This window comes from Sander lucioperca, chromosome 12 (genome assembly GCF_008315115.2).
Source record: "Sander lucioperca isolate FBNREF2018 chromosome 12, SLUC_FBN_1.2, whole genome shotgun sequence".
Taxonomy (NCBI): Eukaryota; Metazoa; Chordata; class Actinopteri; order Perciformes; family Percidae; genus Sander; species Sander lucioperca.
The window spans coordinates 5,620,588-5,851,318 of record NC_050184.1 but is presented as its reverse complement, the minus strand read 5'-3'; the positions used below and the strand labels follow the sequence as shown (position 1 = coordinate 5,851,318).

General features: G+C 39.8%; 19 protein-coding genes and 1 long non-coding RNA gene across 60 annotated transcripts; 10 read left to right on the top strand and 10 right to left on the bottom strand.

Moving 5' to 3' along the window:
• Window positions 1-1,558: 1,558 nt before the first annotated feature.
• Window positions 1,559-10,998, top strand: spsb1 (splA/ryanodine receptor domain and SOCS box containing 1). 3 transcript variants are annotated; one of them, XM_031286207.2, is made up of 3 exons: window positions 1,559-1,667; window positions 6,171-7,057; window positions 9,385-10,998. In XM_031286207.2, exons 2-3 carry the CDS (start codon window positions 6,364-6,366, stop codon window positions 9,510-9,512), a joined length of 822 nt encoding a protein of 273 aa, XP_031142067.1. In that variant the 5' UTR covers window positions 1,559-1,667; window positions 6,171-6,363; the 3' UTR covers window positions 9,513-10,998. The 3 variants fall into 3 exon arrangements, with proteins under 3 accessions (XP_031142067.1, XP_031142068.1, XP_031142069.1); XM_031286208.2 differs by having other exon boundaries at window positions 1,559-1,768; XM_031286209.2 differs by lacking the exon at window positions 1,559-1,667 and adding an exon at window positions 2,884-3,188.
• A 3,427-nt stretch (window positions 10,999-14,425) lies between these two features.
• On the top strand, window positions 14,426-22,941 carry slc25a33 (solute carrier family 25 member 33). Its single transcript, XM_031286206.2, has 7 exons — window positions 14,426-14,679; window positions 16,640-16,813; window positions 18,124-18,201; window positions 19,354-19,454; window positions 19,838-19,904; window positions 21,665-21,945; window positions 22,042-22,941. Exons 1-7 carry the CDS (start codon window positions 14,639-14,641, stop codon window positions 22,239-22,241), a joined length of 942 nt encoding a protein of 313 aa, XP_031142066.1. The 5' UTR covers window positions 14,426-14,638; the 3' UTR covers window positions 22,242-22,941.
• A 3,870-nt stretch (window positions 22,942-26,811) lies between these two features.
• Window positions 26,812-32,230, top strand: si:ch211-150o23.3. Of its 5 annotated transcripts, none has more exons than XR_004899118.1 (8): window positions 26,812-27,005; window positions 27,865-27,903; window positions 27,979-28,287; window positions 28,652-28,957; window positions 30,889-31,099; window positions 31,261-31,410; window positions 31,723-31,795; window positions 31,963-32,230. XR_004899118.1 is itself a non-coding variant. In XM_036008591.1 (8 exons), exons 1-7 carry the CDS (start codon window positions 26,861-26,863, stop codon window positions 31,764-31,766), a joined length of 1,308 nt encoding a protein of 435 aa, XP_035864484.1. In that variant the 5' UTR covers window positions 26,812-26,860; the 3' UTR covers window positions 31,767-31,795; window positions 31,963-32,230. The 5 variants fall into 5 exon arrangements, 3 of the variants coding, with proteins under 3 accessions (XP_035864484.1, XP_035864483.1, XP_035864485.1); XR_004899119.1 differs by having other exon boundaries at window positions 31,960-32,230; XM_036008591.1 differs by having other exon boundaries at window positions 30,785-31,099.
• Window positions 32,231-40,785: 8,555 nt separating this feature from the next.
• LOC116040676 (uncharacterized protein DDB_G0290685-like) lies at window positions 40,786-43,994 on the bottom strand. 10 transcript variants are annotated; one of them, XM_031286214.2, is made up of 7 exons: window positions 43,913-43,994; window positions 43,540-43,582; window positions 41,702-43,447; window positions 41,549-41,615; window positions 41,376-41,445; window positions 41,180-41,299; window positions 40,786-41,079 (listed from the first exon to the last, which is right to left on the bottom strand). In XM_031286214.2, exons 1-7 carry the CDS (start codon window positions 43,916-43,918, stop codon window positions 40,963-40,965), a joined length of 2,169 nt encoding a protein of 722 aa, XP_031142074.1. In that variant the 5' UTR covers window positions 43,919-43,994; the 3' UTR covers window positions 40,786-40,962. The 10 variants fall into 10 exon arrangements, with proteins under 10 accessions (XP_031142074.1, XP_035864482.1, XP_031142070.1 ...); XM_036008589.1 differs by having other exon boundaries at window positions 41,376-41,442; XM_031286210.2 differs by having other exon boundaries at window positions 40,786-41,299.
• Window positions 43,995-44,111: 117 nt separating this feature from the next.
• Window positions 44,112-46,614, bottom strand: dnase1l1l (deoxyribonuclease I-like 1-like). Of its 3 annotated transcripts, none has more exons than XM_031286222.2 (9): window positions 46,402-46,614; window positions 46,137-46,190; window positions 45,958-46,046; window positions 45,765-45,854; window positions 45,552-45,673; window positions 44,967-45,079; window positions 44,616-44,773; window positions 44,368-44,464; window positions 44,112-44,286 (listed from the first exon to the last, which is right to left on the bottom strand). In XM_031286222.2, the coding sequence occupies exons 1-9, from the start codon at window positions 46,450-46,452 to the stop codon at window positions 44,206-44,208; spliced, it is 855 nt and encodes a 284-aa protein (XP_031142082.1). In that variant the 5' UTR covers window positions 46,453-46,614; the 3' UTR covers window positions 44,112-44,205. The 3 variants fall into 3 exon arrangements, with proteins under 3 accessions (XP_031142082.1, XP_031142080.1, XP_031142081.1); XM_031286220.2 differs by having other exon boundaries at window positions 46,137-46,296; window positions 46,402-46,590; XM_031286221.2 differs by having other exon boundaries at window positions 45,765-45,851; window positions 46,137-46,296; window positions 46,402-46,576.
• Window positions 46,615-47,439: 825 nt separating this feature from the next.
• Window positions 47,440-54,251, bottom strand: LOC116040867 (TRAF3-interacting JNK-activating modulator). Its single transcript, XM_031286560.2, has 14 exons — window positions 54,093-54,251; window positions 52,931-53,386; window positions 52,689-52,833; window positions 52,460-52,577; window positions 52,344-52,371; window positions 52,198-52,227; window positions 51,396-51,491; window positions 50,596-50,667; window positions 50,229-50,369; window positions 49,947-50,084; window positions 49,729-49,864; window positions 49,487-49,632; window positions 48,303-48,419; window positions 47,440-48,071 (listed from the first exon to the last, which is right to left on the bottom strand). Exons 2-14 carry the CDS (start codon window positions 53,351-53,353, stop codon window positions 47,871-47,873), a joined length of 1,791 nt encoding a protein of 596 aa, XP_031142420.1. The 5' UTR covers window positions 53,354-53,386; window positions 54,093-54,251; the 3' UTR covers window positions 47,440-47,870.
• Window positions 54,252-54,692: 441 nt separating this feature from the next.
• On the top strand, window positions 54,693-59,956 carry atp5pb (ATP synthase peripheral stalk-membrane subunit b). Its single transcript, XM_031286561.2, has 7 exons — window positions 54,693-54,948; window positions 55,769-55,805; window positions 55,930-56,075; window positions 56,450-56,613; window positions 56,800-56,925; window positions 57,708-57,887; window positions 59,693-59,956. The coding sequence occupies exons 1-7, from the start codon at window positions 54,921-54,923 to the stop codon at window positions 59,768-59,770; spliced, it is 759 nt and encodes a 252-aa protein (XP_031142421.2). The 5' UTR covers window positions 54,693-54,920; the 3' UTR covers window positions 59,771-59,956.
• A 326-nt stretch (window positions 59,957-60,282) lies between these two features.
• On the top strand, window positions 60,283-70,501 carry eps8l3b (EPS8-like 3b). 2 transcript variants are annotated; one of them, XM_031286748.2, is made up of 19 exons: window positions 60,283-60,395; window positions 60,516-60,568; window positions 61,273-61,399; window positions 61,593-61,708; window positions 61,812-61,876; window positions 61,966-62,124; window positions 62,606-62,755; window positions 62,943-63,028; window positions 63,134-63,267; window positions 63,474-63,592; window positions 63,681-63,819; window positions 65,115-65,197; window positions 65,330-65,404; window positions 65,969-66,114; window positions 67,522-67,756; window positions 68,937-69,053; window positions 69,131-69,219; window positions 69,323-69,455; window positions 69,964-70,501. In XM_031286748.2, the coding sequence occupies exons 3-19, from the start codon at window positions 61,362-61,364 to the stop codon at window positions 70,003-70,005; spliced, it is 1,926 nt and encodes a 641-aa protein (XP_031142608.2). In that variant the 5' UTR covers window positions 60,283-60,395; window positions 60,516-60,568; window positions 61,273-61,361; the 3' UTR covers window positions 70,006-70,501. The 2 variants fall into 2 exon arrangements, with proteins under 2 accessions (XP_031142608.2, XP_035864242.1); XM_036008349.1 differs by lacking the exon at window positions 60,516-60,568.
• Window positions 70,502-70,614: 113 nt separating this feature from the next.
• LOC116040987 (glutathione S-transferase Mu 3-like) lies at window positions 70,615-74,817 on the bottom strand. Of its 2 annotated transcripts, XM_031286749.2 has the most exons (8): window positions 74,627-74,816; window positions 73,475-73,550; window positions 73,293-73,357; window positions 73,120-73,201; window positions 72,802-72,899; window positions 72,622-72,717; window positions 71,132-71,242; window positions 70,615-70,919 (listed from the first exon to the last, which is right to left on the bottom strand). In XM_031286749.2, exons 1-8 carry the CDS (start codon window positions 74,660-74,662, stop codon window positions 70,821-70,823), a joined length of 663 nt encoding a protein of 220 aa, XP_031142609.1. In that variant the 5' UTR covers window positions 74,663-74,816; the 3' UTR covers window positions 70,615-70,820. The 2 variants fall into 2 exon arrangements, with proteins under 2 accessions (XP_031142609.1, XP_031142610.1); XM_031286750.2 differs by lacking the exon at window positions 72,802-72,899 and having other exon boundaries at window positions 72,622-72,743; window positions 74,627-74,817.
• Window positions 74,818-79,932: 5,115 nt separating this feature from the next.
• ampd2b (adenosine monophosphate deaminase 2b) lies at window positions 79,933-106,449 on the bottom strand. 8 transcript variants are annotated; one of them, XM_031286688.2, is made up of 20 exons: window positions 106,218-106,449; window positions 105,880-106,059; window positions 88,599-88,723; window positions 88,354-88,484; window positions 88,169-88,237; window positions 87,966-88,062; window positions 87,598-87,787; window positions 87,277-87,288; window positions 86,750-86,891; window positions 86,527-86,616; window positions 86,253-86,382; window positions 85,957-86,151; window positions 85,714-85,845; window positions 85,466-85,629; window positions 84,856-84,982; window positions 84,596-84,759; window positions 83,451-83,571; window positions 83,046-83,219; window positions 82,372-82,482; window positions 79,933-81,007 (listed from the first exon to the last, which is right to left on the bottom strand). In XM_031286688.2, exons 2-20 carry the CDS (start codon window positions 105,977-105,979, stop codon window positions 80,804-80,806), a joined length of 2,478 nt encoding a protein of 825 aa, XP_031142548.1. In that variant the 5' UTR covers window positions 105,980-106,059; window positions 106,218-106,449; the 3' UTR covers window positions 79,933-80,803. The 8 variants fall into 8 exon arrangements, with proteins under 8 accessions (XP_031142548.1, XP_035864145.1, XP_035864144.1 ...); XM_036008252.1 differs by lacking the exons at window positions 105,880-106,059; window positions 106,218-106,449 and adding exons at window positions 92,757-92,899; window positions 93,082-93,220; XM_036008251.1 differs by lacking the exons at window positions 105,880-106,059; window positions 106,218-106,449 and adding exons at window positions 92,757-92,894; window positions 93,082-93,220.
• Window positions 106,450-113,438: 6,989 nt separating this feature from the next.
• Window positions 113,439-120,975, top strand: gnat2 (guanine nucleotide binding protein (G protein), alpha transducing activity polypeptide 2). The gene is made up of 9 exons (XM_031286731.2): window positions 113,439-113,777; window positions 117,180-117,222; window positions 117,739-117,880; window positions 118,047-118,204; window positions 118,339-118,467; window positions 118,581-118,710; window positions 118,798-118,951; window positions 119,467-119,678; window positions 120,150-120,975. The coding sequence occupies exons 1-8, from the start codon at window positions 113,672-113,674 to the stop codon at window positions 119,655-119,657; spliced, it is 1,053 nt and encodes a 350-aa protein (XP_031142591.1). The 5' UTR covers window positions 113,439-113,671; the 3' UTR covers window positions 119,658-119,678; window positions 120,150-120,975.
• A 2,140-nt stretch (window positions 120,976-123,115) lies between these two features.
• Window positions 123,116-143,189, bottom strand: gnai3 (guanine nucleotide binding protein (G protein), alpha inhibiting activity polypeptide 3). 2 transcript variants are annotated; one of them, XM_031286599.2, is made up of 9 exons: window positions 142,576-143,189; window positions 133,312-133,354; window positions 132,650-132,791; window positions 132,410-132,567; window positions 129,002-129,130; window positions 127,713-127,842; window positions 127,177-127,330; window positions 126,051-126,254; window positions 123,116-124,289 (listed from the first exon to the last, which is right to left on the bottom strand). In XM_031286599.2, the coding sequence occupies exons 1-8, from the start codon at window positions 142,691-142,693 to the stop codon at window positions 126,064-126,066; spliced, it is 1,065 nt and encodes a 354-aa protein (XP_031142459.1). In that variant the 5' UTR covers window positions 142,694-143,189; the 3' UTR covers window positions 123,116-124,289; window positions 126,051-126,063. The 2 variants fall into 2 exon arrangements, with proteins under 2 accessions (XP_031142459.1, XP_031142458.1); XM_031286598.2 differs by having other exon boundaries at window positions 126,047-126,254; window positions 142,576-143,188.
• A 4,252-nt stretch (window positions 143,190-147,441) lies between these two features.
• gpr61 (G protein-coupled receptor 61) lies at window positions 147,442-155,877 on the bottom strand. The gene is made up of 2 exons (XM_031286877.2): window positions 155,078-155,877; window positions 147,442-151,149 (listed from the first exon to the last, which is right to left on the bottom strand). Exon 2 carries the CDS (start codon window positions 150,895-150,897, stop codon window positions 149,491-149,493), a length of 1,407 nt encoding a protein of 468 aa, XP_031142737.2. The 5' UTR covers window positions 150,898-151,149; window positions 155,078-155,877; the 3' UTR covers window positions 147,442-149,490.
• Window positions 155,878-173,791: 17,914 nt separating this feature from the next.
• amigo1 (adhesion molecule with Ig-like domain 1) lies at window positions 173,792-181,109 on the top strand. Of its 2 annotated transcripts, XM_031286607.2 has the most exons (3): window positions 173,792-174,407; window positions 174,656-174,749; window positions 175,363-181,109. In XM_031286607.2, the coding sequence occupies exon 3, from the start codon at window positions 175,466-175,468 to the stop codon at window positions 177,002-177,004; it is 1,539 nt and encodes a 512-aa protein (XP_031142467.1). In that variant the 5' UTR covers window positions 173,792-174,407; window positions 174,656-174,749; window positions 175,363-175,465; the 3' UTR covers window positions 177,005-181,109. The 2 variants fall into 2 exon arrangements, with proteins under 2 accessions (XP_031142467.1, XP_031142466.1); XM_031286606.2 differs by lacking the exon at window positions 174,656-174,749 and having other exon boundaries at window positions 173,795-174,407.
• Window positions 181,110-183,767: 2,658 nt separating this feature from the next.
• atxn7l2b (ataxin 7-like 2b) lies at window positions 183,768-189,842 on the bottom strand. 2 transcript variants are annotated; one of them, XM_031286880.2, is made up of 11 exons: window positions 189,662-189,842; window positions 188,919-188,993; window positions 188,513-188,822; window positions 187,473-187,714; window positions 187,093-187,175; window positions 186,687-186,880; window positions 186,023-186,200; window positions 185,657-185,778; window positions 184,657-185,307; window positions 184,410-184,457; window positions 183,768-184,298 (listed from the first exon to the last, which is right to left on the bottom strand). In XM_031286880.2, exons 1-10 carry the CDS (start codon window positions 189,756-189,758, stop codon window positions 184,451-184,453), a joined length of 1,959 nt encoding a protein of 652 aa, XP_031142740.1. In that variant the 5' UTR covers window positions 189,759-189,842; the 3' UTR covers window positions 183,768-184,298; window positions 184,410-184,450. The 2 variants fall into 2 exon arrangements, with proteins under 2 accessions (XP_031142740.1, XP_031142739.1); XM_031286879.2 differs by having other exon boundaries at window positions 186,023-186,203; window positions 189,662-189,841.
• A 990-nt stretch (window positions 189,843-190,832) lies between these two features.
• sypl2b (synaptophysin-like 2b) lies at window positions 190,833-196,305 on the bottom strand. 2 transcript variants are annotated; one of them, XM_036008200.1, is made up of 7 exons: window positions 196,043-196,305; window positions 195,810-195,887; window positions 193,563-193,681; window positions 193,243-193,447; window positions 192,548-192,739; window positions 192,312-192,459; window positions 190,833-192,035 (listed from the first exon to the last, which is right to left on the bottom strand). In XM_036008200.1, exons 1-6 carry the CDS (start codon window positions 196,058-196,060, stop codon window positions 192,337-192,339), a joined length of 735 nt encoding a protein of 244 aa, XP_035864093.1. In that variant the 5' UTR covers window positions 196,061-196,305; the 3' UTR covers window positions 190,833-192,035; window positions 192,312-192,336. The 2 variants fall into 2 exon arrangements, with proteins under 2 accessions (XP_035864093.1, XP_035864092.1); XM_036008199.1 differs by having other exon boundaries at window positions 190,833-192,459.
• Window positions 196,306-200,105: 3,800 nt separating this feature from the next.
• Window positions 200,106-216,815, top strand: sort1b (sortilin 1b). The gene is made up of 20 exons (XM_031286328.2): window positions 200,106-200,735; window positions 204,581-204,640; window positions 204,875-204,948; window positions 205,044-205,140; window positions 205,231-205,392; window positions 205,779-205,852; window positions 206,711-206,760; window positions 206,982-207,109; window positions 207,895-208,039; window positions 208,282-208,437; window positions 208,921-209,027; window positions 209,458-209,560; window positions 209,666-209,837; window positions 210,033-210,223; window positions 210,357-210,546; window positions 211,307-211,423; window positions 212,096-212,204; window positions 212,323-212,435; window positions 212,566-212,695; window positions 214,584-216,815. Exons 1-20 carry the CDS (start codon window positions 200,463-200,465, stop codon window positions 214,596-214,598), a joined length of 2,466 nt encoding a protein of 821 aa, XP_031142188.2. The 5' UTR covers window positions 200,106-200,462; the 3' UTR covers window positions 214,599-216,815.
• ngrn (neugrin, neurite outgrowth associated) lies at window positions 216,152-218,189 on the bottom strand. Its single transcript, XM_031286329.2, has 3 exons — window positions 217,942-218,189; window positions 217,729-217,839; window positions 216,152-217,627 (listed from the first exon to the last, which is right to left on the bottom strand). Exons 1-3 carry the CDS (start codon window positions 218,187-218,189, stop codon window positions 217,039-217,041), a joined length of 948 nt encoding a protein of 315 aa, XP_031142189.2. The 3' UTR covers window positions 216,152-217,038.
• A 916-nt stretch (window positions 218,190-219,105) lies between these two features.
• On the top strand, window positions 219,106-230,476 carry nfyal (nuclear transcription factor Y, alpha, like). 11 transcript variants are annotated; one of them, XR_004899011.1, is made up of 11 exons: window positions 219,106-219,309; window positions 220,100-220,201; window positions 220,412-220,498; window positions 221,456-221,602; window positions 222,789-222,920; window positions 223,018-223,120; window positions 223,236-223,405; window positions 228,260-228,433; window positions 229,114-229,224; window positions 229,455-229,572; window positions 229,612-230,476. XR_004899011.1 is itself a non-coding variant. In XM_031286564.2 (10 exons), exons 2-10 carry the CDS (start codon window positions 220,121-220,123, stop codon window positions 229,518-229,520), a joined length of 1,071 nt encoding a protein of 356 aa, XP_031142424.1. In that variant the 5' UTR covers window positions 219,106-219,309; window positions 220,100-220,120; the 3' UTR covers window positions 229,521-230,476. The 11 variants fall into 11 exon arrangements, 9 of the variants coding, with proteins under 9 accessions (XP_031142424.1, XP_031142427.1, XP_031142425.1 ...); XR_004899010.1 differs by having other exon boundaries at window positions 229,111-229,224; XM_031286564.2 differs by having other exon boundaries at window positions 220,412-220,495; window positions 229,111-229,224; window positions 229,455-230,476.
• Window positions 220,505-221,143, top strand: LOC118496443. The gene is made up of 2 exons (XR_004899012.1): window positions 220,505-220,797; window positions 220,829-221,143. It is a non-coding gene; the product is annotated as an uncharacterized LOC118496443 (long non-coding RNA).
• Window positions 230,477-230,731: the final 255 nt, after the last annotated feature.

The window sequence follows — 230,731 nt, the reverse complement described above, 5'->3', positions numbered from 1 at the left end:
CAATGTATATTTCAATGTGATGAAGACGAGGATTTTCTGTTTTTATTCTATAAATGTCAAGACTGTAAGAAGTGTTATGGTAAGTGAATATAAATATATTTAAAATAATATGTGATATTTCAGAAATATTTAATTAGATATTTCTATGTAGCTACAACCACATATTCTAAATGTATTAAGTACTCTCCCCATGGGTTACATCTGTGAAGCCAAATTTGTCATGTGTATTTATATCTTTTTTTAACATAAATATAAACATACAATGACATTTATAAAAGACTACTTTTTTATACTTTCTGTGTCAACACAGCACTTTTTACAGCCTGACTTGATTTTATAAAAATACCATACTTTATTATTAATTATAGGATCATTCATGATTTATTTTAAATATTATTGTTATTATAACCACTTAGCTGCCAGGGTTTTAGGATAATGAAACCACTTAAGAAAAAAAAAACATGTTGAAGAATTTTGAGAAAAAACATTTTAAAATCTTATTTTCCAATTTAGAAGTACTAAATTATAAAATATATGAATTATAGTGTGCAGCCTTTTGCATAGAAATGTTAGTGAATGTCACTTAAAGGTCACATATTGTAAAAAGTGAGATTTCCATGTCTTTTTTTTAATTATGAAACAGGTGTAGGTGCTACAGTATATGAATACTGTGAACGTATCAAATCGCTCAATCCATGAAGAAATGCACACAGCCCATATTCAGAAACTGTGTCTTTAAACGAGCCGTCAGGACTTCTGTACAGTTGTGATGTCACAACTATATTAGCCTATATATATAGGTAGAAAGTGCCGCCACAGTGCTGTTATGCTGTGTTGACACTAAAAGTGACAAAGCAACAGGCTACAAGTAATTTTCAATGGAAGCCAGTGACATAAAGCTACAAACTGATGCCAGCCACTTGTTACTCTGTGACTGTGCTGTGTTTCAGCACTCTAATGATGCTTAACCAATCAGGTTTTGTAAAGGCACACTCTGGTACTGTGTTATTTAGTAAAGTTAGCTGACGCTATGCTAGCTTTTTGTGTATTGGGCGGCAAAATGTGAAACGAAACAAGCACTTGAGCAATGGGGACTCTACAACAATGTAGCTGGCCAAGCTTGGCCATTTTGTAGCTTTTGACACTGGCAGTGTGAACATAGAATTACAGTCATGCCCCAGCTGCAATGATGGTGCGAGAGTGCAGATGCAGAAGACCTGGAAACACTGAACAATCAGAGCAGACTGGGCGTTTTCAGGAGGGGGGGCTTAAAGAGACAGGCACTTAAACGGAGCGTTTCAGAAAGATATTGTGTGTTTAAAGCATGTAAACATGTTCTAGTAGAAACCTAGAATACAAGTATGAACCATAGACTGTATGTCCCTGTAAATCTTTAATTTTTCAGAATTATGGAATACAAATTAAACCTGTCAACTGTGAAATGTAAATGTGTGTATAGTTTCATAATTAAATTTACAACCAACAAAAAAAAAACATAAAATCCGTATAAACTGCAATACCAACATGAAGCTGACTTTGCAGACTGTCAATAGGGAGGTCCTAATCTAGCATAGCAGCTGGGAGCATTTTATCACGTGATGCGAGAGATGTTAGAGAGCAGCCATCATCATTCTATCTAATTCATGTCCAGCCTGAAATGGTAAAAGGTAAGACGACAAGGAAACGGAAAACTAGATGGAGTAGGGGAAGACTCTGAATCCTCTCGAATTTGCGTCTCATCCTCTCTGTTGTTTCCCAACTTAACAAGGTCTGTTTGCTGTGTGCTTTTCACCCGCTTCTCCCCCTGTTTTCTTCTCATATGGTGGCTGCCGAAGCGCTTGTTTCGATTTCTGTGTTTCTCTTTACATCACATTTACATAGTTGATATCGAAAACAACAACAACAACCGCAAAGGGTTGTCACTTCCCAAACGTCCAGTATAGAAGGAGTAACGAGTTGTATTATTTTCGCTTATTAGCATTAGCCTTGTTTGGTTGCTGCTTATGCTAACTCGGTTGGTGCTGCTTGTTGTGTAACTAACGTTTCGAACGCGGTCGAGCTTCAAGTAAATAGAAACAACGTTCCAAATCTGGTTCGCTTGATTTACGCGCTGCTCCTGTCTTATGGTCGCGCGTGGACGTTCCTTGGGCCAGGAGCACACGGCTACCTGGCCCAAGAGAGCTTACTTGAAGAATAGGCTGCTTTTATATTAGCTAGCATGGCAAGCTATTGGTTAACTTCTCCAGAAGGCCTACATAACTCAGTTGGCAGTTTATGAGGTATACTTACCATAAACGAAGACAATACATTTAACTTTCATTAAGGTTACTATACGTTTTTGTTAACTGCTTTAGAGAGGTGTTAATTCAACTTTATGGTCATTCTGGAGGCTGTAGTTAGTGGTACTTGCATACTTATATTGCTTGCATTATAATGAGAGGTGTTTTCTGATTTATTGATCCTAAAAACGGGAAATTACAGTGTTACAGCAGCGAAATATCAGACACACAGCACACATATAGAATATACATGAAATAATAGGATATAATATACATGAAATAATAAATGGGATAGAATACAAGAACAAATATTTAAAATAAGTTAGGAATAAAAATGTACAACTACTTAAATAGTATTAAAGATGTAAGTAAACCTATTGTGCAAGTTGCACTTGTGCAGTTGTGGTTTTATCATAAACCATAAACCCAATTTATCAGAGGCTATACCAAATAATAGAAACACCTATTAGTGTAATGTAATACAGTTCAACAGCACTATGAACCACACCCTTCAAAATTACCTGTTCATAATTGAACATGGCAACAAAAAAATTAACTATGCCCCTTTTAAAGCCTCAAACATAGTTTTCATTTAATCATAAGACAGAAAATACTATTCAACAGTTTTCAGTACAATGGATGACTTTGTCTTTAGTAAACATTGAGCTTTATGCACTCAGCAGGTCAACAAACAAGCTAGGGCTTAAGTTCAGGTGGGACCGGTTTAAATTAGGCCTTACAATAGAGACAACTGTTTCCTTGGCTCAGCAAATCCAGCAACCCCTTCCTCCTGCATGTTAATAAGCTCCAAACCAACCCAGGGGCCCAGGAACCCCAACCAGGCCGGGCCAGTCCAGGATCCCAGCCCAAATGTATCCCTCCACAAGCCATCTTTTATACTACTAATGGGTATGTTTGTTTTGAAGTCCATGGTAAATGTGGGAAGACCTTTTATTGTTCGGTTACTTTTAATTTACTTACTGCATGTTGTGTGCGTTGTAAGGTGGCCCTTTGCCACATGGAGAGGAATGGTGAACTCCTGGCTCAAAGAGTGTGCAAATTAACATGTTTCACTCTGCCTGAATGCTGGACAGGCATTGAAAAAGAGATTGTTTACATTCAGATGCTGGCCACCTGCTGCTTGCTTTTTCTTCTCTCCTGTTTTCCAATCACTGAACAGACATGACCCATTTAAATGGTTGTTTACTTGCATTAGAAAAAGAGCCAAAAGCCCTTCTCAATGAACTCTTGTCTACAATTCAATTAGAGTGGCCTTCCCAGCAGCACAGTTTTCCACATTACACAATGCTCTATATAGCCTAGCTGCAACACAGGCTGAAATACGAAGACCAAAGAGCAGCAGCAGTCACACCTGCGGCCTCAAAAAGTCACATTATATGTCTTTGGGATATTGATACTTAATTCGGAGTGTGGGGTATCAGACCACAGATTTCACTATAAAATAAGGGCCTGACTATTGACCTGTAGTTGTCCTATTGGCTTTCAGATGTCTTTAAAGTTTCAAATGAAATGTAAAAATAAGCGAAGATGTTGTTGGATTAAGGGTCCACAGAAAATGCCCCATCACAGCTGTGGTTTATTGTAATTGAGCCAGTGAAGTAAAGCACAGCAGGTATTCATCAGGCTTTTGTTGTCAAGTTTCTGAGTTCCTGAAACTGTTCCTGCCTCAAGTGGTCCCGCAGCACCTCAAACTCGACAAGCGTTTATATTTTTTTATTTTATTTTTTTAGGCAAGACGTTTTATTACTGCTTTTCCTGTTGCCCTCTGACTAGACAACCATATAATAAGAAATGGCTGGAGCTTTTTTTTCCCCCCTTTTTTTTTTTTTTTTCCTCCTATTTTTGGAGATGTGGGAATAGTAGCTGAGTAACATGTCAGCTCATGGAGGGCCTGGGATCTACTATTGTGCTGCTTAGTGTGTTTCTTCATGATCATTAGCTTTTGAGAAACCAACACTGTTAATTATATCATAAAACCCAATCACCTGTTCATTTTATTATATCCTCCTTCACGATGTGTGTGTAACCGATCCAAATTGGCGACGTCATGTTATCACAAATTCTAGGATTGACTGCTTTATCAAGAAAGGCTGGCGAAGAAGTAATGCGTAGAGTTGTGGACAACTAATCAAATCAGGTTTTAATTATTTATTTATTTTCATGTTTGTGCGCCATGATCCTAAATGAGTTACTTAACACAAGGAGCACATAATAGCATGGGTGTTTACCAGTTAGAGCTCTAAACACTAAATCAAAATGATTGTTTTATAAACTGTAGAAGCTGATGATGTGAATATTAGGATCATGCGTCATGTTACTCTTCTGTCAGACATTGATCAGATGGTGTACTAATTGATCTAGATTTTGTACAGTGGCTGGATCTATAGATCGGGCACATTTAAATTCACGTGACATGTTTTATGGTCTTTCGTAGGTCTGCAGTTATTGTCCTTAAATGAGGCCAAAATTGGTCATAACTGTTAAGTTGATTATTCACTTGACTATTAGTCTTGTCACAAGTGCACATCAGTGAAATTCCAATTACATTGAATATATCCCAACTAATTAAAGCTAAGCAGTCAAATCAGGTGGGGTAATCTTTGTTGGATTTTTCAAAAACAGAATAAATCCAAAAATAATGCGTTCAAGCAGGTATTGATTTATTTCAAAATGTGTCCACTGTTGGATACTGTTTGTTGTCTTTACTGTGGGTTAAAAAAAAAAAAATCATAAAGGCAAAGTTAAAAAAAATAGTTAGTTTCTCTTCAGTTGTTTAAATTTAAATATTTTAAGCAGGCACCTCCTTAATTGTGCTTGCTGACATTGTTAGGCATATAAATCGATCAAATACCTCTACAAAGGTATATGTAATTTGATGTTGCATTATTTTCAGGAAAATCAATTTGAGAAACTGATCAAATAACCAGAAAGGAACGTCTGCTTTTGGCTTATCCAGCAAATTCAAAACCTGACAAAGTACCTAACCATGTTGATGCAAAAATGTTTCCACAATGCATGGTATAAACAGTTAGCAAAATCTCTAAAGGTGATGATTAATGATATATAGCCTACTCTTATACAACCCTAGTTAGTCATGTGTTTAGAAAGACTGTGTTCTTATGTGCTGAACTGTAGCCCTTCAATCGGACATTGTGGCAAGTGTATTCTCTGTAAAAAGTCCAATCATTATACATAATCTTTTCAACCAATAGAAAAATACGTTTATGACTGTTGAGTGGCAGAAACTTGTTGGTCGTTCTTGGTTGGCTCGACATTATAGTGAACTGGTAGGGAGGGAAAACGAAGCCATACAGTCAGACTGCTTCAGGCTTTAGGTTAACTTCAGATGGTTGAGAATGGGTGAGAACATTTGTCACACTGATATAGTACATCTTTGCCATGGTCAGCAGATACATGTTTCTGTTGCCTTATGATAATGCTGTTTGTGTAAATCATTTTTTTTCTCAGAAATCTTAGGTCATGGGACACTGCCTTCTTTGTTTATACACTAAACCTCACATGAGAATAAAGCCACTTTTGAGGCTGCTCAACAGCCCTGCGTTTAATATCAGTTGTCCACTGATGACCAAATGAATCTAGTTAAACCAATGAGTACATGTACCATTACATGTGAACACACACTGTAACATTTCCAATAAATGAAGTATGATGTAATTACAGCAGATGTACCATTTAGTCGCCATCAAAGGGCATAAGGATGGACTTACAATGTACCTTATGTTTAGCTAACTGTTGTTTTGTACAATCTGATGCTAATGTTTCCTGGCTCAAACTGAAATAATGCTAATTAGATTAGGTAATAATGAACTTGTTTGTCTTTTCTGCTTGCTTCTCTTCTAATATCTCCAGAAAGGCTTCAAAACACACCTGGTGTGAGCTTCGCTGTCTGCAGCTAGTGACAAGGGGGAGCAACAAACCACCTTCTTGGGTTGCAGGAGCACGGTGGAGGAGAGGGTCTGAGGCTGATTACTCCCCCCATTGGTCTTTGAGGAGGGGGGAGGAAGAGGAGGAGCAAGAGGGAGCTGCTATAACCACCCAGAGCATGGGGCAAAAAGTCCCAGGTGGTATTAAAACCATTGATATGCGGGATCCGGCATTCAGCCCCCTGAAGCTGGAGCTACAGGCCCTGAGTCACACCAAGCCGTCTCGACTGGATCTGCTGCTGGACATGCCACCTGCCAGCGTGGATGTCCAGGTCCAGAACTCATGGAACAACGATGACCGCTCCCTTAACATCTTTGTCAAGGACGACAACAAGCTGGTGTTTCACAGGCACCCTGTGGCGCAGAGCACGGACGCCATCCGGGGCCATGTTGGCTATACAAGGGGACTGCATGTGTGGGAGATCAGCTGGGCTATGCGTCAGAGGGGCACACACGCTGTGGTCGGAGTGGCGACAAGTGACGCCCCGCTGCACTCGGTGGGCTACACAGCTTTGGTAGGAAGCAACGCCGAGTCCTGGGGCTGGGACCTGTGCAGGAGTAAACTCTACCACGATGGCAAGAATCACCCAGGAAAAACCTACCCGGCCTTCCTCGAGCCAGACGACACCTTCATAATACCAGACTCCCTTTTAGTAGTCTTGGACATGGATGAGGGGACTCTGGGTTACATAGTAGATGGACATTATCTAGGGGTGGCATTCAGAGGACTTAAGGGCAGGAAGCTGTACCCAGTGGTGAGCGCCGTGTGGGGACACTGTGAAATAAGAATCCGGTACATAAATGGACTTGATCGTAAGTACAAACTTTAAATGTTTTTGAAATACTGTTATTCCTTTCTCTCATGAGCGATGGTGTTTTGCCATCTGTGATGATGTGTCCAGCTCTTACACAACCAGTGGCTGCATTTATTAATGCAATAAACAAAGGTGTGACAGTTAAGTGTTAAGTCATACTGTCTAAGCAAGACATATTGCAGAGGGTTACTGTAGAGCTGACTTTTCAGAAGCGTTGCCTCCCTAACAATTATGTAAAGCAGTGATAGCATGACATTATTTGTGTTCTTTCCTGGTAGTCCAGATAACATATGAATTAATATTTAACTACATCCCTGGATCACCTTCTCTCATATGAGAATGATGTCACTGTGTCCTAATCTTGGTAAGGAGTTAACAGAGAACATATCTCACTGTAACCTGCCCTAGCTTTTGTCAATAACTGTACTTTGCTTTTGTTTTTAAACTGCACTGTAGCCCCTCCATTATAGATGTTGGTGTGTATTGTTTTCAAAACATCCAGTGGCCCTTAAGTACAAAAAAAACAAGCTGCTTGTTCTCTCCTCTCCTCCACCCGCCCCCCCGACAAATGGTAAATGATTTTTTTTTTTTTTGATTTGATGAATTATTCCATGGTTAAAGGGGTCATGAGCTTTAGAGGCACTGAACACCCACACAGGTGTTTTCTAGTTATTGTGGCTGATTGGACCTTTTCCAGGACTGTGTGGGTGTGATTGGACTGAGTGATTGACATCTTCCTGAGTCCACTGTTGGTGGTGTTAGCGTGGGACAAATGACATCTTTTGTTATCCTTATTGGTATAAAAGAATTTGTGACCTTATAAGTTCCCATCAAAGCTCCGGCCTACCTTCAACCTGAAAAGAGTCTAATCAGCCAGAATAACTGAAAACACCTGTGTGGGTGTTCAGAGGCTTTAAATGAGGAAACATAGGTCTTCATCAAAACATGTTGTACTACCCACATGTCCCAAGTGCTGTGTGCTCATTAGATGTTTATGTTCAAGCGCAGATCCCTCGACCTAGTTTAGGCCTGTGGAAAAGTTGCACTACAGATGCAGCAGTGATATGCATTAAAGCTAGCTTCAATTTTATGACATTCCTCTTACTGTTAGATGTAGAGAGGGGAAATCCTTAATCTTATAAATTGATGTTAAAGGCAGTTTGTCTCTCAAAACGTTAATCCTGTGGCTGTTTGGAGCCAGTATGCAGTGTTGGCACTGCAGCTAAAGAATATAGCTGCGAGTAAATTAGTTTTGAGTATTAAGAGTTTACACTGCCTTGTTTGTTTATTTTTTGATAAGATATTGCCTTATTTAAATCACACATTTAATTTTAGACAGTATTTTAAGTTATATCGCTGCTTAAAATGAAATACCTGTATTTAAGATTTTTTGGCTTATTTTGTTAAATAAAAGGGTTTGTAGATTTTATTTATATTCCTCTAGGTAAGGTTTCCAAAAAGTGTGTATATATGTGTGTGTGTGTGTGTGTATGTGTATATATATATATATATATATATATATATACATACATACATACATACATACATACATACATACATACATACATACATACATACATACATACACACACACACACACACACACACACACACACACACACACACACACTAAAACTTGGATATCAAATTGGCACGGCAATTTACATTTTTCAAGATACCCAACCCTAAATGTCAATCGCATTACATTTTTTCAGACAAGCAGTAAAAAAAGATTTTCTTTGACAAATTATCAGTAGATTACCAAAATCCATTAATGTAATTTATTTTTGGACAAATTGTAGGCCCTACTAGAGAGCAAACTACCTGAAGGGTTACCCTACTGTGTAATCTATGAACACACGGACATGTGCTGAATTTCATTTGTTAGTTTGATGTTCTCCCTAGTACACACACTCTACAGCAGCACCCAGATGCGTTAATGTCACCGCTGGGAATGTTGGTCCATTTCTTTTCTTCAGAGTGGATTCCACATAAGTGTGAACTTCATCCTTATATATTCTTCCTCTAATGGGAGCTGCATGCCATGACTCATGTTTATCTTGCACAACAGTGACTTTATACCCTCAAACACTCTTATTGTGTTCTCTATGGCAATAAAGGTTATATACTGTTCCACTCCCATTTTTATAGTCGCTCACTCCCCCTCTGTGTTCACTTTAATTTATGCTGGTGTCTTATACTTTATACGCAGCCCCTTGCAGATTTGACTTAACGCTTGACATTTACACACTCCTGAAATGAGATTCAGCCAATGCTAACACAACACCTCACCCCTCTTCCTCTCTTGTGTCCCTCCCCCACCAGCTGAACCCCTCTCTCTGATGGACCTGTGTCGGCGTTCGGTGAGGGTGGCATTAGGAAGAGACCGCCTGGGTGAAATCCATAGACTGCCACTGCCGGCCTCTCTCAAGAACTACCTGCTCTACCAATGACGGCGCTGATGGTGACAGCACACTCAGCACACCTTCGTCTCTTTCTCATGTTTCTCTGGGATCCTTGAGTTGAACCCGTTTGACAACATTGCTCAAGCCTCCAGTACTGACTCAGCCATCAAGTATGCTTCTGTGTCAGTAGCTGGACACCTTTTTTGAGTTTCTTATCCTGTTTTTATGACTCTTTGCAATTGTATTCTCTAACTTTATAAAATCAGGAATCACTGAGCACTATGCACATGCTGATCCAGGTGATGCCCTGACAGTCACCATGTTGGTGTACCTCCTCCAGTTTGTAGGTTAATGTGGCATATGTGGTCGGTTTCTCTGCTGTGACCTGCAGACTTTATGATAATGAATTTATATCTTGTAGCCTTTTAAATTGATGTGTTATTGGTTGTGCTAAAACTAAATTGTGTGATGGAATTTAAACTTTGAGTTGGTGCAGAAATACACTGCTAGCCTCTGACCACAAGGTGGCAGCACACACACATCAACCTGTACATCCTCTCAAATTGAGAATTATAACATGAAATCCTAGTTGCTTTTAGAATTTTTTTTTTTTTTTTTTTTTTTTTAAATGGATACTAAATAAAATTGTGGTTCACACAACACAGAAGAGGTGCTGACCACTCCATAGAGAGTCTGTAGTGCAGTGTGAAGGAATGCACTGTTGGGCAGCTGAAGAGCAGCTCCGACCATTCACTGCATTATCAGGTTTCTCTGCGATATGGAAGTTTACCCCATTGCTTACCATCAAGGCATCCGTCAGGAACAACATCAGCAGGAATTTTAACGGAAGGATAATGTCACTGTGATTATTTGTAGCATGCATCTGCAGGAAATCTTTATCAATACAATCACGTCTTTTTTTAAAAAAAAAAAAAAAAATTCTGTCACTCCTGCTTTTTGTAGTGCAGTAGATTTCAACCACATGCTGTCAGGGGCCAAGAGTGCTGTGTTTTTTTGTTTTGTTTTTTTTTTTAATTATTCAACCAGTCTCCATCAGCTGATTTCACTGGTTTGCACATTCAGCCAGAAAATGGAAACTAACCAATGACATATCCACTTAAGTGGTTCTTTGCAATGAAAACCGCTGCTACTCTTGGGTCTCACTGGCACATAGCTGAGAACCATTGATGTAGTGTTTGTTGACATGTAAAGGGGGAAGCAAAGGGGTTGGGGAAACAGACTTATGTTGGTGAACGGCGTTGTGCCTGAATCAGCAAACTTTAGATTTAATGCACCATAACGACAAGACAATCCACAAAGTGCTGCACAAATGTAATAGAAAATCGGATTGCCAACATATTAAATGTCTGTTGACTAGTACTTTTTAATGTGCAGATGTGCTCCTTATTCAGTGCTCAGCTGGATGTGGACATACTGTGTCACACCTTATTTTCCTTGCTTGCAGCTTCCATTTTATTTGTATTCCATGTTGTAGATTTGTTTGTAAGTATCTATTAAAGTTTATTTCAAAGTGCATTGTACCTGAATCTGCTATTAAATGTCAACAAGCTACAGGTGATGGACAAATTAGTTAGTATTTAGGCAATATCATTAAATGCTGCAAATGATGGTTTAAATAATTACTATAGAGTAGAATAAACATTGTTAACATTTAAGGCAACTTGTAGTGAAATTACATTAGATTGAGTTGATACAATATTGTAAGCTGGTTGGTGCTGGCTGAGTTCCATTTAGCTGCTGCTTCAGTTTCAGAGTCCTGGTATTGTGCTCACTGGGCCACTTCAATAGAATGAAGCCATCATTAAGGTTTATTAGTAACACATGCTTTTTCTACTGTGACAAGTCAACATGTCTGCTCTGAAAAAGGCCATTATTGCTGGAGTTTGGTGACCTCACTCAGAGGTCTCATCAGCCAGAATATTAAAACCTCTGTGGATGTGCAGGGTATTTAACCTCTCAAGGTAAGGTTTTGCTTATATAGTGCCTTTCAAACTGTGTGTGGAAAAAACACAGTATTTACCATGCAAAAAGTCTTCAGCTTCTCTTAAAAATGTGTAGTAAAAGCCAGTTTTGAGCAGAACACTATTATGTAAACAAAACATAAGATGCACCTTTATTAACCCCCAGCAGAGAAATTATGTTGTTGCAGCAGAACAACAAAAACAGAAACTAGGCAATCCTATTTTAGTCACACCAATTTAAGGATGCTGGGAAATTATTTGTAATCCTTATAGTGATTTATTGTGTATATTCAATCTATTTGTTTTTTCTTGTGCAAGAAGGCAAAAAATACTGTTTTGTGAAAATGTTGCCAAACAACCAGCTACAGGTGGTGAATATAATACTACATACATGCCACCAACTTCCCTCAAAAACTAATTAAACAAAACCTGAATGTTTTAGGCCAATTAAAAGGCAGTATCTAATTTGCAGAGATATTACGGTGCATTGGGTTACACTAAATTGCAAGGAAAGAAAACAAAAACACTGACTCAAACTTTAAACTAAAAAATGCTACCTTAAGAGTCAGTGTTACGGTAGATATGCGAGAGCATTCAAGCTTGATTACCTCATTTTTGTATAGAGAATGCATGAATTTCACTTCAGTGAATGTTGCTAATTCAAAAATACATCAAGATTTAAGGTGAGTATTAAACGAGCAGGTTTACACTGGAATAATATTGAAGATAAGACAAACAAGTTATATACTTTTGAAATAAAATGTATTTAAATGTATATGAGCCAAGGACTGAGGGAAACCAATATTGAAGGGGCAGGAAGTGGTTTAAGGGGCATGGGGGGCAGATTTAAATCTTTTTGTAAAAAAGCAAAAAGTTTTGCTGATACTGAAACTGACACACTTTAATCCCTGCAATGGTTTATTTTTTTATATGAGGCACAGGATTAGGTTCAGCTAAATTTATACACACACACACACACGCACACACACACACACACACACACGTCGTGTTCAGCAGCTGATTTAAATAAACTCAGAGATTTCTAAAGGCACCCAACAACCCCAGTGGGATCTAAATAGCAGCTGCAACCTAACAAGGCCAGTAGTTCAAAAACACCTCTATAATGATTAAAAATAAGACAGAGGTGGAACGACAAGGAAGCTAAACCTGTTCTCTAGCTGTAGGTTTCATATTTGGCCCCTTGGTGGCAGCATTTCCAATGTATACATAACCATGAAGACCAGTTAAGATCATCCAGTCTCATTATGAGCACAACATAGGTGTGACTGACAATCAGTGGTAGAACAAGTATTCAGATCCTTTACGTAAGAAAAAGTACCAATACAACAATGTAGAAGTACTCCATTACAGTTCCTGCCTTCAAAATCGTTTCTTATCTTAGACTTATCAACAAAATGTACTTAAAGTATTAAAGTAAAAGTACTTGTTGCCCTTGTAACTGATGCTATTATTAAAAATGACATTAGATTGTTTATTCTTATGTGTAAGCAGCATTTTACAGTTGTAGCTGGTGGAGGTAGTTAGTAGGCCATGAGATGATTAATGGAGCAAAAAAGAAGAAAAAAAACAGTCCTGCTATACACTTTTGTATTCACTTTTTAGACTTTGGACTGGATCTTTGATTATTTTGTGAAATACTGGATAATTTTACCTCTTTGGGCCTCAAACGGATATTTAAATGAAACCATCTGAGAGGAGGGGAAATGTCTTTTTGAGTGAATTGCTAATATCTGAATTGTGACAAGGAACTCCAACCAGACACAGCTTTTTTTTTTATAATGTCTCACGATCCAAAACGTTGGGAACCCCGGGTTTAAGTCTTTAACAATATATTATATTTTATAAACCCATTTGTTTTAATGTGTCAATCTTAATCTGAAAAGGAACCAGTAACCAGAGCTGTGAAATAAATGTAGTGGAGTACAAGTATGAAAAAACATAAAAAACAAATACTCAATTAAAGTAAAAAATATCTCAAAATTGTACTTAAGTATGGTACTTGAGTAAATGTACTTAGTTACTTTTAACCACTGCTGACAACAGCGAAATACATTGGCCAGTGGGCAGTTCATTACAGGAGTTCATGTAAGGCTCATATGCAATGCAAATAGGCCTAATAAGCTTTATTGCTCACTCTAACTTTATTTATATGTTAATCACAGAATTTGAGTGTAGACTGTCAACACAGGATGACAAACAGGTTGCTATTTCAAACGTAGGACAAAAAACATGTGTGGCTGGTTTTGACACAATGGTATTGTACAGCCAAACAAGGTGCTAGTAATTTATCTTTCTGTAGTTCAAAAGCATATCATCAGGGAAGTAGGAGTTACATACCAGCTTTTATTACACACAGCTCATTGGTTGACAGTGGACACACCACATACTATCATGTGTCCATTATGTCACAGTTAACAGGCATGGAGTCATATTATGTCTCCAGTTAAAATCATGGTCTTTGTTGTAGTTGTTCTTCTGTTATCTTACTGCTGAAAAGATGAGGTTGTTTATCGGGATATCGAGATCTCCCTCTGTCCCTTTCTTATTTGAACCGCCTAATCAAAGATAGACAAATAGGCCAGGTTCCATTTTTGCAGGATATTTCATCAGAATGTTCAGACATCAAAAACATGTTTGCGCCTATACCCATGTCCAACCAGATCTTGATTGAGAAACCTGAAAAGGTAATTTACCAAATGTAACCATCATGGCACATTCTTTTTTGAGGTTAGTCATACTCATATCTATTTTACAAGTGAAGTGTGAATACATAATATAGTGTTTGGTTTAGATTATTGTTGCAAATCATGCAGAAGGCAAAAACTTTATTTTATACTGAAACCAGTGAAGGTCATGAGGGACTCGGAAGTTCAAAGTGTTGTCTGCTGTTTTTGAAGCCTTGTTGCTGGTTATAATCATGCAACAACTTGAAAAAGACCAATCGCACACCGCAGAGTGACAGAGAAAGACATCTCTGGCACACCGTATGCGCGGTGGTGAGCACATGTCCCTACGTCACAGACAACACCCCCGTCCCGCCCACTGACGTAAATCGTGAGCAATCACGTCGCTCCCTGCATACTGGGATCACTCTATTCCTACTCTTTGATACAAACGCGAATTCAACAATTGACTTAACACAACTATGGTGGCTGTTTGAAAAAGAGAAGGATGGCACAGAAAGACACTCTGCTAAATCTCTTCGCTGGGGGGTAAGTTAAGTCACATTAATGCCAATGGTTCTACCGGAGTAAAGTTATTAATAACTCAAAGGTTAGCTAGCTAATACACCACGAAGAGGTAACGCGACATTGGGTTACACTTGTTTGCTACATAAGCACTTTTGAAAATCCTGTATAAACCAGGTAGAATATAGTCGTTATTATAACGCATTTTCAGCAGCCGTAAGCCAACATGCTAGCCGGTGGTATAGAAATGCAAGCTAGCTCGTCTTAGCATAGCACAATCCACCGAATGTAACATGTTTCTTTCACTGTGTCACTCACTTACTTATTATGTTAAAATGACTACTTGAAAATAACGACTAACGTTTGTGTTAGCTTTTTACATCTAGATCAAGGTAATTATAACTAACGTTGTGGTCGAGGACAATGAACCAACCGGGAACATTTTTTATTTTTATCAGCCGGCGTTAGCTAGCTACATCCGTGCGGAAGTTTGCTAACGTTAGCTAGCTACCGTAAGATAGCAGGATTTCGCTGATAGTTTGGTACCTAGGTCTGGAAGGTCGAATTCGTACTCCCGAGTAACAACAGTTGTGTTAGACAATGCACACATGTTAAAACGGACGCTATAGTGTGTCACGTTAACCGTTTTTGTAATTCAAGACGAGTTAACGGTTAGCCAAGTCTCCCGTCGCAGTTATGGCTGGTTGTGGCGCAGTCACGAGAGTAGAAGAGCTTTAGCTATGTCCTTTGGTATTACATAACGTTGGTATTACATAACGTGAACCTGTAAAACTGTACCAACAACAGCTCCGTGCTAGCTATCACCACCTCGCCGAAAATGGCTTTTTTATTAACCCCGAATAATGACATTTGGCATGTGATATAATGACGAGCTTGGTGTCTTCTAGTTGTTAAGGTCATATGTAAACAACATTGGCTTGTTAAAAATGACGCCATTTTACCCTTGAAACGTTATGATGAGCCTTTACATTATTATTTAACAAAAACTATGATTTTAAAATGCAAAATTAGTCAGATGTATAAGGATGTTGAGCGCTTTGTTTGGCTAAATCACATCAAAGACGGTCTCAAAACATGCAGTATGTCGAACGCAGACGAAAAATGTCTGTTTACCACTCTATTCAACAATTACTCAGTAAACCAGCCGAGCTAGTATGACAACATTTGGTCGATTTCCAAACAACACCAATACTTACTGCACACAATGTAATTTTACAAGCATGCTTGTCATTTTCAGAGGGTCCGCACTCTTGCACCCGTTCCCCTAGATTTCTTATCTTTGTGGTCAGAGGTCATGGCTAACTCCACAACACATGGTTACATGATGTGTTTGTTTGTCAAATTAGGCTATGCAATGTGGAACATGTCATAGAAATTATAATTTCTTTTCTCTATAATGAAATGTTAAAACACTCGGATAGGGGTGACTAGTGATCAGTAAATGGATAATTAGGTCAAGTGTTACTTTTGGTAAGATGTTTGACTCTGTCCTTTTTAGACACAAACAGTACAGAGGCTTAGCCTAATTTTTCCAGACTAAGCTTGTCACTGACAAGGTGACATAGAACTATATTAACTTTAATAAAGGATGTACCAATGTAAAATGTCAATAGCTAAATTTATTGAAATCTTTACATTATCTAAAACAGTCTTTTGGGGGGCAAATAAAGCTGTCAAAGTGTAGTGTCTGAGACGTAAAACCCTGTGCACCAGACATGTCGGGTTAACGCTTGAGTTGTTGCGGAGCCAGAGTAAGGTCTTTGACCATAATTGTTCATTGCACTTGGCCAGCTCTCCTCAGCTGTGTTATGATGGAAAAACACTGCAAGTGACCTTGCAAATAATATAACCACTTTATTCAGGTTACAAACATCTATTGTATTAATAAATTGCCTATTTTGTTTGTAAGATTTGAAACAAATTCCAAGTCCCATATCCTTAAATTTGTGTGATCTATTTGCAGATGTAGTGGTACGGTGGGAGCCATAGTGACCTGTCCCTTGGAGGTGTTGAAGACACGGTTGCAGTCCTCTGGTCTCGCCCTCCGACCCATCTACCAGGTCCAGCTGGGCACCCTAAACGGCACTGGGGTTATCCGACCAGGGACTGTTACACCGGGGCTGCTGCAGGTCCTACGGTAAGATGTTTGTTTATGGTGTTGTTAGGCAAACCGTGCTGTAGCATGCTGTGGGCTGTCCCTTAAGGCAATTGTATTTTTCTACCTGCAAACAAAGTGTTCCCTACTTACAGATGATGCACTTTGCTGTTTATTAGGACTACCCTGTAGGGCCTGGTATCCCATATTTAGTGTCTTTAATCGGCTGTTTGGGGTGTGTGTGTGTGTGTGTGTGTATATATATATATATATATATATATATATATATATATATATATATATATATATATATATATATATATATATTATATATAATATATGTGTGTGTGTGTATATATATATATATATATATATGTGTGTATATATATATATATATGTATATGTGTATGTATATGTGTATATATATGTGTATATGTGTATATATATGTATATATATATATATATATATATATATATATATATATATATATATATGATGTGTGTATATATGTATGTGTGTGTGTATATATGATGTGTGTGTGTATATATATATATGTGTGTGTGTATATATGTATATATATATATATGTGTGTGTGTGTGTGTGTGTATATATATATATGTATATGTATATATATATATATATATATACATATATGTATATGTATGTGTATGTATATATATATATATATATATATATGTATGTATATATATATATATATATATATATATGTATATGTATGTATGTATGTATGTATATACGTGTATGTATATCTGTGTGTGTATATGTATGTGTAAAACTAACAATAATCCCCTCCTCCGGTCAGTAAAACCTCAATATTGGACACTACTTTGCCCTGAAAAGAAGTCGTTATGTTTTTAAACTCAGCTGTTTGAGAAGAGGTATTGGGTATCAGTGAGAGAGAGGTAGAATGCATGAGCACTGCTTGAGAGAAGAGGTTTCCATTAGACACCAACACAAACTGCAGTTGTACCCTCCCCTTTGTTTGGCCCCAGGCAGACCAGACTGTCATCTGGAGAACCTACAAAGAGTTTAAAAAAAAAAAAGCAACCTGTGGGGATGTGGCTGACGTGACTAGACAAGCACCGCAAAGGGCACTGGGTTTCATGTATGAAGTTACGCAAAACCAGCTTAAGTGACAGGACTTGCATAACACTTCGGATGATTGCAGGAGCGTCATATTCATTCCCCCAAGAGATGGGGGGGCGGGGGGGGGGTCCTACTCTGACCTTAGATAGACCTTTGAAGATATATAGAGACAGTTTAACTTGTATATGAATACAACTCTTGGTTTGTTTTTAGCGTTTGACATTTGTTTTTGTTTCTGTTTCAGATCAATTCTAGAAAAAGAGGGTCCAAGATCACTTTTCCGTGGTCTAGGGCCGAACCTTGTTGGTGTGGCCCCCTCAAGGTACTGTGAAATCAGTGTCTGCACTGCACTACACTCTATCTCCCTACTCTCTCTACCCATTGCAGGTTTGTTTAATCATGTCCTGAAACTATGGGTATACTGATACTTGCCCGTTGGTGTACAGGCTGGTGAAGACACAATGAAGTGTCCTTGTGTATTCAAAAACAAAAACCAAAGCAGAGGTTAAAGCTTTGGTTATGCTCACGTGTATTATACCACGGCCGCTAACCAAAGAAAACAAAAAAAGGAGAAGGCTGTGTTTGTTTTTAACTTTAATGGCTGAAAGCATTAACTGGCCGTATAAACAGGAAGCGGTTGTCATCGCAACAACCTCCATGTTCCCCCTCTAGCAGTTCTTTGAGTCGGCTGTTTTATTTGTGTAGACTACAGCGTCTATCAACATGAGATCCTTTACTTGTAGTTGATTAGACTTCTTAATGCGAGGCACATAAAATGAAGACCAAATAAGAAACTATATTTGTAGTTTTAGTGTCACAGGGTTTAACAGACAATGATTGATTGGTTGATGGCAATGGCTGGATAATAATTGCTCTGGTTTATGTCAAAACAAAAGTTCAGTGTTGTGTAGGTACACCATGTGAAGTTACATTTTCACCTTGTTTTATGGTTAGTGTCAACAAATAGTAATTAGTCAGTAATTTGCCCTGTTTTTATGTCCATGTAACTGCACATTGAACAGTCCTACATTTGCCACAAAATGTTGATTTAGACTTTGAGACTGTTAAACTGAAAAGGGCGATCATGGTCATGGTTGCGTATACTTTCCCCATAGTTAATGAGTAGCCGCAGCTCGATCCTTTGCCCGGTAATTCCACCGTCCCTCCATTTCACTGGCCAACTTGAACATGTTCACATTCAGAGCAGCTCTGTGGGAAGCTGTGGTGCCCAGTGCTTATTCAGCCCATTCTGCTGCTGCTACAGTTGGTTCCAGAAGCCAAACTGAGAGAGCAGGCTGCTGTGGACAGACTCTGTCAAAGGCAAACACAAGTCCAAATGCATTAATTTGCATAATTACCCAGCAGTTATAAAACCACATTAACATATTGAAACTCTAGTCATATTTAATCACTGTGTGTTAATCTTTATAACTGCTTCTGTGTGGAGTTCTTACCAGGTTGTTCTGTGTTTCAGAGCCATTTACTTTGCTGCATACTCAAAATCTAAAGAGATGTTCAATGGGCTGTTTGTCCCTAACAGTGGAGTAGTGCACATGTCCTCTGCTGGTGCTGCAGGTGAGCAGTGTGCGTGTTAGCATATGTTATTGCTTATATGCTGTTTTACATACATGTAAAACAGCTGTAAAATGGAATGCAATCCAGTGACCTGCAAAAATATTTCTAAAGCTTGTATGTTGTGTCTACCCTGTGGATAAAATGACAATGCCAACATGAACCTTTTTTGAAGTCTAAATGAACAGTGTAGGCCTCAAAAAGGTCATATGTATATCTGACTATTTTGCATGTTTATGCTGTTTCTTTGTGATTCTGCTGTAATCCCCTTCAATGAACTAGAATGCAACAACAATGCTTATGAGTTGCACTGAGGGGATGAAATTGATCTTATGTTACACTGCAGTGTAAAACTGAATTTGCTTCTTTTTGTCCCCCGTCCTCAGCTTTTGTTACTAACTCTCTGATGAACCCCATCTGGATGGTCAAGACCCGGATGCAGCTGGAGAAAAAGTGTGTACACTTTAATTTCACTTGTCCTTTGTGTACTCACATTTTTCAGATCTAACGCAATGTCTGAGTTATTTTAAAGAATTTACATAGGGCCCTATGAAATCATTTTTATTTTTTCCCAAATTCTGTGTTTTCCATTTAAATTGCACTTTTATAGGAAATAAACTGTTTTACAGCTGCTGCTTTGACCACTCATGCTCGCCGGTTTACTCCAGCGCTGACACAGCTCTGTGGCGATAGCTCTGGCAATGCAAGACTACTAAATAGCAACAGCAGATGTTGCAATGTAGGGCAGGATAGTCTGTAGTAATGTCCTACATGTTGGTGAATTCCAGGACGTTTTATTCATGACATGAGAAACACTTTGAATAAGTACGTAGTTCCTCTCACAGTTGAGTAGGTGGTCTATAATGTGTCCTAGGACACATACACGTACACAATGCTAAAATAATGCGAACACATGCAGCTCAGACTACCTCCGAACGTGGTCTGAGTGATTAGGGCTCAATGTGTCCTGGGTCCTGTACTTAGAGCAGTCCACTTGTGATGGGATCACCCAGATCAGATTTTAATACCAGGTGAAAATGGTGCCTGAGCATGTGACCCGGCTCCATAAATACACAGTGCTGATGCACTGTCCTGCGTGCAGTCTATATTTACATTACCGAGTACAGGGCAGTAGTATCATGTGAGGATACAAGAACCAGTCTGTTCACTCTGTCTTTCAATAACACCTGTCCTGCAGCACAAAATAGTGACAATATGAATGGGGATGGGTGGGTGATTGAATAACTTACACCAAAATTCTGTTCAGTTATACTAGTTACTCATTCAACCCAATAAGGAAACTCTAAGTAGTCTGGCATTGCCAGACCTATCTCCACAGCGCTGTGGAGTAGTGTCTGGCTACACCACACATACATTCTGGGATAGGACAAAAAAACGCTTTGGGTTGTTTGCATTTCTTTAAAGCTGTAGTGCATAGTTAGCTGTCTCCCCCATGAGGAATTCTAAGTAATGACAACAATTCTGTCGGTGCATCCACATGACACAAGCTTTTTGTGACCGCGCCTCACCCCCACCCCTCCTCCACTCAGTTGTTACGTAACCAAGGAGAACACGGAGGATTAAAAAAACATGATGGACTCTTCAGAAGAGGTAATATCTTCACTCGAGTTTCTGCGAGCGAAAGTCGCCGGATGACACCAATTTCTGAACATAGCCATACTGACAAATACAGAGTGTGTTTTGTGAAGCTGATAGTATTAATTAGATTTGTATCAACTCATTTGGCAATGACTTCAATGTAACGGATGTTCATTATTATAAAAAAGTTTACGCACTAAAGCTTTAAAACAATCACAATCGTCTTGGGCAGCGCTAAGCTCTGGACGCAGCGACGGTAGCTCTGCAAAATGGTCTCGGGAAGGAACTTGTTTTGGTGGAATATTTGCACCCTACAAAAGAAAAGGACACATACAATATTAAATGAAGTTAAATTAACTGGATACATGGTTAAATGTAATTTTCTCTTACCAGTATATCGCCGTGTGTACTTTGTCAACAGCAATCTCCTCCAATTGGCCCCAAACCGCCAAACCCCCAAACTTGTTGGGCTCTAGTAACGTGATGGCCATTCATTATTTTTGGCAATTTGAAAGACAATATAATAAAAAATAAAAAAAGATCAGTTGATCATTAACAGTAAAAAAAACAAATGCGGTTTTGGCACTAATGAGCTTGACCTGTTTGACTTTTAGAGCCAAAGGAGAGAAGAAGATGAATGCACTGCAGTGTGCCCGCTATGTTTACAAAACGGAAGGGATTCGAGGCTTCTACCGAGGCCTAACTGCATCTTATGCCGGCATCTCGGAGACCATGATCTGCTTCGTCATCTATGAGACATTGAAGAAACACCTCGCCAAAAGCCAATTCACCTCCCGGAATGGTGAAAAGGAGAAAGGAGCATCAGACTTCCTGGGTCTGATGATGGCAGCTGCTTTTTCAAAGGGTTGTGCGTCCTGCATTGCTTATCCACACGGTAAATACCAACATCCATAGCTTGTCTGTTGCAACACAACAACCTAATGTCAGAGAGAAGTATTCATTTAAATGACTTATAATTTTGTCTCCACAGAGGTCATTCGGACAAGGCTGCGTGAGGAAGGCAGCAAGTACAAGTATTTCTTCCAGACGGGGAGGTTAATAGCGGTGGAGGAAGGCTATGCAGCTTTTTATAGAGGACTCATTCCACAGCTAATTAGACAAATCCCTAACACAGCCATCGTACTCTCCACGTATGAACTCATTATCCATCTGCTGGGAGAGTCCAAGTGAAGAAAATGCTCAGAAGTTGGGATCTTCCTGACAAAATAATGGATGCCTAACAAAACCCAAAACACACTGAGCCAAGAGACTTTTGAGAATGCAGCGCATACATTGTTTTAATGTGGTGCTACAGAGACTTTTATGGTGGAACTAAAGCAGGTTGTACTGTTATCCAAAGAGCTAAAAGCATTATTTTATTGAAAGCTTATTGGTTGGAGTTTTTTTTTTAAATAACTGAAGTCGTGGTACTTATTAAAACTCCAAACCTGTGATAAAGGTCATCTACTTAGAGTACTAGTGTTAAGTTAACTAACTTATTTTATTTTTTGTTATTTTATGACCGTGTTTGTTTCCTTATTTTAGTGGTAAATGTACCAACACACGTGACTGTGCAGGTTGACTGTTTTTAGTTAATGAAGGGAAGCAATGTAATGACCTAACGGATCGTTTTTGAGATTTCTGCTTCAAAAATACATGTTCTGGTTTTGAAGGTTGAATTACAGAGAACTGTATGTATATATACACACATACATCCACATATAAATGTAATACAGGCTTATCTGTATATTTTCTTTGTGGGGAAAAAGATAGTCACCTTTTACAATACAATGAGAACTTGAATGCTTATTTGACCAATGGCTCAATAAAATGCATCAAGAAACTGCATCAGTTGGTGGTTGACATGAATACTGAAGGAATTATGTTAATACAAACCTCTATCATCACTGTGATGAAAAGCACAAGGGTTAGGGTTATGTGAGGGACTAGTTAGCTGGTTCTGTTATTAAATCAATGTATTCCGAATTCAGCTGAATTTATCAGGAATTTCTTACCTGCTGATAAGATTTGGCAGAAGAAAAAAAACATTTGAAAAGAAAAAAAGTGTCCTCAGTAAGAGCTCTCTTTAAGGAATTTAAGTTTATCCTACCTTTGAGACCATTCTAAATTTCTCCACCCTAAAATAATATAACCCTCTCAATATTCTTGGACAATAATGTACAATAATTACTTGGTGCAATAATTTATCAGTTACATGTGCAATACCTGTTATTTATTCACTGCTGCTACTTATATTCACACTGTACATATTTATGTTCGTACTGTATTTATGTTGACACTGTATTTATATTCACACGGCAGTACAATAGAATTTGTACAAGCCATTGTTTTAGAAACAATATTTTTAACCTAATCTTACTTTTTAACCTCTCACTTTACTTCTACTTAACTTTTTTATTTCTTATTGTAGCTATGTTACTTTATACACTTATTGACTCGCTCTTTTCTTACTGTTATTTTACCTTCAATCTGACTGTGAGCAACTGCAACTAAACAATTTCCCTGAGAGGATCAATAAAGTATTCTGATTCTGATTTATAGCTAGAGTAGGTCGAGACCACAATATGATTTACAACCATCAACAGCAGGACCACGGCAGCAGCTGCGCCACGATCCAGGTGACACCCCAATCCAAGGAAAAATGCGAGGCGAGACTCCGGGGAAAAAGCTAGGAACATCCATTAATGGGACATGAATGCAAACACATGAAGAGAGAGAAGCTCCGTGTATCATAGGAAGTCAGCAGCCTAAACATATAGCAGCATAGTCAGAGCTCGTTCCACAGGAGAGGAGCTTGGTAGCTAAAGGCTCTGGCTCCCATTCCACTTCTGGAGACTCTTGGAGCCACAAGTAACTCTGCATTCTGGGAGTGCAGTGTTCTGGTGGGGTAATAGGATACTATGATGGTGCCGACCATTAAGAGCTTTGTAGTTGAGTTGTAGGATTTTAAATTTAATTCTGGATTCACAGGGAGCCAGTGCAGAGAATACGGGAGAAATATGATCTCTTTTCCTTGTTCTTGAAAGTACATGTGCCCCAGCATTCTGGATCAATTGGAGAGGGGCTTTTTGGAGCAACCTCATAATTAGGAATTATAATAGTCCAACCTCGAAGTAACAAAAGCATACGTAGACTAGTTTTTTCTGCATCTTTGCATCACAGGATGTGTCTAACTTTTAAGGTTACGCAGGTGAAAAAAGGCAGTCCTTGAAGTTTGTTTTATGTGGGCGTTAAAGGATGTGTCCTTTTGAAAGATAACTCCAAGATTCCTTACGGTGGTGGGGAGGCCAGGGCAACGCCATCCAGTGGTTATATCTTTAGATAATGAGCATCAGAGGTGTTTAGGGCCTAGTACAATAACTTTGGTTTTGTCTGAGTTTAACATTGTAGGAGATTGTAGGTAACCCAGTGTTTAATGTCCTTAATGCATGCTTGAAGTTTGACTTCTGGCTTGATCGATAGATATAATTGGGTAGCTGCATAAAAGTGAAAGTTTATGGGTTGTGGTATCTGAAGGTTTACAACTTTGACTTAAGATTTGCCATATAAGGGAATTCTTATGAACCTTACCCTACTGTTGCTGAAACATTTGGAAACTGTTAACATTAGAAGGGGCCCCCTAAGACAGAAGATATTATGTAGGAGCTATACCATGTATAAGGCCTTAAATGGTCAGTTCCCAACTCCAATCATATACTCACACCCCCACTTTAGGTTACATAAATGCACAGATATCATGTCTTAACAGCAGAACTTCAGAGTGACAAATTTTGAGGATTGGGTCGGTCGTCTCTCCAGATGTGCATGGTGTCTGTAAATTGATGCTGAAATCTCTGATGTAATAAACCTTTTTATAATCAATAACAGCGTCAACGAAGTTCCTTCTCCACACATCAGCAACGCAGTGCTGTCACTAAATATACCACAGGGTTTTATGAGTGTTTCCTAATTAAATTGCCTAGAGGAGGCATATACTGTATAAGGTGAACAGAATTGGTCCGAGCACCAAGACCCTTGTGGAACACCATGACTAACTTAAGCGTGCATGCATGGAGGATTCATCGTTAACATGAAAAAACTGAGATCTATCTGATAAATAGGACTTACAGTAAACCAGCTTAATGCGGTTCCCTTAATGCCAATTAAATGTTCCAGTCTCTGTAATCGGATGTGACGGTCAGTAGTGTTGAATGCAGCACTAAGATCCAACAAGACAAGTAAAGAGACAAGTTTTTTGTCTGAAGCAATTAAAAGGTAATTTGTAATTTTCACCAGTGCCTTCAAGAAGACGGACCACAGCAACTTCCGGTTCCAGCGAGATGCGAGGAGATACCAAATCAGAGAATTGGGATCCACACTAAATCCTCACTTAAAATTGTTATGTAGGAAGTCACACAACTCTTTAGCAACTACCTTCTCAATGATCTTAGAGAGAACGAGGAGATTAGATATAGGTCTATAGTTGGCTAAGTTTTATTACAGCTACTTTAGCTGTCCTGCGTTTGAAGATAATTCAGTACCGGTTGAGGGCAAGAGCTTATGAATTTTATCTCTAATAGTTAAAATGTTATCATTAAAGAAGTTCATTAAGTCATCACTACTGAGAGCTATAGGAATACATGGCTTAATAAAGCTGTGACTGTCAGCCTGGCTACAGTGCTGAAAAGAAACCTGGGGTTGTTAGGTGGCTTAGCAGGTTCATAATTAATTAAGGACATTGTATGGAGAATTTGGGACACTAAACTGCATGTATACCGGAAAGCCTAGTCATCTCTGACAGGAAAATATGCGTTAGTCACCAGTGTGAAATCTTTCCTCAACGCGAATCATGCCTTCCTTGGTGTGGTTTTTGGTTGATTGATCCACATTGTCCTCTCCAACTAGAAAGAACAGGCACATGACCAGGACTGTCGTTTCTCTTCCTCATAAGTAAATTGTTACTGAATGACATTACAACAATGGGACTTTTTCCCAGAATACCTTTGACTTGTCACAGTGGGAAGAACACAGGGGTAAATAATTAAAGTAATGACGACTGAATTCCATTTAGATGCTTTGATTTCAGGTTTCTTGTATTGTTCATGCTTGTCACTCTCACTGGAACACATGAATAGAAAAGAGCCATTGCTAGTGTGTGTAGGCTAACACCTGTGCTTTTCCTACTATGAAAAGTGAAAATGTCTGCTGTGAATTTTAGTATGAAATTCCCTATTTGTGCCTCCAGTGTTTCCATGCTGAGCCTTGGTACAGGGATAACAAAGTGGGATTCTGGTACAGGCTGTGACTTTAATCAAGCATTTATGTCCATGATTAACACAAAAAAATGTAATGCCAAATATATTGACCTTAATTAAGTAGCTAGGCTATTAACGGATTTAGTTATTTTGGAGAACCCTTGACTTGGCTAGCTAATTAGATTCAGCTCCGCTTAGCGTTATGTGTTTATGTCTTTTGCACAAAAAATGTCTTTTATTTCTTGAATATTACATGACGCGTTTCAGCTATAGTCTTCTAGCCTTCCGGGTGTTGAAGTCAAATACACTAGAGACACAGTAAAAACGATGACTTTGTCTGTATTTCTGGCTCTGTCCCAAGTAGTGACCCTCCAAAAGGAGAAAGCTGACGGATGTAAATCATAGGTTTTAATGCAGCGCTGCGGCTTGTGGTGACCTCTGTCTGCCGCACGGAAAACGGTTCAGCACCGGGCTGACGTGTAATCTCCCTGATCCTTAACGTGAGGATGGCAGCCTGACGGTATGTCGTTTTCCTAACGTTATCCTGACAGTCTCATGGAGAAAAAATCATATTATGGTGACTGCCACCCGGACTCCTCAACATTCTCACTTTATCTATTCTCGAGACAAGAATTAATTGTTTGTCAAAGAGTTAGCATCGGTCAGCTCTCGATCATGTCTTTCACGTTACATCCGCACCGTAAGTGTCAGTTGGTTAACGTTTAAGTTGCTTAGCCGTTAGCTAATGTCTTGTGCGGTCACTAGCTAGCTTTCAACGGCTGTAAGCATCATCACTACGACAATGTGCCTCCTTCCCACCGCTCGTCTGATGGAAGGGTGAGGGGAACGATGGTGAGATTCCTCCATATCCTTTTAACAGGTGAGCAGCTAATAATGGTTAGCTAAGCTTGTTTGCCAGCTAACACTTAAGCAGGACCAGCTAACTTAGGTAACGTTAGCTTGGTTTGTGTGATTATGCAACGGGATAATAACTGGCAATTAACTTTAGTTAGCTAGCTAGCACATTGCATTGGTTAACGTTACTAACGTTAACGTCGCACGGTTGCTAGTTTGTTGGGTCTAACTAGCTAGCTAGCTAGCTAGCTACCTAGTTCAAAATAAAGCATTCTAACACAATAGCCCGTTATTAAATGTTTACCTCATGAAGGTTAAAATGTTCAGTGTTTGTTTTAGAGAGGTTTAACTATATGGTTATTTTGAAGACTGTAACGTTTGTGGTGCTGTTGAATTGTATTGTATCGCTAGTTCACCAAATGCTAACTGGAGTGAGCAAGGTATTATAAACATCTCAAACTACAGCCTCCAGAATGACCATAAAGTTGAATCAAACACCTCTCAAAACAGTTTTACCCGAAACTGAACAACCTAATAATTAATTGCAGGGATGTTGTATTAGACCATATTAGTTTGGCTAGTGTTAGGTGTGCCTAATAAAAAAGCAACTGAGTGTGAATAGCTGCTATTGTTGGCATTTTCAATGGATTTGAGTCTGTATTCACCTGATGATAATAATTTCATGTTTTGTAATTTCCTCACAGGCCTGTTAGGTGTTCTGTGGGATGGAGTTACAGCTTTTGGTAAGATATAAACCTGCTGCATCCATAGCTGTTTCCACACTTTCTGTCTCTAAGTATTTTTTCTCTGATCCACAGGTGGGGTCAGACTAGTTGATGGGGAGAACAAGTGTTCTGGCAGAGTTGAGGTACTCCTTCACAACCAGTGGGGGACTGTTTGCGACCATGGCTGGGACCCCCGAGAGGCTAATGTGGTGTGCCTGGAGCTGGGCTGTGGCTTAGCTGAATTTACCCCTCATGGTGCAGTATATGGTGCAGGCAGTGGACCGATCTGGCTGCGGCATGTCCAGTGCTCCGGACATGAGTCCAGTTTGACACGCTGTGCTGTTGACCTCCACAGTAACGCCTACTGCACCCATGAGAATGATGCAGTGGTGAAATGCTCAGGTGAGTCTCCACTCTGTTTAGGCATTTCATCTACCAAGGAGCAGTACCAGATGGACATATATGCATACAAATTCAAATACTCACTGCATACAATTTCCAGGATTCAAGTATTTCATATTTGAGTTGGTACATTAAACATACACTAAATCCTGTGTAGAGTAACCTAGACATTTATATCCTAAATATGATAATCTAGACAAATACCTGGAATAGACACACATTAGCTGGCGTGCCAGTTTGTAATTGATCCATTTAGTTTACTAGAAGGCTTATAGCATTTGCGGATTACTGCCACTGCCTTATTCACATTTTATGACTTCATGATATCATTTACATTTTGTGATTAACCTGTCTTTACTCACAGGTACCCTTTTAATGCCAACCCTCACCCTGCTGTCACCTCATACTGTGTTCTCTCCTGGCGAGGCTGTTCGCTTCAGCTGCAGTGTCCTGCAGGGTCACCTCAGTGACTTTCACCTGTACAAGCATGGAGTGTCTACACCACTGGTTACACAGAGGGCAGACCAGACCCAGAAAAAAGCGGAGTTGACACTGTCCGACATAGAGACTTTCCACCAGGGCAGCTACAGTTGTCAGTACAGGATCAAGAGTGGCTTTCCTTCTCAGCTGCTCAGCTCTCCACCCAGCAACTCCATCAACATCATTGTTGGTGCGTCATATAATCACACTGTCTAATCAATATAAGACTGTAAGTCTGTTGTACCAATGGCCATTACCATAGCACATTGTTTTTGTTGCACAACAAAACAATGTGCTATGGTAATGGCCATTGGTAAACATAAAACGTCTTTATATAGACTGCACAGTCTATATAAAGACGTTTTATTTTCTGCCCAAGTAAACCTTATGGGTGTGACCAAATTAGATTTTGATTTCTCTTAAGTCCCTCACCTTGAATTAGGTTTTTTTTCCACATTTGTTTACTCCCAACTTAATAAGATGTGTAATATATAGGGATGCACCGAATATTCGGCCACCGAAAATACCAAAATACTTTTATCACCGAAACAATACGGTCGAAATGTTGTGATGACGCAAACAGAAACCGCGACCTGTGAGATCTATTCGGATCCTCTGCACTTCATCGCGACTGTACTTGATCCGCGTTTATAAAGACCATTACTTGGATGCGGAAATAAAGCAGCGCGCTGAGAAATGATCCAGGCTGCGATAGATGCAGAGAACCCGTGTGGAGACGGAACAGCACACGGAGCAGCGCCCAGCGCAGGAAAAGGAGATCAGAGCGCAGAAAAAAAGACTCGTCTCTCTGCACCAGATGAGGGGCATGCTCCCTCGTTGTCTGATATGTTCAGTGAAATCCTGCAAGAAAGTGCCTATAATAATAATAATAATAATAATAATAATAATAGGTAAGCTATTCTGTTCTTAGGCTATTATATACTGTATGTGACTATCAGATTGTAACCATATTTCTGCTAGATATTTTTTTAATTTGATAAAAATGTTTATTTATGCACTGGCCCTATTTAAATACACTCTCTCAAATCTTTCTCAAATGTCAGGCAGATGACAAGCTCAACCGCTCAACAGCTAGATGGTTATCTGTCAGAAGTCCCCAGAAGTGATAACCCTCTTGCTTACTGGAGAAGTAATCACGGCCGCTTTCCTGACTGATTTTATTTTATACTGTGCATTGTTGCAATGTGCTAAATAAATATTTGCATACTTTGTAATTGATTTATTCTTTGAAACTTTAATATTAATTTATACAATTGCAATGCCTTGATTTTAGTAAAGTTAGTACACAGTCATAGCCATAAATGCAATGGTACTAATAATTGGCATAATTTCTTTCGGTGTTTCGGTTTTCGGTCTTGGTTTCCTCTTTTTCGGTTTTCGGTTTTGGCCAAGAATTTTCATTTCGGTGCATCCCTAGTAATATACAAGACAAACAAAAATAATAATCTAAGCACAAAAGGCAGTTTACCTTAAACCAGTTCCATTTGCTGAGGAACATTTGTGAGATGCAGTTGAAAGCTCCAAAAAGCGAGTTAAGTCTTTGAGAACCTTTTGGGTTTAGGTTATTTTGTCACACATTTTTATTTTCACTGCTATTATCGTTCTTTGTTTCATTTCAGCTGTTTTTCATATAATTGTCATGAATTAATTTTGATTTATTTCAGATTTCCATGTTCACAATTGGTATAGGCGATTACATTAAGCATTTAATGGCATTTTTTAATCAGATTTTTCTAGTTTGTTGTTAATGTGACTCTCACTGGTTATTAATTAGCAAACATCTGGAGTATAACTCCACTGAAAAGGCCATTTTATTTTAGAATATTTTATAAAAACATTTAAGGGTTAGAAGAAAAATGGTAGTTTTACGGTTCAGGCCCAAGTTGGGTTCAAACAAAATCCACATCTTTTCAAGAGAGGTAGGACTGTTTTTAGCCTGATCAAACCTTTGTATTCCCCGTAATAACTTATTGAATTCCTTTTTGACTGATCACAGTGGAACTCCTGACTCCACAACACTGGTACAACACGTCCACTGAGGCCCCGGCTGGTTCCGTCATTAAAGGCCACAGTTTTAACATCACCTGCTCCACCCCGCAGCAGTACCCTGGAGGTTCCTTCCAGCTGCGTCTGATCCGCTCCAACGGCACAGTGCGCCAGTCCCTGCCTGCCCTCACACCGTCCGTCACTTTCACTTTTCCCAACGCCCAGAGCTCCAACGAGGGCTACTACTACTGCCTGTATCGGGTCCAGCTGGGTGGGCGCACCTTTGTCTCCAGAGAAAGCCAACCCCTGCCAATAGCCATCAGAGGTGACACTGATAATAACAATCACTGATATTCTGTCGATATTCCTGACTTGTACAGCTTTTATGTGTTCCTCTTTTGCAACTGTACTTGTATCAGTAGATATAATCCCATCTATGAAAACCCATCATGTATGTAATTTACAGATAACTCCTCTCACCCTCAGACCCAGATCCAGTACTGAGTCCAATGGGGATCAGCTGGCTTGTGTCAGGCCTGACATTTGTCGTAGCTGTCATCGTTTTAATCACTGTGGCCAAGGTGCTGTGTAACAAGGAGAAGAAGCCCACTGAATTGGAGCGAGAGACCAGAACCTGCAAGTTCCTTTTTCCATCAGAGGCCTTTAACCCTTGTGTTGACTACGGGTCAAATTGACCCCGTTTTCAATTTTTGTTTTATATCAGAAAATATGGGACATAGAAATAAGCACTGAAAATGTGTAGAAGAAAAATGTAACAATTTAAAACGTTGGAAAAAGCAAAAAACAAACTGAAAAAAAGGCGTCAAGGTTGACAGGAAGACAACACAAGGGTTAAGCTTTTGACAGATGTGTTTTTTTTTTTTGTTTTTTTTTTTACAAAACATCCTGTTTGTGTACCCAGAGTAATAGATGTTCTTCTGTCTACAGGTGTGGACAACACTTATGTTGCCTTATCAATTAACAAGCTATGATGGAGTATGCAGGCAACAGATCACTAAAGGTATTGAAGGTCACAATCCTACAAAATAGTATTTGTACACCCTTTACCACACATAAGTGATCTTTTTTATAGGCACTGTGATATTTAATTTTTCATCTGTGTCCATGTTTTTAATTGTGCCACACTAGTGAATTACAGTGAAGCATTTTGTTTCATCTTTCAAGCAGAATCGTGAGTGAGTGGACCGTCGGAGGGCTCACACAGCATCCATCGTGGATTCAGGAGACATAACAGAACCAAACAGCTTGGTCCATCATCCACCACACCTTCGGAAAAGTTCAGTACAGTTTGGATGAGGCAGTTTTTACTGGACTCTAACGTAGACCTACATCATACCAAACTTCCGGCTAGTGTTACTGCTGGGAAACAATGGCTTTTAAGTCTTGTATTATGGTGAGATGTGAGCCATTGGCCACAGGAGACTGACAGTAAAAACTAAACTTAGCACATAAAGTAAGGACATTTGTGTTTGGTAGTTTATTTGTCTGTGGTAACAATGCTTTTTGACAATATTTCTATTATATAATCTTATACTGTTGGAAAGCTTGTTTAGGTCCCTTTCAAATGGTGTCCCATTTGTAAGGAACATGCATTTGTGGGATGAGCAGCAGCGCTGAGTATGTGGGTTGCGCCCATGAAAAATTTGCCAAATCTTCTCTGCCAATGCCAAACAGCTTATTCTGCCATTGACTCGTTTGGTGGATTGGATGATTGACGTTTGAAAAAACAAGACATATTGGCAATTTAACAATTTATTCATTTCACAAACAGGAGCCTCAGTAGCGTGTGGAAGAACCATACACAGCCACAACAGCCTGGCACCTCCTCCTCATGCTGGTCACCAGCCTGGTCACACACTGCTGTGGGATGGCATCCCATTCTTCAACCAGCATTTGTCGCAAGTCAGCCAACGTGGTTGTGTTGGTCACTCTGGCACGAACAGCACGCTCAAGCTGATCCCACAAGTGTTCAATGGGGTTGAGGTCAGGACTGCTGGCAGGCCATTCCCTCCTGTCCACTCCCACATTCTGGAGGTAGTCTCTGATAAACCCCGCCCTGTGGGGGCGAGCGTTGTCATCTTGGAGGATAGAGTTCAGTCCCAGACTGTGGAGATATGGGATTGCCACTGTTTGCAGAATCTCATCTCTATATCTCTCTGCATTGAGATTACCTCCAATGACGACAAGCCTCGTTTTTCCAGTGAGGGAGATGCCGCCCCACACCATCACACTGCCTCCACCAAAAGGTGTTACTCTATCGGTGCAGCAATCAGCATAGCGTTCTCCGCGTCTTCTCCACACTTTGACCCCACGATCCAACTGGCGTAGGCAGAATCATCCAATCCACCAAATGAGTCAATGGCAGAATAAGCTGTTTGGCATTGGCAGAGAAGATTTGGCAAATTTTTCATGGCCGCAACCCACATAATCAGCGCTGCTGCTCATTCCACAAATGCATGTTCCTTACAAATGGGGCACCATTTGTAAGGGAACTAAACAGGCTTTCCAACAGTATACGATTTATTGCTAAAAAGCATTGTTACCACAGAGAAATAATCTACCAAACACAAATTTCCTTGCTTTTTGTGCTAAGTTTATATCCAGTTCAAAGTCTGTAGTGGTCCCAGCTAGACTTCAGATTCACTCAGACTTGGCTACTGCCATGGTGCCAGATGTTTGGAGTGGAAAACGGCAACTAAACGCTAAACTGGGGAAACTGATGTGGGTCCCTCAGGTCGGTGTAAATGCAGTTTAAAAACAGTTTTGTATTTATTACCAGGTAACATTAATGATAGGCTCTACTAGCTTATGTACTCGCTTCTACGGATCAATGATCCTTAAGGATTAGAATGTTTTTGTATTTTAAATCTAACCCTACTATGCATCTTATGTAATTTTACAATATGTACATTACTGCACTAAAAGTTGGTAAATAGAAGCTGTAGTTGATTAAAATGCGGCTGTTGGAGATTCTGGGTTCAGTGTGTTTTGTTTGACAATATATACTGTATTTCTGCTTTGTTGCCCTTGAGTTAATTATGTGGCGCTTAAAATGTGTACATATACAAGCTCTTTAATATTTTTGAGTTATTTAACAGCAATACAAAACAAATCACATCAAACTCTACAGGATGTAAAGGTTGGATTATGTAGTACAAATGTGTGATATCTCTACTGAAAAAAGCACAAACGTAGCATTACAGCTCGTATAATCTGTTCAATTTCATATTTTTACATGAACTAAAACATTTGGTAACACTTTACTTGAAGGTATCTACATAAGAGCGACATGACAGTCATGAACCCTAACCATAAATTGTCATGACAAAAACCGAATGACACTAAAAGAAGTGTTATAATATAGTCAAACGTTTGACTTATGTTTGTGACACGTTCATGACAGTGTCATGTCACTCTTATTAAAGTGTAACTGAACTAAACACTGAAAACATCAACCCAATAATTTTATAAAACCACTGAGGCACTTGCATTACAGCTGGTCTGAAAACTGTCCCAACTGTACTATATTAGTTATTTCTGATAACTAACAAAAGGAAGTTATACTATTTTACCCCAAGATAATGTAAACTTTGTAGGTTGTAAGATTCTTTTGGTCAATCTTCATATTAACAATATACACAGAATCATAGACTTCCCCCTTATTAACAGGTACTGTAACACTGAAAAAAACAGATCTGGTGCCAATACCTTGGATACTGAACTGCAGATTGATTAATACACTGACATGAGTCCGGGTGTTTGGTTTTGAAATAAAGACATTCTGTCCCAAAAGTTAAGATCTGGTGAAATTTTACAAATTCTCTTGATGGAATCTCAAATTTATACAATGGTCTATGACGTTTAATGAGAGATTAGTTGTCCAATTCTGATGTGATTTTGATGAGATTGTGTGATCTTCCCATGCAGATTGATTCACTGTGAATTGTTGAGTCTTACAGTAGATAGGATTGGCTCAGGCTCACCACAGTACAACAGAAATGACTGGCATCTTGTTTGCAGTTTGTGATGCTTCATGTGCCAAACAAAACTCAGTCAACATAAAAATGTCTCTTTCTTAATATGAGACATCTTATGATAATATATCAAGATCTGTGTATATTTACTTTGCAACTGTGGCATAATTTTGGAGTGAGTTTTAAATGTAATTTCTTGACATATTTAGTACTGCAAGCCAAACACCGGTGGGTGCACTGTGCTGTGGAGAAGCTGTTGATGATGATCTCCAAAACTTCAACAGATCACACTGAAACGGTCCAGGTAACAGGAAGAAGGATTCTGTGTCATTTTGAGTGATATATCCCTTTAAAATGGTATCTATTCTAGCAGTGGTGCTGTCGTGAAGCTGGGTGAAAATTTAACCTACAAACAAAAGCAAGCCAATAAACTGCAATTATAAAGCAAAGAGATATTGCATAAAGCCCAAATCAGCTATGTCTAAAACAAAGGCATTAACCAAATCACATTCATTCCATGAAAATGCACAATAAAGTATAATATCCTTTTAAACTGAGCATGAATTAAAATCATAGAAAATCATTCTATTCCTTTGAGGGATTCATTTGTCTCCATACTGGAAAAAACTAAGTAGAGGAAGACTGCCACAGCCAGGAAGAACGCAAACTGAACCCACAATGGGATGAGGCGAGATGACTTTGGTGCCTTTGGAGCATCTTGAGATTTCATGGGTGTCGAGTTCAAATAGGAGTTTCTGTAAGCGTACGGCGTGTCGTACATGGCGGGCCTGAAAGGGAATTAAATGAAGTATGCTTCAGTACATAATTGAAATTCGCCATCACAAAGTAGCACTAAATGTGACCTTGTTTTGACCTTTAAGTCTGGTGTTATTGTTGGTTCAAACAACTGTAATGTTGGTTAAGCAACAATCAGGTGACAAGACTTATTGTTACCTTAAATCACAATTGAACATAACTGCGGTGCTGCCCCCCTATGGGATAATCAATGTCATCTTGACAGATCGTCAGCAAGACTATTGATAATCAATTGTTTAAACCATCGTAAATTTCATATCTTTCTGGTTCTGGACTGTTCGTCGGACAAAATAAGAAGTTGTCACCTTGGGCTCGAGGAAACTTGTGCTGGGCTTCCCGCCCCAGCCCCCGACAATTTTCTAGACTAAACAATTAATCGTTGTAATGCAAGTACTGGAAACAGCTATCAATGTGTTATTTAAATGCTCTGAGCAATATGACATTATGACTTCACGCTCATGAACACAGTGAGGCGGAAGAACGACTTCCTGAGTACCATACTAGATAATGATGCATTAATGTGTACCCAGTTTTACTGTTGCTGTAGTTGGTTGATATAACTATTTTATAAATATAAAACACTAAATCATATTTTATAAGCTCAAATTTTGTATGTAAAATCTTAATCTTTGAAGTAACCAGTAACTATAGCTTTCTAACAAATGCAGTGCCTCTGAACTGTAATGGAGTAGAAGCATGAAGTAGCATGAAATGGAAATAGTGAGTAAGGTACAAGTAGGGCTGGGCGATATGGAGAAAATCAAATATCACGACATTTTTGACCAAATACTTCAGTAATGATATTGCGACGACATGTAGGGTTGACAATTGGTGCTTTCACAAAATATTAACACAATGAGATTTGTGATAAATAATAATCAGTGATGTGGATATAATAACTAAGTGGGTAAAGGCAAATAAAAGAACAGCTAAAACAGTCTGGAAAGTTTAGAAAATGACATCCCTTTACTGTAATGCAGCCTGTAAAACCAGGAAAAGACAACACGTCATATTACGATATTACGAAAGCCAACATCTAAGACGATATCTAGTCTCATATCACGATATCAATATATTGCCCAGCCCTAGGTACAAGTACTGAAGTAAAAAAAAAAAAAAGTCACAAACAATTTAGCAAATTTTAACCTAAATAGATTGTAGGCTGATAACATCTAATGACGATATTTGACTTTGTATAAATACACTTACTCATCAACAAAATCCTTTCCTCTGTATTCAGGCTTTGACCTTAAGTAGCTTGAGTAGGATGTCCTGTAGAGAGTGACATAAAACAGTACATACAGTATGTGTATACTCCTCACCAACTGAGACAACAACAACTATAGCATAGGATTTATATAATTGTAACTTACTTATGTTCGAATTCTCTCTCACTCCACTCTGGTCTTGACCTCATGTAAGACCCACTAGACAGACAAGAAAAAAGTAATTACTAAATTATAGACTCATTTGTATTTGCTAATTTGATGTACTTAAATAGAAGAAAGACAATGCATGTTTGGAGCTAATAACAGGATTTGTAAGAGAACTGACCTGTCTCCTGCACCGTCACTCCTGACCTGCAAAATTGGAAGCAGTGATAAGTTTAACAACAGTGTTGGTACAAAAAATGCATACCTATATGCCCAACGGCTTTAACTGTCACTGCATTTAATTAACATTACGTTTAATTTATATTTGTATCTCTGGCCCTTCCATGGGACGCCCCTTCTTAAGAAAACAAATGAGTATTAAGTCCTATTTCATACACATTATGTGATTTTGGGGCAATATAAATGGAATTGACTTAATTATTTTGTTGTTAAAATCAGGCGACAAATATATCTCACACACTGGCCGCTCGACTACAAGGTCATTATTTTCAAAACCTGTCATTATTATTGGCCCTGAAATTAGCTATCATAGTCAAATGTCATTTAGATCTACTGTTGCTGTGGAGGAGCCCACAGCAACAGTAGATCTAAATGACATTTGACTATGATAGCTAATTTCAGGGCCAATAATAATGACAGGTTTTGAGATTGAGTTATTGATTTTCCCACTGTTGACACACAAAAGGCGATTCTTCGTCAAATATTTATCTTTATTTATTTATTTATTTATTAGGGGAGTAATGGGAAAAAAAAAAAAAAAACACACACACACACACACACACACAGATACTTACAGGTGTCCTGTATTCATAGGTGACTTCTTCCTCTAAAATTAAAACACAAACATCATGAAGTGCCAGTGTACATTTTAATTACACTATTACCCGCACATTTGCACTACTTAAGTAGCCTACACAAGTACTGTAATTGCTGTCCAAGTATATTTTGCTGCCCTTTACTCATCCAGTTAGCTAGCCTGGTTGACACCAGAACCTTCTCATTTGTAACTGAGAGTGGGTCTGGGGAACGTTCATTCGCAGCCCATTTCCAAATTGGATAGTCCTTCAACCAATCAGACCAACGATCCGGTTGACGTAGCAGCGACAGCGGCATCAACCATGGATGTATTAACGGGTTGCTGCGCTTCGGTGGTCGTCATGTTGAATGTAAACAAAAAGCTGCTTGCCGTCGCTGCGCTATCGTCATCGTGTAATGGGCTCTTGGCCAGACTGACTTGCAGAGCAAATCTCAAATTTTGCCGGAAGTTCGCCAGGGTTTTCCCAGGCTACCAGTTAGCGGTAAACCACTTGATCCACATGCTCTCTTGTTAGTTTAAACACAATAACAGTACATATGTTTCCAGTTTTTTTGCTTGGCTTTAGGCATTTTATTTTATCATATAACGAATACAACTTTAGAATTTGTTTGTAAGAATACAGTTATAATGGCTAAATATTACAGTTATAAATGTAGACTTACCACATTTTACACGTAAGACACATTTACTCGTCATGAGGAGTATAACGTTAATATCAAAACTAGAGGTGTGATGAGATTAAACGTGACGAGATTTCTTGTTGAGGTAAAAAGTGTCTCGCGATATCAGTACTGCGTGCAGTTCACTGTGGCGCTGTCTTGACAGACCACTCTCTTTCTCTGTTAAAATGAGTCGGGAAGCAGACAGCAAAACCTAACTTTACTTTTAATGATAATAATAAACAAAGACAAACGTTCTCCTACTTCCTTGTTTAGTGCTGCAATTAATAAAATGCAGAGGAGGAGAAAATAGCATCTGTCTTCACAAAAATCATCTGTTGAGTGTTTGATGGTAATTTATTTGTGCTTTACAACAAAATCAATGTTAAACAATAGTAAAATAAGCTTTATTTCTCTCTGTCTACTGTACAATGACAAATTCAAGTACAAAACATTTGGTCTCAACTACTGCCATGTTGTAATCTTGGTTCTCTGAGTGAAGAGACTATCTCTCCACATACATATGGTGTAAGTAACAGTGTAACTGTAGTTACAGGACAGAAGCCAGTCATTTGAGTTTATGGCAAAACCTTTCAGTGCTCGGTTTTCATTTTGTGACTTTCGATTGAATAAAGGACTATTTTTCCAGTCGTATTTCTTCGTTGAAGTTTTCTGTAAAATAGTGTTAAAATCTCGTCTCGATCTCGTGAGCTGGTACCCCTAATCAAAACTAACCTTGATGATCTTGTTTTTGGCTTGAGGCTTGAGCCTGTGGTAGCTGCATTATGGGAAGTGTAGTATCCTATGTTTTATTTAATTATTTAACCAGGTAGGTCCCATTAAGGTTATAAGGAACTAAAAGTCAGAATATCTTGGTTTATGTTGCTTCAGTTTTGACCATGCTTAAGACTGGGGCAACAATGTCCAATTTAATCCTCTGTTGAACATTTACACTTGTACCTGTAAACTCTGAGGCATGTAAAATGACATACTGTAAGTTCTGGCACACCTGTGGACTGTACATGTATTTATCAAAGTAAAGCTTGATGCTGTGCAGAGTGTAGATGTTAAATGAATATACAACAGTTACCTTCTTCTCTGTAGTAGGTTTTGTCAGGTGATGGTTTCCCTTTCTTCCCTTTGGCCATGGCCTCTTTTAGCTTCTTCTCATACAGACTTCTGGTGGAGTCTGGGTACAATGAAAGTCACACACAACTTATAGTTGAGACATAATGATCAGGTGTACACGGAAATTCAACAACTACTACTGGAGTAGTTAGTAACTTTACACAGGTAGGGGGAGGCCTGTGAAGTTAATTAGCTGGCGTGAACGTTGATTCAAAAATGGGCGCAAAGTAAACATTGAATCAGAGCCACTCACCGACAACAGGCCCGTGCTTTATCCCGTATTCATCCAGCAGGTCGCTAATGTCCTGCGCTGATTTACTTCTTAGCGAAGACATGTTTGCGACTTGATTTATATGTTTTTTGTGTGTGTTCTTGTTTCAGTTGAGCTGTTAGTTTCGGTGGCCAAAAACAGAGCAACAACTCCTCCCATCGATAACAAGCGGGAGCTCGTTTCGTCGCGCGGACAGTAGGGACGGTCCTCTGTGTGAAGTCGAACGGGAGTTTGGAAACATAGAGAGAGAGAGAGAGAGAGAGAGAGAGAGAGAGAGAGAGAGAGAGAGAGAGAGAGAGAGAGAGAGAGAGAGAGAGAGTAAACCCCGCCCTCCTTTGTTGACCCTAGTGTTGAAAACATTTGCGCCATCCGTCAATGGTACATCATTTCCGTTTTCCGTTTGACACATTCTTCTTCTTCAATGGTTTCTTATTTCTATTCTGTTTGTTTTTCTTCCAGAAATGAAGCAGCGCCACCAGCTGGCTAATGATATTAATATATGTTTACTAATGCTAATGCTAATGGTAAAGCTAATGCTCAAATTCATGTAACAAGACTGTTCTCTATTTGTCATATTATTCAATTGCGGAAGAAATATTCAGATCCTTTAGCCTACTTAAGTAAAAGTAGTGACACCAAAATGTAAATGTAACCCTTCATAACATATCAAAAATAATAAGAATAACTCATTAAGCCGAATGGCCCTTTTCAGAGTGTCTGTGTCGTATATTGTTTTGATTATTACTACTGAAGCATTAACATAACGCAAACAACAACTAACTTCAACCACTTTACATACTGTAGCATAGTTTAATCTGTAACAGTGTATTGTATCTTTTAAAGGGTTTGATTGTGTTTGTAAAAACTTTTATCTGCAAAGTATCATGGCTCAACAGCTGCTTGTGATTGATTTTAAGAAATACAAACAAGCCAGATTTTGACCCCCTTTTATGAAGCACAACATTGCATGTTACAGACAACAGAACACAACTATGAATGTTTAGCACTTTACATCGCATTTTTACATGGCAATATTGTCATTTTGGATTTTTCTTTTATCACTCGTAAGCATGTGAACAAGTTTTAAGGACCAAAATTAGGTTTTGACCTAAAAGAAAGACACGTGGCTGAGCCAGTCCGCTTGGTCTGTGGCAAACCAGAACATCAGCAGTCCTGTCAGTATCACCAGACCCATCTTCAGTGTCAGCTTCAGCATGTTGAAACACTGTGGGAACAAAGGACAGGACAGAGAGGTAAAAGCAACCAAACAATTCAGTAACAAATGAACAAAGTGAATGTTCAGTAAAGGCCAGTGAGTAAAGTACTTTGTGTTTCTTGGTACAAATGTGTGTGTTGCTGATATCTGGCACGTTCTCTGGTAGCTGAGTGTTCGGGGGATCACGAGCCGGTGTCAATTGCATGGTGTAGTCAAGCTCCCTCCATTCCTGGAGAAAGACAAAGCAGTTTAAAAAACCTAGCGTATGTGTTTTCATGTGTGTTCATATGTGTCCACATGCAAACCTCAGATGTTTCTGCAGAGCCGGGGTCCTCCTCCCCTTCTGTGGAGCTGCTGACTGAGTCTCTGTCACTGCTGAGAAACGAAGAAGCAGACGCAGTTGTTTTTCGTTTAGATCTGTCTAAGTTTGTAGTTGAAGAGGGAAAAAAAGTTGAATATATACTAGAAATCTGCTCACCTGTCAGTTTCATAGTGAATGACTTGAGACAATGGATCTGCACGAAACTGAACTTTTATCTGCCTCCCTATAAAAATGCACAAATGGAAACTGACGAGTTGTTTGAAAATGTTATTCCATATAAAGATTATGCCATTCATCATCTTCACTTACCTTCTCTTTCATTCTCCTCGTCGCTGTCATCATAAAACTCATAGAAAGCCTTGATTCTCTCTTGCTCTTGTTCCCAGTTTCTCTCCTCTTCATACTCGTCGTCTCCCAACTGTCCCAGCTCGTAGATCCTAGAGGCTTCAGGTTCAGTGTTGAAGAAGAAACTATCATCCAGGGATCCCTGGTTAGAGGGGCTTGTTGTTGTTGAGTAGCTGTTGACGTCTTCTGGAGGACGCTGAGTCACATCTGAAGGCAGTGTTTCCGCTTTGTCTGTGTCCTCTGTGGTTAACAGGTCTTCAGACCGAAGGGTATCAGTTGTCAACACGTCTATATTCCAATTTATGTCAAAATCAACCGGATTCACTCTGTTGTCGTCGTCATCATCGTCAGGAAACGCTGCACTGCTCCCGCCGCGAGTCTCCACCCGTTGCTTGCTGCTTTCAAGATCTTGTCTACTATCAATGATTTCCTCATTGCTGCTCTTTTCTTGGTCGTCATCATCACTGGAGATGTAGGAATCACTCTCACCTGTCTCACCTCCATCATCAACCCCTGTTACAGCTGCATCGCCCGATACGTTCTCCACAATCTCTTTTTCTCCAGCTGCCACATCCAAGCTCCTGAACTCATCAGCATCCCCCTCTAAATCTCTGCTGTACAGATACCCGTCTCCCTCCTCATCAGTGTCCTCAGCTTTTCCCATCCCTGTTGCATGTGTCACACCTCTTTCCAGACAGGTGTTCGGCTTTGCAATTGAACCGCTTTCGAATGCACAAGCCAAGGCGTTCAACTGGTGATTACTCTCTTGATTTTTTGCTCCATCTTCTACATATTCACAAGAAGACAAGTCTGAGGGATAATCTGCAAAGCTCTCACCTGCGTCTTGGTGCTCGTCCCCTGAGAAATCCTTCATTCTCTCTCCATAATCCTCACTATCAACTTCAGCAATAAGATCCTGCAGATTTTGCACTGATATTTCTGGAAACTCCAAACTGGCTTTCCCCGGGCCATCTCTGCAAGGACTTTCAAGCTTCTGCTCAAAGCACAGAGCGAGAACATTTTCTTCTTGTTCGATTCTCATGCCCTCACACTCAGAATCACACACGTCCTCTTCCTTATTTTCTTCTTCCCTCTCTTGCTTATCCTCTTCAATCCCGTCACCTTTTATCATCATCTCACTGCCACATTTAGGGACTCTCTCAAAATAGGACTCCTCCTCATCACTCTCACTCTCACCTTGCTCCTCATTTCTAACTTGAGGGTTTTCAGCACCCTCCGGGGCCAGAGGTGGTCCCTCAGCAAAGACCCTGTCCTCTTTATTACCATTGCAAAACTCGTCACTGCAGTGAACCAACCTCAGCAAATCCCCTGGTTTTTCTCCTGTTCCCATATCCTCTTCCTCATTCTCTTCATCTTCTCCAGAGACAGAGCCTTCCTGGTCAGACTCTGAGCTTGTGTAATCCTCCACCAGTGTTTTGGCCATGCTCATTAACCCTGCACCTTCAAAATCCTCCTCATCGCTTTTATCATCACACTGCTTTTCATCAACATTTTCAGCCACATATGTATCTTTAGTTTTCATGCCAGACAAAACTGCAGTTGGACCAGTTGCTTCCTGTTGCAGAGCTTCGTCTTCCTTTGTAAGTAAGTTTTCGTGAGAGATGTCTGTTTTGTCTTCCTCACATTTTTCATCAAAATTTAAATTCTCAAAGTCCAAATCTCCATCAGGGAATGATGGAACAGATGTTTCTGTAACAACACCATCATTTGAAAATGAAATACTGCTAGTAAATAGTAAAAGAAAGAAAAAAGTAATAAATACAACAAGACATATTTCTTACCTGAAAAAGCATCACTGAGTAGATCTGCAAAACTTTGTTCCATCTTTTCAAAGAGGGAAAACAGTAGTTTATATAGCAGTAGTTATATCAAGACAAACATTACTGCATTGCCACAGATAATCTCTTCTCAGAAAGGAAGAGAGCGCAAAGTAGCTCTCATCTGTTGTTGCTGCAAGTGGCTTCCTGTCAAACAGACTGTGCATAAATTACACATCAAAACTAATATATTTGGTTAAATATATAACTACAAATGTCAACATTATGTAAGCCTTACCATAAAACTGAAGATAATCACGTGTAAAAAAAAAAGTCTCTCTGAAAAGTAAAATCCCAAAAGTAATGTTTTGTGTTTTGTGTTGCTGCAGGAACTCACCTTCATGAGCTCATGAAATTATGTCAGCTTTGATGTGGTTCAGGTTTTCCGATGCACAATATAAACTCCAGCAGCCAAACATGCAGTTCCTTCATGCTGAAACAACTCTTGTTTATTGGTGTCTTATGTAACTGAGATAAGTGCAGTGCCACTTTGATGATGAGTTAGAGTCGTTATAAAAGAACAATTGTTATCAGTGAATATTCTGTTGGGAATTTTGATTTTATTTTGACAACTAAAATCCAGTAAAAGTACAGTTAAAATCAAGACATCCTGGTTTGTTGATGGTTGTCCTACAGCTCATTGCGTAGGAGGTAGCGGTGATTGGGCTTCAGGTCAACTTCAACAGGAAAATGATCACTCACCTCAAGAGCCTAAAAATGAAGAACAGGATTAATGTTAATTATAAGTATATATATCTGAACTAAAGAAAGGTATAGTTTTAACATGTCTACCTCCTCCTCTGTTAAATGGAAATTCTCTTTAAAGTTGAATGGTTGAGCTGAACCTGGCACTATACTGGAAATAATCTCACGTCCATGGACAATGATCCTGTTTGAAAATGTAAAAAAAAAAACATATTGTAAGGCATTACCCTGCAGCAGAAAGCACTTATAATAAGCATATCATTATAGAGAGTATACATGCAAAGTAATTGTTGAGTACTACTTCTATGCCTTTTCAGTATTCAGTAGTCACAGACCTGTCATAGGCACAGTGCGTCTTCTCACGGACAGTAGTGTCTTGCTCATCTCCAATTAGCCAGCGAAATTTGGGGTCGCTCCTCAAGCGCACAGCTCTCCAGCCCTTGATGGTGACGTAGCTGCAGCCGGCATTGAGGTCCCCTAAGATTATTACATTCTGGATGAATGAAAAGAAGCAAAAAGTTCAACAGATTGAAATTACTCTTAAATCTCATCATAGGCTACGTGAAAGAGAGAAACCAATATGAGGCGGCTAAGCTGAGGAACTCTGACCAAGATATACATAGATACAAAAATGACCAAAATTAGTTTAAGGATGAGGATGATGATGATGATGCGGTTTAACCTACATCAGTCTTCCACATCTTGTAAATTCCTTTGAAGACAGAATACAGTTCGTTAATCTCCTTCATCGCATTTCTGGGGCAAGTGTGCTGTCCAATAAGGACAATATCCTTCACCACTGCAAAAAAAACAAAACAACATTATGATACATTTTCAATGAATGTGTTCACATGCAGACTTCAGTCTTTTCCTGGTTTTGATCTTATTCAGGATACGGTGTTCACATGGAACACAGAGAAACCTGATTATTAATAGCCCTGTATACACAATTATGATATTATCCAGGTTTCCGATGTCTGTGCAAGTGCAGGCCTCTCTTTTGTTCCTCCAAATCCAGTAAATCAGTTATTTCAACTGTTATTGTTACCTCAATCATGGAGGATGAACCCAGCTTGTTTACTGGCTGCCTGCACTCTGCTGCATTTGTCATTCTGCGTGATTTAGCTTTTTCCTCGGATCATCAGTAGTGACAGAGAATGATTAGAAACCCGGAACCAGGAAAAGAAAGTCTATTTTCGTGAAGCTGGTGTGTACTAATGTGCAATTTCTTTTCCTGTATCATTCTAAAGATGCATTTTGTTTTATCGTACATGTCGTAGGGGAGTGAAAGCGAACAATGAAAGGCTCTCTGGAGAAAACATCTGTTTCATTTGTCCCTTCTCCTTCTAGTTTAGGATACTGATAATGCTCTTTGACTGTCAGCACATTGTTCCTGGAGAAGATAAGAGAGGAAAAAGACAACATTAAGAATGTCACGTTAAACTGACCATCAACAGCATCGGTTTGTGTTTCATAGGAGTTACCTATAAATGTAGACATACTGCTCCTTGTAGGTCTTCCTCCCCAGCCTTTCACTCTCCACATAGGAGTATGAGTTGGATTTGTCAAATCTGCTGACAACAACATCAATGAGGTACGTTTAAAGTTGAAGGTGTTACAGAGGCCTCACCAGATTTTTATTAAATCAGCAGTTTTTGAACCAAAGAAAGCTTGTACCTATTAAGATCCTTAACCAAAGCTTGTATTGCTGCTCCTTTGGAGTCTCGGACCTCCTGAATGAGACACAAGTCACACCGAGAAAGAATCTTGGGAGCAAAAGAAAGGAAAAAAATCAATCAGTTGTCTAGTTTTGTGTGGATGTTGCTTTAGTTGTTATGCACGGCACAGTAAAATACCTTTAGGAGAATTTCCATGACCTTCTTGTTGTTTGCCTTTGATTCACCAAAGCTCTGGACATTGAAAGCGCAGATTTTCAGGGAAGATGTGACGTTCAACACACACAACCCCACAACAAACAGCAGAACTGCAGTCCTCATCTTGCAGAGGGTTGTCACTCTGTATGTAAAACAAACTCTGTTTGGCAAGATCCTCTTAGTCATATTGTGAAATATTTTGCAAAAACTCTCTTCACTCATCTGCACACACTTTGCAGCTTCTTACCTTCAGTGGCAGTTTCACCAGGAGATTGACCTCAGTCCAGCAAAGATCCATCTCTTCAATGACCGGTGGTGTATTTGGGGGAACATGCAGGTAAACGTAGGTGAAAGATCTGTGTGGTAGATGTGCTGCGTCAGTGCCTGTTGAGAATGGAGCTTTATCTGGAACAGTTAAAACCACTGAATACAATGAACAATAGTGTGTTTTGTCTTTGAGTTTGAGTGTAATCGGACAATAGACGGTGTCGTCTGTCAGTTCATGAACATTTGTGTAGAACTTTATTATTCTGTCATTTTAGCATTGACATGAGCAGCTGGTAGTTACCACACAGTGCCATCACATAACTGACACAATTAATGCTGAACACTGGCACAGTCTTAACTGTGATGGGGACGATTCTACCTCTGATACAGTATTTGCAGTGACAATCATTTGTATTTCTACCTAGAATACTAAACCGTTTTTGCTCTGTATTTTGTTTGTAGACAAAATTATTTATTTTCTTCCTATCATGTACTTTATGATCTAATATAGGAGTAATATGGCCATAACCAAAATAAAAGATATTCTGTATTAAAATAATCTATACTTATATAATTTCATTTTAATTTAATTGTATATCTGTCTTATTTTTGGCATTATTGCTGTTATAATTTAAAATTCAATAAAATCAGATGAAATAGAGACAAATCTTCTATAGTAACTCTGCTCATGAAATATGTTGCAAATGCAACACATTTCTTATCTTACATATCTTATCTTACATATTCGTTATCTTGTTTAAATGCAATAACAAACATTTTATGCACTGGTGAAATGTGATGAAATACATTTATTCAAGTACTGTACTCATGTACAATTTTATATTTTTATATAGTAGTTAAAAATTTTAAGACAGTGTAGGAGTCATACAGACTTTAGGTAAGTATGGATGAGTCCAGTGGTACACAGGAACTTTTAGTCTCTAAGTAGGATGAGATTTTATCCAAAGGAGAGTAAATGTTGGTCAGTGGATGATGATTTGTTTAAGATGCACAAGGATAAAACCAAGAAACTGTCCACTCTGACCAACTTAAGTGAAGTCCCTTCTTTACAATGTCTTCACTATGGAGAGCTCACGTATCTCCCATTAAACTTAACCCAATGCACCATTAACTCCAGACTCTAACCAATGTCACTTTATTTGATTTCAACTCACCAACATTAAAAATATTTTTCAAGAAAACTACACAAACAGTAACTTTTTTTATAATCACTATTTCTTTATATCTTATCATGTAAAACACGATTGTTTCTGGAAGTGTTCACTTGTATTTGAACTTTCTGCAAACATCCTACACATGTCAACACAACATTTTCACACACACTTTGAGTTCCAAGTCTAAAACTGAATGAAATACAAAAATATCAACAAACTACATCCTAGAAAAGCTACAAAACAACAAAAAATATGTTCCTGAGCAGTGACATTATCATATCGGTCTAAAACAGCCTGAGTGTTGAGGAGAGGCCATGTCCATGAGATAGTCTTCAATGCGTGTTTCTATGTCTGAGTACAGGTCTTCAACTTGCTCCCTGAAAGGAGGATGCCACAGCCACAACATGGCAACCCCTGCCACAGCAAGGAGAAGAAGGAAGAACAGACACATCTTCCACCAGGAGCCACACTGTGTCTAAATAAAGAGGGAAGAAATGTCAAAGTTATATATAGTACTGTACATATAAGCAAGGAATCATAGTCATTGTTGCTGATGTTGTGTTGTAGCTGATTTGGTCACTGAAGCAAAATAAATTGGTACAGAAAATGTGACAATGACAATGTAAGCGCAAATCAGAGCATTTGAGTGTAGCAAGGACACACACACACACACACACACACACACACACACACACACACAGCTCACCGGTCTCTTGCGGCGGTGGCTGAGTTGCCGGAGCTCGTCCCTGCACTGCGACAGCCGGGCCTGGCTGGACTGACACTCCTGCTCCATGGCATGCAGCTCTGTCTGCAACTCCTTGCACTGTGGTTGGAATTATATACTGAAATTTATTATACTTTTATTGTTTTGGCGCTTCAGATCTCTAGAGACAGCAGCAACCCTTTCTCCACCTTGTCTGAGATGTCTTTGTGCCAGTCACACACGCACACACGCACACACGCACACACGCACACACGCACACACACACACACACACACACACACACACACACACACACACACACACACACACACAATGCAGGTGATCTTTAAAGATATGTGTGTAAAGCCACAGATGGCAAAATGTATCTTTATTTCTAAAATGTTTTCCATGAAAGAGGGCAAGTAATATGAAATGTGTTGTAGAATTTTTTTAAAATTCTTTTTGGGGTATTTTAGGCCTTTATTTATATAGGACAGCTGAAGACATGAAAAGGGAGAGAGGGAGGAATGACAGGAGTCGAGGAGTAAAACTCCATATATGGGCACCTGCTCTAGCAGGTGAGCTACCCAGGCGCCCAAGAGCTAAAATTCTTGACTTGAAGAAGTTTCAGGAGGCTTTAATGATTTATGTAGAAGCATGTAATGTATCTCGATTGAAGATAATTAGGAGTAAGCAGTACAATTTAACCACAGTGTAGTGTCATGGAGTGCCATCCCAACTCTGAGGATTTCTGCTGGAGGTGTTAATTTTAGCTGTTTAACAAATACAAGCTTTCTCTAACCTTCAATGCAAACAAAGATATTACTGGTGCCGTAAACACATATGCTTACCTAAATCATGAACCCAAGATTTGTGTGTTTGTGTGTGTGTGTGTGTGTGTGTGTGTGTGGGTGGCGTTATCTAATTCCGGGGACCTTGGGAGACAGACACACAGGCCCAAGCATTTTGAGAGTTAGACCAGAGTTAACCTACGGCCCGGCCTACAAGTGTTTATAAAATTAACATGTTGGGCTTTAACCTGTGACTTGAATGTGACCTAGTGTACTACTAGTCTCAATTTAGCAGCAAAGACTTAACTGTAATTATCACCAGTGTGGCAGTTTGAAAGCAAACAAAACACAAAGCTTGTGAATGTGCTGCAGTACACTGTGATATTTCTACTTTACCTCTCTCTCTTTGAGTCGGAGTTTCTCCTGAGTGTGACGGAGCTGCTCCTCCACCTGAGAGTCCTTCCTTGCCGTCATTTGTGGCTCTGCTTCCTCTGATGTCAGACGCCCCTGCATCATTAAGTCCTGGCTCTCATTGCTGCAATCTAGTAAACAGAAAGCAGTTTAAATAAAGGATCCATGTTGTATTTGAAATCTTACAAATATTATAACAACATAACTCTGAGGTCTAAGTGTCTTGCCTCTGAGGTTCTGGATTTCCTCTCTTAAAATCTGGTTGTCCTCTTCCAGAACACACATGTTGTACTGTAGCTCCTTCTTCTCTTGCCTCAATGAAACCACCTCCTCCCTCAGCTCGGTCTCTCTGCCTCTGGACAGCTGCACAGGACACAAATGTTTTTCACAACCATTTACATTGAATCTTCTGGCCATCCACGTGGTCCAACTGTCTATACCGTACCTCCACATGGCTGTGCAGCTGTTGCAGCTGGTCATTACTGAGGTGTTGGTTCTCCCTAAGCTGTCCAGAGCTCAGCTTCAGCTGCTCAAAAAGGCTCTGCCACCTCTGTGCCTCTGCCTTTGCTGTAATTAGTGCTTCCTGCTGGCAAAAAATACAAAGTACCTTAGAAATCCAGCTGCAATATGTCAACAGAACACATTTATCACCAGAAAACTGAAATAAGTTAGTGACATTGATGTGTCTTTCAGCATAGTCAAAAGTTAGTTAAAAGCTATATTTGACCTGCATTGTCTCAGCTTTGCTGAGCGCTTCAGTTTTCTCTTGTGTGACCTTCTGCAGGGCGACCAGGACCCTCTCCTCATACACCAGTTTCTGCTTCTCCATCTGTATCACCAGCTTCTTCACTCCATCCTTGGGAAACTTCTGTAAGGACACAACACCGCTGAGTTAAACCTACAGACACTTACAGGATGAGAAGCAAACCAAAACCATGAAGGAGACACACTGCACTATCACTGCACTATCACTGCATGACATAGTGAAAGTGTAAAGCAAGTTGGCTGTTTGACAAAATGTTTGGGTTGTTGCATAGAAATAATATTTAAAAGAAAAACATTAAAAACACTTAACCACCAGCTGCTTTTCTTACCTGCAGGCAGACTTGCAGCTGCGCCTCCAGAGCCTTGATCTTGTTTCTCAGCAGGTCTTCACTGCAGCGAGCCTGTGTGGGTTAGAAAGGAAATGACTGGCTGTCACGCTGTAGCCTGCAGATGGAAAATTAATGGTTCATCTACCAGAGTCTGTGACAGCATGTTCTTTCACTGTCTGCACTCACTGGTGCACAAAGCCTCAAGAAAGATAACAATATCTGCGTGTTCTGCAGCACTACACTGCTATGAGTGTGAAGAAAATGTATAAGATAACAATTTGCCTGAGAATGACATACCTGAGTGAGAATGAAAAAGCATAAATTATTTAAACTATTATTTAAACTACATCATCTTCTAGATCCACAACTTTTCAAACTTAAATTAAAAAAAATCAACAAAACAAAAAGGGAAACACCAATATTTCCCCTCCATTCATTACAGCCAGAGTAGCCAAAAGAGACCTAATGAGGATGCATAGCACCTATAATAGCTGCTGACTGTCACGCCCTTCCTGTAGAAGAATGACAGCTTGCACTCGTCCTATGCAGTATGGGCTAGAGCGGAAGCAGGAAGCTCCAAACCACAGACTGCATAGGCCTTCCTGAGGTAGCAGCTGCCATACACTGCTGTGCACACAACTGTGACAAAGACATTTTCAGTGTAATATCAACCAGGGAACCAAAGAAACAACATGCCCTTATAAACAAGAGATATGTGTTTGGTATTTGGAGACTGTAACTGTGAAACACTGGCGGTGTGCTCGATGATAGCCTGTGTGCATTCTGATGGAGAGTCTTACCATCCATATTTTGTTAGAGGAGTTCATGAGGTTTGATGTGCTCTCCTGGAGGGCTGCCAGCTTCTTCTTCATGGCCTCCTCTCTCCACAGGGCCTCCTGGCAGAAAACACACAGCAGATGAGAGAGAGCTACAACAACATGCAAATACTAAGCCACCATCTTCTGTTCAGGTTTTAACCTTATATTTAAATTATTGGTCACCACATCAGTGGTTATCTCATGTAGTCCGTGAAAATAAAACTAATAGTTTTCTGTTTTTGTCCTAAAACATTGAAAGGCAGACAATTAACGTCACACAGTATGGTGTTTACTGTAGCTTCAGGAGATATAAACAAACTACAGAAGAGTCATTCAGTCAAACTTATTTCAGTTACTGTAAGTTAAATCAAGCTAACATTAGCCACCATTAGCTAACCTTCCAGGCCATACAGTAGCTTCAAACAAAAAAAAAAACTATCTGTTGCTTATTAACAGCCACTGTAGCCACAAGTGACAAGTATTGGATGATAGTAAATTATAAAATATAGTGTAACAGAAGCACAAGAAGGGAAAAGTCACAAACTTATTTCAGTAATGTCAGTTTGCTAACATTAGTCACCATAAGTCAGCATAAGCTACAGGTCATACCAGAACAAATGAGGCTGTATCAGTAAAATTCTTAAGTGTGTTTAACTGAGAAAGGGTAAGTTATATAGATGAATTTAACTTTTCATTTATTATAGGAAGAATGTGTTATTTCATCTGTCAAAGTGACTTAAAGAAGACACCAACAGCAGGATTACTTAAGGAAATAATAGTTTACCTGCAAGTAGTCAGTTAACTTCTGAAGATCCTATTATGTGAGAGATAATAGACATTAAAACAGTTACATTTCATTAAATCTTATTTGTTCTAATATGCAATTTAGATTTAAAATCCCAGTGAATAAAGCAACAGTTTGAAACTTACTGACTCCTTGACAGTGACAAGACCAGACCTGCACAGAAGAAAATATCTCATTATAGAAATATAAAACTGATCACAGCTGCATCTGACATCAAATCTGAGTTTTAAATTCAACTCACTCCGTCTGCACACTGGTCTCTTGCAGTATCTTTTTTTTGAGAATATTTTCAGTTTGAATGGAGAGTTTCTGGTGAATCTTTTCTGTTTGGATGAATGTTTTGATGCTTGTCTTTTGAGCTTTGAGAAAAAAGTAAAAAAAAACAAACAAACAAAAAACAGCATTATAAGTATGAAAAATAATTTGACAGTCTCTGGTCAAAATGTTATGCAACGAGGCAAGCTATTTACCATTCATACTATTCTCTCTTTTATCTGAGCTTTTCATCCTGTGCTGGTTCGATTCCTTTATCGCTTGTGTGGAGGTAGATGCTTGCTTTCTTGCATGGCCTTTCTCTTGTCTCATCAGTGTTGCCTGTTCTGACCATAATGAAGCCTGAGGAAATGAGGAGAGAGAAGAAGATGCAGATGTTATTCGCTGTGGACGTGGAAAGATGAAACATACAATAATACTAACGCCAAAGTATATTTACCCAGTTGCTGGTGCTTGGACCATCACTTATGCTGCTATTTGGTGTTAAAATCATCATTGGATGCCTCCCGTTAGCGGTGGGAGTATTTTGAATATTTGTATGCAATGCCTCTGACTTGCTGATTGAACTGTGATGTTTCATTGAAAATGTCTTTGGTGAAGGTTTTCTCCTGGAAGAATAGTTTGTAGTATTCAAACCACATGGCTCTGGGCTCACTGATCTCCTCCTCAGAAACTCAAGATGCCTCTTTTCCTTCAGTTCATTCTTTATCAGTCTTGTGTCAAACTCTCTCGTAGGGCTGCGACATGATGTCACGTTGTTACGTCCTCGCAGGTGTTCACGTTTTTCTGCTCTAATGTCCACTAATTGGTCAAAGTGTTTCACTGGGGAGAGCTGTATTCCAGTGATTGCCAGGGCGTCCATGGCAGCTCCTCTGGCTGTTACCGTGCCTCGAGCCTACAGCGAAAATGTATCAGGAGATTGATTATAACTATTTCTAATGATGAAATATATAGTATGTAAACCATTGATTTGGAATATAAACACAATTTATTGATGTGTATGAAATGTTATAGTTAGCTGAAAAATATGAAGTGATGCAGGTGCAGATATATACTGTATATTTAAAACATATAACTGTATTTAACAGTTCAGTTTTATTTTTTCATTTTCATAGAAAACACTTGAAATATGCCCTAAAACTTGGGTGTTATAAATTTGTATTTCTCAAACACTTCTGATAGTTTAATGTCTAGAGACTTTTACCTAAACAAAGGAAAATAATGTATAATAAAATAAAGCAAAATGCATAGCCTTAACAGTATCTTTTAAATTAAATTTAGGATCCTCTGTGTTGCACAGAAATGCATTTTCTTTGTGAACCATGTGGGTCAGTTGTAATAGAAGCAGCAGTAGTAGTAGTAGTAGCAGCTTATATAGTTTACTATTTTTAGTAGTAGTAATTGTACATGTAATGTAGAAGTTTAGAAGTTGCAGTGGTTGTATTGTTGTTGCATTTTGTCAGAAAGCTCCTTTAACACTGAGTATCAGAGTTGTCAAAGACAGACTATAGGCCCTGGCAAGTGTTGATTGAGGCTGTGGAGGGAAGATAATGCAAAGATAAAATGTTGCTTAATAAGCAGAAACCCATGATGGATCTTACCTACAACGCCATCTCATTCAGTAGGAAAAAGTCTTCATGAGGTGATTAAGAAGTCATCCATTTTCTCACTCTTCTGAAATAGTGTACGGGGGTTTTGTCTGTCTTTCACATGTAGCTGTTTCTGTTGAGCATAATTTTTACAGGAAGTGAAGTGAACCACAGCGTCATATGTTCCTCTATCTCACCAGCCACTTGCATCAAACTGATGCCATACACGGGTGGGCCCCAAGATTACACACAGACCCAGACAGGCTGGGATAAAACACACCACATGGGAGAGAGCTGTGCGGTGTGTGTGGTTGCCTCTCTTCTTTTTTTTTTTTTTAATAACCGCAGTCTCATTTTTCATTAAAATAGGTTAAATACTCTGATCTGATGAAGCAGTAAATGACATCAGCTTCATCATTTGCTGGTGGTGTTTATGCCTGTGTACCGGTATGTGTTATTTGCATTAAACTGACTGACTTCATATGTTAGCCTATATTTTACTTGGTGTAAGTTTTGATTGAAGTCTTGAGTTTTTTACAGTATTAATTAACCCAAAAAACTGGATCTTAGCATCATGTTTAACCTCAAAATCTCTCCATTAGTAGGCTTCCTTCATTACCTCAATTAATCCCAATTCAACGTCAGGACAGTGACAAATTGTATCTTTGCGTAAAGCGCCATCTAGCGGTTACTTCCAAAACTAGAACTATTCTACTCTCGCGATGTTTCAGGAGGATATCTCGTGTTTCCGCCAGCCTTGTGGCTCTTTGCAGAAGGGCACGAAGAGGCCGAAACAAGGGTGCCCTGTGTAGCAAGAACTCGACACTTCATCCTTCAAACATGTTGTCCAGGCTCGTTATTGTGTCAGGTATGCATTCATTTTGCTTTTATTAATTAATAAAACTCACCCAGCTCTGGCATAACCAAACTGTCAAGCAGGAGAAATAAACGTTAATTTGAAGCTGAAGGGTAAAGTGAAGGCCGCACATTGAATGAGAGACATGCTAATGCTAGCTTTAAGTAGCTAGCATAGCTACAAGCAAGGTATACGCTCTGAAACTGTAGCTAGTCTATTGCTTATATATTTTATGTCAACAGTTTTTGGTGGCACTTTTGACTGTGTTGCATTTCATGTTTTTCTAGAAGACATAACTACAGCTAAGTTAGAGGACGATAGCTTACTGTAGCAAACCAAAACTACTTTAGCTAGCGTTAGCTCTACACTCCTGTAAATGTCACCTTTTGACAGCAAGTGTTGGTCGGTTTTGTGCTCTTTACGTTTGTAGTAAGAATAAATCCACTGGCTTCACGTTTCAAAACCAGAAGTGTTTATTTGTTATTTTAATGCTTTGCCAAGTTGTTAATTTGAAGATAGCTTAGTTGCTACCAGGCATTTATATTAGTTAATATTATGCTATCATCAGGTATTGAAATGGCCTCATCCTCTAACGATTAACTGGGTTTCTGTTGACTTTTGTCATAATAAGCACTTCGTTGGTAATTTATTAGTTCCACTTAGCTAATACATCAGTTCTGCAATAAATCCAACCTTCATGAAGGTTATAATGGTAAGCTTTTAATTAAAACAGGTTTATAATCAACAGATTAAACATAAATGAAATAATTCACACACACAAGCATTAGCTAGTTGCATCCCTGAATTTACATCTATTCTTCTCTATTTGCAGCCAGTGGCCTGAAAAGCAGCGGTCCCCTTGGAGCTGGGTATGCGCCTTTAGAAATTGTTTTATTTACTGTATTTGTTACTAACATGATGATGCATTTTAGCAACAACTAATATAAATCCTATATCCTAAATATAAGCTATTAATAATGTTGTCTCCCACAGTCTGGTCCAGGCGTCTCGCTCCCTGCACACATCGTCCCAGAGTCTGGCCCCAGTGCCCCCTCTGCCAGAGAAGGGAGGCAAAGTCCGTCATGGCATCTTCCCAGAGGAGATTTTCCAGCTCCTGTACCCCAAAACTGGAGTCACAGGTCAGTAGCCAGAAGCAAGATTCAACTTTCGGTTTAGGGCTGCAGTTATCGATTATTTTAGTAGTTGAGTATTCTACCAATTATTCCATCGGTAATTAAACTAGTCAACTGAAATCTTTCAATAAGTCATAGTATGTGCAAGATATGAATACTGTCCCACATTTAATTTGATAAAATCTGACATCTGACAGTAACCCATTGTGTGTGCACTTTTACTGTGCATATGGATATATGTATGGGTTATTTTTGGTGTGTTTTAAATGCTACAATGCTTTGTATCTCTGAATTTTAAATTGTCATAAAAAAATAAGCTGCTGCATGAACACTATTTCATTTATAATGAAAGAAATCTACATTTTTCTTTTCCTCACTAGGACCCTACATGCTGGGCACTGGCCTCCTCCTCTACATGCTTTCCAAGGAAATCTATGTCATCAACCATGAGACCTTTGCTGCCGCCTCCATCGGTGCCGTCATCATCTATGGTGTCAAGAAATTTGGTCCAAGTGTTGCAGCTTTTGCTGACAAACTGAATGAGGTAGGCTGGCAACCATACGTATTTGCATTTTCATCTTTTTCTTTTTCTGGTTAATAATTGGATACTTTAAGATTTCAGATTAAAGTGTTTTTTTTGTTGTTAAAGAACTGTTCAAAGATCATTGGTCCTTTCTTTTGTGCTCAACCGTTGCAAGCACCCCTGTGATCCTGCTCTGTGTGTTTGCAGGAGAAAGTGGCCAAGGCTCAGGAGGTGAAGGACCTCGCCATGTCCAGCCTGGCTCAGGCTATTGAGGATGAGAAGAAGGAACAGTGGAGAGCAGAGGGAAGATCAATGCTCTTCGACGCTAAGAGGGTAAGCAGCATAGACTGGTAGACATTTTTATTTTCCAATATATTAATCATTTATAATGTAGTGCTTCATATTTACATAACAATCCATATTGATTGCTGGAAGCTGCCCAGCATCATTATGTGATCTCTGACATTTATCGACCTCTGCTGGCAACAAGTAGAAATTGCAACAACATCAAAAATTGACCAAAGAAACCTGCAACGGCTACTATGAATGTGTGGAGCTGCAATACTAAAAATAAATGAATATCTTCAAAAATAAGAGTCCATAAATAAAATAAGAGTCATAAATAAATAAAGGTCATTACAGTCAACACTGATGTGACACACCAGCCAGCTGTCTCAATGAATTGCAGTGATACATTTACGTCTCATTATATATTTTCAGTCTTTTTTTAAATATACAGTTCATAATTCAATTCTGGCCACTACCACAGCCACCATTCAAAAGTTTAGAATTGCCAGTTATATTGACGTTTTTCTTCTTTCCTTCAATAATGGCGATTTTAACATATATAAAACAGTATAATTCAGACACCAAATTTATTTACATTTTGAAACGTTTTGGCCCCCAAAGATTAATTAAATCATTAAAACTTCCATTTATTCAATGCGCCCACAGTGTTGCATGACCGAGGAGAATACCGTTGGAACTTCGAAGAAATTGAACCTTCCTAAAATAATATGGAAGATACATTAAACGCCAACAGTTTTAGCAACAGTGTAGACCAGATATTTTGACAGTGTGGTTAACAAGGACTGCACGGACTCTTTTCCTCTCAGAACAATGTAGCCATGCTGTTGGAGACCAACTACAGAGAGAGGCTACACATGGTGACCAATGAGGTGAAGAGGCGCTTGGACTACCAGGTGGCCCTGCAGAATCTCCATATCCGGATGGAGCAGGAGCACATGGTCAACTGGGTGGAGAAGAGTGTCGTCGGCAGTATCACTCCTCAGCAGGTCAGTCTTTTTGTGTCAAAACTGTCTGAAGCTTCAAGCTAGATGATGCTTCTTAGTTTGGATCTTAACGTATGTGAAAAGAGTGTATACTGTTGCATTAGTTTTTAGGGAAATTAAGTTAGCAATTTTATATTCTCTGCTTAATTTAATAAACAATTGCCATGTTGTTTTCATGCTCGACAATTTCATTGTCAGGCCTGGATATCAAGTAGAGCAGTAGTGGTAGTGTGCACATCCCCACCGGTGAGGTGCAGGGCAAAAGGGGCTGGATACAACTTAACTTTAGTTTACAAAAAAGTATTGAGGTTTGATATCCAGGCCTTAAAAGAATGAGGTGCCCGCACTCTTCTAATTCTCCCATTGTGCTGCAACGTTTCGACCCTGCTGGGTCTTCCTCAGGCAAAATGTGATGACCCCAGCAGGGTCGAAATGTTGCAGCATAAAAGTATGGGAGAATTATCAGAGTGTGGGCATCTCATTCTTTTAAGGCCTGGATATTAGGGATGTCCAGATCCGATCACATGATCGGAAATCGGGCCCGATCACGTGATCGGAAATCGGGCCCGATCACGTGGTTTCAGACTCGATCGGAATCGGACGTTACCTCCCGATCAGGACTCGGAGATATATATATATATATATATATATATATATATATATATATATATATATATATATATATATATATATATATATATATATATATATAATGTGTGTGTGTATATATGTGTGTGTGTGTGTATATATATTCTCATTGTGTTTTAACACATCTATAGTTATGCGGTGGCACAGAGTTAGACCCTTTTGACTCCACACAGAAACAGCAACGCGTGCGGCACGACATCACTTTGTTGCAGAGACGCTATTGGTTAAATGCCGGCAAAGTAGAACACGGAAGCAACTTGAAGCGGAAAGCGCGAGTATGTCTGCGGTCTGGAGGTATTATAAAGTTGAATTATTATAGAAGTATCGGATCGGGACTCGGTATCGGTAGATACTCAAAATCAAATGACTCGGACTCGAGGGCAAAAAAACCTGATCGGGACATCCCTACTGGATATCAAACCTCAATACTTTTTTGTAAACTCCCGTAGGATAAACTGGGCTGACAAAACAAAGAAAAAATAGTTTTCTGACAAAATTATACAAATCAGAATAACATAGAAAAGTAACGCACACCAAGGGTTGTATTGAGGTGCTGATCACTGGAAGTAGACTTGAAAGTAGTGAAAAGGGTGACACATTCTGGCTCCATATGCATTTGGAGACACGTGCACTGATGTTAACGTTATATAAGCCACACCCTAGTCACACATCGGATTGTGGTTAGATCATGTTCCACCTTTTTAGGGTGAGAAAAATCAAGAAGCCTTCAGCAAATTACTACATCAAACAAACAAAGAGCTGCAGCCAATCACATTTACGTCAAATAAAATGACAAGAGCCACTGTTTCATACCATATAGAGATGTTAATGTTATAAAAATTTAAATGTTAAAAATACATAGATAGTGAAAATTATAGATGTATAGCAAACATTAAATATCAGCTCTAGATGAACATAATTAACAACTTTGTCTAAACATATAAGTAGAGGTACCTTACAGAAAACATTAAATAATCTTTATTTAATCCATGAGGTGACAGGGTTCTTAAAGAACAAGAATCACAATGATAAAATTATCTTTATTGTGAAGTTATTAGGGATTTCTAAATGAACTGTATCCCCTGTTCTTACTGTGTTGTACAAATATATAATATATCAACAAGTGACACTTCAGAGCTTCATATCTGTTTGTTTTTTAGGAGAAAGAGAGCATCGCCAAGTGCATCACAGACCTGAAGGTTCTGGCCAAGGCCACTCAGGCCAGAGCTACAGCCTAAACTGTCAAGTCTTCAGAGAAGACTTCTCTAATCCCCGACTCGTGGTCCCAAGAAGAGACATTCACTTTTATTTACAGAATAAACTATTTCTTCTTTAAAGATTGTCTCTGTCAATATGTCATGGGTGTGTACAGTATTTACACGTCAGCCGATGGTGAAATAAATGGTTCTCTTATCCAACTTCAACTGGCTAGTTTGTGTTTTTCCACTTCAAGCATATGCTTATGTATTTTGTCAGTGACGTTGGGTGTGAATGTGGAACAATTACCGTCACCACCATTTTTATAGCCATAATTGATTACACTTGAGCTAGATAATTGTAAAAAAAAAAAAAAAAAAAAACATTTTCTGGAGCACTTAAGACCTTTGATCACTCTGGAGGAGATACTGTGAAGCATTCAAAACCTTTGGACTCATAACGAGCCACATTGCCTTTCACCATACCTCAAATGACAAATTGGTCCAACCCTCTTGATCCGTCACTCCCGTCAGATCGCACTTTGATCCTGGTGCCTTCAAGCAGGAAGTCGAGGACGTTTTCTCGGTAGTCTGTAAGGAGCAGGTGCTTTCTGCTATTTAAAAAAAGAAGGGAAGGATGACACCGGAGCAAAGCTGGCAGTAACAGGTAATCAATACATTATGTAAAGGTGATTTGATTAGAGGTTCTAATGAAGGAGGTTGAATAAATGTTGACTAAGGGTGGCATTACGTCCTCTTCAGAAATGGAAATGTGTTTGTCTTGCAGAAAGTGGGTTGTTGACAGGAAACTCATCTTACAGCCTACATTCAATCCAGGAGGTATGTGACATGGATTTCAACTGTAATGTGTGTACTTGTGATTACATCTTGTTATTGAATTGGAGCAGCAGGTGTTTGTAAAATGTGTGTCTGCTTCAAAATACCCTTCATTGATCTACAATTTGTTCTGGTGAAGGAGGTGAACTCTCCAGATTAATCATTACTGAATCTGTTCATTTTATTTGATTTTTGATGGTTGAATTTGCATTCTTTATATTTGCTTCTGCTTGCATTTTAGTTGGTATTAAAGCAAAGCTATGCACCTTTTGCTGAATAGCAGCCACTGTAGCCACGTGACAATCACAAGATACTGGTAAATAGTAAAATGTAGTGTAATCACAATCTATCTAAAGTTTTCTAACACTAGCTGCAACAGCCACCATCAAATACGGGTCATACCAGACCAGGAGGGACAGCGGTGTGCTGTGAGTGCTGAACTGAGAAAAGGTTCATTTTAATTGCTTGTGAATTCAACCTTTAACTTGTAAAAGGAAGAACGTGATATTTTGGTCTTGAGAAGTTAGTTTTACTTTTACTTTTAAGATAATAAGATAAGATAAATATTCCAACTGGGTTAACAAATCCATTTGAGTGTGTCTATGCAACCATTGTCCTGGTTTCACATCAAACAGGTGTATTTTTTTTATATTTTTGCAACTCATACTGTGTCAGATTACCAGCATGAGAAACCTCTTTTCTTACAGGTTGGAGTGGCTCTTAAGGAATTCTTGCCAATCTGAAGCTTTAACTCTTCAACACACAAACTTCCAAAAAAGACAGACGTAGTTTGAGAATGTTTGGAAACAACGGGCCTTTCTCGTATTCCCCGAGGTCAGTAAGTTTAGTTTAACTTTCAGGTTAACAAGTCACTGGAATTCATTTGTTGAAGCCTTTGAGTACCAATTAGATTCTTTACAACACTATAAACACCAGCTCATGTCCTTCCATGATACAACACTGCTGTGTTGTGGTTACAGTGCAGCTAGTGGTTTATCTTCCGATCACTGTGCTTATTATACCTCAGGGGTTTCTCACAGGAGGACCTCCCTCAGCAGAGGCGAGCTTTCCAACAAGATGACCTCAAGGGGGCTCCACTGCAGAGAAACAACATGTCCAGACCCAGTGGGAAATCAATATACAGTATGCCCAGACATAAATAAACCTCATCGAATTATTTTGTTTTTGTGATAACAAAATGTCACACCTTTTTTTTTTTTTTTTAATACAAATTTCTTTACATCAGTGCAGAGAAAGGAGTACTCTGAGGCGCTGAACAAACATCCTGACAACTTTCACGTCAGAGTGGAGGTAAGTGATTGTGAAATCTGCACCAGCATGGACATGTAGTACAACCTTTAGCTCTCTTCATCCATGACTTCTCCACATTGACTCTGCAGCACTTGTTCACCTGTGAGCTGGACGGCCAGGAGGTGAAGACACTAGACGACTGCTTGGCCAAGCTCAAGAGGCTGGATGCCAAAAGTAGTCTGTGGCCTCAGGAGATGATCATGGAGATTCAGGGTGGATATCTACTGCTCAGTGATATCGAGACCAAGGTTAGTAGCTACACAATTCAGATAATTTAAACAAGTATGGCACATGGCCAGAAGTATGTGGACATCATAACATTCCACTTTAATTGTTGAACATCTCATTCCAAGTGTTCTGCTATGTTTGTATTTAACATGAGACGTTAAGTGTCTGTCTGTAGCATCCCGGGTCGCACTCTGTGAAAAATAATGTGTGTATCTGCCCTGTGATTCTCCCTGGCTGAGTAAAAATGCAACATATAAGACTTTGTCATGGATAGAACGACAAAGCCCTGGACTTATTTCCATCATTGGCCTTGTGTGGCATTCAGCGTCTGACATTTAGATTTATTACAAAATAAAAACTGGAACTAGAAAAAGGAATCGTGACCATTTTCAGAGGGTCATAGCTCCACTTTTGTCTGCGTGTAAATACTTTCAATATTATTAACTGTATTTCATAAACCTGTCGTCGTTGCGCTTGTTCTGTTCAATCTTGATTCTGCAGGCAGAGCTGGAGTCGCTGCCTTTGAGCTGCATCCTGCAAACCAAAGCTGTGCTGGATAGCTGTGCCTACAACTCTCTGCTGACAGTAACTGTGCAGCAACGCAATAAACGCATCCCTGAGGTCTTCATGTTCCAGTGTGAGGAAACTGGGGTGAGTCACATTTCACCAGAACCCTCAGTGACCTCTTCACTGTATCTTTGACCTCCTGAAAGCTTCCAGAGAAGGGAGGATGTGATAGTCATTCTGAATTGTAAAATCTCTGAAACCATTATTTCATAACAAGCATTTTTGCTGGTGTCACGTAGGAGTTTGATTTAAAGCAGGTCTGTTTTACCAGGCACGGGTCGTCAAGAGTGATCTGGATAAGGCAGCACAAAAAGGACGTGATGTTGTGGAGCCACGCAGAGACCAGACTGACATCAGGTACAATGTCACATCACATGAATACAGTCTAAAGGGAGATAAAATCACATTAATTGAAAATAAATGTAACCGTAAAATGCATTAACTGTCTGTCGTGGATGTCAGGAGTAATCTTGAGAACATCATCGGGCAAAATGTTCCAGGAAGTTTCCGGCAGGCTGGGCCTCGTCCTGTGCAGCAAGAGAGGACCCCACCACCACCGGACCACCCGGCCCCACAGTGGAGGAGCAGAGAACCGGGTATGACTTGATCGCATCCACTAAAAGCATATGAAAAAAATCTTTCATCATGGAGGAGAAACTCCTTTAAGTTCCTCAAATATCTCAAAAGTTTATGGATGTGCTCTGTGCAAATGAAATGGGTTCAGCAATAAACTATCCAGTACGTTTTGTACTGTGTCAACATTGATATTTGTCTCCAAACAATTAATTTTTGTTCTTTGTAGAAAATATACCATCTCCACCCTTCTTCCCCCCACAAGAGGCAACGATGCACCATCCTGATCTTCATGAATTACAGAGTAGCCCAGAGGTCGCTGAGCAAATGAACATGAAGAGGAACACAGTCAGTACTGCCAATTGAACCGTTTCCACAAATTATAAGTCATAGGTAGTGGATTATATCAGTTTGATGCATGTGCTCCTTTTCACAGGACATTTTAAACCACATTATAAATGATTTGGAGATCTTCATGGCCAAAGTGTCTGCTGCAGCAAATGCGTCTTCTCTACCACAAAAAGACAAGAGCAAGAAAAAACATGCGTTTGGGAAGAAAAAATCAAAGAAAAATGGTAATATCCTAGTTCCAGTTTATCTTTCCAAGGGCACATATAATTAAAGCTACAGTTTATAACTTTAATTAAAAATAACTTTTTGTCATATTTGCTCAAACTACTACATGAATCAGTTAATCTCTGAAAATCATCACTTTCCTATTGCCTCCTCCTGGTGCTCCTAATGGCATAAGGAAAACAACCAATTGTAGTCGAGGAGTCTCTAACCCAGTGGGCCTATTTGTCGCCTCAAATGTTTTCAGAAACATATTTTAATAGGCAAGGCAATTTTATTTATATAGCACATTTCACCAACAAGGCAATTCAAAGTGCTTTACATAAAACATCAAACATTAAAAAGCAAATAACGAATACAATTTTTTAAAACAGATGAAATACGAGAATAAAATTCACAGTGCAGTATAAGCAATTAAAAAAAGGCAACATCAAAAAGAAAGGTCTTCAGCCTTGATTTAAAAGAACTGAGAGTTGCGGCGGACCTGCAGTTTTCTGGGAGTTTGTTCCAGATATGCGGTGCATAAAAACTGAACGCTGCTTCCCCCTGTTTAGTTCTAACTCTGGGGACAGAGAGCAGACCTGTCCCAGACAACTTGAGAGGTCTGGGTGGTTCATAGTGTAGTAGCAGATCAGAAATATATTTTGGCCCTAAACCATTTAGGGATTTATAAACCACCAGAAGTATTTTGAAATCTATTCTTTGAGGCACAGGAAGCCAGTGTAAGGACTTCAGAACTGGAGTGATGTGATCCACTTCCTTGGTCTTAGTGAGAACTCGAACAGCAACGTTCTGAATCAGCTGCAGCTGTCTGATAGATTTTTTAGGGAGACCTGTAAGGACACCATTACAATAGTCAAGTCAACTAAAGATAAAAGCGTGGACAAGTTTTTCCAAATCCTGCTGAGACATAAGTCCTTTAACCCATGATATATTCTTAAGGTGGTAATAGGCTGACTGTTATTATCTAATAGCTGTAAAATGAGAAAGTTTGCTCCGTCTGGTGGGCAAAACTTGCTTTTGGCTCGACTTGGTCACAAATGTTCTCATTGTACAGCTAAACAGTTCACTAAAATATGTTTCTTAAAACATTTGAGGCAAGAAATAGGCAATGCAGTAACAAATGATTGGTTGTTTATCTTTGAACGCGGTGGAAACTTGCAAATGCCATAAGATCACTGAGAGGAGGCAGAGGAACATGATTATTGTTAATGTGTGTTAATGATTATAAGTGACCTCCTTATAGGTGCTGACATGCTGATAGCACGTCTGATACGTTTCTTTTTTTATCCTGCAGCACCAGCAGCAGCTGTCAGTCTGCCACCCTGGGAGGAATATATCTCCTGTCTTCAAAAAATCAAGTATGGATTCAATCTGCTGGTAAATACTTTAAATGTCTCCGCAGATTATAAATTGACCAGAGTGGTTAGGAAAGATTTTGGGTGAACGCTCTAATGTGATGACTTAATGTGCGATGGCTGCAGTCTGACTGAAAAGCTCTTTGTATTACAGGGCCAGCTGGATGGGACACTTACCAGCCCCACAGCTGCTGACTTTGTCCACATCTTCTTCACTAGTTTAGGCATGGTGAGCTCTTTTAAACTTTTTTTTTTGCCTGAGTGAATCTACTTTCAAGGCACCAATTATTTACAGCGATTGTCACTCTACTAAGTGTATTCATATTTTTCTTGACCTTAAAAGTTGATACTTCCTTCTAGAGATGGTCCGATACCATTTTTTGCTTCCCGATACCGATTCTGATACCTGAAATTGCGTATCGGCTGATACCGAGTACTGATCCAATACCAGTGTGTCATATATTTTATTAAGTTTTAACAACTGTATACTACTATCCCTGTATGGATGTGATATGATTTCTATCTTTGTTGTCGGTCTGGCTCAGGTTAAACTCTTTGTGAAACATGAACAAACACAGGCAATGAATGCCACAGAACTTTCTGTTATTATCCAGTTTGACAGTCAGTTATAACGGAAATAGAACATAAATAAACTACTTCAACGTAGATTTTCTTTAGGGCTTTATTACGTGGTATCGGATCGGTGCATAAACTCCAGTACTTCCCGATACCAGCGTTTTAGGTAGTATCGTAGGCAATACCAACATCTCTACTTCCTTAATTTTTTCCACAGATACTGCCTCAGTATCCTGCAGACCTGCCTCCCACTGTGCTCTCCCCCCTGCTGACAGAGGCGGCCCTGCGGCTGCTCAGTCAGGTGGTCAACCCGGAGGAAGACCAGCTGTGGAGGTCTCTGGGAGACTGCTGGAACTTCCCCAGGTAGGGCAGCCTTTATAACCCTCACACACTAAGCTTGTCACCTTCTCATATATAGCCCTCTGATTGTAAGTGCACCTTTAAGTGCCCAGACATGCCTTAACCTGGGGCGTAGTGTGTGCGTTTGCTGATATGTAAATATAGGTCAGAGTTAATGCTGCATTCATGTTCTATTGAAAACATGATAGACAGGAGTGTTTTAATTTTAAACTACCGCTAATTTCAGTTTAAGATTGTACTTTCTGCTTGAGTAGTTAATTTTGGCAATGGACAAGGAAATACACTGAATGACATCATTTTATTTATTAGTTTACTAATGCTTTATGTTATGAACCATTAATTAGACCAACTAGTGTTTAACTTCCCACACTTACTTTTAATAGCGGCATTATAGAGGATAAACATATAAATGTAATTTTTTTTCACCTTTGTGCAACCCAGCTGTTTCTCCGTTTCCAGTCTTTATGCTAAGCTAACAATCTGCTGGCTCAAACTTCATATTTACGTGGTGTTGACTCTCTGCAAGAAAGCAAATACGCAGATTCCCTAAAATGTTGAACTATTACTTTAATTTCATTTTACAAACTCTTCATGAAGGGGGCCTCATTAGAAAGTGGTACGAAAACATTTTGTAAATAAAACATCTATAACTCCTACTGACATGCCAGGACCTGCCTTCTTACTGTGTTTTTGTTGTTGTGTTATTTGTCATACTTGAATGATCTCAAATCCATGACTCACAGATGTGTCTGAAAAAGCTCATTACTGTAGAAACAATGTTCGTGAAATCAAGTTACGATGTCACTTCAGTAGGCCTGAAACAGTTATTACATTATTGTCTTAATTGTCAATTTGTTTACATAATTATGATGTCTTTGTTTAACCACAATGAATTGCTAACATTAGCTAAGGTCTGAAGGCGTATGACTGGTAATCGATTTTGTTTACATATGCCAAATTGTAATTATATAAGTGTCAATTGGTCGGACTATAGTTTTAATATTTCAGTTGTTGTCAGTGGTTGTTGGCACTTGATCCTATACACGTTCATAGCAACAAAAATGACAAGGGCGGGATACAGTTAGAAAGTAGTTTTATGATAATAAAGAGGTGTTGTTTACTTCATAGGCAGTGGGCCTGTGTTATGACATTATCTGGGTCACATAACAGTGATATAACCAAAAGATATATCCTGGAATTCATTCAAATCTTTAATTTGTTTTTAAAAAAAAGTAAATAAATAAATATTTTTCAATTTGACTGAAAGACACAATTATACTGTTAATCTCAATTATTTCTGAGACAGTTACTTGTACAGCAAAATCTGGAATTGTTATACGCTTCAGTATTAGATACTTCCTTTTTGTTTTTAACTTGGCTTAAGTTTCCTGCCCTCCTGTCACCTCATAGGTCCAGATGGCCGGACGACGATGTCCCGCTTTACATCCCTGAGTTCTACGATGGCTGGCAGCCGCCTGCCCCCTCACACACGCCTTCCCCACTCCCTAATCGGAGCGGTCCAATGAGGAGGAGCGAGCGTTTACCACCCAGCCCCCATCAGTCATCCCTGTACATGCGGGTCATTTACGACTTTGTGGCCAGGAACAACCGAGAGCTGAGCATTATGAAGGGAGATGTTGTTCAGGTGAGATGAAAAACATGGTCAGTGGAGTTGGATATGGTTTTTGACTGACAAAACTGACAGCATCTGTGTCATGGGATAGTTACCAAACAATTGTCCAAAAGTCCATTTGACTGTTGTTCAAATCCCTGGTTTGCTTTTTCTTGGGCAGCGTAAACTTTAATTAACAAATTACAAAAATGCTAAATATTTTTTTGGCTCCAAAAGAAAGAAAAATGGACAACAGATGTAGTCACCAGTGTTGGAAGCAGCATTCATAATTTGTTACTTAACTAAAAGTACTACTACCACACTGTGCAAATACTCCACTACATGTAAAAGTCCCACATTCATAAACTGCTCAAAGTAAAAGTAGGCAAGTATTCTTAGCAAAATGTACTTAAAGTATGAAGAGTACAAGTGTTTAACTATTATATATGATGTTTCTGGATTAATATTATTTCTGTATTAATGTGTATCTGTAGATGTTTAAGGTGGTGCTAATTTTAACTTGCTTATATACTGTTGGGTAGTTTAATCTACAGCACTGCATCATATTCTATAAGATCATCATATGTTTGTAGCATTGCTGTCCTGAAAAATAGCCATTTTCAGCTTTGTGACGATTTCCAGCTGAGCCAGGAGGGGTTGTTAAATAGTTTATTTATCTTAAGAAGTAAGGTAATCTTCTCAACCAATAAAGGAACACATTCTTCAGTTTATCAAACAAATTCAAATTCATTTTTTGTTTTCACTGGACAGGAAATATATTAGTTACCCACCACAAACAGCTTAATATCTTTCCAGCCAGTCTAGCCAATGTGTTCCATACTGTATGTCCACTGGATGTAAAAATAAAATAAATAAATAATTTCCTGACATAACTATAAAACTAACCACTAGCTGTTATTAACAGTGCAATTAATTGTCTATAATTTAAGTTTCCAGTTGATAACAGTTGCAATTCAGTGACAGGCTGGAACGCTTCCAACGGACTTTGGAACAGCAGCAGAGAGCCAACACCCAGGCTTAAGAAATCTGTTTAAAACTTAACGTTATACTTCTTAACTACATTACTCTGGATACAGCCTTGTCTCTATTTAATTCTTCAAAGAGATATTTGTGTATATACCACAGTCACAATCATTCCTGCCATTATCAATATTCAGGTGCTTGAGGTGTTTGTTCTTTGGGCTTTTTACAGGTGGTTCAGAAATCCAAGCAATGGTGGCTTGTTCGTAATGCTCGCAATGAGGAAGGCAACGTTCCTCAGAATGTTCTGGAGCAGATGGAGAGCAACGGGCCCATGGAAGATCTACAGGTAAGCGACACGTAGCTCCGCTGAGTAACCACTTAACATTTCACATGATATTTTATTCTCTCCACTCTCCCTCACAGCGGGAACCTCGTGGTCCTGTGACTCTGGACATGTCCTCCCCACCTGCAGAGGTCAAAGCCTGGCTGGAGTACAAAGGTTTCTCCAAAATGTGAGTGAAATAATGTACAGAGGGACTGGGAGCTATTCTGTACGAGGCTTGTATTGCATGACGAAGTCAGATATTGTGTGTTTGTATATTGTGTCGTGTACAGCACTGTGACCAGCCTCGGGGTGCTGAATGGTAAACTGCTTCTGGGGATGACCAAGGATGAGATTAGGACTGTGTGTCCTGAGGAAGGAGGCAAGGTCTTCTTCCAGCTTCAGGCCATTAAATCAGCTATTGCAGTAAGTAATGCCATGTGATATGCACACACTAAGGGCAGAAACAGGGTCCACCAAGTACATAAACGCTTTAAACTACGCAATATCAATTTCATGCGGCGTTGCGTTCTGGAATGTGTCACCTGAAAATTGTAATGCAGTCTGAGAATTGCTGCTATGCGCGCTATAGCATGAAACGAGAAAGCTGACCCCTTCTGTTTGGGTTCACTTCTGCTCAAAATAACCACGGCTGACCAGTTTGACAAAGCCCTAGCTGAACATGTCTGTATGCATCGGCATATTTATGACACATTCAATTGTCAGTTTTCTTTTGTTCTTCCTTCTGTGCAGTAAGCACAGCAGTTTGTTTACCACTGTGGTCATGGAAACGCTCTGATAAGCTCTATGTATGTCACCCCCTCGAGGACTGATGTTTACCTCCAAGAGCGCATGTTCAGTCCTTGCGTGGAACATGTTTCTGCTCAACATCCAACTGCAGCGCATTAGTAATGTTTCATCCTGTTCCCTACAGCTCGCCAGTGAACCATCGGGCCTGTACAACGGCCGCTACTAATGTCCTGCTTCACTTCGGTTTGTTTTCTCCTGACTTCATCTACAGATCATCTGGAATTATTGTCTAATTCATCCTCTTGTCATAAATTTGTTGCTTTCAGCATTTGTTTAAGGGAAAGCACTTTTACTGAATGAAACTTGACATATTATACATTTTGTGTAATGTATCACCAGTGACAATAATTGTTAATTTTTACTTAATTTATTTCACCTATAATGTACTTCGTTATTTCAATTATGTAGAATTTCTTTAACTGATTATCCCAAAAAGTATGTAGACGTTAGTTCAATCCAACACCATTATCTTAATAATTACGATTAACCAAGTTGTTTATTACATATATACTGAAAAAATACAGTATATTCTATTCTGCTGCATTAACTTATACCCTCTATATTATATTTCCATTTAATTGATGCATAAATGTCATGTATTGTACAGAAAGTGATGTTGAAATTGATTCACAAACTCAAATAAGTCAGTACAAGATTTACTTAAATTTAGATTTACTTTACTACAAAAACATCTTTCAAATGTCACAAGTAACTTAGGTGCTTTAATTCAAATTAAAGTTTCTACTTATCATTATAATATCAATCCAAACCTGGATTACACAATTCTGACTGAACTGCGAATGATTTTAGAACTGGCACATACATATTTGGGTTAACTGTAGAATGTGATTAAAGGGCATGAAATCTACAGAACTAGCTAGTAAATCACTTATAAAAAGACATACTAAAGACAATCTTATCTCTAGTCCTGAATTTACAAGTTGTTGAGTCAGTGGCACTTGGGAACTTTTGTTCTTTGCATTATTTCTCTTTCTTGTTTCCCCACTTGGCCATCTTGTTGTTGACAGGAGTCTTCATGAATCTGTCTGACTTCATGTAGGCAGCAATCTTCTCCAGAGCCTATGATATAACAAGCCATTCAAAAATTACTTTGCAAGACCAGCACAGGAGCAACTCCACATAAACATTTACCTATAGACATCACACAGACTATCACAACAACACAGAGGAAGACAAAAGGGGCTAAAGTGCAGGACGTTTTATTTCCTGACTGCAACTTTCAGTAGTAAGTGCAAGATGTGCTGTTTGTATCTGACAACAGTTGTTCTCACCTCGAAGCGGTCTAAAAGATCTTTGAGGTTCTTGAAGTCATCCAGGCACGTAGGATGAAACATCCTGTGTTGATCCAACAGCTCGTACATGATGAAGTCCACAAAAGTGATCTGTTGTAAAGAAACGTTATATAAAAAAACATGTTGAAAGCAAAAAACAGCCCAAACTAACCTTCAAAAGTAGCACTAATCAACAGTTGTTTTTAGACCAATCAGTCAAATGACTTGAGTGTTCGTCACTATTAGTGACCCACTTCACATTACATGCATCACCCAACACTGCAGCTCTCCCTCAGCGCTATAAAGCTCCATGATCTGTTTAAGCTTATCGGTTTGGTTTTTCTACCCACAAATTCAGTGCTTGGTTTCATCTCACCTCATCAGCTTGAATAAACAGCATTTCCAGCAACAGCAGGTAGCTGTTTTCAGCAAAAGTGCTCTAATAAATCTATTGTACACTACCTGTGCAGCACCAAATGGCAGACAATGTTAGTGACCATCTAGCAGCTCAAGACACACTCAGATTTATCAAAACTCCAAATGTGAATGCTACTTCATATGCCATGATGTCAATGTAAAACATGATTTGATGATGATGTGTTGGGAAGGTTACTTTGAACATTTTCTACACTATTCAATTTTAAATAGGGTAACAATTACTTTATCAAAGTCATGTACCTTATTACATTTAATTACTTTTCTAAATTTCCAATTAATGTCTACTATTAACCATTTTCAAATGTTTAAACCTGGCAGTGTTAACCTTACAGCAGTACACAACACTGACTACTGCCAAACTCAGTTTAAAATCCTTCATTAGATGAATTCAGATTATTATAATTTAATTCTGAAGAACAACCACCACAATGTCAGACTTCAGCACCTCTTTAATATGAGATGGGGGAAGGATTGGGATATGGGTCCCATCCAGTGCGCCGTACACTTGTGGCACTAGGTGCGTAGTGGAGTTGCGCTGCGCTATTGCCTGTGCCTCAGCCACGTCAGGTAAATTGACGAATTGTTTCAACAGCTTGAATTGTATGGCCCTGCACACTGCATATACACAGCGGTGAACGGTTGTCTCGCTGACACCAAATGTCTCTGCCACAACCCTGTATTCTGCACAGGTGGCCAACTTGTACAATGCTCCCTCTCTCCATTTAGCCAAAGAACTTAGCTTCTAAACTGGTTTAAAGCCGGTTTGCAACTTGTGAACTCGTGACGAAACTACGCTTTGCGTAGTCTAGTTTATTCGCTTTAAAACACTTCTAATTCGCATTCTCTTTTTTGCTTAAAATTTGCTTGACAATTAGATGGAAACATGACTATAGGTAACTAATTTAATTTAATGTAATTAAATTACGTAACGCCGTTATGTGTAACTAGTTACTCCCCAACACTGGTTGTGGTGTAAAAAAACAACTGAGTAATGCAAATTTAAAAATGACTGCTCAACATAGGAAGACTCCCATGTTTAAGGGCTGACATACCTTGTCACCAGCGAACCACTTCCTGTCTCCCAAGAAATTTGAGAACTGCTTCAGTACGTCTGGCAGCATCTGAAGGTACCCTGGCTTCATCTTGTCCTGATGTAAGAGAGGTGATGTTGGCCTTAGTGAAGGCGTAACATAACACATTCAATGTTATTAAACTTTTAATGTAGTACTCACAAAGTCAGTGTAGCACAGCCTCACAAAGCCGTTTCTGAAGTCCATCGCCTGGTTCTCCAGGAGGTCCACACGGACCTTCTCATCCTCTGTCTCTCCGCCTGGGATCAGGTCAGACTTAGTGAGACACTCAGGGACTACAGACTGAGCTACTGCACCTGAAACCTGTGTATAATTGTGCGGTTCCTTCTTTTAAAGAGACCATAAGTATTCAAAATATTTTATTTTGAAACATTCACAATGTATGAATACAAAAAAAAGACATTAAACTAAAACTCTTTTGAACAAATTATTTATATGTGGAATAAACACAATACTTACACAAGTTGTGCTTACGAGCAATGTATCTCATGATAGCATTGCTCTGCACTATCTTCCTGTCTCCATCCTCCAAGTAGGGCAGCTATGGTGAGATGTCACACGATACCATTATTAGTTGACGTTTTAAACCAGCTTTACACTTCAATTAATACTCACAAGTTAAACTCACTTACATTGGGGAAGTCCATTCCAAGTGTTGGTTTTTCATCAAACCAGCAGCTCTTATCATAGTCAGGAGCTGTGCAAGAGAAATGTGGGTTAGATGAATAAGTAGGTATGTTGTATGGACACTTAGGCCACTTCTTTGGTTAAAAATATGACAGCTGTGTATCTGTCGGTTGAATTAGTGAGTTACCTTCACCACAGATGTAAAACTTGTCCTCATACTTGGTGCCGGTGTACTCCAGCAGCAGGCGAGCAGGCTGGGCAAGCTGGACAAGTGTCCAAAAATCAGAGTATGTTAATTGTTTAAGGGCTACAATAGATACAAGTCTTTACATTACTTTACTTTTTTTTTTATTATTTTTTTTTAAATCACATCAATTTTAATCAGTCGGAAGAGATGTGTTTTTAGCCTTCGTCGGATGCGTAGGCTTTCGGTCCTTCCTGATGTCAATCCACCATTTAGGAGCCAGGACAGCAAACAGTCGGGATTTCGTTGAGTGATTAGTTGTCCCTCGCTGTGAGGGGACAGCAAGCAGGTTGGCTGATGCAGAGCGGAGTGGGCAGGTTGGGGTATAGGGTTTTACCATGTCCTGGATGTAAGCTGGGGCTGTTAACTTGTTTAATCCTCAACTCAATTTTTTTTGTACTCTTATTTATGCCTTAAATATGACTGGGAGCAACTGTAACTGAACAATTTCACGAGGGGATCAATAAAGTATTTGTGTCATCAACAATCATAAATATAAGTGATTTATCAGGTTAAAATACAAAACATTTGCAGCAGATTCTCAAATGTGAAGTTTTGCGGTTTAATATCTTTTTAACCACAGGTTTTTAAGTCTGACAACTCCACAAGGTGTACAGCACCTGCAAAAAAGAAAAAGGCAAGGCTGTGCGTGTGCCTACTGATTGCTTAGTTTTGGTCACATAAAATTAATGTCATATTAAGGCCGATTAATCGAAAAATAATTAAATGAATTAAAATATGAGACAGTAGGAGTTGTTTGTTCAGCCCGATGTTCTGACAATTTTAGCTGCTCTGTTAGAAATACCGTTTTTTTTGCCCCTTGCAAGTAGCTAGCAACTACGAACATAAACCCGTTTATTGGTCCTTTTTCAAAAATATACTAACGTTACAGCCCGTTAATTTTACTGATAACATTGCTCATCCAGAGAGAGCGCCGGATAAATACTGCTAATTTAAAATCGGACAGGTTAGCTAACGTTAGCAACGTTCACGTTAGTAGCAACAGTAATGTAAGCAACGGTTGATTCAACCAACAGCGCTGCAAACAACAGAAGCTAACGTTACTTTACTAACAAGGAAGACGGCGGAACTCACCCCACGAATATCCCAGTAAGCCAGTTTCATCGTCATTTTGGATCACTTTCCGAGAAAAACTGTGGCTGGCTGCCTGTCGGCGACTTTAAACAGCGCTGGTCTGAGAAAATGAGGTAGTTTCTTTCTGCAGCCTATGAGGTACCGCGAGCCTAGGAGGTGGGCGGGGTAAACCGGGCGGCGGTTACACACAAGTTAACCGGTTCTTTTGTTTGCACAAATACATTTCAAGGTGTGTGAATATGAATACATTCGACAGCTTTGCTTCATACGTCCATCTGATATAACAAATGTAACGTTACATGATTGACACCAGGTATTGTTTATGGAAATCCTGTTTTTCCAAACAGATGCAGAATCATGCAGAGGCTGCAAGTCCAGACTTTTCCCATGACATAGCTAGAGAAACCACAATAAAAGGTAGGCCTACAGGTAGGCTACTACAAGAATGTATGCAGAGATTACTGTAATAGACCTTCTAAAAAAACTATGGAGTAACCTGCATACAAAATAGTTTATTTGGTGCAATAATTTGCTACTACACAAAAAGTAACTGATAATTAAGATAAAGCCGATAATTGAGATAAAAGCCGATGAATTAAATAACTTTTATGCAAGGTTAATGACGGGTTAGACGATTTCTCGCAGTAGCCAATATAGGCCCTAGACTCATTACCTGCACTGAATCGCCCAAAAATCACTATTGACCAGCATGTTGTACAAAGTCTTTTCTCACGCACCTGTCCCAGGAAGGCCGCTGCACCAGACGGCATTTCTGGGTCTCTGCTGAAATTATGGAGCGTAGAGCTGGCAGAGGCCTGGTGTCCTATTTACCAAAAGTCTCTGGACTCACATGTTGTTCCTTATACTTGGAAAAGCTCTATTATTATTCCTGTTCCCCAAAAAGGTAAGTTGTAAGGAAAATAATGTTGCTTTGACTTTAGTTATTGAGTTATGAAGTGTTTTGAGAAAATAATTATCAACCTATTGAAAACAGATGTCAGCTCCTCATTATATCCTTTTCAGTTTGCATATAGGTGCAAAAGAGGTACAGATGACGCAGTCACTGCCATGGTACTATTGATATCTTAGCATTTAGAGGACCCTACCTATGCACGTGTCCTATTTGTAGATTTTAGTTCAGCATTTAATACTACAGCCACACCTATTAATTAAAAAGCTGAGTGACCTTAATGTCCCTTCCCCTATTATTAGGTGGTACCACTCGTTTCTAATGACCCTAAACAGCAGGTCAGTGTTATTAGTACTCTCTGTCAGAACCTTAAGCACGGGAGCCACCCAGGGCTGTGTCAGTTCACCTGTCCTTTTTACCCTTTACAAAGATTATAGAAGCTATAATCCCAACAACTATATCATTACATTTTTCAATGATACTGCCATCCTAGCTTTAATAAAAAATGACAGGACAGTGATCTATCTAACTACCATTCAGAGATACAACAGTTTTTTAAATGGTGTGATGACAACCACCTAGTACTGAATGTTATAAAAAATAACTGAGGAGATATTGTTTAACCCAAAGGGGAGTTGGCAACCACAAGCCTGTGGTCATCCACGGTGAAAACATCTCATAGGTCTCCTCATATAAATATCTTAGCATTTACAGTATATAGACAACCTCGCTATCCTGGAGCATCCATATGGATAGTCTCAGTAGCAGACTGCACTTTCTTTCTTTTTTTTTAAAGATTCTTTTTGGGGCATTTTAGGCCTTTATTTTTATAGGACAGCTGAAGACATGAAAGGGGAAAGAGAGGGGGAATGACATGTAGCAAAGGACCGCAGGTCGGAGTGAAACCCGCGGCTGCTGCATAGAGAAGTGAACCTCTAGATATGGCTGCGTGCACAGGTGAGCTACCCAGGCACCCAGCAGACTACACTTTCTGCATTGATTTAGAGTTCATGGTGTCGATCAGAAATTCATGTTGGTCTTTTGTCAGGCAGTCTTAGTAAGCTTAATCAGATATGGCATCACAGCTTGGTCTGGGAACCTGTCTGTGCAACTGGTCCGACTGATGCAGACTGCATGGAAGATTGTGGGGGTTGGTCAACACCAATCCTTACAGTCTATCTATGAACAGGCTACTCTAACCACATAAGGCGTCACTGTACCGTCTACGGTACAGATTGTGCCAGTGGCGTCGCTGTAATCTCCATTTATAAACGTTTTTATAACTTTAAAGCATTACATCTTCAAAATATACAGCCATGCGACACACCAATTTAAAGCTTAGACTCTCAGGATTCCATTAAGTCCACACACAAAGCATAAGATGATTTATAGCAGTTACACAACTGCTACAAAGTTATAACAAATAAAACAATACAGCGTAAACAGCGCAGCCCGTGTGTTTTGCATCCTTACCTGTTTCCTTGTCCCTTTAGCCACTGCGTGGATTTTTTTGCCCAAAACTTTTTTTTCTTAAATCCCCAAGAGTCCAAGGAAATGGAATATCCAAGCCGTTATATTCAAAACGAGCTGTTTGCCTCACAATCTTGACGTTTCTGGCCGAATCACAACGGAAAATCGCTGAACTGTTTTTCATTTCCGCACTTCTAACGCTGCTCGCTTCTCTCCTGAGGCTCCTAGCAACTTGATGTGGGCGTCACTCTATTCCCTGAGTTCTAAGGTTTCCATGGATACCTGGTATAAGCCAATCGGTGCAGGTTTGGCTGTGATACACCAATAATAAAGCTGAAGTCTCCTCTGACGCGTTTGGGACCACGCGGAAATGATCGACATTTGCTCGGACCAGTTAGATTTAAATGCCCTAAGACCCGCCTACATTTGTAGCCAATGAGTAGACAAGTCGATCGATACCAAATGTGCCGGTGAAATTTTAACCCTGTAATGGCTGGAGCTGTGTCAAAGCAAAAACAGGGCCTCCTATAAGCATTTCACACCCTGTGCAGTTCATAATGACTTATTTCTATATATTTATGTATATAGTTATTTCAAGTATGTGTATGATTGATGTGGATGTGTTTGTGTATTTGAGAAGTGTTTTATTTTGTACTTTATTGGCTTTTTTCTTTGCACTTTTCAAATAAAAATCAGAAAAACGCACAGACATATATGTAGAAAAAAATTCATATAAAATCAATTTTTGAGTCTTTTGGCTTCTGGATTTTTTCTGTAGTAAGCTGAGACATGTGGCTAATGTCCTGGATTGTCTGTCACCTGGAATATGTGTTCACAGCAGTGTATTTTAATCATTTTACAGATGTATGACTTGGACGGAAATAGAAACCCTCCATTCTAGCCTCTGTAACTCTGTGTCAGTAAGGCCTAGAATCACTCTGACACTTGGAACAAAAACTTGAGAGTGTTTTCTTTCCAGTGATACCAGGCACATCCCTGAGTGTCAAAGTATATGGGAGCTGTACCAATTTTAATTTGGGTATGACGTTTAGACCAAAAGCTTGAAAATGCAGGAGATTCTTAAGAGGCTAAAACAGGCAAACAGTATAGATGACCCATCCATGCTGAGTATGAGCTACTGCGCTCCATGAAGGAAGTTCAAAGTCCCTCAATTTCCCTGCGTCAATAAAGCTTTTATATAGCAGATAAATGAATGTCTACAATGTGTGTGAGCTAGGAATTCATTCTTTGTAGCCAGACCTCAATTCTCTAATTTTGAAGGATGGGGGCTTTTAATTGGTCTGAATTTTGTTTTGGAACTTTCTGCTCACTTTGACCCACATTGGAGTATAATGAGCTGAATATTATGGACAGGCCACACAATGCACTCTTTGTTTCACTTTTTTTTACCCACTAACACAAATGACCACAGAAAACCTACTAACTATCAACTTCAAAGGTCAAACTAACAGACCTTATTTGTCTAAATTATTTTTGTCTTTATTACTTTTGTAACTTGCAGTTTTCAGTTTCAGAAGACATTTATTTACTATTTTGGTTGTAAAAACTGCAGCAAGTCAAGCACTCCAATGTGAACATTTAATTTTTTTTTTAGACACAAATAATACAAACAAATAATTTTTCACAAACAGCACATATACTTCTCTGGGAGGGACATGTAGTGCTTTTGAATAGCAACAAGTAGCCTGACAGATAACACCAGGACCTATACTGAAGGCAGGAGTTTAAAAATGGGTAAACGAGTTAGTTGACTTTCAGTTCTCTAAAAATTTGTTTATTCATGAATTTGGCACTAGTTGGACTCATGCAAGGGTTGAAAACTGAAGGAACAGATCATGCCTCATTCACTGTACTATGACTCAAATGTATGTGTGCAAGGAAAGATGGTATCAGATCAGAGTTACTGTTCAGACTGTCAGGAGAAACAATGTCACAAAATAAAAGTTAGTATCATAAGATGCTACAACTGAGTAGCATTACCGCACACCAGAATCAGATATTGACGTGACATCATGCAACTCTGCTGAATAACTGAATCAGATATTGACGTGACATCATGCAACTCTGCTGAATAACTGTAAAGACTGTAAAAAAAAACCCCAGCAAGAATATGAGACACAGAACAGCTGTGGGAAATATGCTGTTACCAGTAACAGGAATACGGAGGATGGAGATTTTTCTGCTAGTTATACAGCATGAGGTATTTGTCCTGTGGATAATTACACTATGTCAACCAAACAGACAACGATTCATGCAGTGTTTCTAATTTGACTTTATGAATATGCTTGAAAGGTTTTTGCATCACACCTTAAACTAATTTTGCTGCAATGATTTATGATAATCATATGATAATGATTGGTAAGTAGTCAGGGCTGTAGCCAGGGTTTTAGAAATACTAAGGTCATCAGTTGTAATTCGCCTCACCCATCACTCACCTCGACACCAAATTGAGTTATTTTATTTGGATTTTTCAATTGTATTTATTCAGTTAGCTATTCATTTAATATTTACAAGTTTTTTTAAATGGGGTAGTGCTTTCAAGGAAATTTCTCTGGATTAGGTTGCACCAGCTGTTTGTCAATCCATTACTAATTGTGTGTTTACAGTTGTTTCTAAATTCTTAGTAACAATTTCAAGCTAACTTCAGTTCAAACTTGGGATATTACTAAGTCAGGTTGCACTAATGCAACTTAAGAAATGTTTCAGCTAACTAGTAAAAACTTTAGTAATATGTAAATCCGTTGCGAGGAGACATTTGTAGCGCTGTCCAATCAAAAGCAGTCAACATAATAACATAATAAACATGAAGTGCATCACAAGCTAATATAACTTCCAAAATAAGTTTTTGGAGGTCCACCAATCTCATATTGAACTGCCAATTCTTTGTAAATGTCAGTATTATTTTTATTAATATATGCATAGTTTTGAATGAATGGAAAATATACGATTGCTCTGACCTCACTAGCGTTATCAGCAAGCTAATGTTATCTTTGCCAGTTAGTTCAATTCGTTAGATAGCAGTTACTTGGCATAAATAGCTAGTAACAACTAATCTCTTGGTAAGAGCTTTGTGTGGTGGAACATGTTTTATTTTGATGATACATAAATCTCAACTTAGAAAGCCCTTATAGCTACGCTAAGTTTGAAATTAACAGCTGGTGCAACCAGCTCCTGGAAATCACAACTAACTAAAATAGAAGAACTTTGTCTCTTGTGGGGCTAAAGGTAGACCAAATTAAATATTTGGAGTCTATAAATACCTTTCAAAAAGAAAGAAAATAAATATAAATATAAATACTGCCTAAGAAAATACTCACCATGTGTAAGTTTTTAACTGCAGAAAGTAAACTCCCCTCAAAGTCACTAAAACCCCCAGAATTGCCAGAAAAGATACCAAAAGAACATGACCTCAGTATCATGGTAGCTACAGCCCTGTATGTAGAAAAACTGCAGAAACATTGACAAAATGTACTCACAAACCATGGAAATCTAAAAATTTAAAATAAATACATTGAGAATCATCGTGAAATCCCCATGACAAAGTAAACAAAGAATGACAAAGGAAACTAAAAGAAGTAGACACCTTGGATACACAGATTTTAGGTCCTCTCTCACACCACCACTGTAGCAACTTTCATAATCTTCTTGTAACAAAGCATTTCTCTTTTCACAGGTGTGGTATGTTGATATGCAAATCTGTACAAAGTCCTGATGTGAAAACTGAATGTAGTGAGTGAGAATTGTGTTTGTGTTGTGCTGCATGTTCACTTCTCTTCCTACACAGCTCCCATATACAGACTCCCCTCCTCCTCGATGGTCTCCAGCTCATCTGTGCGGATGGCCTGTGTGATTAAATTCAACTCCTCGCACATGGTCTCATACCGGTACGCCACACGGATGTCAGGAACGTTGGTGCGCCTGATGTCATTACTCTCCTGCCCCTCCTTGATGTGTTTCGGTCCGAGCCAGGAGCACTTCACCTGATCCAGAAGAAAAGTGAAATTAAACTGTCTGTGTGACAAGTTGTATATAACAATGTATTCATACATACAATTTATTTTGAGTTAAACATAATTCATTTAAAAAAGCTAATTTCAGTTTGATATTATCACAGTACTATAGTATCTATTTTCAAAATATGTAGCTAATTTCATTTATGGTAGTAAATGTATATGAAGACTAAGCAACTAGTGAGTAACACCAAGAAGAGGAATGCAGATAGGTAATTCAGATCCTTATCTGTGTGGTTTAATGGTTCGTTGATCTGTCGGTAATGCCTAGGGGCTCCAGTAAGGGGATCGCGCTCCTCTTCCTCATTCAATACAGAGGAGTGAAGGAAAGAGCTGCATGTGTGTTTTCCTCATCCTTCTCCCGTTACTATTCCCCTTTTTAAGGTAATTACCGTTTGCAAAGCACTGTATACTTATGAACACATGTTGATAGTATTTTTCTTTATGTTACTGTGGTTTTAAATGCATGGAAAAGACGTTTTTGTTGGACTTATTTGTTGTTGAATTTCTTGCTAACTCAGACGTGTAAACTAGTAGCCGGATACGTCGTGGCCACGCCGTAGAGTCTGAATGTTGACATTGGTGTTACTGTTTCATTTATATATGTATATATTTGTGTCTACTTCATGTCATAATGATGAAAATTGATAAGTCAACAGGTTAAAAATACATTTCATTATTCGAAAGTTCCATGATAAAAAAATAAAAATAAATAAAAAAACATAATTTACATGTCGTGTTTATTTGGTTAAAACAATAATTTAGATAATTTAGAACATGTTGAAAATACACTCATGATACCTGTGGTCCTAAAACTGAGTGTGCGCATATATATTTGTCTGTTGTTTGTATGCATTGTTTAAAATAAGATTCAATACAGACGAGTGAAGGAAAGAGCTGTGTGTGTGTTTTCCTCATCCTTCTCCCGTTACTATTCCCCTTTTTAAGGGCACAACATCTGCAGAACAAAAGACCGAGTTTACACAGTAAGTAAAACATGTTTCATGCTTCTGATTGCGGTAAAAGCGGTCTGAGTGGCTCCAAGATCCAAGGGGCAGTGCAACTTACATTGCAGCTTGTGTGTTAGTGGTATGCTGTGGTGTGGAGGAGGCACTGAAAGACTATACTCAGTGTTGGAAATAACATTCAGATTTTCTTTTTCATTTAATGTAGCGCATTCATTTAGAACGGTAAACAGTCAGTTTCACCGGAACTACTTAGTAGGTATCCTATATCACTTTTTTATGGACACCCTGCAGCCAATCAGAATTGAGTATTCACCCAGACCACGGTATAACACTGGGTAATGAGAAAAAGATAAAGATAATTGATACCCTATCAGAGAATCCGCTCATCAGCACACTGTTTCTGGCCAGCTCACACATGTCGCAGGAGCTCAGCTTCCACACCTGAGCAGCAATGCTGTACTCTTCCATCAAGGGCTCCTACACATAGCACACGATAATATCACAGTTAAGCATGCACTGCTTGTTGGAGGATTTTTAATACAATGTAGCATTTTTTGTTAAATCTGCAAATACCCTAAAATTTGTATTCATAGGAATGGTGGTGGTTTGAAAGTTAATTACAATATACTATTTGTCTTGCAACTGAAAAGTCTACAATGTGGACTCTACTGCCAGAACCATAAATGTTATAAAGATAGGTGTTGATAATTAAAATACTGAGGATTATAACTTTAATTCAAATTGCTTAAATAGATACACCTTTTGTCTAATAAAATCTGTAATATTTTTTTTTTAATTTTTCAGTCTTAGACTAAGTGTCTAATTCATGTTTTATTGAGGACAAGTGTGCAGGAGAAGTCAGCCAATTAAGCCACCATACTACATACATACAATACAGGTGCCTTATTAAAAACTTACTCTTCACTTCATATATATATATAACTATACCTTAGTATCATTATTATAGCAATTTGCTTATACTATAATTACTTATTTCCACTTAAAATGTAAGATGTTACAAATGTTTGACTGGCACTGACCTTGGTGAAGTGAAACTGCAGCGGGTCGTCTGTGGACAGAGAGACCATGAGGCCTCTGGACAGGTACTCTGGCAGAGGGTTACGATGGTAGCTGAGGAACAGGCTGTTATTGCTGAGAGGAGACATGGCGATACCGATCTGGGCCAAGTAGTACAGATACTGCAGCACAGGAGCCTGGAGCAACATAAGCCATAATGTTGTGTGCTGTAATAAACAATCAATGCGCTAGGAGTACATTCCATGAGCATGTAAAGAAGTGAGATTATGACTAAAGTATGACTCATTAACAAACATAATAAACATGATCTAGCTGAGTCGAGGCCTGGCAAAATTTTTTTATTAAATCATCATTTCCTCACAAACTCTTAGACTAATAAAGCAGCTGTTGTGATATGGAGGTCACACCTTCCTGAGCAGCAGCCCGTGGGAGATGTTCTCTGACAGCATGAAACCAGACACCAGGTGATGGATCGGCCCTGCCTCCCCACAATGAGGACGTAAGACAAGCGCGTGAAACCCCCGCTGCCTGAACAAAAAAGACACAGGTACTAAGAGGGTGACTTCAACAGATTAAAGGGTTGTAACAGAGTTCAGCTTTGTTTGTCTTCTAAACAATCAGGCAAAGTATGTCTGCATAAATGAACATTCATTGCTGCTCTCCAGTGACTCAAATATAAAAGATGACTACTAAAGTGCAACAGACGAATCCAAAAAGGATAAGAATGTATTTTGTAGTTTGTTACCCTATTACTACAGTTATAACATTTTAAAAGAGGTTGAGTCCTGTAATTGCTCTGTTAATTTAATAGTTATTCAATCTATTTCATTTCAAACTATTTACATGCAAAACATTCTCTCATTCTCTAATGAGTAAGTGTATTACTGAAAGATTTTTTTTAACATATGAATTGTAGCAGGAAAAATGTGAAGGAAAACAAAGAAAAGCTGACATGTTAAAAGGTGAAACTGTAATCAAATTCTACTGTATGAGAGTCAGAAAATACGATAAAATATAAGAAAGACAAAAAATGTAAACCTTTGGGAAGAAATGTTTGTTATTCCATTATTATTTGCAAATAAACTGCAATTTGTCTTGGATATTTAATATGTTTTAAACTGGTTTTGTGTCTCAAGGATAAAAAACAAAAATGTAGTATTTCAATTTTTTTCAATATTTTTATTTTTGTGTTACATTAAGATAAATTAAGTAATAATAAAAATAAAGCCAACAGCATGTACGCCTGTGGCTTCTTGATCTCTCCTTATGCATTTCTTATTTTTTCATTATCTGGATTTTATGCAGTCGTATATGTGTGCAAATAAATAAATAAAAAAGCATTGTATTTTGTAACAATGAAATCCCCCGGATTTAGGCAAAAATAGTTTTCCTACTGTATATATACATTTTCTTTTGCATAATTGTGAAAAGCATAAGAGATACAGATTTCTACCCAATACTTTTTAAGAATCTTAAAATGAGTCCATACATTGAATCTGAGAAATATACGAGTAAAAACAGCAACCACTTGGAGTGAAGTGTAGGTACGTACCTGCGCAGGTGATTCAGCACAGTCATGTTTGCGTACATGTAGTAGAGGTAGTAGGAGTAGGGCGGGTTGTCCTCCTCTGTCCAGTTGACTGGCAGCGGACTGTCCAGGTTGAAGATATGTTGCTCTGGTTTCGACTCATCATCCACACTGTCAAAACCCACAACCTGTGTCAGGGAGCAACAAGAGATCAATGAAACCATCTGAAGTGTGGCTACATATGAATAATATAAACTCCTGATTGCACAGCAAAGACTTCGTACGTGCTGAAGGAAGAGGTGCAGCTCTGGATGGCTGCCGGGGTTGACTGTAACCTCAAACAGAGGCATGAAGATATTCTCCAGCATCTCTTGGAAGTTGCACAGCTGTTTCTTCGTGTGGTAGACGTCACTTTGAGAGACAAATCAAGAAGTCAGTTGTGAGAGTATGGTTGTATTGCTGAAATGTTACTGTTCTTGTGCTCTTTTTACTCATATATTTTAAAGATGCTTAGCGACTGATGTGGCTGTTTGTAAACCTCAATAAGGGCTACGCAGTGATGTAAGAGTAGTCAGGTATTTTAGTTAAGTAAAAGTCTGTCACTGTCAAAAATAATTCAAAATCAATGTGTATAAAATGTGATAGTCGCCTTTCAGATGGTTGTCTTTACAAAGGTTACAGACCCTCTAATTCCTATCCAGGCATTTTTACTACAAATTATATATCATACAGTGATTCTATGTTTTATATGTAGAATTGAAATGTGTACATTAACTAAAATATTTTTGTAGTGGCATAGAAGTACAAAGTGGCATGAGGTTGAAATGCCTCAATATTTAAGTATAACACTTGAGTAAATGTAGTATCATACTTCCCACCACTGGGGTTACTCACAAGAGTCGTGGCACTTGCACAAGCCAGCGCACATTGGTGGAGTAGACCCGATGTTTGACAGCCCACTGGGCCAGCTTGTCCCACTCGTCTCTGGAGCGTCCATAGATGGACAGCCTGAGCTCCACGTTCTGGTATTTGCTCTCCTCCAGGTCTGCCATCACCTCCTGAGAAGCAGTGACACAAACAATCAGCAGAGGGGGCCAGTGTCCGTCTCATACACTCATTCTGCAGGTGGATTCAGTAAGCACCTTAATAATGTGGCCAAAGTATTTCCCCTCAATGTAGTTGTCTGTTTTGATGAAGATCTCTCTCAGAATGGACTCGCCGATGGGGTTGTATTTGGCATTGAACTTGTCAAAGCGATGAAAAGTGTTTCGGTCCTGCAAAGTAAGAAAGTGATTCAAACAATCTCTCATTAACTGAAGCTGTTGTCTGGTCCCTATTCGTCATTTGAAAACAGTTTTGATCTATCCATCATGGGCGTTACTCACCGCATGCATGTCCAGGGTGTCCACGCTCAGGTCAAAGGCTGTCAGGTTCATGGTCTCAAACACTTCCATGAGCGTCTGACCCTTGCCATTTTCCACACGCACAATCTCCTTAGGATACTTCTTCATGGCCCTTTTGATAAAACGCAGAAGGTGCTTCTGGTTCATGCAGGATGAAGCGTGGATGTGTGTGTCGACCTGTAAAACAGACAAAAAAGTATATAGCCTATTGGAGTCCGGTTCTGGATTACAATAAATAGTTTTGATTAGGCTCAGTAGAAAACAGCTCCCAAGTTCACCTTACGGATATTGTAAAAGTCTCGATGTGGGACTTTCTTCTGTGCTGCCAGCTCCTTCATCTCATTCAGCAGAATGTGCATCTGGAACTTGGAGCTAAGATACTGCAGGCGACGGTAGCAGAAGGACTTTCTGTGGCAAAGAGAAACACAAACAAGTTACGGTTACTTTCTGACAATGTGGTTCAGATGAGAAAAGGAAAGAGACAAGAAAGAATTGTGATAAACAACTTGAACGGTATCATTTAAAAAGAAAATCTATATAAGGAAAACGTACACTGGTCCGTTGATAATGAGGGCCATCATGACGTTCATATCAGCGATGTATTCCTGCAGGTCTGGATACGGCAGGTCCAGCTCTGTGCTCCTGTTGGCGACATCAAAACTTAAGCAGGAAACTCTTTGCTGCCAACAAAATGTGTGAGCTGAGTCTAAAAACAGACAAGCATCCAACCACATCGAGGTACAAGCATGCGAGTGATTCATCATAAATATCTCACTTTTCCATAATGTTCCTCGTTGTGTACACATGCATGACACCATCCACCATCTTGTAGCCGTAACCCATATCATGGGGCATGCTGGCAGGGTCCTGGTTCTCATAGGGGTGCGTTTTAGAGACAGGTGGGTGCATTGTGGCATCTGAGAGGAGACAGAATGTTGCACTGTGTCACGGCTCTGAACGAGGTGGCAACACACATGCAACTAAGGTCTCATTTGAACAGCCTGCACGCTGTGACAGCCTGGTCAGGGGTGTGTGACAGATGGATTGTGAAATCTGTGGGTGTGCCCGTTTATGTCTTAATGTGAGAGTACGGCACATGACAATGGACATGATTTATATTCCCATATTAACATAAGATTACTAATCTAACATCATCATCAATCAAATTTCTGGAGTGATCAGGAATAAAGCTGTGAATAACAATGATTTTTATTTTTTATGTTGATTGTTACTTTGATTTATCAATTTTATTGTTGTTTTTGTCTACTGATGCAATATCTATTGCATGTCTGTCTGTCGCACTTCCAGAAGTTTCTTACTTTTTTGTGCTATTCAATTAACAATGATTAAAAAAAAGAACTAAAAACAACAAATCTTCAAATTTGAGAAGCTGGAATCAGAAAAATACAAATTACTTGAATACTTTAGGATCAATCAATTATTATAATTGTTGGAGAAATAATCGAACAATTGATTCAGCACAAATCAGGGCCTCCTTTTCTTGGATATGCATGAATTAAGTGTGCAGTATATAAAGATATTAGTGTGGTGGTGTAGATATGTACATGTGTATATATATATATACATATATATATATATATATATATATATATATATATATACCTGCAGTGACTGCGGTCTCTGAGATCTCCTCCTCATAGTTATCTAAGTCCAGAGGTCTCTCCCTCAGCTCCTGCAGGTAACGAGCAGTGGTCCTGCAGAAACTCTGCAGCGACAGACCCATATACTTCTGTCTGATGAACAGAGCCTTCACCACACATTTGGCTGCATCCAACAGATCTGTGAAGGGAACCTTGATGGAAGATAAATGAAACAAAAGGAATAAAGAGAAGAAAAGAAAAAAAGGTGTCTTTTTCAGAGAGGAGGTGCTATTTCATTGTAAGAAATCCCACAAAAGGAATTCTGGGCAAAGTGCTTCTACTAAGAAAAAGTGTTCTCCTTTTCCCTGCATTACTGGGATTCTGACTTACCCCACATTTCTCATCTCCAGAAATAGCCACTCGCTGGTACTCTTTCTCTGGAACCAGGTCCTGCAGGTCAGGAAATTGGCTCTTCTCCTTCATGTATCTAATAATAGATAGAACAAACAAAAGACTTTTCTATTCTGGTACTTAAGATATACATTCAATGGATAATGACACCACTGTTGCCTATAGCTAGTGAAAACACTCACTCGAGATCTGTGGCACTGTCAGTCTTCATGAACTCCTGTTTGGCTCGCAGGAGGATGTCGGGTTCAAACCTGAACAAAAAGAGGCTCATCATTGTTAGCTTTAGGATCATCAGAGCAGAGTCTGGCTGCAAATATCGTCACGTTTGTATAGTAACTAACAACCTCCTTCCTTTCACTGCACTTACTTGACATCCTGGCTTATCTGTCGCTCAAGGCGATGACGTCTCTCCTCCAGCTGTTCGATAGGGCTGTCCTCTGGGAATTCATAGGGGGCACTGCGCATCTCACTCTCTGCCAGTGTGCGGGAGAACAGCTCCTTCACACATACAGTAAACAACATTATATTAGTCTACACATCTAGCCACGAGTCAGTTCAAAATACATTTTAATTTATTGGGTTTATAACTGAGCACAATCACTGAGTACTAACCTCAGCAATATCTTTGTACTTCCCGTCCATGGATGTACGCAGGTCAATGGATTGTTTCAAGGCCACAGGGATCCCAGGCAAGGAATTCTGGGAAGTGAGGAGGTGGCGGGCACCACGGAGATCAGCTGGAGATAAAGAGGAGGGAAAGAAATCATAAAATGAGTGAGAAAACTATGCATATTTTGAAGAACTGAAGAATGTTCAGAAATAAAGAACAGCACATTAAGGACCTCAGTATCATCTTAATGTAGTCAGACAAGTAACACCTCATTTCGGTTCAGTAAGATCATAAATCAGTTTCGCTGGCAACAGCTGTACCCTAATTACTGTCAATGAGATTATCAATCTTGATAAAAAAAGCAAACATCTTCTCATTTTACCAAGCATTGAAAAAGTGGGATAGACATGACTATGAATAAGCTAAATCAGTTTTATGAGAGTACTCAGTCTTTTTTTTTTTTTTTAATTCTTTCAACATGTAATTAATTCATAGTGACCAAATCAGTCTGCAGAAGCTTGTTGTTCCTCCATCAGTGGGTCTTTCCACAACAGTGGAGGTCTGAGCTCAACGGCTGTTTATTCCTCAAGACACAATGGACCATTCAGGTGGGGAGCCCATCAGCACATACACCGGCTAATGCTCTACATTGTTGCCATTGCAAGACAAGAAGTTTTGTACAAACTCAGTTGTCATGGAAAGGAAAAAACTAAGGGAAAACAAAGGGGGATGGTCACTGAAAAAAGTCTTAGGACAAGGACAGCGAGGAAGTTGTCAACAGCGATGAAAAAAACAGAGATGTTAGGCATTCGTCTGTGAGAAACAGACAATGCCTTCACTGCTGTGTTTCCCCCCAGGTGTATATTTAGCCTGTCTGCAATGATATTAATCTTTCCCTTGAAACGTCGCACCTGCCACTGAAATATTCATCAATCTGTTAAATATTTCATCCTGTGTGTGCTAGAGTGTCATTGGGCCTGTGGTCTGTCAGTATTTATAGGCCATACACACAAGAAGGTCAAAGAGGGTATACTGTGGTATACCTGCAGTCTGAAATGTCTTTGTACTATTGTGCCCTATCTAAATAAAGAGTCTGATTTATTCAACCCAGCATGTCTGAGTCTGTCTGCTCTATGGGGACAGTAAAGGAGACCAGAGAGGCAATTAGAACTCAACAAAAAGCTTCATTAAAAGGTACAAAAACACTTGAGTAGGCAGGTGGAATGGTGGCCATAAAGAGAAAAGAGGTGATGGTGCAATCATTGACCAGACCACAATTCACTACGTTGTTTATCACCTTGTGCTTAATAACACTGTCCAATCAACACATCCCACTCAACACGCTGAACAAGTTTGCATGCACAGCAGGACAGCAACGTCAAAACACAGAAGTATCTCAGACTAAAATACTTCAGCAAAAACAGAGGGAAACAAACTTCTTCAGCGCATAAATATTCAAGTGCTTCCACCTTTAAAAGGCTGAATAGTGGAGATCCAACATTGAGCTTTGAATCTGAGTAAATTCAAATCAAACAAAAATAAATAACAATGATCTATGAACTATTTTTGAATAAGCATTATTTTTCAAGTAAAGACACCAAACATTTCCTGGTTCCAGCTATTTAGTTGTGAGGATTTGCTGCCTTTTTCTGCATTTTATGATTGTAAATTCATTATTGTAGGGTTTTGAACTTCTGGTGAGACAAAACAAGACATTTGAAGACTTTATCTAGTGAGTTAAGAAATACTGTATAATGGACATTCTGCAACAAATAATCAGCAGACTAATCGATAATGTAAAATAATCGTTAGTTGCAGCACTATTTAAAAGCGAAAGAACAAATGTTGCATTATATGCAAACATTATGGAAAAACCTCTACTGGACACATTCGTTAAATAATTATAAATATAAATAAGAAATAATACCATTGTAAGTAACATCTGTCTATCCAAAGCCAGCTTGAATAAACAAAAATGAGGACACATGCTGTGATGACAAACTGTCCTCCAGTCTCAGTCACAAGGGACACAAAGTCAAGCCACAGATAGTTGCCCTCCTGTGATAGGAGGGAGCATGTCTGTGTGATGTAATGGCCGGCAAAGATGTTATCTCTGCTGTTGGTCTGGGCACACATCAATTTGTTGTGATAACAGTGGACACTGGTGTGGAGGGCAGGAGGCGACCAGCGGCAAAGACATCCATACTGGGCTACAGCAAAGCCGAGCCTATCCAAGCCTGCCGGGGCCCGGAGCTAATCCCCTAATGGCGGCTATATTTGGATCAGTAGCATCTATGGTTACATAACAACTCATCCCCCTGCAGTTGGAGAGCAAACCACTCAGAAATTAAAGTCAGCCACATTTCACTTGAACATATACCACCTAATCAAGTTTCCTAAAGCTTTCATTGATAATGTCTAATTATCTGTCTAATAAGAGCTGGAGGAAAGCAGCAGCACGGGGGCTCAATGCAACATGAGTAAAACAGATTGGAGGTGTCTAATACGACAACATGTTGAACCAAAGACAATGCTACACATCTGCTCATCTTCCACAGCCTCAAAATAAGGTCATAGTGTCTTAACCATAACTCCAGTCTAAGTCAAACTGGATGGTGCGGTGTAACAGGTCCTCGGGGATGAGATGACAAGAGGAAAGTTTTTCCGAAGCCTACAGGCCAGAGGTCATAATGTCAAGAGATATTGTGTGAAACTTCATCTACAGTACTGTTTTTCCCCCCTTGCCTTTGTCAGGAAACGTCATCATATCTTAGAGGCCAACAAGGATCTCTGTCTGAATGGAATAACATTTCAACATAAGTACATCATTCTGAATGATTATACTTAATATCAAGATATTCCCTTTATTTCACCTCATCCTCTCTCTTCTCTGTGTTTTCTACCATCAGGCAGGCCATGCATCATCAACACCTGTCAACCTGCTTCCATTGACTATGCAGATTTGGTATTCAGCCCACAAGAAATGCCAGTGACTCATAACCTCTGTGGCAAATGTCTCACAGCAATAACCAATACGTACTCACAGCTCACATGTGTCAGTGCTGCTGAGAAAGCAGGAATACCAATATAAACAAAGCAGCACTGGAGTTCTCACTCAGTTTCAGCACAGATAACAAACAACGCTTTTTAGTACCTCTGAATATGTTTTTCTGCATAACCCCTAATTTAGAGTCTCAAATAAAAACAAAAACTTTTTTTGCCTACATAAAACAAAATAGTCTAAAACTGGCTACATTTAGATTAAATTCAGGAAGAATATAAAAACAAGATCACAAATTGAAGCCAGCTTACAGTACTTGAGATTTTTTGATACTTTGTGCTTTGGAGACAAAAAAACAATCAAAGTTCAGCCCCAGTTTTGGTCCCAGAATATCAAATCAAAGCTGTTTGGCTTCCACAACTAACACATCTATAAAACCAGAAAGAAAATGACACTTATCTTACACTCCAGTGTTTCACAAGAAAATATGGCAGAGACACAATTCAGCATACAACAAATTAAATCTGGCTGCTCACTATCACATAGGAAGTGTCGTGTCTAAAGGACAAATACACATGCATTGCAGGGAGCATGAAGCTGGATTTAACAACGCTACTCTGCTCCTCTAAAGGATGCTTACTCCTCCAGCCTCTCTCATGGCTCTGCATCAAACAGCTGACATCTCTCAAGATGTGTAATGAAATTCTTTGGTTTAACTGCATGTCTGCAGCTTGAATTTGGTAGAAACTTCTTTCCTGTGTTCCTTTACTGCTATCAGCCTTCTCACTTGAACCATAAAGAAAAGGAATGCTAAAAATATAAAAGCAGGATGCCCACTAGCTTTGAAAACAACCCTCTCGATCAGATCCTACAGTTGCAGGTGTATCGATCTGCTCCGCTTCTTTGTGCACAATTGCACCTTTATACTATCTCCAAAAAACATGAGAAAGCTAGTTTGTGGGACAATCAATTGGCATATATTATCCTCAGCACACGAAAGACAGCACTGCTCAGGGCTATCACAAAAAGCCGTTAAAGGACAGGCAGGGGAGAGTGGCAGTGTGAGTGTGAAAAAGGGAAAGGAAAAAGGGGGGAGGGTTAGAGGGGAAGAGAGGAGAGCGTTATTTGTGCTTTTCCACAGGATGAGGGGAGAGCGTACCTGTCTCCTCAGAGCCTGCGTTAACCAGCAGCTAGCAGGGCTGGGAGAGGAGAGAGAGAGACAGAGAGAGGGAGAGATAGGCTGTCCTGGCAGGGAGATGGAGCATGCCAAACAGCAAATGGCCCACGATAGCGTCTGCTTTCCTTTTAAGATGGGTTAAACATGATGCGAAGGAGGGATGGAGAGAGAAGCAAGAAAGAAACACTTGAAACACTCAGTCAAATGATAAAACTGGCTAAAACATACATATGCTCTCACATCAAGGCACTAACAGAGTCCAAGAGTCACATCCTGTATTCCCTTAATCTGTCCATGTGATACGTACAAAGAGCTGGTCCAGCAGATCCATTAACTCCCCCTCACATCCCAGTGTGTGACCTCCCTCTGCTCTGTCTGCCTCCTTGTTCAGGCCAGCTGTCGCTGCACTAGCAGCCTCTGGAGCTGATCCTCCTCATTTAAATGCCTCTGACATCTATCTGGAACGTACCACAGGAGGGAGAGGAGGCGGGTTTGGGGCATACATAACCGCCGGATGTGGGTTCTCCTGCTGTGAGTTTCTCTAACAGCACCCCCCTGTCCTCTACTTTATCCTCTGTGCTGTGTTTTGCTGAGGGGGCCGGCCATGTGTTCAGGATGTTTGTGTCGTCTGTTTGTGTAAATAAAATGGTGCTGGCTCAGCTGTAAGGTCTGACACGTCATGGTCTTTTTTTGCCAGCTGAATAGCAGCAGTCGGAAGGAGATGACTGTTTAATAAATGAGACCTTGCATCCCTCCATGTCCTTTCACATGAATGAAATTAAAGGGCCAGCACGTTTTCCCAATTATGGTTGCAGCAGTAATTTCTGGAATGTGCTTTCCCATGCTAGAAACACAGAACTGTGTGTATGCTAAAACGGATGAAATAACATATTAATAATTCAGTAAACTGATGCAATTGATTCATTCCGAGACAGAATGATGAATTTTTGTGAAATCTTTCATTGTGTGCAAGTTTCTCTGCAGTCATATCTCTCCCAATTATACTTCTGAAATTTGCTCTGGATAACAGCCAAAGCTTGTATTGCAAAAGAAATGTTATGAAAAATGAAAACAATCCAGTCATGGCAGATCGAAACAATGAGACATTTATCCAATGTTCCTGACATTTAATTAAGTCAAGAAAGTTTTGAGAAAATATCCATGGGTGCCTAATTGAGCTTTTCAGAAATTGTTTCATGCCTTACAGACAAATGTTATTGAATCTATTGTTAGTTAAGAATTCCATGACATTGCAAGTGTTTGCGCTGCCTATCTTATCTTCTCTTGCTCAATACTGTGTAGAGTTTAACTCAAGTTGTCTTTTGACCCTAATGCAGAATCTTATTTAAGCATTTGTGCTCTGTTTTATTTTTTACAAAAGATAAGGCTGACAACATTCACATTATACATTTGTTGTTATTGTTGTACCTACCCCCTCTGTGGTAACCTATATGGTATATACTGTATATATACATAAATATAATATTTGTTTATTTAAAAACTGAAAATAATTTTAGGCACTGTAGTTTCTAGCAAATGTTACTCAAACAGAAGTAAATAGTGAATTTAGTGGGGACTATTTTTAGTACGCTATAGTGAACTGTGGTGTGGGATTGAGTCAAAATAAACTACAGTACCCATGTTCATTTTTATGAAGGAACATGTCACACAGTGCAACAGTGTGGCTTTTTGATGTGTTTATGTAGTTTTTGGACAACAATGGAGCTATATGAGAGCTATATCAGGCTTTGGCTACACAGACAATACTACATATATTAATTGTTGGATTTGTTTTTTAAGAGGTTTGTTGACAATAAGAAAAAAATACAGACTTTCGCCAGCCTTCAATCATTTCTGAAGCTGTTTTCACCATCTATCTATAAATTGCAGGAACGTCTGTCTGTCTGTCTGTCTGTGTGTTATGCGCATATCTCTCGAACCGTTAGTCCAATGGATTTTAAACGTGACAGGTGTCTTGCTAAGGGCACGAGTAAGCGCAGTGCCAAGTTTGTTGTTGTTTGGATTAGAAGGGAAAAGATATCGTTAAATATATAGGCAAAAGAAGCACATATTGGCTTTTGCCACTCTAACCGCTGGCCACTCCCCCTCTCACCCTGAGGACCAGAGACAGATAGCAGCGGAGCTTTGGCAGCTAAAATGTGACATACACCTCAGACCCACAAAATTGCACTACTTTGGACTGTCTTTGACTTTAAATAAACAAACGACAATTCCTAAATTTAAGGACATTTCAGAATCCCACACATGCAAAGCACAGCCAGCTACAGACAAGTGGCAGCGAGACGTATCTGTATATGTGTGTCTGTGTTTGGGGGCGTGTTTGGGAAGAACATAACGTAATCTCGGAGATTATTCCTTGCTGTGCAATGCGAGAAAATCTCAGTGTTGAACCAGTTTTCATCAGACTCGCCCTGGGTGGGGTTAATTAAGTCTACTGCTAACTTACAACATAATAACATTACCGTCCAAAATACCCCCGCGAATCAAATCCATATCACCGTTAACTGTCAAGCCACTAAACCTGTATAGAAATGAGCACCTCTGCTGAAGTGTTAAATTTGTTAACAATCATACGACGAGACGTCTCTCTCTCTCTCTCTCTCTCTCTCTCTATCTCCGCACACACACATGGTTGATGAACGCACACACACATGGTTGATGAACGCAGACAGGGGCGCCGCCAGGAATTTTGGGCCCCATGACAAAAACTCAAATTGGGCCCCCCAGCTGTTGTCACCACATCTCTAGGACCTAACTGTCCCATCAAAAGCTTTACATAACTCTTATTAAAGGCTTGCAACTGTCTTGCTTCTTGTAGTTCAATACAGTTAATATTGTCTGTATCTTACATGCAGGCTCAGGTAAGCTACTCACTGTTTCCAACTGTCCAGCATCCAGTACAGACAGTAGGTTGTTTTTTTTCAATTTTATTTCATAATGATTTATTATTGTTATTAATGTGTTTGAATTTCTGTCATTAATAAATATTTCATTTTCTTTTTTGCAATGGTAAAAAGAACAAGAGAGACAGAGAAATCCCCACAGACTCTCTGCAATTATGCTAACTGGCATGTCATTGAACACAGTGTTGCTCACCTTCTTCACTGGGACAGGGAGGGGCACAGTTAGGGGGAGACACTGTGGCAACACTGTGGTCACTGTAGCTAGTTCTGGCGCATCTGTTGGTACACGATCCGTTCTGCCTGCACGATCCGTTCTGCACATGCGCAAAATGTTCGCGCATGCGCGGTTGTACGAGGATTTACGACACTGCACGATCTGTTCCACGCTTCCGGTCGACAGCCAAGCTAACGTTAGTTTAGCTAACAGCTAATTCAGCTAACCGCTAGCTGATTGTAGCGGTCTGCCGTTAGCCTCCACAGGCAAGCTAACGTTAGTTTAGCTAACGGCTCATTCGGCTAACCGCTAGCTGATTGTAGCGGTCTGCCGTTAGCCTCCACAGGCAAGCTAACGTTAGTTTAGCTAACAGCTAATTCGGCTAACTGCTAGCTGAGACAGCATGTAATAACTTTAAAAGACCCTCAAAATAAAACTTGAAAATAAACGTTGACATATATAACAAACACCTAACATATATAACAGCTGTTACGTCAGTTCAACTTTACTTGTGCTCATTTAAAATACAATCACTCAATACTTGTCTTTATTGTTATTACTGTGAAGTCTTAATTTAGCTGTAGCCTGCTTTTCCCATTACGTTTGAGTTAATGTTATTTTAGACTGAATCTAGCTGTCAGCTAGCGGTTAGCCGAATTAGCTGTTAGTTAAACTAACGTTAGCTTCCCGGTGGAGGCTAGCCATAGGCTAGCGTGGAACAGATCGTGCAGGTCGTATCCTCGGTAAAACAGTATTATCTTGCGCATGTGCAGAACGGATCGTGCAGGCAGAACGGATCGTGTACCGACAGCATCTACTGACTGCAACTAAACACCGTCACTGAGGGCTAAGGCAGGACCAAACCATTTCATGCAGATACAGGGGGATGGTCGGTCAATATGGATGTTTACTTTTTGGTCAATGGGGATATTTAACTTTTACTGCCAAAAAACAAATAAAAACAAAGAGATCATTAATTTTATTACTATATTTGAAATATATATATACTGAATGATGGTTTAATCATTTTATATTAGTTTTTACCTATTTTTTGGGGCCCCTGTCAGTCATGGGCCCTTGGAATTGTCCTAACTTTTCCCCCCTGTCGGTACACGATCCGTTCTGCCTGCACAATCCGTTCTGCGCATGCGCAAGATAATACTGTTTTACCGAGGATACGACCTGCACGATCTGTTCCACGCTAGCCTATGGCTAGCCTCCACCGGGAAGCTAACGTTAGTTTAGATAACAGTTAATTCAGCTAACTGCTAGCTGACAGCTTGATTCAGTCTAAAATAACGTTAACTCAAACGTAATGGGAAAAGCAGGCTACAGCTAAATTAAGACTTCACAGTAATAACAATAAAGACAAGTATTGAGTGATTGTATTTTAAATGAGTACAAGTAAAGTAGAACTGACGTAACAGCTGTTATATATGTTAACGGTTATTTTCACGTTTTATTTTGAGGGTCTTTTAAAGTTATTACATGCTGTCTCAGCTAGCAGTTAGCCGAATTAGCTGTTAGCTAAACTAACGTTAGCTTGGCTGTCGACCGGAAGCGTGGAACAGATCGTGCAGTGTCGTAAATCCTCGTACAACAGCGCATGCGCGAACATTTTGCGGAAGTGGTTTGCGCAGCGTCTGCCGGTGTAAATACAGCGATTTCAAAGCTAGCTTGGGAACACGGTTCTACTACTTTGACTGGAGATGGCGTTACTCTCCCCCACCCGAATTAACACAGTCTGACGAGAAAGAGGCAAACTCCATACCCAGTGAAAGTCACCGTTTCTCGGTTATTGGACGACCGGGGCTCCGATATTTACAGTTTGAATTTCGTCATGCCACGTATAGAACATCTACCCCAATGTCTTATAAAGCTAACTATGGTGTCCGATTTCAATTTAATGCATTTTTGTGAACATTAGGGGTTTCGTTTCAGAGGTCTAAGAGGAGGCTAGCTATTTTACTATTTTTCTACATTGATAGAGCTCCATCCAGCCGCAGGCTCTATCAATGAGACTCGCGGACAAGAGGCGTTTATTTCCCCGATCGTTTGTTTAAATAACTCAACACACATATCCATTATAAGATTAACTGGAAACTGCAGTAAGAGATTGCGGGCGTCACTCACACACAGCGGCCATTTAGCAGGAAGAGTTAATTAATTGTTATATCCTCTTTGTCACTGCGATAATCAGTGCTTTGTCGGCACAACGGAGCTAGCTAGCAAAACAAACCCAGCCCGCCAGAACGGAAGTGGATTGCATCGACGGGAGGAGTTTAGGATGTAGAGCGGAAACGGCTCAAAAACTTGTGTATACGGCGCCCCTGAACGCAGATATGTGCTGATTAGCTCTCATAACGGGCCAGATGGGTAGCACACTGCCGTGACTCCATGGCGCTAATGTCTGATTACTCCACATTTTCATTGTGATATTTTGTGATTACATTCTGAATCTGCCCCGTTCTCTGTCAGGTAAATACAGTAGTACAATGTCTTCCACTGATGTAGACGTAGCCTACACTGTAAGTCAGTAGTATGCTATACAGGGGAGTTGCATATTACGTAGTTTGGGGTCCTTCTTTAAGTAATTTTGGGGTACAATTTGGTTTTGAAGAATTCTACAAGCAGCAATACCACAGGCCAAGCAATCGCCCATTCCAAACAGCTACATTTTCAACGGGCACTGCACTAGTCTGTTATAAAAGCAAAAATAATGCGCTTTATTCTATTTTCAGTTTGAACATCATATATATATACTGCAAATCATTTTGGAGAGAGCTGCTCTGAAACTGGAGCAATCCAGTTTGAAAAGCACTGCTAACAAACTGGACAGAAAAAAAAACCCTGAGCACTACAGAGAGTCAAATGCAATCTGACTACAAGCAGGGGCGGATCTAGAAAAATATTATGGGGTGTCGAGAGGGGGGCAGGAATTTTTGAGGGGTGGCAACATATGGCAGACTTATATATACTGAATTTTATCACAGTTTGATGAGAAATAGTCTGTACACACTACAAAAGGGCACAGCTGCCATTTACATACACAGACAGACAAACTTAGGAATAAGTGACCATACGATGAGATCTCACTTAATAGGAGACAGAAGTATGATAGAAGTAAGGGGCATTATCACAGGAAAGGCATTAAGGTAAGACACAGGTGATGAGAGGGGAAGCAAACAGTTTTGAACTGTGTGAGAGAGGCAGCGTTGCAGGTAGCATTTGTACAAGATTAGGAACTGTCATTGATTAGTTCTAACCATCAGACTGTGTTAACACACACTAACATTGTAGCCTGGGAGAGTATTTTAGGTTAATTTGTTTTGTTTTTTAATTTAATCTGAGCAATAGATCTAAAATACATTATACACAAAATATAAAAACTCATCTCCCCATCTCATCACACTTTCACACTGACAACTTTCCCTAATTATTCATATTTAAGCAAACATGAATTTTTATATTTATTGGATGTTGTTCTTATTCATATGTAACTTAGTATATATGCAGCAACAGTTTCCATACCATGTGGACCAGCTCGACTGGAGCTCGGTGATGGCCCAGGCACTCTGCTTTCCCTTTCACTGTCTGAGCCCTGCACGTTATCTCGTCTCTCACTTTCTCCCTCCACATCTTGGTGATGCTCTCCCTCCATATCTTCACCGCTGTGGTGTTCTCCACCTCCTCCTGTCCCCGGTCGCCTTGGCCTTGTATTCTATCTCTGTCACCTTTCTGTTGCCCTTTTCTCTCCACCTCGTCTTCATCTTCTCTCTCTCCTTCCACCTCTTTTCTCTCTCCTTCCACCTCATCTTCTCCGTCTACCTTGCTCAGTTGTTCATTTTCTATTTCTCTCGCCTTTCTCTTTGGTGAGAAAAAACTACATATGCTACCTTTCCTCTTCATTTCTATAAGATTAAAAGTAATTTTACAATGTTTTCCTTGACAGACGTTGAATCAATATTAGCTTTTGTAGCCGACTTTACACAGAACAAACGTCAGACCTAACTAACATTATATGTATAGTTAGCAAAATAATGTTCTTCAACCTGATTTTTATCATCTCAAAATCAGCATCGCAACTATGCTAGCACTGCTCTTTCGTTATAATTTCATTTCTTGATAGATAGTTAATCTGTTTCGACCTCTTTCCTCCTGTGTCTCCTTTCCTAACGACTCCTGGCTCCCTCGCTTTGCGCCACTCAGTTTTCCAAACAAATCAGGCTCTTGCCGCTCTGGCGTCATCTCGTGCTGCATTCACTGCAGTCGGACATTGGAGATTCGCGCTCATAAATTGTCAAATTGGCCATAACTTTTAATTCATTACTGCCAACTGGGGTGGCAGCAGGGATGGCAAGGCTTTCTTTTAGGGTGGCACTTGCCACCCTATGCCACCCCGGTAGATCCGCCCCTGACTACAAGCAAATGACCGCTCTGCCTCTCAAGGTTAAATTATTGTGTTTGTTTTTAAGGCACTTTATAGCGAGATTAGCTTTCAAGAGGACTAATCAAATTGATGTGGCCCCAAAAGGAGAACAACAAACAAGATCGCTGTTCATTGATTAATCAGCGCAGCTGCATTTACTCGGACCACACTCCCTCTGATGGCCGAATGCTGCATCACACACAAATCAACACCAGCTTGTAATGGTTTAAAGGCATACTATGCAATTTTCCCTCTTCGGTCCCCCTACAGGTTGTCTCATTGGAACTACAGCTCGCAGTTGTAGTTCCAATGAGACAACCTGTAGGGGGACCGAAGAGGGAAAAGTTACATAGTATGCCTTTAAGGCAGTGGGCCCGATTTTAACGATCTGAAACGCAAGTATCAAACGCCAAACGCAAGTAGCTTTGTGGGCGGATCTCGGGCTTGTTGATATTATACCGGCGGGATAAATGACTCTTGCGTCTGAAGCAAATCTAAAATGGGTTGGTCTGAAATAGCTACATTACTCATAGGTGTGGTTTGGGCGTAACGTGCAATAAACCAATCAGAGCGTTATCTCCCATTCCCTTTAAAAGCAGGCGCGCTTGTTCCATGGCAGATTGCTATTATAATGGCGGATTTGCTAGGTGCACGTTCTTAATACATCCATGGGCGCACGCCAGGAGCGGTTTACAGCTGAGAAGACCGATGTTTGCTATTGATTTTTCTTTTTGTCAAAATGTAAATAAAGAAATATCACAAAAACATACGTTCCGATGTTTTGGGCTCACTCTCACTGAATCACGAGGTTATGAATGCATGGTGATATTTTTGCAATGTAGTCTAACATTAGATCGAGATTACCTCACTATAGATGATGCATAATTCCTAAAATAATTATAGGCCTACTATAATAATGAATGATTTTGGTGATTGTAAACATTTGAAATAGCATTTAAGTGTTTTTCAGTTACAATGTCAAATCAGATACTGATGGTGCAGCTCTTTAATGTGCCTCTTTATATATGCTTTTTTCTACCAAAAATGTTTTGCTCTGGTCAGGGGGTACTTTACTAAAACAATATTCCAAAGGGGGTACATCAGTGAACAAAGTTTGAGAACCACTGGTGTAAGGTATTCAGTCAAAGAAGAAGATTAAACCACCAAGGCTGGCAAACTAAATTCATTAATATTATCATATTACTATTATTGATTCATTAAAATAGCCTTTTGATTTTGCAGCTGGTTGAGATGGAGCTAATTTTAACTACTTTATATGGTCTTGAGAATTTTATCTTTCATTAGCAATGCATTATATTTTAAAACACGATGACATGTTTTGTATGAACTTTCTAGGGCTGCATAATGATTTTCATTATCAATTAAGTTAATTTGATCAATTAATTGTTTAGTTAATTGTGAAAAAATGGCATTCACAATTTCTTAGCATTTCTAAGTAATGTTATGTCTTCAGTTTACTTGTTATCCAGCTACATAGTTTAGACAATATTATATATAATAATACATTATTATTATATATAATATATAGGTTAACAAGGGACATGAATTTTGGTCATTTTGCTAACAAGTGGGGGTGGCATCCCCAATCACCTACTGGTAACAGAGTAAAGCGCAATATTTCCTTCTGAAATGTAGTGGAATAGAAATTTAAGCAGAATCAAATGGAAACACAAATGGTCTCCCTACAGGTTGTCTCATTGGAACTACAGCCGCGCGAGCTGTAGTTCCAATGAGACAACCTGTAGGGAGACAGAAGAGGGAAAAGTTACAAAGTATGCCTTTAAGTAAAGTACAAGTACCTCAACATTGTACTTAAGAACAGTACTTAGATGTACGTAGTTAACTTTCCACTACTGAATAAAAGGAGCCGATAGACAAAACACTACAATATTTCAGCCACTAGATAGTTTTGCTTTAATTTCAGATTACGTCTACAGCAGCATGCACTGTACCTTTCAAACAAGTCACAGGTCCACAGGTCGATGTGTTGCAAACAGCAGCTGGCAACAAGTAACTCTATATCTACTGCATCAGCACGCCATTAGTCCCACCCACAGGCCACAAGTCCATGAGACCTCTAACAGGCCAGATGTTGGTTCATATGAGCAGCAGAGACACAGACAACTAAACAACAGTATGCAGTGTGGATGCACACGAGGAGTGACTCACTAAAGGTTATCGGATGAAGGTGTGTTGGGGTGGTCAATCATTATTTGTATTGATTGCGTTACTGGGGAGTGATGGGGCTTAACATTTAACCTACAGGGTCTCTCTCCTGTAATTATTTGTTAATGGCACAGACCCCGACATGTGTGGCCACGTAACGATGACAAGAAGTGACACAATTAAAGGAGGCGTGAACAAGATGTGGGCAAAGTACAATGTGTTCAAAGGTCCATTATCCACCTCCTGTACTGTATAAATAATCATTCTGAATGATGCTCTGATTGTATTGTAGTTATTTTCATGTTTTATGTATTGCTTTCCTGCAGAGGTGGAAAGTAATGATATACTTATTTAACATACTTTTTACACTACATTCATCTGACAGCCATAATTACTTGTTACTTTGCAGATTACAATTTTACCTACAAAGCATGTGATCAGTTTATAAAATATGATTGGTATAGGTTCAACTAGCAAATGGTATATAAAGCTCAAACATCAAATGCTGCTTACACATTAATGCATCAGTAATAATAATCTTATAAAAGAATATATGATAATATAATCCTGGCAGGAGCCCTTTTGTTGCATAATGAGTACTTTTACTTTTGATACTTTCAGTATTTTTTACTAGTGTACTTTGATTTTAAATGCAGGACTTTTACTTGTAATGGAGTATTTTTTTTTACAAAGCGGTAGTATCAAAGACACAAGATGTTTAAAATATGTATTTATCATGTATATTATGTGCTCTTGTGATTTGTTCTATTATCTCATTGTCTTTATATTTTTATATCTGAAAAGTAATATAGTGCTATATAATACGTTTATATTTTCCAAGAGTGTGTTTTTGCTCTTAAATGATATAATAATGGCTGTTTATGTCACTTACTGCACTGTACTGTACAAAGCTTTCATCAGTAAGCAGCAAATATGCTGGTACATAACGCTCTTCTCTGATTTGAGTGGTTCAACAAGTGTAAAACAGCACGAGGCACAGAACAGGCGAACTGGTGAGTGGGTGGCTCTCTAATATCAGAACTACCTTTTTCACAGCCAGAGAAGTGATTCACACACTGCTGTTATCTGCAGAGTTCACTCCACAAACGTGCAATAGTGTGCTAAATATGGACACCACTCTGCCTCAGCTCTTCACGTGATAACTGCACAAGAGAGCAAAGGGCTGTCTGATAGACATGGAGCACTATATTATGTGTACAGGGGTCCATGACCTTTAAAGAAAGCTAAGATGTGAGCAATTCAAACTCATTTAATGCCAATTAGATGTGCTGCAGCCTTCCACGTCTATTCCACTCTGCTGTGCTGATTGATTGACCCATTAGATTGGATCTGAAGTTCAGAATTCTTATTGAAACAATCTAATAAAACAAAGCTCCTGCAGCATGCCAAGTATTGATTTAGACAATCGATAGGCAGACGAGTGAAATAAAAGTGTCAGACGATAAATAATTTATGATCTTGTTATGAGTGACTGCAGCAGATTTAATTATAGCAATCACTTTATTAAATATTCATTAAGCATTTAAAGACATAACACTGGCATTTATTAGTCCATCTAATACAGTTAAACAATTTTGTATCTGTAGCTTGTTTTAACTGCACATATCACTATTTACACAGACTGAACTGTATTATCTGCCCAAAACTAAATTACTGCCCTTCTGAAAAAACAAACCAACAGACAATGAGTCACCTAAATGTCATCTTTGCCGACTCAGATGGTCCCCTGGATGCTTTAACAACATAAAACATGAATGTTATCATAATGTGCTTCTGCAGAGACTTTCTAAATCAAACCACAGAGGCAGAATATGTGCACAGTCCTCTATACGTCTAAAAAACAGAAAAACAAATCTGTTTCTGTTGAATATAAAAGCCAAGATTGTCTCTCATCATTCCAGCGCCGATTTACCCCTCCAGAGAAATTGCTAACAGCCACTGTCAATTTTAAGCAATAAATGAGGATAATCACAGAGAGAGCATCCTGATTGGAGGAGGGGCTGGTGAATCACACGGACCTCCAGCTGTTTGTTGTCAGGACTACAAATCAATCGCTGACCACCTTGACAGTCATCGTAATGTCACACCAATGTCTCTGTCGGTATGTGCACCTGTGGTAACATGACATGGGTGATTCTTAAAGATACAGCATATTTTGAAGGCAATGTGTGTGTGTGTTATATAATTCTAATATATTTAAAAAAATCAGCCAGTAGGGGGAGATTATACCATCTGCTTCCAATACAAATAAACACATTTCAAGATATCAAGAACTCATTTTCCTTGACACAAGTACACCAGTTTTTTGTCATTAAATGCATGATATTAATATGTACTGAATGAACCTCTTTTATGTTCCAGAGAAAATGTGTTTAGATTAAGAGATGACACTGACTGAGCAGAGGGAGGGATATTTAAATGGCTGACATTTCGTCATAGGGTCATTCTACACTCTTTGTAATTTGGATGAAAGGCTGACCAGCGTGTGCATACATCAGAGTGGAGGTTAATCCTCTCATTCAGCGGGGGATCAAGTCCTGAGGTACCAACCTATATATTCTCTCCAGGCCACATACTGCCATCAGGCTAAATGAAATACACCGTCATCACATTTGTCTAAGCAACACATAAAGTATTTTTAGGTGCATTTTTTCACAAGCCAATGGGTCACTGTCACATAAAGCAGCTGGTAATCCTAAAAAACACGAAAACTGACAAAAGGAGTTTTCATCTGAAAACGAGTTATGCAACATGTCAGCAACGTCAAAAACAAAAACTGTTTTCAAACAGTATTGGCTGGTCCTACTGCAAATTACCTTCTGGCTGATGCTACAGAATATATGTATGCATGTTGTGTCATTTACGTATAAAACAAGCCTGGAAATAAGGGATGAGGGAAAAAGCTGTGAATGAGTACCACAGGGCACAAGTCCATGAGACCTCTAACAGGCCAGATGTTGGTTCATATGAGCAGCAGAGACACAGACAACTAATTGTTGTCATTTACGTATAAAACAAGCCTGGAAATAAGGGATGAGGGAAAAAACTGTGAATGAGTATGAGTATGAATGCTGAAATCCTCCACAAAGAGCATCCTCTGCTCCTACCTTCCCAAATCAACAGGTTTGCATTTCCCCCAAACTACTCGCAGAGAAAAAGTATTGTACCCTGCAGCTTCTTCTGATGAGTGCTTTTTTCCCATTGAGAAATAATCAGAAATTTAAATATAATACAAAATTCACATTGCACAGTCCAGAGACACAAGTGAGATTAGGTGAGACAACACACTCAAACCTTCACCCTCTTCATCCCCATGCGCCCTCCACTCACCTGTGCTTGCTGCATACTGCAGGCTGCCTCGCTTCCTGAAGGGTGAGATGGGTTTGTTTTTGGCCCCGGCAGCAGTCACTGGGGGCAGGTTGGAGGACATGATCCCAGTTTGTAGGGTTCAGCTTGGCACGGTTGGGAAAGAAGAGCTGAGTGAGCTGCTGAGGACGGAGCGTCGAAGAGCTACAGAGTGAGAGAGGAGGAGAAGATAAGAGAGGAGAGGGAAGAGATGTAGCACAGATGCTGGGAGCTTGAGGGGGTTTGATTGCAGTCAGTGTGTGTGTGTGTGTGTGTGTGTGTGTGTGTGTGTGTGTGTGTGTGTGCGTGTGTGTGCTACGTGCCTGTGAGCAGGAATTTCTAGACTGGTTGGTCCAGCGTGGGGCTGTGGAGCATCCCTCTGCAGCGAAACAAACCCCACCCACTCTGAAAGGCACTCGTGCCTGAGCTGCAGCGCTGATGGAGGCTGGGGGGCGGGATGGAGGGGCTTGGCTTCCCCCCTGCCATGTATAAATACACACACGGAGGATACAAAACACACACAGCAGCCTGCAGTTCTGCTGTTTCCATGACAACCTAATCTATGTGTGGGCAAACCAGTGGGGAGAAAAGTTGTACATTCTACATCAATAAAAATATTGATAATAAACAATAAAAATAATGATAGTAATACACAATCTGTGGTGTAAAGTAAAAAAACCTTAAAATTACAGAAACGTGGCATTTGTCAGTCCATTACATTGGTCTAGACTGAGAACTCTCAACAACTATTGGATGGATTGCCATTAAATGTTATGCAGACGTTCATTGTGCCCAGAGGATGAATCCTACTGACTTAGTGATCCTCTGACTTTTCATCTAGCTGCATCATCAGGTCAAAATGTGTTTAATACTTTGATTTCAATTCAATTCAATTCAATTTTATTTATAGTATCAAATCATAACAAGAGTTATCTCGAGACACTTTACAGATAGAGTAGGTCTAGACCACACTCTGTAGTTTACGAAGCCCCAACTATTACAGTGGTTGCCTCAAGAGCAAGCATTAGCAGTAGCTATTGCGACAGTGGCAAGGAAAAACTCCCTTTTTTGTTAGGAAGAAACCTCGGACAGACCCAGACTCTTGGTAGGCGGTGTCTGAAGGCACCGGTTAGGGGTGTGGTGAATGGTGGCAATAATAGTCATAATAAAGATAGTGAAACAGTGACCACAATGGTAGTCGTAGTAGTTCATGTTATAGTAGGGCACAGCAGGGCGTTACGGGGTGTGGTGTGGCACAGCAGCCTGGGTGGACGCGGTTGGACGCAGGAGGACGCAGGAGGACGCAGTCGGACACTGCGGGGAATCGCAAAGCGTAGCAGGGTGTAGTAAGTCCATAGCGTCAGCTGCACCCAGGATCCTGGTGTAGGTGCCACCCAATTCCAAGGCGATTTATAACCAAAACAAAAAAGGAAAACTAATGACATTCCCATTAGCCTTAATTGTACTTGTTTAGTGCTAATTAGCACACATTGTGGTTGGATCTGACAGCAATGTAGTGAATGACTAAATCATTTCAGTCATCCTGTCTTTTCTATCACGTGGAAGTGGAGAATTATTAACAGACAAAAGCTGAATTCATGAAACAGTTAAGTTACATTTTTTACATGGAACTAAAAAACTGTCAAGTGACTATTAATTCAAAGGTGATTGGATGAAAAATAGCTTGACACACTAATCGTTTGTCTGTAAAATGTAAAAACAAATCTTCACAATGTCTTTTGGGCTTTCTTTTGGGCTTTAAACATCTTCAAATTGCTTTTTTTTGTCCGTCCAACAGTCATAAACCAACCATGTCAAGTAATTGATTAATCAACTCATCATATCCACTCTAATTATTTTCAGTGTATAATCACATACACTCGACATTCACTGTGTTGTTCCACCTTTTCTGTGCGGCTCCTTCCTTCCTGAATGACTCTTGTGTCTGTTTTATCATCACATTCTTATTATTTGATTATTGTGACTTATTACAAGCCGGTGAGTGGAGACAGTGTGATAAGAGAGGACAGTAGTGACAGAGCAGCCTGCGGTGCAAAGTGTTCTGGGAAATCAACTTGCTGGTTTGAAAAATCTCAGAGGGGGAAATAAGAATAAAGAAAAGGAGAGAGAATGGCTAGACTTTAAATCATTATAATCAAATCAAAGAACACATTTAGTGAACCAAACACAACAGTAGATGTACTTCCAAAACAAATCTTTAGGTAAAACAAGTAACATTTGCTGCACAATTAAAGTACTCAAGTATTGTCAAGAGTAATTACCTTGACATCAATGCAGGATGTGCAGAAATTCATTAATTGTTCCAGAAATGCAGATGAGAGCACAAATGAATACAGACTAGAAGCTCGCTGAAAAACGGATTATCCAATGCCACCCTGACCGAAACTCCATGTCCATTCAGTCCTGCTATAACCACTTGAAACATCAAGTCACTAGAGTTATCTCTTGGCTGAAAAACACAGAAATATATGTGTAAAACAAAAACTATATACAATCCTCCACTTTTAAAAATGTGAAATGAGAAACTGGAAACTAACTGATGAATAATGATAAAGTAAAAAAAACAGGAAGAAAGGAAGGAAGAGCACTGGAGCAGAGTGTGCACTGTGGAGCTGTCGCCCTCTTGTGGTATTTATGGGGAAGTAGTGAAACTGACTGCAACACAACATCATACTGCATACTGCGTCTGTAAGTCTGAGAAAGAAAGAAAGAATAGGGAAAGTTAAATTCTTGCTTGGTTCAAATTATACAAATTGAGCAAGGACACGCACACACATTTGTTTGGATTAGAAAACAGAGTTGCAATTTAGGACGCAGGCTTTTTATTGTGCAGCTGACAAAAAGTTTTTTTTTTTTATCCAGATGGTTAAAAGAGTCTTTAAAGATTTTGGCAATTGTCAGGTTTTTATCTTTTGGAGAATCAAACATTGACAAGCTGATGTACCCGTCTAATGTTTGTAAAAATGAAGATCATGGTCAGTGTTAGAGTTAATGGGTCCAAAGTAAAAACACTTGTAGTGAAGGATGTTGAGGACTCCAAATAGTGTGGTGTTTTGCAGGAGAGATGACGCTAATAAGATGATGGGTTATTTGTAATGTGACAATTCTGCCCTGAGAACATTTTCAGAGCAGATGAGGATGGACGGCTGTGTCATGGATGTATGGATGAACAGAACAGGTGCTCTGAATTTCACTGTGGTTCCATGCAGTGCCTGTCAGTGATGGAGAGTTGCAGACAGCTTAAGACAAAGTGTTGCTGTATCAGACAGTAAGTGAACAGCTGAATGAGGACAAATAGTCTGTTGTACTGTATCCATGAACAAAATCACCTTAACTCCACTTCTTGTGCACTCTGACTTATTTTCACTCATTGCCTCTAAAGTTAATCTGTCTGTGGTTAATCCCTCTTCAGCTGCAGGGAAACATATATTGACCTTGGACACACAGCTTTCTCCTATGGCAACGACACATCCATACATGCAGCCATTGACAAGAGAATAGACCTTTTTCACAGCCGACATTCTGACTTGTCATAGCAGGAAAACACTGGTGACATTAATGATGGCTCAGTTCCATTAAGTGTCCCAGTAAGAGAGGTAATTATCTTCACCTGAGTTTCTGCGCGGGAAAGTCACCGGACGACACAATCTTCTGAATATAGCCATACTGGGAAATACAGAGAGTTGTGTTGAGCTTTGTTCATTAGAGTCTCTATCAGCTTTATAGCAACTCATTTGGCAATGGCTTGAATGTAACGGATGCTCATTAATATGAAAAATTTACACACTAAAGCTTTAATGGTAGCTATATGATGGAGTTCCAAGATGTTTTGTGTAAGAGGATTACCGGCGAGTATCACAACATCTTACTACAGTACGCAGACAGTACGGCGTCACCAAGCTTCCCCTGTGCGTCATCTGAGGAAGTTTACTTATTTATATTTTTTTCCAGACTTGTAGAAAAGCTTGTCGAGTAAAACCACAAGCTCATCAGTTGGTGGGGACATCCTAATGGAGTCTGCAGAGGTTTTACAAAGTAACATCACCACACGTCACACTAGTCACACACGATTCATCTGTATCTATCAAACACAAGTTAGTTTGTCAGTTTAATCCTGACATATAGGATATGATAGGATATAGGAACATCACTGGTTTAACAGAGATCTTTGGTTATTATCTATCTGCTTATTTATCTACCTACTCAGATGTTCGTTCAAAGAGGCTCTACAGTGCGACCTCATCTTTCTGCACCGTGATGTGTATGTTGCTAAAAACACAAGTCCTACATGTTCAGTTTCCCTGCACCCACTGCCCAAAAAGACAATGTGTTAATCCCCCTCCCTCTTGGGTTGATCTGAGACTCTGTGGGTAATCTTGTCAACAGATCAGAGACGCAGGGACTGAGCACAAAGCGGGGCTACGCCATCCACCTCCTAATGGGATTGGCCGCCATCACTAGATGTGTTACTGCGATTAGCCTGCTTGAAAGCGTTTGAGGATTTAGACCTGAAACACCCTGCCCCAGGCAATTAGCACTACATGCTTAGGCAGAATGACATGAGTGTAATGTTCAGTATCTCAGCACAGAACTGGACTCTGACATGGTGCAAGTGAAGCAGTATGAAAGGGAAAGTGGGTTTATTGTTTTTTTGATGCATTCATTGTACGCCTAAAATATTGTTTTTTTTATGTTTGTTGGGCTATTGAAGTTTTACAAAAGTCTCTGGAGTGAAATTATATACTGTATTGTGTATTTATTGCCTGTAAGGTTGAACTTAATATTTTCACCTTTAAAAAACAGGAAACAAAGATTTTATAAAGAAGATCTTTAAAGGCACTGGGAAACTCTGTGCAATCATTGTTTCTGTTTTCACCTTCGTTCATGTGTCACACTTTTTCTTATTCAGAGATCCCAGTCTGTCAATCTTTTAGCTTCCCACTGAGCCTATTTGATCGTCACTGAACTGGCACTGAGACTGTCTGACCCAAGTTCTCTTAAACCTGCTCCTCCTACAATGCAGGAACTTGCAGAAACACAGCCGAACAATACAAGCACATTTTACAAAAGGACTTTTTAAAATACAATATTTCCCATGTTGTTCAGGTTGAGCCGTTGCTGCCTGCTTTTATTAGATTCTACTTGATAAAAAAAAAAAGCTTTATGGGGTGATGTAGATGACTGTGCAGTTAAACAGCTGCTGGATGTGTCTCCAAAACTGAAGCCTGATTAAAAGACAATGTCCTACTGCTGATGTATTGCTGAAGTTAAACACAACAAACACATCAGCCTAGTTTTAGCCATAATCACCACAACACATTAAACACAAAAACATACAAGAATTAAACTAATGAATGATAAGCAGATATTTCTGTCTCAACATGCTTATAGTCACACAACACACACTGTATTAAATATCTCCATATGTTGAAGCCATAAACATAAAATCACGTTCTTGATTGATATGCCAGTTTATGCAGCAGCGTGTTGCAGAAGATCAACACACTGACAAGAATCTAGTGCAGATGTCACCACAGAGAAGTGATGACCTGCACTTCATCTACCCAGTTGATAAAACCTGCTAAGGAGGTTTTAAAGAGTCTATTCAGGACCAGGACTTCACCTTCACTCGTAACAGTACAGTCATGTCATATAGACATTTTGCTCTAATATTCCAAAGGAATAAATTGTACAGCACACAAACTGAAAAAGAAACTCAGCATCAACTTCAAGAAGAGTTACCACTCTGAACTACAGCTGAGCTCATAAAAAGCATTTCTAATGTTCAGCTGAACTTAATATTCACATTCATTCATTCATATTTTTTTAAATTCACATTCAAATCTAAGTTAATCAAACCAAGCAGGTATCAGTCTTTTTAGTATGAAATGCTCTTTTTTCCAAACGTCTGAGGCTTCATTAAGCTTCAGCTGAACTTTAAAACACATTTAAAACACACTTGAACAATGTAAACCTATCTTTTTACATACAACAAATGTTTCCATAGCAGTGTCATTACATCAGTAATTGATAATCGACTGTGAAATATGATGCTCCTGTGTCGAATACAAGGTTTTTTAAAGTATGTAAAGTAAAAGATACATTTAAAAGCTTAACTAAAGAGCTTGGGACTCTAAAGTTATGAAACTAAACCACACGTTGTAAACACTTTGTTTCTGACGCGCTTTGTTGGGAAACATATAAGCAACACGACTTCTGACTGAATTTATAACCTCAGATATCTCAGTGTAAGTCCTCTTACAACACACAGGGCTGTCACAGTCCTTAAGACCAGTCCCACTGACCTCCACCCATCAATCCCACAGGGCTGACCTGCTCCCAGATCAACTGCTCCAATCCTGCAACAACCTGCGTACTGCACATAACATCCCACCTCATTTCTTAAAAACTTGCTGCTCTGGCTAAAAGAAAACATTAATATTTTTGAGATAAGTTTAAATTATGTTGGATGTAACTTGGGAAACACAATTAGGTCATGTTATCGCTTAGACCCCACTAAACAGCACAGCACAGTGCAGTGACAGTTACTTTATTTAGCATGCACCACACCACCTGGGATTTAAACGTCTTAACTATAAGTAGTTTATGAGACCTTAATGCCTCTCCGCTTCATCCATGTGACTGACATTGAAGTCAAAAGTCTAACAGGCAGGAAATACAACATGAATCAAAAGAGCAACACATGTACAATACATTTATTTAAATGAACGTATTGATCCCAGTGATTTCTTTCTAAATATTTAAAAACAGTTGCCACATTTTTATCTATACACTCACTGGCCACTTGTATAATCTAATGTGGTCCAATACAACAGCTCTGGCATAAATTCTGCCTTAATAAAGGTAATAATGTTCAGTTTTGATTGACACTGTCAGAGAGTTGTTCGTTTAACTACATGTTTACTATTGAGGTTGTAGTTTGCAGTGACATTGAACTGGACTACATTAGAGATAAATATTTTGTCCACCCTATTTACATACATGAGCGGGGCAGAATATTAAAAACACCTTTCAATATAATGCACTCTAGCCTCAATAATAAACTAAGTAGAATTATCACCTTTCTGACAGTGTTATTGCTGAGCTGTTGTATTGGACCACATTAGATTGTACAAGTGTACCTAATTAAGTGTATATGCATAAATACCAACAGGCTGATGAGGCTGACAGGAAATACAGTTTGTATTGAGTAATTCATAGTGTATTTCCTCCCTACACACACACACACACACACACACACACACACACACACACACACACACACACACACACACACACACACACAATAATAGTTACACACATTTTGTTTTTATGGACAAATCAAATCAATGAGTGACGAGATCAATGACTCTCATCGAGCCCAGGTAGAGAGTTTATTTTCTCCTTTGCTTGACATCATTCACTACTGCCCTTATTACACTAATTGGATTGGCTGGCCAATCAGGAAGAGGCACCTCCTAAGTCAGGGGTTTAGTCAAAAGGAATTAAAGGGTGGATCTTTGCTGGTCAGAGCTGCTAAATTGATTTCATCCTTGAGAGGTTTGGTTCTCTTCTGATCACCTAATCGAAAGGGGCCAAAGGAGCCAATCTCAAGCACCTCCCTCCCAATCCCCTTCCGCTCGGAAATCGCCTTTCAGCACGATTAGTGTTGCATCCAGATTCTCTGCTCTTCAGCTCACAGAGAACCGTCAAAATTTCTATCCTTGAGGATCTTGAGTTTGCGGAGGAAGAAAGCATGGGTGCAGGAGCAAGCGCCGAGGACAAAAAGTCCAAGGAGTTGGAAAAACAACTCCAACAAGATGCTGATCAGGATGCTAAAACAGTCAAGCTATTACTGCTTGGTAAGTGAACTAATGAATAGTCTTTTTGCACCAAGTTTTCTTTTTTTGTCCCAGATTGCAGGTGATCAAAGTGCTCAGACTGACGGGTTTTCACGTCAAAAGATTCAGTACTTGACAAACATGACGTTTAACTTTCCATCTCTGATTGAACAACTTTTCAGTGGAGGTTCAGGTTTGCAGAGAAGAACAGGAGTCATGCAGTCAGCCAACACTCAACAGGTGTAACTGATAAATATTTACTGTAGCTGAAAATATTTTAGTCAGCTTACATTGAACCCTGAGAGGTTCACAACTGGTTCTAAGTTTTAGGATGAGAGTTAGTTTATGTAGCAGATGATCATTTATTTCATAATAATGTATTTATAAGTTAACAATGGATGCTTCACTTTGAGTTTATTAACTCATGTGTTGCATATTCTTCAAATCTTGGCTATGAGCCACCTTGAGCCATCAAACTGCTCCAACACAGCTGTTCTCTGCTTAGTTAGATGTAAGATATGGTATGCTCAGAGGATTTACAGGCTGTGCAGATGAATTGTTTCTGGATAAAGCCCTACATTAGTTTTATTAGAAAGAGGGGAGGACTGTTTAAGCTTGTGCAAACTGAGAGGGCATTAGCGGGAATAAAGTAGAGGGAGATAAGTGAGATAAGTTTGCAGGATGAACAGCTAACACAAGGATCTGAGATGAAGCTCAAAAAAGGAGAATACTTTTAAAGAATTTAGAGAACAGATTTGAAAGTATACTAAAAACTAAATATAAGTATTAAACTTTCACATTAACTTCTTATGCTTACACAAAATACAAATACTGCAGAGACTTGAGTTTGTGCAGTTGTTTTAAGTTGTGGTTTTACCATTATGGTGAGTTGTTTTAAAGACGTTGCAGAACTTAAAATGTCTCAATAAAATGTCCCAAAGGCTCAAAGGCTTTAGCCATGAAAGCTTTAGAAATATATATATATATATATATATATATATATATATATATATATATATATATATATATATATATATATAATTTGACAAAAACATTAAATTTTAAAAAGTGGCAAAATGTACTTAGATTGTCTTCGCTCTGTCTTAAAATAAATGACTTTTCATGACATTGGCGCTTAAAACAATCATAGCCTTTGGTCTAAATGAATCACAGCCCAGCTGTGATATGTCAAGCCGATTAGCTAACTGGTTTAGTGCAGATCCACTTGGTGAGGTCTTTGTTGATCCCTCAACTCGCACAGAAAGTATAAAATGTGTTTTTATTCCCACCAATGTTATAGCAGCAACATTCACAGTGTCAAATTACCAGTAAACATTTTGATGAAAATCTAGAAAACAATGTAAAAAAAAAACATTTAGATTATGGCTGATTATATTTGAAGAGTTGGTTTTTGTGACATAACAAATGCAATAATGCATACTAATATACTATATACTATATATACATATATATACTATATACTAATACTAAAATGCATAATAATGTTATCAAATAGAAGTCAGGTGACATTTTTTTTTATTTTAAATAATCGATCTTTGCAGAGCATTGACGGTGATGGATGTTTAAAATCAAGTATTTAATTGAGACATTATTTTACTAAAACCATAAATGTTATATCTCACAACATTGCATTATTCTTTCAGAGTGTAATCTATGTGTCATAAACACTATTCAAAGACTTAATATCTACTTCCATTAGATTCACAGGGGAGCTTCTTCTCCAGCAGTATAGTATCAGAGATAAGAAATAAGTGGGTAAAGATAAGAAGAGTGCCATCTTGTGGGCTCTGGTGGACATTGTGACATTTTTATTTGAACTAAACATATTTGCGGTTAGCTCCTTGTGTGCAGGTGTGCGAAACAGTAATAAACATTGGTGAAATTTTACTTCTTAATAAACTTTAAAACTCCTTGAATATTGAGGATATGCAAAAATAGCTTTTGCAAAGACTTCCACCAAAAGGATATACTAAAGAAACCTAAATGTAGTTAGTTACTGGGAACTTCCAAAACTGTTTTGGTGCAAGTCTTTATGGAATCTGAGAAGGTTCCTACAGTTTGTATATTACAACTGAAAAAAAAATTTTGTCTGCAAAATATGCACCATTTAATTTATAATTTATGTATGGTATCTTCAGCAGGATTAAAATAGACACAGAGCTCCCCTTTAAAGCCCAGATTTAATGTCACTGCAAAGCCTAAAGCCACATTCGCTAATGAGCACGAGGTGAAAGAATGACTCACAGAGAAGATAAAGGCAGTCTTCATTAAATATTCACAGCTGATGAAAACCAGTCTGGATACTGTCACAGTGCCACCTTTACTATTCCATCTCAAAGACTTGCTAATGACTGCTAGCAGAGGAAAACCCAATAGTTTCTCCCAGAGAGGGTTGGATGAGGCCACACGAGTGTCTTTAAATGCTCAAGCATTAAAGTCTGAGGATGGAGCTAATGTGGCTCCAGGACAGCCAGCTTTGGTTGCTCTGTGATAAATTCCTTCTGGTCTGAGTTAGCTTACAGTGCTGCAGAGAGCCTGATCTACCTGCAAGCTTTTCTTCAGCCAGCACATCCAGCTATGATTTGAATGGCATATAACAGCATTCCACATGATGCATTAATGTACAATGTATGCACAATGTACATTTCATTCAGAGAAGCCGTTCCCTAAAAATGAAACATGTTTCTCGTCCTGTCTGGATTGCCTTACTCAGTTTGATTAGCTAAAGTTTGGAGATGTTTGCCAACACACTGGAGTTCAGTGGCATTTGTTACAGGATAAGGTGCTCAATGTACAAAAATCTGCTATTTATTGCCTCCATCTGCATTTTTCTTGACTGTAGCTGATTTGTTACATGTGTCACTTATATAGTTTGCTCTGCCTACTCCGCTATAGAGTATCTTTCTGTGCCTCTGTTTTATATTCATTTTATATTCATTAATATTTTATATATTGTTTACATTTGGCTCTAGGACAACATATGAAAAGTGAGTTTTTAACACATCTATTTGCATGGAGATAGACAGGGAAACTTTAATACAAAAAACAGTGATTAGTGGACTTTTTTGAATAGCATTATCATGATTTCCATAGAGATGTTACTTATAAGTTACTCTAGCATAACTCTGTGATAATGATGTGATAAAGGCAGACAAATGCAAACTTAAAAAAGATCATACTTCATCCAGAAACTATCTATAGGTAACAGGTAGACCGCACTTCAGGTCAAAGTCACAGCGTTTTTGTTTATTTTGGCCAGACTGTTCCTTTAAATTGAATTGCATCATCCAAGCACATTGTTTGGCTGTTTATGGCTTTACAGTGTGTTTCTACTCTAGTCGCATGTCAAAGAGATACATAGCAGTTATGTGTGTTGTTGCTAACCCTTTTATTCTCTTCCAGGTGCTGGTGAGTCAGGGAAAAGTACCATCGTAAAACAAATGAAGTAAGTATTCAAATAAGGTTTTTTGTGTGTCATCCACACCATGTCAGTGGGAAACAATGAACGCTTTTTTTTTATGTTATCGGTCATATGATCGATAAGATTAAAAAAAAGCATGAAGGCATACAGCCAGCAGGCCAAAGCTCCCTCATCTCTGTCTGTTTCACTAGCAGTGAAGCTTTTTGACAAGAGGTTAACAGGGCAAACATCCGCTTACTCTGATTTGTCAGCACTTGTTTTGTGCAGTTAGTTACACCCTGACAATAAGAGTTGAATGAGGTCAGAAACAAACCACAGGGTGGCGCTGTAGGTTGTTTCTCTATTGTATGAGCTTGACTTTTTACATCCAAACTGAGCATCTTTCAAGATCCTAATATTTCTTATTTCCACAAATTACTTTTTATACTTATTTAGAAAAATATTCTATATATCAGGGATATATACATTTCCAACCAGCTCAGCAGAGGATTATTGTAGCAAAACTTTTCCCTGAACTAAAACACTTTTACCTTTGCACAGGATTCTGCATCAGGGTGGTTACACAAAAGAGGAACAACTGGCGTTCAAATCGATCATCTTTGGCAACATCCTGCAGTCTGCTTTGGCTATCATCAGAGGCATGGAGATGCTGGCCATTGATTTTGGCTCGACCGCCTCACAGGTCTCATATGACACTTAAAAGATGTACACCAGACATGATTCACTTGTTATTCATTTTAGCTCATTTTCACAGACTAAAATTATACTATAAATATAAAAATACTATAAAAGTTGAAGTACTGTGCCGGGGTTGATGGATCTTTGTTCTATGTGCATTAAAACCACAGGAGCTTGCACAGAAGCTACAGAACTTGTCAGACTCCATTGAAGAAGGCACAATGCCTGCTGAATTGGCTGATGTCATCATGAAGCTGTGGAAAGATTCTGGTGTACAGGCCAGCTATGATAGAGCTGCTGAGTACCAACTGAACGACTCTGCTGGCTAGTGAGTCCATGTCTACTACTGGGATTGAGACAGTAGAGGGGTTACACGTAAAACTAAAGAGGCTGCTGGCTTAGTGTTTATTGATAAAGATGATATCATATATGAGGCCTGATTCCTGTGCCATTTGTTCTCAGCTACCTCAATGACATGGAAAGAATCATCAAGCCAGACTACCTCCCTACTGAGCAAGACGTGCTGCGATCTCGAGTCAAAACAACTGGTATTATTGAAGAGCAGTTCTCCTGCAAAGAGTTGCACTTCAGGTAATTCACAAGGGGGCCCTAAACAAATGTCTGACACCAGCAAAACTGACTAAACCTCACACCACAGCAATCTCAAGGACTGACTTTGTTGTGACTTTCTGTGTGGTGAACAGGATGTTTGATGTGGGTGGCCAGAGGTCAGAGAGGAAGAAGTGGATCCATTGTTTTGAGGGTGTGACCTGCATCATCTTTTGCGGAGCTCTCAGTGCATACGACATGGTGCTGGTAGAGGACGACGAAGTGGTGAGTTGACACTCCACTACCTGATTGTAAAACATGAGATGACATGTTGGCTAGTAAACTCAACCAATCCCTCTCTGACCTTTTCAGAACCGCATGCATGAGTCCCTGCATCTATTCAACAGTATCTGCAACCACAGATTCTTTGCACTGACCTCCATCGTGCTTTTCCTCAACAAGAAGGATCTGTTTGAAGAAAAGATCAAGAAAGTCCACCTGAGTATCTGCTTCCCAGACTATGATGGTAAGACCGACTGAATCTGCTTTAACAGTTTGTGAGTTAAATGACAGGACTACGTTTGCTGTAGCAGTGAGAATATCAGGCTAGATGGACAGGGACATGGTGAGATTACTGTTCTGTTCTGATCTGTCAGGCATGCCGTGAGAGTGGATCACTGTCAGCTGCCAACAAGTCATGCTTCAGCTTTGATTAATATGAGACTGTATCAGGAGAATGTATAAAGAGCAAACCAATTGGTAAATTGCACTAGAATGCAGACAAACACAACACATTAAGATTCACTTGTGACCCAAACTGCTCAGATAAAAAAAAAAATAAGGAAGACTAAATTGATTAAGTAAGAATTCTCAGTGTTGCTCCCTCAAATAAAATATGTTTTAAACTTACGTCATGTCAGCTGCCTGACACCGTGATGCAGAGGGATTCATGTATGATGAAGGATTAGGGTACTTTTACAACAAAACTCATGAACCTTCTCATAAATCTGCTCCCATCTTCACAACCTTCATTTCTTTTAGGCTCAAACACGTATGAAGACGCCAGCGACTACATCAAGAAGCAATTCTTGGACCTGAACATGAAGAAGGGTGTGAAAGAAATCTACTCCCACCTGACCTGTGCCACAGACACAAGGAACGTCGAGATTGTGTTCAACGCTGTGACAGACATCATCATCAAAGAAAACCTTAAAAGCTGCGGTCTTTTCTAAGCAGCTCCAGAGTGAAAAGAGGTGCGCAGTGACCACATCACTCCCGGGGACTTTGTTGATACAGAGTAATAGGGTCCAGATGAGGCAGACCCCTGGCAATTCAATTTAATCCTCGTACAGCAAATCGTATCTGGCAGTCCTGTGTTGCCAAGCAACAACTTCTGACCATAAAATGAGCCAACACAAACTCCAACCACACAGACAATTTAGACCCTTTCGGACCGCTGAGGATGAGCAAGATAATGAGAAGCACAAAGCAATCCCTGTAGTGATTTGTGATTAAAACCAGTTCCTCCCAAAGCTGCAGAGGAAGTTAACTTTTTATTTTACAAACATATTGAACCTTGCAACCTGAAGATTATGTAGCTATACATGTGGCAACATGTTTACCTTTAAAAGACAGTAGCAAAATATATTATTTATATTTACATATGATATACGGTGATTTCAACATGTTTGAGATTGATTTTTAAATGTTTCTCTTCTTTGCAGAACTTCCTTTCCTACCTTAACCCCTCACATATTGGCATTAACTGAGAAGTGTACTGTTGGAGCACAGAAGATCCTCAAGTTTGTTGTGTTCACGCCATCGCTTCCATGCCAAGTCCCGGTCCTTGACTGCTCCTACTACATCAGCATCTCCAACAGTACATCCCTGCAACACAATGCACGCCCAGCTGGGTTGAAACAACTAACGAGTCACCATATTGTTGTTGTTGTTGACATACGGCTTTCTACAAGGTTTTCTAAAGTACAGTATTTGTCTCACACCAGAAGCTGCTGGTTTGAAGGTATGAAGATGAAATAGTTGCTCATTCGATCCTCGTTGCTTCCTTTTGACTACTGTGTCGTGAGTTATATTTACTATTAAAATTCAAGCTCTGTAAAAATAAATAAAACAATAAAATCGGGGAAAATATAAATATTTTGAATAGCAACATTGAAACCTTGTTTTTGTTTTTGAGTACAGTAGACTCTGTGGTCTTGATATTTAAACTGTAAAAATTTGCTGAGCAAATATCTCAGATATTCCCAGTGCTCACAGTTTATCCAGATTACAAACCAAGTTGTACATGTATCTAATCTAAATAGTATCATTGTATTCAATTCACTTGAATAAATCAATTTCAGGTCAAACACAGTAGAGAAACTTTGTACATAAGAGTAGGTAATTCACTATATTTTGAAAGATAAATCTATATGAGAGAGAGTGAAATACTAGAGAGATGATGCTTTATTATGAAAAGGGAATTAAATCTACTGAGTTTGTCCTTTCTTATGAAATGTAGAGGCATAAAATAAAGATGCATTAACTTCACCTGTGTCTCTGTTTCTTTGCTGCAGAATCACACTGTCAGTCACTGAATAATGTATATCGAATTAAGAGGAACAGGACACAGGGGCTGTCGACACTGAAGGAACAGGCTGTTACTTTTGGGGGACAATACCGCTATTATACCATGGTCTAGTCAGAGGGGAGATGGCAGCATATGGAAGTTCATTAACAAAAAACCTATTGAGAGAGCAAAACAAATTAAAGCGGTAATTAATCTGCACGTTGAGATTCACTGTGACGAGATTGTGCAGTGACAGATTCATAACATTTGACAGCAAGCAAGGACAAAACAGAGTGTAATCAGTGTTTGGAGCTGACAAGAGGAACTATCATCATTAGATTTGAATGAACAGTAGAGCTTATTTTGGTCCCATATTTAATGTTGCATGTTAGTTTTGGTACTTTGTTTTTCAGTCAAACTCCAGGGCAAAGTAGTGCAGAATTCATTCAATCTGTCAAGCTTCTTCCCAGTGTGGTTCATTAGTATTTCCATCTGTCCATCAAAATTTTAACTGCGAAAAAAGATGCAGTATAACCCTGACTGTAGTCCATATCGAAGACGATTCATTTAGGGGATTGCTCCGGTGCCGCCGGAAGATCCATTGGATGTCCCTCATTTTCAGCCGGATGTCCCTCACCTTCCGCTTTCTTTGTGTTTGTGTTGACGTTCTAAGCTCCGGTGGATTTATGAGGACTATGGTTAACTGCTCCTCAGATCTCTGCAGGGTAAATCCAGACAGTGAGCTAGACTATCTGTCCAATTTGAGTTTTCTGTTGCAGGACTAAAACAATTTTTGAACGAGCACATGTTCCACCAAAACAAGTTCCTTCCCGAGACTATTTTGCAGAGGCGCCGTTATAAATAAACCAGAGCACGTTTTTCTCCTATCCTGGAGTGCTGTGTGGACTAGCCAGACCTTCCTCCACAGCGCTGTGGAGGAAGTTTTGGTAAAGCGAGACTTCCCTGACAGGAAGACATGTAATGCTGAGGCGTTTTAACCAGAAATTACATTTTGAAACTCTCAAGCACTCAAGAGTCTACTAAAACAGATGGAGAAACATGTCAGACCTTAAAGGATGAGTCTAATGTTATTAACAAATCCCATGAAAAGACCAAAATCAACAAATAATTTATCCAATGATTAGTCCTTTGAGCCATAAACCTCCATTATTGTTTAAAAACTATTAAATACACATCAATTGCTATTGTAGTTTTTGACTTTGATTTCACATTCTTTGTTCTGCAGATGTAAACACTCACTAGCACACCAAACTGTACTACTCCACAGCTGAAAATAGTCACTATATGTAAAATGTAACTATACATTTGTGACTTGTTTTGAAGATTTATGTCTTCAATAGGAACTAATGAAGCTCAGCGTAAGTTCATTCAGGAAGACTACTATAATTCACATTTCAACCCTCCTTCACCCCATTTACCTCCAGTTCTCATCATTTCCAGCGCCCACGGTTTCTCCATATTTCTATATATCCACAGCCTCTCTACCCCTTATAATTTAACGTTGCAATGGAGTCTAATCGCCCAATACTCTAACATATCAACATATTATGAAGTCTCTTCTGATTGAAATGGAATTGGGGCCGAGTGCAGCAGACAGAAAGGCAGAAGGTTTTGAGAGAAGGACTACCACACTGGGGTTGGTCTTTTTTAATGGGATTTTTTGAGAAAAAGAAAAATACAGAATATCATTAGCCTCATCTTTTAAACTGAACATGCACAAATTGGGGATTTTTGGCATAAAAAAATTAATGCGCTGGATCTGTCCATTCATGCTCTCATTTTGACTTGATTGATAACAGTTTCAATCTATGTTCTGATAATAACTCATGTCATTCATACATTTCCATGGAGTGTTACTACAGAGACAGCATACAAGGTAGGACAATGAGGACATATTGGTGAGTTGTGGTTTGTGCAGCAGTCGGAACAAACTGAGCCCTCAGCTCAAGCATACAGATGTGTCAAAGTCTAAAAATAGTGTTTCCAATTTGCATGACCTCCTTCCTTGCATGGTTTAAGTAAGACTACAAATCTTCAGAGTGGATAACATCTAATTGGTGTTGCCTGCGGTAAGATTATGGTGTAAGGAAGGGAAGACAACTTTGTGCCATCATTTAATGATGTTAAAAAAAAATCAAAATACAACTTCAGCAATGTACAGAAAGCTAAACTTGAACCTTCAGGGATGTTTTCTCTGTGCAGGAAGTTACTGATGCAACCCAAACTGTGCTCCACTACAGTACTCTGTATATCAGTAACAGACTTCCTCCTATTATTATTATTATTATTATTATTGTTAGTCGTAGTAGTAGTAGTAGTAGTAGTATGTGATGGCTTCAGCCAAAGAAAACAAAAACAGCCTCTGGCTATTCAAACTATCCCACTTTATGTTTGTATGTGTATGTGTTTATATATCTTCACTGATATCCATAGGATTAAGAAATGTACCTTAAAAAACCACTGATTGAATAATATTAGTCATATTCAAACTCTAAAACTATTAAAAAACCCACAGAGAAATCAAGATCTCCCTTTACAAATTGATTTGCAGTGATGTGTCTCATGTATAAAAATATTGTTCAATACAATGTTGTCTAGTTAATAATTAACTATGTAGACAGCCGTGTTGCTACTGAGTACACTCTTGCTAACTAATCCCCGACCCAAAAGGTTACGTTATATACATCAAAACTGCTCACAAAAAACCCTTTTTTCCATACATAAGTTATTGCATTCACAAATCCAGAAGTGGAAATACTATACAATTGCAACTCAAAAATGAAAATAAAATGCAATTATTCCAATAAAAGTGATGTGATACAGACTAAGAGAGGCTAAGAGAAGATGCAACAGAAAAAAAGTGAACAGAATTTACATGTGAAACTGCTGTGAGATTCAGCTGTGAAACTGTGAAATGCAGTGATGGATTTGTTTTGGTCCTTGTACATTACAAAGTATAAATGTGTCAGAGACATCAGAGGGGCTTTTCCTGCCAGCCCCCGAATGATGCAAAGGTCTTAAATATGACAGGACTCCACAGATCTCACAGTGATCATTTCACAAGCCTCCCACACTTATAACTTCCTCCCAATATGCTCTGCATCATAACATCTATTAAGACAAAAGCAATTGTAGTATCAAGTCCCCAAATTGTGGAATTTAGGTCCGGCATGCTGTGTGGCCACCAGCTCAGTCCTCAGTAACACATACTTTCCAATTCATCCTCTGCAGACAAGACATACCTGCCCAGAAGTCATGATTCTGCTCCAGACACCTGCAAGGTAAATGAAAAAAACATGAATTAATTAATATTGAATATAAATATAATGCCCCTAAACATGTCATTTACATCTTCACTCATAAGCTGCTTGGTAATAATAAATTACATTTTTAGATGTTTTTTGGCTCTTTACACACCAGAAAAAAATAGTTGGATGGAAACTATATATATACTATTTATACTAGGTATATATACAAAAGTCAGATGGGAACAACTTCAGTGTAAGCTACACTTTTCAGCCTCTCTACTTTGAGTTGAGTGCTAATGTTATTATGCTAAAATGTACACAGTTAGCATGGTAACAGATGTGAAACATGCCAATGTCCTGATGGTTACATTTAGCATGCATGTTTGATGTTTTAAAGATTAGCATGTTAGCTTGTTAGCATAACGTTAAGCATTGTCAGCATTTTTACATCCACACACAAAATACGTATCTCTGCCTTATTTATAATAATAACAACGTATACTTTATAACTTCAATTTTACAATTCAATTCAATTTTCTGTTAGCCCTGTTAGCATTGTGTTAAGCATGTTAGCATTTTTACATCCACATATCTCTTTCTTAACTTAAAGGTCCCATGGCATGAAAATTTCACTTTATGAGGTTTTTTAACATTAATATGCGTTCCCCTAGCCTGCCTATGGTCCCCCAGTGGCTAGAAATGGCGATAGGTGTAAACCGAGCCCTGGGTATCCTGCTCTGCCTTTGAGAAAATGAAAGCTCAGATGGGCCGATCTGGAATCTTGCTCCTTATGAGGTCATAGGAGCAAGATTACCTCCCCTTTCTCTGCTTTACCCGCTCAGAAAATTTGGCCCACCCATGAGAGAGAGACATCATGGCTTTCAAACGAGCAAAGTGGCAGTTGGTCAAGGCCACACCCCCACTCTCCACCTTACCACCCCCCCCTCTCTCCTCCTCAATAGCTACAGACACAGAAATGGCACGTCCTAAGTAAAGCTCATTGTGGGACTGGCTCTAGTGGCTGTAATTCTGCACCAAGGCTGAATTTCGGGAAAGAGACTTCAGATACAGTATTAGGGGACCACTAAGGTCCATATAAAAGCATCCAACGAGCACCATGCCATGGAACCTTTAACCATTCTCAAACTTCATTTGACTGAGGTCATGTTCATTTATAGTCAGCTTTTATGTAAAAGTAACAGCAACAGTAAAAAGCCAAACTGTTTGTTATATTTAACTTTAACCTTAGTTAGTAATGTGTAGAGTTTAAAAATGTTAAAACAATGCTGATCTTTGATGTCAATGTACTTTTATGTTTTGGATGGAGTCTGACCCACGTGTTTCAACAGTTTGGCCAGCCTTGTCGGTTTCACATTACTGTTCAGTTGTATTTTTCTGATTTCTTTTATGGGCCCAGTTTATTCAGTATGAAGGCTGAGGCTGACATATTCTGTCAATAGTTTTTTTATGTATGCTGTCATGAATTTTATTCATGTTACACTATATAAAAACTATATAAAAACTCAGGTGATGACCAAAGTAATTAAGATTGATGTGTCTTAGCCAACTTTCATTGCAATTCTGTATAGTATGAATATAGTTATAGTTATGAAGCTATTTAACTCTGGACCTGACAGGCCGACACATGAGCAAAGTCACAGAAGAGACTTGACTGTTGTCTCTGCGGTGATGCAACAATCTAAAAACTGTTTGCTTTGACAACAACACCATGTCTGCATCATTCTGCATAATCAGTAGTGCAGGTTAAAATCACTGTGCTCACCTACAGGGCCTGAAGCTTTAGTAGAGCCCGATCTCCGTCAGGTTAATCTTGATGATGATGTCGGTGACAGCGTCGAACACAAACTGCACATTCTTGGTGTCTGTGGCACAGGTGAAGTGGGTGTAGATCTCCTTGGTGTCCTTTCGTTTGTTTAAGTCTTCAAACTGGCACTGGATATAAGCTGCAGTCTCATCGTATGAGTGGCCACCTGCAGTAAAAAAGTTGTTTATAAAAAGAAGTTGGTTATAATTTACATGGAACAATCCTGTATGATCTCTGGAAAACAGCTCATCTTATTTTTAACAATATGGGTTAAACACACCAAAGCGAAACAAAGATGCCATTAATCTGTGACCAGCTGTGGTTTCCTGCCAGTGAGCTGCTTGTCGGTTGTCACCTTTTACAAATATTTGTTATTTTTTGTTGATGCAGGTTTTGTTCATTCTACTGTGGGATACATGGTGCTTTGAGCTTGTTTTTTGTTTAAAAGTGGAAAAAGATGACCAGCAAAACATTTGAAATGCAAACAAGGGCACTCATAATTATTCATGCAATTTATTCTGCAAGCGGCTGTTAAATTGTGTGACTGCTCTGTAGAAAACGCCTTTAGTGATGCTCACGATTAAGAAGTTAAAAATGATGAACCATGACACAAACTCTTGTGTTAGAGAACTATAAATAGATATAACTGTCAAAATCCATCATTGACATTAGAATGACCTGGGTGAACAAAACTGACAAGTAAAATGGGCTACAGTGAACGATTCAGTTAAACTTAATATGCTGGTATAGTGATGACGTTCACGTGCGATACACAGCTTAACAGTAAAACACAGAGCCTTTGTCTGATTGGTAAAAATGTCACTAGATCAAACATGCACATCTTTTATATTCAAAGCTTATTTAACACACACTGCAACCACAAAACTGGCTTTTGCTGCAGAATCGGTATGAGATCCAATGTGCTTTATTCTCTTAGTAAGGTCAAATTAATCCAGAGCACAATCACACAATCATCATTTCCATTCATCAAAACACTAGACACACACTAGAAACATAAGAGCGACGACACACTGTATAACAATTTCACGTTAAAACTTCAATAAGTTGCTAATACACCAGGGTCTCACCAGGGTAATCGGGGTAGCAGATAGTGAGCGGACTCCTGTTGATCTTCTCTTCAAACAAGTCCTTCTTGTTGAGGAAGAGGATGATGGAGGTGAGCGTGAACCACTTGTTGTTGCAGATGGAGTCGAAAAGCTTCATGCTCTCATGCATCCGGTTCTGCGGAAAGAGCAGATGTGAACTTACCCATAATAGGCCTTTTTCACAGAAGACATTTTAACACAGGTGTGAATAATAAAAATGAATGATGACCATTTCGGTTTCAACTGTCACAGTGCCGGTTATGCGTGATGTCTATGCCGACCTGAATCAAAGGCTATGTGTGGCACGTAAATGAAATAGCATGTGTACCAAAAGCATCGTAAAAGATACAGACTAATAAAAAACATATTTTACATGACTTTTAGTGGCTGAATCTAAATGGAAGAAGTACTGTTGTGTCTTTGCCAGCACTTACAAGCTATAAAAGCTGGCTTACTGTCACACTGTCATTACTTAATAGGACATTTCAATAGAACATAATTTTGCACCCATCACTTACCATCTCCTCATCCTCAGCCAAGACGAGGTCATAGTCACTGAGCGCTACGCAGAAAATGATAGATGTGACTCCCTCAAAACAATGGATCCACTTCTTCCTCTCCGAGCGCTGACCCCCAACATCAAACATCCTGTGCGCGGGCGCACACACACACACACACACACACACACACACACACACACACACAGTGGATATGTGCTTATTTGAATTGTAATGCCATTTTAATTCCAGTGTTTTATGAAGATGAGTGTCCTCATAAATCCAGGGCAAGAGCACACATACACACGCATGCTAGTGTCTGCTGCCTCTGTGTCCACCTGAGGCCCTCAGAGGCAAAATGAATCTGCACAGAGCTGTTTAACTGACACAGAAATGAAATACTGCTGTGTGCTTCAACACCAATTCAGTGATTGCACATTTCCAGATCCTGAGCGATTTTTATGGGGTTACAAAGGCAGGCCAGGGAGGCTATTACAGTAAATGTTTCACCAATATGTATAAGTACATGAGCTAGATAATGAAATAATGTAAATGGACTGAAGAGATGTAATCACATTTACTTCTACAAAGGTGGGTCATATTAGGCTGAATGCCAGTCAGCAGCATTTACGAGTTATAAAAGAGGCTTGAAAATCGGCACTTCAATATGCAGTTTCTAAAAAAGAAAAATCATCTGTGACCAGGTGCATTAGTCATAAAATAACTACAAAATGAATCAATATGATGAGGGAGCATTATGACAACATGATAAACACAGACAGATAGAGTATAACCAGCATGGATATACATCTAGTATACAGTATAAAGAACAATGAGATACTGCAAAATGTAATGCATGTGAAAAAAGTAATTTTTCATCAAATGTTTTCATTTTTTGTGACAGCGATGATCATCCGCTGTTAGATAATGGATCAAAGAAAAACAACATCACACTCATAGACTCCCAGCCTTTTTTTCTTGTGACCCATCATCACAATTTGCATATGAAGAGGTAAAACTATCCAGTATTTCAGAGATTATTTCAAAGACTGGAGTCCAAAAAATAAACATAATTTTGTATAGCAGAATTTAGTTGTTCAATGTTTCCTGCCCCGGTAATAATCTCTCTAGGAGGGTCCAGGCCCCCAGGTTGGGAATCCCTGTGTTTAGTTAATGAGAACATCTAAATGCTGACTGAAACCAGCTCAGGCCCTGACTGCTTGTTAAGCTTAATATGTTATTTTTATGACACAAGCAGCCCACCTGAGGCCAGGGCCCATCATGAGCACATAAATTACAACAACACTAACTTGAAGTAGAGATCTTTGAAGGTGAAGTGAGTCTCCACGATGCCAGTGGTCTTTACACGTGTGCGTAGCACATCCTGCTGAGACGGGATGTAGTCTGGCTGACAGATCCTGTCCAGGTCATTCAGGTAGCTGAGAGACAGAAGACATGGGTGTATGAAGATGATCCCTGAGGCAATACACACATCACAGTACAAATTTACTGTAGCGGTATCTGCAGTACAGGCAGCTCCCAATATGTGCTTCATAAAAACAGACATCACGTGGGAATATTAGTTTATCCAGGGCTTTTTTTTTTTTTAATAAAAAAAAGACACTTATGTCTGGTGAAGTGGAGGGTTTGCTCTGCAGACAGACGTCTGAGGACTCCATACTAAATATGGGCTCATATTTTGGTGCTTGATAAACACTGGCTCCTTGTGGGTTGAGTAAAAACAGACTAACTACCCTGGGTCCTCTTGACTCGCAGTGTGGACAAAGTGCACCATGACAGGCTGTTTTCAAAATTAAGAAAGTGTCCTTGAGCAACTTTCTTTCAAGGAGAGTGTGATATAAACGCTACAGCAACAGAAAACATTGGCCTTTATCTATGTCAAGATAATATAAGACTGGACTATATTTAGCTCATACTGCTTTATTTTCTTCATCAGATAGTTGTATCCAGTGATTGACTATCATTATAATCTGAAACTCTTTTGTCAAGTGAAGTAATATATAAACAGCTGCAAGTTGACAGAAACATTTTCCCATCATATTGTCCTTCAAGTTTCTCCTTTTTCAGGAATGCAATCAGCTGTACGACAAGCTGACACAAGACCATGGAGAACAAGACACATCTTGCCTCCCTTTTTGTTCCAGTGGAAATGTTACAGACATGAGAAAGGAAAACTACGGAGTCAAACTTGTCTATCTTCTTATGAAGAGGGAAACAAGATTACGAGAAATGTCTTTGCCAGTTTAAGAGTAAGGAGAGGGATGAACCAATTTCTAACTTCCCTATAAATTGTTGAAGCAGTTTCACTTCCATCTGGAATTTTCATAAAGTGTCAATAAGTTGAGTAATATCAAGAAACTTACACTTGTTTCATTGGACATTGATTTGGAATCAGGTAAGGCTGCAAATTGAAGATTATTTTTTTTATTTATTATTTTCCTCAACTATTAGATTAATTGTTTGGTCTATAAAATATAAGATGATATGAAAAAAACTATAATTTCCTAAGGCCGATGTGAAGTCATCAAATTTCTTGTTTTGTCCGTAGTCGCAAACCTAAATATATTCAGTTTATTATCACATAAAATAAAGAAAAGAAAATCATCACAACAGAGAAGACGTTGATTATATTTCTGCCGACTGACTGATTAATCAACTAATCCTTTCTGCTGTAGGATTAAGTAAAGGGTTCAGCCTTAGCTGCCTCAGTAGAACAGCCAACATAATAGTCTTGCATTTTTTTACATTACATTACATGTCATTTAGCTGACGCTTTTATCCAAAGCGACTTACGATTGCTATATATGTCAGAGGTCACACGCCTCTGGAGCAACTAGGGGCTAAGTGTCTTGCTCAGGGACACATTGGTTGATGTATCGCAGTGGGATTCGAACCTCGATTCGATTCTCCCATACCAAAGGCATGTGTCATATCCACTGCGCCATCACCACCCACACACGCATTTCCAGACCTTTCACCACAGCGATGCTGAGAAAGGTCTGACTCTGGTCCCTCCACACAACATTACTGGATAAGAGAAAAATATGCTCTGGTTTATTGGCATTTCTTTAAACCAATCACAATCGTCTTGGGAAGACGCAGCAACGCTGCCTCTGCAAAATAGCCTTGGGAAGGAACTTGTTTTGGTGGAACATGTGCTCGTTCAAAAGTTGTTTTAATCGTGCAACAGAAAACTCAGATTGGACAGATAGTCTAGCTAGTTGTTTCGATTTACCCTGCAGAGATCTGAGGAGCAGTTAACCATAGTCCTCATAAATCCACCGGAGTTTAGAATTCCAACACATAGAAAGCGGAAGGTGAGGAACATCCGGCCGAAAATAAGGGACATCCAGCCGAAAATTAGGGACATCCGGCGAAACCGGAACTACCCCGTAAATGAAATGCCGTCGATATAGACTACCAACATACTAAAAGATCCATCCCACCATGGACACCATCTGTTTGACCTCCTGCCTTCTGTTAGACGCTTCAGGTCCATCAAATCACGGACAGACTAAAAACAGCTTCTATCCCACAGCCATAAAGAACTGAACACTGACAAACACTGACACAGACTGTCTACATTGACCATCAGCAATACAATACTTACAGTTACAGCTGCATTGTATAGAACACTGCACAGATGTTTACATTCCAACTGCACCTTTGTATATTTCTTTGTACCCATTTATTCCCAACCATATTACGTGTATATAGGGCCACAACTCAGCCAATGTGCAATATCTCAGCTATTTTACTGTTTTTAAGTAAGTTCACAGCAAATTCATATTTTTTTTCTATAATATATATTTGTATTTTTCTCTATTTGTTATTAATGTTTGATGTGTGTGAAAGCACCGTCAGGATTGCTATAGAGACAGAGCGCATTTAAGTCCCGCCCCCACCAGAGGGGAAAACAATTCTCTGAAGTTGCCTCCTCGTCAATTCCATCTGCTAGCAAACAACAGAAAATGCCAAAAAGCTGCCGTGTGGTGGGATGCACTAACATGGTAAAGAACCCATAACTAAGTTTTTATAAGCTGCTGCAGACTGTGGGATCCTGACACTAACCTAACATTATGCCCAACGTTACGTGTGTAGGAAGCATTTTGTTACTAAGTCAAATATCCAAAAGTCAGTTTTAGACTAACTATATTCCTGTAGGTGAAGCCAGAGTGATAGAGAAAAGCTCTGGGTTAAGCTAAAGCATTCTGACAGTATGCAACTCTTGTTATAGTGGAATGTGGATAAATCAGAAAGCTATGCAGCATTAGCTTGCTAATACATAGCTAACATTAGCTTATTAACAGCTAACCTGTCCTCTCAGGTAGACATACGTTGCTAAAAAACATCCTTTGAAATGCTTAAATCTGATGTTTTTAGCTAGCTACAGGCACTTTGTTTTAGTATTTCAGCCCTTAGTTGCATATTGTGGCGCCGATTGTTTTCCCCTCCGGTGGGCGTGGTTTTCAGAGTGTGATACGATGTGCTGTCTTTATGTGTGTGCAATGACAATAGGAATTCTATTCTATTCTTCTATGAAGACTGACTGCAAGACTAAATTATTTGAGAAACCATTTATTTTGCAGATTATTTTCCCTGAACCACAGTGCAAGCATCTGTAATTTGACAAATGGTATAAGCTTGTAGCTGGCCCTTGGTGAGTCTGTATGTAGAGAAGTGAACAGAGTTCTCACTATGCAGCAGAGTCGTTGAGCTGGTACTCTCGTGATCGATCAAAGCAGGTCTGAACTCCGCCATCTCTCCACAGTCTCTGAATCACGCCAGTCAGCTCTGCCGACATTACCCCTTCCTCCGCCGAGCTCGCCAGGACAAACAGCTGGCGGGCATCGTCCTGGCAATGAAGACAATAATTCATATCACAAATGAGAATGTGGCTCTTTAAAAGTCATGTTTATTGAATGTAGTTAACTTACCGTCCGTGCAGGTTCCCCAAAATCTATCTTTAACCGGCCCATCGCCCTGATGATGGCCATGATGGACTGGATGGTGTTGCTGTACACCACCACTTTGTACTGCTTGCACTCCTCTTCTGAGTAGCCATCTTCATGAATAATTCTGACAAAGAAACAAAATCCAAACTGTTAGAATTTCTCAGAGTCCATATAAATATTTGACAGTGTGAACAATGGCTTTAACAAATGTTAACAGATTACAGATTTCAAACATTTCATGCAACACTGTCATTAGTGCTGGAATTTGAGCTTTGGTGAGCATGCAGCATGTCTAATGTGGGAACTGGGGGAGCCTATTCAGGTCCTGCCAGGCTATGGCTGGCCTCTGTGGCCATTGTTTAACATGTTATGCAAAAGGGAGCTTCCTACACTGCCTAAACGGAGTGAAATGAGGGTCCCACTTTGCCTCCACAGTATTTCCACAAAGATGAACCCTGTTTCTAGCCAAAGCTCTCCCCACCATATTAACCTCTGACAACAAGGCTGCAGCTAAAAGTGGGAGTGAGGGACTGCCTTTCGTCAACGTAATACAAAAATAGCGTCAAGGTTTCTAACAGGATGTAGGAGTTTGATATAATATCATGTGCAGGGTTATCAGGACTGTGTTACAAGCTGTAACTTACTTCATCTGCTTTACTATTGTGCTTTTCCCAGATTCCCCAGCACCTGAAAAAAAGGGACAGTAGTTATACGAGAGCAGCAACAAAAACACCTCTCATATGGACGATGGATCAAACCAGCTTTTCATAGCGGATGAACTTAATCTGATCTCATTTAATAATGCAGTGTACAGTATGTTTGCGTAAAAAACAACAAGAAAAAGCATGCTTGAGATCAATTTTAATAGCAGGCATTTGACTGGGGCCTGAGGGAATGTATATGGTCATGAAGTTCTCCTTTGCATGCTGCAGCGATCTGATGCACCAGTCAGCGGTTAGGGTATATGGGTGCATTAATTCTGCTTTGCTATTTATCTGCTTATCATGAAATGTGTATACCACAGCCTGGAGCTGAAGAGGTGTAGAAACACAGAGAGCATCATGGGAAATAATGAGTAGTGTGATGAGCTGGGGCGCCTCATAAGGAAGTGAGAGCTTTCACAATATTGTCCATCTGTGACAAATGTTGAACTGATGACTGGCGCAGTTGATATCAAAGCCTCAATTACAATAAAGGCCATTTGATAATGATGACTGCAACAATAATTTCACACGAGGAACCTTTACAGTATTTCTACAACAATCAGCCAAACAGGAAACTGTTGTCACGCTCCTGGCTGAGCCAGTGTTTTTCCACTGGAGAGACAATCCCAGATATTATGCTTGTCTGGGCGTTAGAGAGCAGAAGGGCCATAAAAACATCACATATGATTAAAAAGTCTGTCTGCAATCTAAACAAAACAAACTTGTTCTCTGACCCACTGTACAGTATATTTGCATAACAGCATCATCACAACATGCAGTGTTGTCAACCAGCACAGAAGGTTTCTTTATTGAATAGGAAAATTATTTTCATGATCTCGTATTCCCCTTTAACAGAAGCAAAGCAACCTCTTTAATGATAATGGACAGGGAAGGTTCACACTACCTTAGCCCTTCTGTGAAGATGGCTACAACAACCATTAGGAGTCACTACAACAGTGACATGGATGTGATCTCTCACTAACTGTGTTTACTGGAATCATAGAGTAGATGTAGGGCTGCAACCAGGGGCGGACTGGGAGAAAAACTCGGCCCTGGCAATTTCGTCCCTTACCGGCCCAATTTCAGACAGGGACATTATTTGCTTTATAATTGCAAAAACCAGGCTAACGTGAGATTATGGCGCCAGCAGCATGAGGCGCACTTACAGGCTTTCATATTTAAATAACACACACACTGGAGCAATTCATAAAACCTTCAAATAAACTACCATGCCACCATCTTAGAACAGAATGGAAATGCTTGCATATATAAAACATATTATTACATACTTTAACACCCAAAACACCGGAGTACGAAGACATAGCGGACCAGACACAAGCTTTTGTTTTGAAAAGTAGAAAGGCTAGAGAGGCTCCAGGCTGCAGCCATACAGTCTTGCATATTTTTGTCAAACTAGTGTGAAACACCAGTGTTACCGCATTTTTTTTCTTTTTTCCAGTGGCCCAAATCGGCCCAAGAGTGCATCGGCCTTCTGGCATTTGCTAACCGTCTTCTGGTTTGTTTCATGTATACTGCTGCAGTATCAAAGTTGGCCTCTGGGGAAAATTGGCAGCATGATTGATTGGCTGTGCCAAATATAGCCCCCCTAACAGATCAATGGTTACAATACACAACCAAGTCACTGCTAGGATCTGTGGAGGCGATTCAGTGCTTTGCCTCTGTGCCATATGGCTAACTCTACAGTAGAATCAGCAATTTTTAAACATTAGATGTCAAACTCACACAACCAGTGAGAAATTATTTCCATAAACATCTGGGGTGAGTTTACACTGGTAGTGAAGCCCCTTTTGCTTAATATAACCACAATAATTATCAGCAACTGCAGGATGAAGGAGTTTTCTGGCATTGGAATTTGAAATATGGATACCTGCTTCTTTTTTAAAGCAGCCAGGAACAAGTCTGAACCTGTGATTTTTTTTTAAATAAGGATGTACATTGTCTTAATATTGTTTTTTTCCCTAAAAGGTGGTGAAACACCTACTGCTAGTTAGGAATCCTTAGCAGATGAATTTTGTCGAGGAGTCTTCTAGTAGATTCATGTTCAGATGGCCGTCCAACAAGAATTAAATCCACAAATTCTTTAGTAAAGCTGTCACCAGCAAAAGAGATTTACTCACGTTCACACAGACAGGGAGGACAATTTGTGTTGATCCCTTCCCTCAGTCACCAATTCTCCTATTCATGGCATTTTTTGGCTGATCATCAACCATGGCTTCCTGCCAGTTCACAAACCAACTTTACACAGATCACTGAGTTGTCCAAACCCATGCAGGAGTCAGACTCCAAACCAAGCCTCATTTAACAAGAATCTGAAATTCAGATTGTTATATGAATTACTGTTCGTGGTCAAACAGGAGACCATTCTCATTGGACGGCTGAGTTGGCTCTCCAGCTTTGTGGTTTTGAACAAAGAGCAGCAGCCAAACTCATCTTTGTTTTTCCCCTATAACTCTCTTGTTCCAGCACAGACAGGGAGTGGAGGGCACTGCCTGGAAAAATCGCTTCCCCTCAACTCTGTGGTCAGAACTTTAAAATGAATGTGTCCATACAATGAGACTTTAACCTGCATTGGCAACACCACACATATTGGTTTGGAGTTAATCCTCACAGCTCAGTTAGCTGCTGGCTGGTGGGATTCATCTGTATCCTCGACAAAGTGATCCAACATTAAACTAGTCATTCCCCCTCAGGGCTCAACTACCTAAAATAGCTTGTCTTCCATGCAACAAAACGATGCAATCAGGCTGTAATCTATCAACAAAACAGTGGAAACAGTTTGATAAAAATCTCCTCACAGTTGTGGGTATAAATTACTCTGAAATGGTAGGAAGCAGATTTACCTGTATGGTTTTGTTCTGCCATATATTTTAGATCAAGGTGCAAGAAAAATCACTACAAACATAAAAGGACAACTGCCTTTCTTTGTAAAAACTAGTGCAGTGCCCATTCTAAACAGGCCACGTTTTGAACGTTGCTTGGCCTCTGGTATTGCTGCTTGCAGCTTTCTCGAGAACCGCTCATCAGAACAACTTCAAACTTGCCAATGCACTTCCTTGAGTCCTGTGCAATACACATCTGCCATGACATAGTTGCGTTCACTAGCAATGCTAAAGTATACGCGTCATTTGCTAACAGCTAGCAATTTAGGAACAGGCTGTTTACGGTAACAAAAGTGTTCTTTCTGAAAGTTACATCGCTGATGCTTGAAATGTGAGTTTGCTACAATGAAACGTCTCCAGTCTCTCTGTCTTCATCTGTTCTTGAATGTACTGTAGCGAGCGACGGAGAGCGAGCTGTACCCAGTATGCTGTTTGGCAATTAACACTTTGTTCTTGGCCCTCCAGAACAAATCACAGATACTATCCTTACTATGTTTGAAGGTGATATATCATGAAACACTTACTTTTTCAGAGCTTGTGCACATACATTTCGGTATCTGGAGTGCCTAGCAACCCACAAACTGAGAAATAAGACAACCAAGTCATATGTTTGTGGGCTGCCTAGATCAGGAAACATGGGATTCAACAAGCCATTCAGATTTGGCTTCCCTTCCTTTGTCACATGCAGGCTCATTAGAATATATCGCCCCATATCTGAGTATTTCCCCCCACGGCTTGAGAAATACCTTTGCAAAGGTGCACCATATTTTTCTCACAAGCCAATCAGAGCAGACTAGGCTTTTTGGGAGGGGGGCTTAAAGACAAAGGGTGAATACAGGTATATTCAGACAGACAGAGAAATGTGTTTTTTAACATTAAAGCAGCCATATTATGCTCATTTTCAGGTTCATAATTGTATTTTAATGTTGCACCAGAATAGGTTTACATGGTTTAATTTTCAAAAAACACCATATTTTTGTTGTACTGCAGTGCTCTCTCTCACTGCTGCAGATCCTCTTTTCAGCTGGTCTCTGTTTTAGCTACAGAGTGAGACCTCTTTTCTTCTTCTTCTTCTGTACCATCTTTGATTGCACTGCACATGCCCAGTAGCTCAGATGTAGATCATGTCAGCTAGCTAGCTCCATAGACAGTAAAAGAAAGGCTGTTTCTACAACATCGGTCAGTTACAAGGCAGGAGTAGCTAGGAGACTTCTAAATGAGGGCGCACATGTAAGTAGTTCTTTTGTAGATTATGGTGAACTTGTGTGGTGTTGTAGCAGTGCTTTGCTATTGAGAACGAGGTAGCATGCTAGCGTTAGCGTTAGCATGCTAACGCTAAGAGCTAATGGTTGCGGTTAGCCTGCTCGTTTCGGCTTGTGACGTCACAAGCCGTGCCGATTTTGAACAGCTCACCCAGAGACTGAAGGCAGGACACATTCAGAAACTGTATCTCACTCTAAACAGCATGGATGGATTTTTTTCAAAGTTTGTATGTGTGTGGAAGCACCAGAGACACAAAAGAACACCCCAAATCCCAGAAAAAGTGATTTTTTCATAATATGGGCACTTTAAAGCATGTAAACATGATCTTGTAGAAACACAAAATACATATATGAACCTGAAAATTAGCATGATATGTCTGCTTTAATATCTTCAATTTTTCATAATAAATAAAATGACGCATCTTGTTGATACTCAGCACTCTGTGGGCATCATGTGCAATCAGTGCATTATGTTGTAATGTCTTCAGGAAGTCCTGCTGCATAAATTAATGTAGTGATGATTTCATTTCAATGACTAATTTAATAACTGCATCTGCACTCATCCTTTTGAACGATGAATCATCCATTTCATTAAATACTTTGTACCTTTATTCTGGTAATAAGTGAGGACTTTCAGTCACCCATCTCTTCACCAAACTACAGCATTTCAATAGTACAGATTTTTTCACATCATATCATTCATTTGACATGAATTGTTCGATGTCATGCACAACTTTTCATGAGGAAAAAAAAGTCTCACAAACAAGGTTAAGAGTGTTGCACCACAATTGCATCAGTGCAATCAACTTGTGTGGTGCACACCTATTTACAAGGCAACACTTGGCTGATGCTGTATGTTCAACCTTTTTATACTTTTTGTACTTCAGTGTAGTTTCATTTGACGAGTGGGTAAGAAGTTACTATTTGTTTTTTTAATTTCACATCAAAATATTCCACAAAGGTGCTCAGAGAGTAGCTTTAGTTAAAGCTGATCTAATCAATATCTTTATATAAACAATGAATAAATTGACTATGTGTATATATATAGCTCACTTGAAGTGATGAACCCACAGAGAAGTATTACCAAACTCTGCAGTTCCCCTAAGCTCTACTGAGCGTTTTAGTGTATTTCAGCTTTGTTTTGGTTTTACGGCCCACAAATGTACTGTTTGGTTCACTCTCACTGCGTTTTGATAGGAAAGCTAGGTGAGAAAGGGGAGACAGAGGGGGAAGACATGCAGGAAACTGTCACAGGTCAGATTCGAACCCTGGACCTCTGCGTCGAGGCATAAACCTCTCAGCATCTTTTCCAGCTAAAAAAAACAACAACCACTGTACACCAGCAGACAAAGTTAGCGACTAGCTGGTGAACTTAGAGGAGCATTTAGCAGCTTAAGAGCCAAATACCTCTACCTGGAGATGTTGGAAAACAAAACAGAGCTACAAGAGAGTGAATATTGGACTAACAACAGCCATAAACACAACTTCAAATTAAAGCTGCAAGCAGTGTTGGATGGGCCCTCGCACCTCTGCGCGCGTCGGGGTTTACTGGCGGATGCCGCTCCTTGCGACCGTGCATTTGCGCGGCACTCAGACACCGCAAATTGTCACCAATGAAAAGGGAACTCCCTGCTGAGTTCAATGATACCTCACCCAAGACTCTACCTTAAACGGGTCACCAGTTATGATAGGGGGCGTGGCTTAAGCATAGGGGGCGTGCCAAACCATCACCAATGAAGAAGGAACTCTCTGCTGAGTTCAATGACACCTCACACAAGGGTCTACCTTAAACGGTTAAAATGTTATGAAAGGGGGCGTAGCCGGAGTAAGATGTTTGTCATATAAGGCTGATTTCCTGTTGCCAGCGGGGGGCGCTATGACCAAAAGTCAATATTGGCATGTATATGTCCTCAGGCCTGGACTCTTGTTGATTGTGGGAAATTTCAAGCAGATATGACAATGTACACTGTAGTTACAGCCACTTTCTCGTTCATCGCTAAACACTCAAAATGGCTGCCACGCCACGCCCACACCGTTTGACGAAAAGTTTTTCTTTTAATAACTTTTCATCTCTAAGGTGCTGAGATGGTACAGACCAAATGAAGTCCATCGAATTGAAGTCCATCGGATGAAATCTCTAGGAGGAGTTTGTTAAAGTATAGCACCCTGACTTTTAGGCCTACTTCCTGTTGCCACTAGGGGGCGCTATGACTTTGAGTCAATTTTGTCCGCTAAATGTCCTCAGAGTTACGCCGCCTTCACACTGGCACTTGAAATCAGCTACGTAATACGCAATACGCCCCCAGCGGACATCGTACTACACCGTGGAAAAGCTTCGGAAGCGACTCACAAAAATGGCAGAGAGACTAGAACAACTGATAAGTGTCTGAATGTACGATTCTCTATGACCTCTCTTATACAGATATAAATAGAGAGGCTGCTGCGTGGAGAAAAGTTGCCCAGGACGTTGACATGTCACATCGGTTAAATGTGATATAGCGGTATAATGTCAATAGTTCGATGTCTGTTGCTAGCTAACTAATTAGCATTAGCAGGTTTGTTTATCAGTACCATAGCAACACTGGAATTGTTGGACAGGAACCGTCCGTAGCCTTTCGCAAGAGTTCAATTCTTTGAACGCATCCGGATGACCAATTGACACGATTTTTTTCGCACCGCACTCGTTCGGACCCAGTTCGGACCCATTCGCATGCAGTCTGCGAATCTCCAGAATGACTTCTGGTTGTTTCGAAGCCGTATCGGAGCTGATTTCAACTGCCAGTGTGAAGGCGGCGTTAGAGTCTTATGAATCATAAAAAGTTTTGAGCCAATTGGGCAATGTACAGTCAAGTTACACCCACTTCCTGTTTCGATGGCGAAACGCACTAAATGGCCGCCATGCCACGGCCATGCCCTATGACAAAAAGTTTTTCTTTTGATAACTTTTCATCTTTAACTCTTAAGATGGCACAGACCAAAGAAGATTTGAAGATGATCGGATGAAATCTCTAGGAGGAGTTTGTTAAAGTACGAGATGTGGAAATCGCCAAAATCGCACTAATTTCGAACATTCAATTCAAAATGGAGGACTTCCTGTTGGGTTTAGGGTATGGTTCCAATGACATTTTTTGTACGTCTTGACATGCTACATATGTGTACCAGGTTTCGTGAGTCTACGTTAAACGCATTGCAGGGGCTCAATTTTTTTAACTTTGTAAGGGGCGCTAGCGAGCCATTTTTGTGCGCCTGTTCCCGAAACCCTTAAAATACGTAGATTTTCACCAGGCTTGATGCGACCGCCAATTTTGGTGAGTTTTTGAATATGTTAAGCCCCTCAAAAAGGAAATTCATTTGCCGGGAAAATAATAATAATTCCTTCTGTTTCAATAGGGCCTTCGCCGCTGTCGGTGCTCGGGCCCTAATAAAGGCTAATGTTCCTCCGATCTGCTGGATGTGAAAATAGGGTTTGCTAACACGTTCCCCACAACGAAAGGAAGTATAGTCTCGTGGAATGTCGACTTTTTTGTCGACCAGCATAATGTCACTGACTGAAGATAGTAGCCTCTCAACACTATAGGACACGTAACAGACTTTTGTCACTCTAGCCTATCCTTCGTTGGTAACATAGCTGTGGTGTCAGTGTGTCAGCATGCCACAATTTCAAATCTTACACATGGGGCCTTCCATTAATTGTTTTAAAGCAAAACAGGGACAATTTGTCATTGTTTTATAACTCTTTTTTAAATTACGCTGCTGTGATGGCATAAATAGTGTAACTGAATAGTCGCCTTACGAACAAAGACTACACAGCAGTCTGTCAAACAGCAGTTCCTCTGACCAGGTGTGATATTGTGACGGAAATCCGTATACAGTGTGATCCGTACACAGTGTCGAAAAAGACACTGAACCTGTAAGTCACCAATATCACGCAGCTGAAGTTTTGCTCCAGTGAGACGACCTGAAGTTAACTGTAACAGCCCAATATTTTATCTAATGTCTATTATACTGTTTACTATTTCTAAAAAAGTTAAATTACTACAAATAGAGCTGAGTTGATGAATCCATTAGTCGATCAATAGAAAATTAATTGGCAATGATTGATTTTTCTAGCAAAAATGTCAAACATTAGCCAGTTCCAGCTTCTTTATTGTGAGGATTTGATGCTTTTCATGTGATGGTATGGTAAACTGAATAATTTTTGAAGTTTTGAACGCTTGTTGGACAAATGAAGCAATCTTAAGACAACTTGGGCTTTAGGAAATTTATTTTATGCTATTTTCTGACATTTTATGGTCCAAATGTTTAATAGGCTATTCAAGTAATTGTAAGGTTAATACGAAATCGTCAGGTGCAGCCCTAAAACTCAGTACAGACTGTATCTTAATGTACAGTCTGTAGAGATACAGCAAGAAAAAAGCACAAGTTAAGTTATTGATAGGCTACTCGTCACATTGAACTTGTGATAATGTTAAGCTCAACTATTTCAGAAGTCATTACGGGACAAATCTGACTCAGAAATTGTTTTGTTTAATTATCTTAGACACCAAAATGATGTGGAACAACTAAAGAAATTAAATATACTACAATAATGCCCAGCTCCAATAGTTAAGCATTCTAATTTCTTAGTACTTAGCTAAAGTATGAACATTATCAGCATTCCCCTGCAGCTGTAACGTTTTGTTTGTAGGCACTGAAGTAAAACAGGCCTCCATGAGTTACAACGTGCTTTGTGAAAGTCAACATACCGTACTGTCCTCTGAGCACCTTTCCACAACTCACAGAAAAGCTAAAAGTACAGTAGTTTCCCTCTCACCACCAACATCCGGTTTACTTCTACAAGTTCTGTCCATAGACAGTTAAAGAAAAAGGTTCTGTCAGTGGACACATGATGAACCACAGCTGCATTAAACCAACAGAAGGACGAGTGTATGCAGTCATAAACTATAAAGACTGTAGGCCTAGTGTAAAAGTGAAAAGTAGCCAAACATTCATTGTGATTAAACTGATTGCATGCATTAAAAAGATACAGTAACAGTTCATACCGAGCAGAAGCAGTTTCACTTCTCTGGAGGATTTCTCTCTGTCTTCCCGCAGGTTTTTATCAATCATTTTACTCCTCTCCACCGCAGCTTTGTCCTCGGCGCTGATCGTGCAGCCCATTTTCACTCTCAAACTACTTCTTTAGTGTCGGATTATAGTTTCAGCAGCTCATGAGTCGAAGGGAAACGCCGTCAAACGAGCCCTTGAGTCGGTGTGAAGTTTCCCAGTTGAGAGAGAGGCAGAAAAGGCGTTGGCACCGGAGGTTCGTCTGTCCAACTGAAGTCTGATGCTGACACTGATTCAGTCCACACACTGCTGCCTGTAGGCTACAGGTGATCAAATACGGGATGTTAAACGAAAATGCTCCCCGAACAGATGTTTTAAAATATTTTTATTCAAATCGTCCGAAGTTTAGACTCACAGAAGAACATAAAAAATAGAAAACCAGAAATCTAATTACTTTTAAGTAGAAACTTGTATGAAAAATCTGTCGTATAATCCAACGTTTTTAAAGAAAAATTCTCAATAAAAATCAGCAGATTCTTTCCCTCAAGACTATTGCTGCTGCGCAGTCGCGCGTTCATCCAGCTGATCCAGCTGCAAACCAAGAAAACGGCACTGAAAAAGGAAAATTGATGTGGCCCCCGAGGCTGATGGGAAATGTAGTCGCCTCTAAACTACTAGATATGCTCATTCTGCCTATGTAGCTTAAATAGTGCTAATAGTCGGATACAAATCAATATGTACCTTACAAGCCTTCGTGAACTATGATGTCGTGTAGTTTCAAACAAGCTGAACACACACGTGCAGGTTTTCTCTGCAGTTTACATTCATTTAGGCTACAGTCAGAAGGAGCTTTATGTGGAGTGAGAGCGCCTCCAGTGGATCTATAGCTGACCTGCAGGTGTAGATTTTATAGATCTATCCAATCTGCACTTCACTGCTAAATGCACTTCTTGGGTAGGCTACAAGAGGTCAGGTTCAGTTTCAATCTTTTGTCTTAATTTTAAAGTTCTTTTGTCACTGGTCGCCTTACTATATAGAAGTTCTATTGGATCTAGTGGCAACTTTGAGTCCATCAAACATGTAGAGATATGAACAGAAGACCATGGGTTATTGGATTTCATGTGATATCGCACACTATGAATAGCCTACTCTGAATTAACCTCACCAGTATTTGTGTCAGACTGTGAACAAATGGATAGGACAAATTTTATTTGACATCATGTTACTATGGCAACAAGAAACCTTTCATAACAGGTAATTCTATTTTTGTTCTCTCCACATTGGCTTTAATGTCACCCTTTTCACAACATGCATTGTTTTATCCACCTTCTACACCTGCCAGTCATGATGAAATATTATAGTCTTCTTTGTCAGTTGATACAGCTTTCTGGTTGATAATGCAGCTGTGAATCATACTAGTACCACTTCCTAATAAGGTGCACTTTAAATGTAGGAAAGTAAAGAATGTATTATGTAGATTTAGAAATTGATTTCCAATACCAGTAAACCAATAAAGTTATTTAAAAATTGCATTTTGAATTGCTAATAGTGAACAGCTCATTAATTAATAGACCAATCAAAGGTCCCCATACCTCACTTTTTGAACCACTATATAGTAGCCCTATGTCTTTATTTATTACTTTATGTCTGTAACAATAATCTCCATCTTTGCTCCTTTTTCTCCAATCTCCTGCTCCTCCTGCCAAACAAACCGATCAGCGCTGTCATCAGCAGGTTACCGAGGCAACAGCTGATTTGTCAGGATTTTAAAAGTAGGCCCTAAGTGAGAAATTCATGTGATTGAGTTCTCTGATCTAGTGAGGGAGACCTTTCATTGCCTCTATACTCGTTACTCACAGATAGGCTTGTTTTCTTGGTCTGGGAGCTTCAAACCCATTTGTGACCTCTTAGATGATCCCAGCTCTCTTTTTAGGCGTTTAGTTTATAAGAAACACACCCAACTCATCCATTGAATCAAGGGAGTAACTTTGGGTCAACTTTGGGGGGGTTGAGATCTCCACCTATCTTGCGAGGCCGTTTGCTTCATCATTGAACAAATTCTAAACGGGGGTTCTTGGGGTTTCCCCCCCCCAAAGAAATTTTGAGCATCAAACACTTCATTTCCTGCATTGTGGGGAATTTTTCTGCAACAATTTGGGTCGGCATCTTACAGACATGTACTCGAGGTCAGTGGAACAGTGTTTATCTATAATTGTACTGTTATTACACCTGTTCTCATGCACGTACATACAGAGCCCCCCTCCTCTGCGCTTACAGTCCTCAGTCCTGTCCCAGTGGAGCAGTGCGGCCTGTTAGCTGCATGCTAGCATCGGGTATCCCCGGGTGAAGCCGGGTTTCAGTGATAATGAAAACATAGCGATTTCCAGCAAGTTGTGATTCTAAGTTGTCCGTTTTATGCACCAGGGATCTGGCATTGGAGAGATACAGGATCGGTAGAGGTGGCTTGTGTGCTAGCTAGAGCCCGGCGGTCTCGCTATGTCATCTAGGATGTTGCGCGTATAATGAAAGACACTCGAAATAGATATCTGGTGCCGATGTCCAAAAGGTTCTGTTCTCTAAAGCAATTTGTGATTCTCGCGAAATTTAGCGGGGCGCCACCTCCTAAACTTGCATTGCTGGTTTTCTCAGCGGAGTCCTTCCCCTGCTTTGCTATTGGGATGATTCGCCCTGCTACGAGTTTGTTTACCATCGAAATAACTTCGAAGCTGTTATATTAAGGTACAAATCTTGCATAGTGTGCCTTTAATTATGTAAAGGGAAATATTATTCTCCTGTGTTGTTCAAAACTTTCAGATTCAAAACCACACATGTTTTGGGATGTTTTTTAAACAGTTAATATTTTTCATTCATCATTATGATAAGATGGGCAGTTTTGATTATTACGCCTATGCACTGAATGACTGTGCTCTGCACCCAGTGGCCCCCAGAATGACATGATGGTAGCATCTGTCCTTGAGCACTCTCACTGGGCGTGTCGAATCCCATCACAAAGGTCAGGCTGTTTGAACTGTTTCTCTGCGCTGCGGGAGCTGCCCTTCATGGCTCAACATGAAAGCTATGAGTCACTCTGTCCGATGGGGAGCAGCACAGGAGAGGTTTAGAAGATTAGGATAATAAGAAAATAGAGTACGAGCTGCAGGGTGGATGGTGGAATCTTTGTTTGGATTTTTCTGGTGAAATATCAACTGAAACTACATGCCAAAACTGAATATATAGCATAACCTAGAAATATTGATTTACAAACGATTCATTTCTTATGCACAATCCACATCTAAATAATCTTGAATCCCTTCCTATTTCCTCAATTTCTATGTCTATTATTCTGCTTTTTGCATCATCAGATTTAAGATTTATATTTGAAATCATTAAAGCTGTGGGAGGCAGAATTTAACAAAAAAAACCTTTTAAAAACTCAAAGTAGAGTGAGTAGGCCTACTCCTCCTGCAGTTCCTCCGTTTCCTTCTCTGTCCAGCCCCTCCTCCTCCTCTCACACCGCTTCTGTCGTGTCCTTGTTCGGATGGCAGCTGTAAGCGGTGCCACGGCTTCGGCCTCTGCTCGTAGCAGGCTGCTGCCATCCAACTGAGGAGACGCCATAGGCAGTGTGAGAGGAAACGTAAACAGGCCAAACCAGCTGGTGTTCATGCTAGGCAAAAGGCTAACCCCAGCAGACCAGCTCTCCCGACTGTTTTCACAGTAAATGTCCACTCCCTGGTCAATACACTGGACTACATTTTTACAAAAGGGATGTGTGCACGCACAGCTGCATTTGTTGAACAGCCAATAGGAATCCTCTCTCTCTATGAAATGACCTGAGATTGGCCAAAGTCTTCCGTCACAGGCCACATTTTCTTAAGCGAGGAGGTGCAGAAGTCTAGTCTTCTCTCAGACCACTTGAATTACCATATGCTATAAGATTATTATGGAGATTTTGCCCAACAACGCCGAAAATAAAGTGCCTACCACAACTTTAAGGGATAATTTCTTTGATTCACCGATCAGTGCACTTATTGAAAAGACTGAAAGTCCACAATGTTTTGTGCATTTAGTTGGGGTAATTATATGTAGAACCTGAAGTTGTAGAGGTGGTCAGTGCCTATGGGTGTTAGTTCAGTTATCGAGAATCGCTACAACACGCACGCACGCACGCACGCACACACACACACACACACACACACACACACACACACACACACACACACACACACACACACACACAGAAGGCAGGAGAGAAAGAGATGATTGATGGGCTTGATCATATGATAGATGCGGTTATTGATCTGAAAATGTTCGATACAGTAACTACGACGGCAACAACAACAACCACAACACTCACGTTAATCTTCTTGCTGTCTTTAATGATTTCAACTGATGGGTAAACAAAACACAGGGAAATCTTAACAAGGGAAAAACAAACCCTAATAATTAAGAATCCGTCTTTTCAGCAAAAAAAAAAGATACAAAATAAAATGAACATATTGATATTGATGATTTACAGTGAAAAAAACTGTAGCTGACAATGTCCATGAATTTTCGTGAAACTGGGATTGTTGTTATGTCATTTGCTTCATAGCAGCTTACTTCTCCTCATAATCAACAGATGGTGGCAGAGATACAGTTTGGCATTTAATCAGATTGGTCAGGGCAATTTTGCTGCTACGGTAACTGAAATCCTGCTGAATAAATGGTGGATTCAATCACCTTAAGGGGCGTAAGGTGATTCTGTAATAACTCCAGACTGTGTGAAATATCACTAAATGTATTACAACATTTTACCATAAAGAGGAGATGATCAATAATGCTCAGTGAGATAGATCTCAGATTATCTAATTAATTAATTTATTTTTATTTATTATTTCAGGACAATGCACATTGATGAACATGTACAGCAGTACACATAAAAATGCCAGATTGTAGCCCGGGGGCTAATTTCCATCTGTAGTCCACTAAAGAGATTAAACCTTTGTTTCTGCACGCTGGTGGGATCAATAAAGGTAGTTTTATGTTATTTTGTTGCATACAATTGTATATCAATAATTCTTATAATAATGTATTTTTGTAGTTTTAATATTACTAATAAAAAATTGATATATGAAAATTGAGGATTATGGCAGTGATTTCGTCTCACAATACTGAACCATCATGTTGACACAAAAGAAACATTTTTAAACAAGATGACATGACGACTCCATCTGAAAAACAGTCAGCAACAAAGTCATATAGCAAGAAAATTAAGAACAGTGTGTATCCTCCTGACAAAGGGGCCTTTTTTTGTTATGACTCCCAGCTAAATATGAACCTCCCTGCACGCCTTGTGTTGGGTGTCTTGTGATCATGCCAACAGTCCGGTATGAAGCAGTCCAAAATAGATGAAGGCAGCAAGAAAGAGCAAGTATTAAAAGAGACAAACATGTGTTTAGTAAGAGATTTGTGCCCTGTAATTTTCTTTGGAACATTTGTCACTGCTTGTGTGACTTGTGCAAACTGTTTGTATTCCACCTGAGATCAGAGAAAGTATCACCAGAGTCTTCCATGTTTCGCTAAATGAGGCCAAAGGCAAAGCTTGCCATGTCTGCATTGTCTCACCTGTGTGCTGCTGTGTAGCCACAACAAGCCTGGTTGTTTTGAGCACAAACACAAGCGCGCTCACACTGCTCTCGTGTTTACCTGTAAACAGCACAGACATCACGGGGTAACGGGGACTGCTCGGTCGCGATGTCTGAATCTGTCCACATCCAGCCTTGTTTCAACAAACAGTTTAACTGCGCTGTTAGCAGATGTTTTTAAAAAGCTTAAATACTTAACAGCATCACTGTCACACAAATTAAACCAGTCACAATGTTCTTTGAGTAGAAGGGGTTGAAATCACGAGTCTACCAATTTGAGATGATTTTGGTGAGGAGGTGATAGCTGTGAAATAATCCTGTTCAATACAATGAACATTTCAAACAGAATGGCTCTGAATATTCACTCCTTTCTAATAAGAAAACATTTTTTTTTGCATTAATTCCTTGGTGTTATGAGAACCTGTGCAAGTGGAAAAAATACACTTTGATGGAACCAGGATCCTAAACAAACGACAGCTACAATAACTTACAACTCTTTCTTTTACCTCTTCCTCATTTTCTTACGTTTTTCTTCCAACAGGCAGTTCAACAAAATAACACTTTGTTGGAGATGAACTAGAGGTGCAGCGGGTGGTTTTTATGGTTAGATCATAAGTTATATCAATAATAAAAGATTCCACAGGATAAAATGCAAATGGAAGTACAGTATGTTTGATGTGTTATGACTAATTTCATACTGTACATTATATTCTGATGGAGAACCCAACTTTTAATGACGAATGAATCAAGGAATGCATTCCAAAACTCACATTTATCTGAGCATTTGTCTCAAAATGTTCATTTAATGGCTCTTGTTGTTTTCCATAAAGTTTGAAAACTGTGTCCCACCTCTGCTCTCACAGAGTTTCAGCACTTCTTTATGTTGATGTGATGTTTGTCACATTGCTGACCCGTAATTAACACAACAAGGGTTTAGTGTCCATCTGCTGTAGTGGGAACTTAGCTTTAACATTCCACAGAAAAACAGCCTGTGACTCTGTGGCTCTCAAAACATGTAATGCTCCATGACTGTTGGGGATACGAGTGAGATGATGCACAAAATATATATTTGACTTTGTCTTTCTCTGAAACACAACTTAAATTCTTCAAAAATGTCACCATGTTTTGCAGTTCACTGTATTTTGATCTTTAAAGTACTGTTGTAGCACGAACAACAGATGTATTCGTTCAACAAATCTTAGAAAATATGAGTAAAACTAAGTATATTTATTGGATTATATGTAGATGGCAAAAGAGACAGTACATGAGAGGCAGCTACAGCTCTGGTTATGTTTTGCAGTAGTTCTCTGATACATGTAGCTTATTGTTCAACTGTTGCCGCTGTATGAACTCTGAGGTTTCCTCAAGGATCTGCCCTGGGATGTGGAAGTCAGCTGGCGTGTTCTGCTGAACAGCTGATTCCTGAAGGCCCTCAGTCTCTGGCTCCTCTGGGCTGGCTCTGCTATGAGAGTTGCAGGGCTCCAGATTGCATCCAGTGCCCTGAAGGAACTGCAAAAAGTTCTCCTCAATAGAGGCCTCGTGGCTCGGCAGCTGCTCCCCTTCGCTGGGCCCGGCCCGCTTGAAGAGGCAAGCCAGGTGTCGGCCCAGCTCCTCGCGAATCTGCCGGTTCAGGCAGCCATAGAAGAAGGGATTGGAGGTGAAGCAGAAATAGCCAATCCATGTGACCACATCCTCCAACTGGGCCAGAGAGGTGGGAGAGGTAGACACTAAAGCCGAGTAGAGATGAAAGGAGAAATATGGCAGCCAGCAGCAGAGGAACTGTCCTCCCACTGCCACCAGGACCACCGCAGCCTTCCCACCGCTGAAGGTCCTCTGAGGGGTGGTGCGGGCACCAGTTCCACCAAGGCTGGCCGCCATAGTGGAGTGGCTGCTGATGGACTCGGACCGTTGTTGCGGTGTGTCCATCCAAGTGGGAAGCAGACCGTGCTGCATGGCTGCTACCCGTGCCACCATGAACATGTTGCAGTAGACCACCAGAATGATAAGCACGGGGCACAGAAAATAGATAAATGTAAAGAACACAATGAAAAGCAGCCGTGTGGTTCGGCCTCCCATCCAGTGGAGGGAGCAGTGTCTCTGACCGTGAATGAGGACCGAAGGAGTCCCCACGCCCTGGTTCCCCTGGAGCAGCCATCCCAGGAGAGGCAGCACTGACATGACAATGGCTTTAATCCAGATTCCCACTAGTACCATCACCACCACCCCAACTGTCATCTTCACCTCATGACGCATGGGGTGGACGATATAGTAGTAGCGCTCCACGTTGATAGCACAGATGGTGAGGATGGCAGCGCTCACTAGACACACACTCAAGCAGAGGTAGCTCCGACACAGCGCCTCGTCCACAAGGATTCGGTCTGACAGCATCCCCAGAGGCATCAACACCAGCGCTGCCAGCAGGTCCACCAGACACAGGTGGAAAATGAAGGCAAACTTGCGCAGCTGCTGAGTTTTAGTGATGACAATCATCACAGCCAAGTTTCCCACCACTGCCAATACATCGATGATGAGCATAGCACACAGCGCCAAGGACTGGTTCAGATCCACCCCACCTCGGATGCTTGCAACGGGCGGGGTCACGTTAGAGATATTTGGGTGCAGTGAGGCTGGAAATATGGGGAGGCCGGAGAAAGAAATGTTCCAGGAGGGGTTCGGTGTGACAGGGCGCTCCATGAGAGGATGGAATAAGGAGGAGAGAGTCCGCTAAATTTCACGGGCCCATCACCCATCCTCCCCTGTCATAGGGTGTCACTGAGAAGCTCAGGCGGTGGTGTCTGGCATGGCAGCTGGAACTGTAGAGGCCCTGACACCTGGTAGACTTTAGCCTGGAGCTCTGCAGACGATCACAGGAGTTTTCACGCAATTCCTTGTAACTTTAAGTGAAGCCGTCCTTCTCTCTCCAAAATGACCTTCAGTTGGAAAGATCTGAAACAAAAGAGAAAGGTTTTATGTTAATTTTCACAACATGGCATGATGCGTTCATGAAATATAACAGTGTATAATATATGTAGGTCCCTAAATGATGAAAAACAACATCTAAAATTACATTTTTCTTTTAAATATTATATAGCCAAAACATTGATGAAATATTAGGTAGTAGGTTGTAGTCTGGAAATATGACAACTTGAACGATTTGTCATCCCAAAAAACACACGCTCAGCAGACTAAAGAGAAAATCCCTAAAAACCATCAATCTAATCTGTTGCAAATACTGACAGTATACTCTTCTTTTCTTAGTCCATCCACCCATAAAAAGCAATTCAAAAAATCAAAGCAGACTTAGATTAATTCTAAAGCAATCTACTATTTGTCCAAATGGCATTTAAAATGCAGTCCTTTGCAAAAACATGGCATTATTTCTGTTGCTGTGATGCTGTGAGCTGTCGTGTTGCTCTTCTGCCATAGCTGTAAAACCGTCAGACTTGATGCAGTCTGCACTCACTTGTAGCCTGGGTCATAATTTACTCCATATTTGACATCTGCACCCTCAGATGTGTTGTTTTCAGGGCAGCCGGTGCCTCAGGGAGAAGCTAAAAGCGCAGAGTGGACCATATGTCCCTCTTAACAGAGTCAAGAAGCAAACTGGATGAGCGAATGAACTGTGAAACTCTGCATTACAGAGCTCCATGCTGTCTGAAGTGATGGGAGTAGAAGATCAATAAACACTTTTCATATTACAATCATGACATGAAAAAATTAAATGTTAAGCTTCCTATGATGTTCTCATTTAGAGAATACATTTTGGAAGACTGAATACTCTTCTGAATAAAACCTATGCAGCTTCATTAAATTATAATCAAAAATTCATGTAAATGGTGGCAGAGCACCTTCAAGTGTTTGTGTGGCCAATGGTTTAGTCATGGAGAGGCCCTGTGCTGTGTTTACTGTCATAACCTTACCTGGACACAACACACTGTAAAAGCTGTGGAACGTGCAAGGCTTTGGTACATTTCCATATGCTGCACACCTGCATGTGCACTTTTTCCATATCACAAGTATAACAGACTTCATCCCTGCCTGTTGTTTTCCTGCCCATGTACGCACATTGAGCACGACAATCACCTGGCAGATGCAGGCATACTATAGGTGGCCTTTACTGAATAGGTCAAAGGGTTATAGTCACCTTCAGCCCAATAAAATAACCAATAAACAACATCTCAGCTATGCTGTCAACAACTGTGAAGCGGCCCTCTGGAGATTCTTCATCTAATCAGCATTGATTGTTTTATTGCTCTCTGGTGTCCGGGGTAATTTTGTTGCTCTAAGGACTACCAAAATTTAAATTCTTCCTCCAAGTCAGTTATTACCACAACTCTGTTAAGTGAAATGTTCTAGTCCCTCAAAGGGCCTTTTATTACCTGCAAAAATGCCATTATAAAGGATACAAACTGAAAAGAATGTGCCTGTTACTTGTTTAAAATGTAGTGTTTTAAAGTTGATTTTATCAAGTCGAAACTACACAAACAGAAATATTTAAATAATAAAAGGAAAAACTAGGGACTAAGTGGCTCACATGCAGCACATCCTCCCATTTAATGTAATCAAACCAATGAGAGAAGTACAATTTAGAATCAAACTCTGCCCGAGAAGATCCAATTTTTTTTAAACAAAGCTAGAATTTAAGGTTGCGGCAAAATCTCTCCGGCTGCCGGCTGGTAGCCATATGACCCAATAATATGCACATGACACGGTGTTTACTGCGAGGAAAAAACTAGCCTGTTGTTTTCTTTCACTCCTCAGCAGCAACATGCAAGTCACAACCAGGGGCCTGTTTCACAAAAGCAGAATTTATAAATCCAGGATAACTGATAAAGCGAGGCTTGACCTAGTCTAATCTGTGCATCCTGGCTTGGTGCGTTTCACGAAGGGCCAAGCCAGGCTGAGGAGGAGCGACTAGGTTGAGCCAGGATGAAGTAATTCAGATAGATGCGCGTCCACGGCTTTCCTCAAAAGACCGCGAGGTCGATCACAGATTTACTGATGCCAAAATGGAGAATACGCATTGTACATACTTTATACAGAGTGAGCAGCAGTTTCTTGTGGAAATATGATGACGTGAAACACATTGTTTGTATAAAAAGAAAAGAAACACGGCCGCTGTAATGAAACAGCGAGAGAAAGCGTAGCAGACGATCGCGGACCGACTGAATATATACATTAACTGACCACTGCTCTGAATTGAAACCGTCATAATCATTCCATTCAAAGATTAGGCTACTAATCATTTGCACAAATTAACAGTTGTACTCTTTGCCTTAAAAGTAAGCAAAAGATAATGTTACTCAGGAAATTTACCACGAAGATCAATTTTCTACAACGCTAGAGTATGATGCATAAATATCTCTTCGTTCTGTTCCTCCCTCTCCCTCATGGGCTAAAATATACATTTCCTAAGTCATATTAACTTCCACTGCTCGCGTTTAATGCAAAGTGTACAACTGTTCGTTTTTGCAGATGACAGTGCCTCATTGAATGGTTTCAGTTAAGAGCAGTAGTTCGTAAATGTATATTTTTAGATCATCATTCAGTCTGTCCGCTATTATCTGCCGCGCTTTTTCTCGCGTTTTTTTATTTTTTATTTTTTTTATAGAGGACGAGTTTCCTTCTCTACATATTATATGCCTTGCTCCCTTGTATATATGGACATAGAAAATAAAGACACTGAAGAAATTGGACTCTAAAATCTAGAAACTATAAAGATAATTAAGTGAGAAATTCCATGCACACTGTAAACATGAATGGAACAGAGTATATTCATCAGTTATTTCCCCCCCAGCAAAATATAAGGTCAAAAACCATTGAGGTGTCCTCCCCCTGTTGTTACATGAATGTACAGTAGCCTACATCACTAGATAGTTACTGGTCCAGTGAACTAAGACTATAATTTGGGAGGATTGTACAATTAGGACATGTTCTTTAAATTGTACAATCCTCTCAAATTATAGTCCCAGTTTACTGGACAACACAATTTGTGTGCTAAGAATGCCAAATACAGTGCACATGGCAGCGGAACAAACATGATCGTTATTGTTAAAGAATTAAAAAAAAATGAATCAACTCAAATAATTCAAGGTGCATTGGTCAACTATAGAAATGTAAAACATTGTATGTATTGCCCTTAGTAACAAAATTTAAAACACATTTGAAATTTTATCAGCATTTTCTAATTATCTCAACAACTGTCATAATATTTTCATCAAACTAACAATATGAACAGCAGTCGTCATACAGCAATATAACTGTCACATGAATAATTATTAAAACAAATAATGGTCACAACTTTAAATAATAACAGTACTTAAAGGAACAGCTATATGCACCTGTTGTATTTTAATCCAGGCTGATAACAATAGGGTAAAACCACTGCTGGGTGATCAGAAAAGGCTCCAGGATTAAATAAATCCTGGCTGTTAGCCTGGTTGGGACCAGGCTAGCTGCACAGAATAAATCTCCATGGTGATTTATGTGCCTCCACTTTCGTGAAACCGAGTCAAGGCTTAAATCATCCAGGATAACTGATAAATCCCGGCTTAATCCCTTATCTTGGTTTTGTGAAACAGGCCCCAGGAGTTTAAATTAACATACACCTGTGTCCTTTAACATTGATACACAAACATAATGTGAGGTGTGATATGATGAAATAAAACACTGGCTCTAGTATCGTCCTCTCAAATCAGATTTTACTCTTGACCCACTTTTCCAGCAACTTCCATATTTAAACACACACACACACACACACACACACACACACACACACACACACACACACACACACACAAACATCTCCCCCACACACTCCGCTAACAGGACAGGTATGTGTGGAGATGTGTGTGATGATAAGTCAGTAACATACCTCAGTCTGGAGAGGGGTGCTTCCTCCTCTGCAGGTTCACAGTCTACAGAAGGAGAGCCGACCTGTTTAGCTTTCTCTCCCCCACACACAGCAAACACACACTGACACACCACATCACAGAGAGAGAGAGGAGAGGGGCGCTGCTGTGTCTCCTCCTCACCTGGCCCCTTTCATCTCGTCATCAACTCACACCCAACCAAGCTGACCGTCCCCCTCCCCATTCCTCCAGACACACACACCTCCCTCCTCTCAGCTGTCTTCTAGCCAGGTCTTCGATTCAGGTGGGAGAGCAGGAGCAGAAGGGAGAGATGGCACAAAACAAAATGAGGAGAGGGCTCCTTTCTTCCAGCCTATAATGCACAAAGATTGGACACACACTTTCATACACACATGTACTGTCACCGGCACGCGCCCAGGGCAACTGCAGAGCCGTGCAGAGCAGACAGGCAGGCGGCGGGTGGGCAGGCAGCACCCAGCCTCCCTGCTCTCCACTGGGTCTTAGTGTCTCACTACCTCTGGGCTCCTCATGAAGGGATGGCTCTGCTTTTCTACCCTTCCAACTAATCTTACATCAGGTCCCACTGACAGGCGTAGAAGTTGCCAACAGCTTGGAGAGAAAATCACCTTTATCCTCTGGATCAGCATTTCTCTGATTCTCTGTCTCCTTGTGCTCAGCTCCCCAAGATCTCCCTTCATGCACAATCTGGCAAAAGCCCTCTCACAAGGCTGCATTGTTGATTCGCAGAGAGAAAAAGAATCCCAGTGGTTAATGTTAATGAGCTGAGATTAACATTTACAAAAGCCCGGCCTACACAACATACATATTACACTTCCTGAACTATTCCCTGCCCTGATGAATGACTTTGTTTACCAGTGTGAGAAGTACAGTATGATCCATATATATATGTATATATATATAAGCATAGTACAGTTGTTTAATCAAGCAAAAGTAGCAAATGGTTGTGTTTTATATTATTTTGCAGGATATCTTAAATTTTTGGACTGTTAGTTGGACAAAACAAGGCTGAATGTTACCTTGGTTTTAAAGAACTTGTTTTTTGGAAAAATGATCCATCGATAATGGAAAAAAATGTTAGTTGGAGTCCTTGACAAGGGTCATAAAAACATCAGATAATAAAGCTTTACAATCTTCAATGGAACTGAAAGAATCAAGCTTGAGAGCTGTTTTATATATGTAACTACTTCCAACAAACAACACAGTGGAATGCAAAACAAAAACAAGATAGACAGACCAAAACTGTGTAGGCTGAAGCTGTACAGCTCATTATGCCTACTCTTCTTACAATGCACAACCTAGTTGGCATCAAAAGTAATATCAGACAAAAATATCTCAGGTTAAGTAATGTTTGGATCGATCTCAGCCCCAGAGATATAATTGGAGATATGAGGCAGTTTGGGAGCTTTTACAGTAGAACTTTATGAATATCATGAAATAATTAGTACGGAAATCCTGTTTTGTTCCTTTACATTGTGTCATGTCTGGGGATATCGCATTAGCTAGAAAATGTTATTTTGGGATTAAACTGTTGTTAGAGGTTGGCCCACTGTTGCTGCCTCTGGCTTATGTCCTTTGTTGTTCTCTCTGTGAATCACACTTTTAATAATCATGCCAAATGAGATGATTTGATAACAATGTGCTTTGGACACAGGAAGTAACCTTTCGATGTATTGAGGTGGCTTGTATCTGTCAACTCTACTCATTTTTTTCTTGTTACTGTATTTTACTTTGATCCCCTTTTTTTATCTAACCCACAGTGTATGTTCTTTATTTTGAGGTTTTCTTGTCTCAATTGATGCTCTGAAAATTGCTTATTCCTCCCTCAGGATTTGCATTTCCCACACATCAGTATGTGACATCTCGCTTTCATGCAGTGTACTGTATTTCCTGAGGGATTCATTTGTCAGTGGAAGTGCAGCTCCACAAACCCTGATTAGTTTATGAGCCAGTGCTTCTTGTTACTGAAAAATCAATTGGTAAATTGAACACATTTTCAGTTATTGATCGAAATACGATGTTACTGTTTGACAAAGTTTACCCGACTTGAACCTGCTGCTGTTGTTTTTGGGTTGATTTTGTAACCTGGACAGTTTGATGATCACACTGTGTGCTGCTGCTGCTGCGGTCGCTCATATGATCTGTAGGAAGAAGGCAGGATCAGATATTACATTTCCCCTGAAATTTTTTTTTGCAGTAAACTAAAGGCAACTGATAATAAATAATGTCCTTAGTGTTTTTAAATATAATTATCCCAGATGTGATGCTACTACTGAGTCGTTTTGAAGAAGGAAGTGGAGTATAGAGGATTCTTTGTTTGTGTTGTTAATGCTCCACTCTTCAAGTTATATGTACTCTGTGTGTGTGTGTGTGTGTGTGTGTGTGTGTGTGTGTGTGTGTGTCCTGTGACTGAGCTCGTGTCTGAGGTGTTGAATAATGACAGAAATAGCAGCTACTTGCTCATGCCAGCAGCACCAATCACAGGGGAGGGAAATACAATGGTTTCCATGGCAACCACGACTTCAGACCCTCCTCACCCCCCAACCTCCACCCCCACCTTCATCCTACCCCCCAACCCCGCCACCACCCCTCCAATCCACCCACAGCAGATAAGAAAAGGGCAAAAACCTCAGAGCATAAATACACACACTCTCATACACACAGCATGCATTACCAGCCATTAGGAGTGTTCAATGTGTTTAGCAACCATGTTGGGTCTGTGATTATTTTAAGCTTCCCTTTTTCCCTATTTAACTGAACACAGGTGGGATGATTCATGTTAAATTACAGCTGCTGATCTAATATTGTTTCCATTGTGATCTCAGATCTCATCAGTAGGGGGAGCTCTCACATTTAACACCTGAAATCCCAGAAACGATCCTTCTTTATTGGGCACATCAACAATTAAAAAGCCCACTGGTAAATGCCCACAGAGCAGGACTTTTAATGACATGTATTTCTTTATAAGGTTGCAATGCAGAGCAGTGATCCAAAATAGATTTCTTAGGGTATGTTTAAATCTACAGAAATGGAAAGAAAGAGTGTCACCAAATGCTGATCCACATGCTTCACTAACTCCTTTAAAGTTATTAGAGCATGTAGATCTTAACATATTTCATCCTGCCTAGTTTTAAACATTTATTCTGCAGCACTGAGGAAAGAACCCCTGACCATTCAGACACATTCAACACCCCAAAACACATTCTATTTAAAGAAATCGTTCTTTTACAGCAAAGATTTGAGTTTGATGAGTAAACTGCATGACTGAAATCTACTTCTTTTTTTTTTAAGTTGACTTTTACAATAAACATCATAAGTACAATTTGGGATAGCTTGCTGGGAGTCCCGGGACTGCCAGAGAATACACTGACCAGTGACAGTAACTGGTTTGTGCCTTTTGATTTCCCAAACTAATGCATTGGAGTCCAAACAGACACAATTAGCAATCTCTGTTGGCTTCAGGTTGGCACTGTCATCCTCTGCACACACTGAGTCACTGATGAGGGCCAACGCTCTGGGCTGTTGTCTGTCTGGAGACACATAATAACACCAAACCTAAAATATGGAGCCAAGACTGTAACAGTAATAAAAAAAACTGAGTATATTGGCCTCTTGCAGGCATTTGAGTTCTTGCTGCTGATTCCAAAGTGTCATTTTATTTTTTATTTTTCAATATGTTTCAGATTTGGAATGATGCTAGTGACTCTATTACTGACTGGAAAAATATGCAAAAAAACCTTACCGCCTCAAGCCCACAGACACTCGATGACTCTTTTAAGTGTCACACTTTTTATTGTGAGAACATCATGACTCCTCTTCGAGTTACTGTTTTTTATTCACTTACCGACTATGACTAGTTTCATGTCATAGGATTGATTCACTTGTTTAGTTTCTGATTATCATAACAATGTGTCTTACCAGTTAAAATATCTAGTGAATAACTTTTTGACATTGACATTTTGATACTACTGGTGACAGCGTCCATGATTAATTTTTGGTTGCATTTGTAGCATCTGGCTGGTGGTGCATTGAGGTGAGATGTCCTTGGTTGAGTCACAAATGGCCTACAGGGGCTTTGCTGTGCTTTACACTGCGGCAAGACGCAACCTTCATCTGTGAGAAGCACATACAGCTCAGAACAATTTAAATGGACCTGTTGGACCAGAAATACAGTAGGAGATAACATAACATAAAGTGTTTCTGTTATTTTGGCCATACCCTGTATGGACAGTACATGGGGTGATCAAAATAACAAGGATTCTCCTGCCTGTAAGGGCCAAGCCATTAAATAAATACATGTTTAAACCCACTTACCTTTATTTTAAAAAGTACATTAAAAAAACAAAATCATGAAACATGAACAGCGAGGTTCCATTAAAGCATTTGAGGTTGTTATACACAATCAAGGTATACATATGAACATTAAGCCTTTTGATAGAAGTGCATTTACTGTCAGTGAGCAGCTGCACAGTTGAGCCCAGATGTACTGTATCTTCACTTAGCCATGCACCTTTCAGTTATTGATTTTTCCATTTTGTTATTATGGGAGTCTATGTAATCTGTAACTTTTTATTTTTCATAAGAGGATTATTCTCTTTCTCTCCATAGAGAAATGTCTAGTTACATAACAAATTAGCTCATTCTTTTAAACAAATAACCTTAAGTCAATTTAATAATATTATTTTATCATTATACTGCAAACAGCAACATGGAAATCCAACATTATTTAAACTTTTTTTTTATTGTGGTGGTTCAATAAATCCATTTCAATCTGCCAACTCATTAAACAATTTATTATGTGAATACAGAATATGTACAGAGTTGGTGTTTGCATGTGGACTCTGACCTCGTCTTTCCCCACAGGCAAACATCAAGGCTCAGCCTGCAGAGATTGGGCAGAGATTGGGGGGTTTATTAAGGTCAGAGTCTGCAGGTGATGCAGGAGTGGCGGGTGGATGGGACTATTATTATAACATTAGCTGCAGTGAAAAAAGGCTAAGAGCCTACCATGCTAGCGGCTCTGTGAGGCTCAAATGTTTGGCAGGTATAATGTTTATCAATGTTTGCCATCTTACTTTAGCATGTTAGCATGTTAACATTGGTTGATTAGTGCAAAAACAAAGTACAGTTGAGGCTGATGGGAAAATGATAATATTGTAGGCCATATAGCAATCATGAAAATCAGTGATTACGTGCTTTACGAAGAGAAGGTAAAAGGCAATTCAATAATTAAAGTGAAAGCTGTGATTTGTTTTTTAGATGTCATTAGTTTAGCAAGTAGTTAGTTATAAACCAAAGTATTAGGCATACAACATTTTGACCTGATGATTGAGAGATGAAAAGGGACTCATGTCTGTACACAATTTCATGACAATCTATCCGATAGTTGTTAAGATATTTCCGTCAGGACCCAAGTGATGGGCAGAACAACCAATTGACATTTCCATCCCTACCAATGATGCTAGCTAAAAAGTTGATGTTTAAGAGAAAAATATTTCAAAACGTTTAAATTGTAATTCCTTTCTTGCTGTGTGACTGCTATGGCAACAAAGCTAATTTTAAGCAAAAGTTTTAAATGTTGCAAAGAAGAGATGCGAATAAGGCGCTTTTCCATCAACTGGTTTGGAATGAATAAGATACAGTGTAGTTTTGTCAGAAGTTGACGCTATAGGCTACGCATGGCTGTAATCCGCCAGTAATTAGAAAAAAAGAATTAGAGATCCAGATCGGAAACATAACAAGTCACCTTGGCCGCATCTAACCAAGGGGGTAAGCTTCGCTTCAGAACTCGAACCTCCTATGGCGCCATTTTGATGCTACCAAACGATCACCCGACGTTAGCATCCCATTGACTGCCATTCATTTTGACGTCACTTTGACAGCGAATAACTTTACATCTGAAGCGTTTAAAGACTTTTTTTTGTTCATTGTTTATTTCTAAAGAAACACGACAATGTATAAAAGGCTCCATTACCTTGTATCTCACGTTATGGCTCCGTAGCAGACGTTTTTATAAAAATAGGCTAACGATTGTGTCATAACCACGCGACTTACTGTCTCACAGTAGAGGAATTACCGTATAGTACAGGAGAAGTTCGCAGGCAGTTTCGACTTACATTAGCTGTTTAAGTTTAATTACTAATGTTAACTAGCATTTTAGTTAGCAATAATTAGCCTGTGCCTATGTTATCTCCTTACATATACCTACGCTCTCCGTCTCTGCAAGATTGGGAATGATTCAGATTTCTCTTGGCACAGCTACCAGAAGACTTACAACTTTCAGGCAGGTTTCATGCTGTCCGGAGACGAAGACAAATTAATATAATAATTCATAATAATTAATATAATACGCTAACAGAGGAAACAGTTGATCATGTGAGTTAAATGTTCGCTACGTCAGAACTTATTCAGCAAAGGCGTTTCCATGTCCCATTTAGCGCATCAGGTCTTTGCGCAACAGTGTAAAAACATTGAGCAATTAAAGAAGTTTTAGCTTTTCTAAAAATGCATACAAATATGTGAATGGAAACACGGCTACGGTCACATTTTTCACTTATTTTGAAGAAAATAAAGCTGGGACCAATGAGGCTTAATGGCATGTTAAAATTGAATTTTACATGGTAATAGTTCATGCAAGGCAGTTCAATGACCTCAGATTTAAAACAGCTTAAAGGCCACAGACTGATTAGTGAAATAAAGAGTTTTTGTGTGTTAATATCTCACTGGCTCACACTGCACAACCTATTCTCTCTGGTTTGACAGCTGATGAAAAAGCATTACTCACTCTAGCTGTCCAAATGAACATTAGGTGACAGAAATAGTCATGACATACATATTTATGAGAACATCAAAAATGCCAGAGTTAAAAAGTGAAACATTGGCGCAACAACTTGCCATGTCTTTAGTACAGTTTGTGAGCTTTTCACTCACATTACATTAAAAACTTAGTTCTATCAGTGGTGCTGCTGCTGGTTTTTTCTCTAGAAACCAGCTCCGATGAGACAACTGAAATGAAAACCATCAGCATCAGGTGAGAACTGCTGTCAGACACAAGTACAGTATATACAGTAGCTTTTTTACTCATCTTTTCCCTCCACTGTCATCTTGCTGATGTCTTCTGTCCTCATTAGAGCCAGCCTGAGAAAGCCGAGTCCTGCAGGCAGGATGTTGTGAAATCAGACAGATGCTGCAAAGTTAATAATGCAAGCCAGCTGTCAGAGTTCTGAACACTTAGTAAAGCAGCCTTTAAGCTAGTCAGGCACTCAGACACAGTGGTTCAACAACCTTAAACACATTTTGACTTCTGCCACAGCAGCACATGCACAAGTTTACAGTACAATTTTTTTTTTTTCCTGCAAAAACTGCAAAATACAAACCCGCGGAAAAAAGCAATAGCAACATTTTGGGAAATAGCCTATGCTTATTTGCTTTTTTGCCAAGAGTTAGATGAAAAGGTTGATATCACTCAAGTCTGAGAGTGGTATCAATCTTCTCATCTAGTAGATGAGTGTATTTCCCAAAATAAAAAACTATTCCTTTAACTCAATACAGCAATCCTCAGATGGCACATGAAAATGTACCTGCACACTGCTTTTTTCCCCAACTCCTCTTTTATTCTAAATGGTCACGATGTTTTCACCACAAATGCCTTTTCTCACAAAATATGCAGAAACAATCATATATCATATATCAATAATAGACAAGAAACACATTGAGGATCAGTTTTCTCTCTATGGTTTCCGACAGTAATCTCCGTGCTACAATTGGCTGCAGTTCAAATATACCCGGAACAAGTGAAAAGTGTCATCTGCTTCCTTCTGGCCTTATTTACCTTTATTACACATGATCAAAGACATTATCTCTTCTCTGTTAAATGTAGTGACTGAGCTTTAATTCACATATAACAATATGTTATGTGTGACCAATCATTAATGCTAAAATATTTTTCAAACTAATAATTTATTATCATAAAAATAAAATTTCTATGTGATTCCTTCCTATATATATATCTCACAGGGACATCATGTGTATTATACTCATTTGTTTTTTAAATCATAAAAAAATAAGAAGCTTAACCCAAAGCCTTTCAAATGTGTTTCAAGCTTGAGCACAATGTACAAAATAATAATACTGTAATACAGTATCAGGGAATGGAAAATAAACATTGTGCATGTGTAGATATGTGTGTTCGGCAGATTATAGAAAAGGATAAAGGTTTTCTATTTCTGACAACACAAGCAAACTAAGACGTGTTTCTTTTACAGCCGAATCAGATGTAAAAAATAAACTCAGGAGTGGAAATCCATTTACAAGGTCACAAAGAGGACAGTCACAGTTAAGTGCTCAAGGGCAGCATATCGTCTGAGAATCACAATGTTTTCACTGTGTTTGTGTAAGAGGAAGAGGTTTGTGAGTTTTGTTTGTATTTGTCACTGAGCACACAGCTCTGTGGTAATGACAGCAGAAACAGGATGGAATTGTAATAATGACCCTGCATTAAACCCCTGTTTCCCAGAAGCTGCCACACACTTCAGTACAGAGAGCTGTGATTAATAGAGGCAACAGAAAGAGAAGTAGAGCTTTTTAAATCCCTTAAAGCTCGCCACAAGGCTGTTCCCAAAGCTGAAGATTATTACAGACTGACACAGGCACAAAACAAATCTGTTTAATTTACAGTAAAGCTCTCTCTCTCTCTCTCTCTCTCTCTCTCTCTCTCTCTCTCTCTCTCTCTCTCTCTCTCTCTCTCTCTCTCTCTCTCGTGATCCCCAGAGCACCAGGCTTTTTCCTCTTGATTGTGGTTTTGTTTGCAGTGTGTAGGACGCCCCTGGACCCTGGATAACCATTATCATGACACAGATGTCAGACAGCAAATCTGATGGTACCAGGGTTGCAGTAGCATTGTAACTTTCCAAATGAGTCACTTGATGACTCTGAAGGCGAAAGAAACCTTAATTTAATCACTGGGAAAAGTGCAAAGAGAGGGAAAAAAGGAACAGGCAAAACAAGTATTCAGAGAAGTAAAATTAGTATGGTATAAAAATATTCTATTACAAGCAAAAAGTCCTGCACTTAAAATATGAGTTCAAGTTGATCTAATAAATATTTTTATATCAATAATGGATAAACATTTTTTGATGTTTAATGTTTAATGTGAAAGGTGTCGCTCATAACCCACAGATGTTTCTCAACCCACTCCGCAGTTCCCCTTACCCCTACGGAGACTTGCAGAATCGTTTAAACTCATTGTTTTGGTTTTCACAGCCCACAGGCAGCTGTTTTCGACAGGAAAGCTGTAAAAACCCACTGTTCACTACCAGCTCAGCACCAAACAGCATACAGACACACAGTTAGCGACTAGCTGGTGAACAAAGTGGAGCATTAAAGATCCAAATATTCCCAACAGGAGTTGGTGGAGACCAAAACAGAGCAAAAAGTAGAGCAAAAAGTGGACATCGTTCCCATACAACTAAGCTGCATTCTCAATTACGTTTTGAGGGAAACGTATTTTCTCACGGATTATGTTTGTTTTCATAGTCCCTCAGAGTGACAAGACCACAACAAGAAAATTGTGCACAACCCACACTCTGACTGGATGCAGTAATTGTATGTACAGCTCATTCAAATGTTACAGTATAAATCACACAAAAAACATGCATAATGTTAGTATTTCATGACAACTATATTTCCCATATGTGGCTGCCATCCTGGGTTAATTTAAAAGACTATCATTTTCAACCTTCTCAGAATTAAAGCCAACAATTGTTTGTAAAGAAGAAAATAGTACTGTAGGTGTGTTTGTTTGCTCGCCATTCTTATACTGTAGGTCTCTTTTTAAAAATGGATCTTAATACTTTTTAACTAAAGAAATTACTAACTAATAGGTTTCCTTTCCTGTAATACATTATGACATAGGAAAGCTATTTCTTAGCTGATTCAATTTCAGGGTCATGTGATTGTGCATGCTGTCTTACTGTCACACTGTCATGGCTTACTGGGATATTTAAATAGAATACAATGCAGCCATCATTAATGTACTTTTCCTACTATGACAACAATTAAAAACATCTGCTCTGAAAAGGCCTATAACTGTATATTTTCTGGTTAATTTTTAAACTGAGTTTTGTGAATTTTTTCTATCTATAAAAAACATTTCTGCTTCTTCAAACTGAACTGTGCCACACTGCCACAGTGAGCTCTTTCCCCTGATGCTCATTCACAGGCTGTATCTCTGTACCTGCTGAGTGAGTGTCCAGTCTTGGCTGGAAGATGGGGCACATGGGAGAGCACCCGAGGGCGAACTCGCACCTGAATAATAGATACATCCTCCAGCACCAAAGTAACTGACTCATTCACTTTCTCGTCATACAGTGCCATCAGCATCAGCAGCTATTATATAACAACTTCAAAGGCCAGTTCCAGCTTAACAGGGTATGTCTGTCTGTCTGGAGCTGCTGCTGAATTGGCTTTTTGGGCTGACTTCCTGAATAAACCACTCGCTGCCAGGATAGAGCTATGAATGAAGGTTGATTAGAGTTTAAAGTTTAAAACCTGTTTATAAAATCCTCTTACTGGAGTCACTGCAGTACATTCATGCATGAGGGGTGCGTCTTATGCAATCAGGGCAGTTGTTTTGTTTTGGCTGGCACTGTGAAGGCCAGAGTTCAGGGGGAATGAGAGGAAGTGATGCTCACAGGGGGGGATGACCTCATTCCAGTATCTGATAATAGTCAACCAGCTAATGATGGGAATCAAGAAGGTGTGCTTGAGCACTTTGAGAATGATGTCTAAATTTAGAAGCAGCAGAAAGCATAGACGTGTCTATTAATCGAAGAGGAGTACACCCAATGACATTAGCGAACACATAGACATCTGAGCAACTGGCTGTGTCTTCACCTTCTACCTACAAGGAACCTCCTCAGTGTGTGCTACATTATTCACATCCCCGAGCTGAATAAATAAAGGCACACAGTAAACACCCCTGATCTAATGATGTAACACGACACTTGTTTTAGAAAAGCCAAAGGACATTCTGTCCAACTCTTTCTCGCTCTGCCACCCTCCCTTCTCCTTCAACATGGATCTCCCCTTTCAGCCCTGTGTCTCCTCTCGTGCTCCATCAAAGCCTCGCAAACCCCTCCCGCTGTCCTGCTGGTGAGCCAGCCACTTCTCTTATATGGTTTGGAGGACTTTTCATCAGTATTTAATGCAAAGGTGCAGCAGATTTATGTTTTCAGGCTCCTTAATCTCTTCTGGGTTATGACTTCAGAGGAAAATCCACTCAGCCGCTCAATTACACTCCATTCCTGTATCAAATAGCACTCACCCCATCATAATGTAACATTTCCATATTTAGCTCACTGCGGTTTTGAGAAAATAATCTGCCATTATGTACTATTGCATTTACACACATTGGGAAAAAGCATCCTTACTCCAGTCTGCTATTGCAGCAGTGTATTCACAATTCAAACTGTATTACTGTGGTGTGTTATTTTGATAATTACTCTGCTTTTTGTCTTTAAAGTGCAGAAAAATATAATCTCAACATGGCATCATCATGTCCCGGTGTAAAAAGATATTCAGGACTGCACCTTGTAACTTCCTTGCATGCTTTCCTCTCACCCTCCTTACAGCACTCCACTCCAAAACGCAGATGCAATTTTCTGCCTCCCCTGGAGCAAAATCATTGCCGTTTGACTGGAGAGCTGTAGAGAAGACCTCTTCGTCCATGTTTGATGTGCTGTTGGTGGCCACGGGCACCGATAAGTGAAAAGTGAGGGGGGAAAATGAAAGCCAAGTGCTCAGCAAAAAAGGCCCGAAGGTCACGGTTTTAACCTGTCCACTCTGGCTTGATAAGCTCTTAGCAAAGATAACGAGAGGGACTCCAGGTCGTGCACAGTCTCAGTCATTTGCGAGAGATGGGAAGTCCTCTTTGCCAAGTAATGGACTCTGTGTTGACTGCTGCTGCCTCACCTGCTGCACCTCTCTGACACGCTCCCAAAAAGGCTCCAGAGCAGAAGAGATGAGAGGCTAGTAATAAGAGACGCTGAGTGAAAAATGAGGAGAAAACACAGAAGAAACGTGGGGCTCAGTGCTGAATACGCTGAATACAGGATGTACTGCAGGTGAAAACCAGCAGCACATACATCCTTATCCCAACCAACAAGCCAATTTTTGAATTCTTGTTTTTGATGCAGGGAGCCAAACATTTTCAAAGCAGTGACTCACTGACTACTGAGTCTTTTCCTGCCTTCTCCAGGGAACCTCATCTTACTGGCCGAGTGCAGGGGCAAGGCTCTAATTGCAAAGACAGACATTGTTGTTTTCCCACATAGTTAATTAATAGAGAATCAAATGTTTCCTTTGGGAACAGCTAGTGTGCATCAACTCCTTTATCTTTGCCATGAGGAAGGGATTAACAGGTATTAAGAGATACAGACTGGGAAATGCCTTGTCTTCCAATATCTCTCTCTCTCTCTCTCTCTCTCTCTCTCTCTCTCTCTCTCTCATTCTCTCTATTCAGAATATCAACATAACTTAATTATATCCTCTGTCTGTCTCACTTGATTGCAGATTTAAATTTCCCCAGCTTTAAATTGGACCAAAACAGGTCCTTGGCTCGACAGTTTCACCTGACAGAGGTAATTATGAACAGTTATTACAGCAAAGCTTGTTACTGCATTAGTGACAGCTGTAATTAGTGAGTGAAAACAATGTGTGCCCTGCCTATTGATTACATCCATTGTTAGTACTCACAGTGTAGGCTGACACCTGCTGACCCTCTACGCCACAAAAGTACGGCCTGTTGCTAAGCACTGAAGGAATACGACGTGCCAAGATTACAAACAGCTTGGCTTTTGTTAAAGCATGTGCCGTCCATGTGGGCTTTATCTCTGAGATATGATTGTTGAGTGACCTTGTTTCATCCCTGCACTTCTGATCAAACACAAAACTGAAAGTGTTGCCATGGAAACCAAGAGCAGTCCCAATGTACTGTAAACAAAGATTATGGTTACATTTTCTTCTTTTTGCTCTTTCCTCTCAAGACCGCATCCGCGTGTATCAGATCTTTTTTTCGAGCCAGAGAGAATTGATACTGTGAGAAGTGATACTGACCCCTCATGAGCTAAACACCTCACTCAGTTACAGTTACCTGTGTCAGACACTCTACAGTTTGACTGTTTTATTTAGAATGTATACATTATTAACAATGTCTTGGTGCAAGCTGTGCTAGTGTTTACCTACAAGATCAAACCAGATGTAAAAGAATAACAGTTGAGCCAATTAGGACCTTTAAGTGAGAAAATGAACCATCAATTCATCTGGAAGCAGTTTTAATGTGTATCATCATCATCATGTGTGCTTACAAACCATCTGGTAATTTACTTTACAATTACTTGCTTCAAACTACTTAAATTATTTGGCTAAAATCTGTATTTTTCATAATAAAAATGCATCAAATGGCAATGCGAAAACACTGTGAGCTGGTGAAAAGGGTAACTCGTAATGATGAACCTATAGAGAATTATCAACCGAATCTGCAGCTCCCCTCAATTTTACGGTGAACTTTATTTTTTACTTGCTGTTGATAAATGTCTGTGGAGGAGAATATCATTGATCCTTCTTTTGTAGCTTATGTCCCTTGCATCTCAGATTGAATGTACAAACAAAAACAAAGTGCTGCTTGGCACAAAGTCACATACATTGTTGGAACATTTTGTAGGTTTGTTTTGTTTGCAAACAAGCAGGCTACCCGCTACTTTGCAAGCATTTACACGCCTACAGCAACGAGTGAGAAATGTCAAAGGCGCGCAATTTGTTTGCTTCCAGTTGGTATTAACCATTACTGAGCTTTATACTGAGTTAATTATGTAGCTGTCCGGCCCGCAACTTTACTGTTGGTTCACTCTCAGCGCTCTCATAGCCTCATTTTCAGCCGCAGCAGCTTATTTCCCATAGGAGTTGGTAGAGACAAAAAAACAGAGAAGAGTAAATATTGGACATACATTCACCAGGGGGCCAGATAATGTTGCTTTGTATCTGCTGGATGCAACAGTTTGCTAGCAAGTTCACCATATCTACTTATGCAAATGTTGCTGTTCTTGCAGGTTTAAAAACATGTTCACAAATGCAATGAGACAATAAAAGTAATCATAACTTTGGGTAAAAACCTTTGTATTTTGTGACATGTTGTGGGCGCAGCTGCAGGTCTAATGTGCACAGCCAGCATGTAGTTGCATCCAATGTTGTTGGCTATGTTGTGTAAACCAGTTGGCTCCAAAACAAGAGTGTGTTTACCATGTCAGCAGAGAAGTGAGCACAGACAGAGCCTGGTGTATGTAAACATCATTTACATCAGTGTGATCAGGAGATCATGCTGATAATCTTCTCAGGCGTAGAATGAGGTTAGAAGCTCTCAGAATGCAGAGTCTCTTGTAACTCCATCTGTTATCATTTGTGAAATCGGATCGGGTCATCTCAGGTGAGGAAATGGCTTCCTGGCCACTAAGGTGCTCGTTGCAATAGCCATAGTCACGTAACAATGCTTCCACCACTTAAAGGGATAATTCACCGATTCAGCATTAAGCTTTGTATCAGCAGAAACATGGTAGTATTTTTGAATGACCGTGCTTCCCTCCCTCATGTACCCCTGAGACAAGAGATCTCTGTATTGTGGGTCTGGAAGAAATCTTCCGATGATGTAAAACGACGATTTTTGTGTCATCGGAAGATTTTTTGCCCAGAGGCAATGGACTACAGCCAGTAGTAGGTGCTACTTCCGCATGTTTTCAACCCGCCCATAGGGGGTTGGACTGTCGTCTTTACCCGAAGGTTACCGAAGCAAAACGAGTGTCAGCCATCTTGGCACTTCGCTAACAGGGAGCTCCGTCTTTTCAGCAGAAAACTTTTACAACAATTATGTGCATTCAAACTACCGCACATGTGTACCACCGGGATACATTGGTACAGATCGGAGAATATGCAGGAAACTTTATTACAGACGGAATCTGCGGCGGAGTGGGACAAAAAAACTCTACCTGGAAATTTTGTAGACCATCAGCCCTCGGGGGGCGGGGGAGAGATGAATGTTCGGAAATAAGAGGTTGTTGTGGCCCGCTGTACAGGTTAGTTTGACCAGCGGGCAGCGGCGGCGGCGGCCGGAGCAGGCAATCAGACCAGCCAGAGCGGGCAGCGGCTGGAGCAGGCGATCATGGGGGGATATCCTCAGCGGTGAAACGCGAACAGGAGCTGGAGTATAACCTAGCTAAGTGGAAAGCTAACGCTAGCCGGCCACCTGTTCCATCAATCCTGTTTGCAAGTGTCCGCCCACGGTGAAACGTTGTTTCGTGTATATGGTTGAAATGACAATAAAACACACTTAAGTTGAGTTGACTGTCTCATTGTCTGTCTGTCTGTAAACGGTAGGCGTGGCTTGGGAGTGGAGTCTAAAGCAGCGAAGCAAGTGCATTCTGGGATTTGGTGTCTTTCATCCATATGAGCCAAAAACACATTTTCTGGCTTATCTCGGCCTAGAAGGCACCAATTTCTATATATTTTTTCACATTTCTACTACATAAGTGACCCAATTTAAAGATATATTCGTCTTTCCAACGGTGAAATATCCCTTTAATGATGAGGGATTTCTGCCTTGACTGACAGCTTTTCAGAGAAAGCAGAGGTTCTATCACATTTTTAAAGTGGCCATATTATGCTCATTTTCAGGTTCATAATTGTATTTTGAGGTTGTACCAGAATAGGTTTACATGGTTTAATTTTCAAAAAACACCAGATTTTTGTTGTACTGCACATTGCTGCAGCTCCTCTTTTCACCCTGTGTTCAGGTCTGTTTTAGCTACAGAGTGAGCCCTCTCACTGCTGTAACATCTTTGTTGGCAGTCGCACATGCGCAGTAGGTAAGATCACATCATCTAGCTAGCTGTTTGTTTCTACAACTTCAGTAGTACAAGGCAGGATTAGCCAGGAGACTTCTTCTAAACGAGGGCACACACACAGAATAGGGACATGTAAGTAGTTCTTTTGTAGATTATGGTGAACTAGTGTGTGTTGTAGCAGTGTTTTGCCATTCAGAACGAGCTAGCATGCTAGCGCTAGCATGCTACGGTTAGCCACCTCGTTTCGGCTAGTGATGTAAAAAGCCCTGCCGATTTTGAACAGCTCACCCGGAGACGGAAGGCAGAACACATTCAGAAACCCGTATCTTTTTTCCAAGTTTGTATGCGTGTGGAAGCACCAGAGACACAAAATAACACCCCAAATCCCAGAAAAAGTGATTTTTTCATAATATGGGCATTTTAATATTTCAGTGTATGCTGATGAATTATGGACTAGATACATTTAATTTGGTAGCAGATTTTTGTCATTCTTCATCTGTGTTAGAAACTCCATCTGAGCAGGTACACAGAGATAAACAAGAGAAGGTAAGGCCACCTCAGTTTTGCCACAGAGCCAAAACAGTCAATGAATGGCCGCAGTCAGTTGCCAGGCAACACTATCCCTATCACAGCAGGAAGTGGAGTCGAAACAGAACATTAATCACTTTCAGCTAAATCTCACAAGAGTCACAGTGCCACGGTGCTCCGGTCAGACAGAGGTTTCTCAGTCACAATGGTTCATACCTGTGTTTCCTGGAATTCCTGGAGGCCTGCTGAGAAAGAGATGTCTCCAGCAAGTATATATTAATTTATGGAACACATTTTTGTGAATTAATATCATCAGTCCATTTTTGTCCCACTTTTTTTCTCAACATAACGATTAAGTTTACTGTTTAAACACAATTTGTTTTCAGAGGGAAAGCAAGTGAAATATGTTTCAAATGATTTTATCTTGTGCCTGGAGAATTTATTTGGCACTGAATTTCCTTAAAACAAATCATGAGGGATGGCTGCCTGCAGTTCAGTCTGCTTCAAATATGTTTGTATCACCTGCCAAAGCGCATCTTTTCAAGGCAACTCCAGCTCCAACAGGGTTTCTGAAATGATATCTACTACTGCCATGATTGTCTGTCTCACACGGGTGGGATCCATGCTGCATCAAGACAAAAAATAGCTAATGTCTACAAAAAACAGATTAAATCAAAGTGGCATTCGAAGCACAGTATGGCACAAAAGGTCACAGTAGTTGTCTGCTTTTTCTCCCATGGATAACTCTGCTCTTGGTCAAATGAGTTTAAATTTGGCATTAAATCAGCAAAATGACAGAGATGCAATTGAAAATGACTCAATGAATGAATTTTAGGGTCTGACCAATATTGAAATAATTCCAATTACAGGGGTGCCAGAGTGCTGGTTTGTTATCAAGATATATTGAATCTCTCAGAAGAGGGTCGCACCCATTCATATATCATCTTATAGTGAAGTAATAATTCATATGACATTCAAATTATCCTGTGTCCCCTGTTGCTATAATATTCATTTATTAAATGATTCCTGGTGGCATTTTGAGTAGGAGGCTACATTGGTGTAGCAGCTTATTGGCAATGTGCAGGCTCTCACAGCTTTGCCAAAGCCAGGCTCGCTGCAGCAGATCTGTGAATTGAGGAAAACCCGAAAAAATCTCAAAAGGCAGCATGTGGGCGGATTCACTTGAGTAAAAAATGACAAGGTTTTCCCCGCCGGTGCTCATAAAAAGACCTAATCAAATACATAAACAGAATCTGCACATTAAGCGGGAATGGAATGAGCAATGTGAGGAAATCATTGTTGGAAAGACAGTCTGCCGCCTGCCTAACTGATGCTCTCATCCATAAAATAATGTACGGAGGTAAATAGTAAAACCACTATAGGTTACCTGGGCTAACTACATACCCACAGAAATAATATAATTTAAGCCGTGTCCCTTCAGTTTTAAAGATCCTTAAAGACTGAATGTAGTTACATGTTCGCTGCTTTTTGTGTAGGTTTCAGTTACACATTCTGTCAAAATACAGAATGACTTAACTGCAGCTGGATCACTAATATATCAATCACAGATGAACCAACAACAAATACCACATGCATTTCGCATTCTAAGCCCCAGGATTATTAATCAATCAAAGATAGAGAAGTGCAGTTTATGAATAGGTACCTTCATATATATTTTGACAAATAACAATAGTGGCAGTAGCCAGAATATGTAGTGATTACTAATATATTCAGCTGTTAGATGTTAGTGTGAAGATGGACTGTGACAAGGAAAGAAAAATGTGTGACTTTTTAGTATGGCCACATTTAGCCACATTGAAATCTATGTCTTATTTTAGCTGATAAGCATACAAGAATATCCAGCCACCCAGGAGTTTGTCTCACATTTTCATGCCAACAAATAGGCTATACATTATACATTCGTTTAAGCTAAATCACTTTTGCTTAGCATTGGGACTGCAATGTGTTGTCTTTATATCAGACCAAAAGGAGAAGGTTAGCAGGGCATGACAATAAGGGGAAAGGTCAAAGGTTCACCAAAAAGATTGTGTTGATGTTTTTTTTTCCTGGGAGTATAACCATGAAAAGCACAGCAGAATTGCTGTCATTCTTGACCATTGTTATCAATCAATGACCTCTGCTCCTTGTTGATCATAGTAGACTAAAATGGATGGTGATGTTGTAAAACTACCATACAGATGACCTGTTATCCTACATACGGCCATTAGAATGGACATTGGATAACATTTTCATGGCCGGTTAGACTTTTCCATTTCAGCTCTTGGTGGGTTTTCAGCAGTGCGTCTCCTCAGCGCATCTTGCGGCCACTTTCGGTAAGCAGCGCCTTCTGGGTTTGAGCGCATTTACCTCTGCCGAAAACACGTCAACCACTGCAGCAGCAGCAGCACTGCACGGAGACAGCAGCAGGCCTACGAGGAGCCACAGGGAAGCTTGTCAGCTACAGACTTGCTCATTCTTAATTATCTCCATGGCTGCTGATGAGACCCGACAGGAGCCGGACCTGCTCGAAATGCGCCAATTATCTGCAAAGGACGGATGTGCGTTCGTGTGTGTACAGAGCAATATGTCCAGTTGAAAGCAAAGGCAGCTGATTAATACGGAGTCGCTTAACTGTGATTGTCAGTAGTTAAAATAAAAGGACGTGCGTTGTCTGCTCTTTACGTAACCTTTTCTGCGTAATTTTGCACCGGGTATGCCGCGTGGACCAAGATTATTTTGGCGAGGATATCTGTAGTGCTCTCCCCTCCTCCCTGCATCCGTTGTTGTCCTCAGCAGCAGACACTCATTCAGACGGGGACTATTTGTCTGGAGCAACATTATAAACAGACGAGGAGCTGTTTTAATGAAATCCAACATCGCTGTATCCAGGTCGAAGGTAGGTGTCTCTCTCGGTTTCCCTTTCTCCATCTCTCGGCTCACGTTTCCATGTTGTGCTCGTTTGTTTTCGAGCAGAATGGTGCAATGCAACGTTTGCACAGCTCTTCCACAAATGGATAAGGACATTTCAGAATATGACATAACGTAAATAGTTGCATAATTTCCCATTTTTATGTATTTTATTCATTTGTTTCTTCTTTATGTTTTAGACTACACCTGTTTTTTTCTTTTTCTTCTGTGTCTCAGAGAGATAAGGAGAGCGAGGGAGAGAGAGAGGGAAATGGGAAAAGGAAGAAAATCAATGCATTTCTTCCAGGACTGTGAACGCACATGGGTTAGTGTGAGTACCGGGTGTGTGCGTGTGTATTTGTTTTGAGGGAAGACGCGCATTGTGCAACGCAGCAGGGGGAAGTTTGTACCGTAGCCTCTATGCGCGAGGAGGCTAGAGACAGTGGCTATACTTGCATGTCCGCATGCGCTCAGAGGTGGGAAGTAACTAACACATTTACTCAACTAGGCCTACTGTACAGTATGCACAATACATATACTTTACTTATTTTTTTCCCTTTTGGCTGTATTGGCATTTCAGAGGGAGATATTGCAGTCAGCCCATGCTGTGCATTCATTCGAGTCGGCTGCACGCTCCTTTATTTGCATATTAAGCTTTTACATGCAAAACAATGAATACGCTCATAAGATATGATGGATTTCTAGAGTTTTAACACCCAACACCTATTCTCATTGAATACAATTACCTTTAATATGCTACTTTAATAAATAACAGCTGTTTGTTACTTTTTGTTTAGACCATGCAGGTATATTTCGAACAATGATACCTATAGATGAAAAATACGCATTTATATTTGTCTCAAGGGATTATAATTGAGAATTACAGTATGTACATCTGTCTAATAATAATATCTGTTTATCGCCTTTGTTTCTGCTTTTTGTAGCCTTCAATCAGCAATGCCTTGGAATCCTCCAGCTGCTCTTCCATGCTGTTTTCTGAGAATGGGATCGTAGTAAACCTCTCTGGGATTTAGATCAACTGCTAGCATGTTGCATTCTTCCACCACAACAGGTGACAGCCTGTTGGAAACATTACCTCATTGGAGTAAGCGTCCGAAATGGGTCCTTTCCCTCACCCTCTGCATGGCTCTTCTCTGGCTTCCAGGGGCAGCAGCATCCACCTTAAACTGCCATAAGACATGCATCTGCGCCTCAAACATAGTGAGCTGCTCCAAGATGAATCTGACCACCATCCCATCAGGTCTACCGCTCTACACTGCTGTGCTGGATCTCAGCTACAATGAGATAGTGCGGCTGCGATCTGAATGGACCCCAGTCAAGCTCCTGAAGCTCCATAACCTCCTCCTCAGCCATAATGGTCTCCAATTCCTGTCTTCAGAGGCGTTCCTATATGTGAAGCACCTGCGCTACTTAGACCTGTCCTCCAACAACTTGCGACTGCTGGACGAGTTCATCTTTGAGCCCTTGGTCAACTTGGAGGTCCTCTTGCTGTACAATAACCACATTTCCCAGATTGACCGTTCAGCCTTTATCGGCATGATCAACCTTCAGAAGCTCTACCTTAGCCAGAACCAAATCTCCCGTTTCCCATTGGAGCTGGTCAAGGAAAAGTCCCGTCTGGAGAAGCTTAGTCTCCTGGATGTGTCCTCCAACAAGATCAAGATATTACCCATCCATGAGCTCCAGGTGCTGCCTGCATGGATTAAAAATGGCCTCTACTTCCACAATAACCCTCTGCTGTGTCACTGTGATCTCTACACTCTCCTCGCCCATTGGTACATTCGAAAGCTCAACTCCGCTGTGGACTTCAAAGGCGACTACACGTGTATTCTGCCTGGCCCACAAAAAACCCAAGTAGGTGTTTTTGATCTCAGCGTTGACCATATGAACTGCAGCACATTCAAGGAGGCAGATGAAGAGGCTTTTCTGGAGCAGAGGCTGATCCTTAGCTGTGACACCAAACACAGGAACATGTTAAAGACCTGGATGATGCCTGGGAATGTGGTGGTGACACCTGGAAGCAACCAGACAGCCAAAGTCTTGCCAGATGGGAGTTTGCAGATTAGTTCGATCAGAAATGATGACTCCGGAACCTACACTTGCTTTGCAACGAGCGAGGGCTTCAATGAAACGATCTATGTGGTGCTGAAGGTTCACAACTTCACCATGAATGGGGGCGGAGAGACCCTAAACACAGCATACACCACCTTGGTGGGCTGTCTGGCCAGTGTGGTGCTGGTGCTCATGTATCTTTACCTGACACCATGTCGCTGCTTCTGCTGCCCCAATAAAGGTAAGGCTCGGGGTGAGGACAGCATCCATTCGTCCATGCTCAGCGTGACACCGACCCACGATGACCCAGCGCTCAAGGCCGAGCTGAACAGGCACGTGGCGTTTATAGACTCCAAGGAATTGCAGGGCCAGAACGGCAAGCTGAACCCCAATGGGGATGAGGATGATGATGATCTGGATGCAGAGGCTGGTTCTCTTATGAAGGGAAAGAGAAAGAAGTCAGTAGCAGAGTCCATCAGCTCCGTCTTTTCAGACACTCCCATGGTGGTCTGAGATGAGACCGCAAAGAGGATGGATGCCACACGACAGGATGTAAATGGTACGTGAGCCATTGTTATAGTTAATGCAAACTGTGATTGTGACCTTTTGGGAGGAAACAGAGGAGGGATGTTCATCTGTAGTTGCTGGCAAGTGGAAATAACGATCTCAAAGAGAGTACAAAAACAAACTGTCTTGTTGCCGAGAAGGACAATAAGCAGGACTTTTCCAGCATTTTAATCTGTAGCACTTAATATTCATACTGTGAAGGAACGGCAGTGTACATGAACAGTGGAAACTACTCAAAGTCTTATGAGAGCAAAACGTAGATGATATATTGTTGATATCAGCACTCAGGATGTGATCCATTAAACTGCTAAAGTGTGGGGAAATAGCATATGATACAATGCACAGGTTTAAATTAGATTTGACTCATAAGTATATTTATTACAAGGACTAGAATAGATTGCATCTTACCTACAACATTAGAGCATAAATACATTTACCCATCCTCTATCAACACAGGGACAGAGACGGCCGCCATCACAAGGCTATGAATTCATCTGTTGTTAACCTTGGGACACTATAGAGAAACAGCATGCCATAAACCCACATTATACGAGGCTGATCTGTACTGATCTTTTAAGTGGGATAAAAAAAATGTGTATTCATCAGACGTTTAGTCATTGAGAAAGCAGTAGCACAAACATTATATTAAGAGGCCATCGCAGGTCATTTCCATCCTACTTCATGGCTGATACTTAGTTACACTCATATAGGTCATCAGACCAATCTCTTTTTGTATTCAGAGTCATATGTGTAGCGATACAGGAGAAAGCTATAGGGATCAATGTACAAAGAGGTATGGTATATAAAATAGTTAACAAGCTCGAGGCAGAACATTGCTTATATATGAATTGTATATCAAAATAGTTGCCTCTTAGTTCTTGCACAGTATGACCCAAAAGAAGGCTTACACAATTAAAAACATGTAACTCCTCCAGCAGATACACATTAGATGCAGGGAAGTATTTTGTCTTGACTGGTTATCAACATATTGTCTCAATTTTGTATAGACAGATACCATCGTCCTTACAAGGACTAATAGACTGAGGTACTGCAGAGTTTGACTCATCCTATTGGCAAAGTTAGGATAGTTAGCATTTGTTTCTCTCAGTCACACTAGCAGGAAGTTAAATACCAAGCTAAAAGCTGCCAGCTCAAGTTTGTTTCTTTTTCTTTCCTGTATGTAAATTGGGCACCTTACACAAAATCCCGAAATATTTTAATGTGCATTGCTCAAATAAAACATAAACCTTGGTGTATTCATATGTCATAAATTATGTCGTAGATTTAAGTATATGATTTTTGCATTTTGCTCAGATAGACAATAATTTAACAAGTGTCGCACTGGTTTGCCCTGTGGTAGTAAAAGCTGTACATTGTATTAGCAGGTAAACATTAGTGTGCCACCTAATATAACCTACAGGGTTCTTCCAAACGACTATGAGTAATGCTGATGAGGCTGCACATTATTTGACAGTAGAGAGCTGGTTTTATAGTTTGTAGCTACTGACAGGAAACCTAATGTAACACATTGTGATATTCTGAAGATGCAATTATATTATGGATTACAATTACAATTTAATCTATTGTGAATTTCCCGTGCAAGACACCTCAGATGCTGTGCATATTTCATTAACAAGGTTTAAAACAGACATTAACAAGAAAGAGTGATTTCATTAAACTGTGCAGTGTTTGTGTCATAATGTAAAAAGGCTAGCCCTGCGTAAATGCTAATTGCATCTTTTGATGGGATGCAGCTTCCCTCTGTTCTCCATGTCTTTGTCTCTCTGAGCAGAAGGGGATAGGTGTGTTATCACGAGTCACAGCAACACAAAGCCATTCTCTTTGGCTCCCTGTACAATGACAGCCTCAATTCAGCCCAGATGTATTTGCTTTACCTCTGTCATTACGAGGCTGCCCTGACTTAAAAGCAATCATTCAACCAAGCAATGAATAAGTAGTCTCTAATTTGTTTATGAGTGTATGCATATTTAACGCCTGGAGCTTTCATTGAACATTTGCTCTCCCACCATGATTGGAAAATATAATATAAGAAGAATAAGAATTATTTTTCAAATTTATTGCTGAATGCTTTTTAGTTTTCCACTTCAACACCACAGTACATATTAGAACAGATAGGTATGTAGAATCACATACATCTTACAATTAAATATCAGTATAGCTCTCAAATGTGAAGATATATACATTTCTAAACGCAATAGGTTTCTACGCAAAATTTATGTTATATTCACAGTGTTATATACGCAGTGTGCAACGCAACATATTCTGTGTGTGGGTGAAAAAGGAAGTCACACTTATCAGAGAGGTGCTGTGTGAATCATTCCACTCTCTCACGCATAGGAATACCAGGTGGAAAAATAGCAAAAACACCACAAGACGCATTCAAATAAAGCCACATTTAGCACTACTGCTGACTGGCTGCAATCGGCGAAGAATCTATCCCATTTTTAGGGATGCAGCCCCTAAATGTTGCCCTTGAGAATTGAAATATACTGTACGTGCTGTTCCCTGCTTTCTCATCATGGGATCAGTCTAATACCTCTCAGATTTCAAGCCCTGGCCACTCAAGGCAGCATGAGAAGCTACGAAATGCCACATCACAGAATCTGGCTAAAAACTAAAATCATACACATATATTACGGCTGTTTTATAGCACACATTGAACTGCCAAACTATCAAGGAATAGCATGTGTTTGCCCCCCATTACCCCAGTGTAAATCAAGATAAATCTGCCGTGGTCTTCTCCTCTAAGTTTTCTCTCAAAAAACTGTACACGTTGCAGTTCTGTACAGAGAAAAACTAAGTGCACTGCGAAGGTCCTAACATAGAGAAGATTGGCTTTGTTCTCTCCAAAGCAAATCTGCCTTCCTATATATATCTATATATACAGTATATGCATATGTATTAAGACTCACTTTTCTGTGTTCAGTATTGATAAATTGTGTACTGCTATGTTCTACCAGTGTACTAACTGTATTCTTGTATAATCTGATGTTGTTGATCATTTTGCATTTTGTCTGCCACTGTGCTACTGTTAGTTGTTTCAACATTCAAGTCTTGACCATAAATGTTTATTTTTTAAGCGGGGTGGGGTTTAGTTTTTTTATTGACATATGATGTATTTTACACTTGACTCTGCTGAACAACATGGTTAAACACAAAATATATATTGAGCATGTATGAAAAACTGCACAGGAGGAGTGCCAGTTTTGAAATATTTGATACATCCTAATGGGCAGTAAGTATGTAGCCACCAGTTATTTTCAGTCAGTGTCATAAAGCCACAAGGAATTCAACAAGAAAGCACAGTGCTTAATCAGATTGGTGGCTATTTCAGGTGATGTATGGAGTCAAAGGTGAGTTCTCAAATGGATAACATTACAACAATTAAAGCAAGAACTTTTCTGTCTACAAGAAATGTCGAAGAATATTTTATAAAAGCCAGGAATGTAGGGAAATTAAGAGATCCACACCAATGAATTCCTGATACACAATGGGGTTTTGAATGGATTTGAAGTCAGAGGGTAAATAAATCTCAGGACTATGTCAGTTTTAATGTAATACGATACACAAATGTTTTGACATTTGCAGCATCAATAAGACTTTGGTTTGAGATCTGTGCAGTTCACAGGCCAGTTGCCATTTGCATGAATTGTACATTAACTGTTATCTTAATGATCAGTTCTCACAGATTCAGGAAGGGAGTGTTCTCTGCCTGAAATACACCCATCTACGTTCATCTATGTAGTGGAAATTACGGAAACATCCCTGAGGTGGTCAGGCTAAAAGCTTGCTGCTTTAACAGTGTCCACAGAACAATAATGGAGATTTTAACAGCATTAAAAGCACTGAGTTCATTGACCACGGCTTCATAGATGAGCTGGTTGGTCACTGCCATAAAATCAGAAAGGTCTTGCAGCTAGAGTGGAATGGCTTTGCATGGTTCGCTTAAGAGCTTCTCTGACTGCAGGTTAGTAGGCATTAAAGATAAAGAATTGCTGATCATTTGACTTAATAAAAAGATGAACATTTACAAGTTGTGAGGACTCCATTCTTATTGTTGTCTCTTACTATTTCCAGAAAGCACCTGTGACATGATCCTGTTTTCATTTGCTTCTAAATCTTTGTGGCTAATATCTCATGGAGTATTTTAAGGACAAAGCAGTGACATTGTGTCAACATTTCTATGACTAATGTTTAGAGCTACATACACAATAAACATAGTTACGATTTGGGGATACTTTAGATATAACGCCATGTATTTCCTTGATTAGTAACTGACTACATTTTAGCTACATTTCATCAAAGAGCTGTACGGCAAGTCCGATCTGCACAGATCACGTGCCACGTATAAACTACCTGCGAGTTATAACTGTTTATCATGCACAGATTTAAGCTTTTTATTACCTTCACACGACAACAATATTTACAATCTGTGCTTATATAACTTGGTGGAAAAGCTATTCATCATGCTGCTTTTTCTGAGTACATTGATGGCATACCACCATCTAGTGGTAAAGTTAGGTAGTGACCTACTGTATGTAAACACTGACATTTACTGGCCACATCTAAACTATTGCTAATCAATAGAGTTGACAACTTTAAACAGATTATTTTGCCTGTTTTATACAAGTGTACAAATAGTAGAAAATTCGGTAATGTTTTTCAAATTGTCCATATTAAACTACTTTTGATGTATGAATCTAAACTACAAACCTAAGCATAACACATATTTTTATTTTATAAATTTATTTATAAAAATAATAATAATAAAAATAAAAATTTTTGAATAACTGAAATACATACAAATACATGTATGGATGACAGGTGCAACACAACTTTGCACTATAAAAGTGAAAAAATGCACACTGTATCACTGATACACACATAATTAAAAATGAGGTACATCGTACCACATTGTATCACAAATGCACCTAATTCCGGGGTCTTCCGATTGGATCATTTACCCCCCCTCTTTATACGTATATATAATATACAGTTGTGTTATATAAAATAATATTAGTCCAACATCACTAACCTCATAAATCAAATTTTTTTTGGTAGAAGTGATATTTCTACATGACATAATTTACTAGTAAGTGTTGTAGAGTCATAGAAAACCAACAGACCCAACAGTCATGACATGCATGCTGCTCATTCTGTGTAATTGAATCTGTAATTGAAAGGGGCACGTTCAAAATAATAGCAGTGCTGTGTTCAATTAGTGAGGTGATTGATTCTGTGAAGAAACAGGTGTCAATTATGGCCCATATTTAAGGAAGGAAGGAAGCAAATGTTGTGCATGCTGGTTATAGTGCATTTCACACTGAAAATTATAGTCTGCTCAGCCAAAATGATTTAAAATGCCTTGAAATGGCATCCAAAGCCTGATTAAAGTTACCTGTGAGTACTATTACGATCAGAATAAGGCTATGGGAAGCAAAGCTATCAGCTAGAAGCCCCCGCAAAGTCCCATTGCTGAAAAAAAGACATGTACTGAATAGGTTGAAATTTGCCAAAGGACACATTGACTGGCCAAAGGAGAAATGAGGCAACATTCTGTGGACTGATGAGAGCAAAATTGTTCTTTTCGGGTCTAGGGGGCGCAGACAGTTTGTCCAACGACCCCCATGCACTGAATTCAAGCCACAGTACACTGTGAAGACAGTTAAGCATGGTGGTGCAAAAATCATGTTATGGGGATGTTTCTCATACTGTGGTGTTGGGCCTATTTATCGCATACCAGGGATCATGGATCAGTTTCAATACATCAAAATACTTGAAGAGGTCATGTTGCCTTATGCTGAAGAGGAAATGCCTTTGAAATGGGTCTTTCAACAAGACAATGACCCAAAACACACCAGTAAACGAGCAAAGTCTTGGTTCCAGATGAACAAGACTGATGTTATGGAGTGGCCAGCCCAATCCCCAGACCTCAATCCCATAGAAAACTTGTGGGGTGACATCAAAAATGCTGTTTTTGAGGCAAAACCCAGTAATGCAGAGGAATTGTGGAATGTAGTTCAATCGTCCTGGGCTGAATACCTGTTTACAGGTGCCAGAAGTTGGTCGACTCCATGCAACACAGATGTGAAGCAGTTCTCAGAAATAATAAAATAAACTAAATATTAGTGCAGTGATTCAAAGTAAAGCAAACCCTTGAGATATTTTTCAGTTTATACAGTACATGTTTGAGTTTGTAAAGAAAAATGCAAATACTGCTATTTTTTTGAACAGCCTAATATTCCTTTTTCTTCACTTTCTGTGAAGGTATAACACAAACTTGATCAATTTTGGTCATGTTTTGATTTGGAATTGAATGTGCAGTGTTCCCAATGCATTGATATTATGGAATTAAAAGCTATTCTAAGGATTTTGAGCATTATTCACTTTTTTTTAAACACACTGCTATTATTCTGAACACAACTGTATATGCGTGGGACTGTTGTAATGCTTGCATACACACTGAAACGTATTATTTAATTTTTATAAGAATTTTAAGCTTTATCGTGTCTACCTGGTTTAATGGGGACAAAACAATGCTTTCTGCTCAACTACTCAACTAATTTTCCAAAATACCGGATAGCACCAGTGTTAGAAGCAGCAATCGGGACAATAACAAAAACTTTCAAATGCATCGGCCAATTTTCATAGTTTGAGTAATTAATGTGTAAACTAAACTCACCAAAAAAAGGATTCAAGAATTTTTTATTGTTTTTTTATGGAATTACTTTTCACTTTAGCAGCATGATGAGTAGATTTTTTACATTCTTACACAGCTAACAAACTGAGACATTTAGTCACTTAGAAAAATAGACATTTTGCAAAAATACACACAGACGATAACATGCAGACAAATAATATAATATAATCTTTCCTGATGTCTGTGCATAAAAATGTGAAGACATAAACCAGCGCGCGCACACACACACACACACACACACACACACACACACACACACACACGTTCTGATTAGAGGGAGTGGTTCAATAATGCGCCAACCTCCGCCAGCAGCCAAAGAGTTAAACTGCCGAGCCTGTTGTTGAACGCACCATCCAACCGGGCTGTGTCGCTAAGGGAAGATAGGCTACTTGTGAAAAAAGCAACAGATACCCAGCTGGAAAACAACCCCACATCTGGCATGCGAGCTGAGCAGGGAGAACTGGAGGAATATCTCAACGCGTGATTAAATGCGTGACTGGATCATTGTCAGGCTTCCTCCTTATGTGGAGAAGAAAGAAGAGAAAAGTTGTCAGGAATAGTTGTGCATTTTGGCGTTGCATTATTTGGATAACATTTGTCAAAAAAGGGGGGTGAGGAGTGACACATTACTTGCTAAGTGGTTCCAGGTGGTCTTTTTAAGGCTGTCCTCTTTATTGGCTGTGAAGATAAGAGGTAAACAACAACTGTCACCTACTAATGCATTCAATGTTGTTAAAACATACAATCCAGTTCAGATCAAGAACATGTTCAGTGCCTTTCATGTCATTTTCGGCTTAAAGGGATTGATCCACATCATCAAAACATTGATGGTATGCAACCTACAGTATTACATGTCATTGCTAACTAGTCTACTCACTCTTCAGGAGTCTGATCTTTTCTCCAAGCCCAAAGCACGGGCGTCCCCGAGCGTTGACACTTGGGGGTTCTGGATAGTGAGGAGCCTAGGGGCGGTGACTCATTGCTGCCTTTGCGCTTTTGGGCAAGACCCTTGTGTTCGTAGCCTACCACCTTCTGCTGAATGCCTGGGGGCCTCCCTCTGCTGCGGGGGGGGCGGTGGAGAGGAGGACATGGCTTTTTGCCGTATGAGCAGGTACCATTTACTGGTCCTTGAGAGGAGGGGACGTGTGGCTGGCCCTTCTCATTGAGGGGAGGATCCCTGATATATTTGGAGGATTTGTCCTCACTGCTGTGTGACAGCTTGGCAGCTTTCTGTGCTGCGCTTGCATCTTGCATAAGCTCCTCCTCCCTCAGTCGAGCCTTGCTGGCTTGCCCAACAGCGTTGCGCCGTCGGCCAGGCCCAAGTCTCGCAGATGTAATGGAAGAAGGCAGTTTGTTACTGTGAGAGTTGTGCTGACCGGTTTTGGTTTCCAGTTGTCCCAGTGAGGTAGACTCAAGGCTGAGGGAGTCAGTGGAGTTGGAGGGTCTGGCCCCAGTCCTGACCGGTGATCCTACAGTTGGAGGTGTTACATGACGTGACCTGAGACCTGATGATACTTGCGGCATTTTCCTGTAAGTAAAAGAAGAAGAAAAAAGCTGATTAGGATTCCTGTTTTTTATGTAAATGAAAAGAAAGCAGAACATCCAAGATATTTTCACTTACCCTGAACCCGGTTCTGTTGGATCAACTGCAGCATAATGTCGTTATGAAACAGATTATCCAAAGGCTGACCCCTCTCAATCATCACTTATGACCCACTAGAAGTGGCAGTGTCTGTATTGCAAAGACTCTGCCCTCTGCCTGTATTTTCCCTTTTTTTATTATATTGCTGTGTGCGGATGTTTATGGGCGTCAGCCGGAGCCTTTGAAACCTGCTCAAATAAAAGATATTTCTATAGTTTACAGTAGTAATACTCACTTCCACAAGTGTGTGCTGACATGGTGCTCCAGCATGGCACTGAGGGCAAACCGCAGGTGTTGTAAACGGCGATCGAAGGTGAAGATGCTGCAGCCCAATGTGCGGCATCCAAAAGTGCATAGCTACAGAACAGAAACAGTTTTATAAATACAGACGCACTAATGTGTCCTATTAAGAGGTGTAAACAGCGAGTTTAAAAATAATTCATAGTCAAATCCACTGAGCCCCACCTGTTGTTTTTTATTTTCATTGAGAAAAGAAAACTTAATTAGCCCAGTGCTTTTCTCCAAATCCATACATCATGACGACTTAAAATTACATTTCTTCCACTTAAACAATCACATACAAAACTACTCCTGCACTCACCCTGAGTGGTTTAGGGTGCCATGGTGTGGCAGGCAGGTCTGTGGCTTCCTCCTGCTCATAGTCTTCACTCTCCTCACCTGACAGCAGACTCGGGTTGAAGGGATATTGAGGCTGTGCCTGCACTTCTACAGTGCTGTCACCTTCCTCCTCTGGAACACTTTCTGATGGTTCCCCAGACCTGCTTAGAAGGCAATAGAATACAAAGAGAAGCACATTAACATCAAAATGGTACCATCTCCAACATTACCATTCAGAACATGTATTTTTCAAACTGATCGATGTTTTGTCTGATCAACACAATAATTGTTTATTTTCTATGCTGGTCATGTTTGCCACTTTCACCTATTGTGTCAACTCATGATGCATAATAAAAACAGGTGTATGTAGAGATTGGTAGCAATGCTCACAGGTTAGATGTTAGTACCAGACGGACATTTGAAGATCTGCTGTTCTACAACATGCCATTACTTTGCATCACTACACGACACAGTAAGTATGTAATTATGTTGTTTAGCTTTCATGTCATTGTGCCCTTGTTTATCTCAACCCACGATTTAGAGAATTACAACTTCATCTCTGGCAACAATTTGTAATGATTACTCAAGAGGTATTTTGGTGAATCAAATTAACTTTTTTAATATGAAAAACAAATCATATTTCATACCTGAGAATGTGACAGTTTTTACTGCTCTGAGTTATTTTTTCTTTAAAGGCTTCCAGGTGTTGCTCTTTGTCTTTTGATTTGACAAGAAGCTGCTCTATATCTCGACCTGCGGAGGTTGTTTTCTGCTCCTCTGCCAACTGATCAAAGGTCTTAGTCCTTCCCGATGCTTTCTGCTGCTGGTGGATGGAATCAGTCTGTGTAGAGAGAACAGCACAGGAGAGAAAAAAGAGGCATTGCATCCCATCCCAAACAAATGATAATTACATAAAATAATCTTCTACGTTTTTGTATCGAGTAACAAATGCAACCTCTACGACAAAAGACACATATCTATGTTAATAATGAACAACAATAAAGATACTGGTAACAATATTGGACAAAAGGCCATGAGGCACTGAGAGTTTACATTGCATATACGCTCCTGGCTGCACAACTTCTTTCCCTCTGGATCCAGAACTCTGCACTGTTTGTTCAGGTCACATTCTTTCTCTATAGGAAAGTAAACAAACACAGTAGTCAGTGAGCATCAGCAGGACACGTACAGTCAACATGATCCATGCTGGTGGAGAGATTACAGACCACAATATGGTCATTTTTCCAAAACAAAATAATAGGCAACTATTATGCATACAATCTAATTATACTATAATGTAAAAAAAAAACTGCTGCATACAACATACCATACCCCGGCTAATACACTTAAAGTTGAATAGTCATTGACCGTTAAGAGACATGCTAGAAAAGCAGCAGGGGAAGAAACAACAGATGTACAAACAGAAGACTTACTATTGCTGTTTTTGTAAACTCGGCTGTAGGTTCTCGTTCCCCGCAGAGGACTTTGAGACTCACTGGACTGCCCAGCTGTGGGCTTCTGCACTGAGGGTCTCTCTGACGGTGAAGTGGAGGAGGAAGAGTGGCCAGGGGGCAGGGGTCCTGAGTGCCATGGAGGGACCCTGGGGCGAGGCGTGGAGGAGGAGTGGTGTGGGAAGGGAGCATTCTCCTGAGGGACCTTCTCCACTGAAGGAAAACTGCAGATGTAGTTAGAGAAGTAAACTTCAAAATTAAGAGATTTATGCACCCTGACTGTTTGCTGTCCTGGCTCCAAATAGTGAAATGAGCTCCCTATTGACATCAGGATGGTTGAAAGCCTATGCATCGGATAAACATTAAAAAAAAAAAAAAAAAAAAAAAAAAATATATATATATATATATATATATATATATATATATATATATATATATATATATATATATATATATGTCTTGAAGCTGCACTTTCATATGGCTGATGTAGTTTTGCTTATTTAAAGCTAATGTACTTGCACTTGCTACTTGTTGTCTGGAGTTTGCACCTTCAGGGTTGAAAGCACTTAATTGGAAGTCGCTTTGGATAAAAGCGTCAGCTAAATGACATGTAATGTAATGTAATGCATGTCAGGCTTGACATTTAGATACAATAGGTGACCAAATTCAGGTTCATCCAAGTTCCAAGTGACATAAAAAGTTTCTAACTGGGATCATATTGCAAAGCATTTTGTATGTTAGACGTAATATTTTGTGTACATGGATTCTTTGATGCTCTGCCAGCTGGGTCAGTGACATATTGAAGTTGTAAATAAATAAATAGAGTTACTGCATTCAATGTTAACTCTAAACCCACATATGTCTTCTCACAGCTTTAGTTAGACTAAAAAAGCAACAATAAAGAAAATAAAATAAAAAAAAGGATGCAAACTTGGCCGCAATCCCTAAAATAAAAAATTCTCCTAAATCAGAATAATACACTTTTCCTGCATTGCTATGAACTAAACAATCTTCAACAGTACCTCACTGCCTCCTTCTGGGCCTTGCTAGGCCTGTGCTGGTGTACCAAGGATGCTGCTGAGGCGCTGGCTTCATGACGTCTGCCATCTTTCTGCCTCTCTCTAGAGGAGGAATGATTTGAAGGAGGGCGAGCAGGGCAAGGTCTCTGCTGTGGAGCCAAAGTAGAAGACTGTCCACACATCTTAGTGAGAGGACCATGCCGCCTCTCACAGTGTTTCTCAAAGGCTTGAGGCTTCACCACCTGGCCACAGTGGCTGCACACCACCAGATAGATCTCATCGTGTGCTGGGCATTTGCCAAATGTGTGCATATCTGTGGAGGAGAAAACAAAATGGAGTAATCGTGAAATACACGAACCTGAGGTGATGCTGATAACCCAACATACACTAATTGGTTTTCATGAGTCACCTTCTTTCCTGAGGGTCATGGTCTCAGAGCGGTTGCTCCCATACTTGCTGCTGCTGTCTTCAATATTAGAACCAGCTACACGAAAGGCAAAAAGAAGTCAGCATGACATACTGGGATGGGACATTCCTGGAGCATCTTACAAGAAGCAAGTTTAATGATATCTAGCTTTGCTGAGTAAAACCCGCAACAGGTCGTTTAAATCAGTCCGTGTCCCAGATTTGAGGGCGTTTCAAAGGATTTTACTCAAATTAAAAAATTATCCAGATACAATTCGCTTCTTGAAACCTCTCCTAATATACACTCACTGCCAGCAACTCCCTTGTTATGTGGTCCACTTGCATCTGTTAACTAGTACATTTTGCTGTTAGCAAACTGGACAAATCCTACTTAAGTAACATTAACGTTAGAGTTGTTGTTGTTGTTAACGTTAGGTGTGACCGTAGCTGCTAACGGTGCATTTACCTGTCCACAGGTAAGAAGTCCGCGTTGTATTTACTAGCTAATGCTTTATTACTACATTACAAAATACCAAAGAAACAATTATTTAATTAGTTTGTTTGTTGTTGCCACTTGCCAGTTAACATTCCTAGCAAACTCACCCTGCACTAGGACCCAGCGGGTCTTTTGTTTGGGTCGCCCTTTATGCCGCTCTATGTGTATGTAACGTTAACAACAAATAAATCACAGGACATGGGCACCGTGACATGATGAAGAACAAGTCCGGGGCAGGGAGAGCAACTCACCGTCAGATGGTAAAATATTCACCCTATTTACCCAACTACTCCAATTTAATCCGACAAAATCGTCGAGATTAGGATTTCGCCGATCCAAAGCGGCCATTGCTGCTCTTGCGCGTTGACTAGGTGATCCGTCAGTTCACGCGCATCACATCCGCGTCACGAAGCTCGCGGCCGCGAAAGTGTGTGGTCGTTGTGTACAAATAAAGGACACATTTATAAATATCTATTCCCTTGGTCGTTACATTAACAGCGAAGGTCCCCCGCAAATGTAGCTAGAATAATATCTAATAAACTCAAAGTTTTAAAACTAGCAGAAAAAAATCTAGACACTATAATATAATATACTATAATAGTGTGAGATACGTCAGTGGCCATTCATTGATGTTACATCTTTCTTTGTTCATGCAGCAGATAGAAATTAAACTATTTCCCTTGTTGGATTTGTAGGGTATATATGCATCACAACAACCACTAAAGACATTTCTGATTATAAAATGTAATGTAATGTGGATAGAGATTGTACACACAATCAGAAATAGGGCTATAACACAAAGGGCACTAACACGAATACCTGCTTGCTGCTATTTTCTCAGTTGAAAAGCATTATGGATTTATTATTTTAGATATAATTTGAGGGCTGCAATTAATGATTGTTTTTCATATATTTTTTCCCTGATTAATCGATTAGTCTATTAAATGTTGAAATATAAGCGCGCAATTTCACAAAGCTTGAGGTGATGCTGTGAAATTGCTAATTTCATCTGTTAAACCTTGACGCCTATTAGCAGTAATGGATCAGGCACTGATGCTTTCACATCTGATAACTTGACTGGGGAGGGTCAGGAGGTTCATTTGAAGGGTTGTGTGTGTAAATGTTTTTGGTGTCAGCTGATGATGATGTCTGATGAGTGTCAAGCTGTATCACATGATACCTGGCCTTCCTTGCTAAAAGCCTCAACAGCACAAAATAACAAAACCTAGTTCAACTCTTCAAAGCATGAAAACCACAAAATGTGGCGTGACTGATCACAGTCCACTTTGTGAATGTTATGCTCAGTGCATTAGAGGCGTTAGATCTTATTCACCTGTCTGATAAAAACATGATGTACAGTGTGTGTGTGTGTGTTTCCACCAGTGAAACAATCAGGCCTAAAATCAGACACATAACAACAAGTCCACTTCTTCCTTTTAATGATGCACAGCATTTCATGTCCATGCAGTATCTTCCTGGACTGTAACAGAAACTGCAGTTTCATCTATGTGACACTTTCATCAACAAAGTGGTGGATCAAACTAGAAACTTTGAATCAAGCAAGGCTATATCAAAATAGGGAATCATTATGATGGCAGTAATAGAGAAAAACAGCTTGTCTTATAACAAAGTGGAGGTAGAAGCCAGGCAAAAACAAGAAAAACAGTTAATTAGTAACGGGTTAACGAGATCAATCAATTATTACTAACCACTAGCTAAGGCTATACAATTTATGGTACATCGTCTTTGAAATACTGTAGGACCTTTGTTTTGTTTTTAGAAATGTAAACATAAACATCCAGGGGAAAGATCCCAAATTCTCCCTAATAAGTGTAATAGTCTATTTGCACTTGAGAAAGAATATTCACGTGGCGGCTATTTACACCTGGCCCCTTCACCCCCTGCCTCCTAGTAGTATAAAGAGCAAAAGTTGTGAAAAAGAAGCATAACTGACTTATTTTCGTAATTTGGTTTAGGCAACAAAACTAATTGGTTAGGTTTAGACAACAAAACTGGGTGCAATTAGCATTGTTGGTTACTGACACCTGGGTGCAAATAGCATCTGCCTAGTTTTAAATTTAAAATCCATAAAGAGCGAACATGCTCTGAATGAATATATCCACTACATTCAACATAATATTCAGCTGTTAGGCTAAACTAGCTACTGAATTTAGCCTTCCACAGTGAGATAAGACACAACGTTACACAAAAAAGATGCAATAAAATTGCTTTCACCCATTATAAATAATCTCATAATGGCAACTGGATTAATTTTCCAATTAACTACTATTTAACATGAATTCATCATAACTACATGTTGTACGTGATGCCTACTATATGTTTTAGGATTAGACTGACATTTTAGTTTGTTTAGACTTGTCAATAATAAATGCACTTCAAATATTTAATAATTTATTAGCTATACTGTATTTTGTACACTCAACAGCCCTGAGTTTTTTTTTTTTTTAAGAAAATGCTGATGGCAGAAATGATTCATGGTACAGAAATACTGTTGGCAGTTAAGAGGTTGACAAAGTGATGATTCATTCGGATTTATCGCCAACAAGGCTGCAGAGTCCACATCTGCAGTACCACTTGAGATAAGGGACACTTTGTTTTGGATACCTGGGTAAAAATATGTTAAAAAAAAAAGAAAGCAAAAAGCAAACTGAGCATCTATGAGAATAATATTTTTGACTGCTACAATTTCCTGTAATGATGTGACTATGAACATCTCAAGTTTAAGTTCCTTTCCTGAATGTATTTGAGATAATACAGCCCTAAATGTAAAATTAGTAATTAGCAAAAAAAGGAACAGTAAGTTTTGGAAATGTATACCTTCTAATCTACTTTATTTTTTCCTAACAATTAGTACCAAATTGACTCATTCAATAACACTACATTTTGAAATGTGGAAGCTGGTGAGTTACGATGGCCCGACTCCCCCCTCCACATCTGCAGGCGGGTTGGCTGATTTGTGGAAAGGGGTTTCCTTGTAAATGAACCAGCAGTTGCCGCCCCACAGGATGAGGTTAAGAAAACCAAAAATCTGCCAAAGAATAAGACATAAGTCAAATATCCCAGGCCGTTGTTATGTTTAAGCACGTCTGAAAAATACTAATTTGCGTACAACTTACCACAGAGGCATTTAGTCGGCCCATGTGAGGCACAGCACCTGAGGTGCACTTGTTGCTGGCATCCTTGCAAACCTCAGATAAAGCTACAAGTGTTGAAGGTTTGGTGGCCCACTTCACATCAGACAAGCCTTTAGCCCAAGCAGAGGATGATGCCAACCACATGAAGGTCAAGGCAGCAGTCACCAACAGGTCCTTAGAGATAAAATAACCAGTTTAAAACCATTAAACCGACCACAGTGATTATTATTCAAGCAGCATTCTTGGACGGACACTACCTAGTGCAGTATGTTCCTTAGTTGCTTGGGAACCACACCCTTCCCTCTTTTTCATTTACACAACTCTGTTAAATGCACTTTCTCTGACCCCCAGTTGTATTCCAGGATGAACTGGACTTATTAAAAATCCAGTGGCTGACGCCAGATGCAAAATCTTACACACAAAGCAATATAAATTCAAATATTGCCTGCACAGATAAAACTACATTCATCCATTCAGATCAGCGGTAGCTCTACTGACACAACAGCTCAAAGAAAACATGCAACACTTTCCTGCTTCAAATACAAGCTCTTTTAAGTCCACACCATGTAATTTCATCTCACTCCATTTCTGAGCTATTTGTAGATGGAGAGGACCTGGCTAAGCACAAGCATTTCAACAAAATAACTGCAAAATATGGAGAATCCAGACAAACATACCACGGTGGGGCCACGACTAGTTTCTCTATACAAGTGCTGGTAGCCCAAGTACAGGACGAGTGTGGCAGTGGTGTAGAGAAAGGCCAACACGCCAATGCAGACGAAAAACTGTGCCGAGGATGTGTGGTCTCCAGTCAGGTAGTACTCAGTGGTAGTGGTTTGATTGATTTTGCAGTCAGGAACATTATAGGGATGCTGCATCAACCTGTGTAAACACATATGCATTGTTAATTATGACAACACATAATTTGAACACACACACACACACACACACACACACACACACACACACACACACACACACACACACACACACACACCTGAATGGGTAGTTAAAGGCTGCCTTTATTTCTTGACTGAGACTCCCATGGCACTGCACATTGATGCTGGTTGTGCCGCTGTAACCTCCAGTCGTAGCAAAGGCAAATATGGAGAACACCTGATACCACAGACACAAAATAAGAGGAGACACGTTGGCATACCAGTGCTGATTAAACTGTCACACACACTTTTGACAGGAAATCGTCTATATTACCGGCTGCCATAACTGCTGAGTTGGCAGCGAACCATATCCCTAACTTTAAAAGCAGTAACGTTAGCTAAGACTAATATACTGAGACGTTTTATCTGAAAGGGGAAGCACATATAACCATAACGGTATACGTGCAGTTTAGTGTCACAAATCCCCCCTTAATGTCTATACGTACAGTTTAGTGTCACAAATTCCCCATACAATGTCCTTAATTAATTATGAACCTACTAAACCATCTGTGCTACCCTAACCCTACCCCTAACCTTAACCCAGGGCCGGCGATTGCTATAGGCGAACTAGGTGATTTCCTAGGGCGTCAAATGTGTTGGGGGTGCTGTGTCGCACTTAGGTCTACTTCTCATTAATAATAGAATTAGAATGACAAGCGAAATAAAACATGTTTATTAAACATGATCATCCTAGGGCGCCCCGTCAGCCACACGTTTACTTGTCAACCTGATTATTAGATTGAATTGATGATTATTGTCGATCATTTCCTAATTGGGGGAAAACTTCAAACTAATGAAACTAATGATTTAGTTTGAAGTTCCCGTGACGTGACGTTTCCAGTCTATGGGTCAGACTCAAACACACGGAGCTCTGAAGCAGACCTGTGCATCGCTTAGTGTCCACTCTCACTGTAAAAATAGAGACGAGCAGCAGCACAGACCACGGAGCTGCTGCAGCGCACCTTCCATGGTCTGTGCAGCTTCAGGTTTTATAATGGATAAATGCTGTGGGCATGCTGCGGCAGATATGTCCCTTTTGTGCTCCGTGTATTTCTGCAGTAGTTTCGGTTTTCCACCTCCAATGCATAGACAGTATATAATATAGAGCTGCGTACAGCCACTTCCTCTAAACTTTGTGTCATTCAGAGACAGACCAGTGTCTCAAACGGGGCTCTGTGTATGTCAGGAGGTCTGAGATCTACGGTATCAGCAGAGCAATCACATAATGCGCAGCAGGCTATGGTGCAGGTAGATTATTTTCTGAAATATTGTGACTTTATTCTTGTAATAGCCTATTATCACTTTATTTTTCTCAAAATATCAGGACTCCTCCAAATCTCAGAGAGCACAGATGAGATATATTTTGAATGTGCACAAAGTTTTGAACATGAGCAGAAATCTTGCTCAAACACATCTGAAATATTACAGTCCAGGGGTTTATTAATTCATTAAAATGAATGATGAATAACTGTCATATGCACATTTAAGGAGGTTCCCCAACAAAAGATGCAAAAGAGGGAAGAGTAAATTATGCCTTGGCTACATGTGTGGTGACTCAGATATAATTAGAAAAGTCGATCTACAGGAGAATAAATAGATAAAGCAATACAGAATGCCTCAGAGCCTTACTGCTAAATATTCCATTATGTTTTTATATTTGGATTGTAATCTATGTTTCCCTTTACATAAAGATATTTCCAGCATAAATTGATTCAGAAAAAAAGGTAGAAATAGGTGCATATAAATTCACCTGAATGCAGGAAATTAAGTGTTTAATGCTCAAAATGTTCAGGGGGTTGACCCCCAGACCCCCCCATCATAAGTCACCATGCACACACATCTGGAAACAAAACACTGGCCTTTGGGTTGCCAGACCAGTTATGATTAGACCAAATGTTGGTGCCATCTAACTTACATGCAAGCTAGAAACTAAAATGAACATACATTGCTACTCTATCGCTGACACAGCACTGTGGAGATCTGGCAATGCGAGACAGGGGGGTCGCGCTATTGACGCTAACACACATTAGCTATTAGTTTGTGCCACATAGCTTGTAGCTAGTTTATAGCTAGACATTTTGATGATCTAACGAGTCGCCCCTGAACTAACGTTAGCTACATACCATATTTGAAACGGTGTTACAGCTCAAAGAATGATCTGTCATAGCTTTACCAGGCGTGCAGTGGGTCACAAGATAAACAACAAAATCAATTTGTAAGGTATTTTTGCTACCAGTAATCGACAGCTCATGTATAAAATACCCCGCCATATGCCATATGGTAAAAAAGATTTGGAAAAAACGTACCCATTCTAGCAAACGGATGAAAGCCAACGGTTCTTTCAGAGGTCCCAAGTTAAGAGTGAATCCCGAAGACAGCACTTTCTGATGAGAAATAAACATACAATGTGAAAAAGACGCTGTAATATCGCAGAAGTCGCACACGAGTAGGCGTGTTTGCCCAAAAAACAAAAAAAGTACATATACTTTATTTTTTTATATACGCTATTAACCGTTTTTCACGCTTCCTCCGCTGTTACCTGGGCGACGGATTCCATCGTGTGTTTGGAGATAAAAAACCGTTAGTATCGATGTCTCCTTTCTGGATCTTCAGCAAATCTCTAGCTCTCTTGAGGATCTTGTCAAACTTTTCTCCAACTTCAGCGAATCATAGTGGACAACACGTGATCACTGACGTTCAGGGAAGGCGTCGATGGTCGACACTACAGTCTATGGGTCGACAGGGGCGCTGCTGGGACAAATGTGTCACAATGTGGTTATGATTTCAGTATGTTTGAGTCTGTGTATAAGTGTAGCCAGAGTGATAGAGAAAGACATACTATCTCTATGGCTCTGAGTGTAGCTAGTTAGATAATAGGCTACGGCTACTGTTTGTTTGGTTGTGTGTATGTAATATGTGTAGCTATGTATGTAGCCTATACAGATATATGCTTGGATAGCTGTTTATTTGCACATTTCTGCTGTGTTTTTTTCCCCCAGTCTGAACTGCTTTTGTATCAAATGGTGATTATACAAATACATCTGAATTTGAATCACATGTAATAATTTGAATTAAAGAAGAAGTGATAGGCCTACAATGTAAACCCAAGTAAAAGTTCTACAATCACCTTTGACCAAAGAACAGATGGATATTAAATCTTTTATTGGCCAAGTAGCCTATGTGTTACACATACAAGGAATTTGACTCCAGTTTTATGTTGTGCTCATTGTACATACACAGAAATAACATAGTCTATAAACAAGGATAACAGCTGGGCAATGTAAACATAAACATTTGACTATGTACAGATATAAATAAAGAGTATCTATATAGCCTATAAACCTCAACACAATGACATTTTTAGACAGTAAAACAATAGTGCAATGGTGCAGAGTTCAAAGGGTGCTGGAATGAATACAATTAAAAAAAAACAAAATATATATATATATATATATATATATAATTTATTTTTATATATATAAATAAATAAATAGTTATATTACATGTTTAATTATATGTATGAAAAGTAAAAGTTCTCACTATGCGAATGACCCCTGTCAGAAATTAATGGATACATTAATGAATGAATAAATAAATACTATATCATTGCATTATTATCAGTAGTGGTATGTAACTAAGTGCTACTTTTACTCAAGTATCTGAATACTTCTTCCCCCTCTGATTATTATAACTAATGTATTACTATGCAAGCAGCATTTAATGTTTAATCAAAGTGGGACTAATTTAACACTATACAGTACTTACCTCATATTATATAGTTTAGGGATTGAAGACTTCCTTGTGACTGATACTATACAAGGTAAAATATCAACTAAATAGGTTGTGTGCATTATTCTCTAATCCTGTCACACTGTCTTGTAGACGGGACCTTAGTTATTTTAGTTCATAGTGTGTTCACATGTTCATAATTGAGTTTTGCTCAATCAAATTACCATAAACTGACACAAAGCAGACCTGGGGCCACTTCATACAAGCCCAGGAGTACTGGTTGGTTTCTCTGGTTTGTGTTTTTGGGTGTGCAATTAAACCATATGTTGTCTTCTGTGTGAACTGTACCTATTTGGAACTTGGAGGCGACAAGGTACTTAGGCCTACACAATGCACAAAGGACCGGAAATATGAGTAGGGGCTCTATCAGGGCTCAACGACAATCTTTAATCCTGAAGCCCCTTAACAGGTTAATCGGCCATGGTACTGCTCATATATTTGTTCAAGACATGATGATGGTAACAGCTGCAAAGAAACAAAACTCTTCATGGGGCTTCCAAAAAGGTGACATGCAAATATTTTAATTCCAAGTTGCAAAATGTCAATGAAATGAAATTATTCAGGTACAACATAATTTCTGTCTTAAAAAAACAAACTCAGGGTGAATATGTGTATCGTTAATGATATCTCAAGTCATTTTATAAAAAACTGTAAGTCTAAATATGTATATCCACCTAGAGTTGGCAGAGTGTAAAATGTCCAAAATGATCGAGAAGTGCACAGTGTACGCACTGTAATGGTAATTACTTTTCACTAGAGGTCACCATTTTTAGAGACACTGCATGAGCAAAGCCTAGCCTACATGATTGTATACTTGTGTTTCCAATGATTCCCATCAGTGTAGGCTGAACTCATTCACACACAGGCTGTTCATGTAATTCCATTAGTTTGGGTCAATGGAAAGGCTTGGTAAACCAGGACATTTAGGTACGCTTGGTTCCATCCCTTAATTTGCCCACTGTCTCACAACACACTGTGCAGCCAAAAAGGAAAATCTGGGTCCTTGTAGAAAGGCACAGTTCTCATTCTAACAGAGTATATCTTGAAGGAATAAGAGTGGCTTTGTTCTCCACCTTTTAATAGTTGGCTGGGCTGCCATGGGGGAGGGGCTGCACCTCCATTGTATGGTCCTTTGTGGAGGAATGCTGCTCTACAGATTAGATTGTTTGGCTTTCTGAGTGAATCTGGAAATCAAGAAATACGCAAGCAAGACTTGATACATACAATTGGATATTCCTGATGCTCAAATGCACATTTGAGTGTAGCTACGCTGTAGATCCAAATTCAGGGCTTCAGGGTTTTTAGTCAGGGTTATTGAAACATGTTCAACATCTTATTTTTTTCAGTTGTGATGTGATGACACCTTTTTGTTGTTGCAGGCGTGCAAACTTGTCGAACAGGTTGTGCCACAAAGGCTAAACATGAGCATAATCAAATACTCAGTGTCATGACTCAGTATCTAATCAGATCCTTCTACTAAACAGAGTTGCAGCTGTCCCACTGCTGACAGGCAACAAATCTCATCTCGCCCAACTGGAAGTTCACAAAATAGATGACCTGCTGGCACACTACACGGGAAAACTTAAAACTGTAAATTATTATATTTGGTGTACAGTTTGAGGTCTGTAAGGCAAGGCAGCTTTATTTGTATAGCACATTTCAGCAACAAGAAAATTCAAAGTGGTTTACATAAAACGTTAAAGAGCAGTTAAAAATATGAAATTGATAAAATACAAGAATAAAAGTTCAGTGTAAGTGCAGTATAAGAAATGTATTTGATACATTTGTATGAATCTGTTCAATCAGGCCCATGGCGGCTATAGGGTACTGGATTTTTTTCTGTATCACATGACCAGTAGTCATGGGTTTATTATGACCCACTGTCCCATCACATGCACTAATTTAATCAAGAACTCATTGCAACCAACAAAATGAAAAAAAAATATAATTTAAGAATTCAGCAGGCTATACAAAAACATACACTCTAATTTATTTGCAGGAGTGAAGATAATATGAGGTTCATTTTCTACTTTGACCCTGTTCTTCTTAAATACGATGAGCCAAATCACATCTTCAGTTATCTCAAAATTGTTAAGACTGGAGAACAGAGACATAAATCAAATACTGTATTCAAGAAAATATGTTCATGTCTGTATTAAGGACTTTCTTTCAAAAATATCAGCCATAAAAGGGGCCAAATAGTCATTTGTTACAAGACATTTCTACAACAAATGTCAATATATCACATTTTTTTCTCCAGTGTTTTACTTTTCAATTCATTGATGGCAAGACTGTTCCACTGGTGGAGATATTACAGATTCAGTGTGATTTAATATATTTATTGAGCCTCCCAACATCACACCAGACCCAAATGTTCAATCCCTGACAAAGTGATGGCACAAGTGTGAAGAAATGATACACGTTACACATTGTATATGTAGTTTAGACTCATTCAAGAAATTGACCTCATTAATTCAAAACATGTATGGTTTTTGGACATCTATTGGTTTTAATGTGTGGACATGTAAGATGTTTCCCAGAGACATTTTCACCTGTGAATTCTGTGCTTACTTTACTTACCTATAAACTATATACAAAATACAATAAACGAATACTATGATAATGCCATTTCAGCTTTAAATGAAGTGGCTGGATGGAGTTACATGATAGTATTGCTCAACCTATATTTGACAGCTAATTGTGCAGCTCCTCTGTTTGACACTGCCTTTTCAGAATTGATCCAATCAAAACAGCGGATAGTTGGACAAGAATAGAAGATCAGCCAATCACAGCGGCTCCTCTCTGCATAGAGCGTTACGACTCGCAGACACAATTTGTGCGATCGTTACACTGTATCATGTTAGCTAGGGAGTTGCAGTGCAATAATTGGTGTTAAATACTCCGGTCAATTTTGCAAAATTGCGATTGTTTTTTCTGGTTTGATCATTTTTCTGCTGCTGTGCAGGGAAAAGTCGGAGCTTTGAGGGCGCTCCGTGTTTTCAAAGCCCGAAATAATCGCTGTCAGGAGGACTACTGTTTTGTTGATGTCATCCACGGCAGAGCTGTAGCGACCTTCAATTTTTAGACAAGACCAAGATAAACAAAGACTGGTTTTGAGGTGGTATTTTTCGTGTTTGTTTTTTTTTATTTGCCAGACAACTGCAACGAGGATGGGACTTTTGCTGCACTGTGTCCTGCTGTTATCTGTTTTCACTTTCACAGCCAGTTTAGATGTTCAGCAGGGATCCGAACCCTTCGGACAGTCGTTTTTTTTAAAGCATTCAAACATTGGCAAGAGAGCTGCGAACATCGTAAAGAGGTCTCTGCCTGCCTGGCTGGCTGCATCACCAGGTCACAAGATAAAACGAAGAAGCACCGAGCAGGGCGACTCCTGCAAAGCTCTTCAAGGATCTGACACCAAGTTAGCAGACAACACCCACAGTGTAAGTTACCAGCTAAGGTCCTGTTACTCTTCGCACGTCTGACAATTAAATGAGCCTATGATGCGCAGGTGCTAACCAGGTGCACGAGAATAGGCCTAATCAGCTACCCAGTGTCCTCAGAAACCTAGCTACTGATGGGCTGTTTTTCATTCATCTGTAAGCCCTAGAGCCCGGGATAACAGTTAGTACATAGGCCTATTGCACTGTAGATTTATTTCCCTGCTGTAAAACAAAAACGTGACTTCAGAGTGTGTCATGTCTTTTCCTACAAATTCCCCCAACCTCAAACAGCCATTAGAAGTGACTAGCATCTTGCCTTTTCTGTTGGCTACCAGTTTAACTGCCATGCATATTTATTTATATTTTACCATTTGGTGCTGTGAAATATGGTGTAGTGAAACAGTAGGCTAACACCGCCTAGTTTCCTCATGCTTTAAGACCTACGTAGGCTCCACTGAAGCACTACCAGAATGGTTCAACCTCTCAAATGCTCAACTAATGGCCTTGGCCTATATGTTATTCTTCTCAAGGATGCAGTAGCTGTATTCTGTAGACCTATTTGAGGATCCCACTGCCTGAATCTGCCTGAATGTTGACAGGGAAATTGGCCCAGTGGGATCCATGTGACTGGCTGTGTGGTAGTTATTTTGTAATTAAAAGCTGTGTTTGTGTGGTAGTGAAAGCAGTTAGCAAGCAGAGGGATGTTTCACAAAACCAAGATAAGGGATTAAGCTGGGATTTCCCAGTTATCCTGGCTTAATTAAGCCTTGACTTGGTTTTTACAAAAGCAGAGGCACCTAAGTTACCATGGAGATTTATTCTGTACAGCTAGCCTGCTCCTGACCAGGCTAACAGCCAGGATTTGTTAATCCTGGAGCCTTTTCTGTTCACTCCGCAGTGGTTTTACCCTATTGTTATCAGCCTGCATTAAAATACAACATGTGCATATTGCTGTTCATTTACATACTGTTATTATTTAAAGTTGTGCACATTATTTTTTATAATTATTAATATGACAGTCATTGTTACTGTTATATTGCTGTATGAAGACTGCTGTTCATATTGTTGTTAGAAGTTTGGTGAATATATTATGATAGTTGTTAACTGCCATAAAATAAAGTTGCCAAATGTGTTTTTTAAATGAAGTCAGTTACTAAGGGCAATATATAAAGTGCTGTACATGTGTGTTTCTATGGTGGACCAATGCACCTTAAATTATTTTAGTTGATTAATTGTTTTTGTATTCTTCAACAATAAAGTATTCAATAAATTGGCATTCTTAGCACACAATTTGTGTTGTCCAGTAAACTGGGACTATAATTTGGGAGGCTTGTACAGTTATAAAAACCTATCCTAATTGTACAATCCTCCTTAATTATAGTCTTAGTTCACTGAACCAATAACTATATAGTGTAGACTACTATACATTCATGTAACAACAGGGAGAGGACACCCCAATGTTTTTTGCCCTTATATTTTGCTGGGGGGAAATAACTGATTAATATACTGTTACATTCATGTTTACAGTGTGCGTTATATTTATCACTTAATTATCTTTAGGCCTATAGTTTCTAGAGTTTAGAGTCCAATTTCTTCAGTGTCTTTCTTTTATATGTCCATATATACAAGGGAGCAAAGCATATAATATGTAAAGAAGGAAACTCGTCCTATTTTTAAAAAAAAAAAAAAAAACACGTGAAAAAAAGCAGATAATAGCGGACCGACTGAATGATAGTCTAAAAATATACATTTATGAACTATTGCTCTTAACTGAAACCATTCAATGAGTCATTTGCAAAAACGAACAGTTGTACACTTTGCATTAAAAGCGAGCAGTGGAAGTTAATAACTTAGGTAATTTATATTTTAGCCCATGAGAGAGAGGGAGAAACAATTTATTTACTCATCATATTCTAGAGTTGTAGAAAATGGATCTTTGGGGTAAATTTCCTGAGTAACATTATCTTCTGCTTATTTTTAAGGCAAAGAGTACAACGGTTAATTTGTGCAAATGATTAGTAGCCTAATCCCTGAATGGTATGATTATGATGGTTTCAATTCAGAGCAGTGGTCAGTTAATGTATATTTTTAGGCTACGTACGCATTCAGTCGGTCCGCGATCGTCTGCCTCGCTTTCTCTCGCTGTTTCATTATAGCGCCGTGTTTCTTTCTTCTTCTTTTTTTTTTTTTTTTTTTTTTTTTACAAATAATGTGTTTCACGTTATCATACTTCCACAAGAAGATGCTGCTTACTCTGTATAAAGTATGAACAATGTGTATTCTCCATTTTAGCATCAGTAAATCTGTTATCAACCTTGCGGTCTGTTAAGGAAAGCCATGAACGTGCATCTATCCGAAATACTTAAGCCTGGCTAGGGCTGGGCAATATGGAGAAAATCAAATATCACAATATTTTTTACCAAATACCTCTATCGATACAGCAACGATATTGTAGTGTTGACTATTGGTGCTTTCACAAAATATTTACATATATAATCATCAGTAATGTGGATATAATGTCTTAAGTGGGTATAGGCAAATAATAGAACAGTTACAACAGTCTGGTAAGTTCAGAAAATGACATCACTTTACTGTAATGTAGCCTAAAACCAGGAAAAGACAACACTTATGCCAAATCACGATATTACAATATCCAAAATCTCATAGACTGTATATAAGAAGCAAAATCTAAGACGATATCTAGTCTCATATCACGAAATCGATATAATATCGATATATTGCCCAGCTCTAAGCCTGGCTTGACCTAGTCGCTCCTCCTCAGCCTGGCTTTGCCTTCGTGAAACGCACCAAGCCAGGCTGCACAGATTAGACTAGGTCGAGCCTCGCTTTATCGGTTATCCTGGATTTATAAATTCTGTTTTTGTGAAACAGCCCCCAGGGAGTCTGTTTTCACTTGCACTTAAATCCTGGATAGGAGAGTAGGCTAAATTTGGTCTCGCCAGATGTGTAATGGAATTTACTGTTTTAGCAGAGACTTTACCCAGGAAGTAAACACATCCAAATGATTGCAGCTTAACTATGCAATGCTCTCCTCAAAACAAACAGGAGGCTGACCTCAGCAGAGTCCTGTGCTACTTATTTGCCTAGCTCCTCATTTCCATGTGATCAACTTTGCATTACAGTCTTTGTATACTTGGCCCTGGTAATCTAAAGTTGACAGAATTCTTTGAGGCTAAGCTTCGTCGTTCCCCTCGAGGTTACGGTTGCAGGTCCCATTGGTACTGGAGCTGCTGAAAGAGACCTGCCTTAGACAGTTTGCGAATTTTCACCTGGTTGAAAAACAGTGGGCCACTGAATGGGTTTTTCAGGAATCGACTTTTCTATCGGGGAACTGGACTCTCTAATAATGAAAGCAAAAGTTTTTTTTGTTAGAGCCACATTGCTAAATTTATGGGATTCGCACAAAACTATTGTCAGAGTGAAAGTCTGACCTCCTTCTTGACCTCAGTTTTTAAGGTGGTATTCAGTAGCTGCATTCAGAAGTATGAGAGCTAAGAGCAATTGGCTAGAAGACTTGTGCTTTCTGAAATGCTTGCCGGGTCTGGGAAGTGGTGCTTCACTTTTTACAGTTCATCTAGCCTATATACTTGCTTGACCACATGGTGAGAGGAAACACGGTACCAGTCAAAGCAAAAATACAGTAGAGGCAAAATTCACAAATAGGGTTTGACTGCAGTTTATACTTCATCCCTTCTTGCACGTTAGACTCAAACTCCTCTCTTAATTCACACAGTAGCATTCACACAGCTATTTATTAATTCTGCTCAACTGGTGTTGTGATTATTAATATGTTTATATTTAATGTATTATAAATCTTTTCTCAGTATACCTTCAAAGACCTGAGTGGATCAGTGTCGTTGGCCTGGGTTGGAGATGGAACAGGGGTGAGTGTTATTTTCTCACTTGTCTCTCATACAGTGTTGTTCCTTTTGTGACGTGAGTAGGACAAACTTGGCAGGATTATTCAGTGAACTGCATCTGCATGAAAGTGACAGGGTAGTCTGCCTGCAAAGAATCTTGTAGATTACATAATGAGTTCCCTCACATCAGGGTCTCATTCACATTAATAAATGTTCTATGCTCCACTTTCCTTAAACTGAACCTTCTTTTCTTGGCAGGTCATCCTGGCTTTGACAACTTTTCAGGTGCCCTTCTTCATGATAAGACTCGGGCAGTCCAAACTCTATCGAAGGTAAGTCTTATGATCTCACCTGTTGGAAAAAAACACCATAGTTTGTATTTAATTTGCATTTAATTCGTCTGCAACTACTGTATTTTGTCTGCCAGTGAAAACTACGGGAAGACATTCGAGGATGTGACCAACCTCATCAACAACACCTTCATCAGATCAGAGTTTGGCATTGCTATCGGGAACTCTGGGAAAGTAAGTCATTCTGTAATGTGCGCCTGCTGTAAAGAACCTTCGTCATCTTGTACGATTTCATCAGTCTGAATTTTGGACTCTGGCTTGTAGGTGATCCTGACAGGAGAGGTGTCTGGAGGTCATGGGTCTCGGATCTTTGTCTCCGATGACTTCGGAAAGACATTCACCCCGCGGGACCTGCCCTTTAACCCCCTGATGCAGATCACGTACAACCCTGACAATTCCAATGTGCTGCTGGTCCTCAGCAACAGCGTAAGTAGTGAATGTAACAGAGCTAAAGATTTTGTTTGGAAAGTAACCAGTTTGGATGTAAGTTAACTTGTCTATATAAACTTGAAAGATCCAGTACTGTTCTGTGTGTGGGTATCTCAGAATAGTAATTTGTAAATCTGTCAATAATTTAAGAGGCTAAGCTACCTTTTTCATGGCCTGTTGTAAAACTCTTAAGCTTAAGACTCCTAGGTAATCATTTGTTTGTACAGAGTACATATATTAAAATGGCTATGGTGTTTATGGGCAGCTCCAGTATACCAAGTTCTGTGTGACCTGTGTAAACAGTGGCGTCATTGCAGTTGAACCACGAGTTCATCATTTAATCATTTTAAATCTTTTTTATCAATCTTTTTTTCTGTTGCCAGTATGAACTGTGGCTGTCTGAAGATTTTGGCAGCAACTGGAAAAAGATCCACGACACGGTGTGTCTTGTGAAATGGTAAGAGACGAAACAAACTTTTTCATGTGCTTAGTGAACAAACAGTAATGATATTCAATAACCCCAAGTATCTCAGGGAAATACTTCTATTCTTGGAGAATAGGGAGGAGTGTAAGAACGCCATTATTATTGGTCTGGTGTGCAGCAAAGATTTTAAGAAGTGATATGGTATCTGTTAGTCGTCTGTTTTCTAGACATCGTTCCTCCAACAAGCTAATTATTACAGGTAGTTGAAGACCCTGAAGTTCTACCTCTCTCTTTACTGTTTTGGTGTTATTCGGTTTAATATGTAATATCCTTTAATAACCTTAGACAAACATGTCCCTAGATTTTCTCACGTAGACTTTTATTGTTGCTCTACCTTGGTAAAATAGGCAGTGAAACTGCATTGCAGTGCAGTCAGTGGCTGTTTGCCTAGCTCTGTCTTGACCAAGCCCTCGCCACACTCTTGTGATTTTAGAGGCACTTCCTGGTATGTAGGCCTATCGCTTAGTAACCTTGGCAGCTCTAAATATCTTTTAGGCTGTGTTTTCAAGTTCACTGTACTTGAGAGAACTGTATGTATAAAACAGTCTTTCTTTCATTACTATGCCAAAGACATTGTTCTGAACAGGCTCCAGGAAAATGGGTCATTTTAATCTGGGGCAGGAGTTTTCTAAAGACAAAGCACACCACTCACAAGACAGTAAATATTTAGAAAGGGCTTGGCTGTATGCTGGTTGTGTTTGATAGGCCATGTCATGTGATGCTTACTTTCACAATGAAGCAAAACCTATTATGGGAATAGATGGAGAATGCACAAAAACTAATTTATTATAATAATAAAATAAATATACATACTTTCCACTCTGATTCTAGGGGGAGGAAAAATACCATCTTCTTTACAGCCAACCACAACGGATCCTGCAGTAAGTGATCCCTTTAACCTAAAATGAAAATGTAGCATGTGTAACTTTTGTGTCTTTTTACACACACAAATGGTATCAAGATTTTGTTTATCATTTAGTCTCATATTCCTTGTAAATGCTATATGTAACTATTAGTTACACTTGTACATTTTCATAATTTTCAACATTTCAAACATAATTTTAAGTTGTCCTTTTTTTTTTTTTTTTTTTTTTTTTTTTAGCTGATCGGGGAATGCTGGAACTGAAGAGGTCGACAGACTACGGTAAAACCATTAAGACTGTCGCCAATAAGATCTACTCCTTCGGCCTGGGTGGACGCTTCCTCTTTGCCTCTGTAATGACAGGCAAGGTCAGTATACAGTATGTGCATATCACTAGCAGATACAGAAACATGATCAGGCATCCAGTGGGAAAATATTAATTGTTTGGACCTTTTATGTTTGTAAGAAAAAACTTCAGTCTGCTCAATTTGAAATACAGTAGACTCTGGTGAGGTGAGATATGTCATGCTGAACCTCTAGATCGTAAAATAGATTCCACGTCATGGGGAATACTTCTGCATATGTGAAAAAAAGTTGTATAAAGCCTTTTTTGGCTCTAAAGGGAGCTGCACAATATCTGCTAAATTGCCTTCAGGGATGTCAGTTGAGTCAGCGTCGGTTGGGCTGAAGACTACAAGTAACACTTCTATAAAAAAATCAGGGCTATGGAGTCAAAAAGAAGGGATCTCAACAGACCTCTGTAGCCCGCTCCTCATCTCTGCTTGAGGCTAGCGGCTCGAGGCTACGTTAGCCGCTTCTAGTACAACCCACCTAAATCTCCAGCCATAGTTTCTGTGGTTGAATTGCATTGTGGGTAATGTTTTCTCCAGGTTTTGACAAGGACGAAAAATATATATGAGCATATATGAATAGTTTGCTATTGTGGTTATTGTTACACTCAAAATACATAGCGCTCACGACACATATTGTGTTTCTTTTCCTTTGCCTGGTTTTATAAATGTAAGTTAATTTGCATGAGGTTCTTACCCTCCAAACTGCTCTTTTTCTTCTTTTTCTTTCTTTCTTTCTTTCTTTCTTTCTTTCTTTCTGTCATTCTCCCTGTTTTTCTTTTTTCCCGCCTCTTTCTCTGCAGGGCACTCTGAGGATGATCTACGTGTCAGTGGACCAGGGTGAGACGTGGAACATGGCCCAGCTGCCCCCTGTTGGTCACGAGCAGTTCTACTCCATCCTGGGAGCGAACGATGAAATGGTCTTCATGCATGTCGACGAGCCAGGAGGTCAGTCCATAAAAAAAAACCTCACCTGTTTGCAGTAATAATATTTAAGAGTAGGGGACAGTGTTTGTTTGCCTGTGTAGAGAATGCAATTTTTTAAATGACATGTACTTTTGGCCATGTAGAGAACTTTCACCATATAAACTCCAATATTTCATTATTTCAAGTAACCATCTCTGAAACTCTGCATCTGAATTTTCTCTCCAGTATGTGTGAACTAATTTGTTTCTTTTCTACGTCCACAGATACCGGATTCGGCACCATTTATGTGTCGGATGACCGGGGCACTGTGTACTCCAAGTCATTGGAGCGCCACCTTTACACCACCACGAATGGCGATACAGACTTCACTAACGTCACCTCCCTGCGAGGAGTTTTCATCACCAGTGTCCTGGCAGAAGGTAGCTCTATTCATGTGCCTGTGCTTAGATAAAGGAATAACAACACATGCCTGTACTCAACTTCCCCTCAGTAAAACATACACATAACTTCTCCATTACATACCGGGGGGAGGGTGTTAAGTAAATATTTAATTAGCTGTTCAGTGTTAGATTTGCTGTTTTTCTGATGCGGCTGACTGACACTTCTCCAGAAATACCACATCACCAGCTAAATCTAATCTCAATCATGTCTGCTGCTCACTGTATTTTCTTTAAAAAAAAGCTCCTCTGTCTTTCTCCTTATATTTTAAACTACTCTTTTTCTTACCTCCACTCTTCTACACGACCATTCTGTGGTTACATGATTATTGCCAAGGCTTACTCTAGCTTACTTGTAATTTCGGGGCAACTGAATTTAAGCTTTATTTACACACATTGTTTTTTGTTAGGAGTATCAGCTAAATGCTTAAGACTGCCTGTATATATGATGTCTTGTTGTTCCAGATAATTCTGTGCAGTCTGTGGTGTCGTTTGATCAGGGAGGGGAATGGGTTCCCCTGCGGAAACCTGCCAACAGCAAGTGTGATGCTACAGCCAAAGACCCAGACAAGGTAAGGAGAGGAAACTGGTGTGTCTGGAGAAAAGAACAAAGATAGTTTGTTGTTAGTTGATCAGTCTTGATGGAAACTGTGTACTTTGATGAATTAAGTTTTGATAAACCTAAATTTGGATTGCAGTGCCAAAAAGGCCAAACAGGGGCGACCTCTAGCTCTAGGTTCGAATCCGACCTGTGGGTTCGAATCCGACCTGTGGCCCTTGTCATCCCCCATCTCTCTCCCACCTTTCCTGTCTATCCACTGTCACTCTGAAATAAAGGGAAAAAAGCCCCAAAAAATTATCTTTATAAAAAACAAAAAGGCCAAACAGTACATTTATTGTGGCAGTATTTGTTCTTTTTCATGTTATTTCCCCCCCCACCTTTTACAGTGTTGGTACTATAAACAGTCAGATACCAAATGCTGCTTGTGTTTGTGTCTATAGTGCAGTCTCCACATCCACGCAGCCTACAGTATTGCTATGAAACTGAATGTCCCCATGCTGCCTCTGACTGAACCAAACGCTGTGGGTCTCATCTTAGCTCATGGTAATTCTCAATTCAGAGTTTTCATACCAAGTTTTACTGGAAGTTATTTAATTGAATAAACTACATATTTTTTTGCCATCTGACCATTTCTGTGTATTTCATAAGGGAGTGTTGGTGATGCCATCTCAGTGATGAAGCCTGATGTGTATGTGTCTGATGATGGGGGGTACACCTGGATGAAGGCCCTCGATGGGCCCCATCACTATGCCATTTTGGACTCTGGAGGGCTGCTGGTTGCTGTGGAGCAAAGCCCCACTCAACCTATCAACGTGATCAAGTGAGTTACAGTCAGAGGAGCCGTTTGTATTTGCTGATGCTTGGAGTCTGTTTTTCTTTTTCTTTATGTGATTTATATGTTCTCTGAATTTAATTGAAATTGCATGCTATACAACTCCCTCTCACATGTTATTGCTTGACTTTAAAGTTTGTTGGGGTTATGCTAATGTTTGGTTATGCTTCAATGTTCTGACAGATTTTCTACTGATGAAGGACAGTGCTGGCGTGCTTACACCTTCACCAAAGAGCCCATCTACTTTACTGGGCTGGCATCAGAGCCGGGAGCTCGATCCATGAATGTCAGTGTCTGGGGCTACAGAGACTCCCTGCTCAGCCAGTACTGGATCTCCATCACCATTGACTTCAGGGATCTTCTCACTAGAGACTGTGAGTGACATGAGAATATGTTTGATACAACAAACTGACTTTAATGCATTTGTGTAAATGTGAAGATGATTTGTCAATTTTCGGCGATCTGTTTGAGATTATATGTAAACAGAGTGAATATTGATGTACGTAGGTGATGACAAGGACTACGTGCAGTGGTTGGCCCACTCTGATGACATCAGTGACCCCAATGATGGTTGCATGCTGGGCTACAAAGAGAGGTTTCTGCGTCTCAGGAAGGACTCTGTTTGCTGGAACGGACGAGATTATCAGGTCAACACCCAGCCAACCCCGTGTCCGTGCACCCTGGATGACTTCCTGTGGTAAGACATTCCTTGTGTCCCAAATCCATACAACATACTAATTATATACAGCATATGCTACATGCCAATTGTCGTAGTATACTGTTTTGCAGTTAGTATACAAAATAATTCATTTAACCACTTCTAACAGGAAGTGATGCAATCAATCGTGCAATGTTGGACGTCCATCGAACTCCAATTTAAACTTCACAAATAGGAAACAAAATATATTTAGCCTTGTCACCACTATACACAATTTTGTTTTTCCATCATTGAGCAGCTCTTCCATTGCTTTTGTGCAATGCATTGTGGGAGAATATTATCCATCAACAGCAGCGCATTCAAAAATCGACTGTGTTTAGCATGCATTTCTGTCTGGTTTGACTATACTTCACTTATACCAAAATATCCTGCTGAGATAGAGGTACTGCTAACTGGCTGTGATGGCTTTTTATTCAAAGTAAAATTACTGGTGTAAATGTCCTCTCTGTAAAGTTCATTCAAATGTGATTAACTTCAAAATCTGACATGGCAGTGTTCATACAAAATGGTTTCACTTTAAAACATTAAATGGAGCAACTTGAGGAAGAGTCCACATTGAACATGCCAAACTGGTATTCATTAGCAGTGTAAAAGTTTCCTGGAGAGGATTTTCCCTTCAAGTAAAAATTAACTGTGAAAGTACTGAGCCAAACAATTGGTCATTTACAGACACTAGAGTAAAAGTAGGTTATTTTTTCCACCTTTGCTTACCATCCTGGCATCTTCCGATCCTTTGCAGTGATTTTGGATACTACCGTCAAGAGAACAGCTCGGAGTGTGTGGAGCAGCCGGACCTGAAAGGCAAAGTGCTTGAGTTCTGTCTGCACGGCAAAGAGGAACTTCTGCAGACCAGTGGGTAAGTGAATGTGTTGACCCTTTCCTTTGATCATAGATGTGATGTCACACAATTTGCTTGTTGATTAGCTTCAACTTCTCTGTAATTGTGTAGTAAATATTAATATTAAAACCGATACTGTGTAAAACATATATTGTACAAGGCCAAGGCCAACACCACTGCCACATTTTATGGTAGAGAGAGTGACAGAGAAGTTCTCGGTGTTTGTCAGAGGAGACACGTGATAAGGAAGTAACTGTCATGCAGAAGTCATAGTCAGAAGTCAGAGATAGCAGATGGGGGTGAAAGTGAGTCTCATGTTTTCAATGAGGAAGAGTCAATGCTGCCCATAAAAGCAAAGGACATTTTTGGTAAATCGTGTTTGCTGCACTGCACACAGGCTGACTTAATAATAGTAAATGAATAATTGTTAGACAGAAGGTTATGAAAATCCAGTTAAACCATTATGTGCAATAGGGAGGGTAGGCTGTTGCAGCATTACAGCTTAATTTATATGTATGTAATTGTGATCATGAATACATTTGCATAATAATATATAAGACTTTGTATGATAACTATGAACCGTTTTAAACTGATTCGCATTTGAACGAGACAAGTATACAGTTTTTTTTAGTCACAGTTGCAAACCTCCAACTAACTGTCATACACTCTTGACGTGCCTTTGGTCCACAGCTATAGGAAAATCCCTGGAGATAAATGTGAGGGAGGAAATATGCCCGAGCGTAAAGAGATAGACCTCAGTAAGAGGTGTGTGAGTGACCTGGTGGGCCCTGAACTTCTGGTCAGTACCTCTGCCTGCTTCTGGAAAATGTTATGAATATAGATTTATCCGTGCTGTATGTTTGCCTACAGTATATCCACTTTTACCTACTTTTGTTGTCTGCTGTTGTTTTTAACAGATAGACAGTCGCTCCTCCAAGTCTGTACCCATTGTGATGACGGTCATCGTCGTCATGCTGCTGATCATTGCAGCCGGAGTTGTCTTCATCAAGAAATATGTTTGTGGTGGCAGGTTAGTGTGTCTTTCCACAAATAGTCCAGTTCATAACCAAAACCCGTCTACAGGAGCAACTGTCCAGGTGTTGAATGTGTTTTCCAGATGATTTTAAGTACACTGACAGTATTTTGAATGTGTCCGACAGGTTCTTGGTTCACAGATACTCGGTGCTGCAGCAGCATGTCGAGGAAAATGCTGTTGATGGGATGGACGACCCGCTGGAGACCAACCACACTCAAAATGGCAAGATAGAGTTTCATGACGACTCAGATGAGGTACAGTGGATACCTTTTCCTCATATTTGGGCTAAGATAGACACATGGGTACCAGGTTTTTCTTCTAAGACTGAGCCATTGTTTAGCAGTGGAACAAATAGCATGTGGTATATTTTCAAAGCTTGCTGCTTGCTTGATGTCATGTAGAAAAGTAGTTAGACACAGTAAACAACAAAACCACGGGGCGACCACTAGCTCACCCAGTAGAGTGTGCGCCCCACGTGGGCTGAGTCCTTGGCAGCGGCCATGGGTTTGAATCCGACCTGCGGCCTTTTGGTGCATGTCATCCTGCCTCTCTCTCCCCTTTCCTGTCTTCAAGCTGTCCTGTCAATAAAGGCCATAAAAGCCCAAAAAAAATCTTAAAAATAATAAATAAAAATAAAGAACCAAACCAGAGCCCAAATAATCTGAAACACACCTTGATGCTGAAGACAAATATCTTGAATCACTGTTGTTAACAAGAACAACAGAGAATAATTGCTAAATCAACCCTAGAAACTGTGTTTTTTCTTGGGTTTATTGATGTAGAAAGAAAACCTTTGCGTGTCATGGGCTTAATTTCTCAACCTATTAAACATTAAGGACACTACAGTGACGAAGCCATGATGTCCCGCAGTGCACTTCTAATGTACAGTCCCACCACCTGCTGTGACTGACGAACGTGTCCTATATAAGTAGTCAAGGTGTAGAAGGGAAGACTGTGACATAATATAATATGATACAATGATAATCTGATATTAGCTGATATTCGTTCTCTTAAGGCCCAGACACACAGATCCGATGGCCAAACGTCGGCAGAAAAGGTAGTTGGGCTGATCAGTCTCCCCAAATTGGTCGAAAAAAGTGCCTCGGAACACACCAAAGCGACCGCTAATCTGTATTGTCGCCCAAAATGAAAACCGGCAGCTGATTGGACGAGTGCGTCACGTGGGTCATGGACTGTCATGGCGGCTTGTTCAGAATACGATCTCATATTGTACTAAAATAGTTCACCGAAACGTGTTTCTGAAAACATTTTAAGCGAGAAATAGGCCATGCAGTTGCTGAATCTTCATTAATTTCATTGAGTCTTCATTTCAAATCAACAAAGGTCAGCTTAAAAGATTTTCATCAGATGTTGAGAGACTCTAGTCACGCTCATTCCGCTCCCTGTTTCCGGGTTAGCACTCTACCAATCAGATGGATCATTTGAGTCCGACTGCTGGCAGTGCCCGCCCCGCCGATTATACATGTCAAATCGGCCAAAATGAAGGACGACGGCCCCTCGGACGGACGACGGCACGGAACACACCAAACAGACTTGAGTCACTGACCTCGCCAGACTGTCCAACGGCCGATTATCGGCTCTGTGTGTCCGGGCCTTTAATGTGACCAATGGTTTCAGTGGAAAAAACCTCTGGTGGACAAACAAAGTAATGACACTGTTTCTAAAAAAACCTCTAACAAATCGTTGGCATTTCTGTACTTCAATTTGTGGTTATTTAGCAGTCGACATATCCACTGATACCAAAATAGCTCTGATAAGCTAACATAGCTGATACATCGCCCTGGACATCAGTCGGAATCAAGACTCCTCAAGGGTGGGGGGGAAGTCCTGCATTGCAGCTTTACACTCCAAATTTCTGTCACATATAATTTTTCAACAAAAGTGAAACTGTTTGAATACGACAGTAATCGTCCAGTGTAACGGTGAGTCAGGGCGTTGTAGCTTATATCAGAGCATGGTTTTATGTTATTGCTGCAAAGTGATGACCTAAACATGAATTCACCTACAACAAGGCCACTTGAGTAACCAAGTTAGGCACATCAGCAGACCTAACAAAATGGTTTCTTGTTTGCTCACCTGTGTTGGTTCTGGCTTCATTTCTGTGTTCTTGTCTTTACACAGGACCTGCTCGAATAGCAGGCACAACCTGCCGTGCAACTGAGCAACAGGTTTCCAGTTCCCTCTGTGGCCGGCCGCTGCTCCTGTAACTCTTTTGTCTCCAACTCCTTCTTCCTTTCACCTTCTAGTATGAGGTTTGGCCTCAGCTACCATAAGAAGAGTCTGCATCACTCTGCTGTCATCTATGAAGTATGAATGTAAGGAGGCTTCCTGTGACTAATGCCACAGATGAGGAGGAGGAAGGAGGGGTTGTAGTGTTGTGCTTCAGTTATTAATTACAGTATGTTGATTGAGTTTGAATCTCTAACTTATTTAATTTAGGAAACAAAGTACTGATGCAGTAATTTGAACTGCTGACAGAGGCAGATTAATGGGTTCTGAAGCCAAGCTAGTTGTATAAATCTACCACCATTGCATTACGGGTCTTGCCTCTCCCATCACCTGGGGGTGCTCCTGGAAATACTTCTCACTTCTGTTGAAGATCTGTGTCCTTTTTTTCATGCACTTGTACATAAACCTGTTTTTCTTTGCCATTTTCGAGGTGGTATCAATGTGGTTGGTGTTGAAAAAGATTGCTGTTGGTAGCTGGTTAATAACTCTCCCAAACCACTTCCCTACTTTTTAACAAAATATTTGTTGGTCAAAATGTGTGCCCCAAATGGCCAAGAGAATGTAAATGTAAGGTTTTCAGCCTCCTTATTTGTGAAATCACCTGTTGTAAACTATATTTGGAATACAATCCAGAATACTTTGACTCTGTGGCATTTAGAACCACGGTTGAAGTAATAAGACGCAAGTGGAAGGTTTATATTAGTTTTGATAGCAATAACAATGATTAGATTCATTATGTTGTCATTGCAAGTTAAGTAATCCTATTGGCACAATATCTCTCATGTATCCAGTTTCTCTGTTTTATGGATGGAAATGTCATTGCGTGAAACATTTTACGCATCAATGTATAGGGTGGTAAAGTGTGTCTGTTTCAAGACAGGATTTGTTCCAAAATGTATGTCTGCAGTTCTAACTGCCTAAAGCACAATGTCCTTTGTAAGCTTAGTTTGTAGTTCAACATTTTTCCTAAATGTGACCTAAAGATTAACGTGATAAGACTGTAATAATCACTGTAGTCTTATACAAGTCGTGTTTTATAATCATTTGAGCAGTTTTTGTACTAATGAACTTTTAAACTTGTGTAACAAATTGTGGTTTGAAGGTGTTCTGAAATAACAGAAATAATGGTTTAATAGTAAATATCTATAGATATTTTTACATCAAATTCAGATAACTGAGTACATTGATGTGATTCGGCGATAGAAGCAATAAGTAAAAACAGTTGAATCATCTTACTGTAGCATAATTAACACTGAAGCCTATAAGAGTTAACAGACACAGCTGTTGGGCTGTTTTTGGTTTTTGAAAGGTTCTCATTTCACAGTGAACTGCTGTTATTTCTCTTTAATCATCTTGATACTGCTGTCATTTTGAAGTTAAACTGGATTGGCCAAAGCCTCTCAACAGATCTGTCCTCTCTATCACGTCGTCTTACCAGGTTTTTTTTCCCTCTTTTAAGCGTTTGTTGCACAGTTATTTCTCTGTCTTGTGTTAAATACATTGCTTTCATACAGGTTCTTATTTATTTGTGATTTGCAGGTTCAGAGTGCAGTAAATTTGGATGTGGTTATATAAGTGCCTGGTGTGAGGATATGATGCGAGGCTCTCCCAATGTGTGGCCAGCATCTATGTACTGATTATTTATACCAGCTGATGTGTAACCAGTTCCATCCAGTATGTCAGTGACACCCCAAAGTTGCACTTGTTGCCTATGATGAATCCTTGAGCAGTGACAGACGTGTTTCATACGAGCTCCCATTGAACTGCATGTTAACCCCCTCTAAATCCACAGAGCTTTGTAAAGAAAATAGCCTACAATAACCTGGTTATTCTCTCTTTCATGACTTGGCACGATACATAATTTTGAGTGAAACTATGAAAAAGTGGATACAGGGTTATTATGTAGCAGCTATACACTGGAAGACACTAGGCGATTTCTTTTATGATGGTTTATTGCATTAAGTGAAAGTAACACGTTTTTCTTACAGTTTAAAACTGCTGTATAAATTAATAAATTGTGATGGTTTTGTAAATATACAAGGTTACATATTTGTATCTGCTATGTTTCTTCTGTATATTTGAGGCAATTTTCTTTGGGTTTTCAAATAAATTTATGTTCCTCTATTTTTTTGTCACCTGATTCATATTTTACAGCACCGTAAAAAATGTTTACAAAGGGATCAGTTACCAAAACACATTATGGTTGTAGGATGGCTGCTGCAAGCAGGTTGAGATACTCTTTAACTAAAGTTTCATTTGTGTCAGTAATAACTTGTTCAGAAAGTCACGGTGTTATAACAACCTGAACATCACACAGGCTTAGCCAACAGTTCAACACAGGAAGTCTTCAGATTCTATACAAAAAGTTGCCGTCTGCATCAAAGAAGTCATTCCCAACTTGCACAACAGGGTAAGGCTTTTCCATTTCCATAAACTCTTCAAGTTCTTCGTCTGTCAACAGCCGTCCATCCCAGCTATCCTCGTCCTCTTTTTCCTCCTCCGTAGGATTTGTGTTATAAGTGCTGTCCTCTTCTTTTGACCTTGTCACATGGACATCTTTACTAATACCAGCTCTGAAGTGTGTGGGCAGAAGAGTAACGGGGGCAGAACCCTTAGCCAGGAATCCAGAGCCTTCACCTCGAAGCATCAAAGTCTTGTCAGCCACAGGCACCATTGCACCTTCACTATTTCCAGATAGGAGTAGGGCTGAGGTGTGGTTTCCAGGCAGCTTCAGCCCGGCCTCCCCTGTCCCAACACCTGCAGGCAGCACCCGCTGACCCAGTCCAGCCATTACTTTGGCATCCTGCTGGACTTTTCTATCAGGAGGGGGGACAAACTTGCTCCTTAGGACTCTTAGGATGACATCAGGGGTGACAGAGTAGCCCTCAGCCAGACGATCTACTGTCCACTCATCTGGCTGCTCTTGCTTCAGATATCTGAAAAGTAACAATTTAAGCCTCAATTATGCAATTATCTTGAAAACAGGGAAAGCTATTTAATGGGTGAGTGATTAAATTGAGATAACAAAGCTATTTACCTGATCTGCTTTATAGCATCCCAGGTAAGCTTCCTCTGTGGAGCTCCTGGTGTAGTCATCTGCCTTCTCAGTATATGATATTTCACATTCTTCTGCCCCTTTCTCGCCTCGCTGAAAAACATGCAAGGTGGCTTATTTTTACATAGATTGTAAAGACAGCACACACAAAGCATTGTACATTATTGTATATACTAGAATAATGTTGACTCTTACTCAACCAAGGCCTGGAGCTTGTCTTCTACCTCCTCTGCATCCTTCAATCCAAGTTCATCATCAGGCATTTCATCGCTGTATCTTGGAGCACTGTTTGATACTCTGTCTCTGTGCACATGGCTCTGTCCCATCCGTGCATTGCTGGCTCCTCTGCTCGCAAATCGACAGCTGTTAATAGAAACTGAGGGCATCAATGACAGATCACCAAGCCTGGAGAGGAGGGAGAGGACCTGCAGAGATCGGGCCATGCTCACAAGACAGTGTGCCCTCTCTTTTTGAGCTTATATCATGACCTTGTTTTGCCAGAGAGGAGGTTCACACGCAGTCAGACACAAGTTACCGGGCATTAACGCACGTGCAATAGTCAAACTGTTTACTAACAGACCTTGTTCAGACCCTGCTTGTTGTGCTCACTGCTCACTAAGCCTAACTCAATTTCTGAAACTCGTGGATGTACTTCCGCAAACATGACTCATAGACGGTGCGGTACGCGAGTTTTGTTTTCCTAGGATGGCGAAGGCATGCGCTGCATCCATGTCACTCCCTGTATGTTTCTTCCGGTAATGTTAAGTAATTCCCCCTTTTTGGTTTGTTTTTGTTGTTGTTGTTGTTGTTGTTGTTGTTGTTTTTGCTTAGGTAATTCTTTCTTGTACATTGACAACATTTGTATTGTATCTACTCATGTATATTCTCGTTCCCCTACGAGTTTTGTATGTTGTTGATTTTTTGTCAATAAAAAAATAAAATAAAAAATAAATAAATAAAAGAAGGCATGTCCCGCTATACTCTGCCTCTGATTGGCTTACCCTGAATTGTTTTAACCCTAAACCTAACCAACCCAACCAAAGCAGGCAACGAGTACTAGCCAATCAGTGGGAGATTAGGGCGGGTTATGCCTTCGCCATCCTAGGAAAAATAAATTGGCGTTTGGCGTTTGGCGTGCGATGTAAGTTACTGTCATGGATGTATACTGCCCACTATCGGTATGGAGGTGCAGTTCTTTGCTAAGTGGACCTGAACGGAACAAAGAGGCGCAATAAGTATCACCCATTATATGATTTAACGGCTACTTATGTCATTGCATTTCCAAATAATGCGAGAAATAGACCTATATAAGGAACAATATATCCCAAGGGAGCTGTCATAGAAAAAATATATACCAAAATGGCGACATCTGCCGGGCGCCAATGGCTCTGCACCATTCTAAACCGTATTATGCAACCTAATCTGTCCCTGTGTCACGCAGCTGCGCACCTCCTCACAGGCGCCGTTGTTTCATTTGCGCCATTTTGTCCGCTCACTTTGTTGATTGGGCTTTAGCGAGCTGTACTAGAGCCAATCAGAGGGAAACCGGACAGCGAAGATACGGTAAGGGAGACCCGATTGAAGGCATTGGTAGTTGTCAGCACGGATTGGTTTGCCATGGACCAACCAAATTACTAACCCAGCTAAATGCAAAAAAATCGAATGGCAGTTTGATTTCGACCGCTGCGTCCCAGGCTGCAAAAAACTCCTTGTTGTTGGCTCTTGCGAGGAAACATGATTTCTGGTGGGCGACACGCATTAGCTAACGTTAGCTAAAATATCAAATCTCAAACAAAGGGGTGGTTGATAACGACAACGTCTTCCTATCAGTAAAAGCTGCCTAGCAAATTATCACCAGCTAAGTTAACGTTAATGTCATAATAAACAATCCACTTAAGACAAACGTTAGCTATTTACCTGTTAACTAACCGCCCTTAACGTTATATGCTTTGTAGCATTTGTCACGCTTTTTAGCTAGCTATCTGACGCTAGCCTTGTTAGCTCCCACGACAATATCCTCTTTGAAACCCTCCCTGTAGAAAACACACCGTTAAAGCTAGCAAGAAGCTGGCTTATGTCACCCAGTGTAGGTTTATACACGTCTATATCGCTCTAAATCGTCTCTAAATTTCAGACAACATTGACATAAAGCTAGCTAATGACATACGTTTGCCTGATGAGTTGAGATGAAGGGCCGCTGGCAGCTAACGTTAGATATCGGTTGGAAATACATTGGGCTTTTTTATGAATGATTCAGAAGGTTGTGGGCTAATACACTTAAAAAAATGCATGGCTAACAATCCTATATCTAACGTTAGCTAGCTAATAATCTGTGTCTTTCTTTTGTCTCCAGAGAGGGTTGTGACAATAAGCTATGGAGCAGTACACAACTGCCACCACTACTACTGGGGAGCAGATAGTTGTGCAGACTTCCAATGGACAGATCCAACAGCAGGTAAGCTCAGGATTTACTCTAAATTTTGGTTTTGAGGTAGAAGTCTGGCATGCATAGGCATACCATCAACAATTAAACCCTCTGCTATAAGATCACAGGTAATATTTACCCAGAATCAAAGTACTCCAGTGGAATCCAGATCCAATAGTTTTTCCTGATAATTACTTGTCTGAGACTGTATTGTCCTGTATTATCCTGCCTTGCCTGCAGACACAGGGCACAGTGACGGCTGTGCAGTTGCAAACAGAAGCGCCAGTGGTGACGGCCTCAGGCCAGCAGGTGCAGACACTCCAGGTAGTGGTGTCACCGCCGCCGCCCTGTGTCAGAGTCACGACAGTGTTACAGCCTACGAGTTTGCATGCTACAACCAGGGCTGTTTTTCATGACCCAGCTGTGTGCTGTTTGGTTCATCCTCCCTCCCCAGCATGTCTTACAGCTTCCTGAACTGCATGTTCCTCAGCACAGTGTAATGTGTGTCGGCCTCAGGTTTCCGCTTGTGCTCTCATGTCTACGGTTTGTCTCTTGCTTGTAAAAGCAAATTGTGCAAGTTACACATTGTTCTTCCCAGTGAGGATGAACGCAATTTGAAAAAAAGTGTCTTGCGGATGTGTTTTGCAGAAGCACCAGCATTCATAGTCATTACTGGCTGTCCCGTCTCATCATCTAGCTATATTTGTGTTATTGCTACTAGTTGCGAAATGGCAGTGGATTCCTTGCCTCTGGCATTTCTGCCTATGGTACAACTGCTGCCACAGGCTTTCAGTTGTCCATTGCGGTCACTCACTTAATTCATTATTGGATGTCAATTGGACCATCTGTACTTGTCAAGTTGCATATGTGAATGCCAATTATCTTGATGTCATCATCTTGTCTAATCATGTGCTTTTAAGCAAATCAAGTCGAATTGAACTTCATGTAACCTTTTTAGTTCAGCAGCAGTATTCCAGTATACAAAACCACTGAATATGGAGTTTTTCTATTTTGCAATTGAAGCCTAACTTCATGACACAAATTGTTGGGAATATACTGTATATATAGGCTACAGTTTGGACTTACTATGGAACTGGATGGTTTCATGTTTGTATATCCCAGAAATTACTCAAATCATCAAATGTTTTTTTATACATGATGTGCTATCCTGGGTGTTCCTGATTTGACATAATTTGCTTGCAGTCTTGTGAGTGACACGTAAGTGATGTTGAGATAACAAACACTGCCAGTGGTGCTGTAACAGCTTTCTGTATCTCTCTGTAGGTCCAGGGACAGCCTCTGATGGTCCAGGTGAGTGGTGGGCAGCTCATCACATCATCAGGGCAACCCATAATGGTGCAGGCCATGTCGGGGGGTCAGGGTCAAACCATTATGCAGGTCCCTGTATCTGGAGCCCAGGGGTTACAGCAGGTAAGAGATGAGGCTCTGTTACTAGATTAAGATTCAAATTGTACAACATTATCTTGTACATGTCGCTGTTGACAAATGCTTCTCTACAAGGTTGTCTAATTTAAAGTTTATGTGTATGTTCCAATACCATTTTGTCCTTCCCAATACTGATTCTGATACCAGATTGTCCACAATAAACTTGTGATTAATCACAAATTAATCTCACACTTTTTATCTGTTCTAAATGCAATTTAAACTGGATAATTATCAAAATTGTAATGCTCTTAATAACATGGGAGCGGACAAATATGCTTACTTTGCACTTTTACGATTCAATTCCAATTCACAAGGTCCTGATTTAATTACATTTTCCATTCGATATCAGTTAGGTTACAGAAATTTCAGTTAAAATACCAATTTTGCCTGGATATTAAAAAAACAGGTTCATGTTTACATTAAGAATTGACCCCCCAAAAATGTTGTGAGTTATACATCCATGGTGAAAACTCATATATTAAAAGATTGATTTGGAGATTTTATTAATCAATATCAGATCACTCAAACAAAGATCAATTTTAATTGGAGGATCAATTATTTTAACCCAGCCCTACTTATTAAGGTTAACTAAACATCCCATTTTTTAAAGCAGCTCAACACAAAACAATGGACCTTGTGCGTTACAGCACCAGACACACTATACAAGTACATTGGTCAGCTAAATGTAACAATGTAATTGTGTTAAACCTCACATGTGGGAAAATAAAGGCTCACCAAAACATCCCCTTCTACTAAGTGGGATCAAAACAGGGTGACACAAAAAATAAACTAAAACAAACAATAAAAAAGTGTGAGAGAAACTGTGATGGCTCGTTAGAGGCTATGTGCGACGCAAGGCATATGCTCTAACGGGAGTTTCCTGTGGCTGCATGTTGCAATCTCTCCCCTATCTTCATAACAGTCAATGCATGTGACGGAATTTCCCACTGTGGGTCAAAATAATGTGCTGTGACCCCGAGGTAACTCAGCGGTGCTGAGTTGCTTCCTGATTTCCCAAACTACAGAGCGGCCCGGGGCCAAAATCATTAATCACGTGTCAAAAAATGTGTGCCGTGAATTTTCTGATACTGTTATCGGTATCGGAAAAACACTAATGTAAATGAGACAAGACTAGGGATGTTCCTGAATCTGTGTGTGGTACCATGTGTAGATCCAGCTAGTGCAGCCGGGTCAGATACAGCTGCAGGGTGGTCAGACTCTCCAGCTCCAGGGCCAGCAGGGTCAGCCCCAACAGATCATCATCCAGCAGCCCCAGACAGCCATCACTGCTGGACAGAACCAGGTGTTAAATTGTGATCAGTTCATTGGCACATCCATTTACTCAAATTATTATTAATATGTTTACTGAGTGTCTTCTCTCCTTACTTGTGGCCCCACAGGGGCAGCAGATCAGCGTGCAGGGCCAACAGCTGGCACAGACAGCTGACGGACAGACCATTGTATACCAGCCCGTCAATGCAGATGGTACCATCCTGCAGCAGGGTAAACTATATATTTTTTCTTTTTTCTGTTTGCTTCCTGCTTTGTAGATTTTATAAACATGAGCACTGTTGAGTTGTCATTTTGCACAAGAACTGTGATGATAATCTGTTTACAGGAATGATCACAATTCCAGCTGCCAGCCTGGCAGGCGCCCAGATTGTACAGGCAGGGGGTGCCAACACCAACACTACTAACAGCGGCCAAGGCACTGTGACCGTGACCCTGCCCGTCTCCGGCAACATGGTCAATGCAGGTGGAATGGTCATGGTAAGACCCTGTACAGAGGTATCGAGCATCTTATTACCTTTCTTTTTTGAATCTAGACTCACACGGTGTGGTGGAGGTCACTTAAAGCAACATTGCTTAACATTGGGATTTTGTGAGATTTGGCACCCCTGCAGTTTCAGAGTGTAATTCACTTATACACAGCTGACATAAATATGGACAGCTAAGGCTGGACGATATGACGGTATATATTGTCAAAATCAGTGTTGTGCCTGAACGCCTTCATTGAACTATAGTTCATGAACTCGTTCATATTTTGGGCGAACGTGAACTGAACGTACTGTAATACTGCCTGATGAATGTTACTGTGAACTCGTTCATTCTGATGTCTGTGAACGGCACGCTCTCTCAGTTTAACTTCATTCAATAGGGTGCCAGTTTTCTATAGAGCCTTCCAGGCGAAAACCCGACTAAAACACACCATAAATAGGCCTTAATATGTAGCAGAAAAAACACCCAATCTGGCAACACCAGCCACTGGTGTCGCCCCGCCGCATGTGTCATCAAAACAAAAAGCAGCATGGAGGCGACAAAGCAGCAAGGAGGCGTCGTATGATCATTTAAACGAGTTTTATGACAAGGTCGGTGAGGATGGGAAAAATCTTACATTTCTGTGCAAACTTTGCCCGCCAGCTGAAAGATGAAATCTGACGCATAGTTTCAGTGTTAAAACTGATACAATAATTGCTGTCTGTGGTTCTATATGGGGTGTGGCAATAATTTTGAAAAATAATAGCTCGCAGCAACATATGGAAAAAAAGAACTATGAACTAGTTCATTTTTGGACTGAACTAGTTCATTTTAAAATTTGTGAACTGAACTTTGAACTAGTTCATGTAGAAAGTGAACTTTCCCAACACTGGTCAAAATGATTTAAAAATGGCTATCGTATAAATCAGGGGTGCCCAACCTTTTTTGACCCAAGATCTACTTTTCAAGTAGCCAACCTCCCGAGATCTACCAGTCCAGTGTCAACATCGCAAACCACACACATCGTTTCCAGCCTGCAGTAACTAACCTCACAACACTTTTTCTTGTTGTCACACAACTACTAGACATCACAACACAAACCATCCCTCTCTCAAACACACACACACACACAAATTCCTCTCACACAGTTGCCAGTTTGCATAGTGCGCTGTAGCACAAACCCACTCTCTGCTCCTCTCTCTCTCTCACACACACACACACCAATCTGCATGATGAGCAATAGTCATATAACTGACCTTAATATGAACAAAACAGAAACATAAACCAGATACAAAACAGGTAGATCTCTGAGTTTGAAAAAAGGAAATCACTTTCTACCTTAATGGGAGACCTGGCACTGGGAGGAGGAGGCTAGCTTCTCGTAGTCAGGAGTGTAGGAGCTGGTTGCAAGGCGTAGGCAGGCTGCAAGGTGGTCATCAGTCACTGTTGATCTGTACTTGGACTTGATGATTTTCATGTGCGAGAAAGCAGACTCGCACAAATAAGTTGATCCAAAAAGAGCTGTCAGGTTCAAGGCACATCTTCTGAGATTGGGATACTTCTCCTCCACCAGTAGTTTCCAGAACACTACATGCTCTCCAGGTTGAGCAGATGTTGATCTGGCTTTGATCTCAATGTCATTTTGCAATGTCAGAATCTCATCCTCAAGAGCGGAGCTTTCCAAGTCAAAAAGTGATTTGACTTTGGCGGCAATGTCACCAAGATCAATACTAGCACCAAATGGATAACACATATAGCTGGCTACAGGCTCGATGGATGCAAAGTCAGTAAAACGCCTCTCAAACTCTGATGAGATGCTCTGAACATGCTCCTCATAACGTCCGCTGTCAAGCTGTGTCACACCTTTACCTTGACGTTGTAGTTCTGCGTGCATGTGAGGGAAGTTGTGCAGGTTACCCCTCTGCAGCCTGCTTGACATCAGCTGTAGCTTGCTTTTAAACGTGTTCACTGAACTCATCATGTTGACTACATCTTTACCCTTACCCTGCAGCTCTAAATTCAATTCATTGAGCTCGCCAGTGAGATCAGTGAGGAAAGATAAATCTAAAAGCCACTGGTGGTCCTCTAGCTTTGTATGGTAATGCACATGTTTTGAAAGCTTCAGGAAGTCCTTGATTTCAGGCAATAGCTCTGTGAATCTGGCCAAAAATCTACCTCTGCTTAACCACCTAACATCCGTGTGAAGCAGCAGGTCTGTGTGCTCAGCATCATTCTCCTCCAAGTGAGCACGGAAAAGCCTTCTCTGCAGACTCCTGGCGCGAACTGAACACACAATCTTCATCGCAATATCCATCACTTCTTTCATATTTAAAATCTTTCCACACAAAGCTTGCTGGTGAATTATACAATGATAATTCAGGATATCCGGGAAAGATTCACTTTCTTTACACAGTGCAATGAACCCACTGGTGCGGCCCATCATAGCAGGCGCCCCATCAGTCGTGATGGAGATCAGCGACAAGAGCGACAGTTTTGTCTCGCTAACAAATCCCATGAAAGCATTAAAAATATCCTCACCTCGGGTGTGTCCTTTTAATGGCAAAATTGTGAGTAGCTCTTCCTTGGCGCTCATGTCTTCAAAAACCATCCTGATGAAAACACACAATTGTGCCACATCCACCATATCAGTCGACTCGTCAAATTGGAGGGAAAAGCACTCACACGCGTCAATATCCTTCCTCAGTTGCTCCTCCACATCCACAGCCATTCGCTCACATCGCCTTGTAGTAGTATTGCGGGAGAGTTGCACTTCTTTAATGGCCTTCACGATCTCTGTTTTATTTTTAAAGTCGTCAAAAAGGCTATCCGCTGCCTCGAGAAAGGCTTCCTTCACCATATCGCCGTCATTGAATGGCTTCTTGTGTTTAGCGAGGACATGACTGACGCGATAGGAAGCAATAGTTGCGGCCTTACCCTGGGTCTTCGGTTTGGTGAAGACTGACTGCCGTGCTGCAAGCTGTGCTTTCAAATCCCGCACTTTTGTGGCGCGTAAAGGCGTTTTTGCAGGGAAATCCCTCTCGTAGCTCCCGTGTACTGTTTTAAAATGCCGCTCCAGATTCCCTTTCTTTGCCAACGCCACCGTTGCATTGCAGATCAAACAAACAGGCTTTGAATGAGAATAAACAAAAAAATAATCTTCCTCCCATTCAGGGTGAAAATGGTAGGTCTTGGCTCGTTTCCCCTCAGCCATGTTAACGTTTAGGAGCGTGTAACCGCTCTGTTTGCTAGCTTCTAGCTAGCTACTGTTGACAGCTGTCAACTTCCTGTCATGCATGTCACGCGCGACCGTAGGTTAAACGTGACCTACTTTTTTTCAATACTTTTTTGTGGACGTGTTTAAGAGACTGATAGGGTGCAGGACTCATGATAGGCTGTAGTGTACATTTAATACAAAATATAACACACACACACACACCCCAAAAAATGTTTTGTTTGTTTGTTTTTCCTACACCCCTCGCGGTCGACTTGGGATCAGTCCGCGGTCTACCAGTAGAACGCGATCGACTGGTTGGGCACTCCTGGTATAAATGTTTTTAAATCATAACATTTTATTGCAATGTCCAAAAAAAACAGTGGCTGAACTGAAAGTATGATAAATTGTGAAATATATTGTATATAAGATATACTATATCGGGATAGAATATTTTGGCTCTTATCGTTGCCTCTGCCATGATGTGCATAGAGGCTGGTAAATCCAGTTCCGTTCTGGCTCCGGCGCCACTCTAAGCTCCAGCGGTCCAAAGCTCCGATACTAGCGGTGTTCGGAGCTCTCAGTCATGGCAAGCAAGGTGAACTGAGCAAACTAGCTGACGGCAGCTTTGTTAGCAGCAGTTAGCATTACTTTAGTAGGCTAAAGCTTTCTGTTCATCAGGAAACTCAGAGTCAAATCACAGAGAGTCAAAGTGAGCAACCAGGGGCCATCAGAGGAAAAACATCAGAAACTCAACACATCAGAAAACATTTTCCTTTATAAAATATGATCCAGTTTCACTAAAACCAGTGTTAGTGTCAAAAAAAGCTTTACGCACTTCTCCCCGGAGATCATACCTACTCACCAAAGTAACATAGTGCGAGAACAGGTGATCCGGGCTCAAGAGTGGGAATGACAGAGGAACCATTCTCCCTATTACAAGTCAGTGTAGCATCAGTGATTTTGAACTGTTATTTTAAGGTAAAGTAGTTGTGCAATGTTGCTTTGAGAGCATCAAATTCAGTGTTTCAATCAATAATTTTTGTGCAAATCATAACTGCCTTTTTTATCCATTGCGAAACTAGAAATGTGGTGTAGTAATGTATTTTTATTTTAGTGGAATCATATTGTGACGATAATGAATACATTAATTATTTGCTGGTACTTAATTCTGTTGTCTGAATTGGTAAATTTGATTGAAAAGCTTACGAAATTAACATTGGAATTTTTTTTGTTTAGTTTTTGTTCAGTTTGTTAAACCATGCCGTTAAATTCAGTGAATATTACTGTTAATTTAAAGCCCCTAACACTCATTGCTCACCCACATAGGTATTTTTACTTATTTTGCCTGAATAGATATCTTCTTAAGACTGGATGGGCGTTTACAGACTGTTTGATTTACATCTCCCTCACCTCTGCTGCACTTGTTAGGGCGGGACAACTCACACCTTTATGATTCTTATTAGTTCAGGATATTTAGTGACCTAATGCAATTCCCAGTATAACTCCACCCAGTGTCAGCCTGTAGAAAAGGTCTATGACTAAGGAATGACTGAAAGCACCTGTATTTGCACAGTAACTACTTGTTTGTGTCAGCATGCCGATATACATGTGCGCTTTCCACGCCAGAGGCTCAAAACACTGTGTCCTGTTTGTGTCTCTCCCTCTATCAGATGGTGCCTGGAGGTGGTGCAGTTCCCACAATGCAGCGTATTCCCCTGCCAGGGGCTGAGATGCTCGAGGAGGAACCTCTGTATGTCAATGCCAAACAGTACCACCGCATCCTGAAGCGTAGACAGGCCCGGGCCAAGCTGGAAGCTGAGGGCAAGATCCCCAAGGAAAGGAGGGTAAGACGACAGCGCTCGTTATCTTACACCACACAAACTTTGAAGTTCTCTTTCTCACTACCTGCTAAATGCAAGTGTACATGTTTTAAGCCCTTGTTCCTTTCTTCACCAGCTACTTGTTTATTTTGTCTATCTACCATGTCATACTGGGCTCATTCTGGATATCATTTTGTGCTGTGAAAATGGCCGTCCATGATTTTATTTTGGGGGTTTGGTGAGAGCTAAAACGAAGAGTGGATAGCTGCATGAAGCTGGGATTAACTCTAGCCCCCTGCGACCCTGTAAAGGATGAGAGGTTATAGATAATGGCAATAAAAAATCATATTTCACTGGGGCCTCTGTGCGCCCAATGTACTAAGGCTCAGTCCTTACCACAGCGGCCTGGGTTCGAGTCCAACCCGCTGCCCTTTCCTGCATGTCATTCCCCCTCTCTCCCCTTTCCTGTCTTCACCTGTCCTATTGAATAAAGGCCAAAAATGCAAAAAAATAATAATCTTTTAAAGAAGGCATATTTCTCTAGTGGTAGCCATGTAATCTCAGTGAAGGATATCTCAAAACCTGGACAAGTAACTGCATGGCTAGATCCCTTTTAACCAGTACTGGTGCAGAGGTGGCACAATGTAATTACAATGTAAAACTGGTCATGACCCAATACTATACATACACTTTCACTCTAGCAGAAATACCTACACGAGTCTCGCCACCGTCACGCTATGCAGCGCAAGCGAGGAGATGGAGGACGTTTCTTTTCACCTAAGGACAAGGAGGAAATGGCTTTGGCTCTGGCACAGGTAAGAAGATGTGTGCAAAAAAAAAAAAAAAAAAAATCACCCACATCAGCACTCAGTAATTAAAAATATATACTGACTCAAGCCTGTAAAGTTTATAAATTGTCAGCTAAGCAGATTTTTTTTTTTTATTTGTATCAAATTAGGTGTCACTTTGTTTGAATAGGTGATTTCTCATTTTGGAATGAAACCCATCATAATGTATTATGGTGATCTCACTGATCCTCTTCCAGCAACAACAGGAGGTAGCCCAAGCAGCAGCAGATGAGACGGTGGCTCAGATGATCCGAGTCTCATAGCACTTCTGTCTGTGAACTCTACCCTGAGACTCTTCACCCCAGCTAACCTGATCTGCCGCACCTGCTCCTCTGACTTTTACTCCCTCCTGCCCTGCCGTCATAAAGTACACCAAACCACAGCACCGCAACTGGGTTTCTTCTGTTATCTCTCCTCTCCTATACTGGTCTTCCAGGGAGCTGACCATGTGGCTGCTGAGTCTGTGGACTTTACTGGTCTTCTCTGAAATGGAGGATGCTTTTACCCTCAGCTTATCTGGTTAAGCATTGGCGACCAGCTTTTAATTTCCACAATTATTTGTTTAGACAATAATGAAGCATGGTGTTATGGGTTACCAGGACTAGTGACTCTGAGCAAATATCAGCTGTGAAGCCATGTCAGACCCTGGTCTGTTAAAAAGATGAGAATGTGTCACCAGTGGATACTTGTTGCTTTAAAAATGTTTTGTAAATGGTACAGATTTTTTTTCAGAGACACTCATGACGCATTGGTGTCATATCTTTTATGTGATGCCCTGTATTTTGACATTTAATTTTTTTCAACCCATGTACTGTGGGGGATGGACTCAGCATCATAAGTCCAACCTGTGTCCACTGAGCAAAAAACTGAAATGTGTACTGTAGCTAATGTGAAGATATTGTACAGAAATTCTTTTCTTCCCTAGTGTGTATTGGATGTACTTAATAATTTGCCCAATTCTGTGGATGCATTTTATAAAATTTTGCATTTACACATAGTGTTTGTAGGCAAAAAAATGACTGTTTCATCACATTACAAATTCTATCCATGTAGTTAATTCTTCATTGGTCAGTCCAACGAAGTGTTCTGTTTTTTTTATGTAGATAATAGTTTACCCATCAGATGCAGTTCTGCAATGTTATTTTATTATTTTTTTTATAATGGGAAAAATATTGGACATTCATGAAACCTGTCAATTAAATTTTATTATGTGACTCAAGGTTGTTAGTGTTTTCATCATTCATTCAATATATCTCATTAGTCCTAGCCATTGGGAATTGTAGTTAATTCTTTATATGCTTTTGAATAGTTTAATCAATAACAATGTATCATATTTTCTAAATTGATCATATAGTTTGTATGTAAAATCTCAAAGTACCTAGTAACTAGAGCTGTCAAAAAATGCAGTGGAGTAATTTCTTTATATAATATTTACCCTTGAAATATAGTGGGATAGAAGTATGAAGTAGCATCA

Excerpts from the sequence above, each read along its gene's own strand:
- spsb1 (XM_031286207.2), top strand. The coding sequence starts at position 6,364 with ATGGGGCAAAAAGTCCCAGGTGGTATTAAAACCATTGATATGCGGGAT. Across the intron at positions 7,058-9,384 it reads GTACATAAATGGACTTGATC|CTGAACCCCTCTCTCTGATG; the intron begins GTAAGTACAAAC and ends CTCCCCCACCAG.
- slc25a33 (XM_031286206.2), top strand. The coding sequence starts at position 14,639 with ATGGCACAGAAAGACACTCTGCTAAATCTCTTCGCTGGGGG. Across the intron at positions 19,455-19,837 it reads GTCCTCTGCTGGTGCTGCAG|CTTTTGTTACTAACTCTCTG; the intron begins GTGAGCAGTGTG and ends CCCCGTCCTCAG. Across the intron at positions 21,946-22,041 it reads CTGCATTGCTTATCCACACG|AGGTCATTCGGACAAGGCTG; the intron begins GTAAATACCAAC and ends TTGTCTCCACAG.
- si:ch211-150o23.3 (XM_036008591.1), top strand. The coding sequence starts at position 26,861 with ATGGAGAAAAAATCATATTATGGTGACTGCCACCCGGACTCCTCAACA. Across the intron at positions 27,006-27,864 it reads TTTCACGTTACATCCGCACC|GCCTGTTAGGTGTTCTGTGG; the intron begins GTAAGTGTCAGT and ends ATTTCCTCACAG. Across the intron at positions 31,411-31,722 it reads GGAGCGAGAGACCAGAACCT|GTGTGGACAACACTTATGTT; the intron begins GCAAGTTCCTTT and ends TTCTGTCTACAG.
- LOC116040676 (XM_031286210.2), bottom strand. Across the intron at positions 41,616-41,701 it reads CGAGGAGAATGAAAGAGAAG|GGAGGCAGATAAAAGTTCAG; the intron begins GTAAGTGAAGAT and ends GCATTTTTATAG. Across the intron at positions 41,446-41,548 it reads ATTCACTATGAAACTGACAG|CAGTGACAGAGACTCAGTCA; the intron begins GTGAGCAGATTT and ends TTCGTTTCTCAG.
- dnase1l1l (XM_031286220.2), bottom strand. The coding sequence starts at position 46,277 with ATGAGGACTGCAGTTCTGCTGTTTGTTGTGGGGTTGTGTGTGTTGAAC. Across the intron at positions 46,047-46,136 it reads TCATGGAAATTCTCCTAAAG|ATTCTTTCTCGGTGTGACTT; the intron begins GTATTTTACTGT and ends TTTGCTCCCAAG. Across the intron at positions 45,855-45,957 it reads TTGGTTAAGGATCTTAATAG|CAGATTTGACAAATCCAACT; the intron begins GTACAAGCTTTC and ends TGTTGTTGTCAG.
- LOC116040867 (XM_031286560.2), bottom strand. The coding sequence starts at position 53,353 with ATGGACGCCCTGGCAATCACTGGAATACAGCTCTCCCCAGTGAAACAC. Across the intron at positions 52,834-52,930 it reads GTCCAAGCACCAGCAACTGG|GCTTCATTATGGTCAGAACA; the intron begins GTAAATATACTT and ends TCATTTCCTCAG. Across the intron at positions 52,372-52,459 it reads GAGACCAGTGTGCAGACGGA|GTCTGGTCTTGTCACTGTCA; the intron begins GTGAGTTGAATT and ends TCTTCTGTGCAG.
- atp5pb (XM_031286561.2), top strand. The coding sequence starts at position 54,921 with ATGTTGTCCAGGCTCGTTATTGTGTCAG. Across the intron at positions 56,076-56,449 it reads CCCCAAAACTGGAGTCACAG|GACCCTACATGCTGGGCACT; the intron begins GTCAGTAGCCAG and ends TTTCCTCACTAG. Across the intron at positions 56,614-56,799 it reads TTGCTGACAAACTGAATGAG|GAGAAAGTGGCCAAGGCTCA; the intron begins GTAGGCTGGCAA and ends GTGTGTTTGCAG.
- eps8l3b (XM_036008349.1), top strand. The coding sequence starts at position 61,362 with ATGTTTGGAAACAACGGGCCTTTCTCGTATTCCCCGAG. Across the intron at positions 63,820-65,114 it reads GAAAAAATCAAAGAAAAATG|CACCAGCAGCAGCTGTCAGT; the intron begins GTAATATCCTAG and ends TTTATCCTGCAG. Across the intron at positions 69,456-69,963 it reads CCATTAAATCAGCTATTGCA|CTCGCCAGTGAACCATCGGG; the intron begins GTAAGTAATGCC and ends TGTTCCCTACAG.
- LOC116040987 (XM_031286749.2), bottom strand. The coding sequence starts at position 74,662 with ATGACGATGAAACTGGCTTACTGGGATATTCGTGGG. Across the intron at positions 73,358-73,474 it reads GTTTTACATCTGTGGTGAAG|CTCCTGACTATGATAAGAGC; the intron begins GTAACTCACTAA and ends TCTCTTGCACAG. Across the intron at positions 71,243-72,621 it reads AGTGGTTCGCTGGTGACAAG|ATCACTTTTGTGGACTTCAT; the intron begins GTATGTCAGCCC and ends TCTTTACAACAG.
- ampd2b (XM_031286688.2), bottom strand. The coding sequence starts at position 105,979 with ATGTCCTCCAACCTGCCCCCAGTGACTGCTGCCGGGGCCAAAAACAAA. Across the intron at positions 88,724-105,879 it reads GCAGTATGCAGCAAGCACAG|CTGATCTCCGTGGTGCCCGC; the intron begins GTGAGTGGAGGG and ends CTTTATCTCCAG. Across the intron at positions 86,152-86,252 it reads ACTTTTACAATATCCGTAAG|GTCGACACACACATCCACGC; the intron begins GTGAACTTGGGA and ends TCTGTTTTACAG.
- gnat2 (XM_031286731.2), top strand. The coding sequence starts at position 113,672 with ATGGGTGCAGGAGCAAGCGCCGAGGACAAAAAGTCCAAGGAGTTGGAA. Across the intron at positions 117,223-117,738 it reads ACCATCGTAAAACAAATGAA|GATTCTGCATCAGGGTGGTT; the intron begins GTAAGTATTCAA and ends ACCTTTGCACAG. Across the intron at positions 118,952-119,466 it reads CTGCTTCCCAGACTATGATG|GCTCAAACACGTATGAAGAC; the intron begins GTAAGACCGACT and ends CATTTCTTTTAG.
- gnai3 (XM_031286599.2), bottom strand. The coding sequence starts at position 142,693 with ATGGGCTGCACGATCAGCGCCGAGGACAAAGCTGCGGTGGAGAGGAGT. Across the intron at positions 133,355-142,575 it reads AGTGAAACTGCTTCTGCTCG|GTGCTGGGGAATCTGGGAAA; the intron begins GTATGAACTGTT and ends CCTTTTTTTCAG. Across the intron at positions 132,792-133,311 it reads ACAATAGTAAAGCAGATGAA|AATTATTCATGAAGATGGCT; the intron begins GTAAGTTACAGC and ends TTTCTTTGTCAG.
- gpr61 (XM_031286877.2), bottom strand. The coding sequence starts at position 150,897 with ATGGAGCGCCCTGTCACACCGAACCCCTCCTGGAACATTTCTTTCTCC.
- amigo1 (XM_031286607.2), top strand. The coding sequence starts at position 175,466 with ATGTTGCATTCTTCCACCACAACAGGTGACAGCCTGTTGGAAACATTA.
- atxn7l2b (XM_031286879.2), bottom strand. The coding sequence starts at position 189,758 with ATGGCCGCTTTGGATCGGCGAAATCCTAATCTCGACGATTTTGTCGGA. Across the intron at positions 186,881-187,092 it reads GCCAGGAGCGTATATGCAAT|ACTGATTCCATCCACCAGCA; the intron begins GTAAACTCTCAG and ends CTCTCTACACAG. Across the intron at positions 186,204-186,686 it reads AAAAACTGTCACATTCTCAG|CAGGTCTGGGGAACCATCAG; the intron begins GTATGAAATATG and ends TTGCCTTCTAAG.
- sypl2b (XM_036008199.1), bottom strand. Across the intron at positions 193,682-195,809 it reads TCATCCGTTTGCTAGAATGG|GTGTTCTCCATATTTGCCTT; the intron begins GTACGTTTTTTC and ends CTGTGGTATCAG. Across the intron at positions 192,460-192,547 it reads GCCGACTAAATGCCTCTGTG|ATTTTTGGTTTTCTTAACCT; the intron begins GTAAGTTGTACG and ends ATTCTTTGGCAG.
- sort1b (XM_031286328.2), top strand. The coding sequence starts at position 200,463 with ATGGGACTTTTGCTGCACTGTGTCCTGCTGTTATCTGTTTTCACTTTC. Across the intron at positions 211,424-212,095 it reads GAACTTCTGCAGACCAGTGG|CTATAGGAAAATCCCTGGAG; the intron begins GTAAGTGAATGT and ends TTTGGTCCACAG. Across the intron at positions 212,436-212,565 it reads AAATATGTTTGTGGTGGCAG|GTTCTTGGTTCACAGATACT; the intron begins GTTAGTGTGTCT and ends TGTGTCCGACAG.
- ngrn (XM_031286329.2), bottom strand. The coding sequence starts at position 218,189 with ATGGCCCGATCTCTGCAGGTCCTCTCCCTCCTCTCCAGGCTTGGTGAT. Across the intron at positions 217,840-217,941 it reads AAGCTCCAGGCCTTGGTTGA|CGAGGCGAGAAAGGGGCAGA; the intron begins GTAAGAGTCAAC and ends CATGTTTTTCAG. Across the intron at positions 217,628-217,728 it reads GATGCTATAAAGCAGATCAG|ATATCTGAAGCAAGAGCAGC; the intron begins GTAAATAGCTTT and ends GTTACTTTTCAG.
- nfyal (XM_031286563.2), top strand. The coding sequence starts at position 220,121 with ATGGAGCAGTACACAACTGCCACCACTACTACTGGGGAGCAGATAGTT. Across the intron at positions 220,499-221,455 it reads AGGTGCAGACACTCCAGGTA|GTCCAGGGACAGCCTCTGAT; the intron begins GTGGTGTCACCG and ends ATCTCTCTGTAG. Across the intron at positions 223,406-228,259 it reads TGGTAAGACCCTGTACAGAG|ATGGTGCCTGGAGGTGGTGC; the intron begins GTATCGAGCATC and ends TCCCTCTATCAG.